Source organism: Acromyrmex echinatior, chromosome 13 (assembly GCF_024713525.1).
Source record: "Acromyrmex echinatior isolate Ae372 chromosome 13, ASM2471352v2, whole genome shotgun sequence".
Lineage (NCBI taxonomy): Eukaryota > Metazoa > Arthropoda > Insecta > Hymenoptera > Formicidae > Acromyrmex > Acromyrmex echinatior.
The window spans coordinates 6,025,134-6,285,662 of NC_141864.1; the positions used below are offsets into that span (position 1 = coordinate 6,025,134).

A 260,529-nucleotide genomic window follows, 5' to 3' on the forward strand; every position below is an offset into this window, starting at 1 on the left:
TTTACACCTCATTTCTCTTTAAAAACATTCCTTCGATATTATTACATTTATAACTTCTATTGAGATAATCTAAAACTTAAACCGAGAATAACAATAACTTATTCCATCTTGTATTAATTTCTTTATATTAATTTCTTTATATTAATTAATATTTTTTTACTTTTAACTTTTATGAATAAAATGTAGTATCGCATTTTTAACATTAGAGATACATTTGTGATTAAATTATATAATATATCGTTGAAAAATGAATATGAAAGCGCGACAAACATAAATCTACAATATTATTATATATAATATTAGATTTCGGAGTAAATATGAATATATAAAATATGTTACTTTAATTTTAATTTGTAATTTATTGTGTAGACTCAAAATGTTTATCATTGATAAGTCATCAGACTTTTTATTTTTCAACTATCTACGATATATTATGGCTTAATAAAATATATTTTATTTAGAATAATCAATTTAATTTTAATATCAATATAAATGCTACCACAAAGATACTTTATTAATTACATTATTTGATTGAAGAAAAAGAGAAAAAAAAAGAGAGAGTAATGTTCTCAATCGTAATTATTAAATTGTCCATTGCCAAAGAGGGACATTATCCATCATCACACAAGCTCCTTTATATTTATATCCCAAGAGAAGTTATCTCCTAGGAACGTTTATTAAAATGAAAATGCAGTCAATGAACATTGAAAAACAATTATACAGAAATGAGTACAGGAATTTTCCAGTACCTGATACATTCAATAGAAACTAAAAACAAAATATCAGAATATTCAATTATTTTAAAGTAAACAACATCTTTTGGTCATCTTAAATAGATAAGCTTTATATTTCCAAATAGTTTGTTTCTCGAGTAAGGCAGTTTAATCGTCTAACACGCTTATAGCCTCGTAAAGTTCTGCTGCGGACATGTAACAGGATGCAATTCCTCCTAAACTACACGAGTTACTGAACGTGCCATTTCTAAAGTTTCAAAGGTAGTGCTACGATTTAATGTATCACATCGTTATTTGAAGATTGTTACATTAAGAAGATTGTTACTCTGAAATGTAGATTGAAGATTGTTACATTAAGATGACACACTTCCATTGCCAGTAGTTTTCATTCAAGAGTCTCCAAGAAGGCTTCTACTATTACGCTATTCAGTAGTCGTATTTATTATCGTTTCTTGGTGTCTCGACGTGTCGTGATTATTACATCCAAATTAGGAGTGAGAAATCAGCAATTTAATTGTCAAAGAGAAGATAGGCCTATTCTTTTTAGCTAAACTCCTTTATGGTTAATCTTTCTCCTTTTTCTCGTTTTACATTGTAGAGAAAAAGAGAGAAGATAAACTGTGCAAAAGTTCAGTTGAAAAGAAGAGACTTCTTAAAACATCTAGGCAAAGCACATATATAAAAAACAAGAATCAATCTTGATTTTGCGAACCATGTCAATCGTAAACATGTTACAATCAGCAGTATTTATATCACAGTTTGAATTTAATGTGTTAATTTGTTTTTTCACCTATTAACATCGTTATTATTATTATTAAACACTTATATTTTGCAATCGAAGGCAAATTGGACCATATTTTGATTAAATAAATGATAATTTCTTTATGTGCTTCTATATTTTTATTGTTGAGCTTTAATATTTATTTTATAGGTATTTGTTTTACATGTATTAATATAATTTAATACTTTTTAATAAGTTTTTTTTTTAAATTGATACTTGATATATTTATGTAATGTCCCATTCTGAAATTATAAAATATACACAACGCGCCAAAACAAATTAATTGTTTTTATTTTAACAAGTCTATAATTGGAAACTCGAAACCTCTTTATAAGAATTATAATAAAACTTAATAATAAAAAGATTTGTAATTTTACCAACATAAAAATTTTACAAAACATAAAATAGTTTTTTTCCTTTCTTATCGGAATTCAATGTAATATTCATTGACTTTTTCATAATTTTATGATCATGTAATTACACAGATGTTATCAGACAAACTAAAATGGAATTATATTTCTGATTAAATAAAATAATTTCGAGTCAACGAAAGAACATGATGGTGAAAAATGTGATCAATCTAAAGTATGAATTCAAAGAATTTAAAGCTAAATCGACTGTCATACCATTTTAATCTTCTCCTGACACGTTTGAGAAAAGAATTTTGACAAGATTCGTCCGTGGATATTCCATCGGTTGCATACCGGCAGATAACTGAAACTTTGCAGATAACTGTCTAGAGCGCTTCTCCAACAACACCTAGGCCGCATTAGTGGAGAACCACGAAAGATCTATGAGCGCTCGTGATATGTTTGAGAGCAAATGAGTTATATACCACTTACGGAATAATGCTCGCACGTAATCATAATACAACGTTATGATTTATGGTACTTCGCGCATGGATTTATGTTGCGTTCACTGTTTAACCCTTCACACAATCATATAATACGATAGAGAAAAGAATCAAGGTATTTTATCGTACGACTATCGATCAAAATACGTGATCTAAAGAAATAAAAAGATTATTGGTTCGTTTGTTATCCTGAATTACGACTCTCTCGCATTCAATCGTGGTATCACGCATGAAAAGATTTTGCTGACGTATCTAAAAATTTAGCTAAATATAAATCTGAAAATAACTTTGTTAAACTGTCAAAATAATTTTATAAGAATTTCGATCATTTAGATCTGTATTTAGTTAAATTTTTAGATATTTAGCTAAATTTTGAGCAAAACCGTTCTTTCTTTGCGTAAATAGATTTATAGCTTTTTATCCCTACAATTAGTCTTATAATATTTAGTTTCATCTTTTTTGTTTGCTTATATAACCAAACAATAAAAACGTCTTGATAAGATATACAATGGCGTTAATACATATTTGATGATGTTATTTTCATATATTTGCATTTTGCATATATACATTTTTTCAGTTGAGACTGTACAAGGAAATAATTTTCAAGTATCTAAAAATTTAGATACAGATTTATATATATATATATATAATAAATAATTTTATCAAACCTTTAAAATAATTATATAGGACATTTAAGCTAGTTGCTAGAATGTCAAATTTTTTTGCAATATTGATCATTAAGCTTGAATATTCTACATATTATTTTGATGATTTAACAAAATTATTTTCACAGATCGCTAAATTTTTGAATATTTCAGCAAAGTCGTTCTTTCTGTGTATGCTTCCCTTTTTCTCGTTACCGTCAAAATATAAAAGAAAGGAAGTATATAAAGTGAGAGGATACAAATACACAGATGTTTTGTAGTTTCTTTTTTTATGAAACAATAGTATACAGATATCTATTATAAATTACAATAATAATTACAGTAATAATTCGTGTTGATGTTCTTTACAAGAAATATATAGATCGGTGAAGTCATACCGCGTTCTCTCGTTGTAATTTGGTCTCATGTGATCCATCGCACGATCGCTAGAATTCTATTTAAACATAAGTCCTTCGAATTGTAAGCTCGGCTTAAATGCTTGACGGTTTGAGTACCACGTGTCACATGTTGGTGATTAAACGATTTGGATTATGCGATACATTGACATATTTTCATTTATTTGCAACTAAAATTAATCAGAAGTCGACTGGTGACTAGCAATGTGTTTCAACTAGAAAATGGAAAATTTAATGCTGTAATATGTGTAATTTTGTCTGTGATAAATATATTAGCATCATTATTACATATTTAAATATTAATAAAACGCTATCGTAATTTCTCTCTGATATAATTATCATTAACGAAAACTATTTTCCACAAAAGAGGATCAGCTTTATATTAATACGATGTTAATATCGGAAACATCAAAATCTTTTGTGATTCCGTACGTAATTCGATAAGCCTGTCGTCAGTAGGATTACAACTGGACAACTTTGGAAAATGCATTTCTGCGCTGCCTCGATTTAAAGTTCAAATAATTCGCAATGTACAACTTGCTTAGAACACAGAGCAATTAAAACGTGCACTTGTTAGTAATTTCCTAGATTAAACTTTAACTGTAATTTTAAATGGCACGAATGTGAGGCAGAGAAATGTACAGTCAAATTGTATGGCGTTTAACAAATACCATGTACAAATACCGTCGTCTTTGTGTGTATCCTGCCTGTAAATCAGTTTATTCTTTTGGGTTTATTACAATCGTTTACTACTTGTGTTTTCAGTTTTATGTTATGCGCCAGCGTGAATAGTACATTTATCCGTCTGTCGTAAGTCATTGTTATCTCGATATCTTGCATTCAATAAATCTTGCTATAAAGTCTCGAGCCGTTGAAAAGCTAGGAAAGCACAGCAATTACCATGTTCATTCGTTATTCATAACCAGTTTAAAAGCTTGAAACTTTATGTGCAAAGCAGAAGCAATTTTTTTTCGACAATAAACAGTAAATAAATGGTGCAAAAAAACTTATATAAATGGTATTAGTTCATTCTTACATTTAAAACTATCTCAAATAAATATATAGTCTTAAGATATCATAAGACAATCAAACAAAACCGAATTAACATTTTAAAACATTATTTATATCATAAGACAATCTTAAAAAAAAAAAGAATTATGACCGGCCTATATATGTTATTTTGCAAAATAATATATTTATATAATGCATAAAATATTATCTTTCAAATTATACATAATAATTATAATAAGAGAGTATACAGTGTTTAACACTAAAATAGAGATTAATATATATTATATTATACTTATTAATACTATTTAATGTATATTATATATTTTTGAAAAAAGAAAGATGTAAAGAGAAGAAATAAATTAATTAATTTAATCATTCATATATTGCAACAAAAATCACGAAAAATCTTAAAAAAACATGTCGTTATGAATTTAATAAACTGCATTAAAAATCGGTCATTTTTATTACTTTATGGAAGTTCTAGAAGTATTAATATTAGGAACATGTATGAATGAAAGAATACCTTCCATAAAAAGTTTCTGCTTTGCCAAAATATAGACGCTATTTTGTGCAGCTAAATTTTAGAAAACACGTAGGTAACTATGATATAAATTAAAATTTTCATGTTGTAGAGGAAAATCACCGTTATACTTTATTTTTAGATTATATTTTTAAATTATATTTCTTGAACACAAACTAAAAATAAACTTTTTTTTAAAATATAAATTAGAAAGTGTCTTCTATCAAATGATATAGCAGTTTTTATAATACTTTTTGGAATTTTGCAATAATTAACTTTTTTATAAGACAAATAAAAATTAATGTATATAATAAAATGAGCCCCAAAGCTGACATAGTAAATAGTAATTGTCATAGTAACCAGTACTTAAAAATGTTTAATTTATAAAAAATAAAGAAATATCTTTTTAAGAAACCGATATCGATATTACGACTTTCCTCTATAATGACTAACTGAGATATAAGATTTATTTGTAATCTCGATGTGAGTTTATCAAAATCGGCTTATCAGATCAAAGCTTGAAAACTGTTTACGCTTCATGGGATAAATTAGCTTATTTTTTGATAAGGAATGTTGCAACGTACCTCTTTTATTAAATTGTAATTAAAACGTATATCAACAATGCAACATTTATGTTCCCGATCTCATCTAAACAACGATACGGCGGATATAATTCTCAGTTTTCAATTTCCTGCAATCCGTCTTCTATTTCGTCGAGATGTTCATTTCGTTTATAATTAAAAACTCGTTCTAGCCCATGAAAACTGCGCGAATATGTCGATAATTCGCAGCGGGATAATAAGTAGATATTTGTTCATTCTAGCCCCAACACGCGGAAGAGAGGTACGCTCAGTCCCATTCGTTGTTCTTATAACTATTTTACAGCGTCTATCTAACCGAGAGATGCGCGCAGAATTTACGTTGCCCATAGAACATCGCACAGCTTTTTGTCACGCGTCGCGTGATCGTAAAGATGACGTCGTTCTGAGGATGAATTTACTTTGTTAAAGTCCCCATCGTCATTTAACTCCAGCCATCTCCAGGCTGCTATACATATACATGCATAATATATATGTGCTATGTATATACATATACATATATATACATACATGCGTTGTACTACATTACGCACGTTACGTTTTCATTTTTCTACAAATTTGAGACTGACCTGAACGTTCCGGGAAGCATGTAAAAGTCGGAAGTGAAATAAAGACATATGTGCGTTTTGCGAGATATATCTTACGGTTTTCATATCCTGCATAAAATGAGTACCATAGAAATAAGCTATTCTTAGTGAAAGATATTGACCTTTATCCTTGCTGTAAAATTTTAAGTCAGATGCATGTCTGATGGAGAAACAAAAATAGCGATTCGTTGCAACTATCTTGCCAATGTCTTTGCCGACTGCGAGCATTATGAGAAGAACTGTAGCCCCAAGACATCTTTCATGAGTAGAAAAATCATAACTGTTCAAGAATACACGCGATATGGTAAAATTGAAAACGAGATAATATTACTTGACGAATGTGCGCACCTTTACAAAGGTATCTCCCACTTCTCGTATTCAACGTACGTATTATTCTTGAAAAGGAACAATTCTTTAACATTCGCGTTCTTCTCTTCCTGCATAAAATTACTAAATTCCATCGGTATAAACCTGAAAGAAGGATTTAAACTCGGCGAACATTATATCAGAGAAATTCGCAATAGCAATCTGTTACAATTACTTAATCAATATTTTCGCTGTCTAAAACAGACTGGATAAAAGGCGAATTATTAAACGCAAATTATTAAAAGCAAACATTTCAAGTACTTTGTATCCCATGAAAAACACAATAATTTGGAATAAAATTCAAATATATTATTTTACGCATTTATTTGCAAGATAGCTTTTCATGCTTTAATTTTTCATGCTCGAGATAAACAATAGGCATTTTTATTTTTCCACACGTGGTTTTAACTTTATTAGCCAGTTGCTTGCCAGTTAAAACAGCTAAAACAGCGATTTGTTGGCGCAATTAATTCATCAATTTAGCCAAGGGGTTATAAATCAAAGTCACGATTCAGCACGTAAAAGGCAAATCATCTCTTAGAACCGTTTGCAAATATGGCCGAAACGCTGTATAAAATTTGCACGGCTCCATCAAAACTGCAATGGAAACGGAAACGCTTCTCGTGAGAATGGATTCTGGAGAATTGAATGGCGAAGGGACTCTCAGCTTGCGCAGCTGCAATTCCCTCAGAACTAGTCACAAATACATGAACGCATCGCCAGTAAATCTCCGCTTCTCACTCAGCGCGATATCGTGATACATTACGAATGAACTCGAAAAGACGGCGCTGGTGGATTATTCAATAATAATCGAAGCGGATGAATCTGGGAAACAGAGCGACGAACTGTCAAGACAAAAGTGCACGACTAATTCCCACTGTGACAAAGTCGCTTTTAAAAGCTACTCTACGTTGTGAAAAGCTCGAAATAAAAGTGATGTAGGCAAAGCAGCGTGGCATACATAAAGTACGAAAATTTCACCTTTTCCTTTCAACCGCTCAGTGCGAAATAAATTTCTTGACAAATCGTTTAATCCGTGTTATAAATATTTCTGGTTTAAGTTAAAATAATCTTACCCAAAGAGAACAAAAATTAAATAACGATGATAAGAATAGCGTGTCAGCGTGCGTTGATGAGAAGTCCTTCTCGATTAAATCCTACCTGTAGTTTACATTCGATGTGTGAACGCGTGTTTCATATTTATACATTGTCTGCTTCATTCTTAATATATATTTACATTTTATTCTACTTCGGAAGTCTCACGATTCGAGAGCTGCTTTACGGCCTGTTTATTGAACAGTCTATATCTAGTCAGATCGGCGAGGTTGGCCGTTATCGATTCGTTGTAACATGCTTTACTGTACGGCAAGAAGCCGAAACATGCTTACGGGGATTATGGTAAGTCGCCACTAGAACGATAGGCGAATGAATCTTCGAGATATACGAAATGTGTCGGAAACATTGCTATTTTTTTGTACAGATTCTTTGATTAATTATAAATCAAAGTTGATTTTCTCCTCTCTTTTTTGTTAGCAAGAAACTACTTTAACTGCTACTTTAACAAAATTTTGTTTGAACAATATTTATAGATTTCAAGATATAATTGCTTTAAAAAATCTATTAATTCTAACAAAATCTTTTATATATATATATATCTTTGTTAAAATATATATTTCATTCTAAATTAATTGAGGGAAAGAAATATAGCTGCAGAAAGTAGCAACAGTTTCGAAACATTTCGGAGAATCGACCAATGCAATTAATCTTCTCATGCAAAGATTTACTTTCTTCAACTAAAAAGAAAAATACCTGAGAATACAATTTAAAAAAAAAGAACATAATTATTTTTTACTAAGTATATGATGAGATAATAACAAGGAATAATAAGGAAATATATTAAAAAACGTTATGATTTTAATTCCTAAAAGTTCTTGAACAAGAGACTCTTCTCCTAAAGATCCCAACCATTGATGCTCTTTATTGAAAGGGCTTTAGTCATTAACGTAGAAGTTTATAGAACTTTAGGTAATCCCTCAAACAAGAACTTGTATCAATTAAACTATTATACATAAAGTAAAAGTACTCGATTGCAATGTTCAGAGGTATGAGATTAAAAATGCATGAGAGAACTAAGAACTTTAAGAAGTGATACGCCACGCGCGTCGTTTACCTCACCGATGTTACGCGGCGTATCGTACATAAATTGGTCAATTTGTCAGCCGATTCTTACGTAAAGAGATGCAAATACACTTTTCTTCGGGCAAACTCTCGTGACGGATCCTTCCTATTAAGTCGCTCTCGGAAAGCCTTTCCAAGGACTCTCCGCGCTGTACCATGACGTTACACTGCGCTGCATCAACACTCAGTGACCCTCGCAGCGTATGGATGTTGAGCAAACCATCCATTTAACGGTTCACTGAGAGATGCGATCACTACTCGTTCGGAGTAAGCCACTCTCGAAGATCCGCGTCCTGTCAAATTTACACTGCGGTCGCTCCATCGACCGTTACTCCACGTCGGCGTTTCAGTGGCTTCTCCACGCTGTCATGTACCGCTGACGTCACACAGGAGACCGCTCTCCTCCTCGGACACGGAAGAAAGGAGCGCATTAACTCGTCCTTTCGAAGGGACACCGGGGAATCAGCAGAACGACGGGTATCAGAGGCATCAATGGCGCCAGCAGCAGCAACAGCAGCAACAGCATCAGCAGCAGCGAAGGGCTGCCAGCCAATGAACGGCAGGGACCACCGGCGGATTTTGTGGGTGGATTTCGCATGCGGTCATTCATTACGTCGCTGGATATCGCCGCGCTGTTCGGCTCTGCCGAGGGACAGCTTATCGGTGCGGCGTTCATTGTGTCGCTGGCATTCGCGTTGTTCGTAGAATCCCGGGAGCAACGGCTGGCATGATGGGCCAGGCAGGCAGCATAGGCGATCGCGTGCGGGATGTAACTCTGATCGACGCTACCGGAGAACAGGGCGTTCGCGAGGGGCCCAACGGCGAACACCGGCACGTCCTCACCCCCGTGCGTCGCCCACGCCCTCGGCACGCCTGCCGTCTGTAATTATAGTCGTTACAGATGCAATTACTGTACCTAAATCGGATGGGGGGAAAGGGAGAGATTGCACGAAGCTTCCCGGTGCATCTTGTAGAAAATTTGATAGGATTGATAAGAATGCAAATAGATGATTGAATCTGTGATAGATCATAAATTCGTAGACGATCAGTGCTAATTTGTAAAATAAAAACGGAATGAAGAATTTTAGGAGAATTTTAATTGATTGAGATAAATCACTTTTAAGTTAATGTTTATAGGGAGAAAGCAGAATAAAAAATTTATATTCACATTTATTTCTTGCCGAATATTAATGATAATGAAAAATCGTATTAAGGATGTATCTCTGCAAAAAATCATAATCATTTTTATCAATAATTATTAAAATCAATTTTTATTCAAGTTTTCATCACCGCCAAACTTTTTGTATTTACAGTTACTTTTAAATGTAATATAGGAAAATCAGTAATTTTTGATTTTATTAAAAAATACATAAAATATATCCTTTAGTTCACTTTAGAATTAGAATTCAAGTTGAATTTTTATTTGTAATTTTATATGTCGTATAATAAAAAAAATATTTGAAACATTAAAAATACAAACTTAGAGAATATTATAATGTTTTGAACTGAAAAACCTTAGAAACTTTCAAAGACATTTTATAAAACTATCTGAAAGACATCTTTGTATGACATCTTTAAGTTACCTTATGTCCCGATTTCTCTCGAACATTTCATTTGAAATCATTTTTAGATATTCTATTTAGCAAGGTAAAAACTATGGTCACATGAAAACACATTAATAAAAGGAACGTAAAAGAGGAACTGATGTTACTTGATAAATTGGTATATAAATAATTTAAAAATACGATCTATACTATTCTGACACAAACAATGAATTACTAAAAATAATGAAAGGATTTTGTTTAAAAAATGTTCAAGACATCATCATTTTATGAAAGAATACTATATCGTAGTTGTTGAATATAACGGAGCATTATTTTTTAATGAGGCCGCTTTTATAACTACGGCTATATAAAATACAGTAGTAAAACAGCAGTATAAACTTTCAAGGTATTTAACATTAAATTTAAAAAATGTTATAGCGGGAAACATCGAATTGTCACAGATACGTATTATATGTGCACACTCTGTGAATCGCACGTAGAAACATACAATTTATTTCCCTAGAGAAATACATTTATATTTTTTTATGTACAAGGAATATATTTCATGAATGTAATCTAACTCATAAAATACGAAAGAAATTTTTGTATTAAAATATTATGTAATTAAAAGTAGAGAATAAAATTAACATTATATTAATAAAAATATATTTCATTCTGCAATTAATAAACTGAAAAAAATGTTTAATTGTGTTAATTTTTATATTCAGTTTTATATTTAAAAATTGCAGAAATGATACAATTACGTTCTGCGTATAAAATAAAATAAAAATAAGAAAGAATTAATTTTTGCACACTTTATATGATGTAAATTATACTGTTTAAATATCATGCTTTACAATAAAAATAACACTGCAATATAAAATTAACCCTTACCCTACTAAGGGGGATCACTAGTTACCGAGCGATTCCTGTTCGTGCAAGTTTCTTTACGTCTTTCAGTAATTATAAATTATACTACACTTTATTATTTTCCAAAATGAAGTGCCAATATTTATTCTAGAAAGTATGTTGAAAGTATATTGGTGAATTTTTAGAGATTTTTTTAATCATTTTCTGAAAAAAAATAGACGGATTCTAGTGCCTCCTAGTATAAATGAGACACCAAATTGTACCTGGAAGGGTAAAAGTTAATAAATTAATTTGAAAAAATCGTAACTTTAACTTCAAAAATGTCTTTAATATCGATACTCAATATTTTATCGACAATTTGTTCAAGTAGATTATTTATTTACTTAGTTTTTTGTTATATTTATATTTTGTTACATTTCCGTAATTTCTAATCTACAATTTCTAATCTACAAAATCAGTAAAGTCCAAGGATTGGCAGAAAATACTGTTCTTCTTTATCTCACTGTAATTCGTATTGCTTTAAAATTGAACTTCCTCCAACGGAAACGGCGCACATTTTAGAATTAAAACGAGAATAAAATTAAAACAGCTGGTTCGAAAAGATATCGCCGTGAATTTCAACTACGACCCACTGCAATTCTCTTTGCATTTTATTCCGCCTGCGGCTACGTTGTGCGGCTCAAATGAGGCGCACTGTTACGACGAAAAAAGGAATTCTCTCACAATATTTCCTTCTCGTCGAGACACCGTAGACCCTTTGCCGCGATCTCGCCGCGGATGAAAGGCCACGGCATGTCCTGGAGTAGACACGGGAAGAAGTGGTTTTGAGCAATGAGGATGGAACAAAACTTTATGCCCGTAGGAGACACAACAAGTGCTAGGAATATGGCTGGAATGACGTTGATGACGATGCGAAAACGCTTATTTTATCTTTCTCTGATCTTTTTTTAGAATTTATATCCCGATGATCAAAAGTTGGAAAAGAAATTACAATTAATTCAATCAAAATCAATTTGTAACACATTAATAAATGTTAAATGAGAAAGATCTTAGATTTATTTTTATTCTCGCGTCGCGAACACTCAGTAAGATGGATTTCCTTCTTTTTTTTTCTCTTTTACAATACAAATCGGAAAGTGTAGTTCTAAAAGCATTGGATGTAGTTACCTTAGTTGGACATTCTCTGAATCACATGATTTAGGTAAAATCATTAAATATTTCTATATTCAATATTTCTTTTCAAATATCATAACAGCTTTCGATCCAGCTAAGATCAGAGGCAAACTATTCATACAAAAGATATTCAGCATCAAAAGCAAAATATCAATAATTTCACAGAAAGCATTGCTAGTCTTGACAAGAATGCAAAAGGGATGCGCTATATTCATTGAATATCCGTAAGAATAGTACAAAGAACGTTGTGCTTCTTCTAAGAAATATATGAAACTAGACAGAAACATTATTCTTATTATAAACTTGTCAAAAGAAGGAGGAGAGAAAAGAGAGCAAAAGATAAACTTAATGTTGCAAATAATAAATATAAGATGGATAAATTACACAGGCCTACAAAAAAAAAGTACTACTGTGCTGGGGTGGAGATCCAGCTATTTTTATGTATTTTGAATCACTGAATACGAATCTGATATAAAAATAAAACCAGAGCAAATTTTCAATCTAGAGCGAAAAAAATGACTCATATTTCCTATTTTTTATGTCTATTTATGCCGAAATTTTCTGAATGAATATCATATAGTCATGCAATTAGATAAATTTTCGGTTTTTTTACGCTTATTTTTACGTTTATTTTTATGAGTTTAAAAATGTAAGTATATTCCTTTCGCGCCAATAAAAACGATAATTTCCTCTACAGAAAAGTATTTAATTCATTTCATTTTACATTTCATTATACAAGATAACAGCTATTTAATTTTAGCAACTTTCGGTTGTCATTCTGTGACATTCTATATGAAAAATTCCAAGAGTATCTTCCTCACGAAAAGCACTTGTCCAGGAATAATCGTAAGGCAAATAGTCGCGTTGAAAATAAATAGATAAAAATTCCTCCGATGTTCGCGCATCTCTTAAATCCTACTACGCGTCCTCCTGAGAGAAATCCTGCCAGCGACGATGATTGCTTAAGCGTAAAGCAACATCGAATTGCTGAGTCCATTGAAGCAGGATGTAACTGGAGAAGTGGCGTCTTAAGGAATTATGGTGCGTCGGGAGAGCATTAAATATCGTACGGGGTTAGCGTTATCCGCCATCAGTACATCCCGACTTCGGTATTTCTATTGGGTAATACGAAAACTCAGAGATATATAAAACGCAGAGCAAAGCATACCTCGTGCATTTTATTCTCGGCGACAAAATCTATGGAATGGATCAGGACACTAAGCGCTTACCGAGATAAACAAGAGAATCAGATACAAAAGCAATAATGGCTGAAACCGTTAAATTTATTAAACAAACATCTAACGCTGTGGCAGATTAGATAGAATTATGAATTCGCTTATTATGCATACATTTATTATAATATAAACTGTCGTAAAATCAAAAATATTTTAGATTAGTTTATATTACAATGAATAAGATATATTATAAAAAAAAATATATATATATATATGTATTATAAAATATATATATTATAAGGTACCTCAATATTTTTTGGAAAAATATTAAAGTCACATTCGAAGCTTGGAATTTTTTATTTTTGCTTCTCTCTCTCTCTCTCTCTATCTCTCTCCTTCTTCTATAAAATAATATCCTGATAAAAATGAAAAGGAGTATTCATTAGCGAATGTTGTTATACGAGACAAAAAATTCTGGTTGCGTGAATAAAGAGTAAAAAGGATTGTTTTAAGACATTTACAAGAGGCGGATATTTCATGCGGGGTGAACACCCTTACGAACCGGGTGAAGTCGATCGTGCGGGGCGGAACAGATTTGTACCAGTTTGCGCTTCAGGAATGCAGAGGAGTGCAGGGCATAATACGAGGGCGAAAGAAACGGCGCAACGCGAAACGGGCGAGTTATCGAAGCTGAAAAATTCTCATTAATTTGCGCGCTATATCGCGCGAACGAAGGGAGTCGACGTCTACTAAATAGCTCGATATCAGCTCGGCACGGTGTTTAATTCGTCCTGGATATCTGAAGCATTAACTCCCAGCATGTAATTGCAGGCATAAATCACTGAGATGGGTACCTGCTTTTATTACGTACCTGCTTTTTATTACACCGTGTCGGTACATATAAAATGCGAGGATAGATAAGTCCAGTTCCAGGACATAGAACATTTTTATAAAATAAATATATTTCAAGCTTGCTTTAACGATACGATAATTATTTCCATAATTAGCATGATATCATGGCAGTATTTTTTGTTAGCAAAAAATAAAAGGAAGAACATTTTGTCATCGCATTATAAGCCACGAAACAAAATTTTCACAGATTAAAGTACAGAGATAGAAATGAGTAACGAGAAACATTGTTCATCATTTAGTCATACAAGCATTTCTTGATTGGAAATTTGAAGCATTTCATATAATCAACGGGATAATTTTACAATTTATTGAATTTTACTTTTACAATGAAGATGTTTAATTTTCAGATGTTTAAATAATATAACTAATTTCAAATTATAAAAATTCGCATTATATTGTTTCAATAGCATTATTAATCTTGCCATCTCGCATTATATAATTTTATTATAATTCAATAATTCATTTAAAGATCAGGTTACGGAGATGGACAATAACTACAAGTCATTCTCTTCATATTCTCGAGATAAATTGTTCGATCGGAAATTAGGTCACTGTTTACTTTGGAACTATCGCATGCACGTTTACTGCGTATGTACTTTGTATTATGGTCACGAGATTTGCTGCTAATACCGACTGGTGGAGCCAGATTTACGCGCTTAATGCATACCTGACATTCATCGTGTAAATCATATTCTCATAAAATGGGAACAATCTCCTCTCGTAAAATACGGACACTTCTTGTTCCGCGTGATATCGATTTATGTGAATTTACGTTTACATGATAGAAAATGCGACCGCGCCCGAACAAGGGTCTACGTGGCACTATCGTAGCAATATTACGAGATACTATCCTAGCTCAAACTATGCACTCATGGTATTGTATCGTATGCAGCAAAGCATGCAGATTACAACGCAACTTTTCAAATAGTCAAACAACAGAACTATTCACAAAAGCACGATTCATATTAATAAAAAATTGTTTAACTTGCAAACTGCGATATGTGTGGCTGATGGCTCTTTAATTATTTAATTACACGAGCCTTAAAATTAAATTTTCTTAACAGGTCTTACGCAATATGCAAAAAAAAATATTGAAAATAAATCAAAGAGATTAATTAAGATTATTTAAATTTCTTTTTTATTCAAATATTATTAAAATGTATTGTTTTCTTATCACTATCATTATTAATCTCTCAAGATCTATGTGGAATAAAAGTCAAAAAAATGTATTTGACAGATGCCAGTATTAAAAAATATTGCAAAATTTGCAGATTTAAGCAATTATTATATGTAGAAAGATTTTACTAAACAAAAGTAGTATCTAAAAAATGTAATTAAATACAGATCTAAAAATATTTGTTTGAATTATCAAAATAATTATATAAGATGCTTAAACTTGCTAAAATGTCAAAACTTTTGGCATTGCTTACCATGTTTGAAGTTCTTAAATAATTATTTTGATGATTCAACAAAATTATTTTCAAGTCTGTATACATTTAAATTTTTACTACATTTTCATATAATCGTTCTTTCCGTGTACATATTTTTCTCACAATAATAATTCTTTAGCTAACTTTCTTCTATAATGTTCTCATTCAACTATCACTTGAATTTAAGGTGATGAAATGTCTTGATCGTTTTCCTTCTTGCAACTTATAAAATCATCGGTGAAAGAGGACAGAGAGTTCAACGTAATTTATCGCCCCAATAGTCATCCAAATTTTAATCACTTTTTTCCCGAATTACTTATCGCTTATGACGATTCACTCTGACGGAGCATTCCGAGGAATTGAATAATCATACTCGAGAATCACACCGGCAGATGATACCTTTATAACTTTAGAATGAATTTTGCTCAATGCATTCCGAGAGCGGATGCTGTGAGCGAAAAGATTGTACGAATTGTTACTTTGTGATCTCAAGAGCAGGATTTTAATATTGCAAATACGCAATAACAAACTTTGGATAGAGTATATGAGAAAGATAATCTTTTTAATTTGTAATATTATAAATATCTCGATAAATAAAAATTCAACTAAAATCATTCTGAATTGAATTCAGAAAATTTTATAGCTTCTCGATCTCGACATCGTTCTAATTATTTTTTAAACAATCGCAATGTAACAAGATGTTTTATGAAAAAGAAAATTTGTATGAAATGAAGGAAATATAATATATTATTCAATATATTATAGGCAATTATATTCTCTGTTAATCAAGATTAATTTACGTTAGTATCGTAATGACATAGTGGTATAATACATTATATTTAAATAAGGCAGTAAAATCATAATTATACACGGCGTGCCAGATTTACGCGTAAAATTTGTTAATGTCCACACCTGCCCGCATCGAAGAGTAAATTATTGTACGCATGAGTTTGGGATGATAATATAAAGCGAAGTGCGAATAAAGCGCGAAATGATCTACCCCATATTCCGCGATGTAACTCAGCGACGTCGAATAATATCCGTATCGTAAATATTCAGTGAATGCTAAAATGTCTCTGCTCGATATGTTGTAAATACAAAATGATATAAAACTCGGCGAATACGTGAGAAAACACAGATAGTTGTGAAACACATGGTAAAACATTTTTGTTTACAGATTAGTATAAATTCAAATCTCTATGTAAACATATGATATGTGGAAAACTAAAGCAGGGAAAACGCGAGTTCGTGGAATGTAACATAAACTCGATCGAAAATAAATATAAATTCTATGGAAAAGCTATGTCAGCGAAGGAAATTAAAAATCAATAAACAACAAATGCAAATAGAATAAAATATATAAATAAATATATGACACTAAAATAAAACAGTCAATGTATTGTATTGCACTTTTTACAACTAGACATGTGTCACATTTTAAAATTCTCTTCATATACAATTCAATTTAGCACCCATTTGAATTTTGAAAAATTATTTATCAATGGAATTTATAAAAAAAATGAAATCAATTTTATTACATAAAAAAATTAAATTCAATTAAATCAAACATTTTGCGAAGACTGCCAATATCCTTACATGCAATCTATTCTATCAAGTAATTAAAACATAACTCTAAAATTAATTCAATTTTAAAACCATTTAATATCTAAAATTGCAATATATTTCTGAAATTAAATTATTATTAAAATTATACTTTGTTAATATTTTTAAATTTAATGATTATTTTATTTTTATGCACTGCTAAGAATATCATTACACAATCATTATGTGTATTTGGTATATCTGTTTGTCAAAATTAAATTTGCCTCATGCTCGATCGTGAAGCCCGTTCATTAATTTTACGGCAAGATTAAAAATTCCTAGCGCCCATCGAACGCGATATTTCAGGATACTCGAGAAAATGGTTGGGGATAAGCACTAGGCAGTCGGAAGTGTTTGGCAGAATATTTCACGAACAGCTATGGTACGTGATGGATTTTCGAACGCGATCTCGATTTCGCCACTCGATCATTCTCCGATCCAATAAACACTGGCGAACTACCTTTCGCGCGTACGAAAATGAGAATGGGTCTCCCTTACCTGAATGGAATCTTTCCCAGCTTCCCGTAGAATATTCCGCGGATGTATGTAACCCGGACCGTTGCTGTAGAGCAACGTTGTGTAGGGCTGTCCGTCAACGTCCGACACCTTGCTGTCGGAGCCTGAGGGAGAAAAAAAATTGATCAAACGACTCGTCGGTGGAATTATTGATAAATCATTTTATGAATAAATGGTTGGAGGTAAACGAAACTCGTAACTTTACATTCATCAACACGATCCGGCGAGATTTAATGCAATCGTAAGAGCCATCAAAACTGATTTAATTTCATGCCTGAGGCAGTTTAAGTTTCCCTGCTTGTTAATCCTCCGGAGATTACGTCAAAATCTATAACATGATTACGTTGGATCTGTAAAATCAATTTAATTTATGTTAATTAAAAGATAAGAGGTACTAATTAATTTCGACGAATCAAAATGACATAACTCGTGTAAAAAAGAGTGAATATTACATTGGAAAAAGAATCTAATTGTATTAATTGGAATTCTTATTGAAACTAGACAAATCAGAAATTTCAGATTGAACCTATTATAATTTTATGTAACTAGAATTTTAATTAATATGATTAGAATTTTATGCTATGTTCATGTTTCAACCAAAAATTTATCTTGTCAATATATTTGAATAAGAATCCAAACAATTTAGCTAATTATAAGAAAAAATAGTTTTAGTCAAATTGGAAATTGTGATATTTTGTAATTTATAAATGCTGTTCAAAAATTTTCAATAAACATAATTAACAATAAAATGGAATATATTTCACAACAATAAACGATTTATCAAAACTAGATAAAGTACTGTAGATAAAAATTTTTATTTTGGTTAGACTCAAAATAACTTTCAAACATATTGTAATAAAATATATTTAAAAAGCATCTAAGATTCAGCTTCGACCGTAGACATTAAATTTTTACTTGTGTGTATTCACATATATAACAATTTTAATAAATCGTTTATTATTGTAAAATATATTCCATTTTTGTTGTTAGTTTTATTTATATGTATATATATATATATAATTATACGTGCATTCATACATAATAACGTCAGATATACTATTACTAATGAAATAGTCATCGAGACAGATACATATATCGATATGTATACATCTACATCATTCCTTATATGGTTACATAAATCTACTCAATAATGGAACGTATAGTTATGTATGTATTTAATTGAATAAATGCTTATACAATATTTAAAAAACTGTAATACCAATTCCTTTCAATATACTGCATTATTAAATTCTTCAAATTATATCGAATTTGAATTATTTTTAATCATTTCTACGGGTTGTCGCTTCTATTCAATATGTTGTTAATTTAATTAAAATAATAAAGTTAAACAATTTAACTCAAGAAAATATATTATATTTAGTAAAATGGATTGATTTGATAGAAATGGATTGATTGACGTTTTGACATATAGAAGTTAAAAATAATAAAATGCTATTTAATTTAAAAGGATTGGATTACTCTTTTGATATCTAACATTGTATGATTAAATTCAAAATAGTAATTTTCAGATGGAATTACATACAGCAAAATCTGTCCATCTTTTATGGGTGTATCGGAACTTTTGATCAGCATCTAAAATCACTTTTTTCATATGATTGGCGATTCCTTTGCAGTAACATAAAAAAATTAAATTGTTTAACATTTTTAACATTTTGAAAAATTTATAATTAAGTAAATCCAATATGGAATCACTGTCAGCTCCGGAGGATTAAGAAAATTACATGATCTTACGTACGTTAAATACCAACGTCTGCGGAATGACTTTTGGAAATTGCACTTTCGGACATTCCTCGACCACGAAAGTAAACTTCATTCACCAAGTTTCTCGGGTGCAACACATTTACTTTATTACCATTAACGAGTTACTATTGTGGCGTCACCCGGATGACCTCGCCAAGAACGGACGGATATTTAACGGTACAACGGATGAAAAAAGAGGAGGCGGAGAAGAAGATGTAGGAGGCTATGAGGCGAAGGGATGAGTAAAGACTCCGGGACATGCCGGTGGTAGATATGTTTTATTCAAGAAGCTTTCTTCTTCTTCCGCGCGCAGCCACCTTCAAAAATAGACCACCACCGTGCGCCGTTTCAGCCTGTCTGTCGTTTAACAATGTATAATTTAACCGTTTATTTGCCCGCGCAAACGCGTGGCGTTCACTCTAATCGAGGCGGTCGGTGCCGCTTCTCTTTAAACTTCTCCTCGCATTTTACACCCGATGGACTGAAACACTTTCTTGTTTCGTCGAGTAATTGCACGCTTGTTGCCGCTACACGTCATGACTTTTGACTGATGTGCATAGACCTACCGTTTCGCGTGCTACGGCACTTCACATCGGTCGACTAGGAGTAACGAGGAAATCACGGAGAGAAGGAAATCATTCATGGTGATTCGTCAATCTATTTGTTAATTTTATGCAGGTCTTCGATGGAACAAGGTAATTGTATTTACCATTATATGCTGTTCCACAAACAAATACGAGGTTGTTACAAAATGGAGAACAACTTGGATGAAATTTGCTCTTCAAGTATTGAGAGACGAATATCTTTTACTGTGGAAGCGATAGACGTTTTAAATGTTAATTGTTACCGGCAATGGGCGAGGCAGCCATTCTTACAAGATTGTTAAATCCTTAATTGGACGTCAATTGAGTTAAATAGCCCGCTGATAAGGTTGTTGAACTACATAAAAAAAAAAGAAGAACAGACGGCCATCGTTACAGTAAACATCTCGCATCTCGCTAAGCACTTCATGGGGGGTAGGTTGTAACACTTTAATTGCCCATCTGTAACGTCTGACCTGACGTGTAATACCGGCATCGGGATAGCGAAATGCGCTGCTACTTCAGGCTACCCGACAGCGTCCGGAATGAAATGAGCCTTTGCGTTCCTTTCAGGCACAGTTGGAACTCACGAATTGCACGTTAAGTGGGAAGTAAAAGGAGATCACGAAGTCAGCAAAGTAATATCCTGCAATCTGCCTTTAGAGACATTGTAGGGTAAAGTCTGAGATAAATGGATATACGTGTGAGCGCGAAATTATGGGAAAAACCAATAATCTTTTGTCGATATAAATGAGTTTTATGAAGTTGTCTGGCTTAAGGACGACGTACAGCGATTACGTTAATAGCGATTAATAAAAATGTATATTTCACTGCATGGTTCTCCGCAAAATTAAATTGTATTTATGCTATTAAATTCAATAAAACTGTTTGATATACTGTTAAAAAAAAATTCGTAATATCAAATCATACCCAATTTGAGTTATTTTTATTTATTTTTAGATCGCTACTATTTTTATTCAATATGTTGTTAATTTAGTTAAAACAATGGAGTTAAACAATTTAATTCAAGAAAATTAAATTTGCTTCAAATTTAATTTATTATTTACAAAGTAAACATGTGCGTTAACATGGACATTGTTTATTTCGAAATTAACCACAGAAATAAATTGATTTACATTTTGACACGTATGGAAATTAAAAATAACAAAATGTTATTTAATTAAAGAGATTGAATTCATCATTGTTTCTTTGATATTTAACAGAATAAAACAATTTGTAGCGGAGATAGCTTTTTTACATTTGCGTTTATAAAAGAGATGCACGTTTCAAGCAAAGATAATTTAAAATAAAATAATAAAGGATTACAAGCCAAGCTAATGTTACAGTTTATATAACAATTAATAATAAACTAAATTTATTTATATACAGGTTTTTAAAAGATGTTTATTTAAAAGGCTTAGCATCAATAACATTAAATTGTTCGTCAATTTAATTCGTGATATTACTCCAGTGTCGATTTAGGATTATGTTTGAAAACCAACAAATAATTGACACACAATTTGCTTGAACTAGAAATTGTATAAATTGACAACAAATATTAAATGAAAAATCGCTTTGATCGAATATGACATTTTTCACTCATGGTGAAACTTTAGAGAAACTTTTTTGAAAATCTAGCTTGACTCGTAATCTTTCATTATTCCATTTTAAATTTTATTCTAAGTATCTTATTTTTATTGTTTTAAACACGGTAATATTAATAAGGACTATCACTTTCACAACTCTTAGAATATGGATAGAATTATAAGTTAGATTGAAGAGAAGAAAGTTATAATCCACAAAATGCAATATATAGCGCGGTCTCCATGGGCCAACCAGCACTATGCTAAGAACGAGGAACAGGTAAGTTATTTGAGCAATTTGAAGCAGTACAGCCGCCAATTCCCGGCTCTCCAAGTTAATCAAGCTTGAAAGAAAGCTTAGCGCCTATTACATTATTTCACTCACAGTTAGTAAATAACAGAGATACAATATGGCGGTTTATTCTCCCTCGGTATACATACAGATCTTTACTTCGGTCGTTTACATAGCACTCCGTACTTTAGAACGTCGTGAATAATATCCGATATGTGCTTTGCCGTCTCGTGTTATATAAAGTTACGTAATGTAAAATTAAGGATGTCGGCTACGAAGAGCGACTCGCATTTGTGAACTATACCGTGCGCAAGCAATTAAGCAATTAATTATAATTAACGATCTTTTAGCTATCCAAGAAATGTCCTGCGGTATATCCACCAAGTTTCCTACCAATTATATTGAAACATGATCATAGATCGTCCACAGTAATACCTCGTATAATATTGTTGAGCCGATTATAAGCTGATGTGTCATTAGATATTAATTAATGCCATAAAGTATCATTAAAGGCCACTTCGAAAAGCAGTTCGTTTGACAGGTTTACACGAATTTGATTTCATGCCACTAATAACAATTATGACATAATATTTAATGGTGTGAGAAAAAATGACATTTGTTTGTAATAACACTTGACACATTTAACTGTAAATAAATAAATGTAAAACGATAAATGTACGCTTTTTTTTTTAAATAAAATCTGCGTAAAATTGTGTATTTATTATAAATGTAAATATTAATGTTTGTAAATTAAATTAACAACTTTTGTAATATTTCGCATGCTTGCAATTATTTTCATTTTACGTAAATAACAATAAAAGTAATAATTTCATAATTGCTTGCAACATGATGATGGATGTTTGCAAAAAAACAATCACAGTAGATTAGTCGAGTTTGTTATAATATATATAAAACTAAACAACTCAGCTGAGAGAGCTATTATATTTAAAAATAAATAAATAAATAAATAAAATTCTCCAATTTAATCGCAATTTATGACATTTTACGCATCACGCCAAATGAACGAACGCGAAAAAATTATGTTTCAACCAAGTTTATAAAAACATTTATAACGAGTGCACGAAAACTCGAGATCTCGAATAGGAATTTCACGGATGAATCTTTATTCGTCTTGAGTCTTCGTGATTATCTTCGTGAACCTGACTAGCAGTGATATCGCCAAGTCTTGGATTCGCACATAAAAGAATTCTCATTGAGCCGCGACATAAAAGTCGAGAATCTCCCGCGTAATTTAACTTCCCGACGGCGGCACATGCACCTTCGTGAGCGGCCTATCGCATAACTTTCCGACTTCGTGATATGCTTCCGTGATCTTATATATTTCTAAGTTAATGGGTCGAGCCTCCCGTGGCGTGCCGCGATCCTCGTCGTCCTGGCACGATAGGTCCGACAGGACGTACCTAAACTGATTTACGAACATTTCTTGAATTCCACAGCGAAGGACTAGCTAATTCCACCTAATTCCACCACTCATATTTTTGCAACAATGGTACCGCAATTCGATAAGTTAAGTATTTACGATAATAGCTATATATTTATTGCAAGCACGTTTAGTAAATTCTACTTAGATGTATAAAGAATGTGAGAATAGGTTCACGTTTATATCTGTTTAAGAGAAATTAACTGCTCGCACTTTTTGCGCTCACTCAGAATCTTTGCTTTCTCTCTCTTTAACACTCGAAGATATATATTTATTGCATTTTAAGAAAATTTTTTTAGAATTTTAAACACAAAAAAACACACATATATACATATATACATATATATGTATATATATACATATATATATACATATATATATATATATATATATAATATACAAGTTATTTTAAAGTAATCTCTCATAGTAAGTCTTTTAGAGTGACTAAAAAAATGTAAAATTTATTATTTCAAAAAATGTCTCTAGAAAAAAATGCCATTTAAAATAACTCGTAGATCTACAATCGAAATAAAAAAAAAATTTTCTTCCAGGAGATTAATTTTCAATAATTTATGTTTTCATGAATAGCTTCAAATTTTATTCTAATCGTTTAAAGATTCTTTTGATATTTCTCTAAATTTCTTGGAGTAAAATCTCACTCCAAGAGAGTTCAAATGTTTTTATTCTTTTTCAATGATGGCAGTATTTTAAATCTTTTGGAGTAAGGTCTCACTCTAAGAAATTTAGAGAGATCTTTTTCTTTGTATTTTAATGTCGCAAGAATAATTTTTTAGTTCTATAAACAAAAGTCTTTAATAATGCTAAAATTCTTCTTGAGGTTCGACATTCAATTCAAATTTGGTTCGGTTCGTTTAGCGAATATCACATGCTAATCAAGCCATACGTCGCATAACAATATAATCCCTTTTCAATATCTTGCATATCAATTTGAACTTGATGTGCCAGACGACTAATTCAAGGTATTCCAAGAAGTTCACGATTCGCTTAACTGAATTCCGCGCCATCCTAGAACAATGTGTACCACGTCGCAAAAACGTCACGCTATCTCCTCGCACCCTCTTGAATTTATGGTGACAAATTATCGCGATCGAGATAAACGCACTCTCCGGATTGCCGGCCGTTGCTCTTCAGTCTGACCCATTTCTCCGCCAACAGTCAATGCCGATTGGCATAAGCAAGAAGCATTCTTCCGCTCGAGTAGCAAGCAACCGTCGTAGCTCTTAGCGGATTAATCGCGGAGCCTCCATCTTCCCTTGAGTGATCCCACAAACTCGTTCGCACAAAACTTTTCAAGAATGTCTTTATGTAAATTTGTTGACAAATGCAAGGATTACTCGTATCAATATTACGATGCGGCCAGAAGAGGCAACTGTTTAAATTATTACAATTCGCCAACTTTTTATCGTACAAATATCGAATTACGTATCAAAACGTATCAAAACACGGCGATATTTTTCATAGGAAATATTTTTTATAGAAATGTTTTTATATCTAACATTAAATATATAGGTGCCAATTACTGTATATCGTTCATGAATACACATATTTTAATTAAAAATTTTATTCTTAAATCCCTTTGCGATAGTACAGCTTTTACCGTAATATTGGTATAAAATATATACTGACTTCCTTTGTAATCAGTAAAATGTCACTCTTTAATCAAGCAAAGTTGTATACTGCCATGTTGCTGTTCGCACTGTGGCCATTTTTTAACTTGTTCTCATTTCAAACTACATTTTCAATGACCACAAATATGATGTATGCATAAACCAGATTTCTCTTTATGTACATTATGTATTCATTAAGCAAACTTCACGTTGCACTGCTTTTCGTGAAAGCATTAAGATGTCAAGTATCTCGCGAAATACTTGTCAAAGAAATTGTGAGGTTTAACCATTGCTTGTGTGTAACTTAAACATTTACATGTGTGCTTCCAGGTCCTTTATGCTGTAATTTTCATATATACGAGATTGAGAGAAGAAAACAGCGTTTTGTATATTTTTTTTGTATATTTTTTTCTCTCGTTCTTTGTGCTTTTTTTCTATACAAAATAATATTGAATATCCATACACAACGTAAGATTTTTACTGACGCAAGTGTAAACATAATTATGGCTTTTCATTAATTTTTCTATAAAAATAAAAACTTTTCATGTGTTTTTAAAAATATATAATCTAAAAATATATACTTCACTTGATTACACTTTTTTATGCATAAAAGTTTTTATTTACTTTTCATTAACTAGCTCCATGTTTATCATTGTGTAACTATAATAATAATAATTTTGTTTACTGGCGAATAATGAAGAAACAATAAATCGATCATACATAAAGGAATAAAATAATTAACTCTAAAGCATGGCCGTTCGTGTTTTACGATACTTATTAAGTTTTAATGAGACTACTTTTAACATTACGCCAGCTGTAATGCATAGATCACAGCTGTGAGGAATCCTCAGATAAATGTGCGAAATATGTGTTCAGTATCCGATACAGACGATCAGTTACAGACTTCATAAGAGATTGTACAGAAATCATTGCGTCTAAATCACAATTAATTAATTAGTGACAAACACATGGTGACAAAATAAATGTAAATTGCAATTTCAAGATGCCTTGTTGCATTGCAATAAATTGTTGCAGCAGATCCGAAAAAGGTTACAAATTATTCAGGTTTCCGGTGAGTACATCCATATAGCTGTCACCGGAAACCTGAATAATTTGCAATCTTTTTCGGATCTGCTGCAACAATTTATTGCAACGCAACAAGGCATCTTGAAATTGTAATTTACATTTATTTTGTCACCACGTGTTTGTCACTAATCCTGCTATTACCTATCAATCAAATGGAACCAAAACGGAGATGAGAATATCTTGCCTTAATGCGAATATATAAAAAGTTATTTAAAAAAAATTATTGTATATACTATAATAAATAAACGGCTTTAAGCATGAAGATATATTTACAAGTGTTCACTTTATCATCTCTTGACTTCAATTTATATTTAATAATTTCGAATCATTTTTTCTCGAAACCATATAAGTGTAATAAAAAGAGGATAGAGTGGACTCTTCACGGATTTTGATCTCCTTCAGTATGAATCTACATCGAAAATAAATTGTGTCGTGTTTGAGTATTTTGTAAGCTTGAGATGATCCATACAACGAATATAAATCTTTCTCCCGGCTATCTCTATAGAATTCGCTTGTAAAGAAGATATTCGTCATCCTTCTGGTCACCCTTCTTGGAACTTTAAAATCCGTACACATTTTATGATATATATGATATATATGAAAATGGCGACGTTATTGTCGAATTTTGGATGACCACGCTTATTTCATTCAAACTGCGTTGGAGACATCTCAAGCTTATACCTTCTTACAATGATAGCTCTTGACAGCGACGTTTTTCAATGAAACATTTTCATTAAATTACAGTGAACAGGATATAACGTGATGATAAATCATTTACTTGTGTAATACTAAAATAATTCTAAACTCTGAAATTTTTTTTTATACGAAAAAAATGATTTTGCTGAAATATTTAAAAATTAAACTATATATGAAGATTTTTCTTTAGACTGATATAAAAAATTTGGACCATGCAGGTTGCTCACGCTGATTGCTAAAATATCAAAACTTTTTGTTCTTCATGCTTGAGTTTCTTAATTATTTCGATGGTCCAACAAAATTATTTTCAGATCTAACTTTCTGTATTTTGTTAAATTTTTAAATACTTCAAAACAATCTTCGTTCTTTCCATGTGTTTTTAATTATATACATGATTTTCGTTTTATTGACTTTAAATATGTACAAGAAAATTATGAAAATTACTTAAGCAAACAGGATAAAGCAATCATAAATAAAAAAATGAAATAAACATGCAGTAAAATATCTTATCGTTTTTTAACTTTATATTTTGGATTTTTAGAGATTTTGTAATTAATCACATGTACAAGTAATGTATCTACTGATGATGGCTCGGAATATTGCCAAACGTTTGTTATTTATTGAATAATAAATCACCGCTGATAATTTTGTTGCGCTCCATTTATTGCGCTTAACTCTCATTGCCAGTATAATTCTCCTTATTTATTTATAAATAAAAAAAATTGATAACAGTTATAAAATTATCTTAAAAAATTTTTCAGAAAACTTCATAAAGTTTTTTACATAAAAATCGTCCTTTTTCTTAAAAAGAAACAATTAATATACCAAAAATTAATATAACATAAATAATTTCGTTGTATTTTTCGGACATTTGAATAAAGATTGCTTCGCTTGCAAGAATGAGAAGCGAGAATAGAAGATTTTCTTTCTCTATAGTTGCCGTCCTACATAAATGAACTTAGCCATCTTGCTCAGGCACGAATTCGTGTCCAGTGAGTTTTGCAAGTCCCGAAGAACTCGCGTTTATTTCCTGCTTTGAGATACATCGGACACACCGGCTACACTTCCGGCTATCTCGTTTGTCCGATTACTCCTTTGAACCGCAATTCCGATTCAACTTGAACAGTGTTTCCCAAACGATATTTCGTAAAATCAATATAAAGGAGAATTACTATTAGACTTTATATAAGAATTATAAATTAAATTAAATGACACTGATGATAATTCAGGTATTACATTATTAGCGATAATATAAAAAGCTGAAAATACTCAACACAATATATGCAATATTTTTAATTTTATTCTTACTTAAATCATTTTAATTTTTTTCAATCTAATTAAAATATCAAAGTTGCAATCTCTATCATTCTAACTTATTTGGCTGTTGTCACTGTTTACTTGTTTTGAATGTAATTTTGCAAGTTTACATAAAAGTGTAGGATGAAACCTTTCACAACTTTTCCTTGGATTCCAAAGAGGCTCACAGCTAAATTAAATTGGGAGACACTGAGATAGAAGGACCTCTTTGCCTCTCCTGCTTCTCGTCGGACTCTATTTCGTTACATTTCGGATACTCCACGGATGCACAAAAGTTAGGTAAATCGACGGAAGCCAAGCTGCTTCACAGCGATGTAATCAAATTCGATTGGTGTTTGATAATTAATTACAAACATGTACCTGTTACAAACGTTATACCTTTAAATTTATTTACGCTTTTTTTGATAGAAAAGTTAAATTGAATTGGGAGACTAAAGGAAACAATTAAAATTTTTTTTTACGACAACGATTAATACTGATAATAATTAATCAGATGTAAATGTCCTGTGCATAAATAAATTGAATTTAGATTAAATAAAAAAGTTTCAACATTAATTTCTCAAAAAATGACATATATATTTATAAATACAGCAACACATCAATTTACAGTTTAAACAAAAATCTGAATTTAATTGAATGTGTAGATATTGGAAATTACTTTTAAATTATTTACGAGGTTTAAACACACGAAAAAATATTATCAAATATTACACACAATCAATACGATACAATCAATAGGATAAAAATTTTCACGCGTTATTTTTTTTTTGCTTTTTTGATTTCGTTGAGTCTTTTTAGTGAAAAACGCTTTAGGTATAACTAGTTTTTATTTCTGAATATGTTTTTTTCAGGATTGTGAAGTCGATGATATAAATTGTCGAATTTCCGAAATGAAACGTCGTTTCGGTAGCGCGAGTCGAGCATTTCAATTATTCGGATAAATTGGCGACATTGTTGATCAGAATGCGTTGCAACCGACTGTTCACAGAAAACTGGTTTAAAGTTTCAACATTTACACGATACCATTCGACCGTAATAGAGTCCTCGGAATGGTTAAGGATATCTAACTGAAATCGCACGACGAACCTCTTTATAGCTTCCGCCACAATCGTCGTTGTAAAAAAGTAGTTTTATATGAGCAGTTATGCATACGCACTGATGCGTGCTCAACAAGTCGTGCGTCACTCTGTAGAAACATTACGTTTTTATAGCAGCGGAAAACATTATCTTCGAATAAAGTACGCGCGGATGCGATTTAAATGCGTTCTGTTTCGATTATTGCCTGCCATTCTACGATCCGTATATAAAAAAGCATACAATCAAATGTAAAGATACTTCAAAGATAAAGATACTTCAATAGCTTTATTTTATCATCAGCGCAATACGCAAGAAACAAAGTAAAGATTCTTTTTTCTTTATAATGACACGTCTTTTTGCTATTTTATTGAACAATTTAAAAAAGTAGTGTTTCCGAAAAAAATGTTTTCACAGATAAAATAATAAGTAACGATTTTTATACAGACGAAAATATGTTCATCTGATTCTTCTGACTAGAAAATGAAATATATAATAAAACACTAATTTATAAATTTTAAATAATTTTTAGTGCAAGAGAAGAAAATAACTTTTTTGAAACGTATTTTGGAACGCTCAAATTTTTATAAGATAATATATGAATTTTAAAATAGAGTCATTTTTAAGATGTAATATGACAATCTTTTAGATACAACATTTCTTTTCAAATGATTTGGGCGTCAAGCGTTGATCAAAATGAACTTTCCAAACGGATTTTATGATAATTAAGAAACAGGATTATTCGGACGAAAACATGTTAGGAGACTATTATTAAACTTTAATACGAGAAACCTATCCAAAGTTATATAAAAAATAAAATTAAACATTTCTAAAATGAAAAATATTTTCGACAGATCGGATTAAATTATCTTAGAAACAGTCTTCATAAAGTCTTTTGCACCAAATTTATAAACTAATGTAATTGTATGATTACTGTTTTAATTGATTTTAAATAAGAAAACATGATAATTGAGCAAATGAGATAGTATAATCACGAAGAAAGAACATTATAAAATTATTTAAAAATTATTTAGAAAATTTATATAAATGTTTTTATTTAAACATCGTTCTTTTTTTTAATCTTTAAGTGAGTAGGTAAGGTGACAGCCTTTTTTAACTTCATCCTAAAAAAGGAAAATAAAAGGTATTGCTCAGAAAGTCCAAAAATAAGATCATTATTTTTGTTATTCTTTTATTTTAAAAGACAACTAATGTAAGTTTAATATTATATACTCATAAAAAAAAGTAAAACATATAAAATAAAAATTTATTTTGGGATGTTCTGACCCATCTAATAATTTGCATATTTTAAATCATTTATCTTATAAAAGTTAAATCAATTAACGAAAATTATAAATAATTCAGTATTTTCAAAACATTTGAATGAAGACTTCTTGCAGGAATGAGAAGCAACTAAAGCAACTTTTCTTGCTTTAAATTTTTATTTAATTAAACTGTGAAATTCTCAAGCGTGTCAATGAAGACGTAAGTTATCACGTATTAAAAATCGTACATTTCATCATTTTTATAATTGCTACATGAAATAAATTTGCACGTGTGTTTGTACGAAATCGGTAATAATCTTATGTTATAGTTCAGAAATGAAGTTAGCGCGAATTATTAAATTTTGCTCGATTACGATTATCCGAAGGAAACATTCTAAAGAAAAACATTCTAAAAGAGATATCTTCTGCTTTATTAATGATCGCGATCACGACTTCGCTGTAGAAAGCGGAAGAACTCGCTTTGCATACTCCAGCAAAACCGTAGCATGTACCGCCACGGCGCAGACCCGACCATCATCTTGCACGGAGGAAATCGGGATAAACGAGATAAAATCTCTAAACGTAACACCATTTCTCTCTGCTCTACGAACAAAACTAGTCGAAACTCTTCCGAACAAAAGCAGAACTGTTGCCGTTACCGCTCCGTGCCTAAAAGGCAAGGCATTGCCGCGCAATGTGAACGAAATTCAGTTGGAACACCACGGCAAAAATAGAACTTATAAGGAAAGTCTTTATTTAATTAAACGTGAAATTCTCAAGCGCGTTTCCCGACGAAAACGCAAGGTTATCGCGCAGAATTAAAATTTAAAAACGACGCTGCATCGGAATAACGATATTTCAATTATCCTTTAGCAACGTCTATTACAACTTTTTGATTATTTAGCTCTCTCTTGAATTTCAAATGTTAAATAATTTGATAAATTACGATCTTTCATTAATATTATATAAATTTGCGAATTAAAATTTAAGGAGGTTCTCATGCTACTTTCTATAGTCAATAGACAATTTATTCTTAATAATATCTAAAACAATTAAAATAATAGAATAAAAAGGTTACTAACAATATCTTATATCATTGTACATAATTACTGTTAATTTTATATGTTACTAAATATTTTCAAAATGACAAAATAAGAGTTGTAAGATGCTCATTTGATACACGCATCGTCCATGACATATATTCTAGCTTTTTTCATGGAAAAATATAAATTTCTTGTAAACTGTACGGTCAGTTTAAATGAGATTTTACGAGAACAAACTTAAGTATTTACTTTATAATTATATAACGATTTTTAAATTGCTGTCTTATAAGTGTCTCAATTTAAAAAAGAATACCTACAGAATAAGGTTATACCTTCAACTTGTAATGTAAAATTCTATAAATTTATAATTAAATATCAAAATGGTACAGTAAAAGTAAATGAAATTTTTTCTAGATATTATTGATATTATTAACTTTTGTATTACATGTATATTATAGACTTGTCTCATATTTCATCAAACGCGAGGACCTTCTTAAGTTCAAATTAAAATAAATTTTTTAATAATTAAGTTCCGTATTTCTTATTAAAAGAAATTTATAATGAATACAAAACTGATACAGATTTTTTTCACCTATAATAAATTAAGATCATATACCAAGTAAATAATAGATATTATAATAAGACATCCTCTATATACAATTATTATAATATTGCATTGTATACGTTTTTTCTTTTTTTTTTGCAAATTTTTGTATGCGAATTTTTTTTATTTAACATACTAATTTTATAAATTTTATTTTTATAAAGAATACTTCACATTAACAAAATTAGTTGTAGAGAAATATTAGAGAATAAAAGAAACAAGTTTTGCGATATTTCAAAAATCGGCTATGCATGCTAAGAAATTAAATTAAAGATGAAAAATTCTAACAATAAGTATTGTATAATAAATATTAGAAATATCCCAAAAAGTCTAATTTCTTCTCAAACTTGAGTATTTTGTAACGGAAAATAATATAAATGAAATATGTTGCGAACGTTTTCCGAGAAATTTCTTAATAAAAACTCTACACACACGTATGTACACACATATAATAGAGTACTCGCCAGCCCGAGCTTGATTCAATATTTATACTTTTAATAACTTAATTCATTTAATCATATTTTATTGACTTAAGTTAATATATAAAAAGTTGACATAATATAAGAAGAAATTTTGATATTATCCCGAAAAATATTTTTAAAATATCATACAGTTAAATTTTATAATAAAAGAATTAAGAAGTTCTTTATGTAGGGTGTCCCGTAATTCACCTGACAACGCTGACTGAGCAGATAGAACGGACTAAACTGAGTCAAAAAGTCTTCTACTATTTTGCAACTTTCACAATAGCTAACAAGATATTGATTACTAAAAATTGCCAAATATTGGTCTTCAATAATTTTCTTCTCAACTATCAACTTTACAAAAAAATTGCAAGAGACAAAAATTGTTTATTTTCTTCTCATACAACTCTAAGAATTTTTTCAGAATTTTTTATCAATTTTTTAGTATTGCATTTTCTTATTTATACTAACATAAGAAAATACAATATTAAAAAATTCTGAAAAAATTCTGAAAAAATTCTTCCCAGAACTTTATTAACGTCTAAATATCGATGCATCTAGATTGCGCACGGATTGGTGAGATAAGAGATGGAAACCAAATTGAAAATCAGCTCAAAGTTGCAAATAAATTCCAGCACTGTTTTAAACTTATAAAATTGAAATAAATGATAATCTTCATTATTACATAAATTTATAAATAAAAAAAATTGAAAATGAGCTATATAATTTTTATAATAATCGAGAGTTCCGTACTTCTCCTCTATTGAAAAAAAATTTGTAATAAGTCAGAACTCATGTAAAAATTTTTTCGGGTTTACTTTTCATTATCTTACATCTCATTCGTAGAATGATTAAGAGAATTCTTATATGTCGTATTACATTGGTTTGTTTAGAGGCACAATCAAACTGAAAAAGTTTATAGGAGAGACTTTAATTCAATAACGTTCAAACAATTCCTCGACAACGTGTAATTCAAGAGCCGGTTAACTGCTTTAGAAAATTCTAATTTAGTCTGATATAGTAAAAGTAAATAAAGCAAATGACAATAGGAAACGTAATGCCAATTATGTCATTAATGGTGGCAAACTTTCTCTGTTCATTTATGTCAAAATGACGAATTTCCGCAATCCGCAATCTTAATTGCAAGTTCTATCCTAAATCCGGAACTACTGTGTAGAAATAAATTTATACAAATCTCTTCATTTTTCAGCAAGAAACATAGCTCTCTCCGCATTAATAAAACTCTCGTAAAAAATTATGTTTCTTACTGAAGAAATGGCGTCACTTTGCTTCGTGATATTCTCTATATCTTACAAGAAAACATGGAAAAGTGTTAACTTCCGATTTTGATGAAATTTAATATGTTGTAGTTTAGACCAAAATAAAAAATCAATTTTAAAAAATAAATTTATTTTTAATCGAAGCCGATCTTATTGTTAGTGCTTGATTATTTCAAAGTAAATTTATATATACACATCCAATTCTGCAAACCACGCAGCAAAATCTTTTTCGGTCTTAAAACGCAATCATTGAATAGAACTAGAGTAGAGTTTTCTCTCACTAGTTATTTGTTATTGCGACAAATATTGCTGAAGCCTCGGTAATCGAATGGTGATCGAATGCGCGCACAAAATACGCAAGATTTTCAATCTTCGAGTTCAAATCCTAAGGTAATACTTCTCGCAATAAATTAAATTATTTACAGTTCTTAAGATGTTTAGACTAGCATCAAATTAATATCCCCCTTCCCCCTTTTAAAATGTTTTTTAACATTAAAATTATTAAAATTGTTTGTCAATTACGTGACATTTGACTACTAAAAATAGTTTATTTCTCTCAATTGATTTATTCTTGTTAGTCTAATATGAATTATAAAATACGAAATATTTTTTGTGTTCACATTTAAAAGATAACGCGCATCCCTTTGAAGAAAATCGATTATATCGGTTTTTTTTTAAATGAATATTGTCGAAACTGTGAAATGGAGAAAACAAGGAAAAATATTTTAAATAAAAACATGGTGAAAGTCAAATGGTTTTAAAAGTACTTTACAATAATGATGAAAAAACTTTTTTATGTTTTTATAAAATTTTGTTATTAAAAAATTTTTTTTACTATTGTTGCATAATACTCTTAAAATCATTCAACTTTTATTAAAATTTTTTTCTATTTTTTATGGTTTTCGTTTCGAAAGAAAGCAATCATTGATTTTTTTTTAAAGAGTGTTTTATCCCCTAAAATTGCGCATGGGCACATAAAAAAAATATGCGTCCCTTATGTTTGTGATTTAGAATACAATATGTTGTTAAAAGTTCATTAAAATTGGAGAGGTAAACACTTCTCTGCATTTCCTTGTTAGATCGAGAGTGAAAGTATTCGTAAATTTAAATTGTTTAAATTGTTTTCTGCGCTGCACTCGTAATCACACAAGTCGAGTTAAGGACTTGGAATCGGTTTGTATCGATATCGGCTTCAATCAGGTCGTAATGGCGCAAATGCAATTAAGTTCTTCACGGGCGCGAATTGTAGACGCGAACGTACATATAACTTTACGTAACTCCGAGACAGATAAATTATATCTTAAACTGGCGCATGCTTTAATTGCTTCATCCAATACGCTCGCGTGAGCAAAGTAACTCGGCTTAATGAACGGCCAGCAATAAAAGCTGTTACGGGCGCTGAATGTCGCATGAATCGCTCGCACATTTCTCTTCGTTTCTTATCTATATGTTTTCCATTTTTTTCTTGCTTTTTCTATTTTGCCTTTTTACAGAAACTTTTCGCCGTTCTGAATACTTCTTTGTCTTTATAGCAATTTTCTCGCGAAATAATTATAATATTTTTGTTAATCCTGTGGGAATAATTTCAAAAATATCCACGAGATCGTTGATAAACGCTATGATACAGAAAAATTGTATGATACATGAAATTTCAGAATTTTTAATTCTGACATTTTTTCTACTATAAAGCGAAATCTAGAAGGAAAACTATCCTACATGATCCAGTTTAACATTTTTAGGATTGTAATGTGAAAAAGTTAAATAGAAAAGTTATATAGCATATATTAAAAAAAATTCCTTTGAGAAAAAACTTTTTTAATAACGTACATTATGTACCATTTCTTTTCGTTTAGAACTTATGGCACGATAAGTTGGTTTACGATATTAAATATGTTGATACAAATGCAAAAACTCAAAGTCTCAAGTAGTTCAAATGACTTAAATAGTTAAGTACTGCATTAAGTATTATTACTCGATTAACTGATGAAAGTATTCCGTAACATTCCGTAAAATGTTATAATTGTGAAGTTAAAAATGACGATATAAGCTAGATGGATTAATTTTATTGATATAAGCCAGCTTCAGCATTTAAATGTATTTATTATATATATTTGTTATTATCGACAAGTACGCTAAGTATTTTAAATATTTTGTGTGTGTGTGTGTGTGTGTGTGTGTGTGTGTGTGTGTGTGTGTGTGTGTGTTGCTATTCCGAACAACATGGACCATCTTAATCTCTCAACGGAGACAATTGGCGTCACTGAAGACAATTTATAGCACAGCTAGAGAAGGTCGATTACATTGAATTCCTCTTGATAGTTGAAAATAGTGACGGGTGTACTTCAGTATTGTATTTTATAAGAATAATTTTTACATACCAAAATCCGAAATTTAGTCCTACATAATTTCTGTGTTACTAGGGAAGGAATATGCTGTCATCGCGTCACATGTGTATTATAATATTGTTATCTGTTTTTCTAGACTTTAAACTTATTGCTATTGTATTTCTTAACACTCTTGTTTACTAATCACTTCCAGATTATGACTCAAAAACGAGAAAATATACAATAAAAATTCGCAAAATATATTTAATATGGAAATATTTCAATAAAACAACATTTACAATCGATTCGATTTGTAAAATGTATCGAAAATTCTACTTTTGTTTTGTTAATTAATAAATAATTATATATCAAAGAAATAAATATGATTTAATTTAATGAACCAAGAAGATTTTGATATATTTTATAAATCTATTTTATTAATTGCAGATGTTGTTTTATTGAAAAATATTTCGATGTAAATATAATTTATAATAGTTTTTTATTGTGTTTTTTTACTTGTGACGTCACAGTATACGTCTAAGATATATAATAGTGAATAAATTGAAATTTTAAAATTTTATTTTTATTTCTTCATTCTTCATTTCATCTTCTATTTCTAATTTCTTGAGCTAATTAATTCAGCTTTAATATTTTTCTTATTATAGAATGTAATAAGCAATTATTGCTTAGTGACGTAATATATTGGAAGTTATCGGAGTTATCGGAAAACAGAAAGCATAATATTCAATGAGTAATATCACAAGTTGTTGAATAAAAAAACACATAAATATAAAAAAGCATATAAAATGATATGAATGATAATTATGAAAGTCATACGTATATCACTTCCGTTATAAATCGTGTCGTTTACGTTTAGATTAACATAATTTTACACTTCAGATCCAGTCAAAAATGTCACTATATCAGTTGATATCAGTTAAAAATGATATCAACGTTATATACATACATAGGTATATATAATTTTTTAATTAACACAATATAAATATATATATATATATATATAAAATACTATAATAGTATTACATGATAATTATAATGTTAATGTTATTTTTAATTGATGTCGTCGATTGGACATTTTTTTTTTTTTTTATAAAAGGGCCAATCACAATTTTTGATGAAATACGTTCTTCACATCGCTCCATTGATTTAATCGGGTTCTTTCCGGGCAGTTATTAAGTGACATTAACTGCGAACGATGAGATAATAAAAACAAATTTCTAAAGTATAGAGTTTACACTGTCAAAGACAGTTTAACATCAAAGATAAGTTGTATCTAAAATCTACAATTGTTGTCCGTAAATGTTTGAACAACGATGGTGACAAATCTTGATCAATAAGATAACAAGATTACCGAAAATGTACCGAGATTAAAGCACAACGTTATTCGATGCGTGATAATTGACCGAATTTTCCAACAATGGCTCATATTATACTTGTTAAATTATGTATTGAATTGTATTTAAACGATATTCATTAAACTCATGTTATATGCTTAAAGATATACATCAAGCTCATATTGTATGCTTTAAGGAAGGACAAGACAGTGATTGTGTTCTTATATAATTATTATTAACATATATTATTTTGTAAGGTTATAAGATTTAATTATTATAGGATTTAATTATTAACCCTAGTATATATGATATTGTTATTTTTGGTTACTTTCTTTATAACACCAAGTTTGTGAAATGCTGCAACTTTGTCACGCTATATCTTTCAACTAAATATATGTATTTTAAAAATACACGTTTCATAATACGTGTGAAATTTATAACTCGAGTCAGACAAAGACAGATAAATATGAATCAAATAAATAATATTTTATTTTCAATTAATTACAATACTTCAAAGAAATTTTATTGGAAAAATTCGCAAAAAATGACTATTTTGAATAAAAAATTCTCAAATTTTTAAATTTAATGTTCAAGCAAAAATTCGTAGGATTTCTTTAGTTGACTCTTTGGATTAACAAAAAAAAATAGTACGATATGAATCGCTCAAAAAAGTATAATTATTTGAACTATCAAAAATCAACATTTTTTAAGACTAAATATTTTAAGTTTACACAATTAATAAATAAAATTTTATTATTTGAACAATATAAAAGAGTAATAATATAAGTAGATAAAGAATTGTACACGTATAAATATTATTATAGTATATATAATTAAATTTATTAGAATTTAGAGGATGATGCAACATTCGCTCTAAAGCAATAAATCCCGACCGAGTGATCTCCGAAGATTAACAGAAATTATAAAATTTCTACTACTTATTAAATTTAAATATAATATAATTCTTTTTAGTTTTACATTTTCATGTACTTATTTTTATAGTATCCAAAACTCAATAAACATAATATTTAATAAAAAACCAGTAATATTTAATAAAAAAGGAGTACCCAGTACGTCAAAAATTTAATAAGCTAATCACATAAATCTCAAGTACCTTCTTTGAACTTTCGTGCATTCTTACATCAAGAATGACGCAAAAAGAAAATACCTTTGCAAGCTTATCTATGGATAGTTAAAGTTTTTTTTCAGCCATAATTCGAGTTTTCAAATTATATTATAAAAAAGTTACAGTAATATAAAAAATCGCATAGAGTACGTTGAACCCACGAATACTATACTAGGATTAAGTTGTTCAAATAATAAATTCAAATAAATATTATATATAATGAATATTAAATAAATTGCTAAAATACCTTACGGTTGATTCAATTTATTTTGCGAAATTTAATTTAATTTAACAGCAAAAGCGTTCCGTTTTTAATAAAAAACTATTGATATGTCAGCATCTCAATATGTTTGCCAGCAATTTTTTTGAAAAATCTAATGAAGATTGGTAAAATTGTTGACTTAGTAAATAGATATTACATATTATCTGTTCAAATATTTCTACTTGTAAGAAAAGACATTTATGAACATTTATATCCGTATAACTTGCAGCAGCATGAGTATTCTATGTTATCTCGAATACGGCTGTCTATCTCGTTAATTTCACTTTAAATTCTCCCAGGTCAGGTCTCACCTGGAATACTCGTCGCGATTATAATGCTTGGTATGAATATAAGAACAACTGCATATTCATTTTGATTTACCTCGTTGTGACGTCAACATAGACGCGTGATGTTGCGGAACAAAAACCCGATCCCTACATCAGACATTTCCTTCATATCATATTTTATCGCAGCATCAACCGCATGATTTAACGTTCCTGCTTACATTCATTACTTTTATTATATGCAAAATACCTCGCGTAAAATTCTCATTTCGAAATTTCGATGCGACAAACACATTTTACCGAAATGATGCGAAACCGCTGTTGCGGCAACTCACGAATTGCATTACGGTATAGTTAGGATGAAGTTAAGCTTTTCAATTTCGAGCCTTTATTTAGATCAAGTGACAAATTTAAATTTTTCGCGTAAAGAAATGCGAACTTTTCTACATAATTTACGCGATGCAGAGCCTTATGGCTACGTGACAACTTTTCCTATGACGAGTGTGTAATTACGGAACACCGATAGAATTTCTGGGTGTTATATTCACTTCTCAAATATGAAAATATTCATGGTTTTAATTTAGAAACGAAATTGCACAATATCACATCTAATTCGAGCTGAATGTTGGTCGGCATTGGCGCACCGTCCAGAAATGGGTGACACCGATACGTCCATATAGCGTTACCCGATTTTTTTTCAATTATAAATGCAAACGAAATTTGACGTGCCAAAAATTAAAAGCGTCCAATACCGTGTTTTCGGTGCAGTGAACAAACTGCGAGGTTCGACAACCGCTATTTATTGATGGCAATCAATACGAATGGGAAAAGTGGAATCGGCGTGAGCCTTTCTGCGAGATATATCGATTACATAACGACTGGAGCAGAGTATAAATTACTTTTCGAAGTAATATATTGATATCGTCTTATTTATTTGAACGTAATATGATTTTTTATTTAGTGATAAAAGTAAATTCTGTTCAATGTTATTTTTTTCACAAGTATAAATTGTCATTTCGGATATATTTTTCAATTTTAATCTGCTGACCATCATTATTCTAAATTAAATCTGTTGTGCAAATTTGATTATATCAAAATTTTGCAAAAAATGGCATTAAAAGAGTCAAAAATTTTAAGTGTTTTAATGAACGTTATAGCAGTAGTTTTTTTCTAAAATTTGTTAGTGTTATGCAAAAGCAACAAATTTTATTTTTAAACTACATTTTGTTTTGTTTCAACATAATTTTTCGTTTTTGAAAACAAAAAAATCCAAAGCGAAACAAAATGTGTTCTAAAGCTATAAATTGATACTTTTACATAAAATTACAAAATTTAGATAATAAATTTATTGTTGGTATTACAATGTCATAACAACTTTTAAAATTATGGTTTTTCGCGTCATTTTTGTTAATTTGGTCTTGATATGGCCACATTTGGATTCGTATATATTAATAAAACTTTCTTTAGTCCATTTTACAAAACATTCCTAATTAATTGCTAAATAGCCGCGTCAGGTCACAGCGTCAGTCGGCTCGTATAGTGACCTATTTAATTAACAAAGCTATCTCGTATAGATTATGTTTGCTATCAAGCATAGATATAAATTTCTATTAAATCATGCGGAATGTTATTGAGTATAATCATGATGAGGGATTGCATTATTGGATATCTTCCACTCGAGTAATTTCAGTTAATTCATCGTGGATCGGTTGGAAAATTTACGGAACGCAAGTTTGCAATATCAATATACTTAAAAATTATTGCACTACTCGCATAAACGTGCATCTCTTTGTTAAAACTGTCTCCGAATTCTGAATACCACTCTACATAATAAACGATCTGCATTAACGGTCATGTGCTACTCTTCTCTTCAATTTATCGGGTGTCAGAAATGTTTATTATATAAATACTGTACAGTAGAGATACTGTTAAGTAATTTATCATTTTTGTCAACCTCTGTATTAAATAAAACTAGAAATCCAAAGTTATTCAAAAGAGGAATTGACAAATTTTTCTCGCGGGATAAAAAAGGAGATAAAAAGTATATTGAAGCGCGTGGAAATTTTGTTTTAATTTTGATAAAATTTTATTTTAACTCTTTACTCGATAAGTATAACAAACTTTTCACACTAATTTAGAATTAATTCATTTATAACCGAAAATTACAAAACAAAATAAAAATTTTGATTATTTTAGGTATGTGTTTTTCAATTCGTTAGTTTTGATTTTGGAACGAAAATATATGTTTGCATTGTTTATGAAAAAAGAAAACAAAATAAAAATTGACAAATAAAAGTATGTATATCAAATTTCACATAACACGCTCCGTAAAACAATAATCCTTCGTAATAAAGGCAAAGTCATACAAACGGATTGTAACCGGATTAATTTCTCAATGGTGCAACAGGATGTTCGACAATTTTTTGGGAACGAAGTACAGAAATATACGATAATATTCTGGATCGGCGAATTTCGGAAAACGGAAGCGCTTCAGGCCGGGATTATTTTATTTTATTTTTTTTTTTCAATTGCTTTCAGATAGACTAGACGAGCGAGCCCTTTTGCTATTTCATGTACGGTCAGCCGAAAAAGCCATCCTTACGTTTTCCAACGATTCAATTTAACCGCGACTGAGCGAATCGTCAACGGACGGGTGCCGTCATGAAGTTGTCCAAGTAGATTGGATCTTATTGAATCCAGAACTGTCCTCCTGGAAAGGACGGAACGGACCTTCCTCTACTTGATGGGAACGAACTCGCGTCCTCATAAAACAGTGTGCTCGCGTCGCTTATTCAGTATTGAATTGCGACATGAACGTTAACGTCCGTTGTGAATCTCGAGTCAACACCTGGCACCACGACACACACAGAAGGAGAGACAAACGGTCATGCCGAATTTAACGTCGCGAAAAAGTTGTCACGGACGAGCAGAGTTCACTTTTGATTGCCGACGATTGAACATTTTCGCGTCGTTCGCTATGGATAGATATGTCGTCATTTGAGGAGCAGACTTTTAAAATGCGTTTTGTTCAAAATTTGTAATTTTCAGAAAACGAGAAAGAAAGAAACTACGCACACAAGAAAACTACGCACTTTTCAGAAAATAACAATATGTCAATCAGTAGAATATTAAATATATTAAACAAAATTACTTAACAAAAATGCTAAAAATGTTAAACAAATGCATTTTGTTTATTTTTAGTAAAAAATCATAATGCACTTTAAAACGTCTATGTTTTTGCACCATATAAATTAACAATAAAAAATACTTTCTGAACATCTCAGAGTAGCTTATAATATATCATTCTACACTGAACACACCATTTCTAATTAAAAAATGAAACAAAACGCAAAGTCTGTTCTTCATTTATTGGCTAATAGTCGGCAAAAGAAAATGGGTAATCGAAAGAAACGAAAGGAATGAGTTGTTCCGAAGGACGATCTCCATAAAGCGGATCACACGACATTTTCGTTTGTAGGCAAATAGCGCGTTTATCCGAAAATATGTCAAAAGTTCACCGAGAAAAAGGTTTGGTTGAATTAATTCTAGTTGGACGAATTAGAATTTGCTGATTAAATTTACTAAATTTTAATTGAGATAACCGGTATTCCGATATAATCAGAAACTTCTGATTCGTTCCATTTTCAATCAGAATCCATTTTCCTCAGTGTTCAGCAAAAATATATTGCGCTAAGGGAGATTTTACTGGAGATTAGGAACCTGGAATAAGGTAGTCACTTTTATCAGGATGTTACAGAAAATTAGTTGTAACAGAAAATAATCCATCAAAGCGCGGGTTTTGATAGAATTTCAATGAACTGTCAGTTAGATGCTAAAACTAGATAACCGCGCGAACTGTCATTTTTGTGTCAGAACTTGCAGCATATAGTACGGTATTTTACCATTATTTTACAGAGTAAAAGTATTTCGGTTTAATTAGCGGGCCAATTTGTAAAAATCTAAAGTACTCGATGTACCTTTAACAGTTTCGATATTTTTTGAAATTCTCTTATCTTCCAATAAAGTTCTTCAATTTTCCTGCAACTTGAAAGTGAAGACATACTATGTTAAAAAAATCCTGACAATAAGCGTGGTACTTTTTAAACATCATATTCTGCTTAAACGAATAGTTCTTGTTTTTATTCTTTACTTTATGTTTTATTAAAAGTGGTCGCATCTGCTAACTTATTTGTAGCTGTTATCATCGTTTATTTCTTATTACTTTTTCCGTGGAGAAACGTGCAATCAACGGTTTCAAAACAATCAAAAGTGTTTATTAAATTTGTCGAAGTTCCGCAAATGAGTTAAATCGTAAAGCACCGAGCTCTAGCTTAAGTTGCCTATACTTGGTTAATGATTATAGAAAGCGCCGTGTAAGCTGCGCTTAAGCTCTGCCGACAACATAGACTCCTGGCAATTCATTCGATTAATTCGCGCGGGTGATTCAATAATGTTTCCTGCGAGGCAGCTTTTCGGGGCAAAAGTCGGTTGCCGGCGCATCCCTCCCGGATATTGGAAGTCGAGACCCAGGCAACAATGGAAAGGAACGCTTTCTTTTTAAACAGTGGGAAGAGTTACGACAGCTGGAACTGGTCGTCTGGATCGCACAGATTTTATTAATTCAGACAGAGATACAGTATTCGCTCTAAAGCTTAAACGACAAATCCGAATAAAAGAAATAAATATCAAGATATTATATATGAAATCTTGAAATATTTCGAGTTCAATCACAGAAAAAAAAAGAACGCAGCAAGATCGTGCTGATGAGTGTATACTCATTTGTATCTTTGATTTATGAATATAATTTAATTGTGGATTAAAAATAGGATAGACGCAAAAATAAAGTGTTTATCATCATTAATATTTAATAAATAATCATTAAATCTACATTTATTTTTGTAATCATAGGAAATGATAATTATACACTTCAAAAGTAAAAATTTGTAGTATTATCAATTTTTAATTAGTGTAAACATCATTTAATAAACAAATCGTTATTTCGTCACTTAAAAAATAGTATATTTTTGTATAAATTTAAGGAAAATTTAAATTTAATCTTATAGTTCAAGATAAAAAAAGTTAACGAATATAATTTTATATTTGATCATTTTTTAAATCTTTTTCTCTTTCTTATTATTTTAACCAGTTATTTATTGATACATTTATTGTTGCATCTATTCCAAGAACCAGAAATGCTCCATTCAAGCTCAATGGCGGATACAATGTACTAACATAAGGGCGAAATATGTGGCTCACCGAATATGGGATTCCCACGAAGTGTTGCCAGTCCACCAAGGGTTAATACGTGCGAGTGATCCGCTGTTACCACAAGGAGTGTTTCCGTGAGATCGACCTCCTTCATAACTGCCTCAACGGCTTCCTCCAGCGCTAGAGTTTCGTCCAGGGCACGATAAGCGTTGTTGTAATGGTGAGCATGGTCGATTCTTCCACCTAAAGAAAAACGGCAACAGATATCGTTCATAAGAGGCTTACGAGATGCTATCATTTATTAAAGTTATCTTCATACTACTTCATAAAATAATGCTATGGTTCGTTTCCTGAATTCGTTTAAAGACTTTCAAATTCCTAACTATTATTGTCCTTTTTCACATCACACCAAATTTATTTAAACATATCAATATTTTACACTATTTTCTATATCATGAAAAATTCATTTTTTGAATGTTAAAATAGTTTCAAATAATTCTTATAACATTAGTTTAAAATGTTATTAGAATTTTTATTTTAAGAAAATTTGTAAATTTTGTTGTAACAATTTATGATTACAATTTTCTTGTATCAATATCAAATAAAATAGTTCAATTTTAAAGTATATGTCTTCCTTCATCTGTGATATCTTATTTATTTGACATAAGGAGAGAATTATATTCAAGTTCGCGTTTTGTTTACTTCTATTCACATTCACGCGCGTGCCTGTACACAGTGTTTATTATTTAATAGCTTCATTAATAGTTCTCAATTGGATTTTAATCAGTGATGTCAATCATAGGTGAGATGGTGAGATGTTGTTCGTTGCCCATATAGTTCGGTCTGCGTGAGAGCAGTGGTTCCTGTTATCGCATTAACAAAGTTACACGAATGGACTTAACTTGATTATCGTGATAATTCTATCATGGCAAAATGGCGGCGTGGCTGCGCACGCGAGCGTTCACCGTAATAGCAATAATCAAAAAACAGCAGCAAAATTTTCACAGAGAGAAGTTTCAGCGTTGAATTGTTATAACAATAAATAACGATAAGATTAAAGATGAACAATGCAATGCGTTGTTCAAATTTTAATTCTGACTCGTTAAAATCCACATATAAAATTTTATTATATACAATTAGCTTATCAAGTGTCAAAAAGTATAAAAATATTTATTTAAATTTATATGTTCATTGAGCGGATACTTATGTTGTTCGATGAAAAGTTTAAATTTCAACAAATTTGTTTGAATAAAGTAATTTAAAGAAATTAGATAAAACATTAAAACAAAATACAAACAAGATAAAGAAATTATTTTACGCTACAGTCACTTTTTACTTATTGATAACTCGTTTCATATGGAGTTACGTATTTATAATGTATACATATTTGACTAAATCTGTTCCACTTCACACAGATATAAGTTAATGCATCAAATGCATTGCTTGCAGTGTGTTCTCTCAGCTGTTATACGAAATAATTACTCCAACTATTCGTTCTTTCGTGTATCAAATAACATTAATCTAATACATTTTCGAAGGCTTGCATAATCATTTTACTTGGATTTATTCTTAAAACTCCCTCACTAAAAATATTATTTTATTTTAAATAACATTATAGATGCTTTGTGTCACTTTATTCAGCCATAATATAGTTACATGTGTACAGCTTTCTAATCAATCTAAGGTAATGTTATATCGTCAGTTGTTTCTAAATGTTATATATAATACAACCGAAATTTTTTAATAACAAAATAAATTGCTATCCTAATTCACGTTCAAGTAATTGACACGCTGACTGTAATGGTCGTCGTCGGTGATATGCGCTTGACTTTTAGTGGCGCTCTGATGGTCACTGTAAGTGACCAACGTTATCGAAATTTTTAAAAGACTCGTAAATAAATAAATGCCATTTGAATGTAAAATTTTGAATGGCATAAAAAATTAAAATAACATCAAGTAAACAATAAACAATTCAATACACTATACAAATAATAACATTTTTATCATTATATACTTGTAAAGAGAATAATTTGTATATACAAATAAGATATACAAACTGGCTGAGCAGAAAACGTTAAATAATAGATTTTAACGGTTTTTAAAGTTAATTTAATAAAAGTGTAACAAATAACTGTATGCCTACCTTGTAAAACAATTACTTTTACGAGTTAAACCATTCGTTGAAAAGAATATTTTATAATTATATTCTATCCCAAATGTGCATTTTAAAAGAGAATTTACTTCAAAATTTTTAAAGCGAGCACATTGAATAGCATATCTAATTCTTCTGCTCGTGGTGTAAAAAGTTAAAGTATGTTTCTTCACGATATCTCAACGTTCGCGCTCGGTCCTCGACGCAACCGATCGTGAAATGCAAAAAGGCACGATCATCGATGGCACTTCGTCGGTTTTATAATCATTAAGAGTATCACCGATAAAAGTGACTGTAAAGAAGCCACGAGATAAACTATATCATGATCGGCATTCTGAACTGACAGGCACTGCTGAACTTGCATCGCGAACGGACGACATCTCCTCGTTACGCGTACATCATTCATGTACTTATACAAACTCGCTCGATTGAGGCCTGACAGATTCAATTGCTGTGCACTGTGGGAACAAGAATCAGCTTTATTATAGGTATTATTCTAAAGGACTCAATCGATATGATGCCACGTATAGAAAGACGTAGCTGCTGCATTTAATTTTCTACCGTATTCGAGTCTCGTTCGAATTTACTTGACTTGGAGAAGCGACGCATATAAATATATTCTTATATGCGTGCGTAGAAGGAACTCGCCTTGTGAAGCATTACAAGTGCTACATACATAATGTTCTGGAAAACGTGATTCGATCGCGAAGGGAGTGAGTCTACATGAAAAATAAGGCATAAGATAAAAGTTATAAAACTTCAAAGAGATTTTAAAAAAAGACTTATGAAAGTCATTAAACTTCATGAAAGTCATAGAATAATTTTTTTCATATAAATTGATTTTTTTACGCTAAAGGTTTGAAGTGAAATTGAAATGTTTATTTTTGTAAGGTAATTTCAATTGAATTTTAAGGATTTTATAAATATTTAATAAATAAACATTTTGTATTGTTATTACATATCTGCACGCTCTGTAAACTGCATTTGGACTCTTAGTGCACGTTTTACAATTTTATTATAATACTTTATGTAGAACAGTCTTCTTTTTAAATTTTTTTTCATGTGAGGCTTACGAGAAAATTGACTTTGCTCAATTATCTTTGCTCATATTTGTATGTATTGTATATTAATAATCAAGAATATACAATAAAACAAGATATTCACGATGAACTTTATTACTTTATAAATTGTTAAGAATGTCGCCTGAAAACAAAGTCTTATATAAAAATATCTTATTCTACGTTTTCGACTTATTTTTTCGTGTAGAATCCTCCTTCCCGGTTGTATCATGAGTTTCCAGAACATTCTGTATAAGTTACTGTAACGCAATTTATCGAAGAGAATCGTGACTTGACGAAATAAAAAAATGGTATGTGTAACGGAAAAAAGAACTGTTACAACGTAAAAATTTTGAAATTCTCAACTTTCTTTGTTAAGAAAGATAACTCGAGTAAGAGAGGCACGAAAATGTTATGATTTGATCTTGATAATTTATGGTTTCATTTTTTAATTTAGTTTCTTTTAATTAAGATATCTGCTACTTCTCTATCAAAACTTTACTATCTGGATATCCAGAGTTTAAAGTTTCTATTTCATTTTTCAAATAAATGATAATGAAGTAAGTACTTTCATAACAAATCCAATTACAACCATTAAGTTTAACAAGATTCACCTCGCTTATTATTTTTGTCAATACTGTATTCTATCGGATATATACTTTGAACGTTTGATATCTCTTTGTGGTATGCATCATAAATAACAAAGTAGCTTCAATATGTACAAAGAAATCGAAAAAAGCTATCGAAAGAACGCGAGCCTTTCGTTGCTCGGCTGTATGTCGCAAATTGTTGCCTTCGCAGGATTGCCTGTTTCATGTAGTAAACGTTATAGAATGAAAAATACCTAAATGTCACTGGGGAAATAAAACATCGCTAAAAATAAAGAGAACCCGACAAACTGTGACCTGCAAGAACGACAACGAGGTACGATACTCGTTGCTGTTAGCCTTTGTCGAAGCACGGTTAAAGTGCAAACAATCGATAGCACGTTCGAACACCGCTGTAATAAAGCGGAACCGGCCTTGATTTCGGTTCTATCTTTATGCCGTTTACTCGAAACAGGCGCCATCAAACGCGTAAAATAACCAAGAAACGCTGAGAATAGAATGCAAAAGGATATTTCGGTTCATTTCATCCACTTTGTCTCGTCGCCGATAGCGTTATGGTGAACAGTATCCCATAAATAGATGAATAGAATAATGTACGCAATTGATCGTTTTGTATATAGAATGTTCTTAAAATACAATATTTCCATGAAGAAGCCACTAATTTTTTTCAGCAAAAAATAACTACTTATTTTAGTTTCACAGATTTCGTTAGAATAATTTCTATCGAAACAAATTAAATTGGACGTTAACTGCATGAATAAAATTTATTATCGATTATTTTCATTACAGTGATTACGACATGAGAAATCTCTTATTTCTTCTATCAATGCCGGACGATCTTGATTATCCTTGAACTGAACGTCGATTGCTGTAATTCAATACAATGTCGCGCTATCTTAGTGATGACAGTTAGCGAACAGTTCGGCGGACAATCTGCACTTCAATTATGACGCTTATTACAAACTATGATTATTATGAGCTTTCCTCTCTGATTGTACTAGTTTCTCGTAATGGCCACTCAGTTGACAGTAATAAAGGTACGATTTAAAGCCAATATTACATTAAAGCTCTATATTAATAAAAGTAGCGCATTTCTTTGATCTGAGCCGAAATGCCGATAACTTTCCTATTGGCTAACGCTTTTTAGACTTACACTATTATCTTTAAAAATGCTAGAAGGTTTACGGATTATCGCCATGTTTTTGTCCATTGCTAAAGCCGTTTCGTGAATCTTGCCGTTTATTTTATCAGGGCGAGAAGTGCACTAATACTGGAGCGCAGATTAAAAATTATAATGTTATTATCATAATCGTAATTATAATTATAGTTACGATTATGATAATGACATTACAATTTTTTGATAACGATAACGGTAATGCCACTTTTAACGTATTGTCTTCAGAAGTAACAAAATTTGATGGAAGAGAGTAACGCGTTACTTGTAACGCTTATCATTATCGTTCCTTTTTACATATTTGATATTAAAAAGTTTTTGCAATAACATGAATTCAAATACGGTATATAAACGTTATAGTTTCTTTATTAGTTTCTTCATTAAGAAGAAGATAATCTGACTTTAACATTCACTGTATCTGGATAAACGGTATTGCAAAAACTCCCTAATAACGTTACAATTTTTTACACTAAGGATAATGCCAAGGTTGGAAAAGTCACTTTTGAAAAGTAATTCATTACTCGTTATGTAACAATTAAAGCAATCAGTTATTTTCTTCAATGAATAACGAGTTACTTCTAAAAAAATGATTTCCTCAACTTTGGCGTTATTGTTAGTCTGAAAAAGTTTAACGTCATTATTAAATTGTATTACAAAAAAGTAATAGTAACAATATTGCAAGTAACGTATTAATTCCCATCTCTACTGAGGAAAATATACAGAAAGAAAAAAAAATCTGCATTTATATGCTAAATAATTATGTAAACCATAGGTAAATATTGATTTATATTTAAAAAAAACGTTACTTCATACGTGAATTCTTGAGTCACGTGTTTATGAAAAAGCTTATGTTTGTACTTCTAAAAAACACTCTTCTAATTAATTTGTATATATTCCGAGGGAACGTTATGTTTGAGTTCTCTAACTTAACTTCTCTATGATTTTAGCGTTCGGTTCATCAAACTTTGTTGACGATTGCGAAATTTACAATGTAAACGTGTCCCGAAATTAACTTCTATTTTAGAGTTGTTTAGACTCTTAGTTATATCGGTAGATATAGTCGAAGATTTGTGAAAAACCCGATAGTGAAAGCCAGAATATCTTTGGTCGCTTATCTCGCTTACGGACTTTAAATTTTAATCCAAACGGACAAATTACGTTCGTGCCGTTGATTTTAGGAAGCCGTTTTATAGGGGCTATCGAGTTCTTGCTGGTTTAGTAGCTTGTATCTGCTTCTCTACATTGCGGCTAGTCTCCCAACTAAAACTCAAAGTAAATACTACGACGCTGTAACGGCACTTACTGCGAAATTAGTTCTGCTGTTTTCAATCGAGTGAATGCATAAGAAGATTAAATAATGCATTAGAATACGACCAATTTGAGCAATTTAAATTTGAAATAATATATAACCGTTAGTAATATAATAATTAGTATGTTACGTAAATTATAATATTATATTAATCATATGTTCGGTAAATGTATGTAAAAGTTGATACGCTGGTAAATTGCATACCAAGCAATATTCTATGATTTCTAATTATAATTAATTAATGTCAATGTGTCATACATTGTGATATATGGGACATAAATGAGAGAACTAATGAAATAGATACTAAAATGATTTTACTATTCTAAATATTAGATAGGTCGTTTTGCAATTATTATTATCGTAATATAAATTTCATTTTATCACTATAGTTAGTATAATTATTTGCATTTTTCTTCTTAATTATTTCAAAATAGATGTAAAAGTTGCTCGATTTTGTATATGTAGACACAAAGGCACAAAGTTATTCTTTATCTAATCATAAACCTTTCCGTTTAATTTTCCTGTTTTTAATGTTACTGTCACATTTCTGCTGCTAAATACGCGGCAGTGAAAGTGAGTTCTCTCATTTAATCATCGGATTAAAAAGAATGATAAGACATTAACTTTAGTCGCATTATCGCTTTTTTACGAGCAACATAGATCGAACGTTAATTTGTAGAAATGACGATCTCTCATTAAACCATTTTTATTAAAAAAGATGAAATTATCTCGGATATATTTTCCTGTTCCATTTTAATCTCACGTAAATAATAATCATAATAATTTTCATTATCATCTCGTATATTAAAATATTTGTATAAAAATAATATCAAAAAGATAAAAATTTAAATTGTTCTCTTTAGAGATTAAAATCTTATTAAATCTTATTAAATAAATATACTATTTTTATAGATGTCATAATAAAAAAAGACTTAATGTAAACCGAAACAAGATTTCATTTCTTTTTAAAATCATAGAAAGTGTCAAAATAATAATAATATTGGGCCATCATTTTGTACGGAAGATACAGATACAATTGACACTTGAATCTTGCAATAAGCGCTTATTGTCCCTTTCATAAGAAATTCATGGACGACATTTGAGCCACATTGAACCACAAAAATATGGTTTCAAAGGGCAATAAAGATATTTTATTGTGTGGTAATAATATATGTTCTTATTCATTCAATAACGCCTTGAGGATGAAGGAGATTATGTAGTGGAATAACGCGTGAGCTCTAAACATCATGTAAGTGGGTTCCGTTTTCCTGCGATAAATTCTATGCGAAAATATGAGTGTATGTCTAAGAAGAGAAGGATATTCTGAGCTTCAATGTACACCGCGTTCATAAAGAAATAATCTTATAAATATCATATTTATCCTCCTTTGATGAAAAATTTACAAAAACTAGATAGTTCTATCATTGGTTGGTTTTAAAATATCAATTAATATAAATCATATACAAGTATGACTAAAGTAAGCTTGTGTTGAATTAAAATAAAAGATTTAGAAATTTGAAAACACTGCAGTACACAAATTAATTGAATATTTATAAATAGCAATAATTGTATATTTATAAATATACAATATTAGTATTTATAATTAATTTGTTACAGTTATTAGTATTCAATTAATTTGTGTAATCATTTTGGCATTTCTATTACCATCACATTTTAATAAAAATTTCGAATGATTCTAAACTAAACACGAGTGTGTTAAAATAATTATTGCTAAGCGTATTACTGCCAACATCTACTGACTAACGACGTATGTGCAACGTTCAAAATTAATATTCAGATGACCCATTTAGCTTCCAAGCTTGACATTCCCTACTCTATCCAAAACCTGACCGCGTAACTATGCATCAGAGAATGTGACGTGTAAACACATCCATCGACCACTGAAACTCAGCCGACAGCGGCCCGACGTGCAAACGAGCCTCAGGTCGACTTGAGGTTTATCTCGGATAAGGGCTTAACAGGAAGTCCGGACGTTATGCGTTTATCTTTGCGAACGACTGACAGGAAAATATGACTTCCGGCCCAGATTTGCTATTTCTTCTCGGATAATCAATACAAAAATCTATATCTGCGATGTAAAAAGCATGAGTACAAAACATTTTAAAAATAAGAGATTTTTGACTATTTATTTATTTAATCTCTCTCTCTCTCTCTCTCTCTCTCTTTCTCACAGAAGACATTTTCTTTTAAAATCAGACTGTTGTAAATTTTTTGTTTTATTCTATGCTCCGTTGTAACCCCAAAACATTACGGAACCATTTATGGACAAACTATTAAAAATATTTATAGAGGAATGTAGTTTTAACAGATTGGAAAAAAAATTCCACGATTCAAACTGTGCTAATGAAAAAAATAATTTTGACGATTACTATTTTCATTATTAAAACAAAATTATGAAATTATTCGTTTTCCATTTTAGTTTCATTTTTCATTATCATTTCAAATGTATATTCAAATGTTAGTATAATAACACTAGACAAAAAAAAATTGAAATTACTTTGCTGAAATTAAAATCTTCAATAGAGCTGAGTAACTGCTCTAATAAATTTGCTCTAATTTTCTTTATAAAAGAGATTAACTTTATAAAAGAGACATTAAATAAATAAAAATTTTGTTTTTTCGTAATTACATAAACATACAAAACATCAAATAATCATTGATAAAATATGTTGTTATTAAAGTGCATGTATATAGGATGATAAAAGCATATATATATATATATATATATTATAGTGCGATAAAATATCTTTATTGCCTCTTAAACCTGTATTTTCGCAATCCAGACGCATTAGATTAACGCGTTTATCGCGCTCGAAGAGATGCTCCTGTGGTACTCTCGATGATTCGCGAGCGATAAATCGCATCGAAATGTATTAAGGTGCAGCGAACTTTCCCAACTAGTAGCCGGGAGCAACAGTTGTCGCGCGCTGTGAAACTTTAGTCGTGGCATCGAGATCTGACGCCGATTGCAAGCAAAACGAGGAAAATGCAACCGCGAAACGAGGATAGATATCTTCTGATGAAGTTTCCCTGGAAGTGTTCGGATGATCTGGAGCTTGGCAATCAACGTTACCATAGTGTACGGAATTTTCGCACGCGAATTGCTTAGATCGTTCACGCTTATTCCGAAATATGCAACATTGTAGTAATATTGATATACGAGATATACATCTCATGTACATGCAAATTCTAGAAATACGTTTCAATTTTGAATTTCGAAATAAATGACAACGACTGAAATGACGAGAATTTCGTAATGTATAGTTTCCGTGATAATTTCATAATTTATATAGAATTTATATAGAAATTACAAATAATAAATATACACAATTTACAATATATTTACAAATATTCACTCCAAATCAACTGATTCTTTTAGATGAAATAAATATTCAGTCGAGTACTTGTAGTGTCTGCATTAAATCAGAAACTAAACGCACCGTAGTTATTATATATAGCGCTCTTTCTTTGTTTGCAATCATATTGTACGAATATTTTATCCACAATATATTGCCGTATATTTCATCCACGCAATAAAAAAACCGTATACACTGCAGACAAAGAATATTTATAATTTGAAAAGAAAGAATCCTTTTTTAAAAACGACCATGTGGCCCCTTTCAGTTTCAAAATGAGAAAATGCGTGAATGTGTGAAAAATATGAGAAGAGAATACTTTTCAAAGTTATATCTATTTCAAAGACAATTTGCATCCTTTATATATCATTGAATAAGTGCGAAATTTAATTATTACAGAAAAACAAAAACGAATAGGACATACGTTAGTATCAACACATCCGTTTTTATATTACTGTTGATGAGTCCGTTCTAATGATCAAAATTGTGTATTTGTAAACAAACTTATTTTTGCGTACGTTTACCTGTAAACAGATAATTAGTCTATCGTTTTTCATTAATCAGTGCAATGTGTATTGCAAAAAATTGAATCGTCGTACTGTAGATTAGAATTTGTAAACAAGATTCTTAATTAAACGCGTGATTTTTTCGTATTACAGTCGTGCTTAAGTAACCCACTATATTACACGTAAACATGTACAACATTTCACATCTCAATGAAGAATAACGCTGTATATCAAGTAAATATATAAATATACGGAATATATTTTCATTTCTTTTCTTATAATTAATCAACATAATATTATTACTTTGTGAAAAAAAAACACAAACTGCTAAATTGAAAAGCTCCTAAACAAATTTAATTAAAATAAAAGAAATAATTACTTCAAGAAAATATTTCGTAAATTAACTACTCTGCGAAGTTGGTAAATAAAATAAATTTATGTTTAAAATCAGAATTCAATCCAGAATAACACAAATATGACATGAATAATACAAAGAAAGATTATAGATTAAAAAAAATTTTTTTTTAAGCATATTTTAATTTAACGACTTTAACTAATTTTTCAAGTGCATTAAAGAAAATTGTTTGTGATAAGAGATTAATTATATAAATTCGCTTTAATTATCCGTACGTATTAAATTTCTCATATAAATCTTTTAAATGAAGAAAGACACGCAAAGCGCCAGTAAAATAATGATAAAATTACGCTAGTTTCTATGGTTCTGTAATCCGAAAAAGAAAAATAGTTTGTTGAATTTTTTACGCGCTGAATCTTAATCCGCATGCAAAAAATTTTCTGGTATATCAGATTAAAAAAATGGGATTCAAATTCCTAAAAAAAATGCATTTTTGTAGCTATTTTTTAAAAAACTTGTAACTAATAAATTTGATATATTATAGACATCGAAAAGAATTAAAATTAAAGTTTGAGTATTTTGTATTTATAATAAAAGTGATATAATTATATTTTTAATGCAAGCATCATTAAATCTCAAACGTGTTTTATTTAAAGAGATTGCAAGGGCGTTCAATGCTGTCTGGGAAACTGTTGATTCTTTTTTCAACAAATAAAACGTTGATTCATAATGAAGTGATAAAATTTTATATTACATGGATTTGTCATAATTTTTCAGTAAAGTACAATGTAACAAGTTCTTCTATTATTATTATTTCTTACAATTTATTATTATTTCTTTTAACAATAATAGCTTAAACAAAGACAAAAACAATTTTTTGCAAACACATTTTAATCCCATTTATGAAATCCACACTTGACATTTTTCTATGTTCAACGATTTCGTAATGTGCTTGAATAGAGCAATCGTCCTCCTGTAATCGTTCACTGTACATGCCTAAAAATAAATCACGTAGAGGTACGATAATACCTGCGGTAAAAAAGTCAATATTTTTATATTTTCGAAGCACAATACTCGAGCTTTAATTTGAGCTCTTTTTAAAATCTCTACAATGTCGGATTTATTTTTTAATATAGCTTAAAATGCATTTTTGAGGAGCTTTAATACCATTTTTTCTTTAAAGACTAAAGCGATAGAACATTTTTATTTGCGGATTCGAATTGAGCGCGCAAAAAACTTGAATGAACTACTTCTCTTTTTCAAAACACTTAAAATATAGATATAGGCAATATTTACATTCATATATGTGAACATTTTTTTCCTCGTATGTATAATACATATATTGAATATTTTATTGTGTGTGTGTGTGTGTGTGTGTGTGTGTGTGTGTGTGTGTGTGTGCAAAACTATTTAATAATTAAAATAAATATAAAGCCACCTTTTTAAGTTAATGAATTTGTACACAAATAAAAAATAAAATAATTGCAACTTCTACGAATTTTTTAAATACTTGTTTTAATAAACAACTTTTTGACTTCATGTGTAAATACTATAACTTACATGTTCAAATTTTTAATTTATTTAAACATTTTCTATTTTGACGCATTTTTTTCAGCAGTGAGTGGTGCATTTTCTGCACTGCAGAGTTTTATAAATATCTAGTACACTTGTGTGACAGGTCAGTCTTTAGGGACGGTACCATTCGCCCGGAAACTGGAAAGTAAAATTAATTAAATTGTTGCAATCTACAAATGCAAGTAGCTACTTCGCATAAGCAACTTCGACGCAAAGTTTTGAAACTTACTTATATATATGTACATACGAGAAAATGTGGTGGAATTTCATTCTACCAACAAAGATACATTCCTGCTCAATGGTTTTCGATAAAATGTCCCATTTATAAAATCGCTGTGCATCGATTTTAGCAATTTTTGTATAACAACAAAATATCAATTGCCAGTTACTCACAGAAAATAGAACATGATAAAATGAATAAGGTATAAAATGCTAACTCAACTTTTACATGAGAAACGCTTTTCCTCATTTTGTCCGCTGTAATCCGTTATAACTATAATATTTTTGTTATAACGTATAACTGACATATCATGAAAGCGAAAATCAATTTGCAAATGATATTAATGGATTAAAATGAGAAGGATTTAGCAAAGCTATAAAAGAATTATAATTGAAATAAAAGAATATTGACTGAAATATCAATTATGTTTAATGCTCGACCCTCTCATTATACAGAATTTAATATATTAAAGTCAATACATAATTTCAATATTGAGTTAAATTTTATTCTGTTATTTTAAAAGAAAATGAATAATCTATAAATTTCACTTTTAATTAAAAATTCAATGTCAAAGTTAAAAATTTAAATTAGGAAGAAAAACATCATTCACTTTAATTTTCATTAAAAAATCCATTTTGTACAAAACATCTGTGAATAGCCATATAATTCTAGAATTTTCTGCGTAAAAGTGATCCACCCTTTGATATCTATCATGCGCCCGTTCATGATTTACTTCCGTTATAAATCGTCCGTTATTTGTCATCTTCGATGCCGAATGGTTTTTCACCGAAACAACTCGTTGACAACTCGTGCGCGTTCTCGATTTACAGAATCAAATAATCCGAATTCGTGAAATGATTTATTATAATGCACGCATTCGACGCTCGTATATAATCGCGTTTTATTGTATTGCTGACTAAATCGAAATTTGGAATGTGTGAATGTGCATAAAAGCGCGTGGTTTTCACACGTCGGACAGCCGCATTGAATTGCAAATGCTTTTTTTTCTCATTTATTATTTTTTTTAAATCTCTTCGCCATTTCGCACCTACCTGAATCCTACTTGGATTTACTCGCGATAGTCGCGACTGGAACAATCTGCGATCGAATGTCATAAATTCTAACGTTAATTCAAATTCATCGATCATCATCATCATTCATCTTCATCCAGATAAATTATTTGTTTTGTTATGTTGGAAATCAATTAATTCTTATATTCTCATTCAATTTTCCGTACCACGTTGGATATATTAATTATTCATTATTTTCATAACAGAAGACAGTCACATTTTTTTAAGTAGAATATTTTTTTAATAGAATATAGGAACATTATTTTGAAAAAAAAAACGAATAAAATTCGAAGAAATTAATTTATCAGTACTATATTGACAAAATTTTCAGCACGAAATGTACGAAATATTGTTTGAGAAACACTGATCTACAGGAATTGCGATTCGCATTAGAGACATTGGATATGCGAACGGAATGTAAATATGGAAATTAATCTTCTGAAATGTACGCATATCGGAAACCGTAACCGCATTGAGGAAGCGGTCAACTCCTATAAAAGCCTGGAAGCCATTTTACGAAAATAATAGTCACTCGATAACCGTGAATCTATGTGTTCTTCGAGCTTGTATAACAAATGTGACTATTAACATAACATACTATCACTTAAATATGTAATTTCACGAATACATATTCTACGCCGATAAGAGCCGACTATTTTATTTTGCTTTCAATCGCATTTTAAATAAGAGAGAATAGATAAATGTTATGCCAAAATTGTGCTGCAAGTGAGACATTTAAATCACATTAATTCTCAGGCAATAAAATCACTAAAAGATAATATTAACATTATGTGTTTATGCTCCAGTTTTAGCATAAAATTATTGTTATAAGTTGTTCTTGCTTCTCGTGTAAATTTTGTATCTAAAAACAGTCATGTAAATACGTCGTCGCGTGTATAAAGACCGCCATTTTCATTTCTCAAAGTAATGCCTCAAACCGACTCTCAGTGTTGAGACGTATCTCACTGAAGATGTATTTCGCGACTGTTACTCCTTTCGCCGCCGCGAACAAAGTTGTAAGTGGCTCTTTCTCTCTGATGTCGTAACTTCTGACTTACCCTCCACGAAGAGGAAGTATCCCTCGGGATTGTTCGCCAGTATCCGAAGCGCCTTAATCGCCATCTCTGCTAGAGAAGGATCGCCGGTGTCGTTCGTGTTCCGGTCGACGTTGAAGTCCATGTGAGAATAGGCGAAGAGTCCTGCGGCGAAGAAAATAAGTCTTGGCAAGTAATCCGATCGTGTTACATGAAAACAAATTCGAAACCGTATGGACAAATGTGAGGAAATGTAAAAGATATAAAAACTGAAATATCACACAAAATATAAATAAATAAATATATAAAATATTAAGAACGAGAAAATAGAGAAAAGATCATTATACAATTGCAGAATTTGTAAAATCTATTATACAATGAATTATTTAAGAAAAATAAAAAGAAAAATACCTGACCATAATCATTTATAAAAATGAACCAAAATATGTATTTACATTATTTGTATTCTTCATTTATATTATTTATAGATTTATATTTTGTTATTTTGCCGTTTTGTTGCTCATTAATTCATGATGATTTATACTTTGTCCCTTATAATTTAAAATATCTATTAAAATTTATTTCGGATGTATATATACTTGTTTTGAATACGTTATCGTGCTTTTAACAAATTATTGTATAACATAAATAACATTAATTGATTATAACGCAACAATAATTCAAAATTTCAACTCTATTGATCAACAGTTAACTATCTTATTAGTTAGATACACACAGAGAAATTATCAATAGCAATCGATAGGCACATGTAATCTCATATTCCGAATGATGAATGTATAATAATTAATACACTGATTATACTGATACGAGAGTGACAATAGCGTGCAATTAATACAATACAATGGCTAATCGCATTACGCCCAAGTCTAAAGTACAAATGATCGATGAAATTATATTCTTGTAAGTCAAATCATATGCATTCTATGAATTTAAGGTTTATAATTTAACATGCATTTTCAGTGTAAATTTAATCATTAATAAACAATTATACAGCAAGCCGCTATTAGTAAAGCAAATATTGAACTGTTATTAAATTTTTCTATTTTAATGCGAGAATATTATGTCATGCGATAAAAAGTTTAAATTTATTTAATCACCAAATCTATTAATTAAATAAATAATGCAATAAAAATAAAAATCGAATAATGAACAAAAGAACACATAGATATTAAAAATATTAATAAATTTTTAATATATAATATAACACAATACAAAAGTTTAATTTTGCAATTAAATTTGCCAAATTTTCGGAATAAATATATATATTCGGAAAAAAATATTGCACTACAAACACATTGGAAAAAACAAGAGTTTATAAAATAAAAGCTTTCTCAGCTATTTTTGTATAGGATTCTACAACAACCAAATTAAAACAATTTTTTAATGATTTGAACAGGATATATAATAATATTGCATAATTAACTTAATGGCGAACGGAATTCAAAATAAGCTAATACAGCATATTCCAACATGATTAAATTCCAATGTGATTGACTAACCATGCATATATAATTTTATTAGGCTATTCTAAATCGATATTATATTATTTACATAATCAATTAGAGCAATCAAGATTAGTCAATAAACAACGTGATTTTTCAACAGAATAATGTAAATAATTATTAAGATAATTAATAACGTTCAAGTATTTATTTATAATAATAAAGAGAAAGTGTTTAAAATATTTTATAAGAATAACTCTTATAACATAACTCATTCAATAGTCTCCATTGCTTCAATCTAATAATAATTAATAATTGATAATAGATTTTTATATAATGTTATAATGTGTCATGGCCCACAAAACAGTAATTAAGAGATCAGAGCATCTCATAGAGATGCAAATATATTAAAACTTGTTATTACTTACCTAATAAACGATTTACTCTTCGTGTGTCCACCTTTTCAAACTGTTCCTTATTGGCGACGTATTTCGCGGCTATGTTTCTTTTACGATGATTCCTGGACCATTCTTCAATAAGATTTCTACCGTCCAATCGCCTGCCTTCTTTTTCCGGCTCTTCGGGGTCCAAAGTCACCTTCGGTACAAAATGACGTCTCCCACCACCAAGTATCACCTATATCGATTAATTAAGAAAAATAATGTAATATTATTATAATGTACAATTGTAATATATAATTTTTAATTTGATAAGAAGCGATCAAATTTAAGAGGTTAAATTTTTCCGGATTCATTGTTTTGTTTGATAGGATCTTCCATCGAATCGAGAGATTTGAATTTACCAGAAACGCCTCGATCCCTGATTCTATCTTCGTGATGAGATACGAAGAACCGACTTTAATGAGAAAGAAAGTTTCACCTCAACTTTTCCGGGAAGATGAGCACCAATAAAATTGCCCGCGGAGTTCCTTGCTTCGTTCAGACTTCGAAGCAAAGATTCTTTTTCAAAAATAGCACATCACAAATTATTCCAAAGGTAGGATCACTAATTAATCTTGTCGCGCTTAATTTGTCCATTAGAATGCGCTTTTTCTTCGTCACTTTTTTTCATATCTAAACGTTTAATTATGCAATATTTTATTTAAAATATAGAACGCGATATGCCTTTTCAGACTCCTTTATAATTAGACTTAATACTTTTAATTCCTTAGAAAAATATCTTTACTGTAAAAAGTTTAGAGATTTTTCTCTTACAAAAAATAATACTTTTAAATAGTTCAGGTTAGCAATCTATTCTCCGTTCGTTTCGCTAGTTTGATTGGGAGAAAAAGGGGCGGAACAAGAGCTACGTGATAAAAGACGTGAATAAACTGCGAAACATACGTTTTATGTCTACCGATACAAGATAGAAGGCGCAATAAAACGTGATAAAGGAGACGAACGAGTCCCCGATACGAATTTTATGTTCACTCGTATGCAAGAACGAATCATACTGTGAAAAACTTCTATACGTCATCTGACGAATGTAATCGTATCAGACAGGCATTACATTTTCGATTGTCGAACCTTTCAACTTTTCGCAGATCAGGCAATAGAACATCTAAACACTTTTTTCAATTTTCGCAATATGAGAATCGTATTCGTTTCGCACAAAATGCATTCATAAATAACTCTGTTTATTAATTTCACTTGCAAACATTTACATAAAATGTTATCATTTACAATTTGCGTGAAAAGCTCAATGTAAAAGTAATATCGGTCAAATCTTGTATTGTTTGAAATAATATAATATCGAGATACTTGCAATTGTTAAAAAATTTTGTAAAACGCTATATAGAAAGAACGGTTTTATTGAAATATTTCAAAATGTAGGATACAGACCTGTAAAAATAATTTTATCGGAATATAAAAATAATTACGCTCAAACTGGTAATAATAATTACTATGTAATTATTTTAATAATCTACAAAATTATTTTTAGATCTATGTATCTAATTAAATTTTTAAATAGATACCTCAACCAAATTTTTTTTTCAAATATAAGATAGTAGTATAATAATGTAATCTAAATTGCAATTGCAAGTACGACGCGTAGAATAAGAATAAGAATAAGAAAACGTGAGTAAGATGGAAATCACTGTTTTTCGAATATAGATGTTAACTAACTACATGGAGGAATATATTCATCGAACTTACATAAGGTGCAAAAAATTATCGAATATTCTCCACACATGAACAGAAGGATATTATTACGTACAGTAATGTTACAGCCAGGCTCATCCTCAAGCAGCTGACGCGCAATGTCTTTGCAAGAGGTACGTGCAGCAGGTGGCACTTTGCCGTCGTCCTCCCAGTAACGGCTGGCCGCGTGTGCATAAAGAGCCGCTGGTGTCGCGTGTGTAACCCTGGTGGTTGTAACCAACCCCGTCGATTTGCCTGCGATCAAAAAAAAAAAAACCCTATTATTGTCTTTTCGCGGCGAATTTTTCTTTTTTCCTTCCTCTCGCCCTCTTCATCTTTTTGTACGATTTCTCTCTCTCTCTCTCTCTCTCTCTCTCTCTCTCTCTTCTCTTCTTGCTCTCTACCGGTAAAGTTTGCGACTTGTACGTGCTTTCGTAAATCACCCTTTCGGATCCTCGCAGTCGTTCGTATCCGCATCTGACTTTATCGCGTTTAAGCGGGCCAAGCGTGCACCGTCACCGACGTAGACCCGGAAGACAAATTCCCCGAGTAGTGACCCCCGAGGCGAATCAGTACGATTTATACTTCATTGGGGGCGAAGTGGATTTTAGAATGTCGAACTGAGCAGGGGATAGAGCCGTACGGGGATTATTACCGGCGAGGTCGGCCGATGTATTATTCAGGGAAACGTCGAATTGACTGTATCGTATTTTAACCACGATGCGGTTACACTAAATTACTTATTCTCAAGTGTAAATAAACGTTAATGACGATCTGAATTTTTCAAAATTTTGGGATTAATTTCTCTTTTAAAAAATACTTAATGTTCGGCGGTTGTGTGCGGATGTATTACATATAAAATGATTTCCAAATATATATCCAATATAACTTAAAATTGCCATAATATTCTCATTGTTTTCCCCCTACAATTAAAAATAAATCCTTTCAAAATCTAAATTCGCATTTACACAATATTTCAAATATATAGTTTTATTTTCAGAAAACAAGGATATAGCTAAATGTAATATTCAATATGGCAGATATTTTTTTAATCGTTCTTTTGACATTCACAAATATACTATTTTCATATTATATGTATAGTAATAATGTGATAATAACACTGGTTTACAAAATTTTGTACAAGAATATATAGACTGTTTCGACGTAGAATCTGTCATCAAAATATTTCTAACCAATAAGATTTAAGATTTTTTAAAAATAAATATAGAATGTTTTAAATTAAAACAAATCAAGTGTTGTCATTTAATTTTTGTTTTTCATATTATTTTAGATTGATTTTACGTACACGGAGAAAATTTTCTTTTAAAATTTACCCTAAAAATATGTAGTTGTGATACAATACAATATTTTAAAGATTTTTATCATGCACTTCAGTAAAATTGATCAAACTTATTTTATACTTTATTGTAGTTATATTAATGAATAAGAGATTTACATTAAAATTCTTTAAAATACAATGTTGTCCCACGACTATCATATTTTCAGGATAAACTCTAAAAAAATTCTCTCCGTGTATTAGAATCAGCAATTACTATAGCATCTTGATAACTTTTTTCAATTGTCACCAAATCCTGGTAGAAATAATTTGCTCCGTCACTTGTCGCACTCAACTTATTTGAAAAAAAATGTTATATCTTAAAAATAACGTGCTAAATCTTAAAATTAATACGCTATATCTTAAAAATTTGATTTGATGCTACAGAAGTTTTCTGGCAGCAAATTCAAATTTAGTAGTCTAAATTAAGTTTATAAAAATGATTTTCTTTTCTTGTACTAAAAATTATTCAGAATTTATAAACTAGTGTAATTGATCTTTATTGATTAAAGTAGAGCAATGTTACGTTTGGAAGTCTGGCCACGATCAGAGAAATTACAAAGCGTCGCTGGACCCAGAGATCGTATGTTAATTACACACTCACAATAATCTTGCCAGCCGACGGAGGTTTCGTTTAACGTGAACGGGCTAAGGAATTAACTTGGCACGCAGAGCTTATGCTATGTGTGCAGTCCTCTACCAGGATCAGTAATTACAGGAGTGCAGATTGTAGCATAGGTAGCTCGATGTTAATCGACCCGAGTGTATCGATACATGGTTCTTCATTAAAGATCCGCCGAGGATCTCTTTGATCTCGATATTCCTATTCAAAATTATCAATGCGTGATCTCGTTTAATTCATCATGACTTTATTTGTCGGTTACACAAAAAAACGAAATTGTCAATGTCAATTTAAAAGTTAATATCAATTTTAGACTTGAAAAAAATATGCTGCAACATTACGAATAATTTGAAGAAGAACGAAATCAATTGCATTCCGCATAAAAATGAACTAATATAACACTCTAAAAGAATATCGCTATGGATTTAATAGCTCTGGTGTGGATTAAATACCTATAGTGTCTATATAATTATCATTGTGTTGGTGTTAATATTAACATCAACATGGTGGATTCAAATCTTTGATGTTTATATCAACATCATCATGGTATGGATTTATTATGAAACCCACGGTGTAAATTTAAAATCCATAGTGTTAATCAACTTTCAAAATTATAAAAGTAATTACTATACAATTAACAATTATATTAAATAATATATAATTATATTAAATTATTATAGAACTGTTATAAAATTATAAGATAGGATGTTATAAAATTTTTAAAAGTATCAATTTTGAAAAGAAAAGAACTGAATATTCCGGAAAGTAGATTTCCATTCGCAAAGAGCACCTATTATGAATTCCACACACAATTAAATTAAAAAAGGATTAAAATTGTAACATATAAAACTAATAAAAATTTGACGATTGTTAACAAGTTAAACGTATTATATATGCATTATACGTTAAGATCGTGATAAAACTTTTAAAGAGTTATTCGTCTTTCTTTTCACATTCTTGAAATAATTGGAAACCAGCCGCGCAAGTTTTGAGAACCTTGTTACAAAAACATTAAACTGATATTTAATTATATATCTTGTTTCGGAGATTAAATTATTTTGGCAAGCAGTAAAGGCTTCTAGCAACGGCGTGAGTGTACGATAGAACTTTGTTTCTTCGTTAACTTCAAGTGACTCTGCTTTAAGAGGAATTTAATTTGAGGCTTAGCTGTCGAGTTATCTGAAGTTTAAAATTAAAACATTGTAAAAACAGCTGGTGTACTGATCGAATTTTTGCAAGGAAAGTTCTCAAAATCGTTCTCGAATATTTATATTCAAGAAATGTGAAAACCCGAACAGCCCATTCTTAATCCTGCAAAATTGCGAAAAAATTCAGCCAACGCTATGGTCTCTTTTTTATACGTATCTATAAATTTCACCGAAAAGGAACGAAATGGCCTACATCAAGATGTTCCTGGGTCGGAGGTTTGCGAACGTAAATATTCCTGCGGGATCGTCCGCCGGATCCTCGGCGGTCGTACCCAATTCGTTCCCCGCTTTCCGATGGGCGAAACGATGGTGTGATTTCGTAGGTCGCGCACGACCCGCGATTCAAGATGATAATTCAAGGAGTTCCGGAGCACCGGATGTAACCGGTGGAATCCCGATTCGCCCCTCGAGATGCATGAAATGGACCGTAGTAAGTCGCGCCGCAGCTCGAAGACAGGAGGTCCTATTCCCGCAACTTATCCCTTTCGCAAGTGAAGTCGCTTTAATGCGCGAACTCCTTAGCAAATCGCGATATCGGCAAATGACATTTCGAATCTCTGGGTTTACATCTAACAGGATATAGACACTTCCACCGATCCGCTATGAAAACGGATATTGATCGGATAATACTTAATTTTATTTTAAAGTGTCGATACTTAATGGTATCGACATCACATACAGTTGCGAGAAGAGCACAAGCAATATCTCTATAGAAAATAGTAAATTGATAGAGAAAACATCATTATCATATATCGATATTTTCTCTATCAGTTTTGCTATAGGAAATTTCTTGTGTTTATCGTGATTGCAATATAATTATATTATAATTTTAATGTATTTATTTTCCTCTTTTGTATATTTATTTTATAAAACAAAAAATATAAATATGTCAAAATATAATCGTAGTCATGATAAACACAAAAAATATCTCTGTTACAGTAAACTCTACCATTTTACAATTTTCGCAATAGTTAACAATGATGATGATATTAATTACTAAAATTTATTGAATTGATCTTCAATAATTTTTTATTCAAATACTATCAACTTTACAGTTAAAGAATTATTGAAGACCAATTTTCAGCAATTAATATCTTGTTAACTATTATGAAAATTGCAAAATGATAAAGAATTTTTCTCCTCAGTTTAGTTCATCCTGCCTCTGTGCGAAAGATTTATCGTTACTTTTGGAACATTTTGTATATAATGAATATATATCACGAGATAAATAAAATAAAATGTATATAAAGGAAGAGAATATATATCAAAATTACGTTTTAATTCCATATTTCTTACACTCTCATCTATTCTAATTTCCTTCGTATTTTTTTCATTTCTTCAACGTTTATTTTATTATTCTACGTTTCTCGCCTTATTGCATGAGAACGACGATTAATCTTCGAGTGATAGATAACCGTACCGTTCGCTCTCAATTATCGCCTTTATTATCTTCACTATCTCGCGAACGTTTTTTCTGCACTCTCCTGTGTTTTCAATTCCCATACTTCTTCTCGTTCATTCGACGTCGAATTTCCATCGCTGCCGTGCATCACCTCACGTCGCAGCGTTACCCTAAAGAACGTGACAAACCGCCGACGAGAGGGCCAAAAAGCCGCGATGCGGCCGCGCGGAAAGCCAGGGGTGTCAACGGCAAACGGCGCGCGATTAATCAGCTGGGCCATTCATCTTAATGATCGCGCCAAAGCAAGCTCGTCCTTTCATGCCCGCGTGTACATACAACGCCGGTAGCGCGCGTGTCAGCAACGCGTACGCTCGCATACATATTGCCGGAGTTGCGCCGGCCGGTTCTGGCAACGTGTCAACTGCTCAAAAACACAATACATACAAACCGCTGTTTGTTACCGATACCAGCACGGAAACGATACGCGCGGTGGCCGAGTTTTGTCGCGATATATCACGATATCGCGCGTCTTAGTAAGAAAGAAATCCCCCAGTCTATTAAATCCTTGACACCGCGATGATATTACACCTTCGTGTAATTGACAAAAAGATTGTACTCTCGATTAATCACTTCTCACCTGTCAATAGCAGATTCGAGTTTGTTAATGGAAAAAGGTATCCAGTCGACACAAACTAAAATTAATATAACATCAATATTATTTTAACATTAAATAACATAAATGTAACTTAACATGGTGTTACGTATAACAATTACATTGTTGAATGCGAAGTTATAATATTTCACTCGCACAGCACACATCATTCCAGCAACATTGCTGCAACATTTGCAATGCCACTGCAATTTTACTGGAATGTTGCAATGTTGCTAGAAATGATCTGTGCTATATTGGAGCTGTAATAACATTGCAAGTGTGCAACATTTATATAACACATACCAGCACACATACTTATGTGCTTTACACAGGTGCAGTCTTAATGTGATTTTGATGTTTAAATTATCATATATATATATATATATACAGGGTGTTTCTAAAATAGCCCATTAATCATACAGTGCTATTTTTAATTAAAAAAACTGAATCAAAAAAGCTTTTATCATTTTGTAATTTTCGTGATATTTTTTTTGTTTTTTTTTTAGTTACTCAATGTGAGCAAAATGTTTAAAATTGCGACGCGTAAGATAACTTTAAGGTATCTTTAAGAATTTTTCTTTAAGAAACATTTTCAAAATATTTCACAAAGAACACTAAAAGATATCTTAAAACTGTCTTATACATCGTGATTTTATCTGTTTATTCGACAATGTTTAAAAATTAATATCTCGTTAATTATTGCGAAAATTGCATAATGGTAGAGAACTTTTCGACTTAGTTTTTATTAAGAATAGCACTGTATGATTTGTGGGCGTTATTTCAGAAACAACCTGTATATATACATACATAATTATGATGTATCATATAATAATGATTTCTAATCATATCTGTACGTATTCGTGCACTTGATAGGATATTATCCTAGGACTTGTTAATAAATAAACGTTTTCTCTCTTTCTCTCTTTCTCTCTCACGTCAAATAACTAACGAGGTGCACGTCACTGAAACTCGTAATGCTCGCGTAGATACTGCGTAACGTATATTTCGGTGGTGTTTATTATTTATTCAACGCGCGTGAGATATTCACGAACATTTGCGCTCTGCCTCGCGTGAGCAAGAAATTACATCACAAACGGATTATACGCGGCCGCGCTTACTCGTTCGCGCGTCCGTTCTTTGCAGCGACCGGCCATCGCAAACAAACCGTAAGTGATTACTGATGACCGCGCAGGAACTCAGCAGAATATAATGTTACCGTCATCGCCAGCACGCCCACTCATAAACTTACAATTTGGCGGTAGAAGCAATTACAACCGGTATCACCGATAATTACTTCTGCAACAGACACCTAGCAACCTCTGCAACGATGTATATTATGTTATATATACATATATGATATATATGTATATATACGGCGACAGATTTGATTTAATTTTACAGCACCATTTTAGCAACGATATAATAAAACATTAATATATACATATATATATATATATATATATATATATATATATATATATGTATAATTCGCGCGATTTATCCGGGACAATGTCTACGATGTCTTTGACACCGCTGGCTAACATCATCGCGAAACGTGTCTTTCTCTAATTGCATTTTCTACTGGCGCCGACAAGACGGCCCTTTCAAATACCCTACTTGCCTTTGACATGCGGATTTCCTTACGCCACGATGCACACCCTGAATACTCTGACGTCACAGACGGATTCATTATGGTTCGTCTAGTAGATAATGCGCATAATTACAGCTTGTGGACACAATAATCAAGATTTCTATATCGATTGTCTTATCGTGACCATGTATTAAACAGCATTTTACATTCTTTAAATAAATATAGACATTTTACAATATTTAAAGCAAAAAACTTATTTTGATATTGTATTACTTTAATATATACTTTAATATATATTATTGTAATATATAATAGTAAATCTCATCTTGATAATATTTTCGTTTAAGTCGTACTCTTTTTTATCAATAATATTTAAAAATCACGAAAAATATAATTAATTATTCTCCAATTGGGTATTGCTTTTAATTAATTATCGTTTAATTAATTTTCAATTATCATCTTTAATCAATTATCATTTAATTAATTTTCTATTAGAAATATTAATTTCTATTAGAATAATTAATATTAAAAAATGCAAATTCTATTATCATTAAATATGTAGCATTCTTTATGATCTTCAAATTCAATTAGAAAAAAATTTCATTTTAAAATTTTTGTTTTTTAGTAAATATATTAGCATGTAACGCGCATATATGTACATACACGAAGCCATAAACACATCCAAGCTTCGAAATTGCAAGACAGTGAACGCGAAAGTTCGGTAGCCATAACGTCCAGAATATTCTCGTGTATACGGTGTGATTTAATAAACAGCACGTGAAATCTTCCATTAGGTGGAGTCGCTCTAGCTTGTGCAATTAGCGCCAGCCGTAAATTAGATATCGGCTTCCGGTCAAGCGCTGCGCCAAGAATACGATGTGCACCACATTTGCGGCATAGAACGCGCAAGCGCGAATTCAATTTATATGTGGGCATTTAATCGTGCGCCGTGTTTGGGCAGTTTAATCGTTTTAACGCCCGTCCCTGCTAAATTGGATATATGCGCAGATTAATTACGTTTGTTCATAATGACGAGATCGCTGGATCGTAAACGTCGCGCCATGAAATTCGGTAGAAAATGACGCTCTGATTAGAAAGATTATTAATCTGCCATGCATATATATATTACAATATATCATTCGTTATACTCTTCCTTTTATTTAACTATCTAGTTTTTTAAAATATAAAAAACATATTTTTACTTTTAAGTTATTTTTTAATAGTATGTGTTGGTATATCATTTCTAAACTAAAGCTTAAAGTAATAATAAGTTATTAATAACTGTCGAGAAATTAAAGAGAAAACATTTAAAAGAAATTTAATATTATAATGCATTAGCCATCTTTTAGATAATTATTCTTAAATCTGTCTATAAAAATGTATTATATTTAATAATTATTGGAGAAATTATGACTATCTTTTCCATATGATCGTAATACTCTACATATTTGAATAAACTATTTTAATTGCAAATGACTATAAAATAGTTTTGCAATTAAAATAGTTTATCCAATGTATGTGCACATATACAGGATGTCCCCAAATTCGAGGACAATATTATTATAATACTATTTGCAATTTTCGCAATAGTTGACAAAATGTTAATTATTAAATATCGCCGAATATTGGTTTTCAATAATTTTTTACTCAAGTATTATCAACTTTACAGAAAAACAGTAAGAGATAAAAATTGTTTATCTTCTTCTCATAGAGCTCTAAGAATTTTTTCAGAATTTTTTATTAACTTCTCAGTACTGCATTCTCTAATTGAAAAATTGCGAAAATTGCGAAAATTGCAAAATAGTAGGGGACTTTTCGACTTAATTTTTCACGAAATTTTACGCTGTAATAATATTGTCCTCGAATTTCGACACCATGTATATGCATTAATTCTACATCTAAAACTTATACAGTTATCATCCTCATAATTGCCATCGCTGTCTTTTTTGTAAGTTTATATCGACACGTGAAGACTTACCTTGATCCTGAGCCCAATTAATAAGCGAAGGAACGCGTGCTTCGAAACTAGAGTAACAGTCCTCGAAACGTGCCGATGAATCCAGACCAACAGTCTCGTAATTAGCTTTAACTCCGCAGAGCAATGCCGTCGCGCAGGCCGACGATTCGCCAACTTGGGCATCCATGTTGTACGTCTGGAGAAATAAGATAACAGAGATTAATTGCTTATTTTCGCGTAATAAAATTATGATTAATACAAATTTGTAATCCGAAAATTTGCTACTTCTATGAAGAAGAAAATATATTCTTCGGTCAATTAAGTTTCATATAAAACTAAATTAAGAACGGCCTAGAGTCGATTTATTTTATTTACGAATCTCCAATCAATTTTTCTCCGTAAATTTCTGCTAATATATGGTCCATAAAAATTAAATAAAATAGTTTTTATTTTTGTTCATATTTCCATAAAATTTAAATTATGAATATTCTACGAATTTCGATTGCCTACAATCGCAAAGAGAGAGAGAGAGAGAGAGAGAGAGAGAGAGAGAGAGAGAGAGAGAAGTAATTAAAAGATTTTATAATTAAAAAAATATATATATTTTGTCATTAAAATTCAGATGAATAATAATAATCCAGATCTGCTATGCAGTAACCATTTCATTGAAAAAAACCTCTTTCATATTAAATTTCCATAATATTTTGATAGTATTAACAAGAAAACTCAAAAAAATTAATTTAAATTTGTGCAAATTTCAATGCTACCAATTATTTAGAGTGTCACAATTTTAACATTTATTTATACAGTTAATATGACGCGGTCACACATGAAGTTCTGTAAATGTCAAAAGCATCATCGAAGGAATGATAAGTTTCGAGGAGAAATTTCGATGTAAGTGGATGTCGCCTTTATATGTCATGACTGGCGATTTTCGTTGGGTAACAGGATATCGGTCGAAGTGTGTCACTGCTGTCTAGGAACCGCACGTCGCTTTCAGCGCTCGAGGGTAAGCACTGCACCGAGCAAATGGACATTTTCGTCCATCGGCTCACTCGACTGAAACCTGCTCCGAGTTTTGATGAAAACGACAGCTTTGTTGTATTACCACCGACGATTCGCAATTAAAAATTCGCAAACGTGGTTTCATTCTGCAGAAATTAATAAAAATGACCGCTCAATGCATTCAGTCAATAGTTCAATAAGAATTTTAATCGAAATAAAACAACTGCCAAAAAATACAATTCGACAATTTCGCACCTTAAGGTAATTCTATCACCAATTATTTCCAGAAAATTATAGTAACATATATTTATTTTAATTAATAAATAAAGAAACGTCAAGATATTGATGTCTAATAATATTTTTACGTAAAAATACATTTACACATATTTTAAATACATTTTGCAATATTTAGCAGTTTAAAGTGGAAAATGTATTTAAAAATTGACATAGAAATGTTATTAGACTCCAAAATCTAGCCTTGACTGTTATTTAACATTTCTTTCCTTAATTTATTTATTTATAAAACGATCTAGTATAACTTATTATTTATACATGTTCGCCTTTCAACATTTCTTTACTTTTCAAACTTTTAACGAAGATTATTACAATTTTAAGATTATTATATTTTCCTTCGCTGTCACGAAGACCGATTACGAAACCTGAATAATGAACGACCCCTTCAAGTCAGGTTTAAAAGAGATCGACTAGTACAACGTGTAAGGTGGTGGCTGGAACAAACTCGTGCACATAAATCCCCACGATAATGTTAAAGGCGGCGCTTTCGCGTAAAATACCACCGATATCCGGCGGTTTTCTTATTATACGACTACGTTTAGGTATCCATTCGATGAATGATCTCCATATGATGTCGCGATTGATTCACTCGAATGTCCCTATTTCAAGACTCGGCGACTCAACACCACAACACCGACTGGGAAATGCCGATTTCCTTTCACGCAAGAACACTCATAAAGCAAACTCATCATACTGATTATCATACTGAAAGCCATGCATCGTCAAATATACCGTTATGGATTGCACGGTCGGTTGTTAAATGGAAGCAAAGTAGAACGCCTGGAGCACTGAAATGCAAGCCACAATAGTGAGGAGCCGCATGCCGATTAAACACGTCACAAACTCCGATATCCTCAGCATGAAATTGCGAGAAGAGATGACTTGGTTGTTGATATTGGTCAACTAGAATGAAAACTCAAAGTTTCACTTGCAATTCCACTTGCACTGTATAGCATGAAGAGAGACAAAAATTACAAGCCAAGATATTCTTTTTCTCTAAATACGATTAATTATTTAACATGTATTAAATTTTTCAATACGAAAATTGCTCATTCAAGATATTATTAAAAATTATTATTCTTATAGGAAAAGAAAATATAATAATATAGGGGTTGCCACATAAAGTATCATAATTCAGAATTAAAGTAATATAATAATGTCATGCTGTAATAATAATCATAGGAAATATTATCTTCCACAATTATTGAAAAAAGTTTAACTCATAACTGCAAGGATATTCTGATAATCCTTTTTTTCTAATTTTTAATATATTGATTGGAATGATGTGCAATAATTTGGAATAATTGGAATTTTATTCACAATTTTATTTTTCACAAGTTTGTTCTTTTATGTAGGCTAATTGTCGTATATATATTTACGCTAAGTTCAAATGTTGTAATTATTTATTAGTTAATAATTTTAAAACGTCTATAAAACTAAAAACAAAAAACTTTAAAGACTTTTAAGGACTTTTTATATGTTTTTTTTAACATCACAAAAATATGTGTTTCTATTACGGATTAAGACAGTGTTAATAATTTTGATTATTATATTTCAGGGATTATTTTTTGCCTGTCTACAACACATTAGTAAAAATTAATTTCTCATCCGATATTTACCCAACCAATCAATTGCAATTGCCATCTCAGTAAGACATGCCATGTCGGATATCAGAGAACATCCGAAATCCGTGTAACGCACAATGTGCAGCGATATGCAGACATTCGACCGTTCTCGATCGGCACGAAAGTGCTATAGATTATCAAGTATTATCGACGATGCTTTTATCAGGAGTTTCCTCGAACGAGCACATCGATAAGATAAATTTGGTGCGCACGAGACATGTCGTCTTTTGGCGTGTAGGTGAGAGCAAATGGCAATAAATGGATAAACGCAAATCGAGGGATCGTTAGATGGCAACCACCAGAGGCAACATGCAGGCGAACGACAAGTACACTCCGCAGCAGGAACAGTGGAACATTTCAACACCGGGCGGATCGCAACGGAGCGTGCCGGACGGATGGTCGTTCAGGAAGGCAAAGTAAGCACCACTTCGTCACGTCGTGACCGATATAAAGCCCAGAGATATGGAGGTACTGCAAATAATCGACATGCGACTGACGCGAATGGTGTGCTTTTCAGCGCTTTCTCCTCTTTCACTCGCTAAAGCAGATACAAACGTGTGTCAACTACTAACTTTACGATCTTTTATAATTTTTATTGTAAATCTCAGAAACTTTCAGTTCATGTTGCATTCGAGTGATGCATGAAACAAATAAAGTTGTTAATATATAGACATCATAATTTTATATTCTTTTTTATAACATTTATTCTCAATAGAAGTCATAAAAAGTGTCTAATGTCATACCAAAATATGTATAATTCATTTTGCACTTGCTTTATTTTCAACGTTTAACTCTTTATCTCTAACACAGAATTGGAAAGATAATTGTCTCTTTATCTGATTTTCCATCGCAGCACTGATAATAACGCAACAACAAGAAATAAAATTAACTATGGTCAAGTAAAACAAAATATTAACAAAACATTAAAATACATTAAAACTGTTTTTTTATTATTTGCTTTTGGTTGCTCTCATTTTATTTCCGATTGCAAATGTCCTTCACTATATTTCATCTTTCATTTAAATATTGCTGTATATTTATTACTCACATGTAATATATGTAACATATAGCGATATAAAATCGATAATATTAATTTTTTAGCTTTGGATTATTATTTTTCAAATAAAAATACTTCTATTTCGAGACTGCAATATTATTCTAAAGAAAATTTCATTCTCATGGCAATTCATCGTCGTTTTCTATAGCTACATCTTGAATCAATTTTAGAACGAAATCGTCTAAAATGGCACACCCTGATATCAATTACGACTACATGGAATCGAATTTTGCTCATAAAGTGCGACCGCGAGAATTACGACATTATCTTTCCTATTATTGCATTATTTTTTTTTTTATCAAGGCCCTCATGCACAGATGGGAGCATAGTGCTCCATCGCGCATTATGCGCTTATTCTCGCAGCCGCGCATAACGCATGGTTGGTGTAATTGTCGGATAGCGAAAAGGACGGGGATTTGCGCGGGCGGAAAGCCGCGGCGGACTAGATTTATATTCATAATAGCGGAGAGTTGGAGGCCGTTAGGCGCAAAATGTTTTAGAGCCCAAAGTAAACGCCGCAGTATTCGCAGTAATGCCGGTAACTCACTTCTCCCACGACGAACATTTGTCTCGTAATGGCCACTGGCTCACCACGTTTATGACTAGTTCGTAAGCGCCCCGCAGTGGTTTTGTCACATCCGTTCTGTGTTCTCCCTCTGCCTCCCTTCCCCCCCTCTCTCTCTTTCTCTTTCTCTCTCTCTCTCTCTCTCTCTCTCTCTCTCTCTCTCTCTCTCTCTCTCTCTGTGCCTGTCCCACCCTCTCTCTCATCCCTTATATATTTTGAGTGTTCTTGATGACTACGTGGTTGTGCATGTCATTTCCATATATTCAGCAATATATATCTCAAGTATACATCAACGTATCCATCCGCTGAGCAAGAATCACTCAAGCGATGACTCTTATGTTCTCTAATTCTACGATTTTTCAACCTCACCATAATTATATCAGTTGTTTTTGAAAAAAAAATGCAATTTTCAATACGTGCAAAGTTAATCCGATATTAAACAATATTAAATATAATAGATTTCCAAATGTATCCATACGTTACACTCATAAAAGAAGCGCTTAATTTTAAGATATTAAAACGTTTTATTCTTATGTCTCCATATTTTAAACACACACACACATACACACACATACACACGCACATATATATAGTTTGTTGTTTAGTTTTAAACTTTTTCAATAAATAAAACACTGTGTAGTGTTTAGATTTATAAAACATTAAAATATTTAAAATTAAAATATCTTTTATTATTAAACGTCTATTTTTCAAAAATGTTTCAAACATAATTTTAAATATTACATTTTTACAGAGTATATCCTAAATATAATAAATTTTGAAAATGATCCAAATTATTTTGTACCATTTATAAACGCCGAAATATTAAATTTTGAAAAACGAGGAAAGAAAAACAGAAAATGAAAAAAAATTATTAAATTAAAATTGTTTTTTTTTTTTTAAGAATAGTGAAACGTGATTTTGCAAAACAAAAAATGTTTAGATTATCGATTTAACAATAAGTATAATAAAACAAAAGCGTTTTGAGAAAGTTTCGAAATGCTGTAGAACAGAACACATATTGACAAAAAAATATTAAGATACCAGTAAAATGCTACAAAGATATATATATATTGTAGATGTGTATATATAGATATGCGCAAGAATTGGATATAATCACATTTATATAATTTAAAAAAATGAATAATTTCTAGAATAAAAATTGATTTCCAAGAATAAAGAACAAGTATTCCCTTACATAAATAAAAACTAACACAACAATCTATAAAAGACAATAAAACTTTCTTTAGTTTCCGGATATCGAATTAAGAATATTATAATACTTTTATTTTATTTTATTTATGTAATTATTTCCAAAGCGTTTAACAGCGTTAAGCTTGATGGTGATATAAAATTATTTCCTTCTTTGACAAGATTTGTTACACATAATCTCATTTGCTCTTATTTTCAATTCACTAGAATTATTGCCTAAATTCATAATTTCTGAAATTAAATATATCGCCTAAATTCATAATATGCTTACTCTAGATTACGGTGCTGCATGTAATATTTGGCTGTGGTTCACCAGAACTTCTACAAGCACGCACCTAACCACGCGAGGATTAAACGCCTCGAGTTTACGGTCCATTCAGTTCAACGGAGCTCAGACAGTTCTACCTCCGCATCCTCGCGCTATTCTGTGCAATAATACCGCCGATTTACTTTCGACCGGCGTAGCCGACCCGATCCGGAGCAGTCGTAATCGTGGTAACTTGCGAAAGTTGGATCGCGCGTACGTGCGAGAGCCACGGAAAGTTGCGGGCAGGCTGCCGCACGATAAAATGCCGTCGAATCGCAGCGGAAGTTCTCGATTGCGATCTAAGTTGAAATTAAATTGACCGCGGTATGATCCCGCCGCGGTACCGCTTGAGTCCCTCAACTAAACAGGATATCCGTCTGCGTAAGCGCACGTGAGTGGAAAGTACGAAGTAAAACTGAATGCACTTTTCTGGATAAGGTCCTCCTTTGCTGTCCGCCTCGCCTTTAGAAGAGAAATGCTCCGATATTCTCCTTCTCTCTTCCCGAAACTAACAGCAAAGAGGCAAAACGTTCCGGAAACGCCCGTTTTCTCCCCTCTTTTTCACTTCGTTGTTCTCTTCTTTTTTCGTTGCTGCGCATCACCCGGACCATCTATTTGCGACTGTCCTCAAGTTGGAATTCTACAACTAGCTACCGCCTAATTACACCAAATGCACAAAGAGACGTTCCACTAAATACTACTGACATTTATTCCATCCGTTATGTCGAGTACATGTCTCTTTCTTCTTCCCTCTTTCTCCTTCTATTTATTTCTTTGTGTACAATGCATTTACTCCGGTTAATGTATGCACTTACACAAATTTCTTCGGTTGTTTTACTAGACAATCGAAAAATTCGAAAGAATAATACAGAAGTTTATCGTATTTTTTCAAATAAATTGCACACCGAGAATAATCCGCGGTATAATTAATCCATTGAAAATGAAATCCTAGAAACTTTAATCCGATATTTTTTTTTTTTATATAAAATATTTCGAAATTATTACGCCAGTATTCTCATCCGCGAGATCGTTCATTAAGACCGTGTAAATTTTTGTTTCGCCAAATTAAACGTTTTTATTTGCAGTACAATGTCAAGAAGAAAAAAGCGTTAATATTAATAAAAATTCTATTATAAAATACTTTTTCCACGGCAAATAAAATTTAATTAAGATCCAACCGAGATATAAATAACTATCCTGCGTTCCGCTCATTTCATTCTACAACTCCGTCGTGTTATTAATGGCGGAACCACAGAATCATTTGTTTCTCGCATCTCGCGCAATGTAGCAGTACATTTCTTTATCTATGCTATTTCGTCTGAAACACATCAAAACCCACGAAACCCTTCAACATATTCCAAATAACGTCGTAAGATGTCATTTGTTGCATTAATTAACAAAATAGGATCGATTGGAAAAATAAGTTTTAGCATCTTCAGAATAACATTACCAACTTTCTAGTTCTCTGACGCGATAAGAGAATGTAATATTATATAGTCATCACGAACTTAATTATAATTTCAAAAGATGTCGATTCTTATTAAAACAAAATGAATTTCCTGTGTTATGTTTCGCATTTAAACAATAAACACATTAAAAACAATTTACTTTACCTTAATAAATATTTGTTTTTTTTTATATTTGTAAGTAAAAATATGTACTTATAGTAAATAAATATTAACTTAATAAAGAAAAATGATAGTTAAATCAAATTAATAATTCTTGAATTAAATAAATATGTATACGTTAATATTCAATAAATGTTTATTTACAAATATTTTGAAAAATATTTGTTAAGATATAGTAAATTTTTTTTCAGTATACTAACATATTGATTTTAAATAATAATATTCTTTATTGCAATTAACTCTATTATTATTGAATATCTCTAAATTAATTTGAATAATTTTTAACATATTACAGTGATATTTCAAGCAGTGATATGGTGAATGCCATGAAAAATGTAAAAATCGATCTCAATCCGGATGACGATGAATACAATATGAAGCATAAAAGAAGAGGAGTAGCGATTATATTAAACCACGTACACTTCGAGAACATGGGCACGAGAGAGGGCTCAGAAAAGGACACTCTGAACCTCAAGACATCATTGGACAAACTCGGGTTCGACGTTCAAATTTACACCGATCCAACGTTCAAAACAATATCCACGGTTTTACAGTCAAGTAAGTATTGAATTTCCGTAATTGAACTCGTCGTATATTTGTGTATCACTTGTCTCAATGACAGACCAAACAGATAGATGACAATCTCTTGTGAGCTCTGTTCGGATAATGAACGCGAACTTTCGTTTGAAAAAATAGCAGAAATGGAGAAACGATATCATTATTTCTGTCCATTCGCAATATTGCAAGCTGCCGCAACCACATCGTTAGCTCTGTGTACCATCGCTTCTTATCTCTCTACAATGAGCTCACTTTCGTTTCATCTCTCATCGTGACAAAGCGATGGAGAGTTTTCTCAAGATAAAGAGAAAATACGAAGTGCCTCAGAGACCCCACCTTACTTTTAATCGCAAACTTTATAAAGAATTTGAACATAATTATAGTAAAGGGAAAAAGTTCATGGAAAAACAATTTTATCTACTTTTTTAACGCTTGATTTCTTCGTGATTAAATCACGAAATGGAATTTTTTCTAAAAGTCCCTTCGATATAATATAGTATGGCGATTTGTAATCTATTAGATAAGAAATCCAATCTTTGTTATTTAATTTTATATATAAACGGAAAATGAAATGTAGTAAATGAAAAAACTATTACAGTTACCGATTATCAGATTGATTATCAGAAGATCGAAGTCATTTGCCGAGTGACTCATTTTATATCACCCAACTAATCCCACACATTGATAAGCTTCCGCTCACCTAATGGCATTGTTTCTACAAAAGCGAGGAAGCTTTCCAGCTGCATTGATAATTGTCGATGGATTCTTTGTATCCAACCTGCAAACGAGCAGATAGGTCTCAGTTAACGCGAAGCGGATAATGATGAGCGCCGATCCGAAGGAGATCCTGCGACAAGTTATACAAACATTTTACAATGAAACGAGCTCATTAAACGTCTATTCGTCACAGCGAACTGAGTTCCTTAACAAATAACTAACAAAGCAATCTCGCGAATACGGCTGCGGCAGGTGCAGCGGAAAGTGAAGCTGAAAGTCCGATGATTACGGAACTTCGCACTGCTGGATAAGAAAAGTTTTCACGCGCCTTCGCCTCAGCGTAACACGATGCGCTCTATGAAGCTATATTCATTTACCACTCGTTTTTATATTTTAACTGTTTCGAGGTCTTGCTTTATGTAATATACTTTAGGAATTCGAAGAACTCGCTCCTACACGAAAAGGATAGTTTTGCAAAAATATCTAAAAGTTTAACTATAAATCTGAAGATCTGAAAATAATTTTTTTAGACCATAAAAATAATTATGTAGGACGCTTAAACCAGTTACTAAAATGTCAAAATATTTTGCTCATCATGTTTAAGATTCCTACAAAAATATTTTGCTCAACAGAATTATTTTCAGATCTATATATTTAACTAAATTTTTAGATACTTTAGCAAAATCGTTTTTCTTTCCGTGTATAAATATAATCCAAGAAAATACATAATTAAATATTTACTAAAATAAAAACAAATGTTACTATAAATACTAGTTTCACGGAGATTTGACAGAATCGATGGTATCATTTTGGCTTCGATAATCATTTCAATTTTTTTCTTTTTTTAATTAGATATATAATTAATACAATACTCTCTCATGGAAAGACCAATTTTACTGAGTAATGTATATAAAAATTTAGCTAAATATAGATCTGGAAATAATTTTAATGCACCATCAAAATAATTATGTAGGAAATTCAAACTTTGATGAACAATGCTATAAAAGATATTAACATTCTAGCAATCAATTTAAGCATTTTACATAATTATTTTGATGGTCCAAATAAAATTATTTTTACTTCTGTATCTAATTAAATTTGTAGATGAATTTTTTGCAAAACTGTTCTTTCCATACAGAATATTAAAATTCCTGAGCTCTTTGATCGTTAGTCTGTTTACATTTCAAAAATTTGACTTATTAAAATTAATGCTGATTCATTATGACAAATAATTTTCGACGAGATTTCGTTACTTCAATATGAAGAATTGATCATTGTTGACGTTGATCATGTATATCATTTTAATTTCACTATGACGTTTACAATTTATATACTTTCTACAATTTATTGTATATACTTTAAATGGGATAATTCATGTATATAAAATATATTTATTTATAAATAGTAGAATCAATTGTATTTACTGAAGATGACATAAATGTGAAGAATGTGTTGAAACGTTTAATTGTTTCTTATTCAAATTTAATAAAAATATTTATCACAAATATTTTTATTGAATATATCCATAATAACATATATAATATATAATATATGTCCATAAATATAATTTATATATTAATTTATATATTATACACATAAACATCCAATACTGGCTTTTAGGTATTTTACTCTCTGATTTTTATATTCTTTAGTTTCTTTTCATTCCTTTTGCCAGAATATTGAAAAAGTATAAATATAATGCAAATAATTCTAATAATATAAATAATACCAAAATAATTTTTACTAACCAAATGAATAGGAAATTATCAAATTAACAACATCAGCGGATCTAATGTTTAATTTCGAAAAGATAATAACATTGCTGACTGTGACAAATCTGTCAGCCGAGTAGATACAAAGAAAAATAAAAAGAGAAAATGCCAAAACTTAGTCGCACAAAAATATAGTAAATTTATTATTACCTCGGGAGCAACTAAAATAGACTTTCCTCAAACTCAGCTTTTGGCTGATACGAGGGAAACAACGGCAGTAAACTAAAGGAAAATCCCGCCGGATTCTCTCCCTCGCCGATAGACTTTACACGTATTCGATTATCAAATCGAAAATACTAGCAGTATCAAAAGAGTATTCGTTTACTTTGGAAAGTCACGGTCAGCGCATTTTATAACTATGCTGTTGCATAAATAAACTACCCCTCACCATATTTCACACGACTACCCCGCCAAGTTTCAAAGCTTTAATTTTGTCTGGCAGCATTCCACGTAATTCGAAGCAAGCGGGCTTCCTCTTTCTGAAAGTTTCGCGAACGCGAATCGACTGCTGAATGAGAACCGAACTTTTCAATTGAAACGGTCCGCATGTCGTTGTAGCTCGGACTTTACTTCTTTTTTTCCCATTGAACTAACAATGCGAGTAGTACTCGTTGCACTGCCGCCGTTTTCCTCTTCTTGTATCAATGATTCTTAATTCCCATCCTACTAGATCATCACGATAAAGTAAAATGATGCGATATCATGATCCAAATGTAGAAAAGATTGTCTAATATATGAAGATCCTTCTTTTAAAGGCGGATGTTGCATATCAGTCGGCATATCATATCATCGTATCGTCGTTGCATATCAATGCAAACGGAGACCGTTGTGTCAAAATTGTAGTACAACGATATGCAAGGGCACATCGTGTCGTCATATCATTCCACTGAAGGGCTTGCTGCAATGGGTTGACCCACATTTTGTAAAAACGGAGTAAATATATGAAAAGAATGATTTTGTTGAAATATTAAAAAATTTAACTAAATACAAAAGTAATTTTGTTGAACCATCAAAACAATTATATTAAGAATTTCAAACATGATGAGAAATATTACAAAAATTTTGAAGTTTTAACAATCAGCTTCAGTATCCTATGTAATTATTTTATAATTCAACAAAATTATTTTTTAATCAATCAAAACTTTTTGCAGCATTGCTTATCATGCTTGAGATTCATAATTATTTTGGCTCGATAAATTTATTTTCAGATGTGTGTCTATCTAAATCTCTTTCAACAAAACCGATCTTTCCGTGTAACGACGAAATGGAACAAGTCTGTATCCATCTAAAACTATAATAATTTAATTAATACTGAAGAGATCAGAAAAAGCTCGGAAATATCATTCGATAAAATTCGTAAAATTAAAAGCACAGTCATAAAAATTATTTATTTATGAATATTTATGATATTACAATTAGATGAAAACAGAAAATAAATTGAAGTTCCCCATGGCGAAAATGTATGTCAAGTCTTGTTCTTCGCGAAGAAAGTTGTATATCTTTCAGACTCCATTTAACAGAGGCTATAAAGGTAATTAATGATCACGAAACGAAGATTAAACTTATTCGTATAAAATTGCTAATAATTATCAATCATGATTATTGCTTCGTGGTGCTTTGATTTCAGTGTGCTAAATATACATATTCAACAAGTATATTCAGTTTATAAAACAAAAAAAATAAGTATTAGTTTTAAGATATTAGCCATATTAGCTTTAGATTAGTTTGAGAAAAAGACAGAGAAAAAAAAGAGAGAGAAGAAAAAAAAATATATAAATGTCTTTTAATAAGTTATAATTATTTTAATAAATTGCCTTCATAAATTAATAATTATCAAACCGGATACCACAGTTGTTTACGCAAACTTTAGGGTTAACGTAGAAAACTAAAATTTATAAACTCAATTATAAACTTAATGACACATGTTAGAGTTAATAAATTTAGTTTCTTCAACTCGATATACAATATTTATTAAAATCGATACAAAATTAAATGCATTCTAGTTTTATCGGTATAAAATTACCGATGTATTTAGACCATCGCGATTTTTGGATTGTATTCAGCAAAAGAACGATATATTTCGAATACAATTGATCGAGAAAAATAAAGCCGGTTCTCCATACGCGCTGTTGGATAATCAACGAGGAAATCGTCGGGCGGGATGGACATGAATGCGAACCGTTGTTTGTATTCGCTTTTTTTTTTCTTACACAAATTTCGTGACCGCTTTCCGGTGCCAAAAACAAGTTTTTTCCGCTTCTAGTCGAGTGTATTAGTACGGCAGATGTCACACCGAAATAAAGGAGACATGCGACAACACGTTTCGTCGTCTTCCGATTTCGCCACACCCAACCGTGTGACCGCAATCGCAAGATATTACGGCAGGAAACAAGCAACATTTGTGCAACTTCTGCGAACGGCACGAGCGGCGACACGTAAAGCACTCCTGGTGTTTGTCGACGCTTCTCCGATGAAAAGCACGATACCTGTCGCGAAATCATCCCTTGACAGGCTCGTCAGGCAACATCCACTTACACCCAAGTTGCAAGTTCGCATGGAGAAGAGGGTTGTATATGCGCTCTCGAAGAACAGTTAGATGTTTTCAAAGTTAACGTGTCAAGTACAAGCATCGTGAACATTCTACTTCGGATAAGTAGAAGCTATTCGAGTGTCGTATCCGCTGCTAATGTCGTCTAAAATCGTCGCCGCGATACTTCGTTATTACAGAATAGATGGAATTTATAGATGGAATTTGTTTCCGTTTGGCAAATTCCTAAAAGTAATTCCTTGACAAACTCGTTAAAACAGCTATTTTTCGACATGGCAGTTGATAACTTCATATCGGCGTATACGAGTTTATGCATATGCTCGAAATGTACGTTTTTCTCATGACGACATGTCAAACGCAGATATTTTGAAATGAGAATATTTCACTTCAGCTAAGAACATATTATTATGCTTGAAGTTTTCGTGTTACATGTTTTCTCATATTACGCACGCTTCTATAAACATTGGCTTAATCCTGTTCTAATATTACGTACCAATGTATCCATTCTTGTTTATATTATACATTATTAGAGACTATTTTAATGCTAAATCACTTCCGGCTTTAGATTGTAGTGTTTAAACTATTATACTCTTATTGCCTACAAGATTTGTAGGATCGTAAACTACTTCTACTTTAGTCGGTACTACATACAATCCTAAATCACTTCAAACTTCAGTCAGAATTGTAAGACCTTAAACTTTTACAAATCCAGTTCAACAAATATATTACCACATTTCAACTTTTAAATGTACATACTGCGGAATTACAATTATCACATTCCAGAGTTTGAAAGGGGATATTAACCCTTTGACTTTGCCAGACCGAAGCATTGACTATGCCACTCTATCGCGGAATTCAATTAAAGAAAGCGAATATATATTCTTTTGATGAAACAAATCGTTGCGTTGATAGAAAAGTACAATTTAAAATTATAACGATCTCTATAGTTATCTTACTTTATGATAGATTGAAGCATAATAGCACTGAAATCTTTTCTAAATGCAACATTTAAATAAAGTACACATTTATTTTTTGTTTTTAAATTGTTTTTGAATTGAAACATTTTAATTAAGATAGTAAATATGCACTTTATTTTTTTGTCGTGCTATACTTTCAATTGTAATATATTTTTAAATTATGTTATAAATTTTTAAAATTCGCAACATTACAATCCTAGTAAAATATTGTGTAAATCTTATCCCTCTATTATACAGTTGTGATAACTTTTCTATATAAACAAATGTTGTTTTTCCATAACAATATATTTCTCTTTATATTTCTATTTCCTTTCATTATTTAAAATGCTAATAATTATTTACTTTTTTATCAAGACGACGAGATACAGATCGAATTGAGAATTTCTTGCTTGACATCGACAAGATATCGAATCATAAAAAAAAAATCACATTATCTAGTGTTAAAAAAATCATTTCATGTTAAAGAATAATTTAACGGGAAGAATTAGAGCGTAGTAACCAAAAAACGATTAAGAAAACAAATTGTATATTTAAGTCTATTTTTTCTACAAAATTAACAATAATTTAATAAATATCTCATCACGAGTATAAATAATAGTTTTTCAATGGCAATGATCGTAGATAAAAAAATAAACAAAAAAAATTACAAATTGCAAGTTTGAAGTCTTATGACGAACAAAAATTTCGTAAAACGAGAGGAAGGACAAGAGAACGAGCGCTGTTATATCTCGTCGCCCTATTCCACATGGATCGGCGAAAAAGGTTCGTTTACATACTATGTACACACTGACATGTAGACTCTGCTTATAAAAATTCAACGTTGCTTCGAGTTGACCGTCAACATTTTCCGGTTTCATCAATGTACACAGTGGCGTCATAAACGTTGGGACCGCAAAAAGAAAAAAACAACAAAAATAGAAAAAGTAGAGGAAGGAAGAAAAAAAAACGAAAAAAGAGAAAGGAAAAACAAATTCACGCGAATTGTTTGGTGTATTTCAAAATTCTGCACAGCGCGTGCAGCTGGGGACTGATTACAATCGTGATATTCAACGGAGCCGACAATATGGCGCGACGCAATGATCCCGAGAGCGGCGCGATCGCGAACTCGGAATCCGCATCCACGAGCGGGATGATTCTGGTGTGTATCAACGAACACGATGGAGCCAATCACCCGCAACAATACACATGCATAACAATACACAGTACGATTTAATAATTCCATACGCGCGGACACGCATGATCCGCGTCTGTTAAGAAACATTGGTTGCAGTTCGTACTGTCGTTACGAATTTTTCCGTTTTACTACGTTTTACTATGTTCGTGACCAACGTGTCACGCCGTGCCGATGGGATTTTTACGCGTTTTGAAAGAATGATCGCTCACAATTTATACAGACCGTTCGATATTGTCGAAGGTCTCCTGACGGTAATAAAACAAGAATCTTCCCAGTTTCCAAGAATTTTTCACTAAAGAACACTCAGAAACATTGAAAAAATTATTGAAATTTACAATAACATGAGCGTCTTTATACTTTTATTTATACCAGTCTAAAAATGCATTCAAATTTTACATCTTATAACGAATATGATTTTTATTTACAATTGAAAAAGGACCGGTGATCCCGAAACGTCTTTATATGTTCAATTGAATATTAATTTATTTTTGTCAACTACCTTTAGCTCGATCATTGACTTTGTTGTTCAATATTTCATTGAAAACATTGTTAATTCCATTTACAGATCTCTAAGCTATTATATTCGTTATTCATTATACATTATAAGACAAAAAATAAATTGTAAACTGTATACTAAATCAGAATTTAGAATATAATATTAGAATTCGAATATAAGTTTTGCAAATAATAAAATAGTTTATTTTATTGTAATTATACGTCTCATAGTCTATTACTTTCTTTTTAAAATGTTTGTTTGGTTTGAGAAAATTTCAAAGTAATTTAATTACATCTATAAAATGTATACAATTATCGCCAACAAAAATAGCTGTAAAGCTGCATTTTGACTTTGGAAAAATTATATTTAATATTTAGATAAGGATTGCATATAAAATATATATATATACTTGTATAATTTACTAATAAGAGGAATGTTGAAAACAATTTTATCGTAAATTCTGTTGTGTACACAAATATATTGTGCATCCGTTTAATTAATATAACAAAGTTCAAGTTCGTTTATACTTGTATACGTGAAATAAAATTCAGTTGCGTGTTGTGTGTGTGTGTGTGTGTGTGTGTGTGTGTGTGTGTGTCTGTGTGTCTGTGTGTGTATGTGTGTGTCATAAGAGCATTTAGCAATTCTCTGAAAAAAATCAAATATATTAAAAATTAAAGTTATACTTTAAAGGTACATTATATGCATTAAAATGCATTTATAGTATGATATCCATTCAATCATCATTATTAATGGAACTTGTAGATATGCTCTCCACGAAATTTTCAACTAACTCTTAATAAAAAATCTTTTGAATCTGCTAAAATAACTGCTTTAAAATAAATACTCGTGTTTCTCAAAACTTTATCTTCGTGATTGATCATATATTTTTAATTGGATTTGCGTTCAGAGATTTGAAAGACCAATTGATTTGGAAGATCAATATAATTTTTACATGTTTATGAACATCTCGTAAAAAATATGTCATATAAAAAGCAGACGATAAATTATAATTAATAATAGTGATTGAATGCCAGTTATAAAGTAAATATATATTATTTTAATGTACTTTTAAAATATAACTTTAACTTTTTTTAATATACTTGGTTTCTTTCAGAGAACTGCTGACGGCGTTTTTTGTGTCACTGACGGTCTTTGTTAAAATTCTACAATTAAACGCTTTCACACAAGTGTTAAAGACAGATCTAATGTATCGCAGAGACAAGCAGTTTTATCTAAAAACTGGTTTTCCTTAAAAATGGATTTAACTTTGAAACTAAATTTCTTTAAACCTCAGCATAGAAAACGTTTTTTATTATAAATATTATAAATTGCTAAAAATAATAATGATATTTAAAAAAGTTGTAAAATTAAAAATAAAGAATTGATAGCACTCGCTATTTATGAAAATGCTTCATTTATTTAAATAATAGCAGATTTATTCATGAAAATATCAACGATATTGTCGAGTGCATAGTCGCTCCTATTTCAATATTTCAGTAATATTATCACGAAAAACATCTCGTATTCATAACAAATAATTTATTAAAAGCGCGTACATGAAATACGATCTAATGATGAAATTAACTGCGTATATAATTCCATACGGAATTGCAATGCAATTCATAAGAAATACACGACATGGAAAAATACCGCAATTAATAAACACTTTGGGGATTTGAGGTAACTTTTTATGTACTATAAATGCGCATTATTAATCCACGAATATGATCGAACATATATCAAGAGCGCGCGCTTTCTGTTCCCCTGTATTTTATCTGCATACAAAAGCGTAAAATCGCGCGTGCGTTGCTGTACGAGGCAAGATTGGTCTCGAGGTAATAATATTACCACATCCGCACAGCTCGCGACTGTAATGCTTTAACGCGCAAGGGATTAAAAAATAACCGGGATGATCTTTCGGAGAACAAGAGGAGTAACAAACAGTGCGCTGAATTTCCACCTTTACGTTATTATCCCCTCCGGAATATAAAGCAAACGGAAAGGGCGGAGATATGTAAGCTACCTTTCCAAGTTATGTGAAGCACGATACAAAACTCAATTACACAATAGCTCGGCTCTTATCCGATTACACCGATGGTTTACTCGCCTTAAGGGTCGTCAATACCCGCATAAGTCAGGTCGAATCGTGACGTCAGAAACGAGAGAAATACTCGCAAACGATACTTGTGACTTATGTCCACGCGAGTTATTCTTTGTCAATGAAACCGTTCTGGCTCGATAAAGTAGAATCATAAAATGTGCCACAAATTCTATTGTCAGCCCGGCATGTCAAGCGTGAAACGCAGGTAGCTTTTCTAGAAGCGTTTCGAATATTGTCAGCTTTCGCCATATGCATAATATAAAGTTTCCCTTTTCTTCTTCAATAAATTTTAGGAAATAAAATTTATATTTTTCTGACTTAACTTATTCTCGTATCAAAACGATAAATAGTTCTACTCTATATTTTTAGCTATGGACTTCTTTTTATGTAACTTGACGTCTACTTACCTCAAGATATGTAATAATCTCATTATTTATATTAATATTTTGACATTTAGTGTTGACCTTATAATTTTATTAATTTATGAAACTAATTGCTCTTATTCATATTATACTTGTTTTTTAAATTTATATCTCATGTCATGATCTCATATGTGATGTTGACATCGAATATGAATGTATGCGTGAATATAGTATATATTATTATAGCATCCTTTTTTTTACTCGTTATTTGATTTTACTCTTCGTTTTAGTTGTGTTTGTATCAATCGAGCTTGATTAACTTATTTAATTGTCAGTATTTTATGTCGAAAAATAAATTTCGGGTAAATGACAATTATGAAAGAAATAATTAATTGCATAGAAAAATCCAAATTTCAAATATTGAGATATTGCATCTGTCATTTATATTAATTAAAATGTTGAACGATATTTTTTTATTCGATGCACCGCGCGTACATGTAAACAGTCAAATAATTTCATAAACTACTCATAATTAACTCATAACTTTATACTTTATATATATAAATGTAACTCTGTATATAGTACGAAATGACATCTTTCAATATTATCACGACTCGATCAGAATTAACTATTAATATCAAACAAAAGCAAAAATGGAGGTGCTTTAGGTAGATAGATATTTTTGCAAATTTTATAGTGCTTACATTACCTACACCCCATCTATTTTTCTTCCTCTTGCAAAGAATTCGTCCAAAACTCACGTTTGATATATTGAAAGCGCGAGAATATTAATCTATTATCGCTTTATTCGCCGTCTATATTTTCCCTATAAAATCATATTCGTTCCATTTCCGTTTGATCATCCACGTGCAAAGATAAACGATAATCTCGGCGAGGCTCGCGAAGTTCGAGGATTTATTTATAATAAATGGCAAAATGGAGAGGGATTAACAACTCGTTCAGTGCGCTTACGCGTAACGTATTTCTGTAATGGAAAGTTTTAATATAGAAAAAATATGTAAGCTCAAAATAATTATAGAGTTTTTATTCAATTTCATTTAATCCTCTTTTTATTTCAAATAAAATCGTAAAATATGTTATCAGTTATTTTTAAATACCGATTTCATTCATTGATACTTCATAATTTTTAGTTTTGTTCAAACGGGCGTCTATTTGATTTTCATTGCATAATTTAAGTCAACCGAAAGAATTTCTCGGCTATTCAGAAACACTTCGATGAATAATTAGATGAATAATTAGATGAATAATTAGGCGAAAGGCAGAATAACGCCGTAAAGTGAAGCAATCTCGAACCTTGCCGAACCCGTTTAAGTGTAACGAGTTTAAAACTCGATGTGTAACTATTTGCATTCTCTGGATATATAATAGTATAATCTACCTGATGTATTTTATTCGTTTATACGCAGATTTAATTCATTTAACATCGATATTTCATTGATAACCTCAAACAATTCTACAATTTTAATTTCAATAAAAAATATTATGTGAAAAAAAATCTCTAATTTTTTATTTTATATATCAAATTTATATATAAAATAAAATTTTTTTATTGAATAACAAGACACCCTATATGTACAACATATATAAAAATTTGCTTTTGTTTTTTTAATGTATGGTACAAAGTTTATCTTTGTATTTTTATATAAAATATATCAAAAATATATTTTATTTTTCACATTTAAAAATTTATTAGCCTTAGAAACATTGTAACCGTAAAATGTATTACGTACGTATGATAATATATTTTAAGTGAGAATTTAAAATTAATAAAATTATATTTAATATAAATAATATTTAATTTTTTAATATTTAATATTTTAATATTTTAATATTTTAACACAAAATAGAAGATATGAACGTTTCCACAAAATAAATATTTTTGATGTAATAAACTATAATTTACAACTACAATTTTTATATCTAAATATATCACGCAAAACAACACTAAACAACTTTTTAATAAAAAAATAAAAAATTTATATAATAATAACAAATTATTTCAAACAATTTATTTAAATACGTTTGCAATTGTAAATATAAAATGAAACTATTATATTTTCTATATTTTGAAGAAATAAATTATTAATTATGCTTGTTAATTATGAAATTATATAAAAGCAAGATTTAATAAATTCAGAGTTTCTCGGAAATATATTAACCTTAATTAGTTCATATATATATATATATATATATATATATATATATATATATATATATAATTAAAATTAATTTTAAATTGATTATAAAGGAATTAAAAATAAAAAGCAATACAACAGTAAATTGGATAATAATTCAATGCACATCTATATCATTATCTACACAAGTAGCTACGTAGAACATTTACTCTTCAACCCACATTTTTAAAATTTTTATAAACCTCGTGACGTATGAACTGTCAATAAAGTCTATTCTTCACATCGAAATGGAATCGAGGAACACAGATATCGCCAGAAAACATGTCAACCATGCGATTCTATTACATTTCTCGGAAAACTTACATGACCGCGAACACTCGCTAACGCATCACAATTATCCGTATCTCTTAATTCACGTAATTCATGCGGTCTCTAATCTTATAACATGAACGAATGACGTCGTCGCTAGTCGCATATTCCGTGCGAGTATTTCGCACCTATCTCACCGACCGTACTCGCCAATCTTCTCGAGGTGCGCAGCATCGTGAATCTTCCCTTGAATACAGATTATTCCTACACTGAATTTTCCTCATCAAAAGTCTAAATGGATGACGGCGCGACTCTCTGCCTGTCATCTTTAAATATGTCGGCGCGTGAACTTCTGTTTCGATACTTTTTAATATGTAACATCCGCAGTGTCAACGAATTATTAGCTGTAAAGATTACAAAACTTTGTCCAAATGACTTTATGAAATCTCTCTCTCTCTCTTTCTCTCTCTCTCTCTCTCAAGCTCATTCATTCTATTTGTGTCTCAATATCGAAACAAACGGAGTACTCTTTCGCAGTTTGATCTCTAGTATCCTCTAGTGGAGAGAAGATACGTGATATCCAGTTCATCTCGTTTATTTCGCTACGCGGAGTTGGTTCCACTCGCCGAGAACTATCAGCCAACGCCGGTATTAAACTTTCGAATTTATAACGCGCGTTGCGGCTATATCGATCGAACGCGAGCAAGCCATCGCCATTCGCCCGCGCCTTCATCGGAAGAGAATATTTCGCTAGAATATTATTAGCAAGAGCTTCATCGAGTTGTTAACTGCCCGTGTACTGGTGCAGCATATACCGCCAAGCTGAATTTACAACGCGCCGACTGCACTTCGGGCGATTTATACTTCGCTCGAACGACGGCGATATCTACACGTCGGGACCACCTTGAATTATGACGGACTCAAAACAAGAGAGAACGTTCGTAGCTCGTGTTTGTTCATGGATACAGCTTTTGATAGATGATGCTAGTGAATGAAGTTCAATGGTGCAGCAAAATTGTTACTTTTTTATCTATGTATTGTTTTTATGGTCTTTTTTCAGATAGTTTGAACATTTCTCGTCACTTTGTGTTACTCTTGTGTTATATCATAAATCTAGCTAATTGAATTTTGAATTTTTCATAAAAATACCATCACTTTTTATTGCGTATTTTCTTGTAATTCTGACGTTGCAATAACCGATTCTTATTTTCTAAAGGCATCATGTTGAGAATGATTAAAACCACTAAAAATAATTGATAAAGAGAGAGAGAGAGAGGAAAATATAAGAAATACCTATAAATTCGGATATATATTACTGAGGTTCATCCATTAATTTATATATATATATATATATATATATATATATATATATTTATAATAACTTTATTGAGTGCAGTGATAATACAGAAATTAATTATACATCAGAAAACTACAATACATGATATCAGATCAGTTGCACGCAATAGGCGAGGCAACAGCTAAACAGCAGATTCGAAGCCATACTTGATAATAATATATTTTATATATATATATATATATATATAGTAAACTTTGTAGTTTTATAGTAAACTTCCCCTCTATTCAAGAAAATAAGTAACAAAAGCTAGAGGGTAATTACGAACATAAGGGAAACAACGCTACAATGAGAGATAATATCAGATAATTACCTATTATAAAGGGCATTTTACTTGATTATTTTCATTTAACATCTAGCGACATTAAGTCGATGGTAACTACATGATCATTACACGTGCAAGTACGTGCAAGACGACAGTATAATGATTTTTTCACGTGATGTGAGATTCTTTTCTTTTTATCAAACGAGATCGAAAGGAGTCAAAATAAATTTCCATTAAACTCAGGTTCGCGGTAAACTCAGAGGGAAACGCGTCCCTCTGAGGAAACAGAGCGCGAACAGCAACGTCGCTTCACGTAATACGCAAAAGTTTTTTGCGAAATATTTTCCGTCCGCACATCATGCATAACTTCCAAACTGAATACACCGCGCGTCGATTTTTCAGCTACCGTCCCGTGCCCTCTTTATGCAATTTATATCCAACTCCTTAATTACATTAGTGCCGCAGAATTGCCGGACCGAGGCCAGTGCGGCGAATTTAATTGGATTATCAACTCTTGTTAGTCATAATGTTTTGGCTGGAAAATAAAGATCAATGCTTTTTGCGAAGAAATAAGATAAGACCCATGCATTGGAAATTTTTTGCATTTATTTAAAAAAATAAGAGCAATTTTTGCATCAAAGTTGAGAAAAGAATTATTAGCAAAATGTCCAATAATTTCAACGGCGGAAGAAAAGCAAATAATATTTATAAGCTTTGTGAGAAGAGAAAAGGATAATAAAAAGAAAAAAAAGGCGGAAATAGAAGAATACACTCTTGGATTTTCTTTAGATTCTTAGATTTTCAGAAAAATGAAGAAAGAATTAAGTTCCCATGGATAAATTTTTTTTGTAAATAAAACAATGCTAATATTTTATAGTTTTTATATTCAAAAATTTGTTCTATTAGGTGTTGGAATTAATTCGTTTTTTAATGAAAGAATGTTATTTATTTCACATGAGCATTAAAAAATACATTAATGAAAGTACTTCCCATCACTTGTAAAACGCTACGAATTAATTCCAACACCTAATATATAAAACGTAGTAATGGATCACAGAAAGAAACATAAATACTAACCGTTATACTTCCTTTTAATGCACAATTCTATTTAAATTGTGAAATTCTATTTTATTCACATGCTTATAATTCCGCTATAATGTTTGGAGGTATAATGTGATGCACAAAATCATAAATAAGATTTGATTGTAACAAGAAAAAAAGAGTAAAGCGCACCGTTAAAAGAATCCTACCATCAAAAATAAAAAGAATAACTATACGAAAAAAAATCGTCGCAATAACAAACAAAATTGAATAAACGGAAAAGATATAGAAATAGTAAAACCAGCAATATCTAAATATTATACGTTCGAGAGAAGAGAGTAATGTAGTAACGTTACGTACATATAGCAAAAGAACTTTTTACACGTATCCACCAAATTCGTTGTTGTGTATAGACCCACCCTCCCCTCAACAACGCGTAAAAAGGAACAAAAAATTCGTTTCTTTTACACGTTTTACTATTATTTCGCTGTGATAAAATAACAATCACAACGTGTATACTCAACCTGCTGTCCGTGAACATCATAATGTATTGTGAAAACCAGTCTCCTGAGAATCTAGAGTTGCAGAATTAATCAATCCTTTGAAAATCACTTTACGATAATTCACGTTTCTACTTAATAAACAGCTATTTTTGTTCTAAAAAAATCCAATATTTTACCGTTTCATTAAAACCTCACGAAGATTATGAAGGTAATCTTGCGTAATAAACATTTCTATTTCACCTAGATGATATATAAGGGGACAAAAACTGCGAGTGTTTATAAAGTAAACATTTATGCACACATTCGCAATTAATATTCTACACAAAAATATGTTAAACGCATTCAAAAACATAGAGCAAATTTAACGGATGGAAAATCGATTATTTTCTAAAAAACGGATCGTATGATCTATTCTATTCCATAAGAGCAATTTGTTTTATGATTGCTGAGACAATTTTTTTTTATCTATTTTTAACAGACGAAAGCATTTTACTTACAACAACACGATATTTAAATAAAATATTTTTTTTAATATTCTCTATTTTTCTTATGTGTACAATTCAAAAAAACTTATTTACCTTTCAATGTTCGTTATAAAAAGATGTGTACGTGTAATTCTTAAATGTCTATGATCCAGGGTAACAACTTGTTTAGAGTGCCTTAATAATAAATTACTTCGCACAATTTTACTTCGAGGAAACTTCATTTAATTCCTTAATACCGCGACGCGCAAACTCGAAAGCTGGCACGTACAGCCGTTTCGACCCGCCGGAGGAAATTCACATTATACAACGACCGGTATCTGCACAATCTCACCTCGAAGCAGTTTGTTTGTGCACAGACTATTAGGCCAGGCCGCGTCCGACGACTATTAGCGGCCACCGCGAGGAATTAATTAATCCTTTCATTAAAGCCGCTGCGGAAGACCACACGGATGCCGACTGCCTGATCGTGGTCGCAATGTCACACGGCGAATCGGGTCTATTACATTCGGCCGACAGCATATATCCAGTCGATGCGCTATGGATTCCCTTCACGGGCGATCAATGCCTTAGCTTAGCCGGGAAACCAAAGCTGTTCTTCATTCAGGTAAGCATATCTGATAGATATTCATAGTATGTACAAGAATCGCGTGAATTATATATATGCTATCCGTGTGTTCGACGAACAATGAGCGATTCCACGCATAAAGAAGCGAAGCCACTTTCCACTTTCGTTTCACTCCGAACGATCGCCCAAGTGATGGATCATCCCAAGTGAACCGTCTAAGCGGTGTTACATGCTGAGTAATTCGCAAGAGATTTATACGGATCATGTGAAGTGATTTATGAGTTAATATAAGATATTGTATGGCTTGCTGTTGAAGTTAATTGGGTTTTCCGATAGGTACAGGTTCTTGTACTTGTCTTTTCTTATCTGTAGTTTGTCTTTGACCAGATGACTCACAAAGATATCCAGATCTTCTTTTTTCTGACAAATACTTTTATTATAATTTTATTTATATTATTTAAATTTATAAATATATTACGATTTGAATGTTTTCGTACGTGAATCAAAATATGATAGACATTTAACTTTATAGGGCGGAAAAGTATCCCTCCCTTCCTAGCAAAAAATGTTACATTTACATCACAATAGACTTAGTCATGGATAAATTGTGATAACACTGTGAGATTATTATAATAAAAGAACACAGTGACATTATATTATTATCTGTATATATCTGTATATAATTATATACCATAGCAATGTCACAGTGAGGTTCAACTTTTACTACAGCTGCAACTTTTATCACAGCTGCATAATGATGTCATAGCAATATCACATCTGTGACAAAGCGGACATTCGCACGTCACGACTTTTTTGTGATTATTTATTATATTTTTGTGATCTGACCTTTTTGCTATCATTATAATAACGTTAAAATAGTGTCATATTTTGAAGCAAGAAATACAATAAAATAATAAATTGCAACAAATCTTAGTGAAGAAAAAGATGTAAGAGTAAAAAAAATGGAACTTTCCGCCCTCTAAAAGTTAAATTATCTTTAGATAATTTACTTGGGACAATGATGAAGAACGCGATCGCGTGGAACTATTTCTATGATTTTAACATTGTTCACATTTGCGTTTTGCGAAAATCCGGCCATACTTTAATGACGTTAGAGAGACGAACGAAACGAGAGGGCGGAAAAAAAAATTATAACATTTTTCGGTTGGTTTCGATATGCAATATCCTTGTGCGGCAAATATAAATTTAGTTAAATGCGATTGTATATCCTGCGTGCTTGTAACGTAACGTAACAGCAAAAGCGATATCCATGTTGGCATCCTGATCGGAAAAGAGAAAAAACTGTGACATGATTTTACAAAAATTGCTATACAGAATATCCGAGAATTGTCACCATTTATATACACACACACACACATATATATATATATATATATATATATATAATTTTATTTTACATAGTTTTATTGAAAATAAAATTTAAATTATGTATAACACATTTTAATTAATAATATTTGAAACTAATTATATTTGACTTTATTTAACTTTTGATTTTAATTTGACTCATTATTAAAACAACGGGAGAGATATTTTGATAATTTTAACTTACGTTTCTCTCCATTTCTTCAAGAAACAAGTTATAATATTAGATATCGTTATTGGTGTCCATTATTCGCGTATTTTCATTAAGACTGCAGAGGCAAAGTTTTCTTCTAAATTTCTGTAATTACTTACGATCTAATGGATGGGAATAGATGACGTCAAAACTGATGATACAGAAATGAATGGCCGTTCCGCGAAAATGACAGAAAAAGGAAGTCAACTGTAAATAGGACACCCGCATTCCTTTCACGCTGCGACGGAAATGACGTATAATTGCGACGATGCGATGGTCCGCGTTTCAAAAACGATCAGGTTGACGCAGCCGCGTTGTAATTCCGACAACAATGCCACGCTAGATCTAATTCTTTCCCCGAGCATAATCCTACCGAGATCGTTTTCCATTTAGAGACACTCCCCATTTATCTGTCTCACGACGATCTCCGAGGGATTTGCGGGCTCGCGCACATTAGTGCACCGTCGGGTTTTTAGCGAGCACAGCCAATGAAATATGTGCATTCTGCGATGTAATGGAAACTGTTCGCGCGCTAGAAACGCTACAGTAATTAAGATTACTCCCCGTCCATCCTTGCCGGAGAAAGAGAACAACGGCAAAAACTGTTATTTGCATAATTCCGAAAGTAATGCGAGCGCGTGCATCGTTTCGGGGATTTCGCCACTGGCCGAATTAAAAAGTACCAAGCGGGGCTATTCGTGTCGCGCAATATTCTATACATTTGTTATTTTTTTCTCCTTTTGTTTTTCTCCGCGTATCTTTTTTATCCACGAGTATTTCCGTCATGCTCGCTTCCCACGTCGCTCGATGTGCATATGTTGAATCGGCCGAATACTTAAATATTTTAAATAGAGCAAAAACGTGGAAATACGCATTCTTCTTCAAGCACGTTATTATCGTTCTTATACTCGCACGTGACATTTGTATGCGCGTATACATATTCAAGTTACATGGAAAAAAACAAGTAAGTAGTACTATTTCTTTGCGAAATATAAACTACAAAGGAGGATACATACAACTTCTTTCGCGATCGTTTGGGGATCGTTACATTTCTATATTTCTTAAATATATTTTTCTTCAGGAAAAATCTAAAAGTTATTATAATGATATTCAAATCCCTCGTTTTTCACAAATATATAAAGCAAATTTATAAAGAAATGGTCTATAATAGCAATATAAAGCAAATATGTAAAGAAATGGTTTATAATTGAGCAGAACAAAGTTATTAACAATATTTCATCACTTTATTATACGAAGAATATATAGAATTAATGTAGGAAGAACACGTAGAATTAATATACGTTTTGGAACTCACAGATTCTTTTTCAGCAATTATTACACTGATTTAAATTAATCGATATCAAATAAATAACATTATGATTATAATAGTTGATTAGTTCGTTGCAAGAGAACATTTCAAATGGTTGTAAACATACTAAGAAGCAGTTTGTTTTTCAATCTTGAAATCCTGCTTTTTAATGTGAGTGTAGAGATGACATCTTTTTAGATAATGTTCGTCAATTTTAAATGTCAGAAAATTAATTGAAATTGAAGTTAGAACGCATTGTATATAAAACAGGAGATTATTACAATAATACTGATTCGGTTGAACGCAAATATTAAAATAACCTATGAGTTACAAAACGTACATTAATTCTATATGTTTTTTGTATAATAAAGTTATAAAAATTGTTAATAACTAACTTAATAAATAATTTAATAAATAACTTTGTTCTCGATTATAGACCGTTTCTTTATACATATAACTAATGATATTACATTCAAGGAAAAATTAGTATATTAAAATAAAGTTCTTATTTACATTATCACAAAATCGCTGAGAGTTATCCTTCAATCATTTATGTTCATTTCTACCAATATAGATTAACTTTAATCTCAGTTTAACTTACTCTTCGTCCTTTTCTAGTAAAAATTAGAAAAAGTTAATTTACATTGGTGGAAACGGATATTAAAAACTAATTTAGAGTTAGATCAACAACTCTCTGAATTCGTTTATAAATCATGCAGCATAGGGATTATCACAAATTCCTCATCTTAAAATTCCATAACTTTTCCCTGATTTCCAGGAAAATTTTATAATATTCTCTAATGGTTCCAGTATTAATGTTAGTAATACAGTAAGTTATTAATGCAGTAATTATATGTTTTTATCCCAATTTGGAAACCAATCAAATATTTGTTGAGGGTGCAATTTAATATAGCATAATATACTATCAATGTTACTGATACTGCTACGTTTAATTATTGAGTTAATAGTATTTCCAAACGTAGATATGATATATATTAAACTTATTTAAAGCTAAGAAGTTTAATTTTGTAAAAGTTTTGTAAAAAATTTTGCAAAATTTCTTGATTTTTTCTTAATTTCCATGACCGCGCGTTTTCAATTTCCTTGACATTTCCCTGATTTTCAATTTTGTGACAAACCTGTTAACAAATTCATAACAATATCAATGAAGATTTTATTCATTATCTCAATGTACTAATTTTTCCTTGAGTTATTATTACAGCGCTATTATTACAATAATTTTCGATTTCCATGAAGAAAAATATATAAGAAATTATTAAAAATCCGGCGAGGTAGCAGCGGTCGCGGTTTCACAACCAATATCCCGAAGAGCAGCACCAGAAGATCTGCAGTGGAAACTACATCGTATCCTGCTATCTTCTCCTAGGTGGACACGACCACCACGACTCTTACTGACTCCAGACAAACCGAGGCTGCGACGATCCGTATCGTCAACGTACATAATCGAAATACCAGTCCTCCTGACACCTCCGAGGTCCCCGCAACGCTTCTGTACCCACGGTACTCAGACGGAACCTGATTGCGCATTCCTAGAGGGACGCAGTATCAACATTCAGCAGAATCAGCCTCACTCCGTCCACATCCGAGAAGAGCAAGAAAGCGACATAATCGTCAGCATCCAAAGTCACATACTTAACCAGTATCTAAAGCCGACCTAGTGACATCCATCCAGTCCTTTCCAAGGCTCGGCTCAAATATCTCAGACGAGGATTCTAAGTTCGCAATATATTCGAACTCCTTGTCAGGACGATAGTACATTGGAAACTAGAGCACGTATACTCATATCTGCTCCCATACTAATAACCATCAAACGATATATTGCTGATTTTTTATTACAATTATATTACACAATTAATATTAATATTAGAATTAAACGAATAGAATGATTTAATTTTTAAATCTATTTTGAAAAGTACGCGATAGAAATATATGAAATATTGATAGAGAGAAGTGAGAAATCGTTCCTAACTTCGATATTTAAATTGAAATAAAATTAAATTAAAATAATTTAATTTTAAAATTTAAAATATTCAAATAAAGCAATTAATTAACATATAATAATTAAGCAGCAGTTAATATATAATAATCGACTATAACTTATATAGCTTTTGATCATTAAAAATCGTTGATTAATATATTAGTCGCAAGATAATTGCGAAGATTATGGAAGAATGATCAATCAAGAACAACTATTCCGACAATGATTGTAATTTAGGTTGCTATGAAAGAAAAAGGATCGGAAGGCCAACTTGCCGGATATCTTTCGAAATTACTGCTTCCGTCCCAAATAGAGTTAGAGGATCGATGATCCCAAAGATAAAGCGCGACGAGGATAAATGAGCGCGATAAAGTTAGCACTCGTAACGATCGAAATGATTAATAATTTGATTTCGTGTTTCGAATGCATTCGAGAATCCTAACGAATAGTAATTCGCAAGACTCAATTATAATCTTAGATTCATATTAAAAGGTCCAACCAAAATGCCAATTATTTCGAAAGATTATTTCAAATCCAGACACGTGTCCTCTCAATGTATAAACATATACCTAAATCATATCTATAACGCGGCTAATTAATTGCGAATTACCTAATCGATGATTCGACCGATATCAATTTAAAATTTTAACAACATGGTGTGGAGAGAGTTATAGTATAGAAATTATACACAGATGAGATTATTGGAATTTTCGAGCAATGTAAATTGCACAGACGCACAAATTCTAATCGCGTTTATCTATCGAAACTAATGCTATTTTCTGTACACTTGAAAGCTGTGTGCAGCCACGGTAGCCTAAAGTAAGTTGCTTCCATATTTCTTGCTGCGCTTCCGTTCAAGCTGCTCGTCTTTCGTTAACGACGCTGTAAACATCAATAGATCTGCGTGTAATTGTCTCGTACATTCTATTACGAGTTTACCTTTCCAAAGAAAAGCAATTGCAGCACTTGGCTGCCGGCCATTGAACATTTAGCTCTTTAATATGTCAAACGGCCATTGTGCCGTTCTTACTGTAAGATGTACAATTTTTATCAGAAGAAATAAAGCTACTAAATTTAAAAACTACTGTTTATCAATTTTTCTGAAGCTATTGAGATTCATTTAATGACAAGTATGATTAAAATAACACAAGAAATACATACATCAATTATTATTGTTATATATATGTATCAATTATTATTGTTTAATAATTTTCATAAACAACACTTATTCCGTATTTAAAAAACAGATTATCGAAAGAAGAATTAATTGCTATTACTAGCAGGTATATGCGATTAAAAATAATATGAGTTAAATTTAAAAATCGAAAGAGAAATATTAAAGTTGATAATGTAACAGTAGGTTGTTTCGATATTTTTGTTGATAATATTACGATCATGGATTAAATATTGCTAACGGAGAGCTAAATGTTTTATCACGTTTTATAATATCTGCGTCACTGCAACTCTTTTTCATGTTTATGTACTTTCATGTTTATATAATTGAATAGCCGATAACAGCTCACACGGCAAATCGATTTTTATGTGTTAAACACAACAAAAATCTAGAGTGCACGAGAGATATAAATACACATTATTACATTTTATATATATTTATATAATACATATTTTTATATATATTTTTATATATGTTTTTACATATATGTGTATATGTTGCAATACAGCATACATAAAAATGACATTATAAAGAATTGCATTAACGTAGCCAGAATTCGGACCTGTATTGCACAGCGATTGCAGCCGTGCACGTAGATATTGTACGTCTCTCGTTTCGTGAGCGTTTTAATAATCTCACGAATCGCGCGGATTATGATGTCACGTTAAAGCGTTTTAAACAATTCGCTGGACATTTTTGTACGGAAGAAATCTCCCACTGTCGCGGGTCCATGCATCTTTTACGTGCCGAGAAAATCTAGCATCGTCGCTCACATGCGCATTTTTCTTTTCCGCAGGCATGTCGCGGGACGCAATTGGACAATGGAGTGACAGTTTTTAATGAGACAGATAGTATAAAGAGTGATACAGTCAAATACAGTATACCCGCCTATGCAGATATCTTGGTCGCGTACTCTACTTACGACGGTATGTATATAAACGTATACGTAAATATAGGAGCTACAGAATTTTTATTTACTTTTCTATTATTTGTAAATGCCGGTAAAGAACAATATAAGTATTAAAAAATTAGAGGTAGAAAGAGAATATTATACAGAGTGTCTAGCAAGACTCTAGCAATAATTTACAGGAAGGTAGATAGGACTAAACTGAGTCGAAGAGTTCTCTACCGTTTTGTAATTTTCGCAATAATTAACAAGATATTAATTACTAAAAATCGCTGAATTGATTTTCAATAATTTTTTACTCAAATACTATCAACTTTACAGAAAAATAGAAAGACAAAAATTGTTTTTTTTTCTCATAAAGTTCTGAGAATTTTTTCAGAATTTTTTAATACCGTATTTTCTCATGTTGATAAAAATGCAATATTTAAAAATTGATTAAAAAATCTGAAAAAATTCTTAGAGTTTTATGAGAAGAAAATAAATGATTTTTGTCTGTTGCAGTTTTTCTGTAAAGTTGATAGTATTTGAGTAAAAAATTATTGAAAATCAATATTCAGCAATTTTTAGTTAACTATTGCGAAAATTGCAAAATGGTAGAAGACTTTTCGACTCAGTTTAGTTTTATGTATCTTTCAGTGAATTATTATACTAGAGTCTCGTCGGACATTAAGTATATTTTGAACTATCATTAATTCGCGCGCGCATGTGTGTATATGTGTGTGTAAATATAAATTTATAAGAAAAAGATCAAGGTTTAGAAGTTGCATTCAATAAACTAATTGTGAGTGCATATTTCTTAATTGACATAATCACTAGATTAAAAAAATTTAATCTTATCCAAGTTGTAAGTTCTTGCTCATTTGCTTCTACGCATAGCTACAATAAGTAACAAAGCTACAATAAATAACAAAGAATTATGTTATCCAATTTCTCTTCATAATTTACAAGAGATATTTTAAATATCCTACTATATTCTTTCTATACACATATCTTTATCTCATCTTCGTCTCATTTCTTTTAACAATTAATATTAGTTTCGTTTCATTTGTTTCACAAATCATAAATGTAGAAATTTGAAAGAGGGAGCAGACGATAATTCTGAGTTACTTTATACGAACAAATATCACAAGTAGCTGCTACCGCGCATAAATGCACACGTAAACTCTATTTCAAAATAGTCCGTCCCAAGATAATACAGGGAATCTGAACAAAGGTGGTACTTCAAAACGGTGTGACGAAGAGTTATAGGAATGTCGCGTGCGGATCCAGTCATAGAATATATTTTCCGACATATTTCCCAATCGATTTACTGAAGTAAGCGTTTCCTGATATCCGTTTGAAACTTTGATGATAAGGAATTATAATTACGTAAATGAGATTATCGTGATTTATATTGAGATGCAAGTTGAACAAACTATTTATCAAGAATAGCCTGTAGATATATCAAAGTAGCGGAGAGCTACTTAATAGAGCTTGCTCCAGAATAAGAAAAAATAGACAATAGAAAAACAACAAAAAATTAGATAAAAAATATATATTAATATAATTAGTATATGTTTAAAACAATTTTTTTATATTCACAATGCAATATTGCAGAAAAATGAATTATATAAATTTATATTCTTTTTTTCTGCTAACACATAAATTACGATTAATTATTCTGTTGATAACAAGTCAATCAACCTAAAAAGATACCTGATAATTTTTTATCATTAGGTACATGTTATATATCATAGAAAAAAATATGGAAGTATGGATTATATGTGCAGCATGTATATAGTACGATATAAATCTGGATAATAAAGAGCGGTTGAAAAAATAATAATGCTTACCGCTTGAGTAAAGGTAGGCAAATAATGAATGGCCTCGTATATGGTACTCACTAATGAGGATGTTTACTCAAATTTCAAGCCTTAGGCAACCATCATTAGTACATGTATATATATTACGCAAATATATTGAAAATATTTACAAAGATACAAGATAAATTACACTTGTCGAACTCATACATATAAGATGAAATTGTTCGAGTCTGTAAAGTTGGACATGAAAGCGAACAGAGAGAACAGTATTTTCCGGTGGAGAATCAATGAGCTCAGTTAGAAAGCATCATGTTTCTGATAGAAAAGTAAAAAAACTTCAATTTATAGAATTTAATTGCAACAAAGTCTATACTCAACGTTATTAATCAAATATAAAATGTTACAAAATGCAATTTATCAAATTTTGATCTAAAAAAAAATTGCATTTACTCTCTAAAAGAATCTTTAAATCGACGCGTTTGCATTTTCTGCATGTATGTATCATTCTCATTTGTATTTCTTATTGCGCTTTGTGTTTGTTGCGACGCCTTCCTAACGGTGCTCAAATTTCCAACGATAATTGCATTGAAACGCATTTCAGTGCTAGTTTTCGTACCCCGCCGAGCAGAAGATATCAAGAATTAACGAGATACTCGATTACACTAAACAATAAACGAATATAGAATACGAATTAAGCTTCTTCTTCTGGCATACGTCCGAGATTCTATAGCATCATAAGCTGCTTATTCTAAATAATGCAGGCTTCGCGAATAATACGACAGTGTGATGTATAATCTACGCCAATTCCTCGATTACACCTCGACTCCTAACGCTCCTCTGCTTCCATGCCGAAACTCGTTAATGAATGTAAACCAATATTATTTGCAACTCAATGCTTTCAATATGATCCAGCTGCTCTTTGAAATATCCAATTATTATACCAATCATTGTATGTTTGATTGCCTCGCTATATTTATTAATTTCTTGCATATATAATTTAATATAACCAGGATTTCTTGATATAAATTCTCAAGAGTCCGTACGAAAAAAATAATGGTTTTGCTGAAATATTTATAAATTTAGCTAGATACAGATGTGAAAATAATTTTGTTGAACTATAAAAATAATTATGTAGAACTGCTCACTAGCAGATAGAATATTAAAACTTTTTACGGCATTGCTTATTATACTTCAGTTTCCTACATTATTTTGAGGAAAAATTATTTTGATGAAATACACTTTCCAACACTGTTTTGCAACACAAATGTAAATAATTATTTTCTACGTATTTTTGCCTGCTGAACACAAATCCATTTGATAAAATATGACATGCCACAATTTTGAGAAAAAGCCTCAAAGAGACAAAATATGACGATTTTTTTAAGATCTACGTAACACTATAGCAACAGTACTACATTTTTTTTATTTTATTAACTCTAGATAAAAGTATTAACTTTTAGCTTTAAAATACATTTTAAAATACATTTCGTCTCGACATAATTTTTCATTTTTAAAATATATTAATTTGGAAAATAATATGTGTATTATATTATACATAAGAAAATAATTATTTTTAAATTGATAGTATTTCGAAATTTAAATTGATATTATAGTATTTCGAAAACGGAAAATTACATTAAAGCTAAAAATGCATTTTAAAGCTAAAAATTGATACTTTCGCATGACGAAATTTTTTGATGAAATTTAAAAAAAAAATTAGTATCGATGCCAGTAAAAACTTCTCCCTATAAAATTATCATTTTTTTGCCTTTTTACGTTATTTTTTTCAAAATTGTAATGTGCTAACCAAATTTTGTTAAATGGATTTGTGTTCAGCAGGAAAAAGTATGTCGAAAATGATTATTTACATTCGTATTGTAAAAAAGGGTCAGATTTTATCAATGTTATTTTTAGATCTGTATCTGCCTAAATTTCAGCAAACTCGTTCTATCCGTGTATTCTTCATCAAGAAGAGCTTACACAAATCTCAGTAGAATCTCAATAATACAACCGTTTTCGGGGATTGCAACGCGTATGTTCGTGTTTAATCCAGCTGGAAATCGCTTGTTAAAGAGAGGTGTCTAAAAGCGAATTCGTTGTGCGAACATCGGCGACAACGCCCATATAATACGACGCGTATATTTTCCCGCGGTTTCCGCTCGTGTACAAACATTTGACTTGCTGTTGCTAATGGAGTGCGAGAATTTGTGTTGACAGTGGTGTATACCAGCGGAGTACAACAACGTCGCTGTCTAGCGAGAACGTCAATCAGTCAACTGATAAATCGATACATGCGCTCGTATACTGTCTCAAATCGAACTGCTTCTAGGATTCAACCTAAATACGATTACAATAGCTCGATATATCATACACTAACGGCGTACAAATACATTGGAACGTTTAACGTTCTCCCGTTACCCGAGAATTTCCTTCTGTCGGACGTCGTTCCAAAGCCTTTATTCGATAACTAAATCTAGACTTCGATAAATAATAAACTTTCATCATTTAAATTAAAGAATTTACAATTACAAATTTATTTTGATATTAAAATAAATTATAAATTTTAATTAAATAAAGTTTTGAGTTATAACATGTTATATATATGTATAGTAAAATATAATCAAAGTAATGATTTTTCTTCTTAGTTTGTTGTTTGGCAATTTTTATTCAAAGTTGTAAAAAGTTCTATAAATTGGACACAAAAAATAAGTAAATTTATATAAAACAAATTCTGGGCATATTTAAAATAATTTTCCAAAAATTGTCATCACAAAAAACTGTCTATATAAAAGATGTTACATTCACAATGAATTCAAATAATCCATAAATAAGTCGCAAACGTATTTATCGTGTATTTATATCCCTCGATATAAAAATGGAGAAAATATTTTTTAAAACATTCGCATGTGTAAAACAATGTATCAGTTTATTATTATTGTTGTATGAAACGAGAGTGCAACGAGATGTAAATAATAACTTCTGTAATTTCTAAGATATCGATACGAAATAAATATTAACTTTTTTTAGAGCAGGAAGTTTTGTAACTGAAGTTGGATATCATCCAAGCTTGTTCAAACGACTATTTTGAAGCGTTCTTGGTCGTTCGTAGCCAAGTTTCACATCGTGATACATTTTTTCGTTCCTCTTTCATCTCTGTTTACATCGATCGATGTAGAAACATTGTTCTTTCTTTCGATTTTATATTTTTCTCATGTACCCATTAGCCAACAGATAAAAGTCGGAGTATCTGTTTTAAGTCTCTTAGCCAATTCTCAAATCAAATAAAATATGTAATTAATATGACTGAACATCAGTAAAAATCATAAAAATATAGTATTTTTTAACTAATACAGTTTGTAAAATTTTTCTTGAATAAAACCTGAAAGGAGGACTAAATAAAAATAAAGATAAAACTGCAGAAAAGGGGAGCAATCACTGATGATCTTTACTTTGACATATGTTGTCAAAGTCATGATCTTGAGTGACCTCCAACAGATTTTAGGTTTCTGTGACAGCCGTTAATCGTTAAAAAGCTGTTAACAAAAAAAATTTAAGTAATAACTAATAAAATTGAATATCTTAACCGGACTCTTACTACAAGATATTGGAGTCATCATTCCACTTTAAGGAATGCGCATCTCTTCCCGCGCTGACTCTTATTAGCCTTGAATCGGTTATTATTGTTATTTTAAGTAATAACGTCTTATTTCGACTTTATACAATACTTCACTTTATACAATACTCGATCTGTCTGGGAGCATCAGACTTTCCATGCGAAACGAGATCCACTCCATCTCTTTTCCCTGCTTATGGAGCGCACAGCTTTCCACGCGAAACGAGTTCCATTCCACCTTCTCCCTGCTAAAAGGCATCCAACTTTCCACGCAAAGAGAGTTCCAGTAAAATTGAAAAATCACAACGCTTTTAAATAATGTGAAAAAATCAATTTAATAATTTTTTAAGAAGAAGCAAAGTTTAAATTTAGAAATAGTGTTGCAATAATTTACTTTTATTTAGATTAATGAATTCTTACATTCCTTGGCTCTTCCTGATTTTCCTGGATTTTCTTAGAGATTATTTAATTCTTTGACTCGATTTTTCCTGACCGCTAACAACCCTGGCACTATAATTTAAAGTATTTTCATCATATTTAAAATATTTTCGCCAACTGTTTCTACAAATAAGTACGTTTTTAAACAAAACGTGAATTGCAGACTTTCGAACAGAAAACAATCAGAAATTAATTTTATTTTCCTTCCTCGTAAATACAAAATTATTTATTAGGAAAAAAATGATATTAAGAAGATAATACTTATTGTTAATAGAATATTAATTACAATAAACCAGACAGAGGATAATAATAAATTAAAAATATAACACCACAGCACTTTTCTTAATGATAAAATTTATGATTATTTCAAAATAATTTTAAAATAAGTAATAAATCTACAATTATCACATCTATTAATTTTATAATTATAAATTGTGTTGTTCGAATATATAGAACTTATATTACATTATACATATACGGTCGATGTAATTATCTCGATATGCAAGTGTAATTATTTACACAATATAAATGGTTGATATTATATAATCACACAAAATTGCATTTAATTATGTACATAAATTACAAAAAGTGTGATAGTAAATCAAAATTATAAACGTATTAAACACTTTGTTAGTAATAAATAATTGTGTATTCTTTGTGACATATATTTTAGAAATATATTTTATATAATAGAAAATCGTATATATAACATATTATCGATATTATCGACGACTCAATCTAGACTTCAATGCCTCGTTCCTTTTTTATTACAAACATTTCTTTGTACGCTAACGAGAGCTTCCTTTTATATTTTTACTTGTACTATTGGCCAAGTAGAAGATAACGCCTTAAGCACAATTCCGGAAAGAACTGTGCGATAACTCAAACTTCACAAATCTAACGGAAGCGCATTGACAATATGCGTGAGAATATCACAGAAGGTTCCGAAAGAAATATTGCAAACTCTTGACTGAGATTCGCCTAAATTTGGAACCGAATAGCGCGAACTTTGTTACGATCGCAGTTCTGGTGATTTATTACGAATGCGAGCTGCAGCGTGACAATTCGCAAAAAAAAGAGAAAACTAGGGAAAAAAAAGGATACATCGAAACTCGGCAAACAAATGCATTGGCAGGTTTCCGTGCGAGAATTTCACATAGCAGCAAAGCGTACCGTGCGATGTCAATTCTGTGGGATTGGATTAATGAAAAATACCCGTCGATTGTCAGTGAGATAACTCAGATAATCACAAATTGCGTCCACTGAAATTAGCACTTTGGTACCAAAGCGCTCGTATCTCGTTTATGAAAATGACATTTGAACGTGGTGTGAATTACAATTAAATTCCTGAATAAAAGCTTCTCTTCCAGATATGATGCTATTATACATGTGTGCATAAATATGGTATACGCTCAAATGGTATTTAGAGAAAATTATCTTCTTACTGAATTTATAATAAAAATATTTAAAAGTTAATAATTATGCATTAATCCATTTTAAAAACAGATTCTGTATAGCCGCGAGCAGCTTACTTATATATAGAAATACCGCCGCAAAATTTACTTGACTACTCGCAACTTTACTCATATTACCCTGCATGTCTATCGATTAAGGAGGGTAAACAGAATTATGTAATGCGAGTATATTCTCTTTAGAGAATGATGTTTGCGGATACGCCTCGTCCGTCATATTAACCAAGTCTGATAAACAGAATTTGTTGATAATAGAAACAGAAGATATGTATATTCAGCAAATGATGGTTCACGTTGCTCTTCAAACCGCAAACATTTTTTTTGCACCTGCCATAATACTTCCAGTAGCGTACTTCCAGTCGAAATCAAATTCGAGTTAATATCCGTGAATTGAATGTGAGTTCATTAAAATGAGGCGCAGGTAAAACCCCAATAATATCCCAACGTATTTACGCATTTCGCAATGATTATTAATGATTATTACGAACGTGCATGCACTGATTGCATAGTGGATTTATTTCAATATATTTGGAGAAATTCTGACAATAATCGCAGCAAACGAATAAATGGATTTTTCAAACCAGTCTGAGAGAATATCGGATTTCTCGCGAGGTAAAATATCAGCGACTAAATAATAATTGCACCTAGGATTAGCTTATCTGAATCATAAGGAAAGAGTACATATGTGCACTTTTTAAAAAAAGAATAATAATGCAGAGATGAAAGGAGAATAATTTTTTATGCATTATATATAAATATTTAATAAAATAAAATTTTTAGAACATAATCTTTATTGACAATTTTTATTATTATAACACAATTTTATACACGGAGAGAATTTTCTTAGAATTTACTCTAAAAATACGATAGTTCTGGGACAACATTGTATTTCGAAGAATTTTATGTAAATTTCTCTCTCATTCGTTAATAAAACTACAATAAAGTATAAAATAAGTTCGATTAATTTTATTGAAGTACATGGTAAAAATCTTTAAAATATTATATTTTGTCACACTACCATATTTTCAGGGTGAATTTTAAAAGATAATACTCTACGAGTAAGCATAAAATTTTAATTAGTGACCAGAAATTTTATAATAATTTTATACCTTAAAAAGAGTACTGGTAACTCTAGACTCTAGATGTACCGTATAATAAACGTAGCACGCTATGGTCACGCTATTAATACCCCAAAGAAGATTACTTGTTAATGCGTGTGCGTGTATGCGTGTCGTCTCTATGCAGCAGGAAGTGGACGTATTGTTAATAATGTGGGTGGTGCTGAATTCGCGGATAACACCTGGCTCGATGCTAAAGGCATCATTAATATGCCATGTAGGAGATAAGCGCGTAGTTAACATACCGATGGTGATAGTAAACGTGCATTTAACACTTCGCTATGGAAATGAACGTATGGTTAATACATCATCGAGCACGTGGTATATCTATTTAGCGCTAAGATGTTCACGACACGTGATTCGCGTCACATGTGTTATTGTTGGCGCTTAACGCATATGACGCTCGAATATTCTCCGAAACTGCTAATTAATTGTAAGTTACAAATTATTCCGACAGATTATCGTGTTAAACAATTTTGACAACTAATACTAACAATAAAGAAATTCAATCCTAGGCTTGATACAAAAGTTTAATAAAGATCTCTCTCAATAATTTTTTAATATTTAATATAAAATGTTTCTGAAATTTGTAATTAAGTTTTATAAATAAAAAATTCGTCTAAAATTAAATAAAAAAATGATGACTTTGTCATCTGTAGATAATATTAAAATATTTTCATATTTTTAATAATTTATATTTAAAGAACAATCGCTATTTGGATTTTTGTAAAAGAATTGTCTTTATTGCTGTATGCAAGATTCCTAGATAAAAACAGGTGAGAATCTGGCGTACGTTGTATACACTATTTAAAGAGAACACGTTGTCAGAATATATCAAGAAATCGATTTCTCTTACATATTCTTGAATAGTAAGTAGATGCAAATGCAGTTTTTGCCTATTCTAACAACGTGTTTCCTGTAATACGCTTCGATCCTACAATGCAACCTTTCAAATGTAACGAATTCTACATCGCGATGCTTCATATTGCTCGTAACTGTCCAATTGTTAAGATTTATTAACGAACATATAGATAGTTTCTCTGTAACTTGAAAATGTCTTTGACCGAATAATCAACGATGAAATGTGGCTGGACTAATGTAGTATTCAGTACCTTTGCAAAGGACATATCGATCGCAACGTGTTTGAACCAATGTCGATGATAAGGTCTCATTGGGGTAAGATCAATGGAATAGCGAAATAAGGGACGAAATAATTGAACAGCACAGCAAGATCTGGATGTCTATACCTATAACGCAGACGAAGTAATCCCAGATTAAACAATCACTGGCAAATCCAATCAGAAATGTAAACGGGAGAAAGAGAATCTAATTTTGAACTAATAGTTATTAATGCTATTAAGAGTCCATGCAAACAAATCTAAAAACAGATTAACGAAGCAAGAAATCAAAAACTATTTACAAGAATTAACTTCAATGATTCAGGTTTATTCCATCTGAATTACGATTTGTGTTCAAACTTCGTCTGTAATTGTTTCTGTGAACGATACACTGTCATTGTGGACATCATAATTTATGTCCATTTCAATCAATTTATTTCTATTTATGTAGATTAACTTTAATCTCAGTTTAACTCTTTTCGTTTTTTTAATTCTTAAAAAAAGATAAAACAATAAATCCTTAGGAAAAGATAAAAAAATAAGTTAAATTAAAATTAAATTTAATCTACATTTTAATAGAAATGGATATCACTTATAGATATCACTTAACTTTTAAAAAACAGGGATCTATTTTTTAAAATCTTACAGCTTTTCCTTAAGTAAGATTTGTCATAATTCATTACTTCATTATATTCCTTGCCTCAAAATGATATTTCAATGCCACTATAACTTTTCATTCGTTAATAAATAAAATTGTCGAATAAATAAAATATAATATATATGCATACAATATAATAATTCTCTAATGACCTTAATAACTTTTTAAATAATTTTTTGCAAATATTAAATAAATACTTTCTAAACGTGTGTCACGTATGTAATGTCGTTGTTATCTCTAATCTCACATTACTTCGCTTAATCCCCAGCCCGTTAGGTGAAGTCTAAGACTCGATGCCATCTAGATGTAGAATGTACGCAGCTTTCCTAAGAAGTTTAAGTGCTCTACTAAGGTAACACCGAACTTTGTAATTTCAGGTTAAAATATATCTATTCCGCGCAACACAATTAGCAAGGAATATGCGGTTGCTCGTGTATGCGCGGAAAGTTAAGATTAATTTAAACTTATTGCTCTAGAAAGTTGCAAGTTTTTATTAGACATTGGGTTATCTCGAAATCGTAACAAATCTGCTTAGCGATCTAAATCTATTTGTACTGTTAAATTTATAGTGTCAAACTTAACTTAAGATGAGTCGCCATTGCTCCTACTAAATATCGTTATGTTATACTAAAATAATAATTAAGTCAAATTGATATGACATAGTATCAAATATAACTATTGCTTTAGTATAAAATAACGATATAAAATGGCGACTTACCTTAGGTTAAATTTGACATTATAGATTTAATAGTCTAACTTTGCTAGTCTATCTTTAACAATTCTATAAGCTTTAATAAATACATTTTTTTTATTTCAAAAATCTTTTTAAAGCAAGCGAGTTATTAAGATAGAACTACTCTTATCTACTTATACATAAATTGTTTACATTTTCGAAGGCTTCATATTTTTTTAATAATCTGAAAGAAAATCAGGTTACATATATTTTAACGTCTTAGAAAAGGCAAGTACACGTTAACCATCGCGTGTACAGTTTATACTTAATATATATCTCTAGAGTTTTATACTTATCTCCAGAGTTTTAAATTTATACCATGTCCCATATCCCTGCTACTATCATAAGTCATGGGTCATTCGCTGATGCATCCACCTTACTAAGAGCTCGCTGCCGATAACGTTGCGTGCATCTTGGCTGCGCCAAGTGTATCTCATTAAGTATCGGAAAGACAAAAATCAATCCACTACAGTCTGAGAGTAAACCGCGCGTTACGATTTTCAGGTTTTTTCTCGTGGCGCAATCCAGACAGCGGCTCTTGGTTCATACAAGCACTCTGCGAAGAGCTGGACCTTCACGGACATAGCCACGATCTACTCACCATAATGACCTTTGTTAATCGTCGTGTCGCCATCAAGTATCAATCCTATGTACCACAGAACGAGAAATTTCACGCGAAAAAGCAGATCCCATCGATTGTTTCGATGTTGACTCGCCTTGTGTACTTCCACGACAAACACATCAAAACCGAACAATTATTGACGATGAATCAAAGGAAAAAGAAATCGAGGTTTATAAAAGAGCAAAAATTTGTTCCTGAAAGAATTTTTGAAAAATCCTCCAACAAAATTTTATTTCAGTCAAATTATTTTGATGCATCCAAAAAGTGATTATTGATCGACATAGCTTATCGAACACGTTTGTTATGCTATCCCATAAAGAATTTAAGAATTTAATATATAAAAAGAAGAAAAAAAAACAAAAATAGATTGTTTGTACCTACACAAAAAGAACGACTACAAAGAAAGAAGGTTTTGCTAAAATATAAAATAATGCTTGACATGCTATTTGATTTAAACATCTATATGTATTTTTAATAAAATTAATAAAGATATTTTGGTATAGAATTGATTATCAAAACCTGAAAATTAAATAATTAAATAGTATAATATTTCAAGCGTCCTAAAAATTTAGCTAAATACAGATCTGAAAATAATTGTTAGACTATTAAAATAATTACATATGATGATCAAGCTGAAATGTCAAAATTTTTTGTAGTTTTTTTATCGTTATAAGCTTTCAGAAAATATAGAAATAAATTTTCAAATTCTTTATTGTATTAGCAAATATATATAGCTTTTTAATTCAAATATTAAAATATTTTATTTAATAAAAATTAAAATTTGAGCCAAAGTGAAAAAAAGAGAGTTCGAGAAATTTGTGCCAAAAAACACCTAAATTGCAAACGAAGAGTTAAAATACTGATTAATTTTTATGTAATATTAGATAATTATTCCTAAATAAAATTTTCTTTTGTTTTACTTGTCAATACATTGCGACCGATATGTTGAAATGTATAGTAAGTATTAATTGTCCATTACGCGTGATCATCCTATATAATTATTTTCTGATCTGCATCTAGTTAAATTTCTAGTTATTTTAGTAAAACCGTTCTTTGCGTGTAGCACAAAATTGTCTGTCTTTTTATTATTATTTTAAAAAAGAAAGCGATAAATATTTTCAAATATTTCAGATATCCATATTATAATTAAAGATTTAATTAAATACTTTTAACTGTGGTTATTTTATACATGATATGTAAAATTCAATTTCGTTTATATCCTTTACTCGAGCGAAATACATATATCATTAAAATATCCCATTTATATTATAATGCTATTAAAACAATACAGAGAAAAAATGATAGATTACAGAATTAGTTAAATATCTAAATAAATTTACATATTCCTCCGTCCGTTTGCATTTATAAATTAATTCCTAAACAAATTATAAAATATTATGGAAATATCACGGAATATATACTTAATAACACTCAACAAAGTAAAATAAATCGCCAAAGCGCATTAAGCAGTACGCCCCGAATTATTGTATTATAATCAGATTTACTATATTATTCTTAATTAGTATGCTAATTATGTGCAGATTTTCATAACATTGTAAAGGCCGTTAAAAATAATAATGACTGACGTTTCACACTATTTAAATTCGTACGATGTATCGATACAATGTATTGATAAGTAAAACAATGCAAAAAAAATTCCATTTACGAATAATTAGCCAATATCTTTTCTTAAAAAAATAAATAAAATTAATTAGTATTTTAAATCTCCGTTGCAATCTCCTTTCTAGCAACAAAACACTTTTAAATATTTTCCCTATTTTTTCCCTAATTTCAATTTTAAAGTTTTAACATTTGAGTTAAAAGACTATTTGGTAAAGTAATAAAGATGTTGAAAAGTAATCCTGAATTTTTGAACATTTTTTGAAAGCTTACAAAACAATAAAAAGAACATGAACTTGATAAAGAATTGCAAACGGAAAATTAAGATTTACTTATTACAATTGTCGTTTTGATCATTATGATGTATTAATAAATAAAAACAATACGAAAAAAATTCCATTAAAAAATAGTTAACCAATATCTTTTCTTATACAAAATTTAAATAATATATTTTAAGATGATAGTTAATTCAATTTACTGGAGACCATATTCACTTAAAATTTCTCGACTCTATGGAAAGAATACGCGATAGGAAAATGTCTTGAAACCCCGATCTGAATCTAATGGACGGGAATCGCTTAGTATTTGCAAGCAAGAAATCGGTGGGAACTAATTCTGTCTCCTTAATGTGTCCCTATATATATTCGGTGAACCGACAGGGAAGATCCAGGAGTGTATTAACCGCAATGTGTGCAACTGCGATGGTATATTCAACGTCAGATTAGATACCTGCGGTCAAAGGAGTTAGACGCTATTAACCTTTGTCTTGGAAGACGCGAAGTGGAATCCACGAATTATGCCGTTAACCAGATACTATCGCGAAATGTAATCTTCTCCGTGCCAGAGTAGATCGATCTGCGGTGATTATACAGACATCTCGTATCCCCGGCAGAAATCTCGGAGTCGCTTAATCGCGTTGTTAAATTTTGTCACGTGGCTTTTGTGGATAGTATGACTATGCGTTATAAATACCTTTATAGTAAGTGATGAATATAAAGGAAATAAAGAATTAATAAATGGATTAACGCGCATAAATAAATCGTGAACGAATATGTATTTCGAATTTATTTGTAAAAATTAAAATATTTTTGTTTTTCTAGATTTTATTTTCAACCGAATCCGTATAATATTTTGTATCGTTTATATTTCGGATACGATAAAATATTTTTGAATATTACTAAAAATTGATACTGAAAGTCGATGCTACATCGTTTTATTGTAGCTCAATGAAATTCATACGTTTCATTATATTGACTATGAATAATGCGAAAAATTATAAAATAAGCTGTTTTTTCAATAGATTTTTTTTTCAATAAAATAGATTTATTCTGCTAATTGACGGTATTATTGTACAACATAGGAGAAAAACACAAATAAAAATAACAAAGAAAATCGTGTTCTTTTAGTAGAAATAATTCTGTTTATGACTCAAAACTGACTAAAATATGACTAAAATAATAATGTAAAATATAAAAAAGATTACACTGTTTTATGTAATGTTAGCTCGCAGAAATTATTTTTGAAAGACTTATAATGTACACCATTAATTCATTAATTTACATTTTTTTCTATTTCTATTATGTATTTAGTTCGTGCATTTTTAATATTCAATTTTCTTCGCCAAACATAGATTTAATTACTTGTTTGAAAAAAGAGATTGAAAAAGTTGCATCGCTAGTCTTTTTCTATATAATTAAACTACATATTTAATGAGAGATAAAATGTTTAATCAGAAACTACTTTAAAGCAATTAGTAACAGAACATTTCTCATGGTAATAAACCTTGATATAATAATAAATCTTTTTTGTCTTTTCTAAAACCTCTTTTCTAAAATGTAAAATATTTTGATACATCTCTCGTTTAGAATATAATCTATCACGGATCTTAAAATTATCGCTCGCAATCTGGAACTTTCGTTCGAGAGACGAACGTTCCACGTAAGAACAGTGAAGTGAAGCGCAGGCGGTAAGAAGCAGATTCAATCACTAGCGCGAAAAAGGGGTCTAGCTGTCGAGAAAATTCTTCAAGTCTTGACTTTCTGGCTGGCAATTCGAACGATTGCGAATCGATCCTATCTCCTCGCACTGTTAAGTGGAGCTCTCAAAGAGCGAACCCTCGAAACTGTGTGGATGGCTTGTCTAAAACGCGATCGAAAGGGATTTTGGTTTGGAAGGCCCTCTTGTCTCTTTTTGGAGGCTCGTGAAGTACACTGCGTCAAGTAGAAACCACTTCGTTCGACGATCGTATCGTTGATCCGATCAATATGGATGCTATACCAGAATTGCGCGCGAAGTATGTACAACTCTGTACGTGAACGATAACGTTACTTTGTACAATCCGAAACGTTCGATATTTTACAGCTTATTCACTGTTCAAGTACTAAGCTTCCTTTCGCGGATGTCGCATTCCACACACAATTGCGTTCTTTCTTCCTTTCTTCCTTATGGCAGCAAACTGTTGATTTTCCCTTGTCTAAAAATGCAAACACGCCGACATATGTTTTATAAAACACCAGCTGCTGTTTTGCTTATAAAACGATTCGCGCGGGAAACATGAAAGTTATTATATTTTACAGAAGAGATATGCGCGAATATATTTACATGTACTGTTCATTATGAAATCTCGTAACTTTTAAACATTTAAAAAGAGAACGTTCCAACTTGGATACTTTTATTCAAAATATCGTACACTGAAAAAAAATTATATTAACAGCGTTAATTTAATTGAAAATCTTGTTCATTTAATGTAACAGTATTAATGAAACAGATAAAAAATATTATTAAAAGAAGGGTACGACGTATTTGTTTTATTAATAGTACTTCACTAATAATTTATTAAATTGACATTATTTTTAATTAATTATTTTTTTACTAATTATTTTTTTTGGTGTACGTAATGAAATCTAAATAGATAAACAACTAAACAGATAAATAGATAAATAAATAAAGATGGATATATTCGAGATATGTCTTGATGTCTAATATTTTTGTATAGACTGTTACAAATTTCATATGGAGAAAGAATAGTTTTGCTGAAGTATTTAAAAATTTAACTAGAATACACAGAAAAAAAAGATTATTTTTAAACCGTAATAATAAACTCATATATAAAAATATTGTAATCTTGCTTTAAAGATTTTAGTCTTAATTTGATTGAATTTGTATTGATATAAGATTTTTAATTGAACAAATCTTTTGAGTGCAAAGTAATACTTGCACCAAAACAAATTTAATCGAATAAACAAATATTAATCAATTAATATCTTTGAAGTAAGATTACAATATTTTTGCATATATTACATGAGTATATTATAGTTGATTTAAGAATAGTATTTTATTCCGTGCAGATTTAAAAATAATTTTGATAGATCATCACAATTACTGTATGTATACTTTAGCCAAGTCATTCTTTTCGTGCAGTTCAAGCAAACCGCGCATTGATTATTTATTGGTACTGAAACCCAGTCCTAGATTGAAATAGGAGTAATATCATAAATTAAATTGACAAATTTAATATTACTGATCTAATGAGCATTATTAAAATACTGTAGAATTCAAATCTGGATCTCCCTTATTTCGGCATCCTCCTCTTTTACTTAATATTATTAAATAAATGAACCTATGAATTATCAAATTACAAACGAGAAAAAGTAGCTTCCGTCCTACCATAAATAGAAAGAATCGAAATGCGAGCTATAACGTGTTGAAAGTGGTAGTATTTCATTTTCGAAGCAGTTTCGACTCGACTCGTAATAAATCAGTCCTCTACAGGCGGCTGTATCATCGATATATTTTATATACTGCACGAGAAGATAAGTTACAAGATGTTGTTACACGTGCCTGCCATAATTTTAAATCTATACAACGATGGTTAATCCACACCATTCGCGCTGTGGAAAATCAAAACTGCGATCGTGATACCGCGCCACGTTCTTATATAGCTAATTACTCCTTTCCCGTGGCACAATCTGCACTACATCCAACGTAATTCCGACAAAATGAAAGCAAGCACTTCGAGACGCCGCGCAATGTCACGGCGGTAAACTAAGGCGCCATTCGTCTTAATCCTATTTTCAAGCTTCGTACGGGTGCGACTAGGTGTTCGCGACTGTATGCAAAATTCTATCCCATTCGCACTCTCTCGCGGGTATTACTATACATTGGTTTTGTTTCGATAGAACAATGCCACCGCACTCAGTAAAATACGATGCAACGGGTAAGAGCAATCGCTCTTAGGAATCGCATTCGCGATTTCATCAATTTACGACCACATAAATATATGTACATATATATATGTTCTTTAAATTCTTTGGAGTGGAATCTCACTCTAAAGCAGGCCTGTCCAATTTGAACTCCGGAGTGAAAACGCAAAGCCATCAACGCAAAAAAATTCAATGTAGATAAGATTTCAGGGATTGTAAAGTGTTGATAAGCGTCACTCACAAGTCAGATAAATATCAACACTTTATACAGTCCTCGAAATCTTACTCATACTAAATTTTTTTGTGTCGATGGCTTTGCGTTTTAGCTCCGGAGCTCAAATAGGACAGGCCTGCTCTAAAAAGTGAAAATTGAGCCAGTGTCTTAAAAAAGAACAGTCCAATTTTTTATTTTTAAGAATAAGATTTCACTCTTCAATTTTCAAGTTTCAAACAAGGTAAATGCGAACGATACTATTGCAGCAGATATATTGGAGTAATGATACCTCTTTAGCTGAAATAGTGATAATCTCTCACTTCTCACACCCAGTAATAATCCTATATATATATATATATATATATATATATATATATATATATATACATATATATGCTCAGTCCCGTATTATATCACAGAATGCAGACGTCGTTTGAGGTAAATATCAGTTATATGTTTTCGACATTTCTTATGTAGGAGAGAGTAAAGGAATTGCAAGTACCTAAGGAAAATGTTAAATAAAACCGACGATTATTTATCCATTATACTGTTCGATAAAATCATTTTTTTTCTTTCCGAAGTGCATAACCCAACGATTTTTTCGCGTTAAACGGGATGTCACTGATAGAATTTGCATAGCACGTCAGGAGTAAATTGAGGTGAAATGGACCAAAAATGGTGCTTTTTATTATTTTCAACATTTTTTATAGTAGAACAAAACTTTGTTTCTAAATAAAATTTCAATATTTAAAAGTACAATTCAAGAAATTTTTAATAAATTTTAGTTCATGATCGTACGACTTATTTTCATCAAGTTATAGCTGTTTGAATTTTAGACTTTCAGTATAATAATACACTTCTACGAAAAATTACTTTTTCCTGTTCGAAGGATCGAGTATCATACTTTAAAAATTTTTTCGCATAAAGTACTACCGTTAGAATTATCGTAGCATATCATAGAATTTTCACTAAATTGAGGTGTTTAATAAATGGGATGGCTTTTGGCCCATTTCACTCAAATTTATTAAAAATCCTGATGTGCTATGCAAATTCTAACGACGTGTTCAGTGTGAAAAATCTTTGGAATATTTATTATGATATTTCGGAAAAAATTTAAGTATTTAAACAACATTATAGAAATCTTTTCTATGAAAGTTGATTTTAAAGGACAATAATTAATAATTTAAACTATAATTAAATAAAAAACTAAAATTCTAATTTACCTTGATAACATACAATATTAATTATTGTACTTTAAAATCACTGAAGTATCTCCCTTGAATAAAGACTTTTATAATTAATAAATAATCGATTTTATTTAACTTTTCCCTTAGATGTTTGCAATTCCTCCATTTTCTTTTACTATCAATTATACGCAAACAAAAATAAAATATATCCAAATAATGTATTCCGAAAAAGGCATTTTTATTTTAAATATCATCCTCGCGTTAAATTTCTATAGAATAATAGGCAGGAAAGTTTAAAATTATTAATTAATAATAGTAATACGAATAACGACAAATTTGATAAGAGCACAATTGCAGTTTCGTTATTCAAAAGCTCAATTTATTCGTTTATGATTATCGGAAGAATGATGAAGCAATTCATTTGGCGTCACCGCGGAGCAGATTATGCCAATTTCTCACCAATATCCATTGACGTTGCGGATAAAGCAACTATATGGAATTCCGTCACACGAAATTGACCGTCACGATGTTATTGACCACCACTAATTCACCGACCATCAACACGCTACTAAAACACATCGTGGCTCGCGGAAACGGTCGCGAAAGTGATGGCCGGATTGGGGTGGTCACTGGGTGGTGCAAATTACTGCGACCGGGTGAAACATGTCTCCTCCATTCGACACTGGGATATAATCCGTTTTGATCCGTGAATGCCTTTCGGTACATCGCGATGGGCGCGGATGAGTTAGGCCAGCTGGAAAGTTTTGACGCGATTCGTGACGCGTTATTGATCCACCACCGACCGACAATTCGGTCAGCACTTTCGCCATGTCGCGTCGACAGCCACGTAATCTTTTTGTCGACCTCTTTCGGCATGCGAGTCATAATTCCGGGACCAACGGGATATCCTTCGGGCGTCGCGTCGTTGTCGGCGCATAAACGCGGTCGATCTTTTTTTTTCTTCTTCTTTTTTTCGTGACGCGACCCCCAAGCGTCGAAATCACCGAAACGCTGCCGCAACATTCGCACGACAGAGCATCGAGAATCACCTCCCGTGCAAACTCTTTTGGTATCTATGCAAAATAAAATTTTGGTTTTCCGATACGTTTCATCCGTTTTCATTTCTGCTACATTTTACGGCGTTGATTACATCACTCTTCAACTGTAGCTCAATGTCAAAGGCGAGTCAAGAGATGTAGTACGCTTCGATGGTATCTCTACAAAAATGCTGAGAATGATCTCTCTCTTCTACGTCCCTGTCATAACCATGCACTTTATGTATTCCACAGCCTCGCTGTTTTACAATGTACATCTATATAATTATACATAAGCGTTCGTTCATCGGTATTAGATCGAAAATTTATCTCGAGTGCTCGCGTGACAACTCCAAAAATGATCCTTTACGGAATACTTTTATGACAGCTACATGAAGTACAACTTCGGCCTATGCAGGATATTTCATTCGTCTGCTTCCGACACGTTTTACAATATTGCTTATTACATTTTTGTAATGATCGATTCTCAAATATCAGGAAATAGAAGTAACGTATTACCGTCAGTCACTAGTTACTTTTTTTATAACGGACTCCATCGTTAATTTTTTTTAATAACTGTAACGTAGTTACATCTCTTTGATAACGAATTTTATGATTACTTATTATCAAGCTAGGGTAATAACTAGTTAAAACGTTAATAGTTAAAAAAAACAGTTAAAAAGTTAATAACTTTTAACTTAACTTAGTTCATTTTAAATGCATTAATTTTTAACTTAATTTAGTTATTTTGGAACTTTAATTTATTTAACTTTTTTTAAATAAAAAATTTGTCTACCTCTCTTAATACTAATATTTTTTTTCTGTAAAATCTTAAACATTAAAGAATTAATTTAGAAACAGTTCAATAATTTTATGATGAGAGACTCTATAATAAGAGTCACACCATATGATAGCCAGTTTTTATTGACTCGCTAGGTTTTGTCAATTCTCGCTTATATTTGAATCACACTAATTTTAGATATCATAAATGTTATATTTCAGCAACATAAATATGAAATGATAAAGAACTTTAGATAAAGAATTGTTGTAGAACAGTACTACACATTCACTTATTTTCTAAATTTTTACGTTTACCTTTATAACAAATATCTAGTCGATCTAATCGTAAACATGCATGAATAGTCGTTTTAAAAGTTAAAGAAAGTTAGATAAAGATTAAAGAAAGAGAAACAACATATATCCTTCTCTCTTGCAAGATTTTACAAAAACGCTTTATAGTGTGACTTTTATTATATATAAGTAACTTACATATGAATATAAAATTAAATTTACCTAATAATCTATCTTTGTAAATATTACTTAAAGTAATCTCATTATAAGAAAAATTAGGACATTCTAATCTCAAAAATAATTTTTTTTTAATTAACTTTTTTTTAAATTTAAGTTAATTCAATCATAATTTTTTTTTAACTAAGTTAATTCTTCATTCCTTCAACTTTCAACTTGATTTTATTAATTTTATAAACCATTAACTTAATTTAGTTTAAAAAAAAAACATTAATTTACCCAATCCTGTTTATTATATTTTAAACAAGTTTATAACATGATTTTTTATATATTCAATCTTTGGCTGATATAATTTATTTTTACTTCAAGATCATTTTAAATAATACCTTAAGATGCTAATACGATGCTCTATAATTGGCTTATAAATAATAAGATTGGCAGGTTTTCTTTTAGAATAAAATTTCGCTCTTTTAGAATGAGATTTACTTTAAAAAAGAAGTGAAATTTCATTTCAAAAGAAAATATTTTTATTTGAGAATACAAATACATTTTCACTCTTTTTCAGTAATAACAGAATTTTTATTCTTTTGGAGATTTTACTCCGAGAAATTCAGACAGTACAAAAAATATTAAAAAATCAAAGTTATATAGTCTTTCTTTTAAAAATAATTTTTCCTGCTAAATACCGATTCATTGATACAAACATTTGTGCACACAGAAACATTGTTGTAAAAATGCTAAAAATGATTATTTTTATACAGCGTAGTAATAATAATAAAATGTTAACGTATCTATACATTTCATTCATTTATTATTTTTACTCATTTATTCGTCACTTTTTCTTTACATAATAATTTAATGATAAATAACAAGCATTTTCATTTATTCTTATTAACATTATTACTATTTAATTAATTGAAATTTTTATGTTATTTAGAAGGAATTCAACGTTCAAAAGATTTAGACATTTAATATATAATTATAGTAATTCGTAAAAAAAATAGAAACAAAAAAAAATAAAAAGATATCTCATATTTCAAAAGATAGAATCATATATTATAATAATAAAATTATTATTACTACTATATTTTTACTAAATCCGAAAAAAATAGAGAAACTCAACTGCAGATAACGATTCATCGGAAATGCAGAAACTCAAAGATTCAAGAGCAGCGATCCAAGAATATAATAAACGTCCTGTCGAAATGTCCGACTGCATCGTGAGCATTTTGAATTAACGATATTGGGGGCGGAAATTCGTATTTCGAAGGAGAGATAGCTGGCCTCAGCGGGTCTCACGGTAAGCGGGTTTTATTTATGGCGGAAGATGTATCTTTCGTTGTCACTCGACGTTTTGGAAATGCGGTCGAGCCAATTACTGAGATTTCGCTTAACGTCGGCGGTGGTGCGCGCACGCAAAAAGAGGAGGCGATACCCGCATTCACTCGGCCAACGCTATTTGTAAAATATCCGCGTCAGAGGCTGCTATACGGTTCGCCACCGACGGAACATGAAGTGAATTACGCTGGTACTTAATTCACGTAGAAACTACCCGTAAACGAGAAATCAAATCGCGGTTCCAGATTCCTGTATGGTTCAATTGAAAAGGAGACGAACTTTCTCATCGATTCTTGTTTCCCAAATGAAGAACTAACTTTTTTACTTTCAAATCACCGCCACGGTGTTCGGCAAAGATTAAGACTCGTTTTCAGAACGTGCTCTTATCGATAAATGCGCACTTTTGTGTCTGAAATTTTATAGTATACGTGAACTATATGCTAAATACGCGCTAACATCATGTAATAAAAGCATATTTCGACGGACCTAAATATCTCTGAGAGTCTCACGAGAAGTAAGAAATCGAAATGTAATTCGTCGATATTTTTCTTTCCTTTTTTTCTTTCTTTCTTTCTTTCACTACCGAAATAGAGCTTAACAGAACGCGGGGCGCTATTAAATTTAAAGCTTTCGCGTGGTGCGTAAGCCGTCGCCGCGGCAATTTTCAAGGATTTCACGCTATATTCTCCTCACGTAATCTTCTTTCACCGCAAGTACGACGCAACCTTCGCCGTCGCGATTCTAAAAACGTCACCTCTATAACCTGGCAGTTAAAAATCTTTTCGTGCATTTTTCGTATCCAGCTCAGTGATATATCTAGTTTCTCGCCGCCGACATACAATTTTTTCTTTGTTTTGCGACGGATTGCATAAGACAAATGCTCCTAAGTTTTTTATTGCTACGTCAGTTTCTCATACTTTTTACGGAAGACAATAAAACTAATAAATATTGTCGTTCTGTAAGTAATGATTTATTTACAGACAAATTCACCTCGCGTTTTTAAGTAACTGAAGCATATCGTGAAAATGATGTTTGCTTAATTAAATTTAGCGACGGGAATTTTTATACGCGACGTTTTAACGGAAATATTTATACTCTCTTTGCTGAGAACCGCTTTTTCCGAAAGGATCAATATTAGATCGCGGCCCATGTCTGCTGGAAAAAATTGCGTTAGTCTAGTGGAATGTATATGATCTTCGCGACCAACGTACCATTCATGGTATGTCGATGTGCATCGACGTTATCTCGTTGCATTGTTACGCGAACCATAATTCTAACATTTCATTAGTGACGTACGAGTACGGGACATTGTTCCATTCCGTATGCCGGTTCAATGTACCGATCTGTAGACGGCGTGAATTTTATGCGAGCATGTCCGACATTTTATAGATGGCTCGTACATTCGAAAACGCCGGGGATAAATCTTTTGTTTTATATGTGTATGTGTGTGTGTATATGTGTGTGTAGAATGCGTAATAAATAAAAGTTTCTCAGTTCTTCGGCTAGTCCAAGGATTTATTTACCGCAAGGCCTTATTGACTTACGAATCAATTCGTGCCTTCCCGTAGTCGGAAGTTATTATAAACTGATATTAACGATGCCAGAATTAATCTTCTTAGGAAAACTTCACTGAACAAATTCTGTTAAGTAATTATTCTTAATAGAATTCCATATTACTTTCACGAAGTGAATATTTGTCCGATTGTGTAATTAATTTTCCATGTGCAACTTTGACTATACGTCAATTTTTTTATTATAAATCTGACTAAATTACAAAAATAAATTTAAATCTGTAAAAAAATAAATAAAATATAATCTAATTTCTAGTGTAAACTTGTTGAAGCAAGCTTTTTAGAAGCAAGAATTATTTCAGATTTCTGGTCCGCAGTTATATAAAAATCTGCACTAAAATTCAAAGACCCAGATTCCAGATTGCAGGCAAAGGATAAAAATTTTACATTGCTGATGGAAAGTTAATTGCATTACAGTGGTTTAAGTGCATACAGTATTTTAAAACTTTAAAAAAATGTAAAATTAAATAATAGATGAAGATTATATATATATCTTCACGCAATTATTAATTCGTACATGAAACATAACCAAAGTTTGATTATGAAAAATTTATATATTTTATATATAACCGCATAGCATATTAACCATAAATATGAAAAGTTACGAAAGTCTGAAGAACGCAAGTGTGCCCGCGAAATGGAAGTTTATCGAAAGCAACGAAAATCGGTTAGGAAGATGTCGAGGAAAGAGGATATCGACTTTGGTGCAAATCCTATGTGAACACGATAAGCAAATCTTCTTCAAAGGAAAGTACGTGACACATGCAAGCGCATTTATTACTCTTTTGGAAAGTCTAATTTGAAGGGCGGTGCCGACCAAGCTAGAGACACGGATCGATTCGAAGGGATAGCGGCTGCAAGAAATGGTTCTTTTGCATTTTACAGCGTAAAATTTTATGGCGACCATGACCGTGCTACGACCACGATAATTATCATTTGAGTAGTTCAATATTATATTTTCCTTTCTTAACTAGTAAAATTGTAAAATAAATTAATTTAAAAAATCAATTACTTATTCTAATTACTTATTTACGTATACATATAAAACCTTAACTTTATTGCTTAACTATACGAGCGTAATTCTTTAATTCCATAACAATTTCTGCGAAAAACAACAAGATATTTTAATATTATACTTTGAAATACAAATTAAAAATTACATTTTAGCAATATATATATGGGATGTTTGAGAAGTAACGATAAATCTTTCACATAGGGGTAGAGCGGATTAAACTGAATCGAAAAGTCAGTTTCTTTATCATTTTACAATTTTCGCAATAATTAACAAGATATCAATTATTATAAAAATCATCACATATTGGTTTTCAATAATTTTTTTACTCGAGTACTATCAAGCTTACAGAAAAATAGCAAGAGACAAAAATTATTTTCTTTTCATAGAGCTCTAAGAATTCTTTCAAAATTTTTTATCAACTTTTTAATACTGCATTTTCTTATATTAGCAACTATTTTTCACCAACATGAGAAAATGCGGTACTAAAAAATTCTGAAGAAATTCTCAGAGCTCTATGAAAAGAAAATAAACAATTTTTGTCACTTGTGACTTTTCTGTAAAGTTGATAGTATTTGAGTAAAAAATTATTGAAAATCAATATTCGGCAATTTTTAATATCTTGTATAATTAATATCTTGTTAACTATTATGAAAATTGTAAAATGGTAGAGGACTTTTCGATTCAGTTTAGTGCGCTCTAATCTCTATGCGAGAGTTTTATTATTATTTATCAAACACCCTGTGTGTATCATATTATTAATATGTTTATATATACACATACTATTATTATATTATAAATAAAATAACTTTTTGTAATGGAACATGAGAACAGAGTTGCAATTCCTTCCGTCTATGATACCTCTATGATACCAATAACAATTTTCTCTATGATACCAATAACAATTTTCTTAATATCGTAATTTCTTACATCGCTATTGCCATTAAATGCTACAAGGAACAATTCTGCTAAAACAATCGAGAAAAATTGCAAAAGCAACAAAAGCAGTCGAGTCAGAAAAGAAATTATAAACGAAATGTAGCCGAGTTTGTGTGAAAAATAGACGATGGAGTACATCTTAAGAGACTATATCTTTCAACTGTTAAAACAAAAGTCCAAACTCCTCGATTTCTTGTAGCAGCAACGGCAGTAGATATGTAACGCATATTAGCCTAGTTTACGAGTTATACTAACGTTCACGTCCTCATTTTGTAGTCGTAACAGAATTGCAGTCACGTGCATTACATTTATCATCTGGCATATACGATTTGCCGCGTGCTTCGACATAACAACAAGAAGCAATTAAAGAGATTAGAGTTGAGTGGAGAGTAGGTATTAGTGTTCTAGAATACTAGCATTAGCCAGGAGGATGGGGTTAATTCCATGTCCTCTAAAATCTAAGCGATTCGAAGACAAAGCAGCGAGTCGTGCGCGATGATCGGATATTCAAACGGGGATCATTGCCTGATAACGCGCGTTTCCAACGGATTGGTTCTTAAAGCGAGAGAGATTGCGGGGAAATCGTTTCGCCGGCTGATCGCGATATCGCAAATAAATCTCGCGGCGCGAAACACGGGCGGGGCCGAAGTGTCGAAATCAGTCTTCCGCGCGAGCAAACGTCAACGGAATGTGATCAAAATGCCACGCCATGAAATAGGCGTCGAGATGTGTGGCCGATAAAACGCCGGAAGACAGATGCGTAATTAGTGCTACGAACTAGAGAACGAATACGGATCTATCCGGTCCCTCCGAGCGTTATTCTCACCCTCCTTTTGACCAGCAGATAACATTTATCCATGCGCTCGCGGGCGTTGGATACAGGCTTTGATAACAGTTCTCACGTACGTGATACGAGAATGCACGATTTACAGTTTAGTTTCGGTGCACCGTCGGCGTCCAGCAGCGCGACAGCGGCGGATTAGCAGCTTTGAAATAGTCGAGCTCGTAACAGCGGATACGAGTGACGTTTCCACGTGCGTGTAATTCAGAGCACGAGATGCGCATGTACATCAAATGTTAAAGTTCCTACCAAAGGCGCTTAATTGAAATAATGTAACGCATACCTCTTCGCTGAGAAATGGAACTAGAATAATTTTGTTTATCTCGGATTATGATGTTACATAAATGTAGGATTTAGCCTTGGTCTTTGTTTATGACAATTTAATCAGTAAGGTTGGCGAAAAAAGAACCTTTCTACGTTCTATTTTATAGAACTCATTTAAATACTCGGTACTTAATATCAGTTTCATTCCTGCTTTAGATCAGAATTGATCTAATAGTAAAAGCGGCACAAATCAACTTTTCATTGTCAAATTATACCCAAGTTAGTTTTAATTATTTCTATAAGTTGCCACTCTTCTTATTCAATATGTTGTTAAGTAAACTAAAACAATGGAGTTAAACAACTCGAGGGACGTATTAAATTTGAGTCTTTAGTTTCTTACTCACTAAACATACGTTAATAACATTCTTTACTTTGAAATTACGCAATTCATCCACAGATTGATTTTAACATAATAAAAATTAAAAATATCAAAATAATATTTAATTCAAGAGCTTGAATTATACGATTACTCTTTTGATATCTAACAATGTATGGAGATTTTCCTTCGGAAAAGCACATTAATTCGATTCAATTAAAAATAATAATATACTTTTAAATAATAGCTGAAAATATAATTTCAATACTCTGTAATTATAATAAAAAAGAACCCACATTCCATTTTTGTACAGTTGCTTATTTATCTATTAGGTGTTGGAATTAATTCGTAGCGTTTTACAAGTGATGGGAAGTACTTTCATTAATGTATTTTTTAATGCTCATGTGAAATAAATAACATTCTTTCATTTAAAAACGCTACGAATTAATTCCAACACCTAATACTTTACATAAGTTTGATATATGTTTTTATAAAATCTACTAAAAGAAGACAATTGTAATTCCTAAGTAATAAAAATGCATCACAGAAATCATTTAGAGTTTTCTACTTTCGAAAAGGAAAAATTAGAATTTGGTAACTTTATACATTGAGTAAATGGCAATGGAATATCTTGCTTTGTTCGATATAGACGCGATATAGTCATTATTTCAATATAATCTACATGTTCGGCAGATAATGGACATATAACGTGAATCTTGTATATTATATCTCAATAATTCAGGAAATAATGTTGGTAAATGTAACGTCCTGAGCGACATAAAGTACTACATGCTTCCACTAAACTAGAACTGAATTCAGTGTTCAAAAAATTTGTTGGCCATTGTTACCATTACGTAACATGCCGTTACACTATAGTATATATAGATTAGAATAGAATGTATACGGAAAAGTTAGTGTGTAATTAACTCTTACAATACAAGGTACAATTTGGTGCCTCATCCGTCTAAACATGGGTCACTGAAATTTCTCCGTTTTTTTCACTTATTCGGAATAGTTCTAAAAATCTCTAAAAATTCACCAACATACTTTTAACTTTCTAAAATAGATATTGAAACTTCATTTTGAAAAATAATATCCAGACAACAAAAAATGTTTAAAATCAAGCCATAAGATGTTTTGCGTCTAAAAGATGACTTAAAGACGTCTTATGTCATTTAGATTTTGTGTTGTTTGGGTAAAATATAGTATAATTTACGAAACGTATAATTACCGAAAGATTCAAGGAAACTTGCATGAATAGGAATCGCTCGCTCACTAATGATGGGTCACTTATAATGGACCCGACTTTGTACGTAAGGGTTAAATTGATAAAAAGTAATTGTCGTGATATCTACATTTTTAATAGATAACATGTACTTAATAAGAAATTGAATTTGCTATAGAATATTAATATAGCATGTAATTAACTTTTAATTAATTTTACAATTCAACTTCATATTTATATCTAATTATATATAATTATCTAACATTTTATTTATTCTATATGTGTGTTTCTTATTTTAAAAAGAAGAGAGCTACACTTTATCATGATGTTTTAACACGATGTTTTATCACGAATTAAAAAGAATTACTGTCACTCGTCGTCCTGTCGTCCTGTCAATGTATAATATTTTTACAAAAATGAAATAATTTTACAATCTCAGGATGGCTTCTAATATATATTTATATTCTTTCTTTTCACAATCGGGCTTTCTTCCGTTTTCATGACCTCCTTTATTTATCTCGTGTCCACATTCTTATCCAAGAAACGATTTTCTCCGCCCCACTCAAATGGCGCTGCAGTTTCCATAAGAACCTCAATGGTGCTACTCTCGGGGTGATCCTATCCTCATTTAACCTCCTTTTGTTCTTCGGTATTACAGACTTCTTCTTGAATGTTGACTGCGTCCGCCTCGCCCCACAAGAAGAAGAACTTTATAAGTAAGCTAACGGTTTGATTGCTGCCGACAATGTTAAATCTTCTTATAGGAACGTAATGTTAAGCGGTATTATGAAGTATTGCCGATTTATTAGTAATGATTAATCGATAATTTCTAATTTTCATCACTTTATATATATTAGATTTTAATTCGACCGCGATATACGCGATCAATTAAAAAGTTAAAAACTTAAAAAGTTAAAATGTAAAACAAAGCTATAGATGTTAATAGTCTCATTTATATTTCATTACTTTATATTTAGTATAAAATTTTTATATTACATTTCAACGTGGTAAAACTGCTACTGTAAGCCGATTGTATGTGTTCAACGCTTCATATGTCGTACTAAGAGCCGACAGTCCCAATCCTAGCTACTTTTGGATTATGACGAGAAAATTCGTACTCCATTCTTGCGATTTATGTTCACATAAATAATTTTTGGTTACTAAAATCCAATAAAGTAAATATTAAAAAATGTGCCCAAAGAATTGTTGTTAATCGTGCTACGCAGATATAAAGTAGTTATAAAAAATTAAAACATTCCGTAATCTACACAAAAAAAATGTAAATTATTTTTCCTGCTATTAGATGTCAGATTGTGGACAGTAAAGTTTCAAAAACCCGTTTTATGGCGATTAATCAATTTTATATTTTTAACAAATCCTTCAATAAAATATGTAAATGTCGTTCAAATTTTTTTATTTCTAACATACAAAAACTACAATAAGTGTTTTCCATAATTATAAAGAATTGAGATAAAAAGAAGAATAGAATAAAAAGTGTTAGAAAAAACGATTTTTATCTGTGATCACAATAAAAATTCAACACAATAAAAATTCACAACAGAATTAATCCTTATCAGTATCTTTCAGTTTATTCCAAATTTATTAATTTTCGATTTGTTTATTAAGAAATAGGGCTCCAAAAAATAATTTTAATTAATCACATTGCCTTCGTTTGTGAAAGAAGGAAACACCCTTGTCAGTTAATATCAACTAAAAATAATATAAAATCTAATTTCGTTTACTTAATAGTATAAACGTAATATAAGGAATGCATTACACCGTTGAATGCGTGAAAAATTATAACACAAAAATGTTATATTACTTAGTAGTAGATATCAACGCTTCGTCAGACCTCGACGTTACTACACCGACGTTTATCAAAATATTCTGAGCATCATACGTGACACACTTTCGTGAACGCCGAAACATATGTTAAATCCCGGCGTACGAAAGCCCCATATCCAAAGTTATGGTTACCCTGATTTCGGATTTCAACTTGTTCCCGCATATCTGCCTGATGCCTAACTGGATGGAAGAAGTCACGTATGCGAAACACGCCGGCGCAAATCTTGGATCGAATCCCGCATCCGCGTGCGCGGTAGCAGGATCCAGATACCAGGCGGATCTACAACAGGCTCAATATACCACCGAGATTGATGAAGTGTAAACCACGCAAACGGATGCCGGCGTCGGTAAAAACATCAATTGCGCGAAGTGTACAAAATAAAAACGAAACTCGCGATGCGGGCGGGCTTCTGCAATCAAAAGATTCGAGTTTTCGGAAACCAATGTATGTAAACTGTGTTCAAATAATCGTAACAATATACGTATATAGATGTGTGTGTGAAAAGGGAATCCACATATTTCGATAAACAAACATCATAAATAAAATTTCGAAAATTTGGTTAAGATGAAAAATAAGCTTTTGATAGAGCATCCCTCGGGAAATTGCTGTAATGATACATATTTTCAAAATACTAAATTTTCCACGATTATAAGAAAATCGTGATTGTGCTAAAAACTTCTTTCTTGTTCTTTCTTTGATTAATAATTAAAGAACAAGAAAGAAGAAAAATTTACTTACTAACTTTATTTTCTCATAAAAGTTACTGTAAGTAATGTACACAACGCTTTTGATGCAAACCATTTTACGCAACAATCTAATATTACATCAGCAATTTATGGTAAAGAAAAGAGAAATGTTCTGTCATATACTGATTGAGTTATTAGTTTCTTGACAATCAACTCCGTATTATAACTAGTCCCAGTTTCCACCCCCCCCCCCCAGTTTTCATAACTCACACATTCACAGATAAAACCTAACGATTTACAACTATCTTGTATCTGCGTAAAAGCAATCGTCGTAGCGATACGTCATACGACGTTTAAGCACGTTTAAATAAATGAAAATTTATCTGTACTCGAAAGACTTTATCTCAAGACCACTGCACGATCGCGCGAAATCGTACCGCAAATTTTTCCAGAACGAACGTTCCGTATTTCAACGAGATCCTGAGATAATCCAGCCCAGGGAAAACCGTCGTCGGTTCCATCTCTCTACATAAATCCGTTCGAATGCAGGGATGCGGAGGCGCAAGGGAAGGAAGTCGAAACCGCCGCCATGCGGACGAAAAGTTGGTCAATATCGATGTGTAGATTCGCTCCGGTCGCGCGGTTGTCGACATCAGCGTGGGTGGTCAACGAGTTTTCTTTGTCCCCCGCCGTCTCGTGGAAAATCGAAGTGTTTGCGTTTCGTTCTGAAACTCTCTCGATACCAAACCGCGAGACAGAGACAGAGCAATGGAAAATGGTGAGAAAGGATGAGTGGGAGAGAGTGCGAAAAAGAGTGGTATGATGGTCGCAGGTAAAACGGAAATGCTAGCGACGACAGAGAGCGAGAGAAAGAATGGGAACTGTGGAAAGCTCGAGAAAGAAAAGGAGACCGCCATCCCGACGAGAACATTTCCGTTATTTTATCGAAGGCGAGACTTTTCTCGAGTTCGGCTGTTTGGTCTCTCGACTAAACTTACTAGAGCTTTCACATTTTACTAGCGTTATTGCCTGCTTCTTTCTCACTTTTCGAGAACATTGACGACATAAAGAGAGATGTAGAGAATGTTCGTAATTCCAACATAAGTCCGATTTTGTCCACGCACAATAAGTACTTTCCTGCATTGAGATAAGGATACGTTATTCTCAAGCGACATTTATTTAATATATTCATCTAACTGTCTGTTTTCAAGCATTATTTATTCTTGAGTACCGCAGTGCGACTATTATACTCGATATTCATACAAATTATAAACCTACCTCAACGTATAAAGCAAAAATATGATGAAAGATAAAATGTCAGAATTTAATATCTGATTTGATTGATCATTATGTGGAAGAGATATTTACACGAAATTTTGATATCTGTTTTTCTATTTTACTCCATTTCTTATGAAAATATTCTGTACAAAATAAATGCGCACAAAACATTATTGTATTCCACTTTTATGAAAACAGAATGGATGCACGACGAAATAATAACGATAAATGATGACAAAGAGAGATATTGAATTACGATAATGCATTTGCAAAGATATACATATAGAAAAAAATATAGAGCGTATTGAGAGAACATCCATAAATACTTATCTGAAGCTTTATAGTCAAAAAATTAATTACAGGACAATTTATGCGGTCAAATATATAAAATATTAATATAATTAAAAAATTTTTAGTATTTAAAATATAAATCTTGAAATTTTGAAATAAAAAATATAAATTTTACATCAATAAATCTCCTATCTTTTTCTATTGTTATGTCTCACTCTATATCTCTCCCTTAATAGCAAAAAATAATTTAACTTCTTGTGTTAAATAAGTATCCTGCAGATTACTTCCTTTTCTATCTATGGCAGATATCCTCCTTCTACAGACAAGAAACTAAGAACTTATTACAGAGATTATCTAGCTTAAGGATGGTTATTATCCGTCTACAACCGAGAAGGTTAGCATCAGTGAATTTAAGAAATATTGCTTTTCGTCTGAAATAATTCGCGCGTTGAAGAACTTTGTGTTGCGGATAAGCTCGCAATTTATCTGTAACGTAGAGACATAACGTCATGAGAAAATATGTCCACTTTCCACTTTCATTCCGCGACTGAAAATGGAATTTCCCATCTCTGAATAGATGACAAGTACATCGAACTTCGTTTGTGTCACGTAATTTTCTGTAACTGCAGATCATAAACTTACGTTCGCAATCATTTTTACACTTTAAAGATCGTAAAAAACAAGCGGGTATTAAACACACGCGCGATAGAAAAATTTAATAAAATCACAATCAAACATAAAGAACGAAATTGCTCAAACATAAAAAAAATTATATTACATATTATTAAAATTATCTTTATTTAAAATGATCATAATTGTGTTTAAAAAAGACATTGTGTGCAGAAAACATCATATTTAAACACCTCTTTTTAAACGTACCAAATGCATAAATTATAATCATTATGGATAACGATAATTTTAATAATACATATTTTTATATTTGATGAGAAATTATTTTGAACTACATTCATAACATTAAATAATAAATTAACGATTATATAGCACGCTTGCAAAAACATTTTCAGATTTAATTGACTCTTTCTGCTTAGAGATATACATAGTAGAAGCGAATATACAGGGAGTCTTATAATTACCACATTTTCTTTTAAGGACATTTTCTTGAGGCAATTTTTTTCTTAGACATTTTGAGACAAAAATCCTAATAATGTAATAAGCTAACTTTAAATGCTTACAATTCAAAAAATTATTGTAGTTTCGACATTTTTGTATTAGAATTTTCGTCGTAAAAAAATTACCTCAAGAATATGTTCTTAAAAGGAAATGTGATAGTTGTGAGACACTCTGTAAATAAAAGACATAAATAAAAATGAATATATTAATTGGTATTTTTAGAATATTACAAAATAAATGAATCGCAAAAACGAAAAGTATTTTTTTTAAATTAAAGCCACAATTATAGCCACAAATATAAGTCTAAGTAGTATGTAAATGTTTAAATGTATTTATCAGTAATTTATAAAGAGACAAGTTCCGAATTACTTTTAAGTATTTTTAGAAAACGTCCTCGTCTAAGACATAAATACCATAGAAACAAATGAGATTGTATCATGTAATTACTTTCACGTTCTCTACCTTGCTAACTGCGAGACAAAGGAACGGTATTTGTTCCACCGACCGGCACTAATTATCAAAGGGCCCAACGAATCCTCTTCGAGGATTCCTTTGAGACAAATCCTGTTTTATCCAGATCATTTTGGCCTCGTTCCACGCACGAGCGCCGATCGATATGACCGTCACCGCGAATGTAATTCCTATTCGGGCGCCTTCGCGATGAACTTTTGTTACAAACTCGCACGACTCGCTTCCCCGTCACGCGCCGGATAAAGTTTTTGATGTCTCGTGCCTGTGATACGAGACCTAACTCATTTCAGAACCCATTGTTCCGTTGAATTAATCCTTCCGTTCTCCCGATCATGAGCATACTTCTCTTTTCGCGCATAAATATAGAATTTAAAGTTGTTCTACTTCACGTAGAAAATGTTGAATTATCATTTCCAGTGTTTAGCATTATCTCTTACATCCAAATGGTATCATAAATAGATAGACGTAAAACAATTGAATATCATGTCCCGCGACATACATTTAAAAAACCCATCATAAAAAATCACAACGATTATCTTGCGAAAATTGGACGTGGATAAAAAACCATATATCAAGTAATTGTACCTTGCAGTAAAAACGTAAATACTTTATAAATCAACATGGTTATTTGAAAAAAATAAATCTTATCAAAAAAACAAATGTGTATGAAAAAAATATATCGATTCTATTGGTTTGATTCTATCAATTCTAACAAACATTCTATTATATGTATATAAAATTTCAGAAATAGTCCCGTCTCTTTCTTCAAAAGAAATGGTTCTCCAGAGAAATTTTGTGCTCCGACGAGCGCAGAGGAGATCCTAAGCGTATTTACATCGGGAAAACAAATTTCTGTTGTAACATTGTTATAAAAACTGCGGTTAAAAATAAAATATGCAAAAACATGTCAACAGACAGTGATATTGTTATATTAACATGATATCATATAAGCAACAATTTTTAAATAAATCTTTCTGATTGTTTAATATATAAATTGTTAATTGTGATATGAATTGTTACGTTTTGTTTTATTTAACACAATCTTGGTTTAACTCGCAAAAGATTGAATGTAATTAAGTAATGTATAGGTATTAAAAAGGAATTAAATAATGAAATAATTAATAATGAGATAGCACACAGTTATGAATATATGAATAATCAAATAACAAAATTACAACTGTATCAATTTCCAATTTACAAGTGTATTAGCGTGGCGCAAAACGTTTTCCGTTAGAAATGGATACATTCACGTTACAATGTAACGTAACATAATCTAATTTTACCGCTAAACTTGATAGCACGCGATCACAAACTCATTCTAATGTTGCATTAATTATGTATATTCATACCATGGTCTTCGCAAATGTTGAAATGTTAGTGGTTACTAACAGATCTTTGCATGTGTGTGGCGATACCATTGTGGCATAACATAAACTACTATACATGTCAGAACTTACTAATGCCAAAACGCATTAGGCAGAAGAGCGTTGCTGCTATAAGTGGGTAATCACGTCATACTATCCAACGAAAAACGAGAAAGAAAGTCGCTAAACCGAAGAAAGGAAAAACTCATCTTAAGCTCGTGAAGAGAAAGAACACCTTAATAGCGTCGGTATGTAAAGATACTCAAACTAAAGCGATACGTTTAAACGTGACAAGATACCTACACAAAACAGGTATTCAACGTATGTAAGTATTATGAACAGATTCATATTCTATATTATTTTAATATTCATTTATAATAGAAATTTATTAATTTCCTGCAAAATAAACATTTTATACTACATTGAAGAAAATAATATTGTATCAACAGCATTAACATAACTAAAAATGATTTTGTTAATTCAATAACACCATTTAATGAAATAACTACTTATGCTTTTGGTTTAATAAAATTTTAATTATTCCATTAATACTGTTGTTAAATTAATAAGATTATTTTCAATAATGCTGGTGAAATATCATCTTATTAAATATAATATAGTCAAAATTGAATCCCAGTTATATGAGTTAGCTTTTATGTACACATATAATTTACTCGGAAAAAATCGTTTTGCTAAAGTATCTAAAAACTTAGCTAGATACAGATCTGAAAATAATTTTAGATCATCATCATTTTAGATGGTTATGTAATATGCCCAAATGTTGATAATGCTGCAAAAATACTTTAATCATTTTAGCAAACAGTTTAAGCGACTTACATAATTATTGTGATAGCTCAAACAAAATGATTTTGAGATCTGTAAATTTCTAATTAAATTTTATCGAGCTAAATTTTTAAATATTTTAACAAAATTATTTTTTTTTCATGTAGCTTATAACGTAGCAAATCTGTCATATACACAAGGCTCAATAATGGATAGTTTTTAAAAGAGCTATAATGTATCAAAGACATAAAACTTGTGCTTACGGAGCACTTTTGATACACCTTTGATAGCGCAAAAACTATTCATTATTGAACCTTCTGACGTTTTTTATTCACCACATAAACTGCATTATATGTGAAAGCTAATTCATTTTACCACGGCTCCAATTTTCTATATAATTAATACAAAATCTTTTCCTTCTCTATTATTTATATAAAAATAATTTCAATAATTCCAGTTATTTTAATAAAAATAAAGTGAAATATCCAATTAAAATAAAAACGATGATAAAATGAAATAAACGTTGAAAAATTACAAGTACATACGCATTAAATATATCTACGTATATTCATGGCGATCATTTTACGATGAAAATGTACCTCATAACTCGAAAGAGAGCGGAATTATTCTATCGTCGTTGTAGAACATTTTACGAATAAATATTCAATTTAGAAGAAATACAAATAAACAAATATGCAAAAATGACTTTTTATGACCTGTTTGTAGTATTTATGCAGAGTACGTACAATATTGCTTTAGCAATACTCTCTTCAGTAGGATTTTCGCAGAGGTTTATTAAAATTTTTGTCTTTCCTGCTTATCCCGAAGAAACACATTACGCGATCAATCCACCATCCACCGCGTTATGAAAAAAGCTCTTATGCTAATAAGCGTTTATGACGAATCTGCAGCTGCACAAAAGATTCTCTCGAGATTATGTTTATTTCATCATTTTATCATTTTACCTTTGTACTGTAAGCAATAAAACAATAACTTTCGTGTTATTATTAATCTACGTAGATTATGTAATAGAAAATCTAGCACCTCTCTTGAAATAATGAGATTTTTTCCAAAAAATATTTAAACTTTTGTTTTCGCTTATGGAAATATAAAACTTCTTCTTCAATTTATTATTCATCGTTATATGAAAATTTCTCCTGTACTAACATACATGCATGTATCATCATTTGCTAAGTATTTTCTTTCATAGATGCGATACAAAATTTTAAAATCTTGCAAATAAGTGATAATTTTTTTTTAAATTTATCTCTCCAAACAAATATTATCTTTAAATTTATTAAAAAATATATAATTTAAATTTTAAAAGATATCATTATTAAAAGAAAGATATTACTAAAAGATTTTATAAGAAAAATATTCATCCTGAAACTTTAAAAAAATTCTCTAAGATTTCGCTAAGGAAAAGCTGCAATATATATATCACAATATTTATCACAATATTTTAGCGTTTATTCTGCCATTTATTTTGTTTCTTATGATATGCAAAAAGTTTACCTGCAACAGATATCGTAAGAAAACCAAGAGAATCGTTTTCGTAATATTCCAGCAAATTTTGCATGCGTAACATGACAATTAAGTTTTACTAAAGCTTGTCACTATTAACTGCGATTCGCTGCCGCGAAATTAACACTCTGCGTAAAGAATATTACATACACGGTAAATCCGCGTCAAGGTCTTACACTGTGTTAAACGAGATTTGTGCTAAGCCGCGTTTATAACGATATCAAAGCGGCATCTTTCTTCCGTATTTTGCCGTAACCTGAATGGACGTAAACCAGTTTCTCTAGAAAACGCGATTAATACTCCATTAAAAATATTCATGCAATTATGTGCGCAACATATAACATCAGACCTCGTTACCGTGCCTCACCTTTTCGTTGATATAATCATTATTTTCTATGAAAATAATGCACGTGCGAGTCTAATCGCGAATATAACATATGTGCAAGGGACATGTACTCAGATTAAGACAATAATGTTATTAACAGTATTTAAACTGTTTTAACATTAATTTACCTCTATTAATCTTATAAAGTTTCTAAATTTTCCTCTAATACGATAGAAACACATATATTCGTAAAATGTATATGTACAATATATCACGTAGAAGTTTTCAACAGAATTTATTTCCGTATGGTGCTATGCATTCCGTATGAAATACGATTCAATATAAAAATACACGTATTTTGAAATATGGATTTTTTTTTTAATTTCTCGTAACGTAATCGCGTAATGGATTAAACTTCTTCATTCTAGAATTAATAAATTTGTTTCAATTACATTTTTATATCCACTTCGATTGTGTAATTGTAATTTATGAGCACTTTAATATATCATATGTACGAAAAAATATTTAAAAAAAAGAGCGTTTTACTTTAATATTCTATCAATCAGGAATATTTACATTTTTAAAACATTGGGACTTTTCATTTTTGTAGAAGGAAATATATACATGTAAAAATATGATGAAATATACATAAGTCATGAAGATGCATAGAAAACAGCAAATAGCATTACGCTTAACTACATTTTTATTGTTTTTTCCATAGAGATACCCGTAAAATAAATTAATTCTATAAACGTTCAGTTAATATGTTAAAGGAATTAATTAATATGTCAAAAGAGTTAATTTTAATAAAATTCATTTTATTTACACGGTTAAGCAATGATTTAGTTGCTGTTACTTGTCAAGGGTAGTTTTACGCAGAACCTCACATAAAACTTTACGACACGGGTCCGCGTAACAGCTAAATTGTCTTTTTTGGCCGTTACATACAAAGAATGCTCCGTGACGAAAGTTTAGTGGAAACTCGCGTGTTGTCGCAGGAAGTCCGCTGCTTGCACCTCGGTTGCGCCAAAAACAATTAACTTTGCGCCGCTTCCTTGAAGCCTTTGTAACTACTTAACTACATGAGGGGCATAGGCAGTTCCGTGCTGCATGGAATTATTTACGTCTTGATGTAATTCGCGAGTACAGTAGGTGTAGCATGTTTAGAAATAAATGCCTTATAATCGCATTAAATTGGATCGTAATTCTGAGATTTTATTCGTAAAAGAAAATTTTCCAATTTCCAAAGAGTTAAATCCGCGTAATTACATCGGATGGAATCACATTTTAATGCAAAATAACGAGTAACTTCGGATATTCTTGTATAATTTAATTCATGCAATTAATAATACATGCATGAAAGAAATTATTTTTCAAATAAACACTGATTTAATGTTTAATATTAATGCTAATGATTAAGTTCATTAAAGCGTATATATGTAAACAAATAGATATGTGACATCAGAATAGAAATTCTCATCATCGAAATCCGCCGTATATCGGGAATTAAATTTTATTCAACGCCGGAAGAAACAAAGACTCAAAATCGAGACTTAAAACATTTATCCACTTGAGTAATTAATAAAATTAAATACGCTACGATAACTAGCGAATAAATCGCTCGAAATTCAGCTGACTCTCAGACAATCCGATCTCACGCGAAGAATCAGTCAACGATCCATGTCCGTCGTATTTCGTCGTATTTGAAATCGAATGAGCAAAACCGGTTAATGCGAACAGTCGCGAGACTACATCGAGAAAATCCCGTTGAAAAAGGATTTCTCCCCGATAAGTCCGCCTCGGTAACATCGCGCGGCATTGGATATTCCGGGAAATATTCGAGAAAATCGTGATTCATCGCGCAGCTGCTCGAAAAAGCACTACGAATTGGGTTAAGCAGACAAAGGCAGCCTCCTCGTTGATTCTCCTTGTCTCGACCGCGAGAAGAGAAGAAACGAGAGAACAGGAGTCGCAGCTATCTCGATAAAAGGAAGGAAAGCGCTGAATGATGAACGACGTCCCGTACCTTCCTTGAAATTCGCTTTGGCGGATACGAACGAGTTGCACTGCTGCGACCGCGTTTGCCTTCGTGATCACGAAACGCTATTCCCGTTTACTCCTTTAAGCGCACGCGCGATTATGGTAATGCATACTATGGTTTTATGCCGTTAGAACACGTTCGCCTCCGGAAATTGCGAGTGGTAGACGATTGTAATTGAAGAGTCTAGACGTGTCGAACCAGGAAAAAAACGAATTAATTTCTTAAAATGGAAGACGATTTATTGTGGATTAGATTTATCCATGTATCATAATTCACAAGTCAAATATGGTTTAATTAGATTTTTACATGAAAATCTTACGTCTACATGGAAAAAATATTCTAGTTTTGAAGTATTTAAAAATTGAGTTAGACACAAATCTAAAAATAATTTTGTTAAACTATCAAAATAATTATACAGGATACTGGTTGATTAAATATCAAAAACTTTCTGCAGCATTGCTCATCATGCTTTCAACGTAATTATTTTGATTGTTCAACAAAATCATTTTCAGACCTGTATTTATCTAAATTTTTAAATACTTCGGCAAAATCGTTGTTTTGATGTATAAAATATACATTAAATATGTGTAAAAATTACATAATTTAGTGAAAACATAAAATAGTAAATTAAAGATGTATATTTACACACATGAAATAAAGTTTCAACTAACAAATAAATTTAAATCCTTCTTTATAGCAATCAAACAATTTACAGACACAAATTTACAATTAAAGTTAAGTTACATAAATATTCATATATATTAATTCACCACCAAATTACGTACAATTAAAAAAAAACACAATTTTATTTATTTTATAAATCTATCATTTTTACACATATGTATTGTTTATGCAATCATCATATTTATATGATTTTACGTATTCTTTCAACATTATAGTAAGTAAATCATTATATCTCTTTTAAATAAATTTTTTCCACAAGAAATCTTGTTATTTACAAACTGAATTTACTTTCAATTTTTGATAAATTCTTTTTTAAATAATATAACATAGTCAATATTTTTTTTGCATGTATAAAAGAAACCGAAAATCGTAAATTATTAGAAACCAAAAAAATACCGAAATGTTATTTGTCGACAGGAACTTCGCAGATTTGCAATTATATAATATTATTAATTATATAATTATATAATATTTGATTGGAGCAATATTTAAAAATGGTACAGCTGCGTTAATTGAAAACTACTATATTTTGGAGAATTTGGAGAACGTTTTCAGTTTCATCACCCGCGAATTCTCGAACTTCGCCGCTTGATAAGTAGAGCTAATCGTGCGGATACCACCAAATCCCTCGGGTTTTACGTGACGCTGAATCATTAACACTTACGTGAAAGTGATTATATACCATGAAGCAAGTTGACAAAAGCTGCCTACCTGCAACAACAATCCTCGTTTCGAATGCTGCGATCCCTAAGTAGCTTCCCTCCGAGACGATGCGAGATCGCGACTCTATTTGCAGGCCAACCTCTTGGCGACTTGGGGCCAAACATTCAATCGCGCAAACTTGGCGACGCGGGCAGCTCTCTGATGAACGCGGGTTATTGTCGCTGTAGACGACAATAGCCGTCTCATATATACACCTTCATGCAGATCGGTCTACTTCCGCGTTGTGCATAATGAAAATCGTTCATTGTGCCTGAATTTATCGACCGTTGCGTTGATTTCGTGCTACACGCTTCGCCTTCAAAGAGCTCTTTCGCGGACTGGATAAGGTGGAGTCGTAAGAGCGATAAGAGGTGGTGAAAATTATATACAGTTGCTTACTCGTGTACCAAATCTTTTATACACGAGATGCTATAAACGATATACGATACGATTAATAAATTACAATACAATAATAAATGAATATCACGACTTCCAGATAGCTTATATACTGTGAATAATATATGTACATTAATGATTAATTTAATGGAATTTAACTCGTGTAATGTTTTTAAATACTCGAATGACGCTGATTTATTATTGATATCGATTTCGATAATAATGAAGATATGTCAATCTATTCATTGTCATTGGAACCATCCATAATCCTCATTAAATAATTTTAAATAATTAACGCGTTTCAAGTGTATATATTTGGAAATTTCATGTGTACATAATTTTATTTTAATACATGGCGGAAGAGATACGACAAAAGTAAATAAGTATTAATTTGCGTTAATAACACTATGCTGAATTACATGTATTAACGCGCGCCACGTGTTACATTAGTACGTAATAGCGTAATCTGCTTTATTCGCATTTCATTAGTTGGCAAAATCCAAAATTAATGTTAGTGGTCAGAAATAATTAATTCTATATTGGCCCAATAAAGAGCAGAATCGTTAATGGTTTAGGCTGATACAAGCACACGGACATTGAATTACTTTCTGGCTTTACCCGATATCAGGTAATCCCATCTACTTCGTTAAATGCACCGGACCATACGATACTAAATTCTACGTATACCGTCTATTAAAAGCATGACGCCAGCGTGCGTATTGCAAAACGTGCCGCGCTTAAGCGATTCGATCTTTTAGACAATTTGTCGCGCGTATTACATATCGATGCAATATTGGATTTGTATCGGCACGTTACAATCGCCGTATCTCACGCGCACTGATTTCATTTTCGCGCCGTTGGAATACCGCGTCGCGCGCGTTTCAGGATGAGCACATTATGTGCCTTGTTATCTCATAGTTTATACAAGTAGAACAGCACGCGTTCCGCACACTTATTAAACTAATCGAAAAATCACAAATGACGTTCCACGAACCAATATTCGTACACGGAGTACACGGAGAGAATTATCTTTTAAAATTCATCCTGAAAATATGATAGTTGTGGTACAATACAATATTTTGAAATTTTTTACCATACATTTCATCACTGCAATAAAATATAAAATAAGTTTGATTTTTCAGTAAAAAGTCAAACTTATTTTATTGTAGTTTTATTAGTAAATGAAAGAAATTTACATAAAATTCTTCAAAATACAAGAACTACCATATTTTCAGGATAAACTAAAAGAAATAAATTCTCTTCGTGTACTATTCTTTAATTAACAAAATGTGAAACGTTCTGATAGAAATATATGCAGTTTCCTTATTAGACACCCATCCAGTTACTGTCTAGTATTACTGTATTCTTATTAGTTGTAACAATACTGTATAGGAAATGGATAAAAACTTGAGAGTTTTATTCAGTAGCTGAAGCAATTTTTTTGGTAAAAATATATGCTATTTGTGTAGACATCTGTTCAGTATTGTTTAGTATTAATAGCTGTTAATTGAAATATCGTGTAGTCCATTTATGGTGCTATTTTGTGCAATAAATGCATTGATATTTTACGCATCTTTTGTACGCAGTAACTAAAACGTACATAGATTGGAATCCTGAGTAATTTTATTTTTCAACTACTAGACGAAGTTAAGATAAGCGTATCCAACAACTGCTCAAAAAAATGCATGAAATTTATACTGAGAAACTTGTATTATTTTACTTTATGGAACCCACGTGTGTTGACACGTGTATGTATAAGACCTTTTTCAGACAAATCCGAAGGGAAGTTTTACACCGATGTTAAACAGTACATCTTCCGTGTCCCCGTTTTATTTGTACTCTTCCAACTCCCTATGATCTTCGCGCGCGCATTTTGCAGAGAAGAAAAGAAAATGGAAGCCGTGAATTGTGAAACTAGAATAATTAATTGGAGGAGGAAAAAATGCAATAACGTGAACGTACCATTTTAAATACCAAGCGTTCATAAATAAATTTATACGCACGCATGGTTTGTATATGTGTATAATGTATTTGCGATGTATTCATACGTTTGAAATAGTATGCGAAAAGCAGCCTCAATGCCTGATATTTCGAATGTAATTCTCATTATTCAATATAATGATGTAACTATATTATTATGTCGCATTTATATAAATGTACTTATCATAATATGTATTATAATAAATTAAATCAATTATATTCTAAATATTCTCATCTATGAATATCATAAATATGTATAATTGTATGCATTTTATTTTCATGTATGATTTAATTGTCACAGTTGTTATTATCATTCAATGTAAATGTATAAATAACATTTTTACACGTTTAAATATAATGGTGAAGCATTCTAATAAAAAATTTTACGCTGTTTAAGAAATTTCGCTATTTACTGTAAGAAATAACATATTTTTCAAGCATTTTTAAAGCGATACGATAAAACTGTGTGTTTTAAGCGCCAAAAAATATAAGGAACAACAAAAATATAGCAATAACTGAGCGCGTTGCAACACAGTGAGCTTAATACAAACAAAAGGGATTATGTTTCATTAAAATCTGTTTGCATAAAATCCTTTCCACATTGAATGAATTGCATAAAATACCATCAATTCGATCTACCTATTATTAAGTTGTCACAATAAACAACGATGCAAAAAGTGCTCGAAAATTGACAATAATCAATCAAATTGTACAAAGTGTAACAAGAGAAAGATACAGAAAAACTAAATTTTGCTATTAATCGTCAATAATATTTTCACAGCTCAATTACATGAATAAAAACTTCCCGCTGACAAAATCAATAATAGAGTTAGCCTGAACGGTAACGAGGTAACGTGTTAAAACGACATCATCTTCCGACTATTATTATCGTAGGATCCAGCTTCACAAGCGTATGTAATGACGCACGCGTTTAAGTACGATTCATCGTGCGCATCACTGAAAGGGTAATCCTCTCTTGGTGATCTACATTGGATTAACTTTCATTCGTTTGTCCATAAAATCACTCTCGTACGGAAGCGTGCACAGTAATTATCATTGTGCTTCATAATTGAAAATTATACAACGCAGTAAACATAATCGGTAGTGCTTCTGATCGATAAACATTTCACTAAAATTTAATCCATACGCATACGAGCGGTCTAATATAATTATGTACTTCCCCATAAATTTAATAAATCATTTAGAATAATAAGTTATTTAGAAAAGATTCTTCAAATGTTACATAGAAAAATCAAATTATACTGTAGTTGTACAGGTGATTGTTCAAGTACGAATGATTGTCTTCAAGAATAATGACTACTATTATTCATCAATTAAATCAATCAATTAGATCTTTATATAACAAAATTTTAATTTTATATTACCAAGAAAAAGAAAATTATTTAATATCAAAATTTCATTTGATAGCTTCCATTTATTCTAAAATATAATCCTCACATTTATTCTAAAATATATCCTTCAGTGCTCTTCTCTATACTACGGAAACGACACACTTGGGGATAGTATATCCAATCCAATTCGATTACTTATAACTTTCCTAAAAATGAACACATTGTAAAGAACTTCTTTTTTAATTAAAACGTCAAATATTAAAGAACATAACGATACAAGCAAATGTATGTATTTTTATCAAAAAAAATAATAGAAAAAGCTTTGGCAAAGCATTTGAAAGAAGAAACTCGGATATATTATACCCAGAATAATACCAAAGAGTTCAATAAAATACGAAACTAGTTGAGGTCTACATTTCTACTTATATTAATAAACTCTGTGTTAATATAGTCAACTTTTGATTCTCAAAGCATAAAGCTTGAGCTTTCTTTTCTATACTTCATCCGCCTGATACTTCATTGTTAGATGTAAACAGTTAGATGTTAAATTTTTCTGATTCTTTCTAAGATAATATCTCTCTAACATAAAAAAATAATTTAAATAAATTTTTAATTCTACAATATTTTATTATTCTCGAAAGAGGAAAAGTATAATAGCTTATCAGCAAAATACACATTTTAAATCATTATACGACGAACGATCCCGTCAACTTATTCGCTATCATTATGCATTTCTTCACAATATATAATATATTCTTCACAGCATATGATCCCCATTATGCAAGCAAAATACGATTCAAGCAATTTGAACAAATTTCGTTAAACAAAACTCAATTAGTCTGCAGCTTCTCCATTTTCATTCTCCATTTTTCTAGAATTGAGAAGAACATTGGGAAGTCTCGTCCGTTTCTCTTATTCAATTATTATACGATTCCGCTAGAATATTTCCGCGAAGCGTATTTCCGCCAACGCGTCGAGAGAGAAGAATATTCTTTCCCATCACATCTATATTTCTTGCCCAGACGCTCAAGTTCTGCAAAGATATTTTATATCCGCTAATATTATTGTCGTTCGCTTTTGCGTACCGCGAGAAGACCGCAGAGTTATAATCTGCTAAATATTCTACGGGATCGTTAAAAAGTCGTAAAACATCATTAAGCGGATTTCCGTCGTTCCTTTAACTTTATATACTGTGATGATCCTCGAGAGAACGGAATCGTCCGAGACTGCCCTCGAAATCTTCTTTATGGTAGAGCAATTTAGCCAACATTTTTTTTTCTTCGCCGTAAATCTAGAGTGTATGTATACATTGAGAACTAGAGTTTATCGAAGAAATTACATCAGACGAGATATTTTTAAATAATTATATAGATGTGCTGCTAGTTCAACTGCGTGAATAATTTGATCCTAATGTCATAATATTGTGACTGATTACGAATAAAGTCTCATTGTGCTCGAATAAAATTCCTCTTCAAAGCACCGCGATGAAATGAATCGATATCAACGAGCGCCGTCAGGAAAACTTAACGACGCAAACGGGCATCAAGCTGCTACACTTTAAGTCCTTCGTTCCCTCAATGACATTTTTGTCATTTGCAAAATGAAACATTCAAAATTGATCCAATCAAGATATTTGCGTTTAAACAGAAGAAACATAAAAATGTGAAGTATTACAAAAATGTTACGATAAAAAAAAATTAATTAACATTCATCGATATACAGATATTTTTTAAATAGATTTATCTTTTTACAGCCAAGATGCGATTTACAAACGTGATTTTATTTAATTTTGTTGTACATAAAATAAATTATTGATCAAATTAGTAAACGTATAATAAGTTGCTGAAACTTACATAATGCGCTAATTCATTAGTACAACTTTAATTAACAAAAAATTTTTTAACATACTTGTAGTTTAACAATAGCTGCTCAACTATTTTTTAACACATTTATTCGGCCGTGAAATTAAAATTTAATTCAGCAAGCTCGTTGTCATTGCTAATTAGGAATGCGAAACGTTCTATTAATTAACATATCGATTAAAGTAAAAATATTATTGCTCGATAAAATCTTTTAAACTTTATGCTACATTCAAAAAGCAGATATATGATCTCTGATATATGAAAGTTTTTTTCAACCTTCCTGAAAATAAATTTCGTTCGTCGCAAATAAGTTTTCCACGAGTTGTACTTCAATTTCACTTCAATACTACCCTTCAATATTTACCATGATAGCTATCAAACTATTCTGCCTTTTCATGATCTGTCTCGTAGAAATGCAGTCATACGATATTTCTTTATGCAACAATAGTGCGTGGAATGGCCGATACATATATCCGCACTGTATGAGTTCGGATACAAAAGGCCCTTTTACATTCGAATTCATGCAATGCAATCTGAAGAAGAGATCAATAAATGTGTAGCGACGCGTGTCCACAAAAAAATGTACAAAAATTGTGCAATTAACACAGGTTCGTCGATCGGTTTTGACACAATGTCGATCTGAATCTTTTAGAGACTATACATCAAAAAATGTCCGATACATATCTATCCACTTTCAAAAAACTTTTGATCCCCCAATAAATAATGGATTTAAGACAAACTAAAATAACTTTTAGAATTCTTCCAATAATAAAAAAAAACTTAAAATTTATATTCTTATTTAAAATTGTCGGTATTTTTTTTGTTAATCTATAGTTTTATTAAAATGCAAAGAAGATTTTTTTTTTAATAATTTAATAAAAGTCTAATAAAGTGTTTATAAATAAAACATCAGCAAATAAATTATAAGCATAAAATTGAGAAGACTTGTTATCATACGTTGGATTTAATTTTACAATCGATTGGCTAACGATACAACGGAGGAGTAATAACGCCGGCATGATAGCATAAACAAGCTCTAAAATCGGAGCAAATCCTAAAATGAACGAGCTTTACTATATCATTGGACGTGAAGCTACAGGAAGTGATACGATAAAGTGATTCATAAAATCATCTCGAGACCGTGCATCAATTCATAAATTGAAAAAGATTGCTAAGCGCCTTTGAATTGGCAACTCTCGCAAGCTACTGCTTGCATCGTAATTACCCAATGCCTCATTCAATGAAAAATGTAAATGAAATATTCCGCCGTTCTATTCTTATCCATCTTCTGGGTATTACATCTAAATTACAATTAATAAAGTTCTACAGGATGATCGATCACGATGTCTTTTAATCAACGCTATCTGTACGAAGTTTGATAACAAGTTTTCAAAATTAATTGCATGTTTATAAGGCTTTGAAAAATTAAAAAGATAATTACTCAAAGCCAGAAATAAATTTCAACGACGATCAATTGCGGCAAGTTCTTTAAGCGCTAATGATTAATAATTATTGACTTATAATTTATCTTTAAAGTATAATTAAAGAATTTATCTTTAAAGTGTAATTAAAGAATTAATATTTAAAATATAATTAAAGAATTAATTACAAGATTATAATTAAGTTATAATAAAACAAACTAATTGCAAGTAAAAGATTTATATGAACATAAATCCACATTAATTCAACGAATTATACGTTAATCATACAAAATTACGTTCACGTAAATTCGTATAAACCAATTTCAGATCTAAATTCATATTTAATCCTAGAATGCAATCGATACGTAAATTTTATGTACGATTGAGCACAAAGCTATACTTTCATTAGGAGGCCAATTTGCCATGCTAAATACTAGGATACAGCAGAGACACAAAGATTTAAAGATTCTATTTGTCATATGTCAGTTTAAATCCTTTGATCAGTATCGTAACAAAAAACGTGATAAGCAAGTTCAATTTTTAGTTTAGCAGTTTTGTTATTGTATATTTTATTTAAATATTATGAGAAGACGCACACATACACAATTGATTTACTCAATTGGTTTATTCAATGTCATTTCAAGATCGAATTTGATAGTGTACTTATTGTTTTTTTCATTTTAAGATGATAATTACAAGTAGATTATTTGTGTTTATAAGATCTAGGTTATAAATATTTTGTTATTAAAAGTATGAAATAAATGAAAAATTTGTATTATATTAATTAATCAAGAGTGACTTATTCCTTATTACGTAACATTTACGAACAATACAGCAATATTGTATCACTCAATAGCACTCTAGGGTTAGAAAATGAATCTTACACGAATTATAAATCTACCACGTTCTGAAACGAAATTCTTCAATTTGCTGAGTGGAACGTGATTCAGTAAACGCATTCCGTTCGAAATAGGCGATTCTTACAAATTTTCCATTAAATCATATTCCTCTCGGAATCATAAAAAGCGCCATTATATGGCTTCTACTCTGATGTAACGCACGAACTGGTATACACGTAGATATCAGATTGCGCGCAACTATCAGATTCAGTACGAAAAAGAGCTCATACACATTTGCGCTTGCTCTTTTGCTACCACGTGCGTATATATGAATACTTCCACATTTCATACAGAGATACCGGTGTAAATAACGAGCACATGTTTCATAAGGATAACTTTTGGTACATATACTCGTACCAAAGCTGTACATTTGCGATACGTCCAAAGAGGCAATGCCCTCGAAGGTAGAAGCATGTTAATCGAAGTTCTCGTACCGTCTAATACCGTATAACCGGTCTGCAGCCTCCAGCATCAAAACGAACGCTGTCACGACCCAACCGCTATGAACTCGAACATCAGGTTGTCGAGCGATCTGTTATTAGTATCCTGAGGACCTATACTCAGATTACTGTTTCCAGTCATATCAGCAGGCCTGGCTTGCCATACTGTTTTTGATCAATCCCGAAGTGGTTTCCCCTCGACGAAAATTTCATCAAGCATGCTATCGCAATGTCTCGGATCGATACTCAATTTGTAATCCCAATGAAGCTGTAGGACCATTTCAAATTGTACGAAGAACCTTGGTTCAGATTCCTCCGCATTGCATCAGCTTATAATTTATTTATGCAATTTGGCTTATGCTAGGCATTATTTATGCTTTGGGAATTGACTGACATCTCTCGTGTCAGGAATTAATGAATTAACATGTAAATTCATTACGTGTTTATTGATGCATTTAATGAATCATTGCGTGAAGAGATTCGGAAAATTTCTAAATCGTGATATTCTGACAATATCACAATAGCTACAAATACTTTAATTTGAATCTTTTCTAACAAAAAGTGTTCGTCATATTTAACTTTATAACTTCTATAACTCTATTTTGGAAATAAAGTATTAAATTACATATTTTTTTAGTTCATGCATAAAATAAAACAAATATATTATTGACTATACCTGCCATAGTACATTAATTCTATTTTCAAATTGATTTCAAACTTTATATGGAAAAATACAATTCTGCAATCTGTCATCTAAAATACATACAGTTGGCTTTACAGTTCTCATCCATTTTGATCTTGAACGGTGAGTCTTGTTCAAAATACTGAAATGGCAAAAAAGTAGGATATGTGTGTCGTACTCGGCAGAAATATGATAGCACAAGCGAGTAGCTGTTCAGTTGTTTGAAAAGATTTATATATATATAAATATATATATATATATATATTAGGTGTTGGAATTAATTCGTAGCGTTTTACAAGTGATGGGAAGTACTTTCATTAATGTATTTTTTAATGCTCATGTGAAATAAATAACATTCTTTCATTAAAAAACGCTACGAATTAATTCCAACACCTAATATATATATATATAGATCTATATATATATATATATATGGATATGCAAAAAACTTGGAAGTAAATTAAGAAATTAAAAATAAAAATAAACTTTAATTTTCACTATCTTTCTTCATTTACATCAAATCATATATTAATCTTGTTTTTATTCTAATTCTTCTCATTATTCTCATTATTCTTATATTAGATTATATCAGCTTTTCTCAAATATTTATCGTGCTATTGTTTATAAAACCAGTATATTTAAATACATTTAATGTGCATTCATGTAAATCCATGCGAACGTTTGCAATGTACTGAACCGGAATCTAATTCGCTAATTCCAAATGATTGACTAATCATCATTGCAGGAGCCTCATTTTAATCAGTTAGATCAGGAGGATTTAAATTAATTAAGCTAGAACAATTTACATTTCTGTAATCTCTTAGTAATGTATCTACGAAAAGAAGAAGATTTTGCTAAAGTATCTAAAAATTTTGCTATTTTTAATTTTGTTGAACTACTGAAATAATTATGTGAGACGTTCAAACTGACTAAAATGTCAGGTTACTAAAATATCCAAATTTTCTGCAGTATTATAGTCATTTTAGGTTGCCAACTATATACATAGTTACTGTTATTATTATTATAGCAGTAATAATCATAATTATAATAATATATTGTATAATTATAATTACAAATTCCAAACATTTTTCTCTCAGTGAACTTAAATTTTTAAATACTTCAACGAAATCGTTTTTCTTCGTGTTCTTTCTCTGAAAAAACTGCTTTAGCAACACTTATCTTGCCCAGCGTCGTAATAGCAAAGCTCACCCACTTTTTGAATAATCTTCACGATACGTGTTATTCCAATAAAAAAAAGTATATTACAAAATCTAGACCTCTTCTCTTTCGCTCTCACGAATAGTATACTATGTACACTATGTACAAGAATGATACACGAGCGAGGGACAACGCACAATTTTCCGGGAGAACGAAAGGGAGAGGCGCAATTTGTAACCGTTGACAGCGCCCGGCAATTTATGATCTAACTACACCGGATGTCATAGCGGTCGAGCAGTTTAGAACGCCGGCGGTTTTCCGTCTGCTTTATCTGCAACGTCCCGGTAAAGGGTCACGATACACGGAAAAATCAGCTGTTGCCTTATTGCGTGCTTAAGGATTTATGCGCGTTAGCAGGACGCCGTTGTCCCACCTTACCAAGTCCTTGCATTTGCAACGGATGTCACATTTTCTATGTCACGAGGTTTAACCGCCCTGCTAGTTGCTCGCGATTACGCCACAGCTGCTCGCAAAGCATTAGCGCGAGCGTGCCCGCACGAGAATGCCAAGACCTGTCTGTGAATGTCATCTTGCTAATATACGGAAGTACCTTTTCACGTGCGATGCATCATGCCGTTTTACATGCAGCTAAAGCAAAGTTTGCGCAATATTATTTGCTTAATAAAATTATTATTTAAAAAATAATACGTCTCCTGAGACAGGAGACATTAACTTTTTTAAGACCATAGAAATTATACTTCGTTTCATTCAGATCATGGTTTTATTTTTATCGGTCTCTTTATGTGATATAAAAATAAAATGACAGAAAATCGACAGAACTAGAAACTAGATACGAATTTGAAAATAATTTTGTTTGAACCATCAAAATAATTAGGTATGTAAGACACGTTCAAACTAGTTGCCAGAATGTTAAAACTTGTCAGCATTATCATCAACAACGCTTAAACATTCTACATAATTATTTTGATGATCGAACAAAATTATTTTTAAATGTGGCTAAATTTTTAGATATTTAATTAAAACTTTTTTGAAAACAACCATCCGTTTACATTCGTCCTTCTACAGCAAAGTAGCCAAATTCTTGACAAAACAAAGTTCATATAAACTTGACAGAGAATTGAATTTGAATATAATTAATAGAACTGACATTAAACCGTAAAAACAAATTAAAAATCTAACAAAAATGTTTATACTTCACTTCCACACTTCAAATTCAGACTTAAAGCATTAATTTAGTTGATAATTTAGTTGATACATTTCAATTATTTACAAATTATATCGCCTCGTAAATATATTATTATTTACAATCAATAACCGTAAAAGCTCATATAAGCATAACTTACTTATATTTGATTTATTTTTAGAGTCACAAGACCATTTTTTATTTAAATTACGAATCTGACTGGTAGATAAGCCGCTAGACATTATTAGACGCGCGATGAGAAACCATATTCATATCAATTCTGAGAGCATTACACAAACACTTCACGAGTCAATGTAATATGCATATGTCAGCATTTGTATGCATGTCGGCGTACCGCATTTAGAGAGAGATTTATCGATCGCAAGTCTCATGACTCTGATGCCCGTTTAATCCATAGTGAAATATGAATTATGTTCGATTTACGATGCCAAATCTCACGGATATACACGTGTCACGAGAAGTTTGAAAGCCCTTTATACCATTTAGAGAAAGGGACAATCAAAAAGTTCCAATACTGCTGCCTTTCACGAAAGTTTGATTTACAAGTATGGCAGCAGCCTGCCGTGGTCGCGTTCGCTCTCCATCGAAATAGTTCGTTGCAATTTTGTTCGATGACGCGCGGTATGCGTGGTTTACGTAGTAAATCTACGTGCAGCACGTTACGGAATGTGGTAGAGCTCAAATATTGATGCGGCGCACCGACACGGCATTGTACCTATTGAATTGATTGATTTAATCATTTGTAATTAGTGTCGCTAAATAATCGGTTAAATTTCCATTGATTTCACGTATAATATTTGAAATTATTGTACACTCTCTCATTTGCAGATATAACAAAAATTGTGAGAAAAAAATATCAAAATTCACAAAACATTACTTAAGCTTAAAAACCAAACAGATTTGACAGTATTAAAATTCAACTGCGCCTTGATTATGAACTTTGATTTTCAGTGGAGTCGAACTTTCTTAAAGTTTGTTAAAGCGCTTTGAAACACATATTACTATTTAATTTAGTCCGGAGATCAAATATAAAAATTAATTTCATTGCCAGCATATCATATTATTAACAAACTGATTTTAATTACATATCTAATGACAGATGTAATTAAACGTTTAGACTTACCGATCCAGTAATTTCGATAAACATATCGGTAATTAACTGATTCATTTATCGTTAATAATTTCTGACTGATGAAATAAAATTAAATACAGATATACTGATGCAAATAATCACAAGTATGTTTATCGTATAATAAATACGTTCGTTTTATCTGAGTTTTATTTGAACAACAGTCTCAACTTTTTATTATACAAAATACATATTTTATATAAAACATCTCGGAACAATTATTTTCTAAAATATTATTTTTTCTTTACAGAAATATTGTAACGTAATTAAGTCACAAATTATTAATAATAAAAAGTATATCGTAAATTGAGCAATATAAATTCTATATTTTTCTTTAATACGATCTTAATTTACGGCTCAGTTACCAGAGCATTTATTATCGACCACCGAAAACTTGTTGCAAAAGAAATGTCTCCGCAATTAAACCTCGTTAAGGAAAAATAAATGCTAAGAGTAACGATAGTTCTTTAGATGAGACATGCATAATTAAATATTCAAATTCAATCCTCCGTGCTTCAAGCTTATGTGAACATTGTTTTGTCTATCTATTAAAAACTCGGTTATTCTACTGTAGAGAAACGGATGGCCGTTTTGAGGATGAATGAATCCTAATACAAGCTTAGGCTGTTACTTGCGGGAATGAGCTCTCAATGCAGTATTCGAGAAGCAGATTAAGACGAATAGAAATGTCAGCCTCGTCGACTCAACAATAATCCGTGCAACGCGAGATGTAGAGCTAAGTTTACGTTCGTATCGGACTTTGAACGAAGGTTCTCGCGACATGAAACCGCATCGGAGTATATCGAAAAGAGAGATCCCAAAGAGGGATTGAAAGCATTCTAGGACGCGGAGCGAAAACTTGTTCGACCATAAGGAACAGCCTGCTGTAGTGTCGGCACGTAGTCACTTGCTAACGCGTTTCTTCGAGCTTCGCTATAGCGAGCATGACGCCGCAAGTATATCAGAAAGCAAACGAACGGGTGTAAGCACCGCACGTTTTGAGGAAAGATCGATACCGACGTGAAATTTGAAATTGAATTTGTCGCAAGGTTCTCGACTCCTATTTTGCTCTTGACTCGAAATTTAAACAGAATTTTATGATATGTGAGAACATTCTTGTAAAAGAAACATGTTTTTAAAGTCTTTTACGATTCTGTTTTCAGTGCAAATATTCATATAAAGAATTGTAATCCGACCGAAACTTTTGCTGAACCAAAACACTTGACTATGTCAATTTCAATCGAAACCAAAACCAAAAGTAAAAAATAGGAATCCTGTAAAGACCATATGTATAGACATGCACATATATCATGTACGTTTTGTTGAATATATATGTATAGCCGTTACACAATCGCTATTATCAAGAAGACTTTTTAAAATAATTGTAGATTTATTTCATAATTGATAATATCCAATATATTTTTCTTAACATTTCATTCAATTAATGCTTATAAGGAACATCACAATTCTATCTTGATTATAAATAAACATGAACCCTTAAATTCATTCTGGGCAATTTATAGATTGAATCGAACATCAAGGAAATATATAATCAATGTGAATATCTTATCTATGGAGTATATTCTACATAAAGTTTCTTAATAACTAATCGCAAAAAAGTGAGCTCACTAGGAACGCAGTTATCAAAACGAAGAAAGAACAAAATCCTATCCACCTCAAGAAAAGAGAAACGATTTTTAAGAACTCTAATTTCGTTTTTCCTTTCTAGCTGCTACCAACCTTTATTTAATAACTTTACTCGAACTGAATTTTAACTAAACTCGAGCAATATTACTGACACTTTTTCTTCATAAATATCATAATTTATTGAAATAATAATTAAATTGGAAACCAAAATTTTGGTTGTATCTCAATTTTTGCTAAAAAATATAAGTACTTTTTCTTTACAAACATAATAATTTAATTATTAAAACAATAATTACATATATTAAAATTAATATTTATGAAGAAGAGCTATTTGGTTTCAGTCGAAACTGACACGTAATGAGTGTTCGTTTTCAGTTTCTGTAAAAGTTTCAGTTGGACTCTAAAGAATTATTGATTTAAATTGTATTTTATTAGAATCAACATTAAAATTTGTTTTTTTTTTAAATCGTTATTATTAGTTTAATAGTTATTTATCAAAACTGCGAATTTTTAAAAAATTAAATTCAAAAACTATAAACTCAGAAAATAAATTATCTTATTTTCTTCTTAAATATTTCAATCTGCAAGTCATTTATCTAAATATATAGAAATTTAATAGGATGCGAAAAAAGATTTCATAAAATTTTCAGTAAGAAGAGGTTACCCTATCAAATTTATCAAAGACTCTGTCATGAGAAATTACGGGATACCTGGAATGCTCTATGTAATTGGTGTTACATACGAGTATCAGAGAGGCAAGGCAAAGATTTATATCGGCCTTATTACCGCGTTTAATCTCAATTAGTCAGTCATGTGCAAGTTCTAGACCAAATTTACGTATGAAACTGGTTACCCGATGCCATTCATGTGTGCTACTCTAATTCGCAGCTGATAGCATAAATCAAATAAGTACTGAATGATGCGCAATGTATACAATATTTTCAAACATTAATAGATGCAGTATAATAATAAATTACAATTACAGTAAATTTTCAATAAGCTTCTGCAAACTTAATACATTCAAGCTTAATATATTTTATTATGTACATTTAACATTAAGTTTAAATAATTGCAAATATTGTGAAAAATAATTTCGTCATACGGTTAATTGTGACAAAATTTTGATATTTTATTCACTTAAAGGTTTTTTAATTTTATTATTAAAAATATCTATTATGTAACTAAAATACAATAACTATAAAATAATCATCTTAAAATTTAATCATATATAATATAAATTTTTATTGCACGCTCTTAGATACAAAAAAGTAATAGTCCCACAATCCCTAGAGGTAAATAATATTTTGTCATTTTTAACTTTCATATGTCAAAATGTAATTTAATCTATTTCTTTGGTTAGTTTCAAAATAAACAAGTTCTTATTAACGTGTGCAAGAAATTAAATTAAATTTCATTGAAAATACATTTTCTTTAATTAAACTTTAACTTCGTTAATTAATGACATATCAAGTAGGAGCAGTGGCAACCTACAGAAATGATAAAAAATAACTCAAATTGAGTATAATTTAACATTATAAGTTTAACAATGCAAGTTATTTCATTACTTTAGAAATAATCCAAAATCTCATACTCTCTCTTTCTCTCTCTCTCTCTCTCTCTCTCTCTCTCTCTCTCTCTCTCTCTCCCTCTCCCTCTCCCTCTCCCTCTCCCTCTCCCTCTCCCTCTCCCTCTCCCTCTCCCTCTCCCTCTCCCTCTCCCTCTCCCTCTCCCTCTCCCTCTCTCTCTCTCTCTCTCTCTCTCTCTCTCTCTCTCTCTCTCTCCCGTACCGAAAATCTCCGTTCAGCATCGAAGAGTGAGGAATATCAATTGGCGTGCGCCAGAATTGGATGGCTACTACTTGAATTAGAGACGTTGTATGCTGTGTTTGCACATGCAGCTGCTAAGTAGACGAAAGCACCATTGCATCGGAAAGGGGCCAACGGAATTGAGCCCTTGTTCGCGTGTTTCCCAGAACCTCACACTCAGAAACTATTCCGATTATTCTGCGCACTCGAATTACGCTGAAATGCCGAACGTTGGCCTACACACACAAAGACAGAGGTAGAAAGAAGGACCGAGGGTTTCATCGCGCGTTAACGCCTTTCAAGAAAGTACTGTGAAACAGTTGGTTACAATCAGATATGTGAACGACGGAAGACAACCACCTGTATTTTTGATAGAACGTATTCCGTTTTTAAAATCCGACCATTCGTTCTCTGTTTAAAAATGAAGAACGGATAAACTTCCTTTGCGGTTTTTTAATTTCCACAGTTATAGAGAAACTTTTTCCGTAAAAATTTGGTTTTGCAATGCAGTTCTTATTCACTTTGATTCTCATTCTCGCACAATTTTTAAAATGTTATGTTAAATCTCTCTTGATTATGATAAATCTATTATTTACTTTAATATCAGTTGATACAAACATTAACAATAATTGCAATTAATATTGATAGCTTACAATAAATGCATTTCTACGTTAATTAGAATATTCCTAAAAAAATTATTGAAAAAAAAACTGTTAAAAAGTTGAGGATTAATATTTTAAATATATGTATTTTTTGCTAGTGTTTTTAATTTATTGTATTATATAATAATAATTCAATCTCAATATATTTTTGTGTCATAATATGACATAACTGGATTTAATATTACATTTAATATATTTCTAATATAATAATTCTATTCCAGAGATATTTCTATAAAACAATAGATTTGTAATGTATTAAAAACAATATACCTTTTTGTGTGTCACATTAAAAAAATAGTAAAGCATTTACAAAACTTTTGTAAACAAGTCATATTTTTCTATTTTGTTCGATTTAATTGCTTTACTAAAACTTAGCTGTGACGTTTTAAACAAAAACATCACATGTTTATAAAAATAATATATTTATATAACTAGAAAAAATATTAGATAATTAGATTATAGTTGGCGAACAGCTTCAAAGTCTGATAGTTTATGGATTTTTTAAATTTATGCAGCACACACAAGAAAAGGCGATTTACGTGATGGATACTTCTCATAAAGTTTTTTCTTTCATTTTAGATAATTACGGAAAAAAGCTACTCAGAAGATAATTCAATAATTTATGAAATTTGGATCGATTATCGAATTTTAGGTAGAAAAAAATTGAATAAGTTACGATATCGCGAAGAAATTATTTTCATTCAAACAAACATTATTTATGAATTTTACAACCAATAATGATAAAAGATTTCTTCACAAAGCACCAATTTAAAATCGCGAAATTCATGTAGCAACCAAAATGTAGGAAATATTTATAATTATTTAAACACTTATCATATGAATTATCAAATATCTAAATATGATTTATTATCATATTAATTATGAAACAGATACTAATGGAATAAAGACGATTGAAATAAATTATACTAACATAAACGTTTTCTTAATTAAAGGTAAATTTAAGTTCTATCGTAAGTATTATTTTATTAATTATTCAAGTAAGTTCAAGTATTATTTTATTAAATATTCTTAAGATTTAATATTCTTAGACTCTCTCAAATAAAAAAATGTGCATTTAAAAGTTTGCTAAAAATTAATTCCATAAAGTTTTTAAAAAATATGACAAACAAATTATGAAAAAAAAACACATTCCCTTACTTATCTTATCACTATCTTTACAATTTACTCCTCTAAATGAATTTCTGGCGCATTCTCTATGCGTAAAAAAGAATAAAGATCTCATGTCGCAGTGTTCACGAATTTTTTGTCATTATCGACCCCGTTTCTTATCCGATCCGACTGTCGATCTCACGATGCTCGAATGATGGACCGACATCCAGAAATTGTACCAAACATTATTCTGGATCTCTGCCAGGTGTTCTCTCACGTGTAGCCCCCGTGAGACGCGCTTTGTATATATCGTCACGGTTATTTACGCGCGCCGCCTCGTCTATTAATTACAATTTCAACGACCGTATTTTACCAGGAAAACGGCGGGCGTTATTTGGAAAACAAACAGCAGAATGTTTCCGTATAATTATATTCTGTTCGGAAATAATGGCGCGTCGTTGGACAGTCCTATTTTGGCACCATGCACTTGATGATGCGGCTGTTCCGAGTGAATAATATTGAGTGTGAAGCACCTCGTGGCAATAGTGCATCTATTTGTTACAGAGCCTTTTATGTGATGCGTTTAATCTAACATTAAAACATTGGAATTATCCCAAAAAAATTCCGATAAAAAAAGAAAGAAAAAAGAAGGGAATATATTTTTCTTCTAGATTTTTTCCATTAGCTTATTTAATTTATTTATTGTCAAATTATGTAGCTGCCTTTTACAATACGACATTTTCAGAAATATATTATTTTTGCATATAACGGCTTTTGTGTAATCCAGATTGTTAGTTTATGAATATTTACTGCTAATAACTGGTGACATTTGTTACAAGCAAATTAAATCGAAGATTTTATCTTTCGAAATCCAAAATGTTTTCCAATTTCCGCCTAATTATTTAAGCAAGCGTTTCTCTGATTTTCTCAAACATTTGTCAAAGTCATTGATAATAGAAATTTTATAGGGACACGTAATTTACCAAAAATTATCTGATGTTACATTATATTCAAATATTTTAGATATTTTATGTAAATGTATGTGTAAAAATATGCATATAATTCAATACAATTTTGCTAGAAAAAAAGTCTTATAATCAAACTGATTTTCTTATAATTCAATTCTTAAGTACAAAAATTTACATTAAAAATTTTTTTAAACATTCTACACAAAATATGAACAAAAAATATTGGGTCGGAGAAAAAGTTTCCTCATATGTAAAAAAATTTTTTTGCAAAAGTTTTTCATTTATTGCGAAATTTTCGTTACAATTATATCATTCGCTAGAGCAAAGTTTCAGCTTTAAGAATCTGTTTTTTAAATTGCGGTGTGATGATTTTTATCGGAATTATGAGATATTATTATATTTTATCGGAATCAAAGTCAGAATGCTTCTTTACTTAACTCGCGAATAACTCAAGAACAAAAAATTATAGGAACATTTTAAAAAAATGATTTTGTAGGGAAAGTTTCAATGATAAGTAATCGAAAATTTTCGTAAATTTGGGCACGTAAGAGAGCCTTAAAGTAAAACAAAATTTTTCATCTTTTTCAGCTCGTAGTTTTTTAAATGTTAAAATTATCAAACTCACAGAAACTCAAAAAATATAGTAAAGATTTTCGAAAGTAAAGATTTCAAGCTTTAAAATCTTTTTTTTTAATTTCGTTCATTTTTGACGAAGATATTGTATATACAATTTTGAATTAAAAAATACGAAGAAACTTTTTCCCTGATATATCAGTAAGATTGTTAAAAAGCATAATACAGAAAATGGTATTCAAACATTTCACATTTTATAAAAAAAAATTTGAAACAAAAATAGTTGCTGTATTTTTCATCCGAGTGTAGAGAACAGAGTGGAGAAAAAAAAGTAAATTAAAAAGTAATTTAATTAGTTTTGTGCGTATGTGCCCATGCATATATAATTTGCCAAAAAAAATTCCCATTTTACATATCTTTTTACATATTTTTTTAAAAATGAAGTAAAGTCTTTTTTGTTGTTACTGGAACATTCTGTCAACGATAAGGATTAATTCAGCATGCTAGCAAGAACCAATTACAACACAGTTGACAGAATTGTTCTCAATTCCAGAAATTTCTCCATTCTCAGTTGGGAAATGTTCGCAATTCCTTCGTGTAGCGTCTCATCAGGTATAGAATAATATAAACCGAGTAGGTATGACACAATTCATTACACCGTATCAAATTATTCCTTGTGTTAACATTTATTAATAGCAATTAATAATCTATTAGCGTAATGTCAGTTTGTGTTTCTAATTTACGTTCTTATTCTTTGTCTCCAAAATGTTCTCATAATCGTACTTTAACAATAGCATTTCTAATTAAACAAACTTGCTAAATTATGTTAAAATAGAAAATCAATCTATTCTCTCTTTCTCTTTCTCTCTTATCATATTATAAATTTATTTCTCATTGTCAATAAAAAAAAAATGAAAAGGATATTATTCCTGTTACATTTTATTTGAAATCGTGGAAGACCCGTATAATATAGAAATCACATTTCGTATGGACTAAAACCAATATCTGCCAATGTCGATGAGAAATGCACGGATCTGGGAACGTTTACGGGAACGTTCCTGATTCCGATGCTGATTTAAATGCAGAAATGGTTCGGACGAGCGAGCGCTATTAGTTTGTGCTTAAGTACAAGAGGAGAAATTCGGTCTGAGAGCGATTAGTCATTAGTAGAAACTCTCTTTGTCTTCCTTCACTCTCTCCACCTTCGACATACGGTTCATTCGTGCCACTTGGGAGCTATTCACATCAGTCTCCTTGTCCCGAAGCGCGGATTACACGGCCGTTGAATTCGTAAGTGAAACTATCTGCTTTTCATCATCTTATCTACAATACTCTTTGACAATCTTATGTACTTTGCGCGTTAATTATCCAAAGCGGAGACTGACTTCTGTCATACGTCATTTTCTACAAAGTTCAAGCTACATTTACCCATACAGAACACTTTATTCTGGAAACGTCCTTAGAACATAGAAATATCTTCTGCACGTCTTTAGAACGTCTCACAGATATCTGTGTCGTATAAAAAGTAGTAACACAAATTAATAGTACGCAATTTACGTCTAGTAATAGAAATTGTAATATTAGATCCTTTCTATGTCTCTATCATTGCACAGAACTTTTTCCTCCAATAGAATTATATCAAACAGTTAAAACAATATACAGTTAGAATCCATTTTCTAACTGTAGAATCATACAAAAAAAATGAAAAACTTATTTAACAGTTTTATTCCGTTTCGATCTAGTTTTGAACTTTTCTCTTGCGCAGAGATATTTTGTGCGCTTTCATCAATGTAAAAATATAACACGATACAATTTTCTTTCAAATGCAAGAGATTTCCTCAGTAAAGACAATACTATACAGAAATGCAAAATTTCATAAATTTTTCTAAGAGAATGATGTAAATTACACGTCGTCGTATTTTTATCTCTAACTCTAAATAACACAAAACATAGAAACGCTTCCATTTGTTTTGCATGCAAAACTAAACTTTTAAAAAATTTTAAATTAAAAGACAGAAGAAAAGTTTAAATATTATTTCAATAGTATTAAAATATAAAAATTCTGGAATTATACATAATTTGCAATTAATTAATTTATGATCAATGTCTTTTATTTTAACATTTAGATCTTTCTTCTACGAACTGATTTACAATAATTTCACGAAAATCCAGTAAGCTCGATCTTAACAGAGTACATCGTCTTATATTATCAATCGATCGATCGAGGTTTAAAAGGGTTCAAGAAAGAAAGATTGATCTCGTCGGTGAACCATGATAGGTCGCAGTGGGATTTCCAGGACAATCTATTGTACTAGCTAGGTGACTTCAGTATCCACCGGGAGTTAACAAAGAATTTACGCGAAAAAGGTAACAATATTTATCACTTCTTGATAACGTATGCTAACAAACTCTTCGATTAAAATGAAACATTGTATTCAAACAGTTTCAAAAAAAACTAAATAAATTTAATTAATGAAAATAATTTAGTTTATAATATTTTTTCTATAATGAGAACTTAATTTAATTGTTATAATAACATTTAAAAACTTTTTACAGATAGAAATAATTAGAAATGATAAATTTTTTGCCGCGTATCATATCTCTAATATTTTTAATTTCATATAATAATAATTAATTTCATATAATAATTATTTTATTAGTAAATTCGATATTTTTTTAACCTTTATAATATATTTATTATACTTCCAAGATAACTCTTTTAAAAACTGTTTCAAACAAAACGTGTTTTGAATGCAATGATAATCTAATATTTGCATAATAATCTAGTTTTTCACGTTTCAGCGATGGAAGTTTTCAAATAATCCTAATTCCTTCAATAAGATACCATTGCTAAAAACCGCGTGTATATGTTACATGCACTTTCGTAAACATCGACAGGCTTATCGAAGCTTAACATAACAAACGAAGGTAATTACCATCGTTAACGATTCATTTGATGAACGCGCATTAGCATCCGTATTAGTGATGCTAAGTACGTGGAAAACCACGCAATAATTTAGAAAGTATTGCAATGCGATGTATTTTTATATATGCAAACTGGGCCGTTAAAAATAGTTTATATTTTAAAAAACTATAAATGCTACTATAAATATAAATTTGACGATATCAGCTTGCAATGCTCTAAAATATCCGAAACTGCAATCGATATTGAACCAAAAGACGATAAAACAAATTTATTAATCTGTCATTCTCACTAAGTGGCCATTTTAAATGCTAAAATTATTAATATAAATTTTATGTCAAATCAAGATGTTATAAATCAAATCAAGATGTCATAATATCAAGAATACATAAATCCACTGACTGATAATTAGCGTACAATCAATCATTTAATAGTACAAACAGTAAATGCGTATTAAATATTCCAAAATTACAAAACCTATAATTTCTGGCGCGTTTTCAATAATATAAAATATAAAGTATAAATCGCGTTTAAATTGTTAAAGGTATCTACTCAGAAAAATTTGCAAAAAACGATATCCAATAATGTGATACAAATATTAAATTATTTATAGAACCATATATTATTATTTATTAAACTAAATATGAATTTTTTTTATAATTTTGCGTACAAACTTAATTAGACATTATAATTTAAATAAGAAATATAATAAATAAAATTCACACTCTTTAATTTCTAAAATATGTAATTAAAGATTGAAAACATTTCCCATGCACGCAGATTGGAATAAATGGTTTGTAATATTTACTTTAAAATTTAACTAGAAGCAGCTAAATATATTAATTAATAGTATAGGGATATGTAGAAAAATTTTTTTACATATCCCTATACTTACTTAAAAATGCACAGTAAGATATAAAAATCGTTGTTTTATTAATATTAAAAAAATTTTTTTATTTTACGTTTTATTCTCTTTATCTTTTGTTATTACAAACTTGGATCATTATTTCTCCCAAAATCGGATTGCGGTAACGAATCTCCGGCAATAATACGCAACGCTGACCGTTTTGAATTGCGGGTTCGTTAACAGAATCAAGCTGGTTAACTCACTAAACGTAATGGTTAACCATAAATTTTCCTATTCTTGCATTAGTCGAACTGTTATCGCTTTAATATCCGGCGCGGAGTCTGGTGGAAAGAAACTTCGACGGTAGAAATCAGTCCAGGTGACGAATTCATGAATATAAAGCAGATGCACAACGTTCAATTTTATGAGTGCCGATGGCTACTAAAGTCGACACGAATTCTACGCGCCAACTTTCGCTGCAAAATATATGCGAGCTGAAGATTGATAACATATATACATATATATTTTGGACAAAATTTTACTTTAGTACGATGATAAATTTTGAAGTGATGAAACAAAGAAAATTTCATTTTAACTTGTAACTTGTGAGATAAAATATATGTATATTTTGAAGTATTATGCAATTAATCTTTAATCACAAATCACGAACTAAAACGTAATTTCCTTTTTATTATTTCAAAATTTATCATACTGTAGAAAGTTTATTTAAATGATACACGCATTCTGCGAACATTTAACAATAACATTCCTTAAATGTTAGATTATTAACTTATAGTTGACGTTTATATAAGTATTGATTTTTAAAAAGATTTAGATTTAAAAGTCATTTTAAAAAGTCTATAAATATATATAAATATATATATATATATATATAAATTAAAAGAAGTTATTAACCTTTCAATGTCTCTCTATACTATTTTGTCATGTACTTATCATACTAAGTATTGTGAAAAATATTGTCCAAAAATAAATATATAACAAATGCTTTTTCAATCAAATTGCTAGATATTAAGGAGAATATGACAGCAATAAATGTATGTATTTTTATTAATAAAAAAATTAGAGAGTAGCAAATAAAAAAAACTTCGATTATGCCACACTAAAAGTGATATCGAAGGGTTGATAACAATCAAATAAGACAAATAATACAAAAGAATGTATATCAATAGTTTGTGTTATTTCTAGAGATTTAAAAAAAACGATACTTTTTACTTCGGAGAAAAATATCAAAATAAAAAACTAGTTTTTTTATTGTAAAAGACGGTATTTTTGACCAAATTACAAAATTCTTAGAATATAAAAAAATAGAATGCATGAAAAATCTTAGAATTCATGTTAAATATGTAGGAGAAGAAATAGAATTCATTTTTCTTGTTATTTCGATACTTTTTAATACTTTTGTCTCTATAATTTTACATCGAAGCGGAAATATGTATTATTGACTATTGCAATTCTTGATGAAATGATAATAGGTTAATAGATCTGTATGCGTTGCTTGCACTCTTTGCATTCAGCATCTGTGTCTTCTCTAATTTCAACGCCCGAATCTATTTTTCTAATAATATCACTTTAAGTGTAAAAATTTTGGGGGATTTCAAGCAATGCGAACAGATCTAAATGACCTAAAAAAAATATCCGAGTAAAAAACTGTCAAAATAAAAGAAAAAAAAATCATTAATTTCCGAATTTTTTATAATTTTTTCTAAAATTCTAATATTTTTCCGTCTTATATAATATTTACATCTGTAGTTACTTCATTTAATATATATTTTAAATTTTCACAAAATACTAATAATTCTAAAGTTATTTTTTCATCGGAGAGAGACAAATAATTCCTCGTTAACAAAATTGCATTTTTTACTCTATTTTAAAATTGTCACAGTTTAGTAAAGAAGAATCAACAAAAAATATCAAAATTATTCTTCCTTAATATTATAAAATAGTTGTAAAAAGTGTGATATTATCTTTACAATTTAACGTTGTTTTGACAACTATAACTTCAATAATGAAAGTTTAGTTACTGAGTTCTCAGCTTTCCATCTCGTTACTTTCCTAAAATAGTTTCTGGCACGTCCTATAAGTCTGTACGAATTATGATCTACTTTTATTGACGGAAAGTCATCAGTTGGAATGTAAGTTTCAAGAAACTTTTCCGCTTACTCGTCGTTGACGCCATAGTTCAAAATGACCGACATGAGTATCGCAAAACCTTATTATTCTTTTTACTTCCGTAACTTACAATTTTATTTGTATCCCTATCCTTATGTTATCCTATCTTCTCTATTAACTTTCATACGAAATTTTCAATCTATTTCTTTCGTTGAATTTCTATGTAATCTCGTCGATAAAAGAGCTACAAATTCTGTGGTATTCCGCAGATCCGCATGCAGTGGGTTGATCCTTTGGGAATTGACCGTATTAGGAAATGGCTTATACTGCGAAACTTTTATCACTGGAATGACTGGAAACACGGAACACTCGATAGTCTGCCGAAGTTTACAACCACTAAACGTTACGATACCACGTGTGTATGCAAATCGCATCCGATGCTTTAATTGGCAGCAACGCACTAGTGAGCATTACAACTCATAGGATAGGATTGAGTAGGAAAGAGAAGACAGTGAAGTAATCGCTGTTCAAACAAAGCTTTGTCCAATTAAACAAAAAATATCATTTCGCAAAGTGCACACGATCAAACAGATTTCACCGTTTTCCTGGATATTAACAATTTTTTACTACAAAAGAGCATACGTAAGTAAATGGAAATTTCGAGAATTCGAATTGGGCGTTTTACTAGATTGGAAATAGACGATAGTGCATATCGATTAACAAGCAAGGGAAGAGACCCGAGTATTACCTGCTCGCATAATAATGTCTCTTTTAATAATGCTGATACTTGTGCGATGCTGTCTGATAAAACCGGCACTTACACCACTAGTCAGCCGTCTGCTAAAATCTGCTATATTCACTCTACTTCATCTGCTTATTAAGCGGACTTTATTAAGGCTCATACTATTAGCAACAAATTACTTTGTAAATTTTACCTTTCATGGCATTGTTAAAGACTTCACTTTTATTAATTATCTTCAATTTCTATTTTAACTTAACTATGATAATAATAGGATATTATTAATTTCAAAGAATTCATTTATCCGTTTTATCATTGTTTTACATATGTATTTAAATTACAAAGAGTAATATTTGAATTATCTTTCTATTTGCATTATGACTGCTATGTTTGCAGGCAGTAGATCTTTATAATCATGTGCTGATATAATACGTTATTAGCATATAATGCCTCGGTAATATCACGTTGGAGAATTATCACAAGACAATGAACTTACGTACAAATTCAAAAGAATGAGATTCTATACAATTGCATAATTTATGTAGAGACTTTAAACTATTAAATGAATGCTTTAAAATATCGACAATAAATGCCGTGAAATAATGCTAATACAGTTTAATTACTTCTACTACTTTGTATTAACACAAAATAACACAAAGTGATTGCAATGAAGACCGCAACAAATAATTACATTTCAAGGAACAATACGGTATAATTGAAATAAATTAATCACACGTATAAAAATGCAATGCAGCCGAATTTAATTACTATTATAAATAATCGGAAATAATTTCATTTTTGTTTTATGTAATTATATGTGTACCATAATTAATGATGCAATACGATATAATTGATACGATATATATTTGTAAAAATCTTCCTATTGATAAGAGAGAAGTTAATTAGTCATACAGATAATGTTTATAAAATTCCTTCTAAAAATTGTATAAAGTTTTAAAATTCTAACATGCCCAAATAAAAAGGTAATTTTAATTATCGAATAACATTTTCTATCTTTTTCTTAGCAATCTAAATTTTCACTGTTTTTCTAGATTTAAAAAATTTTTTAAAATCACAAGAATTAAAATAACAAGATTTTTAATTTTCCACGTTCCATAATTTTATCACGTACGCGTATACCAAATATTTTAATGGTATATTCTAAAGATTAATCAACATTGACAATCCTATAACACAGAAATAATTAATAAATTATTAATAAATACTATTAATAAAAATTATTAATAGATAAATTTAGAAAAAATCAGTGTTAAAATTGCATATTAGAATACATTCAAGTAATAACAAATTCTTTATTAAATAAATTAGTTACTAATATGCTACACTATGCAATTGTAAAATATATGTATGCACTTTCTATTCTTTTATTTATTACTATTATAGCGTATACACATGTAAAATCATTGACTAAGTATATCATTTTCACGCGTTATTTAATATAATATTGTCGTATGCACAAAAAATGCATACAATTTCTAAAACTAAATATTAACATTAATTCTTACTAATTCATTTATTTTGAAACAATAAAGTTATGAGATATTACATATTTATTAGTAATATTTTTAACTTGATACATTTATTTATGTACATCGATGCTTCTCAAATCTCCTTTTCTCAGATTTCATCGTTGCAAAACACAACGCTTACGCAAACACAATTAATTAAATTATAAACTATTATCAAAACAGGATGATTATATGACACTTTACACGTCGTTCTCAAATCGCGTTGCTAAATCTTAATCACACGCAACGCGCAGTATAATGCGAAAAGAAAAACAAGCATAAAAAAACTGGTATCTCTCGCTCAGCACAGAATAATCATTTTTTTTAATATTACGAAACAATAACTTCTCAACTTTTCCATTTTTTTAATTTCGCAGTGATTTGTGTCAAATAAATACATCTAGCGTATCTACTTCGGAAATTAGCCATTGAATTGACATGCTTATTAATCGTGGAATATGTCGGCTAATAATCGCTAGATATTCGTGAATGATCATTGTTAAGTGATCACACTATGTAAAATGTTATATGAAAACTAGTCGCGATCTTGGTAGTCACTGTTATGACATACGAGGGTCATTGCCAATGTTTGCTAAGGTCGCAGCGCTATCATTGTAACTGTGTCCAAGCAGCTGATCTGCTTGTCGAGCAGTTGAATGTGATTGGGCGCGTTCAAGTTGACAAAGCAGTTAGGTAATTGGTTCTTATTTATAGGTCCAATTAATCACATTCAAACCACTCAACAAGCAAGTTAACTGCTTTATCTAGATTGAATAGGATCATTCATTGAGTCTACAAATAAGAACCAATCATGTTCAATTGATGAGTACACTGAGAAAAAAAATGGTTCCAATTGCAATAATTAATAACTATAATTAATAGTCATTTTTTAGTATAACTATATATTTATAGTTGTTTTAAATATGCAAATATAGTCAATTGTGCTATTAATAATAATGTACACACATTGCTTGAAAGTCTTCAGTTTTTTTTAAATATATTTTTTAGTTATTACCATTGCACACATAAATAGTAAGTCAATTTAAAACAGTTACATTCATTATAATTGCGATTGCCTTTACTTAACAAAAATGTTTATTTTATTTACCATTTATACCTTAATATTTTAATATTTTAATATTTGAAATGATCATAATTTATAATACAATTTTTTTATATTTGAGAGAATTATATGATTATTATTACTAACATTAACAATAATAATCATAAATAGAGCTTTTAACTATAATTATTTTACTATTTAATTGCAATTACATTCACAAATATCCAATTTTTTTTCTCCATACAGACTAGCTGCTTTGCCAGCTTGAACACAGACACTCGTGTGTCAACTTTCGAACAAATAGCAGATCAATACTCCGTGTATTGTTGCGTTCAATCTACAAAATGCGATCATTCTTTACGAATTATTTAACAGTTATCAGCACGATACGTTCAATCAATTATTGCAATTAATAACTTTGTGAGCATGTCAACTATTTATCGAATTTATATTGCGCACGATTTATTTAGTCGAAATAGAAATCAAAGCGATTATAAAATGGATATGATAAATCACTGTCGTTTTATCGTAATATGTAGAGTAGAGATAACTACTTTTCCATACCGAAGAAAAAAATAGCAGTATTATGTTTATATTCTTTTTTTACTATTTTTCCATTGCATAATAAAGAGGGCATATTATTACTTTGAATATGACGTGTAATCATCGTCATATTTTAATAATTAATGCGTGAACAATAGTAAATAACCGTATTTTCGCAAATAAATATAGTATATGAGGGCAATATGAAACTTAAAAGAAAGAGATCTGGAAAAAGAATGAAGTCTAGGGAGACGTGGAGAACAGCTAGGGAGAGGATATCTATTATTTATGTCTTATTTAATACTGTAACATTAATTAGCCGTGTAATAATTTAGATGGTAATTATTACATGCGCGCAATGACTATTTCGTGAAGTATTAATTATTTTGAATGTTGCTATATGTATGCTTTATTAAAATATATCTAATATTTTCTAATATTGATTTATGTATATACAGGTACATATATAGATATACAGTAATTCTCCTTTTACATAATTTAGATAAAAGGAGAGTTACTTAAAATTTAGATAAAATAATTATATATTTTTTCTAAAATAATTATGTATGTATATATATATATATATATATATATATATATATATATATAAAATTATTTTATCTAAATTTTAAGTAACTCTCCTTTTATCTAAATTATGTAAAAGGAGAATTACTTAAAAACTACTTCTGCAACAAATAAATTAAAATCCAAATTAAAACTGAGTGAAAAAATAAATTATAATAATTAATTTAAAAAATAATTGCTATATGAACGCAGTGTGCATGCGTTCATGCAAAATAATTATACAATTCATGAAAAATAATTCATGAAAAATAATCATACAATTACGAAAATATAATTTTTGTAAGCATTGAATTTTGAACCCATTATTTAATTAGATATAAAACAATAATGTATTATCTAAAATAAAAATTTTAAAGTATTATTTAAATTTTATACAAATTACTATTTTTGCTATTGTAGCAAATATTTTCTTAGTAAAAATAAATTTGTATAAAATTTTAAAGTATTATTTAAATTTTATACAGATTTATTTTGCTAAGATTTTTAGAGATATATTATTTGAGAAAAAATATATAATTATTTTATCTAAATTTTAAATAACTCTCCTTTTATCTAAATTATGTAAAAGGAGAATTACTTAAAAATTACATCTGTAACAAATAAATTAAAATCCAAATTAAAACTGAGTAAAAAAATAACTAATAATCATTACATTAAAAAATAATTGCTACATGAACGCATGCAGTTTGCTGAAAAACAATCATACAATTTTGAAAATATAATTTTTGTAAGTATTGAATTTTGAACCCATTATTTAATTAGATATAAAACAATTATGTATTATCTAAAATAATTATACATTTTTTTATAAAATATATAATTCTAAAATAATTATATATATTCTTTAAAGATCTTAGTAAAAATAAATTTGTTTAAAATTTTAAAATATTTAAATTTTATACAAATTTATTTTTGCTAAAATTTTTTTTAGAGAATATATATAATTATTTTAGAAAACATATAGTACTTTATCTAAATTTTTAATAGCTCTCCTTTTACCTAAAATCTAAATTATGTAAAAAGAGAGTTACTTAAAAATTACTTAAAAATTTTATACAAATTTATTTTCGCTAAGATCTTTAAAAAATATATATACAATAATTATTTCAGAGAATATATTAGGTGTTGGAATTAATTCGTAGCGTTTTTTAATGAAAGAATGTTATTTATTTCACATGAGCATTAAAAAATACATTAATGGAACTACTTCGCATCACTTGTAAAACGCAACGAATTAATACCATCACCTAATATAATTACCTTTGAGAGAGAATATATAATTATTTTATAGTATTATTTTATATAATTATTTTATAGAATATAGAATTATTTAAATCATTTTATTTAACAATGATTTAAAAATAATCATTTTTAAATTATTGTCAAATAAAAAGATTTAAAAACTAGCGAAAAAAGGTTAATATTACACAAATAAAAAATAATATTTACCGCCAGGTTGCTCCATCAGTGCCCGATGTCTCTCCCAGACCTCCACCTCCTCTCAGAATATGCACAGGACACTCGCGTAAAACACTCGCGAATACACTAATCGCGCGCGGACAATAACTTGAGTCCAATAACTAGAACGGCACTCGCGAAACGCGCGACGCGACGAACTGGCTGCGGTTCGTTCATTTTCAAGTGAATCGGCGACATTAGCTTCCCCGTTGGATTTTTACACGAAGAGAATGATTTTACTCAATATCTAAAAATTTATCTAGATATATACATTTAGACATATCCGAAAATTTTTAGATATTTGAGAAAAATCATGCTTTTCGTGTAAAATATCCTCTGGATACTGAGTCCCCTCACCACGTCAAGGTGTAGGAGGGAAGATAATCTGAAAAATGTAATAAATAGCTATATTACTATGCTATTATTGCAATCGGTTAACTTTTAGGAACGAATATCACGTCTGCAATTCGTTATCATTGCGAAAAAGTCAAAGCAGATAAAAGGGTTGAATCTTTTATTTATTCATAGATAATGTCTGTAAGATATGATTAGAATCTATAAAATAGGCTAGAGATTAATAAAAGGAAGAAATGTTTCTTTTATTAATTGTTCCAAAGTTACGGTTAATTTTTTAACGGATCGTGCACGAAAGATGCACAAAAACAAAAATTAATTAAATTATTAAACTGTATTAATTGTATTGAAAGCAGGAATTGCGACTTTTTTGCATGAGAGTATTCATATCAATGTTGCTTTTCTATGACTCGTGTGATACTGTTCGTACAAATAAATAGTCGTGTCGCATATTGCTCCTCTTCACATTTCTTTTTGAAACATATAATAATCGCAAAAAGTGCTAGATATAATACGAAATGTTGTATTTTATGAATATTCACATAATACGATTACTAGTATGAATAATTATTCATAAAGTATAATACAACGTTTCGTATTGTATTAGATATTCTTCGCGAAAAAGATTTCAAAAAGTAATGTGAAAAGAAGCCGCGACACAGCTACGTTGTTTGTACGAGCTTCGGTAAGGGAATAATAACTGCGCGATAACTAGGCGTAAACATGACGCGCCGTTCCGTGCCACCTCGTACCATCCCCAACCGAAGGTCACGCGCCAACCGTCGAAATACTACGTACTAACGTACGCCTATTACAAAATCAGTAAAATAATATTCGTTACGTTTTAATATTCTTCGATGAATATTACACGATGCTTTATTATACGATTTACGTTTTATTTTTTGAATTCGTTACGCACACAATTCTATATCTTAGGCCGGTATTCACAGTCACAGAATTCATATTCAAGACCGTCTTAAGTATAATTTTAAGAAGTCAGGAATCAAAGGGCCGTATTAATGTCTTAAGACATTACTTAAGACAGTCTCGAAATAAGAACGGACTGTGAATATCGTCCTTGGATATCTAATTTATATATCTGTAAATGTATAATATGAATTATATTTATAACATTATTATATTTAATCCTGTTTCATAATTTAAAAAATGTTTGCGTTTATCTTTACTTAAAGAATGTATATTATTAATCTTATTATTAATTTTTATTCGAACGTGAATCGTCAAAGAGAGTAATAAAGATTGAGATATAACTCTGAGTACACACCTTAGTTTTGAGCAATATTACTATTTGAGCCTCCTTATGTAATTAATTAACAGTTCGCGTTCGTGAATCTCTAATTTTCGTAGATTAATGCGCGAGCGCCTCACACCACACGTCCGTCTTGCTGCGAAGTCGTCGAGCGAATACCAAAGTGACGATCGACCACTGCGCCGCGCCCCCCTTCACCTTCGCCTCGCGACCCACCGCTTTTCGTCGCGCGCGACCCCTTCCCCCCCGAGTTTTTCGCCGGGTGCTATTTATAGCCTATTTAGGCGTTTGAAAAATATTGAACGGTTAGTACAATTATTCAAGTATTTTATATGATTTTGACAAACGGATATCGCCGTACATTTCGCGTTTTGCTTTGTGGCATAATCCTATATTACTTGCATGGTTCTCTTAAACGAATTAGTAATTATTCGCGTGAGATATTTTTGATATTTTCAATAATTCTCAATTTTCATAATTCTTTTTAATGATCCATTCTTCAATAAAGATTGATAAAATATATGTTTTTTATATGCTAATTTTCTTAATATCGTGAAACAATTTGTGCTGAATACAGCTTTGGCTAAAAGTACTAAACATCTTGTTAATCATTATTTAATTTTTCAGTTATTCATACTAATAATAAATTAATTTAAGACACTACCACTACTGCAAATTATCCGTGTTTCGGAAATTCTTTCTTAAAACTTTCTAAATTTACGTATAATGCCGATCATGGCTCGATAAAATAACGTACGAATTATTTAAAATAAAAAATATAAAATAAGTTCCAGAAACTTATTTAAAATCGTAGGAATCTGTAAAAAGAACAGGTACGAAAAACTTGTTTAAAATAAAAGATGTAGAAATAGTTTCCGAAAACTTATATAAAATAATGAATTAATACTAAATACGCTTTTAATTTTTTTATTTAAATTACATACTTTAATTTTCGTCGCTTTTGCAAGTAAATGAAAATTATTAAACGGTTCTTACGTACATTTTGACATCTTTAGAAAGTATTTGTAAAGTTGGATATTTATAACAAATTGTGTATAAATTGTTATAATTAAATATAGTTAACAAAATGAGAAAACTGTATTTTTTTATACAAAAGTGTAAAAGCAACAAAAATGTTGCTCTGAAGCAAAAATATTTAAAGGATAAATATGTTTCATATATAATATATATAATAATATATGTTTTTAAACATGTACATTATTCCAATTATAAAATATTTTGAATGTCAATTTTAAGATATTGAAATATATTTATCCTTTAAATATTTTTGCTTCAGAGCAACATTTTTGTTGCTTTTACACTTTTGTATAAAAAAATACAAATACTTTCTAAAGATGTCAAAATGTACGTAAGAACCGTTTAATAATTTTCATTTACTTGCAAAAGCGACGAAAATTAAAGTATGTAATTTAAATAAAAAAATTAAAAGCGTTATTTAGTATTAATTCATTATTTTATATAAGTTTCCGGAAACTATTTTATATCTTTTATTTTAAACAAGCTTTTTGCACCTGCTTTTTGCACATATTCCTACGATTTTATATTTTAAATAAGTTTCTGAACCTTATTTTCTATTTTTTATTTTAAATAATTCGTATGTTACTTCATCGAGCCATGATCGGCGTTACAATAGGTCTTAAATTAATTTATTAAGTGAAAAATTAAATAATGATTAACAAGATGTTTAATACTTTTAGCCAAAGCTGTATTCAGCACAAATTGTTTCACAATATTAAGAAAATTCGCATATAAAAAACATATATTTTATCAATCTTTATTGAAGAATGGATCATTAAAAAGAATTATGAAAATTGAGAATTATTGAAAATATCAAAAATATCTCACGCGAATAATTACTAATTCGTTTAAGAAAACCATGCAAGTAATATAGGATTGTGCCCAAGATGCCACAAAGCAAAACGCGAAATGTACGGCGATATCCGTTTGCCAAAATCATATAAAATACTTGAATAATTGTACTAACCGTTCAATATTTTTCAAACGCCTAAATAGGCTATAAATAGCACCCGGCGAAAAACTCGAGGGGGAAGGGGTCGCGCGCGACGAAAAGCGGTGGGTCGCGAGGCGAAGGCGTAGGGGGGCGGCGCGGTGGTCGATCGTCATCACTTTGGCATTCGCTCGACGACTTCGCAGTAAGACGGACGTGTGGCGTGAGGCGCTCGCGCATTAATCTACGAAAATTAGAGATTCACGAACGCGAACTGTTAATTAATTACATAAGGAGGCTCAAATAGTAATATTGCTCAAAACTAAGGTGTGTACTCAGAGTTATATCTCAATCTTTATTACTCTCTTTGACGATTCACGTTCGAATAAAGATTAATAATAAGATTAATAATATACATTCTTTAAGTAAAGATAAACGCAAACATTTTTTAAATTATGAAACAGGACTAAATATAATAATGTTATAAATATAATTCGTATTATACATTTACAGATATATAAATTAGATATCCAAGGACGATATTCACAGTCCGTTCTTATTTCAAGACTGTCTTAAGTAATATCTTGAGACATTAATACGAATCTCTGATTCGTGACTTCTTAAAATTATATTTAAGACGGTCTTGAATATAAGCCCTGACTATGAATACCGGCCTAAGATATAGAATTGTGTGCGTAACGAATTCAAAAAATAAAACGTAAATCGTATAATAAAGCATCGTGTAATATTCATCGAAGAATATTAAAACGTAACGAATATTATTTTACTGATTTTGTAATAGGCGTACGTTAGTACGTAGTATTTCGACGGTTGGCGCGTGACCTTCGGTTGGGGATGGTACGAGGTGGCACGGAACGGCGCGTCATGTTTACGCCTAGTTATCGCGCAGTTATTATTCCCTTACCGAAGCTCGTAGAAACAACGTAGCTGTGTCGCGGCTTCTTTTCATATTACTTTTTGAAATCTTTTTCGCGAAGAATGTCTAATACAATACGAAACGTTGTATTATACTTTATGAATAATTATTCATACTAGTAATCGTATTATGTGAATATTCATAAAATACAACATTTCGTATTATATCTAGCACTTTTTGCGATTATTATATGTTTCAAAAAGAAATGTGAAGAGGAGCAATATGCGACACGACTATTTATTTGTACGAACAGTATCACACGAGTCATAGAAAAGCAACATTGATATGAATACTCTCATGCAAAAAAGTCGCAATTCCTGCTTTCAATACAATTAATACAGTTTAATAATTTAATTAATTTTTGTTTTTGTGCATCTTTCGTTACGATCCGTTAAAAAATTAATCGTAACTTTGGAACAATTAATAAAAGAAACATTTCTTCCTTTTATTAATCTCTAGCCTATTTTATAGATTCTGATCATATCTTACAGACATTATCTATGAATAAATAAAAGATTCAGCCCTTTTATCTGCTTTTCAATGATAACGGATTGCAGACGTGATATTCGTTTCTAAAAGTTAATCGATTGCAATAATAGCATAGTAATATAGCTATTTATTACATTTTTCAGATTATCTTCCCTCTTACGGGTACACCTTGACGTAGTGAGGGGGCTCAGTACCCAGAGGATATTTTACGCGAAAAGAATGATTTTTCTCAAATATCTAAAAATTTTCGGATATATCTGAATGTATATATCTAGATAAATTTTTAGATATTGAGTAAAATCATTCTCTTCGTGTAAAAATCCAACGGGGAAGCTAATGTCGCCGATTTACTTGAAAATGAACGAACCGCAGTCGGTTCGTCGCGTCGCGCGTTTCGCGAGTGCCGTTCTAGTTATTGGACTCAAGTTATAGTCCGCGCGCGATTACAGTGTATTCGCGAGTGTTTTACGCGAGTGTCCTGTGCATATTCTGAGAGGAGGTGGAGGTCTGGGAGAGACATCGGGCACTGATGGAGCAACTTGGCGGTAAATATTATTTTTTATTTGTGTAATATTAACCTTTTTTCGCTAGTTTTTAAATCATTTTATTTGACAATAATTTAAAAATGATTATTTTTAAATCATTGTTAAATAAAATGATTTAAATAATTCTATATTCTATAAAATAATTATATAAAATAATTCTATAAAATAATTATACATTCTCTCTCTAAGGTAATTATATATTCTCTAAAATAATTATTGTATATATATTTTTTAAAGAAGATCTTAGCGAAAATAAATTTGTATAAAATTTTTAAGTAATTTTTAAGTAACTCTCTTTTTACATAATTTAGATTTTAGATAAAAGGAGAGCTATTAAAAATTTAGATAAAGTACTATATGTTTTCTAAAATAATTATATATATTCTCTAAAGAAAATTTTAGCAAAAATAAATTTGTATAAAATTTAAATATTTTAAAATTTTAAACAAATTTATTTTTACTAAGATCTTTAAAGAATATATATAATTATTTTAGATAATATATAATTATTTTATATCTAATTAAATAATGGGTTCAAAATTCAATGCTTACAAAAATTATATTTTCAAAATTGTATGATTGTTTTTCAGCAAACTGCATGCGTTCATATAGCAATTATTTTTTAAAGTAATGATTATTAGTTATTTTTTTACTCAGTTTTAATTTGGATTTTAATTTATTTGTTACAGATGTAATATTTAAGTAATTCTCCTTTTACATAATTTAGATAAAAGGAGAGTTATTTAAAATTTAGATAAAATAATTATATATTTTTTCTCAAATAATTATATATATTCTCTAAAAATCTTAGCAAAAATAAATGTGTATAAAATTTAAATAATACTTTAAAATTTTATACAAATTTATTTTTACTAAGAAAATATTTGCTATATGAACGTATGCAGTTTGCTGAAAAATAATCATATGATAATATACATAATTATGAAAATATAATTTTTGTAAACATTGAATTTTGAATCCATTATTTAATTATAGATATAAGATAATTATGTATTATCTAAAATAATTATACATTTTTTTATAAAATATATAATTCTAAAATAATTATATATATTCTCTAAAGATCTTAGCAAAAATAGTAATTTGTATAAAATTTAAATAATACTTTAAAATTTTTATTTTAGATAATACATGATTGTTTTATATCTAATTTAATAATGGGTTCAAAATTCAATGCTTACAAAAATTATATTTTCGTAATTGTATGATTATTTTTCATGAATTATTTTTCATGAATTATTTTTCATGAATTGTATGATTATTTTGCATGAACGCATGCACACTGCATGCGTTCATATAGCAATTATTTTTTTAATTAATTATTATAAGTTATTTTTTTACTCAGTTTTAATTTGGATTTTAATTTATTTGTTGCAGAAGTAATTTTTAAGTAATTCTCTTTTTACATAATTTAGATAAAAGGAGAGTTACTTAAAATTTAGATAAAATAATTATATATTTTTTCTAAAATAATTATATAGTATATATATATAGTATATATATTCAAATTATAACATCATTCAAAATAATTAATATTTCAAGAAATAGTTATTACACGTAATAATTGCCAACTAAATAACTATTGTTAATAAATTTTACAAGGAATAAAATAATAGATATCCACTCTCCCTAATTATTCTGCCGTCATTCTTCTTCCAGATCTCGTCCTCTCAAATTTCATGTTGCACTCATATACATAGATTTTTTGCAATTCCATTTCTGTCACGTTATACGTTGAATTTTATAAATAACAAATATTATCCTTTATTATAAATTTAAATTCAGATAGTAGGTTTGTAAAAATTATGTCAGATTTATATAATATGCATCTCTGATACATATAAGATGTATCAAGATTTAAGAGTATGAAAATATCAAATAAATGTACGAATTTCATTTTATTAAAATGAAACAGTTACTAAAATTTAGTATAGAATATAATATTCAATTTTAACATGTGGAATCATTACAGAATTGCGCATACAAGGGAGCACCCACGCATACATGAAGTTTATGAATAAAATTTATTACGTTATTTATTGGTATATTTTAAAACCTTATTATCCAACAGAATAATTATAAGCCTATTAAGAAATTATTATTTATCTAAAAAAATTAAATAAATTGATTAATTAAAAACAATATAACAAAAACAATATAAGAAAAAATGGCTAAGTGTTCGAACGCATAATTTTCAGATTCTTGAAATAGAAAAGATTGTTCTAGATAACGAAAAAATGTGGCATTTTGTTATCGTTATCTAGAACCAGAACAATCTTTTCTTTTAACAAATCTGATTTTTTGGCTAAAATTCTCGATGCAGAATCTGGAAATTATGCGTTCGAACTTAGCCATTTTTTTAAATTATGGACACATTGAATATAATATCTGTCAAAGGACGAATTTATTTAATCTGCATATAACTGTCATTATAACGTGCGTTTTTCACGTCAAATTTTATTGGAACTGATAAGACTCTAGTCTCACAATTTAAGGCATCTATCAATCTAATTGCGATAATATCTTTATTTAAATTAATATGTCAATCTAATTGCGATAACATCTTGATTTGAATTAATGTATTTATTATATGTCTACTGTATGTGAAGATGGTCTAATTAAGAAAGGTTTATATTTTAAAATCGTTCTTTTTATATTTAATAAATTTATATATTGTTTCTCGCTCAAAAGACCTTGCGTAGTGGTGTATGCTCTTTGTAATATTGTTTTTAAATTTTAGCCATTTAAATTTGTTTATTATTGAATTAAATAAATTAAAACAATCAAATAATAAATACTTGACACTTTTTTAATATTCATACTGACTGTATCATGCAGGTTTCGAATTTAAATGAAGCGAAATTTAAATCGGGAGCGTGTAGGGGATCGATAAAAAAAAAAGCCCTTTAGAGATATGCACGTTTTTGTTTCGTTTTGAAGAAAATTACAAAAAAAGATAAAACATTTTTATTTTATATTTTTTTGTTACTTATTCATTCACACTTATTTATTCACATAGTCACTTTAATGCTTCTGAAGTATTATTGGTGAAATCGTAAAACAATAATATTCCGTTTTGAAAACAATAATATTTCGAAAATTATAATACATTTTGTCTTTTTTTGCAATTTTCTCCAAAACAAAGCAAAAGCGAACATCTCTCTAAAGGACTTTTTTTCTTAGTTTATCGTATTCCTTATACGCTCTCAAAGTTTGGTCATTTAAATTCGAAACTGTATAACCATACATATTGCAAACATTAAGTAAATAAAAAAATAATTAAAAATTTCACAGTCGCATAATCTAATTAATTTTTTAAATAAAGAACACGTTACTAAAATTGTATTTATTCTTACAAGATGCTAGTATTATTTTTAATCTAGTATACGTACAGTTTTGTAATGGGACGGAAGAGTATATCACGTAAATTATTATAAAATATATTTTGCATATTTTTTAAAACCAGTCATATATCGATTATATTAAAATATTTAATATATTAAAATAATTCTTGTATATACATCACAAGTAATTTAAATATAATATATCTATTTGTATAAAAAATTTTAAGTACTATAAATCAGCACGAAATAACAGATTGATATATTAAGCACAATTAATATGAGTGTGTAAAGTGTTTATGCTAATACGACAGATATTGGCCATTTTTTATCACCTGAGAACTATTTGCCATTTCGTCATATTTATATAATAGTTTTAATAACTTTTAAAATAAAAAAACGGTAGTTTTGGGACATCATGAATATAATTATTATGCATTTTTATCACAGTTTATGAAATTTAACAGAAAGTTCACAATTTTTATTATCTGGTTTTACACTTATTCTAAAATTACACAAAAACATGAAATACTCTACTACTTAGTAGACGTAGTACTGAAATCTTTAGAAGTATGCAAATAGAAAGCAAATCCATGAAAGTAGCAAAGATCAAATACGAAAATACAAACAGGAGAACTTCAATAAAGAGCACTTTCAGAACTTCCCAGAAATGTGATTTTCTGAGCATAGCCAAGCACAGCTAGAAAGAAATTATGAAGTGCGTGCCTCTTAAATCCAATTTCTTCGTAAATAGAGGTCCTTAGTGTACTTGCAAAGAAACAAGCGCTAGTACAATAAAATAGAAACGCAATATTAATATAACGCGTTTTGTTCTTAAGAAAAAAAATATTAAATGTAACTACTATTTCTAGAAAATTGTGTTTTTGCCACAATATTATAGTAATCAGTGTTATATGTACATATATAAAATTAAAAAGATAGCATTAATGTTTGTGCAATACTCTCACTATATTATATAATATATAACATCACTTATTATTAGATATGTATGTATCATTAAAGAATATATTCAATACATTTCTGAAATATTTCAATAACATATTATGATATGTAATCAAAAAATGAAATGTAGTCAAAAATTCTTATACAAAAATATTGAGGTCATAATATTTTTTAAATCTTTTTCTATGATGTACAGTACCTACGCATAAAGAAACCAAAAGACAGAATTATTTAAATAATAAAAATTAATGTTATCTAAACTGGATCACGAAATTGAAGTAAAAACCAATAACAAATAATAAGTAAGAGTGTGCGCGAGTATAAGAGATGTGGAGGCTACATTCTTAGCCAACTTTCGCTTATAATTCGGAAACTATTGCAATCTCAGCATTATTGTATGAGAATTTTCGGTTTCATTAATCTTTAGAATATACTGTTAAAATATTGTATAATAGTTGCGGGATGCCTCATATAAATCTATCTTAAGCATTACGGGACAGCCAGGAATATGCGCGAAACATTCCAGTATGATTCATGAGAGTGATATTGCAACGTTACAGCTATCTGTTATACTATCTGTTTCAATAGACGTGTACTACGCTTGATGTAACGCTCAACTGACACCGACACGAAAATAATAGACAGTTTAAACAATCGTAAAATTGAATAAGCATTAGTAATATACAGTTTCGCAAAACATAATTTGATCGTAAAAATGGTTGTATTTTAATTATTAAAAATTTGCCCAAAAAATATGACAAGTAATATAAATTAGATGTGATGATAAGACATTAAAGATTTACTTTTTCTGACATATTTATAGTTTCACATTAAATATTTTAATTTTCTAATTTTAACTTCATGTTTGCTTCATTCAGTTATAATTTTAGATTACAGATAAACTAAAAAAAAGATATAAAACATTTAGAGATTGGATATTAAATATGTTAATAAGCTTAAATAATACATATTGTTGCAAAGAAATATAATATTATGAGACAAAGTTCTATTTATTCAGTATACAGCTACCCGCAAATAAATATTCATTGAAGCAAGTAATAAAAATGTTGCATTCACGTCCAGGAAAAAAATTTTCATAATGATTCATTTTGTATGAAGCATAACAACTTTATGTATTTTACGAGCTTAAAATGTGAGTTAACGTTGCATAAAAATATCATTAACTCGAACTTTGCATATTCATTAAAAAGAATTCAAGCTAAAGAAGAAAAATATTACACAAATTATAACGATTGTATCACTAGAAATTTATAATTATAAATTATATAACTTTTTATAAAAATTTATTTAAAAAAATAATGCTGGAATGTAAATATTTTCAATAATGTTTTTTGCCTTCCTGACCTAGCGAAAAAGTAAAATTCGTATCATTGAATTCTTTATCATTGTCAATCGGAATCATTATACATCAATATAATATCATTCATATATCTCAACATTCAATAAGCAGATATTCTCGCTGTCAGTAAATTGCTGCAAGCGCAAGTTTACATTAGACATGTGTAAATTGTGTTCTACCACAATTTGATTGCATATTGCGTTAAAATATGATATTGTCGATATGGACGTAATACGTGTCGATGCATTTTGTCTGTTTGAGACGTAAATTCAGAGTTACCACATTTAATCGTATTTTCTTCGCGTGAAATATTACAACTAATTTGTTTCGACGATTCGAGGGCGGATTATTATTTCATAACGTGCATTGTATCCGTAACGCCATCAAACTGCGAATTTCTCGTTGGTTCTTGCTACGTGATCGATTTGCAAGTTTCATTAGTTTGTCCCCGGCCCTTCATTTGTTTACGATACGTGCCCGCCTCGATCGCCGGAAACGAGTCGTTTGTTACAATGTATTTTCGCTTTTCGGCCGTCCGGGGAGATCGCGGTCGTTGGATGGAAACATCTCACGGAATCGCAATATGCACGGAACGTGTTATGCATATACGCAGACAGGAAGAGAAAATCACTGCGATACGCTCCATCGCGTTAGAAGCGTCAACTCGTCAGATTTATCGTGTTTCTACTTATATCGAGATTAACCCAGTATGAATAATACTCTAAAATAGAAAGACATAGAGAAAGAGATAGAGAGGTAGAGAAAGAGAGAGAGAGACATTGACTAAATCGAAGAGAGAAACGTGTATAATTTTCAAATTCATCAATTATTTGTTAAGAAAATTAATATTCTTAGGTTATATTCTATATTACGAACAGAAATTATTGCGTCTGCAAAATATGAGAAAGCCCTAAGGCTAAGAAAGGCAAAAGACTTTGTAATATTCGATAAGTTACTTTCCAGAGCTTTCTTAGCTCTTTCTCAAGTTACAAATTGTATTACTAAGTCCCTTTTTAATTTAGAAATTTCATTTTAACAATCTTAATCTTTCATGTTGTTCAAGATACACATATAGAATAAATGCAGTAATGTTTCTAAAACATTCCTTATCAAATTATAGATATTATAATTACCTTTATTAGATTATAGATATTTATTGATTTTATAGATATTTCAAATTATAGATATTTATTGGACGTTATTGCTAAATAAATAAATCATTAGATCAATTTCTATTATTAAAAAATTAGAATTACAAAGGTAATAAAATTTAACATTTATTTCCCAGATACATACATGTTCTTTCTGTATTTTCATATCACAAAACCAAATTTAATATCTACGTTTTCCATTGTTTTAAATAAATTGCCCGCACTTTAAAATATATCTCTACATTAAACGTTTGAAAGAGCTTTCTCCTAAATGTATTATTCGGATATGTGTCAAGGGAAAACTTTATGGTAAAGCGATGCAAAATGATTGCGCGATTGTAAATTTTGCGCAATTTATCCGATATTTAGCGGACCGTGCCTCGATTAAATTGACGCAATTTGCGATGAGAAACGTGTCAGCGAACAGGGCGTTTCGAGTGTGGAATTATTTTTATGTTTGCAGAACTGGGGAGGGGGGGGGAAGAGGAAGAAGAGAACAGAAGCTTGCCATTCCGGCTTCCGCTTTGACTCAACGTCCGACTCTTTGTATCTCTCCCCGCGGTCACACTCGGTGTTGAAAAAAGAGAATTCAAAAATTTAACAGCGCGTGATATTCAAAGCACGGAGAAAGAACTTAATCAACGTATACCCGCGAAAATCTGTACAGACCTTTATGTCGCGGTGATTTGAGTAATTTACATGTCTTTAATAATATTATTTTCCTAATATTTCTCTTTCCATGAAGAAGCATCATTACTGTTGTAACCCAGTTTCGTCATGTCACTTTCTGTGTTCATTAGCACTGAGGCGCGTATGCGCATGTATGGCATAAGAAGGATTCATTGTCAGAACGCGTAATTATTCACTGGCCATTCGACACGTATCGCTGTCCTACATTCGCGTAACTTGCTTATTCGCATACTATACAAAACATTAATCTGCAGCAGCCTAATATCGTCTTATATATTTAATTTACTGTTAATCTGATGGTGATTTTTTTCCTTGGACATGAAGGGAGTTATATTTTGAAATTGTATTACTGAGAATGGTTCCAAAGTGAAACGTATTATTTTTTAGAATAAAGATTTAAGATTACATCTTGCGTATTAACTACATTGACTCTCATTCGCCCTGGTTTTTGGGATTTTTTGATGTTAATTTACTGTGCATTAATGAAGATTATTTACAAGTCTTAATAATTTCAACTATTAATTACAAAGCTTTAATAAAATATTTAATATAATTTTCTTCATTTAATTACCGATGTCCTAAATTGATGATTGATATTTTATAAACAAACCGTGAAAATTGCAAATTGATTGATTAATTAGATATAATGTTTTAATAAAACATTTAATATGATTTTCTTCATCTGATTTCTTATTTCTTTATCTTGACTTTTTTCGTCTTAATCATATCTATACTATTAAAAGACGTCTCTCGCGCTAAATATTTTATTTCTCTCGGTGTCAAATTTTTACACATATATTGAGAAAAAAATAATTAAATTGATTTTATAAACGGCATGAAATAGAATAAAAATTTAAAAATTATCGAATGTAACAGAATTTACAAGTACGTATTTCAAAATTATTGGTACTTAAAAAGTTTTAAAAAAATGCAAAAAATTAAAATTTCATGTTCGCAATATATTGTATCGAAAAAAAGAATCGTAAAGATTTAATATTTCCCAATTTATGCTATAAAATGTTCTAAAAATCATCGTGCAGTCCGCAACCTTGCAAATAATTCACGTGCGATCGAGAAAAATCGAGAAAAATTTATCCTACTCATGGCAGATTACCTACAAGGATTTCTAAAAAACAGCAAAATTCTAATTTATATTTTGCAGGAGTTTCGAAGAGATAGCAAATACGTGAGTGATCGATGTCGGTTCAATACGCCAAGATGACTTAGCCATTAGTTATCCGAGCCCACCCTTGCATAACCCTCAATTAATTATTATCCTGATAAATGTCACAAGCTACGTGTTTCGACAATAAATTGTTAGACCGATGATGCGCGGCGCACTACCGAGGTGTATACCCAATTGTACAGGTGTCATGTAATTTGATAATCGGGTAATGCTTAAAGTTAACAATCTATCACATATCATGATTACATGCGATAGACATTAAAAAATAAAACGTTAATTTCACGACTAGTGTAAAATATATTTTAATAAAATAAATTTAATTGCTCATAGAAACCATAGCAGTTATTAATGCCGAAATTATATATACGTTAACATCACATAAAATTCACAAGATAAATACAAACAAATCAGACAGCAAACGTTTCGACAACAACAATTCTCTTGAATCCTTTTCAATGCACAAGCAGAAATTAGACAGAGAAATAAAAAGTTCTGATTCCTCTTCCCACACAGTCAATAGGTGAAAATTCTAATAGTCAATTTGTAAATTCTAAGGATCCAAATAAGGAAACTCGTATAAAATTAGCACCCCCAATTTTTGAAAAAATTAACTTTCTATAGCTTATTCGATTGCTCATCATTTACACATACATGTATATATTTTGAATTTTCGTTTGCACACTTCTGGTAAAAAAGTTACTAAAAAAACAGGTTTTAGGAGACTAATTTCACACTAGCTTCCCCCAATCACAAACAAATTAGATTTAATTAGTCTCAATAAATAGATTTTCGTTTGTATATTCCGAAACAAGTCAATTTTTTGTTTGTATTCTTTGTATTCTTTGTATTCTTCATTTCTTAAAAAGTTATTAATAATTAAAATTTCGAGGACAGTCTTCTCAGGTAGACAGGTTTAAATATAGTAATTTTTTAACTAAAATTATATAAACAAAGAATCGACTTATTAGAGCATTTTTTATTAACTCCAGAATCATAAACTATCGACATGCATCAAATTAGTTTATAATTTTAGAGTTAAATCAATATTTGTATTATAATCTAGAAAATGATATATGCATATACATATATATATTTCTAAAGATAAATAAAATTTTATACCATGTTATACAAATTTACAGTGAGTATAATGGCCAAGTTATTATCAAGTTAGACATGGCACTAAAATCCATATTTAGGTATGCAGTTTGTACTGTGTTTTCGTTTAGAGATTGTCGTATACGCTGTCTTGCTTGCAATGAAAATAAACAAGTCTCCTATCAACACTAGTCTAGTCTTTTAAGGGAGTTCCCAGGAGACTATTCGAGAAACTTTGTTCCCAACCAACAACGCTTTCCAGGTGCATCACCGAGGGATAAGAGTGCTAGAAACGGCTGGAGAGAGGAACGAGAAACAATAATATTACTTGACAAAGAACAAGAAAAATTACGAGGTGAAGAAAAGGTTCTGCACGTCATGGGACCGCAAACGCGTTTCAATTCACAGAGATAATATTTACTCCCCACCATCGAGGGATAATGCAAATAACGGCAAAATCGATATTTGTGCAAATTAACTTACTGTTAAAAAAACGTAAATTTTGAAGAGGGCGCGAAAGTACAAAAGTTTATATAACGTCTCGAGGCACTTTTCGTCGTAAGAAAGTGGAGAGATGACCCAGTTAAATTATAAAAGAAAATTTTCGGTAAAGTTTGAACGTCATATGTGTGCATCTTTACATTCTCTGAAAGTCCTATAAATTCAAAAGCTCCGCTCGCTTTCAACTTCTGTTCAAGAGAACAGATTATATCAACCAGGTTATAAGCATGTCTGTAATCAATGCACAGTTAGAGTGTCAAAATCCTTTTGGGACTTTACGGAGAAGTTTCGTGCTCCATGACTTCTCGATAGTTTCGGAATACGCCTCTTAGAACGAAAAATATGAAGAAACCACGCCCGACACAGTACATGGAAAACAGAAAGATACACAGCAACATGTGTGTAACATGTATACGGCCACATTTGTGCACAAACACCGATTTCATACGTGATGGATGTTGAATTCCTCTACAGAAAACAAGTTTCGACAACAGATCACTTGTAACACGTCAGGGATAATTTCAAGTTTAGAAAATGTATCTTGATCTCGGATATACATTTTTCAAAACTATTCTACGTATTATGTTATGTATAATACGATATAAGAAAAGAGAGAGAGAGAGAGAGATCTGAAAGCGATATAATAACAATTATATATTATAGTAACAATTATATATTCGAATAGTTACATCATATATGTATAATTATTATTTTTAATATATTATAATATTTTTAATATTTCTAATATTTCTAATATTATTTTTAAGTACAATTATTATTATTTTTCTTAAAACAATCTTAAAACTTTGACTTTTCGTTTAAATGAGAAATAAAAATTAGAACAAAATCGTAAAAATCATAAGATAGACATTTAATGATAATGGCACAAAAATGCATTTCTATTAATAATATTATTAATTGTCAAATAACATATTATTTAACAAATATTCTACATACTTAGTCTTTTGTTTTATTTTTTATATCGTGTAATCTATATTGTATAACACATACTCATAGCATGGAAATATTATTCGATATTTTTTCAGTCGAATAATCTGTGGATGTGTGTGTGTGCGCGTGATATATTTAAAGTTAATCTTTTAATGGAAATTTCTTAAGAAATGCATTTTATTCTTGAAGCAGAACATTTTAATGAATAAATCTTGAAAAATTAAATTCCTGTTAAGATAAAATTCAGTTAAAATTAGAGACTATATATAAAAGAGATTTTTTTTCCTTAACTTATCTTATACAAACATTTCATTAGAAAAATTTAAATTCTTGAAACTGTATTAGCTCAAATAATATTCTACTTTATCATTAAAATAGTGTAAAGTAAATCAGTATATTTTTATTTAAACACGATAAATTTGAGAAAATATTTTTGAAATCTAGAAAAAGATTATACATTCTATTATGAAAGATAACGTATTACATTTCTGTTGCATAAAATCTCAAAAGTAAATTATTTTTTTCTTGATTTTAATGAATTAAAATTTCTTATTGTTAGTATAACGAATTTTTCTAGAATAATAAGTACATTCGGCAAATTCGTTTCGCGACAATACTTATTCTTTATTTCTGTTCAGTCTTCACTTGTTAGAAGATCAAAGAAAATATTCGAGTGTTTATTTTCAGGCAATCTTCGCTTTGCGAAAGTAATAAATTAATATTATGAAAACCGACAGACAGAAAATCTGTTATAAATTTTCAATTCTGTTATAATGAGGGAGTACCAATGATAAATAAATTTTCAAACAATAATGGTTTTCTCAATCCCGAGAAGTCTTCGGAAAAATTTTTTTCTATCTGCCAACTTCATTAGAGAAAATGAAAGAAAATGCCGATTATTAGATATTTAATTTATTATTTCTAACGATCGATGGTCGAACATGTATATAAATAAAAATTATTAATTTATATTAAAACACTACGCATTATTGTTACATTTATATTGATTTATATATATTTTTTAAATATTTCCCTTTAATCTGACTTTTCAAAAAATGAAAAAACCTTCACGTATATTAACAGATGCAAAAATAAAACGAATAGTTTTAACGAACATTGACAAAATAAAAACAATATTAACAGATTTCATATTAACCACATTAATTAAGTACGAGGCAGATATTAATATACGAATACTTTTGTTTGCAGTGCGGATTGTGGAAAATATCCGCAACAAACAAAAGAAAATCAGACACACGATGTTTAACGTGATTTTAATTAAAATACGAATAAACGATCTATGATCTTTCTACGTAGAAGCATGTGCACACACGTTTCGATTAAATTTGCATGCAAATATCCTACCGCCTTAACGAAGTGAATTCAGCACATTGGATTTTTCCTTTGTGCCTATATACGAGCATCAGCAATTCTCGAGATTATCCGTGTTCCGATAAAAAAAACACTTATGTACATGATAGCTCTCAGCGGTATAATCTGCATAAATCGTGTAGGCATATGTATCGTAATCACTTTTGATCATAAAAATCTAATTTAAAAAGATATTTCTAGGAAGAGAGGAGAGAGAGAGAGAGAGAGAGAGAAGTAGCAGGTTTTGTTAATTAAAAACGATATTGGAAATTAAAGTTTAATTCTCATTGGATAATAATCGTAAATAAATGACAAAATATCATTTTCATCTCATTTTCCGTGTACTTTATCTCAATATAGAATTTTCATTTTATGCATAGTTTTTGAACTATTTCATGCGAAAAATTGAATTCTGGGAAATAATATCCGATCCAATTTTCGCCAAAGAAAAATTTAACTTTGCCGAGGAATTTGCCAAGTAAACAAGAGGGGTTATATTCAACAAGACATCAAATATCCGAGCGAACTAGAGTAATATACTCGTTATTGATTATTTACACACAAAATTCTCAAAAATGAAATAAAAACACGAAATATTAAGAGATATAACAAAAAATATAAATAATATTTATAAATATAATAAAACAAAGCGTAGCTTTAATAAAAAAAAAAAAGAATTTTTTGTTCGTATACATGTTTGACTATCGCATTCGACTTGCAACTGTTGTGCATACCAGAAATTTGAATTTTATCAGTAAAATTCATCTTACAAAACGTCATTTTTTGTTTGTGTTGAAAGACATTTGTCAATTTCCAATTTATCGTGAACTCAGCGCAACACGTAAATCGTCAGTCTTACGTGCACCACTTTAACGATTTGCATGCTCCTACTTCGGACAGTTTACCGCAACAAATTTGATGCACGTAAAGCAACGGTTTTACGTGCCGCATTTCCAAGAAAAACAAAAAGGAGGAACAAGATGAAAAGCGATCTGCGTTTTCTCGTACTCACCCGCGCCAACGCTACTGCTGGGAAGCTCTCCCACGCGAGTTGCGTCTCTTCACCCGGGTTTCCGTGACGCTGACCTGCGAGAATCCTCGCCGCTGTGAGGGTACTCATCCCCATGCCGTCGCCGACGAAGAGGACGACACCACGTGCCATCCCGGTCGGCGGCGTCGTGCCGCTGACGCTGGTGCTCGCTGCCTCCCTGATCCGCGTCTCGATCGCCCGCGTTGCCGTTTCATACCAGACTTCCCTCTCTGCAAACAAACAGGCTCGATATATATCACGCGCGAGCGATGTAATCGGATCGGTACAATTGCAAAATAAAACATCGCCGTAGGTCATATGTAACGGGATTCGGGTTTCAGGAAAGGCAGGTCAACAGTTTGTATGCGCAAAATCGTTCTATTCTCGTTACGTACACTGAAATTATATTCGAGATGATGACTGTCTGATTTTCCATTTCTCTTTTTCTCTTTCTCTCTTTTTTACTTATCATATTTTGTATTTTATTTTTTTATTTTATATTATTCTATTTTTGTTAAATTCATTGCTTTTCTTTGTAACTAATTTTTTTTTAATTTGTAAATTTTTTCTGTTCTCTATATTATTTGTTTTAATTTGCTTATTTTTAGAGGGCAACTCTAGAACAATAATAAACTCTCTATATCTATTTATCTATTTCTCTCTTTCTTTTTTGCTAAACTATATATATCTCTTTAATCCTCTAGCACAATTATTTTTATTTCATAGAAACATGATAAAGTTAATTTTTCATTTAAAACAAATTTGGCTTTTTTCGCGAAATAGCCTACATGTTATAATTGTTTATTAAAAACATATAAATATCTATAACTATATTGAAATCACGTAATAATACAATTCGACTGTAATCGTTGAAAATTAATACATGAATTTTATTATTTATTTTATAATTACTATAAAATTAACTCATAATGTAATTTTGATTGTACTGTACTTTTAGTGCAAAAGATTGTTCATAAAACTTTAAAAGTATTACGTAGAGAATATAAAGTAAAATATTCTAATATATCTCTATTTAAGAATATATCTATTTAATTTACTAATCATATTTAATGTATTCATTTAAGAGTATCATTAAAGATAATAATAGGATTTAAAAGAACAATTCTAGGTTCTACTTATTTCCTTTTTTAATTATTAAATGAACAATGAAGCACGAAATGTTTAATAACATGGAAAGCTTATTTCTCTTTCAAACAAATTTCTTTTTTCATCGCATTTTCTTTTCAATCAGTAAAAATGAGCAGAAATCACGAGTAAATTGCATCTTAATATCTGGTAAATAATCTTACCCTTAACCCTAATTTCTCATTGAAGAAAAAACTATTAAAAAATAAATAACACATTTTTCAATTTTGCTAATTATGTTTTAATGTACAGGGTGGCGTACAAAATGTCATATTATTCGATTTATATATGACACATTTATTTTTAACAAAATTGATACTAGTTATAGAATTAATTATCAAAGTGTAAAATTATCTGAAAGGTAAACAAATAAATAGACTGACATTTTGTGCGTTATCTTATAATTATCTTAAATCAAAAAGAAAAAAAATTATACATTAAGAATTAATGGTTGCTTGACTTAAGTTTTTAAAATAACTTAAAATCTTTAGTATCTTTCAGTGTAGTGAATATTTTAGCCAATTAATATAAAAGAATGTGAGTGGATTAAAGTAATTAACAAGAAATTCTAAAGAAATTTTGCAAAATTTATACCCATTTTATGTGTTTTATCCAAAGAATAAAACTTGTAGCATCTTAAGTGGAGTCGCGTGTCAAACAAGTTTTAAGGTTAAATGATTTCGTTTGAAGCTCAGCAACGATATTGCCGGAAGCAATAGGGTTTACCGAAAATGGCAGTTTCTCTGAAACTGCGGCAAACGAATCTATGCGGTTGTGGTTTCTCCGATTCTCATAGCTATTCCCGATTACGACTCGATAATGGACAAGTTGAACCGTTCTAATATGAATCATAAACCATCACAACAAATAACGGATTTGCGAAAACAATAATCATGTTGGAATAGAATACGAGGACTACAGAATGTTGTCCTCCTATAATCCTATAATGCAATGAATCATACATCGTCAGGGCCTGGTAAAGATTTCTGCCCCAGGAAATGGAAATAAAACAGTAAACTTATCCATAACATCGCAAATTTCAACCAGTTGAAATTCGTCTTATGAATAGTTTTACTGCTATTTTTTTCTATTTCCATTAGAGTACGTAGATCTAAAGCAGTGTCCTGATTCGCTCATCGGCTTAAGTTCAAATCTTAAAATTACTGTTACAGAAATATTATCTGCGGCAGTTCTAATACCTGTTTTATAATAAGGTCACAAATTATTAGTAAGAAATTGACCAATCACAGTTAAGTGTGAGAAGAATAATCGACTATGATTGGTTAATTTCTTACGACTTACCGCTTACGATTCTATTGTAAAACAGACATAACACATTGTGCGTTGACACCTACAACTATGACTCACATTTCACTATTCAGTTACGACCATCTGTGTGCTGAAGCCCATATATTGTTAACATTTTGTGTTCATTTTATATACACATTTTTTTTACCCAATGCGCTTGTTGAAAAGAAACTATAATGTCGAGTAGGAACTATAATAGGAGCATATTAGAACATACGACGCGAACAAACTTTTAGTAATCGATGGAAAATTTTCTTAATCATTCGCGTGGCAAAAAATGGTTATTTTTTTTAAAACTTATTTTCAAAAAATGCCGCTTCTTCTAACCTATGGACAAGTTGATCCGTTCTAATATGAATCATAAACCAACACAACAAATAACGGAGCTTGCCGCTCCTACACATAGCCTAGATTAGTCTCTAATGCCAATATGGCACTGTACATCGTACGAACAAAATCATTTTCCAGATTATTTTTCAGTTTCGCATGAGTGGTTACAGTGTTCATCCATATTGTTTCTTCAATTCTTCATATAATCTTAAGAATGCTTGAAGATTTTGAATAAAACTCTTATCTGTCCGTTTATCTAACACTTTACCGGAGAAGCACGAGAAAACAGCACAAGTGCACTTTGCGTTGAACTAACCCATCTGGAATTTAACCAGTACACGAAGAAGCAGAAATTCTCGTACAGTTACTATTCCAGCTAATTCATGGAAAATTCAAACCCTACAACGCGACGTCGACAGCCCGCAGCACGAAAATACGCGAGACGCATTAAGCCCGATCTACGCAAGACGCAGGACGCGAAAGTTGAAGTTTATTTAATTTTCTGCGTCCTGCGTCCAACAATCATATTATAATTAAAATACATTAGATTAATTTCCAGTTTTACGACCTATGACCTGCGTTCTACATCTTATGTAGATCGAGCTTTATTCACAAATGTTTTATTCGTCGACTCCGAACCTTCGCTGATTTTTGTAGCGTATCGTTAATCGGCGCATCGCAAAGTCCGAGGGATTTTCCGTGAGAAATGATCTCGCGTTGGACGAGATGAGAACATGATTAAGATGTACTCAGCAAAATAGAAATCACACGGCACGCAACATTTCTATGCATTTGATCGAACATGAGTTCGCGTTTGCACATCTCCATTGAACGACGTGAAAGTAATTTTTAATTTTTTAACTTTATCACAAAGTTTGATTATTAATATTTCATGCAACATAAATGTCATTCTAACAATGAGTTGTCGTTAATTACCGAGTCAATTAAAGAACAATTGGCAATCAGTGCAAAAGAATACTCTTTTCCCCGTGTTAATAAAATCACTTAATAACTTTTACGTTTTATTACGTAAAGTTTGTTAATCTACAGTATATCAACCACAATCATTGAACGTTCCTACAATAGCTCGCGATTGTATTTTGCGAACAACTCAAAATATACGGAATATATTTTTAATTAATAATTGGCAAATATTATTTAACTCTTTAATACGCACGATGAATCATGTTTCAAATTAATTTCCACCACAATCATTGAACATTGCTACAATAACTTACAAGTGTATTTTGCAAATAAAATGAAACATACAGAAACATATTTTTAATTAATACATTCAAGAATTGGTAAATATTATTTAACCATTAGTATATATGACGATTTAGTCCTTTACTACTCGCGATGGATCGCTCATATCTTGAATTAATTTTTGTGTTCTGAATTACTTTTATAAGCACACAAAAATTATTAAACAATTCTTACATATACTTAACATCTTCAAAAAATATTCATAAGGTTATGTACTTAAAAAAATTGTATATAAATCGAGAAGATAATCACTTAATCGTGTAGAGTCCTCGAAATCAAAATATACGGAAACATATTTTTAATTATAAAAATTCGTATAAAATCTCTATGTATAATCCGAGAATTATAAATGCAACCACGAGAAATTATTGTATAATATTAAATACGTACATTTTATCAAAAAACTTCATAGTGAAAAAAATTATTTGTAAAATTATTTAATCAGATAAAATTATATAAAATCAAATGAAATCATATAATCGGCGGAACAATATTTCAGCTAATGGTTACCCTCTCGATATAAATGTTATAACTGATTATCTAGCTTTTAAATAATTAAAAAAAAGAAATGTGTAGGATTCGTGTGTAAGAATTACTAATAATATCCACAAGACTTTTTAAAATAAAAAGAAGTGTACAGCATATAAAACAAATTATAAATAATTAGAATAGTTTTATATATTTCAAGATATTAGACTCTTTCATTTCAATATTAATTGCAAAATAAATCTTGTTATACAAACAATTTTATAATAGACAACGGTCTAATAAGATTATATCTCAACAATTATATACAAAGACGAAATTATTATATTGTATAATAATCAAATATTAATTCGCAATGAACGGGATATCAACATCGAAACAATGATACACTTAGAAAGAAGACATCCATTTTCAATTTAATATAACATCTATGCGTTGTATTGATGATGATCAAATATTGACCGAAATATTTACAAATTATATGTGTTAACATATAATTTGGAAATACATTAAATTTATCTCTAATAATGTTTTTGAGCTATGGCTATATGCTCCTTTATTGTATATTTATATTTTTAAGCTACCTTCAAAAAGTTTAAAAAAGTTTAAATTTTATAATAATTAAAACGTTTAGAGATTTATGTGTTTTATCGCTAAAATCGACGTAAAACGCAATACTCGTGCAATCATACTATCAACTGCATAATCCTTCGTATGCGTAAATGTATTTTCTTGATATTCGGATATCTATGCAATAACGATACATAAAATCCTATTTAAATAGCTTTATCGAGCTTTTGTGAATATTACGAACTATAAATGTTGCGAACTAGGTTACAGCTATATAACTGCGGTAACCAAATTATTATCAACACGATACCACCGCGCACGGAGACCGACAAAGTCCCAGCGACGTTCAAGTTTTATATCTCACAGTGGAATCCTTGCTAAGAGGATGTTAAATGGCGACGACCCTTTGCGACCGCAAAAACGTTGCAGTAAAATTTCCAGCTTAAGAATTCACAGCACACACAAATGGATTACTCACACCAGCACACTTATGCGAAATACGATTGTAAGTGCGTGAGTATGATAGTGGAAAAAGATATTAGCAAAGCGGGATAGTACTAAGAAGAATCGTTAAAAAATGGAAAATAGTGGCAAGGAAATGAAAGAAAGAGAATCATCAAAAGACTCCGCCGAGAGTCCTGAACAACTTTGAGAAAAGTGAACTGCTTATCCCAAGAGGACTTTTTATACGAATCAGATAAAAGATTTTAATAAAGATTTCAATAACCACACTGAATCGATTTTTGGATAACAAAGATTTGAATACAAAGATATTTATTAAGGAACGTGCGCATTTTAATAGACTATAATAAGAATAAATCTGTTTTTTTTATCTGACATCCTTACATTACAAATAAAAACAAAAATTTAATCCAAAAATATTTCTTTAAAAAATTTTCTAATATTTCATATAATGTAAAAATCTACTTTCCAATTTAAACAAGGATAAGTTTTCATAGATTTCATTCCAGAAAAAATTCAAGAAATTCAGATTTTTGCGACATCCATAATACATAATCAATTTTATGAAGAATGATTTTTCTCTCGAACTGTAACCAACTTAAGAAAACATAAAGTGGAACGTTCCTTTTAAAGGGCAAACTTCGCTAGATGCTCTTAAAAGCGTCCTCTTTCCAGATCCTCCGTATAGTCTAAATTTTTGTCGTCAAGAAAAATGGAAGGCAACTACAATAAAAATTACGAAAACTTCGACATAGAATAAAGAGCAGGTTGCGCAAAGAAGGTTATACAGGTTTCATTGGCAGTCACAACGCAGGTTCTGCGATCAAACGAAAGTATAACGCCTTCATACTGCTTGCTTGCTGCTTCAAACTTCTTTGAAGATTCTACAAAGATCTAATAATTTATACATGACTAATTTTAATTGCAGTAATATCGATTAAAGTCTTTTCTTTCTTTCTGAAACACAAGTTTCTTTGTGTCACATCTCCTGAGAGTTTTATGTTGGTCACAGGGGACAAAATGACCCCAATATTTTATTGATTGCCGTATTTAAAGCTTTTGTCCTTTAAAACCACAAAAATTACTGAACATATTTTAAACATTGCAGAATATGGAAATGCAGTGGTTCTTAAAATTTTTAATTTTAACATTTTTGAAAAAATGCAAAGGCTGACGTCCAAGGAATATGCGGTTAAAGATCCAAAAAGGATATTTTAAAAGTCGTCTCAGTTCAAGTCTCGTTTTAAAAAAAGATCTAGAAATATAAAACTTCGCACCTTTTTGGATTCCCCTGGTGATCACGAAGGGTTAAACATGTAAAATTTCATGATAAAAACTGTTTAACACGGAGTATAATAGTATTAAACACATGGCAAATATTATATTATAATTTATGCCGCACAGATATATGTAAAAAAAGATTATCAATACGGAAAAGCTTAAAACTTTCGCCGCAGTCTACTTTTCGCAGAAATCGTAGTTTCATACATGAAATTTCACATCCTAATTTTGTATGTTAATTATGCATACAAACTATGTTATGATAACTTCTAATTCCTGTCCGCACTTTAAAATGTGTGAGAAAATTATCTCTACAAAAATGAAAAATTATTGTAATATTATATATAGCAAATAAAATCCAAATTGATATACAATATTTTTTAAAACAATTATAGCAAAAAATTTTATTTTACACATATATTGTATATTTATTGCATTTGTATCAAATCACAATTAAACAAGATATTATTTTATTTGAAAAAGAACAATATTATAATTGAGTACGTTGTATATTCAATATTCGATAAATATAAAAAAACCCGATTGTTTCTGATTTAACATTATTTCAAACATTATTATGAAATAAAACATGCATAATTCGCAGACTTTTTGTTACCAAGAATACATTATATAAAACGATTTTTAAAAGTTTAAATCCACAATCGATTCGTTTCTGAAGGCATATATAAATTATGGAAGTATACATATATATATTATAGCTGATTGGCCTCATAATTAATATAAGCCGAGAGATCTGAAATTCCCAAGAGACTTCAAGTTCCACGAGTTTCATTTCAAATAGCTTCTAGCAACGTATTCGTCCTGTAGAGAACAATTTACATATTATGCATGAATATAGCTTTCTTCAACAATTAAAGCGACCATAAATTGTATAAAGACTCTAATATCTAAAGCAAAAGCAAAAAAAAATTTCTTTCGATATAATATTCTTTGTTAACATTTCATGTTTGAAGTAGTTATGTTATATTTCTAATAGTATTTCGGCGATGTATCCGGAATCAAAGGGTTTAAGTGAACTTGATGTACCTTCCCTGACTCTGCAAACAGTTACGGGAAAAAAAAACATACCTCTCTTGTTTGGAACGATATACCTGTCAAAATTGGCAAAGCCGTAGTACTGAACAATTTTTTTTGTTTTTCCATTTTGTTAGACGACTGAAAAATGGAATTGACTGCACGCGATCGTTAAATGGCCGTGCAACGGTTCGTGATATTTTCCTAGATACATTCGTGAAATCGTAAACGATAATGTCAAAATACAATGAGAGATGTAAATCGCATTACTTTTTTTTTTTCATCAATGACAAACGGATTCTGTATCGACTCTGCAAACGCAAATTATAACTTTAATTTTCCATCGTTGCTGCGTGTCGCCATTCCATCGTATCGCCCAAAATTGTGTACAAAGTGTAACTTAACCGAAACAACATTATCGCTCGCTCACGTTTATCGCCGGCGCACTCAACATCGTTTTATTTATATAGTCGGGGAATCACGGAAATCATGTTTACGGAGGTAACACGAGATAAATCATGCACGAAAACGATTTTAGCAGGAGTTCGCGATAGCGTTAAAGAATCGTGCGTTTCAATCTCGTGAATTCGTAATTAAGAGAAAACTATCGCGGAAGAATTACCGCGATAATAAAGGGTTTTCGTATAATATCCTTCTTCCCATGCGGTCCTGTTACTGTAATTACAGCTTACTCAGGTCACCGCTCATGATACGAACACAAGGAGAGCTTAACACGCCGGTGGTTAACCAAACGTTGCTGTCGTAGCTAGTATCTATTAATTATTCAGCTGTAACTTCTCGTTTGAAACAGGAATTATCTACAATTCATGCACACGTAGAGATAAATATAATGTATGACTATTACTGTACAAGAAGATACGAGTGGAGTGGCAAAATGTGAAACTCCAATGATTGAATTCGAGGAAATGTGGACAGAAATATTTTAAGCTTAAGAATATATATCCCGAGGGCGTCTCCAGGGGAATTATGTCGTATGTGCGATTTCGAATTATGCAAGTGTCCTGTGTAGCAACGATACCGGATTCAGGCTTTTCACATCGAAAATCCAATATAAAAGTTTGCATCTCTCGGTCAATAGCTACAAATCGCTGGGCGAATAGAATATGTTCATATTTTCATGTTTTATACATCACATTTATGTACCCGTATACACCGAGTTACAATAAATGGAAATAAACACTTTTTTAGAATTTGACGTGAAAATTTGTAATACATACGTCTCATAGAATTTTATTCATTTTTGGCAGAGTATATTATACAATTTGATAAATCATAAATACTCTTTCCTGCAGCTTTGCACAATATTTTATAAATGGCTATTTCCAAATAAATACACATTGTACTTTTCGGTGGAAAAAATTATATAGTATTCCTATTGTAAAATTGTATATTTCGTAGCAAAGTAACTATGTGCAAACAAAATTGGAGCACAAAGAAATCTAATACAATATTTTATTTATTTTCGTAGAATATCAGATAATTTGGTAATCTTTTCTGCATTTTATAAACTATCGTCTCCAAATAAAAATCGATACGAATCATATTTCTCGGTGGAAAACCGTAGTACGTTAGTTAGTATTCTTACCATACTGCGCTTTGTAACGAAATTAAAGTAGGTACGTGTAAATGAAAATCGCAGTACAAAAATGAAATATTAACAAATGATCAACTAGATTCATAATCAACTTTTCTGCGGCGGTAGCGAAAAGCCGCGGAGACTTTTAACCTGTCGCATCTACGATGCAGGTGTCTGCACGACTGAGGGAAAAGTTGCGAGTAATAACCACGCAGATTTTTACGCGCCGCACCTTTTATAACGTTTCGCTTCCTATTAGACGCGGCGTCGAGTCGTGGCGATGCCATTTACAATGCAGAGCGTGCCGATGACTGGCCGCTTTTAAAGAGTGCGGGTACATTCGGTTGCTCATTTTTTAACGAGCCATTACCATTTTCCCCGCTTGGACGCATTCACCGAATAAACTCCGTGCGATTGAGGTCGCGTCGAGGACTCGCGCGATATAAATTCGAGCCAGAATGAGTTCAGCCTCTCGGCATATTTCTCCCTCTACACTGTGACACGATCAATTTGAGAAAGTATCGCATCAAAGGCTTGCAATAAAAATATCGAAGGATTTCGCGCGCTGCGTGAGAGCTAGATTACTTTGCACGTTGATTGCTTCGCTGCTCGTGGCAGGTTAATTGCCCTGGTCCTGGTTGAAAGGCGGTATTTTTTGTGAAGTTGCACGCTCCAGATATTTCGAGCACGATTATACGATAGATCATAAAAACAGCATGCGACTTCGTGAAAAGAGTTCACGAAAAAAACTTGATTTTAATATCAGAGAGAATAATCTATCTTCTGTTTTATAAATGAAATTCATAATTGAGTATACTTTTGGAGAGTGTTTTATATCTTAGGTACATCGAGAGGATCACTAGCCATGTTTATATGAATTATCTCGAATTTTCTGCACTTCTTTACATCAATGAATTCTTTGAGCAATTTAGAGTCGACTTTTCCTTAAGAAAAGATTGATCGTATCCCATCTCTCTTCATAACTTTTAATATTCAGAATTAAATATCTTTCTAATTCTTAGATGAAATTTTGGTAAAGTCCACTTCAAATTAAATAAAGAATTATTTAAAACTTAATTTAAACACTCAAACAATCGAATAAAATTTATTGTGTAACGTATATAGAAATCCAATTATCATTCTAAAGCTCATTTTAGACAATTTATAATCAATTTTAAAATGTCATTCTAATCTATTTGCCGTATATATATTCTAAGCATATAGATATGTATATATTTCAATATATATTTTATATATGTGTGTGCATTCCGTGAATCTTTTGTATATTATACACATTTATATTGCATATTGTAACTATATTATAACTGCACAAAATAATAAAAATAATTTCTAAATTTATAAATAGAATTTTATCTTAATTTTTCTGATAAAAATTATTAACGTTTAAAGAACGTTTAGTCATCAAATAAAGACAGAAAAAATTAAATAAGGGATTCAGACATATATCCTTTTTATGAAAGTATTACTTTTAAAATATTTAACGGAAAACGCATAAGTCATGTAATCCGTATTACATGCAACTGTATATAAATTATTCTTTGTGCAAAAGTATTTTTAAGTCATAATTCATAAAACAAAATCAGAAAACAAACTATAAATTTGCAAGCTTTTTTGCAATGTCTCCTAGTAGCAAGCTTCTTCGTAATATTTAAAAGTATACAAATGTAAAGAAAGAAATAATTTTTCTATCTACGTTTATAGATATGTAGACATTTCCTATTTGCTTGTTCAAATAAATTGATTTTAATAAAATTTACTGTTGATTTTAAAATAAATTTTAAATATTCTTTATGTATTTATAAAAACAGACTTTATGTTAAATTAATTATTTATATTTTTATTGTTAATTATATACATATAATATTTTTCTTTTCTGAATGTCCAAAAGCAAATATCGATCAAACTGCTCAATCTACACAACAGCAAAAATATTTGTTATATTCATTGATTTAGTGATCATTGTTCAGCAACAGATGCAGGTACCATTTAAATCCGTACGTTTCGTACCGTGAAATATTCGCGCCCTTTTCCCGCATGTAACATATACGAAAGGATATTTATGATCGTGAGACACCATCCCGAAACAGAATAAAAGTGCAACGATAAAGTTTTTCGGTTTACTCGAGGGATTGTATTTCTTATGCGTCATATCGTTGAGCATGCGAGCATTTTTCATACGCATGAATAATCATTGGTATGAATAAAAATGAGTGTAAATCTACCTAAAAAATATTGTATAAAGTTCTAACTCAATTTATTTATTAACGCAATGAATAGATTTACACCTTAATCCTGAGTACATTTTGCAGTAAAATTTTCGACTTTTCGCCATGAAACATCGTAAAAGTTGAACATGAAATTGAAGTTCTGCTGTAGCGAATTACTAAAGTAAATTTATTCATAGAATTAAAAGTAAGAAATTTACTATCATTAATATAAAAGAATATTTTTCAAAACTTTGATATATAGATACGAAAATGTGTATATACATATAAAATTATCAAAAATGTAACAGGAAAAACACGATTCAGAAAAATTACCATATCATAAAACTATAAAAACTTTGTATTTCTTAAAAATAAATAAGACACTTATTTCTATTTATCTCATTTCACAACAATATTCCCGAAAATTAAATTTTAGTGATAGATCATTCATCTACATCCCATTTTTTCGTCTTATCGACATCTATTTTATGATGTATAAATCGCGCTGTTATTAAAATCTTATCAATCGCATTCGAGCTTGATGCTGATCGGCTTGAACAATTCACTTTTCCTCGCAACGTCGCGTCGCTGAATCAAATGGCCGCTGCCGCGCAATAACGTTTACGATTGTCGATCCTCTCGCGCGATGTCGATAAACTCGGTACGAATAAATTTCGAAGTTCACAGAAACTTCGTACGGCCACAAAGTTTTATGAAGGTTGTAACGATGTTGCGGCTGCTCAGATGTAGAACGAGAAATAGGAAGAATATAGTCTAAAATAGAATACAAGAAGAAAAAGAAAGGGAGAGATTTATAGATATAGCAAGAAAGTAAAGAGAGAGAGAGGGAGAGAGAGAGAGAAACTGAGAAAAAAGAAGAAAGGAATATGTAAAAGCAAAAATAAGATAAGATTGATAAAAAGAGAGAGAGATAAATATAATTATATATTTGAATGATGAAGATAATTAAGCGGAGCTAAAATTATACAAAATATAAAAGTTTAAAGCTAAAATTATACTCTGGGAGTTAGTCACAAAAGTTTCTAAATTTGTAAAATTTAGTACTTTAATGCTTTAATATGCCAAAATTTTTTATGTATAATAAAAATTACAGAAAATCTAATATGTTATTGGTCATTATATCAAGTTGCCTTCTCTCTGGCAGATGCGTACGGTTGATTAATTACATTTTATGTAATCAATCAATCACGTTTATAAATGTATAATCGATCAACCATGCGCCTGCTAGAAGACAATTCGACATATTGATCATCTCTCTCATTTTCTTGTTATTTATATTATGCAATATTCAGTACACATATACTAATGTAAGACTTCCTTTGTTTATCCTGAAAAAGTTTATCCACAAGAAATGTAAATAGAAAGATGAAGTGCTTCGTCTAAAACTATTTATTGTAATTTTATTTACACATTTAATCTGATACAATTTACAATTTATCAATAATTGCGTTATTAAACAGCTAATTGACAAACCTACTCTCCGAACATAAAACAAAGTTAGGCAAGCAAAATTATCCAATATTTGCGGTTAGTAAAGTTATACCGATGGGTGATATAATTCGTTGTGTGGTAGCAATAGAATTACATCGCATATAAATGACGTTATTTCCTGTATAACGAGCCACATGAGAGACGATGATTCGAAATATAATTTAAATACATATAAGATACGGAAATAAACTATAATGAGTTCCGTGGTTTCGGTGATTGACGAGCAACGAAATTTAGATTATTCTCCATAATTTTACAATTATTCAACTTTAATTGGCTAAGTAGAAACGAACAAAATTGCACCTTGCAGTAACTTTAATTAAGTAACATTCCACATTCTTATTTATAAAATTTAACCTAATGTGAGTCGCCACTAATTCTACTCGATTATACTATTATACTAAAACAACGGTTATATTTAACACGATATAGTGTCAAATTTAATAATCATTTTAGTATAAAATAATAATATTGACTGAAAAAAATTTTGGTTGAAAATGAATGAATCATAAATTTCTGATTAAATTTATTAGAATTCTGATTGATACAATATTTCTGGTAAAATCTACTTATTTTTACCAGAATAATTATATTAATCAGAATTCTAGTTATCTCAACCAGAATTCTAATAAACTTAATCAGAAAATTCTAATTCCATTTTCTATTAGAATTATTATTTAATCCAAGCAGACCATTTTTCTCAGTGTAGATATATTTAGTAGGAACAGTGGCGATTCGTATTAGACACTATAGATTTAACAGTGCAACAGAACTTTTCAACGTTTCTAACAATTATTCAACATTTTTTAAAATTACGTCAATGATTTAGCCAAGATACTAGATGCAAAATCCATTCGGATATCACTCTTACATAGAAAACAGAAATATCTTTAAAACGCGCTACACAAAGAAAAATATTTAGAAAAACTAAAAAATGACTACGTAGAAGATAGATGGGAATCCAATCCATTTAAACAAGATTAAGTTTCAGTTCGTTCGTTCTGCTTGTTATTGCGCTACGTATGTATATAAAAGGTGGAATTTTCATCATATTTTAAAGGCGCGTTTAGAATAGTTCCTCTTAAAATATAGACTATATAAAAAAATTGAATAACTCTTTTTATCAACTCTAAATGTATTCTGAAATAAACGTGTTGTGCGCGGAATGTTGCCAACTTTATCAGCAACGAAATGTAACAGCGCGGTATTTGCAAAGCAAAACTAGTCAACGCACTCCAACTTCTGTAATAATGCATTTTTTCTCATAAACACAACCATTAGCATCTTTATTATTCTTTGTTTAGTTCTGTTTTTAGCAAGTGTTTAGCAACACTTTGCAACACCCGATAAGCTGTCCCGGAAAATACCACGTATATACAATCAACTCGTAAAGTAGAAACGTGAATCTGTAGTCGGTGTCATGAAAATAATCTCATTTTCCAGCTTATTGTCCTTCTCTATGTCAAATAAAGAAACACTATTGCGACAAAGAAATCATAAGATATGGTTTATGACATAATAACAAATTTAATTATACACTTTCTAAATCTCGTGGAGTGAAATCTCACTCGAAGAAACTAAAAATTTAACTTGTCTTAAAAAAAGAGTAAAAATACGGTCACTCTTACTCAAGAATGGCAGATTTTCATTCTTTTTAAAATGAGATTTTATTATTTACTCTTTTGGAATGAGATTCACTCTAAAGGAGTGATATCTTAATCCCTTTTTTGGAGCGAGGTTCCATCTATCCTAATGTTACACTCTTCTTTAGAGTGAATCTCATTTTAAGAGTAAATCTCACTCTAAAAAGAGTGAAAATCTGCCACTCTTGAATAAGAGTAGCCGTATTTTCACTCTTTTTTCAAAATAGACTGAATTTTCAATCTTTTCGAGTGAGATTTCGTTCCACGAGATTTTAAAAACATGGATGCCTTCATTACGTTATCAACGGAATGTAAAACGGATTGTAAAAAAATGAAAACTTAAAACTTAAAACCTTTAACTATTTTAACTTTGTTGCAGTATGAATAATATATTTATGTAGAAGAAATATGTTGCTACCCTATCTTGTCATGTTAATGTAAACAAATTCTCTGTGATATTCACTACTTTCACGAATTTTCAAGCTCACGCTAAATTGTAACATACTGTTCCTCAGATTTAAACCATATTCTCAACTCTTTTTTAAACGTTATTCATTCTTGTAAATGTTTATAAGAGTATATTTTGCTAAAGATATTTCATTTCTCTAATATATCACCGTCTATTTAAATAATTATCAAATAGATTATCCTGCAACATGAATAATGTTACAATTTTAGACATAAATGTGCAAAAGAAATAACCTTCACATATTGTTCACAATCGATGGGAATAGCATAGTTTCCGAGTCAAAGTTTTTTATTTAAAAGATCATTGTGCGGAAACATTATAAGTTCGCATTTTATGATGAGAAAGACACGGTCGAAGAATTCTGTATTGGAGTCGCGGACTTCGAATTTTAATGCACGGTACGAAGGCGCACCGAAGAAAAGTTTAAGCGGCGTGAGAGATAAGTGGGACTTAAGTTACCCCCCACTGGGCGATTTACGTAACGTTACTTCCGTCTCTCGCTGTGGCACCTCTTTTCATCCTGATAGTGGCTCCAATAGAGGCGCATAAACCGCAGTCTGATAAGCAGTACAGTTGTGGAAAAGGTTCGCTAAACTCCAAACGTGACCGAATATACTGCATGAGATTGCTGCATGTTGGAGAGTTTCTGTGTGGATTTATATAACTCTTTCATGGTTTAGCCTGTATGTTAAATCGAAGTTTGGCTTGAATAGTACAACATAAATAGCAATACTTTATATATACACAGTAAAAAACATTTGTATTTGTATTAAAACCAATCCTTAAATTTTTGTGATGAATTTTACATATCCAAATATTAATTTAATATGATTTTTGAATATTTTATATTAAATTGGTATTCAATATTTCCGACAAGTTAAAATAACTCAATTTATGAGTAACTGTATAAATAATATAAAAAATTATATATTTATTATAAATATTATAAATTATATATTATAAAATTATATATTTTAAAATGCAAATTCTAAAATAAATAAATAAAATGTGTTAATTAAACATATTATAAACGTTAAATATTAACGAAAAGTATTATATGTTTCTACAATTTATTTACAAATTTTGTATCTATTTTTTATTTTTTATATTGATTTTTCATTTTATATTGAATATTTGTGTCACATATTCATCTTATAATAAATTGACACAAAAATTTGTATGGATAAAAAAATCGTATTAATTTTAATACAAGTTTTTTAACTATGTTAGAAAATAGTCACTATGTATATAAACATGTATATAACATTTTTAATTGTAATATTACATATATTATTTTGGTCTTTATCTTTATGCCAGCAACTATTTCTTTTTTAAATTATTTATTTTTCACAAACAAGCTTTACATTTAAAATGCGCATACTTAATTAACTGAAACGCTCAAATCTATTTAATTAACCATGAAATGCTCAAATCTAGCTTGTTATATAACAAATATAACAAATTTTTAAATTAAATTTTGTTAACGATGGTTTTAGATCTAAATTAAAACTCACTATTCAGCGATATATATGTCATTTTATTACAAAGTTCTGTATCATGAATTTTTCACCATTAAACTGGAACATTTTCGTTTTTTTTTCAGCTAAAAAAATATGGAAAATATATAATATAATTCAACGCGTATGATTCCGACGTAAAATGTTTTTTCAGAATATCTACAAAATAGTCTAAAAAATTGAAAGGGTGTCCCTTAGTAAAAGCATTAGATGGAACGGAAAAAGAATCGATTGTACATTATTGAAAAGATAGTCCATTATATGATAAATCATCTTCCCGAGTTCGATCCAATTATTATCGCGATACGAAATAGAGCATTGCATTGCGAACAAGCGAGAAACTCGTACGTTATTTTCCGTTACAAAATTTCACTCGCTCGCGCGCCGCTGTAAATTATTGTTTCAATATTTAACGCGCGAGTCCAACCGTTTGTGATTTTCATGGCGACGAGCGCCATTTTCAAAATCACGTAGCAAAGGAATAATTTATATTCGTTACTCGCACATGCAATATAAAATTCCAATTGTAATTTCTCTTTGATTTACAAACCGTACGGTTATACTCCATTTTTCGTATACATAAAAGCTGTGGTCAACGCAGGCTATTGCTAAGCCGCGAATATGATAGATAATGATATCGAGGACACGAGTAAATTACATAATGACAATCTTTTATTTAGTAACACTTTCTGCATTTATATCATTTCTTTTATTTCAAAAATAAGTGTATATTTTAAAAATAAAAAGAAAGAAAAAAGATAAAGCAAACATGTGAAAAAGTGCATCTATAACAAACACATTTTTAATGTCTGTTGTAAAAAATACTTGCAGAGCTTTTTCAGAATATTCAAGAGAAAAGAAACACGAGATTTTTTTCATTAATCATGCATTTGTACCTAAAAGGTCTTTGAGTTTCGAATATTCAATTTACACAGCTTTAATCCAGTCACTTCGATGCGTTGCGAGTCAATCATAATTACTCGCCAAATATCATGTGATACAGTATATGGGCTAATTAGTATATGGGATAATCATTGCACTTAGTGAGTACCTTTACGAGCACTCTCTCCTGCATAATTCAATATAGAAGTGTTAAATCTCATTGTAATTAGTATAGGAAATAGGCGTCTAATATGAGATAGCGGTATTTCTGCTAAACTAATAAACGCTACCTATTTTCACCATGAATTTATTGCTCTTGGATAGAAAACTATTTAGTGGAAAATTCATTATTAGATCATGCCTGTTGTAAAAAAAACATTTTAGAAATTGGATGTCTTCAAGTTTCATTGGGATGAGTCTTTAAACCTTGTTTATTATTTATAAAAATAAATATTTGACAATAAATTCTTCATAGTAGTGATAGAGTAAGATCGTACTAATAGAAAAATATAGAATATGTTGAAATGCTTAATTATAGAAGTTAGATTTGATAATTGTAAAACCGTAAGAAATCGTGATATGAGATATCCAAGGTATTTTTAATATAAAATAACTTATATTTCTATGTATAGTGAAAATCGTTACTAAAGTATAAATATTATTATATAATAATAAACGGAATGAATATCGAGTGCCTGTTTCTGCGATACTTGATTCCAATTATACTTGAAGAGTCCTGGATACAAAGCAACGCATGCTCATTTTGTGCACACTGATTGTATATATTTTAGAAACATTATATAAACTTTTTTGATTGCAATACTGGTGTACTTTATCGATTTCTTTTTAGCTTCTCATTTTAGGAGCACAATTTTTTGACTTTGATTTGTTCACTTTTTACATTTCTCTAATTCTCAAAAAAAGTATAATTTGAATTAAATTTTACGTTATTTTAAAGCTTATTGAATTCCCTTCAAAATATCCTATTATTTTTTAAAATTCTGCCCACTTCTAGCATTTACCTAAAATAAATCGGTGTCCGATAAATATGCGCCTTTCCTATAATAATTAAGTATTGCCAAGTATCAAAAGATATAAAGTAATTAAAGCCTGATTTGTTATATGCACATTGTAAACAGTATTCATGAAAATATTATATTTCCTGACACTTTATTTCCTACTGAAGATTTTTCGAATCGATATTTCCCTTCTACTAGATTTAGTGCCTAGTGATACGAAATATACATATATTTGGCAAATCTTTAAAAATTCATATCTTCCACAAAAATAAAGATAGCAACTTCTTCCTGAGCTTATTTTAAAAATAAAGGATAGGATCTCTTCACACAAGAAAATCAACACTCTTGAGAATTTCTCCCTTTGATCTGTCTATAACTTCGTCAAAAATTCGTAAAATGGGGCAAAAGTAAAAAGTGCATACATCTTCCACAAAAATTAAAATAGTTCTTTCTAAGCTCATTTTGAAGGTCAACATTAGAACTATTTACAAAAATGGATTCGATGTGAGGAACCAAAATATAAAATTTTCTTGAATTTTAATGAAATTTATATTCCAGTTTTTATAGTTGCTGATTATGAATCTGTATTCCGGATTATGAATCTACATTGCAGACCAAAATGTAAAATTTTTGTAACTTTTCGATTGAGGCATTTTTTTCATATAACGACAAATTTTCATTAAATTCAGTTTATTTACGTAACATACATATTTATATTAACCAACATGGTACCATAAAAGTTTCAAAAAAAAAAGAATATATATATATATATATATATATATATATATATATATATATATATAGAAGAAAACTCCACAATTAGTGACAAGGAAACTTTCAATTTAAAAAAAGGAGTCTACTGAAAGTTTGGAAACAGTTTGACCACTTTGTAATTGACCACTAGCCACTCACAGTTTTTAAACAATAGAAAAACTCTAAGCACCGCTGTGGTCAATCACAACATAGTCAAATGGGACGCTCCCAAACTTTCAGTACTTTCAGACTTCTTTTTTTTAATTTTATTCAAATAATTTTGGACATATAATGTTACTAGTTTTCATTGCTTACCTAAGATACAAGCCTAGAAAATAGAACATCATTACGTTCAAATGAATATCTTTGATTATCTATTCATTTTTCGCACAATTAAGAATTAGAAGACAAGGTTCAAACTCTGTGATCGAGCTCTGAGAGATTCCATGTCTTATTAACGTAATTTTGCGTGAAGAATAATTTAAATATCTAGCGTTACAAACGCAAAGGGGTTAGTTTTGAACGTCAGTATATCGTATACGTGTTACGATTGATCGCTTTTAACGATAGCTAACGCGAAACGGCGTTTTCCACTTGCGCCGTATATCACCAGCGCAAATGTCTGGCATACAACGTGAACTAATATAAGCCCAAACGCTCAAACTCTTCGAACGAGCCGTTACGTAATTCAAAACCAGTTTGTATTCAACTTAGTCCAAGCTTCCGTCGATTCTGATACGTACCAATTAAGTGAGCTAACCGCAGATGCAACGTTAACCTTGTTAGTGCATACAGACAGTACACGTGGCATAACTTCGTAAAGAGAACTATATCGAATCTTGCACCATCATCGATCTAAATAAAGAAATGGATTGATTCAAGATTTTAAAGATTTTATCATATCTCAAAACATTACCAAAAATATAAAAATTTCATAGATTGTTTCATTGCACTGAAAAAAGTGTGGTAATAGTTATCGAATGTATGAGTAATGTCGATCAAATGTTCAGTTAATATAATAAAAAAAAATAATTGAATTTTTGTTAATATTTAATTATTATTAAATAGCTGGTTATATTACATTTTATAATACTTATTAAATATTTAGAAAAGTAAAATTATTTTTTACTGTATTATATATAATCGAACATTTGATTGAAATTATTTCACTCAACATTTGATAGTTATTACTAGATTCTTTTTTCAGTGTGTGTAAAATTTAAGCACAATTCTCTTATTAGTTTAAAAGTAATTCAATTTTTTTGTTAGTCTTGATTCTTATGTAAAATCCCGTTTTATAATATTTATTTGCAAATTTAATGAGGAAGTAAAATTAGGATTAAATCAATTTTATATATATATATATATACTGATCAAATAACAATAATAAAGTATTTGTGATCAAATAATAATAAAGTATCGTGCAAAAGTTTTTTTGGATCCACTTACACGTTTAAAGTTATTAATTTAAAAAATTGCAGAAAAATGTGATCATTTTACTAAATAAATTATTATAAATAAATTATTTGTTGTTCTATTTTATTTTGCACTTGTCTTTATAGACTAATATCATAAAAATTTTTGTTGGTTAATATTTTAGCTTATTTTAGCTAATTGTTTAATTAATATTTTTAGCTGATATTATATAGCCAAAAATCTTTAGATCATTTCTTCAGAAAAAATGACATGTATCTACTTTAAAATAACTTTGCTCAAATTTTGACAAAATTGGCCACATATCATGCATGTCTAAAACTAGGAGATAAGACGTCTTATGTCCTAATTTTAACATGCGTACTGTCAGAGTATTATCAACAGTTATTTGGACCAACATTGCTTCATTTTGGATCAAAATTGTCCCATCTTACAATAATACTTTTACAGAATGTTGGAATCTATGCGACAGTATGTCAAATATGGTGCATAATACGTTTAATAGTAAAGTCAATTCATCAGTGATTCCCCGGACATTTCCGCCGGTAATACGAACGTCAGCATCAGCAGCGAAGCCACACGTGATACACGATTACACGAACTACTGACATCCCCGTGTAATTATCCTGAGCGTTGTACGCAGTTGCTCGAATTCTGCAACTGTATTCGGTAGTTGGACTGGAGACTGAGTTCCACTGGTAGGAAGCAACCAGATAAAGCAATTGAGACCCTATTACCGGTAATAATCTTTTTACTCCGAATAACAGTTACGTACGTCTCGAGTACATCTCGTATGCGAGGAAAATGGAAAATTGAAGAACACGAGATTTCTGCTAACGCAAGAGATTGGAAGAAAAGACAAAAATAAGAATTTTCACAAGTGACGACTGAAAATATAAGAATTAAATATTAAGACCTCTCAGCTTATAAATAAAATAATGGAATAATACATGTTCAAATTTTCAATGCCTTTCTTCTTTTTATTTTTTTTTTAAATATGCCTTAAACGCACATAAATTAATATCATTAATTTCAATTTTCAATCCATTTTGTTCCAATTACAACCTCCACATTATAAATGGACATTCCCTTTGGGAGAATTTCACGGGCGTTCTCGTTACTGCAATATTACGTCAAAGATTAAGCGATTCTGGTGAATTAAATTTCGAGACCGCGGATAGATAAAACCTCATATTTCACTTAATCGCAAATTAAATTCATTTTGATAGAATTTTAATGTAATTCGACATTAATAATAGAATCTAGAAATTTTAACTCGAGAATTAAATTTCACTTAAAAATGCTCAATATAAGTGTATATTTAATAATTCAAATATTTAAGAACATTCGTAAATTTGAAAAGTGATGCCCTCGATTTGAAACTGTCATGCATAAGTGCACTGTTTGCATTTCAATGCAAATTTTAACAAAACCACGTATAAAGCCACGAAACCATATGAAAATTGGCTATATTCTCGCATGCTCGCATAATAATCAACCGCGGATTGCTAAGGAAACTTTGCAACTTGCTGTATTGCAATGTGCGCGTGCAACTAACGCACAAATCGTATACGCGGCCTGCAGTTGACGTCGTGCAGCATTTTACGTTTAGCACACCGCGCGATAGTGTTCACCAACTGCGATTCGCTCCAATTACAGACGTTATTGTTATGCAGCTGTAGATTCATAGATTACAAATACAATCTCGACAAAGCGGAAACCTGCTATATAGGACCAAACGGTCAAGAGACATAAAAGACTTTGGCGGTGCAGTTAACGGAAGAAAAAACATATCATGTATAATGAAGATTTACGAGTTGTAGTTAACGTAGAATAGCAGGATTATTCGCGAACAATGCGAGACGCTTTAATTTAATAAGAAGATAGTGCTGCATTAATGTTTATATTCTTATTTCGGATAGACGTCCATTAACGTACAATTGTCATTTTAATACAAGGTACCTCGAAATCACTAACAACTTTTTCAGTGAAAATATACCATCGACTGATAAAAAAATTGCTATTTTTTATGACGAAACATTTATATTGTAAATTTATTTAAAATATAAATTAAAAGCAAAAAAGATAAGACTAAACTTATTTTGTACTAATTTAAAGTTTAAAGTTCAATATGCTTTAAACGTTAAAATTCGAAAAGCAAAAATACACAAATCACTTTAAACATAAAAATTTCTAATGAATTCAATGTGCGATAGTATATGATTATTGTTTTAGAAAAGCTAACCGATATTTACAGAATTTGTATATTAATAGATACTTAAAATATCTACGATGCAAATAGGAGCGTAATTTGTCTTTTGATATTTTGGCAATATAACACATTCATGCATCGTTTTAATAAAGAGTGTTATTTAACGAGTCCTTTTGTATGTGTCATTCGTAATAAAAAATAACCAAATTAGCTCACTCCGTGACACATGCGTACACATTATGCTCTGTATGAGAGATAAAAAGTCGTCTGAATATATATCATTTGAAATTTTGCGTTATTTTAAAAATTAACTTAATTATAATATATTTTATTTAATGATAAATAAACGCGGCACACTTGGTACAGTGAGAAAAGTTTCCGTTTTGATACGAAAAATATAGATAATTATGATAATTTAAAGATAAATATTACTATTATTATACAGAAACTATTATTATACTTTCCATTAAAATATCTGTTTTATTTAATGACGAAAACAAATTCATATAAAATTCGACTATAAAATTTTTTAAAAATATAAATATAATTTGATACTTCCAACTTTTATAAAAAAATATCATATCCCGTTCTGTAACTTTATAGCAGGATATATTGCATATAAAAAATAGAACCGTATAATATCTAATTGTACATCATATTTAAATGCAAATATTTTGTAATTTTAAATTATATTATAATATATTTTTAAAGTTCGTTATTATAAATATTAATCGCGAATCTTTATATGTACAAAAGCTTTGATACAAAAAGCTTTTGCCTTAATTTAAGTCAATAAAAAAGTTATTCTTTTATTTGTTTTTAGAGAATCTTCACAATTAGATTCTTAGAGAACAATCAATTTCTAATATTTACAATATATATCACTTATAACTGTACAGTATGAAATCACATACCTACTGTTTTTTTTTAGATTAACTATTGCGTGGTAAACGTTTGCCATAGCACTCAGTTTAAGTGGAAATGTTTGCTTTTATTCACTGCGGCTTTGAATGGGGAAATAGAAGCCCACATACAATGCACTCTGTTCAGACAATGTATTGTTCGTATGGCATTAGTGTGACGTTAGTCTAAATCGTTCATTATCGATTTCAATAAACGCTTCTGCAATAAATTGGTTCTAATCTCATGTGTCGTCAACCAAAATAGGACTATGACTGTCATAGTCACTATACCTGCCACTGTTGCTAAATAAATAAGTAACTCGATAGACATTCAACCGAATCTGCATATAAAAGAAACGTTCCGAAAATTTCTGCAGAGAGAGAGAAAGAGAGAGAGAGAGAGAGAGAGAGAGAGAGAGAAAGAGAGAGAGAAATACTGATTGTTTGTAATATATAATAAAATAATATATAATAGCAAAATATAATTTTTGATATATATATGTATATATTATAATAATATATATAATATTATAATAGCGCCCCTAATGATTTTTATTGTATGAAACATAATAGTATGTTTTTAAAATCTCTGAGGCTAATAACAAATGTGTCTTATTTTATATAAAAAGTTAGATAATTAAATACAAAAAACCCAACTTTACTTATTTATAAATTAAGAATTATTTCAATATTGAAAAGAAATAAATTCTTTAAATTTGATCTAATTAGCATAAGCTATAAAATTTATTATACATTTATTAGATATTGAAATTAATAACCAATATTTTGATTAAGTTTATTCCATAAATATCGATTTATGAAAAAAACATTAATTAGAATTCCAATGACTGTCCTAAAACTAGTATTATATTAAAGTTTTGCGCTTAATATTTTATAAATAAGTTGTTCGATCTATCGATATATTTTGGTATACCTATATTAAATTGCAAATCGGGTTGTTTGGGTATTATCGTCCAACTTATTAAGTATCCCCTATACGTGAAAACTTTTGGCTCTATTAAGAACTCCAAACTCCCCGAAGAAAACTGTTATTAGATATCAAACTTGTACACGTTGCACAAAAGCTGTTGAATTTAAGAATATTTAAAAGTCTAAAGATCTTCCTGTATAAAGATTTTTTTCCACGTACATATGTGGAATAAATGGCCAAAAAGTTGTTAAGGTTTTGCTATTAGTAAACTGTAATCGTATTTCACTTTGTGCTCACAATTTGCCCAAAACAATTTTGCCCAAACAAACCAGCAAACTATCCGCTTAATTCTAATTTGGCAAACTTTTTCCATTTCGCATAACAATTTCTATATAGTTTGTCAAATAAAAATTATATTAGCTTGTTAAAAATATATCCGCATTGTGAAATAGATAGAATTACTCACTGAATTTTTGCGTACTGCCGATATTTTATAAACAAAATAATCAATCCAACGGAGAAAGGTAAACTATTGGGCTAAATATGGTAAATAACAGTTAAATAAAGTTCGGTGAATAAAAGTGTATTATGTAATACACTGCACTACTTTAAATATGTTAAACGATAACAGCGATGTAAGATTGATCAAGTAGCAAACGCGTATTATGTAGTACAGAAGGCATAAATTATAAGCTAAACTAAACTAAATCTGAACACAGCCTAGGATATGGGGATGACGAAGTGACGTTCATTAAACTTGCAGTTAGAATAATTAATTGACATAGAGTTTCGCATACCCAGTGGGACGTTATCACTGCAAGCGAGTGAAACAACGTTTGATATTGAAAATTATGAATATACTTACAGGTTACTTTTTAAACTTGTATTCGGATTTACATAAAACAACATTTTAAATCTAAATATCTTGTATCATTATATTTTAACGTCAATTAACGCGTTAAATTATTAACGCGTTAGCATGACAGCTTTTGTGAAGGCAAAAGCTATTCCTTGCAAAGCAAATAAATCTTGTTTCATTATGTTCTTATTAATTATGTATTTATAACCAATTATTATATCGTTATTCAAAATAATTAATGAAAATTGAAATATTCATATATTTAAAGCACTTTATTTTAATCGTATCAGCAAGTATATTTATTATTATTCTATTAACATTAATATTGATATTTCCGAATAAAATAAATAAGAATTAATTTGTGTATATAATTTGTTATAAATAACTATTTCTTTTCTAATTATGCAGTAATTAGAAAAGTAATTTGAAAAGTTAATTATGATATATTAATGCAACTAGATGACATATCATTATGCTCATTATCAAAGAAAGATATTCTAAAATAACTCCAATTACAATAGTGATGTTATTTTGATCTCTCTCTCTCAATTATTTACACTATTTCGATATGTATCGATATCAAAATGTATCTATCATATGATGTTTGATTATGCAAGCTTCATTAAATTTATTACAATTATAACAATTCGATATAATATTATCTATGTTATCTTTTCTAGCTGCATATAATCTTAGCTACATATAATCTTTAGAGAATAATATAATACTATATTGATCTAACAATAACAGCAACAATATTTGATCAATATCATATTAAATACTTTGACGCATATTGTAGTTAATATACATATATAGTATAATATTACTGTGAATGTCATGTAAAATTTTATTAAATAATAATTTTAATATTTATATTTATAAAAATAATTGTGATCTCTAATCTTTATCTTACTCTATTTAATGCTTTGAGATTAAAAATATCTAGATCGAATTTCAGAATAACAAAGCTCACGGAGTACGATATTTGTGACAGTTTAGCTATCCTCTGTTTCCCATAAACTGAGTCGTTATGGAGGCGGTATACCATGGCGGAGGAAAAATTCTGCTCTGGCAAGCATACCGAAAGCCATCTCAATCGGAAATGTAAGGATAACGAATCGACGATACAATACGCGAATCCATTGTGTCTGCCAAGAATCGCGAAGCTATATTCACCTGCAAACCGTGAAAAGCCGTTTTCTGACCATAAGATACCTTCCACTGGCAAAATTGTTTTTCTGATCGATATTCAATACAAAGCTACTATTTCTTTAGAATAATAATAATGAAATTTGAGAGGTGTGACATATCCTGAATAGATACAATTTACATTCAAAGATTTACTTAAAATCCTACTCTGATTCGAAAATCTCTCTACGATCATTTTATCTAGAAGAAATACGTACTTTGATTTAAAAATAATATTTATTTTGTAATTTTGTTATACTTTATGAAGGTAAAATAAAAATTTAATTAATATATTTTTAGTGATATATAGATTATCATTAAATTATGCAAAATATTTTGTTTATTATTTAAAAAATGTATCGAAAAATTAAAACAAAAATGCAAGAGATATGAAACATAAGTCTAATAAAAACTTATAGAAACATATATAAATCACATAACAATCATATTATAAATCATATTATAAATCACATAACATCTTTATATCTGAATAAAGGTATAATTACTAAATTACGTTTTCTCAAAATAATAAATGAACAAAAAGCATTTATGCTTACTGTAGAAAGAAAATAATTATTTACGTAATCACTTTCATTTCTCTCCTTTCTATAAGTTCATTTTTTTCATCTAAATAGAACACAGAAGTGTAATACTATCATAAAGATGTTATTAACTTATTTATTATCTATAAGTTTACTTATAAGTGACAAATCAAATTATGATGATATCATTTTAACTCCCTAGAAAATAAGCTGACGTTATTTGGTGTTATTTTGATAACAAAATGACGTCTTTAATGTTACGTTAATGTCAAAATGACGACAAATGATGATAAATATCAGCTTGTTTGCTGCATTTTTATTTTATCCGTATACGTACATTAGGTACGTGCTTTTAACGTTATTTTCGATATTACCACCGCAATTACGAAGCCACGAAATTGGTTTTACGAAATAAATATACGGAATATATTCGGTAATCATTACCTCGTTTGCCGGCCCGCACGACGGTTGCACACATCGCCAGTAACACGACGGTGAGGGCGACGTTGATATGCAGTGGATAGCGCCGCATCTCCGAAACGAGAAGGGGCCAATCGCTACGTGTTATCCGTACGCTTCTTCCTCATACCCTTTTTTACAGTTCCTTCGCTAGGCGAACCGAGATTCACCGTGAAAATTACCGATTCGAGCAACGGCGCACTCACAAAATCAGAGTACTCTTATCTCACTGTATTACCCTCTTCGAGCTGCGTTCAAAATTTCACCATCCCGTACTCGCCTTTAATTTTATCCGGTCACTCTCGTGTTTCTTTACAGAACTCACTATCCATCGTATTCGTTTCACCTTTTCTGTACGTAATCGTAATACGTCCGGCGCGTTCGATCGAGTTACAAGACAAAAACATGTACGCTCAGTATCATCTACCTAGGATACAGCAAACACTGGACAGCGAATAAAGGGGAAAAAATTAAAGAGACAGACGTTTCCGGCGCGACGTCTCGAGCTATCTCGCGTGGCGGGAATTCTCGGCGATCCGATTCGCGGCAGCTCGCAATCGCGAGTAGTACTCGTTGTAAGAATGTGCTGTTCGGCATGGTGACTGAACGTGGTACAAACGGACGATCCGCCAGTCGGTTGCTCACGCTCGCTCGACCGAATCCCATCGACAAGATCCAGCGAAAGATCGATCTGACGTCCAACTATCCCGGCACCAAATATATATCGCGACGCTGCAGATTTTTCGAATTCATTCATCGGTAACACGTATCTGTCTCGGTCGTTGATTTAAGTTCTCGAAAATGAAGACTTTAAGTTCCTCTTGATTGCACTGCATACAGCGTGCAATCCCATTAATTGAGTCTTTCCTCTCTCTATTTATATTATAAGTAGAGATATGATATACAAAAGCAAACAATCCGATGTTACATAAAACACTGGCAGTATAATTTAGTCTTTAATTATAAAAGTTCGTTGCTTCTTATAAAAAATAACCATGCCCGAGGCGAAAAAGACGAAATTGATACTCTCTCCGAGAAAGTTCAAGTCGATTAAAGTTCAAATCGTGTCTTGATTCGATGTATAGTTGCTACACATAACTGTACACGGGCGCGTGTTTAAATTCTCGTTTTTCTCGCACCTTCGAAGATTCCTTCTTTTCCACCATAAATCACTTTGCTTTTCGTACCCGTATAATCAGAGCTTTCTCTCAAAGCGAGGGCAGAACAGACGTTTACCTTAAAATTCGTTATCCGTAGACGGAGTGCCGCGATTCGGAAACGATGCAACTTCAAAGCCGTTCTCTCCTGCAGTGTATCTGAACGTGAATATTTACACGCGTGTCGGGACACGTAAGTAACATGGTAATCACAGTCTTCCGACAAGACAAACTCGCATGCTCCACAACTTCTCGTTAATCGGAGGATAAAACTTTGCCGTAACACATTCCTCTCCTATTCCAAGCTTGATTAATTGGTTTCGAGGCGGAGCACGAGGAGTGCCCTTTTCCATCTTTTCGCTCTCCATTCACTCGCCTCTTTTATCACATTTTTCAAATTCCGCTAAATTCTTTGGTTCTTCGATCCCAGCCAATTTTCTAACAGGGTTCATGTATATTGTCCGCTGACACAAAGGTTCGATCACGTTCTAGAACTCGTCGCTATCAGTTTCGATCACGCGATCACACCATTTCATCCGACAGATCATCAACCGTCTATCGGTTTTTTCGCCGCGATAACACTCGTCACCGCCGCGAAAATTCTATCTGTCGTTGATATCGGCTGTCACATATGGATCCTCGGTCTACGCACGATACGATTACCACGAGGAACGGCGCGAAGGTGAAGGGAGTTTGGCGTGACACGGGACCGACAGGAGTACTGGCGCGCGTGCGGGCGGACGCGAGCGCAGTGATGCGAGCGTACCGTCGGGCCCGACGTTCCTCTCTTGCTTTCGGTGCGCCGCGCCGGCCGAGCTGCGACGACGCCAGCCGTGCCAACCCGAATGATCTCGCATCCGCGCTGCTAAACGGCGACCTGGACGCCAACCACCATCGCACAGTGCGAAATTCATCCAATCTAGGTATCCCGATAAATAAAGGCATGACATTTAATTCTACGCGTCCGAGAGTCCTCTATAAACGAAAACTTACAGTCTTTTTTATTACATCAGATGAATAATAAAGTGGGATGTATAATGGTTATTTGATAGAAAAAAAAAACGAAGAACTTTTATAATTGAAGACTACATAGATGTATAGACTCTAAAATATATGGGTATGAATTTTACCACCATGTGGTGTTCGTATAATTCTCACCATGTTGATATCGATATCGATACCAACATGGTGTGGATTTACAACCGGTTTATATCAATACCAGCAGGGTGAGAATTATATAAACACGGCATATGGTGTTACAGTCACACCCATATTTTTTAGAGTGAAATGTAAAAAAAAATGTTTTATAACCAACGATTTGCAGCAATTGTTTCCGCTTTTAGATTTATGCTGACATACTTTATTTTTCTTTAATTTTCTAATACAAACTATTGTTTTAACAAAAGTATTACAATTCCCTGGCCATTCTATATATTAATAATACGTATAAAGTGGTATTATGTGATGCCAAATTCTTTAAAAAAGAGGAGACATAAACGTTTAGAATAATATAATCATTTTAAATCTAAATACAGAAAAATATTGATACGAATTGTCAATTAATAAATTTTTTATCCCTTTCATGTAATATCCTTCTCTTAATATGTTATATTAATTTCTTACTCACGAAAAATTGCGTAAGATTATATTTACATAATTTATCTATCACTATATCGCCATCCGTTATTTTACTTTTTCATTTCATGTTTATTTCATCCTTTACTTATCGAATTCCCTTCGCTAATTCCCTGAAAAATTTAGAACTTCCTCCCGATCTTTGCTAGTAAATATTATGGATGCATCGATTTTATTCTACTTATTCTTTTTAATGTATATAAGAGTCTATTCTGTATACGAACTCTGAATAGCAATAAATAATAGTAATGTTTTTATCAAGCCGAATAAATGTTGGAGAAATATTTGCTTTTTTTTATATTCAAGTAAAGAATCTGTTAAAACATTTATTAAAATTAAATAAGTTACTTTATGTACTTATTTATTTATTAAAAATATTCATTTAATAAATATCATTTAATAATCTTTGAGAAATCTCAGTCATTTATAATTTTAAAATTGTTGGTCAAAAAAGAAATGTATTATTTTTTTTAATCTGATTTCTAGCATTTACTACAAATAGTGATAGTGCTTAGGATATCCCATATATCTATCAAACATTCCAAGATAACAACTTTGGAAATTGTTTTTCGAAGAAATTGGAAGAGCTCCAAAGTGAATCTTCCACCCATTGTGATGATATTGGAAAGAGAATGCAAAAGTCAATGAAAATTTCATAATTGATATGTCGATTTAATTGAATAATTGTAATAATTATATCACAAATGAAACTTTGCACGATATTTTCTTTTCGATTCAATTTTATAAATAAATTACTTAATTAAATAACTTTTTTTTGCAAAAAAGTTTTCTGTATTTTCACGATCGAGTTCTTTATTCGCTCTTATAACATATGTAATAAAATTTGCAATTTTTGTAAGGTGATTAATTTGATTACAATTATGATGATATTTTAAAAATACTTTAATTAGCTGCGCAGTTCGATCATATTCATTTTAAAATGCAATAAAGTGCAAAATGCAGTAAATAAAGTAGAATTATAAATGTACGTAATGCTGTTTTTTTTTACAACAAATATATTTAGTGCAATAAATCATATTATTTATTGTGCAATTAAATCTTATATTCCCAAAAAAAAGTAGTACACTACATAAGTAAAAAATGTCCATAAAACGTAATGATCTCTCGCGAATAATGATGTCACGTGCTTAACTAATCAAAATTTAATTTCAATTATATATAAATTTTAGTATTATTTGTTTTATTTGTAAAATTGTAATATTGTATATATTTATCTTAAAATAAAAGAAACTGAATTATATTGAAAGCCAGAATTTTGTTAATGTTTAAAATTCAGAGAATTTGTATTTAAAAGGAAAAATTTGCGACACTCGACATATTCCTACTTATTCGTATACATATTCTGTAAGAAAAATCTCAGCAAGAATGCGCATCCTGATTGTGTCAACCCTTACTTATATGTCGCTTACCAGTATCAAAGACGATAGAACTTTTTCGTGAATCTTTCTTTCTTTGAGGTCGCTGGTCTTAGATCCTTCAAGAAATTGAAAGGAACATACTTACTATCTTTACGGTTGTCACAATTTTTCCTTGTCGGACTATTCATTACTATTCAACTTTATTAATATAGATAAATTCTGATTACGTAAATACCTAAAGAAATAAATGATTTACCGATGAAGAAATTAATACTATTATATAACAATAAATAATTTAATCTCAAAAAAAATGAAATATACTTTACAATTTCAATGTTTCCGGCGAAATTAGCACTTTGGAATTAACTTTATTATAGGATTGTCAAGAAAAATTTAATATGCTTGTTTCATTGTATCTTTAACATTTATAATTATAGAAGAATTCCCAATTCTGATGAATCAAATATTAAAACAACAGTATAATTTTTTAGAGAATGTTTTTCATGTCTATGTGTAGAAACGAGAACAAATTTTTTTAATTAAATTTTATCATTTTATATTGGGTTAGAGAAAAAGTTTCTTTACAAATTAATAAAAGACTTTTTTAACCCATGTAGTCTATTTTTAAAAAATTGGTAATATTAGAATGGATTAACATTGTACGAATTTTTTAAAATTACTTACACTCGATCGCATTTTTTGATCGGTTTTTCTGAATTACTTCGGATAATGATTTTTATCGGATAATTGAAGATTTAACATCCATTCGTACTTTTCTTACGGCACATATAAATTAAGAAAAATGCGCCATTTGTCTTAATTTATATTACAATATATTAATTAAATGCAAAATAAGTAAAATGCAAAAATAAATTTCCGCATTTGTCGATACGTAAATAATACGTTTATGAGGCAATAAGCGAAGAGGATTGATATCCAAATATCCATATTTATATAAGTAAATTTCAATCTAATTATTTGCGAATTTTATTTTACCGTTTTATAAATATATTATTTATGCGTCAATTGCGGAGACTTATATAGTCATTTTACTTATATTTGATTTATTCTTAAAATCATAAAATTATTTTTACTTTAAATTCGTTTAAAAAATGCACAAAGCTCAACGTGTCATATCGACTGAATATCAGCTTTGTCTATTTAATTAATATTTATACAATTATTTAATATTAATATACACACTTATCTTGATTTATACTTGCAAAAGAAAGATACAAATGAATGTTAATCTTTTGAAAAAACCAGAGCTTTCTAACAAAGCGATTTATAGAAGATCTTATTTGTGAAGATTTCCAAGGTCGTTGAATTCGATTTTGATTTCAGAATCCTAAAATTCAAATTAAAAAAATAACCTGGTTCTCGTGAAATTCTTAAGAGATCCTTAAAATTTGAAAATTGAATAGCCTAAAAATATCGAATTTCAAAAATGTAGTCCTCCTCCATAAAGAGAATTTAATATTCAGAGGGTTCATAATCAGAGTTTGAAAGGCAGTTTGGAATGCAGTACTAACTGTTTACGTAGCACTGATGAGCTTTAAATAAAGCGAAACTGAAAACTAGATGCGAAGTTGCATCAAGTAATTAAAAACTCTCTAAAATTAAGTTTTATGATAATTAAATTACTTTTTTTAAAATTCTGTTCGTCATACCATTGCATCTACCATTAAAAAAAATTTCTTATCTCACAAGAAAACCCAAGAAAGTGTTTTTTTTTTCTATTTATTCAAGTATTAGTTTCAATATTTGTTTCAAAAGAAAAACCCAATGTTTTTCAAAGGGTATTGCACTCCCTAAAAGTATGATTGGGCTTTTATAAAAAAAATGTGTCCCTATTTTTGTCCAGAAAGCAACACATTCGAAGCTCACCAAAATAAAAAAAAGACACTTTCATGGATTTCCTTGCCAGATTCGAATAAAGCATTATCAAAATATTTCCCCATAAATTTCATAAAAATCAAGTTAGCCATTTATAAGATAAAAGAGTGACCCTAAATAGAATCGCTAATCCACAAAGGGTTAAACCCGGAATTCAATTAAACCCAGATATTATAAAAACTATCCTTCCTGCCCCCGAAGAAGTCCAGAAGTCGATCAAAAGATGCGGCCGAGTGCGCCGATGACAAATGCAAGTCAGGAACAGATTTGCATTTCGCGAGTTTAGAAAAAGCACGGCGAAGCCGCGGGCGGGACTTACTAGACGGATATCAGTGACGTCGCGTGATTAATTAAGTACACGACGATGAGCCTGGGAACACTCTGAGAAGCACTTTGGCTATGCGATGATAGAATGGAGCTGCCGTTTCCAGACACCTGTGACTTTGGATAGCGGACAAGAGAGAGTGAAGGTAGAAAGAGAGGAAAAGAGAAAGGAAGAGAGAAGAGAGAGAGAGACAGAGAGAGAGAGAGAGAGGGAGAAGGAACAAGCCGAGTAGTTCAATCACCTCTCGATGGTCAGACCGTTGGCCGTACCGACGAATTTCCGATAGACATTTAATTATCCCCGCTCAAACGAGGGACTACCTTTAAATTCCAGAGCCCGACCGCCAGCATATCGACTCGCTTGGTCGTCGAGTTTCCTCGTTACATGTGGTAGCCGCGTAAGTATCGCGGCGAGAAAAAAAGTATAAAATGCGGCAGCTGCGCTTGCAATCCGATATTCATTGTAAATTGAGACGCTCTAGTCTCCAGTGGGCTATTTCTCTAGTATTTAAATAATAAATTCTTTTTTTTTTCACTTTTCGTACATTGAATCGTTATTGCACTCAAGCTGCTATAATGGTTTGAGAAAAATAATCCTGCGGCAAATGGAAGTTAACAAAATATTAAAAAGTCATACTACTCTGATATTAAAATAACAATAAATTCAAGATTTTTTAAAATAATGTATTCGATATTATACATTATTAGATTACGCATACTAAAAATTGTTATAATTAATTAACAAAGTTGAATGTAAAAATAAATATTTTATACATTTAAATACCCATTAATGATATTATCACGTTTAACAAAATATACACGTATTATTTTATTGTTAAAGTTATATTGTACCACTGCATTTAAATACTTTATATAAAGCAACCTTTTTTTAATATGTACTATTAGGTGTTGGAATTAATTCGTAGCGTTTTACAAGTGATGGGAAGTACTTTCATTAATGTATTTTTTAATGCTCATGTGAAATAAATAACATTCTTTCATTAAAAACGCTACGAATTAATTCCAACACCTAATATTATATATATTCAGTATATATATATATATATATATATATATATATATATATTCAGTGTATATAGTGCAAGTAATCAAATCAATAATCAAAGTCACCATGAGTTAATTACTATGTAAAATAAATTTAGGGTTATATTATGCAATACTTAAACTATATTGCGTATTAAAGATTTTAAATAAAAAAAAACAGTTTCATTTTAAATATAAAACAGGTTGTGAAACAATTGCCTCTACCACGGCATGATCAAACAATTTCACGGCACATTTCCAGAGGCCAAGTGGTCTGAAATCAAAAAGTAAAATATTTTATTGGACCAAATGGAATAGTTATAATGTAGCATAGGATTTTTTATATTGAGAATTGTGAAAAGGAATTTGATTTAAACAGAAAAGATCTTTTAAAACAAATTTAAAAGATTTATTCTAAACAAATAAATTAATATAGGACAAAAATTCTACACTATATTCTAGTTATCCCATCTACTTACGAAAAAATATTTTACTTTTATTATAATTTCAGATCCCCATTTCAGGAAACTGTTCGTGGCGAAATATTCCACAAAACCTACATTTTTTATTTATTATAAAACTTTAATATCTAGCAATTTGTATAGTTAAGAGGTACTGTATATATACCTCTAAAATTAATTCTACAAAATAGTTGAACTGAAAACAAAAAGTCTTGAATTTGAGATTCTGTCAAGGTGATGTACGATTACTTAAATAAGAGATCTGTTTTTTATTTCTGCATTAGAACTCTTTTTCTTGCTTTCATCAAATATCAAATATATATCTATCTCATTTTAAATTCCAAAAATATACACCAGTTCAGCCACAGAAAATAGACCCAACATATTTTAAGATTTTTTGAAATAAAAATCTAATTGTCGAAGGAAAGATTATATGCAGAAAAGACTTCGTTTTTTTCGAACATTTATTACAATAACAAAATTTTTTGATCATTTAAAATAGATGACATTCTGCTTACAAACTTTCATGATATTATCGAAAGTGTGCGCTTCAAAAATTACAAATCCTTTGTAACAAGGTCTATGTATACTACGTGGTTCAGATCGCGTTCTCATCAGCGTATCATATTTCAAGACTCTATTACTTACGCGATCGCGCATATAATGAGACGATATCATATCACTCGGTTAAGTTGATACTATCGATTTATGATATTTATATTTAAAATAAACAAAAAAATGAGAAAGACATAAACAGGAGACAATGTCGATATAACGTATAAAATAAACAACTATAAAATTATATAATTAAAAAAGTAATCGCAGTAATTACTTATATTAATAATAACAAGTATATTAAGTATAAAAGACTCGATTCTTTAACGCATTTTCATATTTTATGAATAGAATTTAAAACATTAAATTAAAAATCAAATATTACATTAATATTTATATGCTATCATAAGTTATTATTAAAATAAATGGAAAATAATACGGATAGGAGAATAATACGAATAAACGATAAAAAAAACGAATTAATATGCATGCAGTAATACTATTTCAAAAATGAGCAAAATTCGATTAGCAAAAAGAAATGATAAAAATATAATTGGATGCTCATCGATACAACGCGTAGTCATACACAACATTGAAATATATAAAATAAAAATATTCAAATATTAAAAAACAGTCGCATCAAATTATGAATCTTTCCACGCTCGCGCGTCCTCGAAACATAATTAACATCTCAAAAGATATTTATTACACCCATTCAATTTTTTATTTACTCTTCAAGTTTTAAACAGTTATGTAATGTAAGAATTATTACAATCCTTTAAGCAAAATTTCTTAGAATTTAGATATAAATTATTTAGATATAAATTGGATAAAAATTTTTTATGCAAATAAAAACTAATTCTCTCTCTCTCTCTCTCTCTCTCTCTCTCTCTCTCTCTCTCTCGCACACAAATAATCTAAATAAATATAACTTTCAACATTGCAAAATATTGTACATAATACATAATATTAATAATATTAAATATTATTATTAGGTGTTGGAATTAATTCGTAGCGTTTTTAATGAAAGAATGTTATTTATTTCACATGAGCATTAAAAAATACATTAATGAAAGTACTTCCCATCACTTGTAAAACGCTACGAATTAATTCCAACACCTAATAATATTTCATTACAGATATCTTGAATATTTAAAAATAATCTCAAATATTTTACACGCGAATTACATATTATATTTATATAGCAAACGCATATTTATATTGTAAAACGTAATGCATTATGCGGGAAATCTGCGGGAAAAAATGACCCATAGATAAGAAACCGAAATAAATAATATCTACATTACTCTCCCCACCGCTCTGCTGTCGCCCGATGCCTCTCCGGACCGCCGCCTCCTCTCGCATTCCTCGCTGACTGTACTCTCTTTCGTGGCACTTACATGCACTTGCACGACACTCTGCAAAAACATGGCATTTATTACACACAGCGCTTTGTACATACGATATGTCTGGTATGCAACGTGCGTTTAATTATGTCGAAAACGTTATGTAGATCTGACATAAGAAAAATACGATCGCGTAAAATTACGAATCTTTCCGCATCCGCAATTTCTCGCGAATTAAAGGCGATAGAAATAAAACATAAACGCAAATATAAGTAAGTTTCGAGAATTATAAAATGTTTAATAAGTGTTAGACGCAATGAATTTTTTTGCGTCAATGGCTTTGCGTTTTAGCTCCGGAGCTAAAATTGGACAGATCTACTCCAAATTTTTTAAAATAGAATCTCATTCTAAAAAAAGTAAAAATTAGGTCTGGAAAAGAGTACTTAATTTTCAAATATTTAAGAGCGAGATTTTATATTCTTTAGATTCTTTAGAGTAATTGAGATTCATTTTAAAAGTTTTAAAGAATAATGTGGAGATTCATGTTAATTTCCTTACTACTTACTGTCTTACTGTTTAATTTTTTTCTGTAGGGCCATGGCCCTAAGCCATTTAAGTACAGTCGAGTTTTCGAGCAACGGCTAACGAGGGAATCGAAAATCATGCGATTAACTTCGCGCCGTTCTCGACGATTGTACCTGTTGCTCCTAACCTATACTTTCTGAGCGATTTCTGCATTCTACACCCGGTATTTTTCAGAGCGATTATCATACATCCCGCATTACTACTTACAACACGCGAAACGAGCAAACATGCAAGTCAAAATGGAAAATTATACACATCCACGAGATACAAGATGTCCGAACGTATACGAGCTGTTTTGCTGCTCCCGCGATCTACACGAATCTTGTACACGTCATATCCAGTGTTGCCAACTCTCGAAAAAAAGAAAAGCTAGACGACACTTCAGAAATAGCTAAATAATTGCTAGATTTGAAAAATTAAGGAAAATAACTAAATAATAGTTAGATTTTAAAAAGTAAGGAAAATATATATTTAAAATACAATTATAATTAGAAATACTAATTTATTTGATAGAAAAAGTTTTTATAATTGCACATGAGCATAGATATTATTATAAAATAAACAAAGTAACATATTATATTGGGTCATCTAAAAAGTATCCGCGGTACTTTGTCACTAGATATATGACCATCAACACACATCTAGTGTCTCAAAAAACCGCGGATACTTTTTAGATGACCCAATATATTATCGTAACACACATTTAGGAACATATATAATATAATAAAATATAATGTAATTAAAACATCGATTAAATTAAATTAAGTAAAACATTTATGAAATACTAAATCGTTTAAATCAAAATTCTCATATTTTTGGGGATAAGCTTCGTTAGTATCAATTCGTCTTAATACATTTTCCGGTAATTCAATAATATAACTGTTATATAATACCATCATAATATATTTATATTGTTGAATACGAAATTATAATATTGATGTTATATTATTTTTAATTTGCATCAACTGAGTATTTAATATTTCTCGTCAGCATACTAATTTTCTGATTGTCGTCGGGCATTCGGACAATTATATTTTTGGTTGTCCGGCTACTACTTATTTACTATAATAAATAAATATATATTAGGTGTTGGAATTAATTCGTAGCGTTTTTTAATGAAAGAATGTTATTTATTTCACATGAGCATTAAAAAATACATTAATGAAAGTACTTCCCATCACTTGTAAAACGCTACGAATTAATTCCAACACCTAATAAATAAATATTTTAATTAATAAATATTATAAGTGAGTTCAAATAATCTTTTCTTGCTTAAGGGAGTCTTAAATTTTCAAATGAATATAAATATTTATATTAAAAACCTTTCTAATATTATAAATTGTATTGTTTATGACAAGTTACGTTTAAACGTTCGACTACTGGGATATTTACCTTTCATACGTTTTAAACAAATCACCGATATATGAACGATGAATTCAAATGGCAAATATGATTACAAAATGTAACGCTATGTCGTTTATTCAATACCATTTAAACACATCACAATGTGGCCGATTCCGTTGATGCACTAACGAATGACATAGTGACCGCTCCGCGAATAAATAAATGAATTAAACATCATTCAAAAATAACGGCGACAATTAGTGTTTCATCAAGACAAGATTTGTCTTAAAGAGCATTTCTCGTCTTGTCTTGATTTTCAAGATAAGAAATTTTTCTTGTCTTGACTATTTCTTGACATTATATTTCTTGTTTTGAATTCAAAAATCTTGAATTTCTTGAAATTTCTTGATTTTGTAAACAGGGAATTGTGAATCGTTGACTACGTTGCATCATAAGAGATAATAAGAAAACATAGACATACAAATTGAATGTCGAGTCGTCTCGTAGTTTACTATGTTTAAATTCATGGTTTAAAAGTGTGCCTATACTATCTATTATGGACAAATCTATTAATAAAAATTAAAAATATTTCTCAAATTATCATTTTTAATATTATGAAGTTACTGCCAAATGTGACTATTTCAGATTATTAGATTTCTGAGATTATTAGATATAATTATATATATTTTAATCATTCCTGATTTAATTGATACTATTAGTAGAAATACGTAAATGTTTATACATAATATACTTTTGCAAGCAATCTTGCAATATCGATTTTATATATATTCTTTTACATAAATGTAAAGGTTAATATTTGGTACAACAAGAACGTATCGGTGAGTATAATTTAATTTGGTTAGATCAGGGATTTCACTTTTCCATTAATCGATTTACACTCTGCTTATATGTTATTTTGCTATTTAATGAAAATATATGAAAATATACATATCTATATTATATAACCTGTTATAAATACCAATAAATACAAAAATGTTGAAACTACCTAACATATTCAAAACTTTTCAAATCAGAGATAAAATAATAAAATATTAAAATAATAAAGTATTAAAAATAAAAACTGTCACGGAATTTTTAAGAAATTCCAAGAAATTTCTTGATTTATTGTCAAGAAATCATGGTCTTGATAACAATTTCTTGTCTTGAAATCAATTTCCAATTTCTTGTTTTGGTCTTGTCTTGATTCAAAATAAAACCAAGACAAGATTTCTTGAATTTCTTGATTTTGATGAAACACTAGCGGCAATCTTACTTCGATGCCGCATGAACAACGCAAATCGGTTCGATTCGCGAAATGATCAGATTTCTTCTGATTCAGACAGCACGCTTGTCCAAAATCGGGACATAAGATATCTTGAAGATATCTTAAAGACATCTTTAAGACATTTTATGCCCCGATTTTTCACGAACAATTTGAGATTCACTCGATGATAGACTCTGAATAAAATTATAATCTGAAATTTGAATGTAAAATAAGGAATGAGAAAAATATTCGATTTCGTAGATCTGTATAATTCCCCTACAGACAGCAAATCTAAATTAAATCGGGATATAAGATGTCAATGATATCTACAATAATAGAGTATATAATAAGCTTTAAGCCGTAAAAATGGCCATATAATCAATTATTCTTCTTATATTCAACTGTGATTAATATATTTCTTACAGCTGACTTTTTATACACAGTAAAATGCTATTATATTATTATTAAAAATTTTTCGTAAGCAAATGACGCACTTTCAATCAATTCTCGAAAATTTAAAATTACATGACATTTTAAAAATTACACTAAAAAGATAATCCGATAATAGCTATATCAAATATTAGGTCAAACAATTCCAATTAAATGTTCAATTAATATAATCAAAAATAATTTTACTTTTCTATAAAATATTCAGTAGGTAAATATTCAAATGATTGATTATATTATTAATTTTGATAATACTTATTAAATATTTAGAAAAATCAAATTGTTTTTTATTATAAACTAGAGCGGGGGATTTTTTTCTTCCATTTCTCGTGATAACATTTACATTTATGAATAGCACATGTTGAATTTCGAAGTTGTTCTTGTGTTAACAAAGAACAATTTAATTGTATTATATAATGTAGTTGTAAGCACGTCACTGCAAAAAGATATTGTTTGCCATATCGTTTTTCGTATTATTTTAAAATTGAAACAAAATAGCCCTGCCGTCCTCTATTAATCGAATATTTGATTGGAATTATTATTTCACTCAACATTTGTTTCAATGTACTTACTTTATTGTAGATATCGCGTTAAAGACATCTCAAAGATATGTTTAAGATATCTTCCATTCTTCTACGTGCTATCTGTAGGGAATGATACAGATTTACTTATTAAATCAAGTATTTTTCGCGTTCCTCATTTTACATTTAAATTTTGGATTATGATTTTATTCGGAATCTATATCCGAGTAAATTTGAAGTTGTTCGCAAAATGCTAATCGCAGTGACCATTGACCTCTTATCAGGCGGTGCCGAGCTATCTTTCGGGGCGAATTTCATTCTGAATTGGAGAAGGAGCGTTAGGATTTCATGTAATATCGCAGTCGACGGCGACCATTATCGTGTCCCAATGCATCCCATCGTGCGAGTGGAATTTTTTAATACCGCCATTCGATCTGAAAGTCAGATGAAATCCATTCCGAAAGATAATTTGCGATCACGGATCGAAGCAGGATTTTAAATCGCAGAATACAATTGAGTTTCTCGTGTGTGATAAACTGCGATGTCACAAGTAAGTTTCGAATCGATCCGATTTCAAATTTGCTTTTGTCATCTGCTGTCAATGAAGAGAGGAGGGTTTTCAGATTCGCATAATCCGGAAAAACAGATTCCAAATCGTTAAAGTTCAGTCACGCAACATTCATCTTTCTGTTAATTAAGCGAAATTAATTACCAGTAATTTAATTTAATTAATTAAATATCTATAATTAGAGTAAGTTAAATTAGTAGTTATTACGAGCAGTTAGATGAAATAATAACAGAAAAAAATAAAGTTAATGGATTTATTAGATAACCAATTAGCAAGTACAGTAAGTAGGATTTAACATAAAATTATGTAATACTTTAATATTTGTTGCTTAATATTTGTTGTCTTGCACTCTTTCTTCCTCTTTTCGAACTTCTTCTCTTTATTCAAGAATCAATAATATAAAAATAATGCGCTAAAACATACAGTTGTTAATTTGCAATAGCATTGGCCACTGGTGCATCCATCTAGCAGTAGTTATTGACTACTATCTTTAATTTCTCCGAATGTTACTTTATCGATAAAATAATTATTAAAAATATTGCAGTAATTTCGTGTGAATCTCATAAATTACAGCAAAAGTAAATTAATTCAATCGTTAACTCCTCTGGAAATAAATAAGACAGTAATTTGAGATGAAATTGGAGAGTGGACATGCCTGCGGTTTTAGGTGTCATCTTTAAAGTTTTATACTTTATTAATAAAAGTAGCGCAAAAGTTCGCCACTGTTGGACTCAATAATCACATCATATTAAAGAATTTCTAAGACCTTATTGGACGACAAATCAATTAGATCTAAGATGGCGAAGTAACCAAAAAAAAAAAAAACGCAAAAAAGTAGTCAATAAAAACTCTAGGCGAAAATAAAAAATCAAAGTGAGTCAAATATAAGAAAAAAATAACAGAAGAATAAACAAAGCTTTTAGGAAGCGAAAAACAAAAAATTAAAAAAAAGCTTGAATGCTTTCTGTTACATTCTATTGTTCCAATTTTTGCCTCCTAAAAACTTAATTCGTTTATGCATCTGTTAGTCTGCTTTTACATGAAGCCACATGGCACACACACACACACACACACACACACACACACACACACACACACACACACACACACACACACACACACACACACACACACATCTCTACTTTTTTTAATAAATAATGCATAATGGTGACAAATTACTTTTTAAAAGTGACGCGACTTTCCCAATATTGGTTTTTATATAGTTACAAGTTATCGTTATATCACGTCATAAAAAAATTGCCAAATTATTACCCATCAAACAGCACACAATATTTATAAAATATTTACAAAATATTTATAAATATTTATAAGGTTTATTTTAAATATTTTGTAAATATTTTTGTGGTCTTAGATTGCATAGATCATAAACACTTATTATAAATATTATAAAACATTTATTGTAAATTTTGTATAGTAAATGCTATGAAAATACTTAATAAGAAACAATAATTCAAGTAAAAAATACTTATCAGAAATATTTATTTATATTTATTATAAATATTATACTAAATATTTAGTCTATTTTTTAATAATATTTCGAATAAAGCTTTATATAAAATATGTATAAAATATTTATATAACATTTCAAAAAATGAATATTTATTATAAATATTCTATGCTGCCTGGGTATTACAGAAAATAATGGTAAAAGTAAATAATGGCTACCTGAACAAATATTGCATATACAAAAATATAATAAAAGATGGATGATCTTAATAATCCCAAGTAACGCAAGTTAATGATAACGTCAAAATGATCAAAACGATATCATTTTAACGTCATTTTGACGTTTTTTATCATGTTGTATTACTTGGGTAGACGTGTATCATCAATTATAATTATATTACGATATGCACGCGCAAATCATTTTTATTATTATAGTGGGATGTAATAACGATATTCAATAATTTTTACTCAAATACTATAAAGTTTACGAAAAAAACAGCGAGAGATAAAAATCGTTTATTTTCTCCTCGTAAAATTCTAAGAATTTTTTTCAGAATTTTTTCAGAATTTTTTAATACTATATTTTCTCATGTTGGTAAAAATATTTTATATTGCCAATATATAATACATATGTATATACATATATGTATATATATGTATAAAAAAATGCAGCACTAAAAAGTTAATGAAAAATTCTGAAAAAATTCTTAAATTTTTATGAAGAGAAAATAAACAATTTTTGTCTCTCAGTTTTTCTGTTAAGTTGATAGAATTTGAGAAAAAAATTATTGAAGATATACCAGTACATATTCAACAATTTTTAATATTATTAATCTTGTTAACTGCTGCAAAAATTATAAATTGGTAGAGAATTTTTCGACTCAGTTTAATCCGCTTTATTTACACACAAGCGTTTTGTCAAAACTTAACCGTCATACTACAATATATATTGGGTCATCTAAAAACCGCGGATACTTTTTAGATGACCCAATATATTATTCTCTCTGGCAGTACTTTGCAGGACATTGACGTTACCGACCGTTTTTAATCCGCGCAGTCTGTAGTGCAATCTCTAACCGACAGGGAGCGCTTCATCTGATCGGACATCGCGTTCGCGACGATGGCATTGATGGCAACCACGCAGAATCGTGCGAGATCGAAAGATCATGGTGTCGTCCGACGTGTCGTCCAGCGCATCAAGCCGCATCGTCCGCAAGAATGTAAATAAAGCGCCGCTTAGCTGACCAGTCCGAGTGGAAGAGGTGTAAGAGTACGTCGTCGCGAGACCCGCAATATGCGCGTAGCCGAATACGCGACGACAACCGGCCCGTTGAGCAATCACCAAAGGTGCGTAGAAAGATGACCCGGTCTGTTCCATCGGTCTGTCCTATCGAATCACCCAACTTAGCAACACGTCGTCCTGGGGACACCTGCGTGTCACGTTCTGCTCTCCGTCGTTTGTCCAACGATTTCAGACTGGTCGATCAGGGCCACTTTACTTCCGAACCACGCACGCATAACGGATGCTCGTATTCACGCGCCCACTATTCATAAATGTATATATATATATATATATATATATATATATATATATATATATGTATATATATATATGTATATATGTATATATGTATATATGTATATCTCAGTATTATGATAGTTGTTTGTGTTGTTTTGTATGCGGGTAGGCACGGCAGAGGATGTGCGATAACTGTCAGTCATTTCGATTCCTAGGACAAATTGTCAACAACGGTGAAATTTTAGAGCAAATAGATTCTTCTTTGTGAAAAATAAAAGTTCATTAGAAAATAGATGAATCGAATGGGAGATGTGAAGGCAATTCATTTTTCAAATGAGGTAGCAGCAAAAAAGTATACTCTACATATGTTGCATAACACTGTTTTGTTCTTACAAGTATGAAAAATATTTGCTTTACATTTCTGTTGATCTGGAAGTTTACTGATTTCTATTGATTTTCCAATTGACGGTTATGATTTGAAGAGAGAAAAAGAGAAATATTTACAAAGATTTATATCTTGAGAGTGAATTATTTAATTTCTTTTTAATTCTTGTATCTCGAGTGTTTTATCTCCAGCATACTTGTAATGATTCATTTAATCATTATATTTCAATCAGTTTCTTATCATATATGATAAACCAAGAAAGTGATATCTACAGATTTGTTTGTCAAAGAATTAAATGTTATCCTTGCTACTCTTCATAAAATTAATACTTTATATTTTGTATCATTTTTTTAAATGTTGCTACAATTATGATTATATTTTTTAGAAAACATATGTTTATTTATTTACTTTGAAAAAATTCTTAATTAAAAAATGTTTTAATCTTCTAATTTATAAGCATTAAGATGTAGTAAACATTACTCATAAATTTTTAATTGTTATTAGTCAAATTGATGAATATTTGATCAAATAAAAAAAATCATAAATTAAAGAGATCAAATTAATCAAACCATTTAATTTCATTAAAAAGCGAAAGAGCATTTTATTAATTACAGAAAAAAAAATATTTACTGATACTAAATGAAATAAATTAATATTATAGTTAATTAAATTAAAATTAAAAAATTATTTATTGTGTTGTGCATAATTAATTTTCAAATATTTTCATGTATTTTTGTATGTGGTATATTACAATACATATTAATAAATTTTTATTGATAAACTAATAAGTTAAACTAATAATATAATTATTAATTATTAATTTATTATTAATTTATTATTAATAATTTGTTATTATTAATTTATAAAATTTTAATTTTTCTTTAATAAGCTAAGCTTCTGTTCTTTTATTCAGAACACAAAAGTCTTAAGAACAGAATTCCATTCTGTTCTTGATAATCTTTTGTTTTTACTGGCTTATCATTAAATTGTGTGTCTTTTCCTTTGTTTTTCTCTTTCCTATTGTCCCATTATGGGACTGATAAACTCTATTTAATAAGCGTGCATGAGTAGGCAACTGTGATAATTTACTGCCAGAAATAACAGTTCTTGTGTTATCTATACTGAAGTGTTATCTATACTTAAGTATACATTGTATGTAATTATCTCTAGGAATAATTCTTATGTTTCTACAGAATATCTCTAGAAATATCTTTAGAAATAGTTATGATATATATACTCAACATATGATATGACTGCATAAATTTTGAATATGTCAACGACCGTTTCATTAGCTGGTAATAAATCGTTATTTTTGCAGATGAACGTTCCATTGTTTGGCGTTCTCGGAGCTGCCGTTACTCTGCTTGCATACATCTTCGGCATAGGAACAATTATAAAACTTTTAATCTGCTTGCTTACGTTAATTTTAGGGTAAGATAACAATATCCAATTAAAGAATGTATTATATATATTAGGTGTTGGAATTAATTCGTAGCGTTTTACAAGTGATGGGAAGTACTTTCATTAATGTATTTTTTAATGCTCATGTGAAATAAATAACATTCTTTCATTAAAAACGCTACGAATTAATTCCAACACCTAATAAAATGGTCAAAATATTTACAAATATTAAATTGTGCAAAATATGCATTAAAAAAAATCATAAAAGAAGATATTTTGTTGCAGAACATTGGTTTGTATATATAGAACATACTCACCGAATCTCGACAATGTAATTAAGTCTGAAAGGGAAGATTTAACTAAGAAGACTGAAAAGTTCCGGCAGGTAAATGAAAATTTCGAATTTTTTTGCCGTTTATTTGTTATATTACATTCCATGTGTTATGTTTGCAGTATATACTAGATCTGTCTAAGGAGAGGATGACATTTACATTAGATAGGAGAATAACTGGTAGTTGTATCATTGATGAATCCCTGCAAGTACATATTTATAGAACAATATTTATAGAATATTTATAGAAGAATATCGAATTATCTATTAATTTTTAGGTTTAATGTGTATCTGTTATTATTTTTAGGAAATCTTGGATTTCTTAATCAGAGATTATGTAGAACCATGGTATAGTGTTGTTACGGATGATGAGGAGTTTATTTATTCCGTTCGAGATACTGCCCAAAAAATCGCTATCAATGTAGCAAATCGGTATGTAAAAATATCTTTTATTAATATTTACTTTATTTGTATAATTTATTTATTTAATATTTATTTAAAAAAGTAGCCTATATAATTTACCATTAATTAAAGTTCTATTGTCCAATATCACTGTACAAAACAGGGTCAAGAGTGTCGATTGGATACCCTACTTGACTACGCGACTTGTCGACGATGCAGCCTCGCACGTCAGGTTGTACCGACAAGCAAGCGCAAGGATGAAGCAATTACGATCGAACAGAGTCCCGAAAGGTAGTGCCAGCTCAAGCACATCGGGCGGGACTCCGAAGAAGACTCCCACTCATCGACGAAATAAAAGCGAGACCGACGTCTCTTGGTACTCGCAGTCAAAATTTTATATACCTAATCTGTCATCACTTACCGAGCCAATCGAATCATCTGGCGATGAGAAGGAGGACGAATCGCTGGAAAAGATATTTTTTGATCTCGAAGTCCAAATGGAAAATAATCTGATATGCAGAGATCTGGTATGCACAAACGACACCCAGGAATTAGAATTCTTAGGCGAAATATCCGAAATCCTGTTGTACCTAGTGCTACCCAAGGCGGATTTCGATTGTTTAACTGTGAGATTCGTCTTAAGGGAATTGTTAGTGAACGTTATAATCAGGCCGTTGTTGGATCTTTTCTCCGATCCTGATTACATTAATCAGGCGTGTATATGGCTGGTTAGTTATCGATGCTCCTTTGATGACAAATTTTGTAGATATAAATTTGAGATTTTTTGTTCTTTAATAAGTATAATATATAGTTTATTTAATTCGTTTAAAAACTCATATCTAAATTTATTTAAAAATATATTCATATTTGTATTGTTTATTTTAACGTTTTATCATACACTATATAGTACTAATATTTCTATCTAAATTATATATAAAATATTTTAATTTTTTTTTAGTGTACTAAGGATGGTGGTTTACCAAGTGATATCTTTTTAACAGTAATTAGATTAACGGACAATTTAGACGAATTAATGGCTACGAAAAATGTAGTTTGTAAAGAAATAGCGCACCTACGATCAAAGGATTCAGGTGGAGATGATGATCTATCCGTGAAGCAGCAACTGAATAGTCTGGTTTATGTGAAGAAAATCCTAGAGACAAGAATCATTGGTATGCAGGAAGGCTTAGAAACAGAAACGGACGGTATCGGCGCACAACCAGAGTGGAATAGATTGCTCATACCGGGCCAGAAACTAGTTAATTTACCATTAGATGAGTTGTTGAAAAACAATATCGCACTCAGTTATTTCATCGATTATATGACCTCCATAAATGCAGAAGCGTATCTGTTCTTTTATCTGAATATCTATGGATGGAGAGTCTCAGCTGAACAACAGATATCGGACATTGAGTTACAGAAGATTCAAAGTACTCAATCTGGTACAGGTATGATCGGCGCTAAACGCAAGAACGTGGATCTGGATAATCTAAAGGAAGCAGCCACGAAGATCTATCAACAATATCTCAGCGATAAAGCGTCGCCCAAGCTGCAACTGGATGACACATTGGTGAAAAACTTGATTACAAAAACGAAGATAGAGTCGGTCAAGGAAACCTGGTTCGACGAGTTACGAAATTGCTGCTACGAGAAACTGCAAAATGAAGACAGATTCCTGCCAGGCTTCAAGAGATCAATGGCTTACGTAAAACTGCTTGCGGAACTGGATCTGCTGAAGGATCCGGTATCCGAAGATGATACAAAATCCTTGGACAGCATAAGCTTATCCAGCACGAACAACGAATTGGACACTTTGGATGAATTGTCCGAGACGTGCAAAACTGACGACACGAAGCCTGCAGTCGTAAAGGAGGGCACTAAAAAATCGAACTCTTCAACAAGCTTAACAAGCATAGGAGAAGCAAATGAGAGTAAGGACTTTGACGAAATTGATACAAATACGGGCAATTTGAAAGTTGTGAAAAACACACGTATGGGGTCTACTGCAGAAATTGAACAAATTGGTGAAAAGAAGGACATTTCGTTTTATATGGAAACTAATGCGGAGCAATTCGTCAAGCTGGATGAGAATAATTACGACCAAAACGCGATCAAAAAGCTACAGCAAGGTCGCTTCGAGATCACTGCCACGATCATAGAAACTGGTATCGTCAGCGATCGCGGAAAAACATACGGCATATACGCGGTAGCGGTCACGAAGAATTACGATTCGGGCTACAAAGAGAAGTGGCATATCTATAGACGGTACTCCGATTTCTACGATTTGCATCAGAAAATCAAGGAAAAGTATTACGATCTGGCGAAAATACCTTTCCCCGCGAAAAAAGCCTTCCACAATATGGAACGCACGGTGTTGGAAAGACGAATGTTGATGTTGAACGCATGGTTGTGTCAACTGACGAAACCTGCGATTATGGATGGCCACATGGGATTGCAGAATCTGTTGTTGGCCTTTTTGGAGCAAGGGGATTACGATAAAGGTGTCACTGGTGGACAGATCTCAAGAACGGTAAATATGAATAATTTACTTATTTATAATATACAGAGTGTTCGATAATGGTCACATAATATCTCAACTATTGTGAGAATTGCAAAATAGTACAAGACTTCCACTCAGTTTCGTTCACTCTACTTGCCCGAGAGATTATGCAGTCATTACAAAACATCCTGTACATGTATAAATTAATTGCATCAAATTTTGGTTAGAAATGAAATATTAATTTTCTAAAATTATAAAAAATTACAAAATAAAATACACTAATCTTTATAACAATTTTAAATACTAAAAATAAAAAAAACTAATTGCCCGATTTGTTTTATACAGATAGACACTTTAATGAATCCTTTAAAGACATCTATGAAAAGCGTTACGCAAGCGGTTAAAACAATGCCGGACAATATGCTAAGTACGGTGGACGGCGTAATGGACAACCTGAGCAAATTTTTCGGTAATCCTAAGAAAACGAGTATATTTTACGAGAATACCAAAGTTAGCGCCGGTCTTGATACAGAGGTATTTTTTTCTTTTATACACAATATTGCACCATTCTAAAATCGAGTCAATCAGTTGAATCGTTTAATTCGTGTTTTCCAGACCGATGACAATATCCCGTTGCGAATTATACTTCTGTTAATGGATGAAATTTTCGATCTGAAAGTACGAAATCAGTGGCTAAGACGACGGATTATAACGCTACTGCGCCAAATCATTCGCACGATGTTCGGAGATATAGTAAATAGAAGGATATTGGAGTATGTATCGTTTATGACCAGCCCATCAAAAGTTGCGGGATATTTGCGCTTATTCAAGTAAGTAAATGGTGTTAATACCTCAAGCATAAAATTTCGATATGACATTCATTAACATTAAAAAAAAATAATTCTTATATATATTTCATCATTTTAATTCTTCTTTGCGATTGATTTTTGCGATGATTATAATTATTCAATTTTTAAGAAACAAAGTAAGTTAAGTGAATTAATGACATTTTGCAGGAATAGTTTCTGGCCGAATGGCGTGAAGGCTGAGAGTAAACCGCCGCGAGACACGGAGATGAAGAACCGAACGCGAGTGGCAGCTAAGATAGCTTTACTTTCGTGTCTCTCGGATGAATTGAAACATATCATAGGCAGCGAAACGACAAGACGCGGTTTGTTAAGGGTGTTCGAATTGTTTCAACGACCCATACTAAACAGAAGATTGTTGTACGTGTTGCTGGAAGGTATCGTCGAGACTCTATTCCCACAAAACAATCTAGTGACAATTTTCAGGAAACTCTATTCGGTCTCACCGAGAGTGAGAAGTAAAAGTAAAGCAAAGTCCTGATGGAAGAATAAGACAGACTGATGTCCGAATGTAATGGTGTGAAATTTTTTCAATTATGCAGTCGAAAAAATCCACGAGTTAAGAATTTCGACTTCATCATCGAACTTTAATAAAATGCATTTCTTGTCTTTGAGTAGCTTAGAAATTCACGATATTAAGAAAATACTCGTGAAAAGTGTCCAACGTAAAAGAAACATATTTAATACATATATATATATATACATGTGCTTTTAGCCTATTGAGCTCTTTTATATTTCACTTTTCATTTTCTCCGCAGAGAAATATTGGAAAATTAATAAAATACTATTTCTTTAGGGTTAAATTCTTGATTATTTATAAGAAGAATTTTCTTCATTTTTATTCTTTTATTTTAAAAATAGTAGCAATTGTAGCATGTATGTTGATTATAACGTGTACTTAATATAAATGTGAGTTTAGATTTTACTAGTGTCGAACTCTTAACTTTTCATTTTATCATTTGTTTCTGAGATAAAATGAAAAGCTTAATAGGCTAAGAACTCATCAATCGTTACGCTTATTAAGATATTATTGGATGTTTAGCCTCTTCAAACAGTCCTCTGAGCTGCAGTATGCATATGTATGCCATTGCATCGGACACCCGTCGCGCCTAGCTTTCGACAGGGAACAAAACGAAAGTTATACGCTTTCATATTTTGACGATTTATACGTTCAACGATGCGCACGTCGGAAAAGTTACATCTTGCCGATTTTTCCTCATTAATTAATCGACGTCGAAAACTTTTTAGAATCTTTCCAATGGGACAAAAATATGTCCTTTAAGCTTTTTGAAAGGCGATTTGCAAATGTAAATATAAAAAATAAGGTAATTGAGGATGAAAGATAAGATGATACTCTCTAGAATTTAGGAAAAATATAAATTACATTGGAATACTAAAAAACTAAGTATTAAAAGCAAGTTTAAGCTTGTTTACTTAAGTGACTTCTAGATAGACGATAATTAGCATTGTATATTATTATTATTAGGAATGCACCGGATATCCGATACTTTTTTGTTCTGACCAGATAATCAGATTATCAGTATCTGGGAATATATCCAGAAAATGGATATTCGAAAAATTGCTTTCCCGGATATTTAACCGAATATCAAATATCCGATAATTTTACGATTCGGTGCATCCCTAATTATTATTAATCGTTTGGAGGTTATATTGAGCTTCCAGATTGTTTTGGCTTATTTAAAAAGGACATTAATAATATAAAATAATTGTAACAAAAAAATATTAAGTATCTAGAAGCCGCTTTACGACTTCTTTATATTCTCTCGTTAGGCCACTTATAAGTAGATTGTTTCTTACGTAATGTATAATAACGATAAGACTTTTTCTTATCCTTGTTAAACGCAATAAAGTTTTCCTATTTCCTCGAAATAAATTCTACTCAACGAATAACTGACTAGAGAGACAGACAGTGTAAAACTTTTCCAGACGTGTGCAACTATTCTAAGTGATCTAGTGGCCAAAAAGTACGATATATGAATTTCAATTTGCGTCTAACCGGGTTTACAGCTCGGGCTGCTACTCTCGTCGTATTAATGTAGAGTACCATAAAAAGAAACTCACGAATTCCTTGTGATTACCTCGTAGGGAAATGCAATAAGGTCCATGGAAACATTCCATTTTAAGTTACACTGGCTAGTTAGTTAATTATCCTTTTTACAACTATTCTCAAAACTACAACGTATTAGGTAGACGTAAAAGAAACACTGTACACATTATCATTTACTTAAGTTTTAGACAATGCGAAGTGAAGCGAAAAATATAATTTAGACATATAATTTATCGTTGATGTTATTACTTAATTCTTTATGTTGGTCTACATTGTACACAAGTTTATCTGTGCCATCCAATTGAGCAATATGTTTTTATTTACATATTAGTGAAAAATTCTTAACAGTAGTCTTGATGGCGCCTTTTAGACATTTTTGCAAATTTATGAGGACTTTACTCCCTTCATTAAAGATGCGAAATACAATTGTATAAAATTGTTGTACATTACTCGTACGTCTGTAAAGTTATTTCTATTTCATGTTAAAACGCCATACACTTATCACGTTTACTTATTAAAGGAACTATTTATAATTTGGGCAGTTCCTGGTTTCACTTTTAAACGCATCCCCGTATGCCAAAAGTATGCGTCTATTTTTGTAATTAAATACATTCTTGATACCTAGATATGTGTAAAATTGCCGATAATTTTAACATAATTTCTTTTTTTTATCAGAGATTATTATATTTTTATATTAATTATATATACGTATATTGTATACAATGAAATTATGTTTTATCGTGAATTAGGAAAATTTGTTTTAAAAAAGTCATTGATAAAATTAATTTACTGATATTAAAAATTGCTCTTGAAAAGCTACGAAAATTAAAATGAGAGTTACATTAGAGAATATATATCACTATTGCACCGAATCTCTCAATTTATTTGGCTCAAATTAGAGCAATTATTAAACGATAGTCTTATGTATCGATGCTGTGGTAAGTCGGAATTAATAGCATTTTTCACTGGCAGCTGATGTGCATCCAGCGCACTATAAAGCCGTTGTATACAAATCGACGTAAAGATGTATATTTAATAAAAATATACAAACAAATTAATCCGCGAAATCCTCAAATGCATTTTATTGTGCTATTTGATAAAATTTACATTGAGTATTTTATTAATTGAAATATCTCAATTTTACATTCAGATTAGGTTGTACAACAGCTTTAATGTGCACTGAGTGCGCACTAGCCAGTGAAAAACGCCATAAGTGAATGTTTCTGATTTCGAGCCTAGTTAAGCACAGACTCGGCCACCGATTCAAACGGGCTCGATTGTTCGTTCGTCGAGCACGTGCTGGTCCTCGCTTTGTCGTCGACTAAGAAGCAAAGAATGGAAAGAGGGTGTTCCAAAACAAAAGAAGTTTATTATCGAGCTTGGCCGTAGAAGCACGCGGGAATGGGGTGATCGTCGCCACGAAGATGGGGGAGGCAGAAAGGGATGCTCGCGAAAGAAAGACCGACCGAGGGGGGACGATCGGTGGTTCCTCCACAAACAATCCCCATACTTTGTACCGCTTCTCTTTTAACTAGAACTTGATAAGCCAGCGTAGTTTTTTAATGTCACGCGCGAAAATAGAGTCGTTACAAAGGGTATTTTTCATTAATAATCTTGCTATCAAAAATATCATAACTAAAACTATCTAATAATTAACTTTTTGGAGAAACAATGAGGTAGAATTGTTCTCTAATCACTCGTACAATAATTTCCCTTACAATTTTTTTTATTCACGCCGAAGCAAAAAAATTAAAAGTTAAATATATCGATATAAAACTGATTAGACTAGAAATAATCTTACAGATTTGCATTTCCAAATTTCTGCGCACATATCTGTCGGGAACATTTTACTGGCGCGCAAAATAGTATCGCAGAGGGGGTTGAAGAAGTGATGAAGCGTCAGAGATACATGGGGGGGAGGTATAAGCGTCGAGGGCTTCGCAATGTAACGAGGAGGGGTTCGCGGAGGAGAGGACGAGGATAGTAAAAGAGAAGGAAGAGAGAGAGAGAGAGAGAGAATAAGGGAGCAAGGGCGCAAAAGGAAAGCGAGAATACGGACTATTGTGCGAAAAGAATCAGGTACCACGTATGTGTTTTCAGAAGGGGGTTCGTCCGTGGCGCGACGCGGTCCCCCGGGCGCTCAGAAAGAAAGAGAGAGACGGGGGACGGAAAGAGAAAGAGAGAGAGAGAGAAAGAGGCGGGAAAGAGGAAGGTAGCGGGGTATACGTGAACGGCTACCGAACGGCCCTCGCTTGCTCCAACGAAAGAAAATCGATATGCATGATTCACGCACGCGAGAGCGTGCCGAAGAGGGTTGGAGAGGGGCAAGCGGGGTGCTCTTGCTAGGGGAGCAGAAGGATAGAAAGAGAGAGAGAGGGGCCGAAAGAAAGTCGTATATCGGAGGGAGAGAATGACGGGGGAGAGATCAGGAGGGGAACATAGGCCACGCTCTCCGTCGCAGCGCACTTCTCTCTCTTCCCTCGGCCGCCTCGTGTTTCTCGAAACGAAATGGGGGACGTATCTCTCTGGGTGTACGACAGTAGTACGCACACCGCGCCCGGACACACGCGTATAATTCTATACACGAGCGTTCCCGCGCGTGACGGGGAGGGGTATACCCCGCGATGCTACCCCCTCGGTCACTCGATCAGTCGTGTCCGAGGTACGCGCGTTGTCACGTTGAGCGTCGTTACCGCGTCGCATCGCGTCGCCGCGCCGCGTGTCTCATAGCCCGACGGCGACGCGCCACTTCCGGTTAACCGAGTTTTCACCCCCTCCCAAATGGGGGAAACCGTTGTAATTCCGCGGTGAAGTTGCCGTCACGCGCGCAAGTCACGGGAAAACGTGCGTTCTACGCAGCAAATTGTCGCGTCTCTTCGAGAGATCTCTTCGATAGTTGCGTCACCAATTTCGATTTGCATAAAATATCTCTTCGTGTTTTCGGAATTGTAGAGTGTGTTTTTCAAATGGAGTAGAAATTTCAGCACGTATAGTGAGGAATTTTTTAATCGGAACGTTTCGAAAGTACGTGAAAAATCTAAAATGTCTAGGAACGCTCGACAAATTAAGAATACCTCTGCGTCATTCTTTTTATAGTTTTTATTGATTATCTTGTAATTTTTTATTTTTTATATATTAATTATTTGATAATTTAATCTTGAATTGAAACAAAATATATTTATATTGTGTTTTACCTATTTATTCAAATTAATTTCGTATCACTTAAAATTGACGAGAGACGTTTTGATCTTATTGTTAAACAACAATTAGATAACTCTTAAAATTATCAAAATTGTCTATTTTACATCAATTTTCAAATAATCAGAAAAGTCATTTTTCTTATGTATTTTTAATTTTTTTATGTTAAATATATTACGTAATTGTTAGCAAATACTTATTTTCTGGGAAAGCTTTGCGCAAAATTGAAACTTTCGATTGATCGTTTGCAACGACTTAATGCACTTCTGTCCAGTCATCAGGTCTTCGTGATTAGAGTGAATTTGGAACGAAGGCTCGTCGGAACTGCGACGAAACAATTTGGAGAACAATGTACCCGCCGCCAAAGCGGCTGCGCGCTTTTCCGCCACGAGGTCTAGTAAGGGTGTAAGAATGAATGGAACGGGAGGGTGAATCAGCCCGCGTATGTCGATCGCGTTGCGAAACACGCGTCGCTTTCAATTACAATGGTTAGCGTTGATTTTTGGATGTTTTCGCGCCATGAGATCATAATAACGTACTTTCTCTTGTTAAATAAAGCAAAAATTGTGAATAGTTTTTAGCCTTATTGTTAAAAAATTGATAATAACGAATTCGGTTAGCCACACTGATGCATGTTAAAGCATTTGTACATTGATTTAATCCGAGTGTAAAAGTAAAATGCAAATACTTCGAACTATAAAATATGTATTTTACTTAATAGCGCAATAAAATATATTGAATATTTTATACAATTTCATCCATTTTTATATCTATACTTTTTTTAGAAAGAAATATAACCAGTACAATAAAAATATATTGAATATTTTATATTGAATTTCATCCATTTTTATATTTATATTAAACATACATCTTTAATGTCAACTTGTGTACAACTGTTTTAATATGTACTAATGTGTGTGTGTGTACTGAATACGTCCGATCGAATTCGCTATAAGTGTGAAACGACATTAAATAGAAACAAACCAACAACATTAAACAAAGACGAACCGATGACATTAAACAGAGAGAACTTTCATATAAAAATATTTAAATAGAATATTTTTAAATCAAAATTGATTTTATGTTCACACTGAGAAACATTTCTGTTCAAAATAAACGAATTAGAAAATTCTAATCACATCAATCACAATTCTGATTATATATATCTCAATTAAATTATAATAGATTCAACCAAAAAATTTTTGATTTATTTAATTCAATCAGAATTCTAATAAATACAACTGGATTTTTTTCCAGTGCGTTTTTATTGTAGATTAACTTTAATCTCGGTTTAACCTGCTTTTTATCTTTCTAATTCTAAAAATTAGATCTTTATCTGTTTTAATACAGAAATAAAAAGTAAGTTAAACCAAGATTAAAGTTAATCTACATTGATAGAAATAGACATTAATCGTTTTAATGATTCTTCGGGTTAATAAAAACAATAAAAATAGATGCTTAACAAATATTGATAAATTTAAAAAATAATATCAAGGCTCTCTCGATGACTTCGAAATTGAATATTGATGTAATGTTCATATTGTGACAATTTAAAAATTACAGCGACCGAAAAAATTCATGTTCATTGCCATTTACGAGATAACCCTTCGATTGTGGAAGGGCGATCGATTTGGAGGATTTGCGCAATCGTGCTCTCTTGAACCCTATACAACGTGAGTTATAGGCGTTGTAATAGGATTACGTAAGGGACGCGTGCAGATCGATTATGTGTAAACAGCGAACTCTTTTCCACTCGGAGGATCAGTATGACTCAGAAAACGCGATGACGTTGCGTATATGAAAAAAAAAAATGCGTATGCACCGCGTGGAATCTGCATGACGCATCCTAGATGCTCGCGAAAGTGCATCTATTCTACTTTCTTTCACGCATAAATACTTTCATCCGTCTGCAGTCGACTTCTCGACAAAATCTTCTTGTAAACAAAGCGACTGTAAAAAAAAATAATTCATTCTTCACTTCGTCCTAACTGATAGTTTTCCTTCAAGAATTAGTCACAGTCGTCACAGAAATGTATTTATTTAACACTAGCAATACCGATATTTCTTATCAAAAGAACCAAACAAATAAATCACTTTATAAAAATAAAAAAGTGATACCAAATATTTCATCAATATAAAGAATATAATTATTGATATGTTAAAAATTTCAGAATCTTGCATTTTAAGAAATATAATATTTATCTAAATCTCTCTAAAATAGATAGATAAGAAATCTAATATTAATCTAAAAGATAGATCAATAATGATTGCTCGATACTTCTAGTATTAAATAAAAAAGAAATGATAAAAAAAGATAATATCGTTTTCTTTTTTTATTTGGACAGATAATCCATACAAAGACATAATTTGATCAAGATAGTAAAAAGAAGAAAAGAAAAACCGAAGCATATCATTATCGATTCATGTTATGTGTATAGTTCGAAGAATCAAAGATTATAATTTATTTGTCGAGGAGTCATAGAATAGTAATTCGCGTCATAGAAGGTATTTGTAACAGGATGACTCGACCGAATGAAACGATGTGATGTTCGTGCAAGGAACGGCTCCGGGGATTTCGATGCAAGGCGCGCGGCGTCGCGTCGCGAATCAACGCGACGCATGACGTTTGACTTGTATCGCGTCTGTCAGTATCCTTTTCCTCTCTATCACCCTATTTTTATCTTATAGCGTTTTTCATTGGCAGAACTAGTGCGCACTCAGTGCACATTAAAGCTGTTGTATTCTAATCTAAATGTAAAAGTGAGATATCTCAATTGATAAAATGCCCAATGTGCTTATTTTATCAAATAGCACAATAAAATGTATTGAATATTTCATGATTTAATTCGTTTCTATACTTTATTAAACGTACTTTATAAAACAATAGAAAAGGGCAAATAAGAGTCGATTTAACAAATATTAAGTATGAAGAATTATTAATACATTACTAAATTTGAATGGATTGATGTGGATTAAAATGGATTCAGATTTTCAGAAAATAAGATGAGAAGAAATACAGATTCATGAATATTAAAATGAATTCTTTTCAATCCTGAATGCATTTTTATTCATTTATAAGAATGGCATGGAGTATATTTCTATACTTTTTAATCTAAAAATAATATAGTATTTTGTGTGCATCGTGAATACTACTCAACTTAAAATTCTGAATAGGCAATGCAGTTTTTCAATCCAGTTGAATTTTTAAAAATAATATCAGCCATTTTTGTGCGTTGTGAATACTGCTAAATTCAAAATACTCAATAGGAAATGCAATTTTTTAATTCAATTGAATAAAAAAAGTTTTTCTTTTAAAATGGACCATGAATACCATTTAATTCAAAATTGTGAGTAGAAAATCCATTGTTTCATTTAAAAATGCATCATGAATGCTATTTTATTCAGAATTATTTATTCAAAATAAGAAATTTTTCGTTTTGATTCAACTGAGTAATTAAAAAAAAGTTATACAGTAAAAATATATCATGAATTCTACTTCATTTAGTTACAAGAAACAAAAAGAATTACGTAAATATGAATAATAAATGTTACACATATACAAATTCCTTATTTTTAATTAATAAATTAATCGCTTTTATATATTTTTTATATTAATATGTTTCCTTTATTATACAGCTAGAGTATATATTTTATATAAAAGTTTTAAAATAATAATTATAGAATTTTATGTAATTATTACTTTAATTTATTTAAACTTTTACATGTATAAAAATTTTTTTTATGTGAAATTCAATCCATTTCAATCCATTTTCATTTGCTGAGTGCTCTTTTTTATCGTTTTATTGTTTTTGAAATTAGGAGTCCTTTATTGTTTTTATATGATTTGTACATCTTTATGTCGATTTGTGTACAACGACATTAAAGTGCACTGAGTGCGCACTAATTCTGTTAATGAAAAATACTATTATATTTCCACGATATTTCTGTAGTATTTTCGAAATATCCCAGTCAACCAATTAAATCTAATACAACATCTGTATAATTTCGCACTCAATAATATCTATAAATGTAATATAACAAGTATATAGTATTACATAATAATTACATTGTTAAGTGCAAAATTATAACATATAGATATTACTTTCAAGTTGATGTCGACTGGAATAATCTACATTCTGTGTTATTTCTACATCAATTCTCATCTATAATAAATCTGTAGTACTATATCTTCTTTAGGTCAACTCCGCAATCTTATTGACTTACGAATATCTTAAAATCAATATTCGCACGTTCCATCGTTAGATTAGGCACACTATCGCCGTCCACTTTATTCACACAGTCCGGATTTATTCAACTCGTGAGTTAGATAGATTTTATCATGTCCTTGTTTACGTTAGTTGTTTTTATTTCTCCTGCGTGAGTTGCTTTTAAGATTTAAATCGTTAACGCGATTAAATTACATATTGTACTTTTCTATCTTACATAAGTGTAAGATCGAGAAAATCTTATTGTTAGTATAAAATGTACTTTATTATCTATTTCTTTTTTCCATTCCCCTCAACATTGTCGCGCTCCCGATTTCTTCTTTCCGCGTCTGCCTTTATTTTTCGCTTATTCCGTGTCCGGCGTTGATATGGTACGCGCGTGTAACGTAAGAGAAGAAAACGGAAAAACGACGCCGGCCTGCGGTTGGCCGGATCTGGTTCAGAAATGAGATACGCCTGAGAGACCTGACGTAAACAAACGATAATGTCATGTCTCTGTAGGCTGTAGATAGAGATCAACTAGTACGTGATCAGCGCTCGATACCTGCTTATCGATCACCAATCAACGTAAGTATTCAAATTTTATACACTATACTAATCAATTTTAAACAATTGTCTTCAAGTTATTTATAATCGAAATTGAGAAACGACAGAATTTCAGAGCCGTATCTCATTCGCGAAATTTAGCCCTTATAATATAATACACATTTTTTCAAATTTATTTTGTTTACATAAATCTTATGTCTCTCCTTATTTTATTATAACGTAAAATCGATCAATTCAGCGGTGATATATTGAGTGATATATTTAAATTTATTGAGTGATATAAATATATGTATATATGTATATTTGACTTTACACTGAGAAAAAAATATAGTCAATTATAATAAATATTTATTTCAGTATTGCCAACGTATAATAAATAAATGTTTGTTCAATAAAAAGAATGGTTAAATTAAATTAATAGTAATTCTTATAAAATAAAGGAATAAATCTTCAAATAAATATTCTTTTTATTCTCCAAATAAATATATCTTTATATTTAATAGATATTTAGTGACAGTATTTAATTAAATAATTATTAATAAAATTAACTTATATTTTTTTTCAGTATACAAATTTTTATTTCTCTTATTTATCTCAGATATATCTTTATTTATCTCCCCGTAAAAATTTCAAATCACATACTTTCTATCATCTTGTATGCTGTATTCTCTTCCGTTTTAATATTTAACGTTTGTACGACAGAGTTACAGTGATGTTCAAATGCGTACAAAAACGTAATTCAGATTCGTTTCACAGCCTTAGGGTCAATAATGTGCCTTTCCAATATGCCGGGTAACACCTGCATGTTGGAAAATATGCGTTTTACGCGAGCATCTGCCCCAACACAATCCATTGGCCCATTTCCAGCTGTACTGCGTGCCCCGGAAGTGAGGCGCTTGCTTCGATTATTATAAATTATACGGGATGTCGCGTTCCTTGAAAGTCTATTCTTTTTATTCGCACTTCTTGGTTCAAAGTTTTAAATTACGAATAGAAAATATGAAATAATCTCTCACCTTCCTTAGATAAATTTATAATTCAAGAAAGTTGAAAATTTTGAGAAACCAATGTTATCTCGATTATTTTATTTAATCGGTTTATCGATCGAAAAATGACTTAACAAATTTTATTTAATTTTTTCTGATATCTTTAACATTCTAGACAATTAATAAATAATTCTTCGATAATATAAAATAAATACAAATACACATGATGCGCATAAAACGAAGATGTTTGAAAATATTTAAAAGAAATCTACGTTTTAAATATTATAACAAAGAAATACATAGATGATAACGTAGTTTGCCTTAGCATCAAGGCCGTACTTTGAAAACACCTGTCTCGCGTTTCGTTAAAAATCGTGCGAAGACTATGAAAGGATAAATGTAACAACTTTGTCTACAACAAAAGACAGGGATTTATTACGATATGATTGCACAATTTATCACGTGAATGTAATCGTAATAAATGTTACCATTTTCTATTTTTCGTTTGTGTACCGACATAGATATTCGAGCTAAAGTAAATAAAAACTTGATATTCTTGAAAATAAATCCAAGATTCACTTACGATATGTTATTTACAATATAATTATCGCTAATTAAAAAGAAATAATGAAGTTTTGATACTACGTGTTACTGGATCTGATTTTATCCTCATGTAATCTTCAGTTTTATAAAAGATTGATTAGAAAAGTTATTAAAGAAAATAAAAATAGTCAATCCATTTCGGGAAACCATATTTCAATATATCAATTATTCGAATTTACTCTAAAATAATATTCTTGTTGCAATTAAATAAATACATAATTGAATAATCTTTTTGTAATATTTTTCGGGAAAAGTTGCAGCAATAAAGCTTTGCTTTTCGTAGATTGTATGCTAATATTTCTGCATTTATTACTCATTTGTTTTGTATATAAATCATGTTGGGTTGTCACGTGGCTTTGTATGCGATGGACTCGTAATTGGCAGGTTCGATCTCATCCCATACAGAATTTAAATTCATACAAGATTTTCCAAGATAGTAAGAATTTAGCATGAAGATAACTTCTAACAAATAAATTATCTTTATATTTAATAGATAAATATTTAGTTGGCACTGTTCAAACAAATGATTCATTAAAGAATTAAAGTCGAAATTAGACTAACAAGAATAAATCAGTTAATAGAAATAAATCTTATTTTCAGTCAAAATAGATCTTAGTGCTTAATAATATTAGGTGTAGTAAAAATAATGGATTTCTTTTTACTACACCTAATATTAAATGCAAATATATATATATTATTTCAGTTTTATAAATTGCGCGCTAAGGTTTGTAAGAATTACTTTATTAAAATTTAACAATGTTAATTACAATTTTTTTGATAATTATTATATTAACACTATATATCGCGAGTGACGAAAAACAAGACCGTTGTTAGGTACAGACAGGAGAGAAGGAGGAAAAGGGACAGATACATGAAGAGAGACAAGGATGAAAGACTGCAATAGGTTGAGAGGATGATAGCAATTTGCACTTGGCGTAGAGAGTACCGTCGATATCTAGTATCCCGTCGCGTTATTACGCTCGAGATACTCCGGAGTAAGAGGGAAACGGGGTCCAGAGATGACTGAGGGCGCGGGAAATACGGGAGGGGAGGATACAAGGTGTAGACTTACTTTGGACTCGGGTGTGGAATTACCGTACTTATATTCAGCTCTAATATTAAGTTACCACTTTGCTTTACGGCAAGTGAACAGACCGCCTGCATATAGGAAGCCATCCGAGCACTCTCGGGACAGTCTGTCCCGTTCGTCTGGGCCCACTTACGAATAACAACATTCGTCCGTTCCAGGGAAAGTTTCGCGACAGATCAACGATATTGTTCTCTCGCGTTAGTCTTCCTCGAAATATCGGGACGATTACCTTTCGCCATCGATCGCGTTCTCGATTGCGAAGGGGAAAGAGCGTGAATTTCTGGAAGTAAATCCCATCTGGGCCCATCCATCGCGCTTTCTCGCACTTGAAATACATCCCCGTTCGTTCTTCACATTATTCGCCTGGAAAGGTACTGATCACATCTTCCTTAGCCGATCGAAACCAACGAAACGGAATGAAAACCTACTGAAACGTGTCGAAAAGAGGTATGTATAGCATCACGAGAGATAATTCAATCAATAGAAATTGAAACATTCTATTATACAAAATCAATTTCTTCGCATTCGAAGACACAAAATGGGTTTTAAGAACTGTTCAATGCAGTGTAATGTGAAAAAAGAATAGTTATTAAATGATAAGTGAAATAATTTCAAAGGTTCGATTATATTAATGTAACCAAAAATAATTTTATTTTTTTTAATATTTAATAATTATTATTTAATAATTATAAAAAACCAAACACTTGATTATATTAATTATGTTTGATATCATTCAATATCGTAAAGAGAAAGTTTTCCACAGATACCTGAATCTCTGCACTGAACATCACCTCGTAGTAAAGTTTTCGAGATAATTCTACTTGAAA

At 30.6% G+C, this 260,529-nt stretch overlaps 3 protein-coding genes across 4 annotated transcripts; 2 read left to right on the forward strand and 1 right to left on the reverse strand.

Annotated features, from left to right (window-relative positions):
- Positions 1–3,285: 3,285 nt before the first annotated feature.
- LOC105150895 (alkaline phosphatase) lies at positions 3,286–225,875 on the reverse strand. 2 transcript variants are annotated; one of them, XM_011064273.2, is made up of 9 exons: positions 223,574–225,875; positions 195,540–195,787; positions 71,417–71,591; positions 62,704–62,882; positions 60,915–61,122; positions 59,048–59,188; positions 44,634–44,828; positions 17,894–18,015; positions 3,286–9,569 (listed from the first exon to the last, which is right to left on the reverse strand). In XM_011064273.2, the coding sequence occupies exons 1-9, from the start codon at positions 223,659–223,661 to the stop codon at positions 9,120–9,122; spliced, it is 1,806 nt and encodes a 601-aa protein (XP_011062575.1). In that variant the 5' UTR covers positions 223,662–225,875; the 3' UTR covers positions 3,286–9,119. The 2 variants fall into 2 exon arrangements, with proteins under 2 accessions (XP_011062575.1, XP_087269022.1); XM_087412896.1 differs by lacking the exons at positions 195,540–195,787; positions 223,574–225,875 and adding exons at positions 176,325–176,718; positions 177,973–178,116.
- On the forward strand, positions 74,420–120,018 carry LOC105150894 (caspase-1). The gene is given in 6 exon segments (XM_011064272.2): positions 74,420–74,735; positions 79,381–79,643; positions 96,335–96,510; positions 103,326–103,455; positions 114,893–115,141; positions 115,144–120,018. Coding segments are annotated over 6 exon segments (1,011 nt in total). The 5' UTR covers positions 74,420–74,607; the 3' UTR covers positions 115,209–120,018.
- Positions 225,876–240,716: 14,841 nt separating the features above from the next.
- On the forward strand, positions 240,717–249,594 carry LOC105150893 (sorting nexin-13). Its single transcript, XM_011064271.2, has 10 exons — positions 240,717–240,928; positions 242,804–242,916; positions 243,172–243,271; positions 243,340–243,426; positions 243,525–243,649; positions 243,783–244,347; positions 244,578–246,149; positions 246,465–246,653; positions 246,735–246,949; positions 247,136–249,594. Exons 2-10 carry the CDS (start codon positions 242,804–242,806, stop codon positions 247,464–247,466), a joined length of 3,297 nt encoding a protein of 1,098 aa, XP_011062573.1. The 5' UTR covers positions 240,717–240,928; the 3' UTR covers positions 247,467–249,594.
- Positions 249,595–260,529: the final 10,935 nt, after the last annotated feature.

What these genes read in the sequence shown, in the direction of transcription:
- LOC105150893 (XM_011064271.2), top strand. Translation starts at nt 242,804, where the DNA reads ATGAACGTTCCATTGTTTGGCGTTCTCGGAGCTGCCGTTACTCTGCTT. An exon ending in TTGCTTACGTTAATTTTAGG is followed by an intron (nt 242,917 to 243,171) that starts GTAAGATAACAA and finishes ATTTTGTTGCAG; the next exon opens with AACATTGGTTTGTATATATA. An exon ending in TCATTGATGAATCCCTGCAA is followed by an intron (nt 243,427 to 243,524) that starts GTACATATTTAT and finishes TATTATTTTTAG; the next exon opens with GAAATCTTGGATTTCTTAAT.
- LOC105150895 (XM_011064273.2), bottom strand. Translation starts at nt 223,661, where the DNA reads ATGCGGCGCTATCCACTGCATATCAACGTCGCCCTCACCGTCGTGTTA. An exon ending in CGTGCGGGCCGGCAAACGAG is followed by an intron (nt 195,788 to 223,573) that starts GTAATGATTACC and finishes GTTTGTTTGCAG; the next exon opens with AGAGGGAAGTCTGGTATGAA. An exon ending in AAGAGTAAATCGTTTATTAG is followed by an intron (nt 59,189 to 60,914) that starts GTAAGTAATAAC and finishes TCTTCGCCGCAG; the next exon opens with GACTCTTCGCCTATTCTCAC.